Genomic DNA, 288358 nt, shown 5'->3' with positions numbered 1-288358 from the left:
CTAAATGGAAGAGTTTGAGTTCAGAATTTAATCTTCATCAATAAAGTCAGGTCAAAGATTATCACACTGAAGCTCCGGGTCTAGGCTAAAACACTGCCTAACCAGAGAGCAAGCAAAACAGGTCAAGTATACAGAATAATAAATTCATTCCACTAAGCCTTAACGTGAACATCAAAAAAGGATTCATCAATTCCATAAATTTTAAGGGTAAAGAGGATTGACCCATTTGACCTCTGCCTGCACACACCATTAAAACTGGATGAAAGCAAGCTTTTCAGAGACACTTAATCCTATTACAAAGATTCCAAAGGCTTGGCCGTCCCACCCCTTGTCCAGATAAGTATTATATGTTTTTAATTATCCTCACTGTTAGGAAATTATATGTTACCTCAAAGCTTAATTCTAGTCTGCTCCATGCTGTGCCTAGATCTAAGAGACAGGAGAAAAAGAAGCCAGTTCAGTCATACTACATCTCCAGCTATTATCTTGAGCAAGGAATTGGTTCCATTGCTGAATGGGCACTGGAAATTGAGGAGATGTTTGCTTGCAGAGAGGTAGAAGGTAGGAATTCCTAACAAAAAAGCCTAAGAACGTGTAGCAATAAAGTTGGGGGAAGAATAGGCAAAGCCAGATCTGGCCTCCACAGCTACACCATTTCAATCCAGTTTCATCTTCAAGGCACTGATATCTTTGCTCATAAGAAAGCACCAAAGCATGACAGTCAAACCTGCTCTCTAGTCTCTTCTCATAGAAATGGTTCTGTCTAGACTTTGCTATACATCTGTGATTAATTTGTTACAGAGTTCAAAGAACAGGAAATTTCCTACACCACTGATGAAACATGCTCAAAACAATTGACAAGCTATCTAACCTTAGCAATGTACAAAGTCCAGGACAATTCCTTTGCATGTCTACATGCTATTTCCCTTTTCCCGTACCCTGCAATCATATCAACTACTGGTTGCTAAAGGCTTAGGTGAAGGTATTTACTCACAACAATCCATAAAGCTCTTTACTAGCCCCTGTTTTTGCAGTATTACAGTTTGCTTTGTGGGGTTTCCAATACCTTACCTTAAAAGAGGTTTTCTTAAAGCCTATGCTTTTTAGATCTCTGTACAGGATAATCGGAACCTTCTGTAACTGTCTTCTATCTCCCTCATGACTTATTTCTGAAACAGGCTTTGCATTTTCTTTAAATTTTTTGTATTCTCTGAACTGATCTAGACTCACACTGCTGCAGTACAGCAGAGGGGGAATGAAAGAAAGAACCGTGCTAGTAACAGCCTTATCATTGCTTCTCTCCTGTTAATAACTGCATTTTAAAGACCATCAGAGACTCATCTTTAGACTACTTCAGGTAAGCCCTAACAATTCAATATAATAACTTTTAAACCAATAATCTCAAAATTTCATCATTACTTGATGAGAAATATTACGTTTATTTGATAAGATTCCCTTTCCATGAAATCAGGCTGGCTGTTAGCAATGATATCTTTAGCTTCTAGTTCTTTGCTGACCAAGTTCTGAATTAACCTTTCCATTATTCTGTAAGAATGATAGCAAAATAAACAACCTGTAACTTTTGAGGTCTCCTTTTTTACTGGGATTCCTAATAAACTGGAATCTTTCTTCCTGTCTTCCAAAGCTTTAGCAACAAATTTAATATGCCAGAGAAACTAGGATGAGGAAAATCTCCACAGTAAGTCACTTTCAAGGTCTAACAGAGAAAGCAATCTCACCTATTTCAGAAGAAAATAACACAAACACGTAGGAATCAGCCCTGCATTTTTTCTGTTAAGCTATTTTTCTCCGGCGCTTTTAACCTCCAGTGCTCATTGGCTGAAGCAGTCAAGTCCAGTTTAGTCTGTATATGCCATACCTGATGATATTGTTTCTCCCAGCATTGTCTTGCAGCGCTTACAAAATACTCTGGTATTTTCCTTTGATTTCTGTAGGATAAAGAAATGTAATTTAAATGTTGCTCAGTTATTCTGAAAAAGAAATGCATAACTTTAACATACTCTCCAGAGTATATAGTTAACTTTGCACTTTAGTTTGTTATCTTTATGTTTACATATTCAGAGATGCGCATTGACTATTACAGCCTTCTACACGCTTGCAAGTTTCATATTAATTTTAAAATCTGGCAATATTACTGATCACACAGCACAACCTTTAATAGATAACAGGAGAATCTCATAATACCAAGTGACAAAGTGATGAGGTAAATTCAACTTTGATAAGGGCAAAATAACGCACACAAGAAATAATTGCTAAATAAATCATGCTGTAATGTGTCTACCATCACTCAGGAAAAAGTTCTAGTCACTGTGGACAGGTTTATAGGAATCCCACTTCAGCAAAAAGCAGAAAAGGTCCCCAGAGCATGCAGAGTTACTAGGAAAGAACTAAAGAACACAACCTATGATATTCCAGAAAGGTGCGCTGGATTCAGTTCTCAAACAATCCCTCTCCTTCAAGTCAAAAAAGTACTGACAAAAATTAATGGTAAGAGGTACAGAACAGTTCCCACGTGTGAACTGAATACACATAATAGGAGAAAGCATGAAAGGCAGAAAACAGAGTCATCACTGAGATGTATAAAATCACAAATGTTGAGGAAAAGCTGAAGAGTGAAAAGTTATCTAATACTCATTAACTCATGTTGTGAAATTATAATCTGGTTTGAATCAAACAAAAAGAAGGGACAAGGCACAATATAGCTCAGTACTCACCACAGGAAAATATTTTTCATGCTACAAGTATACATATGCTCAAAAAAGTCTTCAAAAACTCAGGGAAACAGTGTTCATCAAGGGCTTATCAAATACGAAAATCATGGATAATAACATCTCATTAGACAATTCTCTACACCTGCAGAAACACCCCTCAATACATGCCGTACTGTTACACATCTATTACTGCCCATTGAAAAAGATTTCATTTCTGGATCAACCTGTGATCTGACCTAGTAACACTCCTATTAATTCCAGTGTTCATATTTAAATTCAGTATCAGCAGAAAGATACAAGCACAATTCCTACTTTAACACAAACTACAAACTCCAGAACTGGTTCTATGTTGGGTTATTAACCTGGCTGTAGTACGGTATGGCTCTGGTCTGGAAGTAACACATTCAGGCAAACACAATGATGTTCCTGACTTAATAAACCCTTCTGGAACTTGAAATCCCGGGAACGTAATAAGAAGACAAACTGGATTTTAACTTGGGGTCTTTGTATAAAGAACTTTACAGTTGTTAATTCAATATGTAGTGTATAAACATACCCATATGTAGTTAACAACTATTAATCTTATAGGCTTGATAAAGTCCAGACAACTCACTATCAACCTAAGAAATCATACAGCAATGTAAGTCTACAAAAATATCTAAATTTATCATAAATTAAACTAGTTTAGGGAAAAATCTGCATTTGTCTTTTTCTGTGACCTGTGCAAAAGAGGGCCACAGTGCCCATAGATTCACAGAATCACAGAATCGTCTAGGTTAGAAGAGACCTTCAAGATCACCGAGTCCAACCTCTGACCTAACACTGACAAGTCCCCCACTAAACCGTATCACTAAGCTCTACACCTAAACGTCTTTTAAAGACCTCCAGGGATGGTGACTCAACCACCTCCTGCCCATTCCAATGCCTAACAACACTTTCGGTAAAGAAGTTCTTCCTAATATCCAGCCTAAACCTCCCCGGCGCAACTTTAGCCCATTTCCCCTTGTCCTATCACCGGGCACATGGGAGAACAGACCAACCCCCACCTTGCTACAGCCTCCTTTAAGGTACCTGTGGAGAGCGATAAGGTCGCCCCTGAGCCTCCTCTTCTCCAGGCTGAAGAAGCCCAGCTCCCTCAGCCCCCTCACCAGCTTCGTTACCCTTCTCTGGACTCTCTCGAGCACCTCCATGTCCTTCTTGTAGCAAGGGGCCCAAAACTGAACACAGTACGAGTACAGGGGGACAATCACTTCCCTAGCCCCGCTGGCCACACTGCTTCTTATGCAAGCCAGGATGCTGTTGGCCTTCTTGGCCACCTGAGCACGCTGCTGGCTCAAAATTCAAGCTGTCTCCTTCGAGCCGGAATTGAACCAGCGACCTAAGGATTCCCACAGGCGGCATCTCTACAGTCCTCCGCTCTACCAGCTGAGCTATCGAAGGGACCTGCCTGCCACTTTGAGTGAATATATGTGCACTTCTTGGGGAGCACAGATTTTACTCATCACCACCATCATACTCTTCAATATTCAATTTTTAAAATGTGTGATGCCAGATAGCTCTGTTGGACTAACATCCAGAACACAAAGTGGTGCCCTGTGACCTATCACATTACAAAATAATAAAAAAAAATAATAATAATAAAGAGCTACATGAAATATATGCAATAGTCCTGGGGACACTTTTCATCTTACAAAGGTAAGTTTCAAGGTGTGTCCTTTACAGGTTGTCTTCAGAACCTGGATCAGGGACTTTCAGACTATACAGACTTCCAAGTCCAATTACCCTTGTCAACCAACATTGAATAATGCATCATTATTTAATCAATTCCAATTCAGAGGCCTTGGGGGACATGTGGTCTGTGATTAGACCGTTGATGCTCTGTGGAGAGGTGTAAGTACTTCCTGCCTTAGTAAGAGCAGAGAGGTATACAAAGGAGACAGATAACTTACACACACCAGTCTGGCTCATTAAGTTAAGCTTAGTCTAACAGTACACACTAAAATAGCAAAAGACAGCAAAAATCAAAATAAATCAGACGATGGTAGCTAACCAAACGTGGGTTATTAATGAGATGGTACAGAACAAAGGGCAAATATAATTTCTGAATGCATGAGCAACTGAATTTCTGATAAGGGTAATAATAGAATTTAACTACCCAGAATTAGTAATGTTATTATTTCTATAATGTATCTGAGTGTTAAAAAGTTGGAAAACAGTTTGGAAAATTCTTACAAAAATATTTTTCCAGAAAATAAATATATATTAGAGAGGAAAATGGATACGGAATTGCAATTCTTAGCATGCTTAATTTAATAAAAAGGCAGCAAAGAGTCATGATGATTAATCACTGAAACAGCTTATCAAGGAAAATGATAAAGTTTCCATCATTTGAAGTACTAATCAGTACTGGACATCTTTCTCAGAGTCATGCTATAGCCCAAACAGAAATGAAGGATTTGATGCTGGCAATGCCTAACAAGAGTTCTCTTAACTTGTACTATGCAAATACCAAAATGAACAGGAAGGACTGCTGTAGCTCCATAAAAAATAAGAAGTGGCTCACAGAATTTGAACTTGTGGTCAGAAAGTCCTGATTCTCTGGTCTCTCTCTCAAGCTAAATACATCGTGATGGCAAATTTCCCATCCCCGCAAAACAGGAATCAAAGTAAAAGCTCAAGGGAGAGCCCTACAGCCTCTGTGAACGCTTCAGAGAGCTACATCTTCCCTTGTTACAGAGATCAGAAAAAAAACATCTGGTTCATGTATATACACAGTTATCCCATTTCCTGCCCTCAGACATATGCAGTAAAATTACTTGCTTAATGGGAAGACCAAGGATAAAGAAACTTTTTTTTGTGAAAACCAGTATTTGAGGATGGTACAAATACTGCACAGTGTATATATACAGTACTTCTTTGAAAGCTACAAAGTCTTTTTCTGACTACGGTTACAGGTGCTAGCTGAGAACTGGGCAGTACTGCACCTATAAAACACCACTATCTCATATCATGCTTCAACAGAAAACGTGACAGTTTTAGCCAGACTAATTAAGTCAATACATCTATTTGACAACTTACAGCTGCTGGCAATCTGCAGATGGAGGTGCATCACCAGCCTAGTATTTTTTCTTTCTGTTCCTAAGGATCCCTACGGCATCAGGGAAAATATTTTCCCCAAGAGATACTATTAGGATGCTGCAGAACCACGTGACATTTAAAAACTACGTTACACTGGAAGACTAATAGATGTGAGAAATATGTTTGCAATGGAAGGATGCTGTCTTGGTCCCACAGGAGGCTGCAAGAGTTTGTTTAAGCATCTCTGGTATATTCCTGCTATTTTGGTCAGTCGCAAACACTTTCCAAAGAACTGCAATGCAATTAAAAAAGAACTTTCGTGCTGGGGTAGACTGCAACAATATTCTCTAAAATGAGAACATTTATGCCAATAGCAATCTATCTTGCCTGTTACTTTCTATTACTCTCATATTATGGAAGAATTTTCTGTTTCAGTATGAGTGTTTTTTTCCTTATTAGTCCAGCTTCTGCTTGATCTTACAGTTCTGCTCATTTGCTTGGCAATCGAATGATGCTAGAAATAAGCAAACACAGAAATTAGAATTCAGCACAAGTGTGAAAGATGTAGAAAGAAGGATCTGACACAAACAAGGAAAGAATTCTCAACTTCAAGACAAGTTTAAGAAAGCAAATGTGAAAATCCATCATATTAAACTAGCATTGTGTGTCTGACAGAAAATGGCCTCCTCCCACATTCCAAAGTTCTGCTATTATCCTGGTTTGACCCATATCTCGAAAACATTTTTGTCCCATATCCCAAAAACATTTTTGTCTCGTATCCTTTTCAGCATGTTTCTGCCTCAGAAACAACCCTTCCTTGGCCCTTCCCTTTAAATCAATTCTCTTCGATTTAAAAAGCATGTTGGGCAGGCCACTGCAGTTTCTTTGGGCTGCAATATGAATTCCATGCACCCTGCCTCTTCCCATCTTTGTTCCCATTGTTCTATGATCTCTTTTGACACTATTAAAATGTAAGATGATTAGTTTTGGAGACCTGTGGCAGAAGGCATTGTCCTCTTGGAAGTTCAAAATCTTCTACTCAGCTGCCTTCTTAAGAATACTTAGAAGAAATAACTTCAATTGCCAAATAACTCCAAGAGTTAATCCAGATTAACCTGCTTCTCCCGTGCTGGTATCCCTTTAGGATATCAGTTCGTACATTCCCCTCCCCAGACTCTGCTTTTCAAAGAACAATGGAACACGAAACCAAAGAGACCACAGCTGCAAGACTTGCAGACACAGACAGCAGGACAGAACTGTTCCCCAAACAGATGGCTCGCTTGGATGCATCACACCAGCAACAATTGAACTGCTAGAATCCTGGTGATTTAACCGGGGATAATACAAATCCCTGATGATGGTAAACAGCAGCAGTGAACTAGAATCCGGGCCTCTGGTGTTACTCTCAGCAGATTAAAAGTTTGATGCTGGGAATCTCCACACAGCAAGTCATCAGCTGTTAGACACAGACATTGTCAAGTCAGCAACGGTTCCCATAACTGCTGAAGGATTTCAACAACCAGGTTTAATACGTGGTGTGACGAAAACAAAGATGGTATCTTCAGGACCAATCTTTGTCAGCATAAATATAGACGAGCTGTACATTAGCAGAAAAGATTTTATGAAAACGCAAGCTTTGATGAACTAAGTTCATGGATGCTGTTCTGGTGGAAAAAGAAATTATTGCTTCAACTTTTATACAAGTGCTAGATTTCCAAGATGAGTAAAGCACTGCATTTTATTTCTTCATCCCACTATTGAAACTCCAGTGTCCCCTAAAATTTATTTTTTCCCAACACATTTTGATATTTCTAAGCCCCTAATCCTAGAGACTCAGGTGATGGATATAATCTCCTCCTTTAGAACACTTTAGAAAAGTCATCATCAACAGTTACAGCCTGGGGTGGCAGGTCTCTTTCACTAGACAGAGCAGTCAAACAACCTCCTTATTTTATTTTTAGGATATGAGAGCCGCATCTGAACCCCAAAACACATTCTGATTTTCCAAGTCTTTCTAAAGTTTAACAAAAATAAAAAATACATATTTTGAGCATAATTACGGTTATGCATCCAGTAATATCTTGACAGAAAAAAGCACTGTTTCTCCAGTTTCCTCCTTGTTATTTGTTTCACTACCCCTAGACAAATGCCTAACCTATTACAGTTATGATCATAATAAATGCTGATTTCCTACACTCGGGATATTTTGAGGGGGAAATGCTTGGTTTCAGAACTATATCATTAAATGTTTTCTAATTCAGTTTATAAGGAAAAGATTTTCATGTATATCTAGGTCAACATCAAGACATGGTGCATGCTTTAGAAAATAGCTTAGAATATTTTCTGGCTTCTATGCAGACAAGTGTCAACAACTCTTTATGACCTTCAAAACATCCCTATAATACGTGTAAGCCAGTAACAAATAAGCATTTTACTAGGAAAGTCCAAATACATTCCCTTAAGAATTATTAAAACAAACTACTTTACCAAGGTAGATTCATTCTGAGAAGCATGATGGCTGGTCTCCGAGAAGCATATGGGAGGTTCAGGCACATGCGATTCGTTTCCTGAATTCAACAGAAAAAAAGTGTCTCCAAGAAAACAGTCATCACGCTGAGGGTGCAAAGTGCTTTTGGCAAAGGGGTTAGGGTGACAACACCACTCTTCAACTAAAGCACTCCAGTTTTCACTTGGGAGAGGGAGAACTCTGAGAAATTTCCTACGAGGGAAGAAGAAAAGATATTTCAATATATTATATTATTCTATAAGACACTAATACCTGGGCTCCTTACAAGAAGGAAAGAAAAAAGCATGGCATTTTCTTCAAAAGGCAGTGAGTGACTCTCCTTTCAGTCAAAGGTACGTTCTTTGGATGAATTCTGAGAAAGCAATGGCTGAGTGTTCCCTGCCAAGTTTGTGATGAAGCATTTCCCAAGGGTGAATCTCCAAAGATTATATAGCAGAACTTCGCATAACACCCCCAGATGGTAGAAATCAAACAGATCTACTCAGTCATGAAAAATATAACAACTGAGATTTTGCGATTATTTTTATTATTACTAATTATAAAGTTTCCTTGTACCAAGTGTTCATATAAAAAAAGAATGCTTCCATAGCAAAGGAGCATGTGCTTTGAAGCCCCTTAAAGTCAGATACCAGACTTCGAAACAAAGCTAAATCCTGACAAAAATACCACAGTGCGTATTCATTAAAAAAAAGAAAAAAAAGAATAAAGTAATGCAATCTTAGTTTAGATTCAGATTCAACTTTCAAAAGTCACACACCAGAAAACAAAACAAAACTTCTCCTTGTCTGCTATACAGACCAAGGAGTCTGCCACAGGTGATACCATGCTTTGCTTTCTTTACCAGTGTTTTTCTCCACTTACTTTCTTTGGTTACCCGCATTGTCACAGAATTTTAAAAGCCATGATTTGGAACCACTGTTTTAAGCTGTAAAACACACTCTGAAAGCTAGAATATATGCATGTAAATACATATATAAATATAAATACATACATGTAAATATATATACTACTAATATATAATACATATAAATACACACATATATTTATATATACACTATATAAATACAATCTTGGTCATTATGAGTCAGTGGTCAGTACTTTCCTCCTTACAGTTCTCATAAACATTCTCTGGTCCCTCCACATGAGATTTTATTAAGAGTGCAGAAGCACTGATGGATACTGTCCACGTATTTACATTTGCTTTAGTTTACATTTTATAGAAATCTATTGCACTAGGATAAAAACCTCTTTACGAAAATAATGGACAATATTTTTTAACTGTGTGCACTCCTCCAACAATTTTCTAGATGCACTGTTAGCTGCAGTGCTGCGCTCCCTGCTGTTAGTTTCTTCGCTGTGATCTCTGCTGTTAGTTTCTTCGAACGTTTGCCTTTTGTTCCCATATTTTGTATATGTTTTGGGCAACAGCAGACATTACATGTAGTTTCTTGATTCCACTCTTAATTAGAAACTTGCAAACACCACTTCACTCACGTTGCTACTTTGTAATTAATCACAAAACCACAGACACCATCTCTTTCTTGCAGTTCACAGATGATTCTTTTCTAAAGATGCCAGTTCTTCCCATTGTAGCTTATTGCACCTTTTGTATTCTTGGGTGGGTGAAAACAAAACCTTTCATAAAAACTTCCTTCTTCATAGATCCTCGATTCATTTTCAACTGTGCTTGCCCCATCTGCAGATGAAAGTTGGAATAACTGGTCCTCTGACACAGCTAAAGCATTACTAGTAAGGTCAGCTCCTGGCACTAGTCACCACCTTCACTCTCTGTAGTCTTACATATTGTCTGAGATATCACGATTCTGCTCTGGTACAGCCTTTATTCTGCTCTAGGTCTAAAGACTGATTATTCTCCCCAGCTTTGTACAGTTAGTGCCAATACCTGGACTCACAATGAAAAAGGTCTTCATTCCCGTGTACTGTTCTTTATATTACCACAAGAAAAAAAAAAAGAGCTGGTATTATTCAGCAATACTTTTTCAAGTGTTACAGAAAAAAAAAAAAGATTACCTTAAGCTGCAAACCAATGCTGTCTAGTTTCTTTCCATTACCCTTTTTTTAACCTCAAAAGCTAGAATACACCCCTTTGAAATTTCATGAAGACCTTCAGTTCTTGCCAAACAAAAGCAGGTACTCCAACCATCAGAAGTTCCTAACCAGGTTCCTCCTACCTCTAAGTTACACAGAAAATACAGCATTTCCAGTTTATTTTAGTCTTTCACCATTCCTAGGTGGGAAGCCATATTCTGGGTCACCACCTGCGTCCCCACATTGGAAAAATGTAACTCTTGCATGAAATTAGCTTTCCAGGAAAAAACAACAAAAAAAAAGAAGCCTGAAGTTTACTAGGTACTGACTCTCTTCAGGCTGGCAAGTATAATGATGAAACCTGGTTAACATAGGGGATCATCTCCCCAAACTAACCCCTAATAACAGCTAGGTTTCTACTTCAAGATAGCCATATAGACAGAGGGAAACAAAGAGACACTTTCTTCTTCTGAAAGGATCTAATACAGTCAAGCTGAATCTCCCACTGGAGATTCAAAACAGAGGAGATTCTCCCTCTGGGTAGCTCTGTCTCCAAACAGAGGAAGCCAAGGTAACAAACTTTATTTAAAAAAACTAAAAGTTATGCACTAGTCTGAGACAGCTGCCATAAAGATGTCATTCTTTGGTGGGCTTCCATGCTAAGGTAAGGATTTGGCCAAAGAGATCCTTCTAAGACTAGATTAGAAGAAATACTCTCTAGCTTCGTTACTAACTGATATCCAAGCAGCCAGCAATACCATCCTGTCTATTAAAAAATTCAGAAGCTGAAAGTAAAATTGAAGCAAAATTAAGCACATAACCCTTTTGATCAATCAGAGATGAAGAGAAAGAAAAAAGATTCAACTGAATTTCTTTAAGAGCAGACATCTTCATTCATTAATTAGAATGTAATTAGATGAATTCCCCTGCAATCAGTTTTTCAATAGAATACTTATGAGTAAAGATTCTTAGAGTTGAAACAAATGAAAACAGTTACTTCTTAGTAGTTAATTTATGAGAAATATTTTTCACAGCATTCAACCGCTAAGAACTTTTATATGAAGAATAACTTTTTGCTCGGACAGATAATGACAGGACAAGGGGGAATAGTTTTAAACTAACATGGGGGAGATTTACATTAGAGGTTAGGAGGAAGTTCTTCACTCAGAGGTGCTGCGAGGCACTGGCACAGGTTGCCCAGAGAAGCTGTGGATGCCCCATCCCTGGAGGTGTTCAAGGCCAGGCTGGATGGGGCTTTGGGCAACCTGGGCTGGTGGGAGGTGTCCCTGCCCATGGCAGGGGGTTGGAATTAGATGGTCTGTAAGGTCCCTTCCAACCCGAGCCATTCTATGATTCTATGACAGAAAGCCTTAAAGAATTACTTTATCTATGAGCTACACAGCATAACTGCAGGGAGAGAAAGAAAAAAAAAATTTTTTGCAGCTCTTAAGTCATGGAAAAAAAAAAATCTGACCACTTCCTCTATTATGAGGATAATGTGGAAGAAGCAGAGACCATAATACTAACCTCTGATTCCCAGAAGGAAACAGATGAATCTACTAGATCTTAGAAAACGTAGAGAGAATCACATAAAACTGAGCTGAAAGAACTCACCTAGTCCATTTCCTTGCCTCAAGGAAGCATTGACATTTAAACTATTCCAAATGTATACCTTTAATCTAGTCTTTAAAATGATAGAAATTCCACAGGCTTCCTATGCAATCCCTAATGGTAAAAAAATAAGCTTTAGAGTATGTTTTTTCATTTAAACCTAATTTCCTTTTGCACTTCTGTAAGTTCCCCCTCACATGACATGCTGCCATTAGCATGGTCTTTGGACCATGCAGAGACCAACACGTGAACTTTGTTTCTGAAAGTACTGTCTTTCTTTTGGAAGCATGGGAGCGCTGGAATGGAAGGTGTTGGGCAAACTGACAGCTCCATTCTTCTAACCTTATCTCAGTCAATATTTTTTAGTGGTAACATTCAAGGGGTTCAGAGGTCCCCTGCAAGGAGAAACAGTTTACATGCAATGCATTAACATGCCTTGATTTTTCCATTCTCAAAAATTCCAGTTGTGTCACGTATTAGGATACAGAACCACAATACGTAAATTCCATGTATATGAATTTGGTGTGTTGATAGTCAGGAAATCGCCCACTCAGAGATGGAAATATACAAGGTACAAGATCTTTTGAAAGCAAATGTTACTGAGTATAAATCAGAAGTTTCTTTACCCTATAAATGTATCAAGGAGAGTTACTGCTAGACTTTCTGATGAGACATTTCATAAGAGAAAGCCAGGAAACCCTCATTCATTTGTGTTCACGCCAACCATAAATCCATATGTATGACAGGAAAGTAACAGAAGTTTACAGATTTACATTTGTATTACCATTTTGAGTATTAGGAGTGACACAGATCATAAAAGGCTGTCTCTAGCAATTTGTACATATCCAGCTGCAGCTTTCAAAATCGTTCATCACAAGAGCCAGAAAATGCAGAAGCTTTTTATTAAAATTCTCATTCGCTCTGCAGACTTTGTAAGGAACAGAGATAAGGCCAAGTCATACAGCTAAGAAACAGGTCCTGTACTCCCCAAATTCAGGGATCCCTGAACTTAACAGATAGGAGGGAGCTGCTGACAACAACCCCATTCTGACCAGCCACTTTATAACTACAGCACACTGACTGAAGAGAATCTATAAGAGAATGAACAAAACTGACAAAAAAAACTGAAAGGACAGAGGAAGAAGTCTAGTTTCAAATTTTCAGTTTTACTCCCTTCAACATTGCAGAGATGCCAGCTATTAAGACTATGAGTATTTTTAAATGAATGAAAACTAACAATGTGTGTTCAACATTTAAACTGCAATGTTTCCAGCGCAAAATGTTTCTTTATAACAAATGTTACTTCGTACAAATGTAACCTTTTTTTTTTTTTAATGCATAGGGAAGTCCAGCCACAAAAGAAAATGTCTCACTTGAGGCAGGGCAGACAACCACCAAGAAAAGAATTGAGATTTCCCACCTGTCAGGGCCGATGCTCTTAGTAAGCTATTTCTACCTTCCAGCCAGAATGAAACGAAGTAAATTAATAAATGGTGAAAAACTGTTTCAGGTAATTTTGATTTTAGTTATCTGTAGCAGTACTTCAGAAGTGTTCTCATCTATCAATTTCAAAATAACTATCTTTCATCTCTCTAAGTACACCAAATAACATGAATACCAATCGGCATAGCATCTATTGCTATAAATACAAGACACTGCAGTACTTACCGTTCTTTTACTATGACATCACCACAGGACTGGCAGTAAAAGATGCAATTCTTCTGGGGTTTCAGGCTTTCCCTCAAATTATAAACAAGTTCTACAAACAGGAGAGGATGCATTAATCTTCAAGGTTGTGTAAAATTTTCAGTCATACATAAAAATCCTTCCGAACACCTCAAACTTAAACAAGACGAGAATCTAAATAAGCAGGATGTTGACATTCTAAACACAACCTTATTCTTTTAACCTGTAGAAGTAATGAGATTCAGGAAGAACTTGCCACCTCTACCTCATGCCCCATATTGTTGAATAGGGGCAGCAATATGTGAATAATTATTTTAATGGTGCATACCCTCTCAACTGGAGGAGCTGAGATACAGGTATCATTGCTGAGATTGTATAAGTTAAAATTCAATCCTACTCTTTAGTAATTAGAGTTCTGCTAGCAAGCATCTCTGTAACATGATAGTACATCCCAATATATAACAAAAAAAATATGTAGGGGGTTAAGAAAAAAAAAAAAGGGCAGTAGTCTTAGATTTTCAGCCAGGTAAGATATAGAGCCACTGTTGTACTACCCAATGAACAGCGAGCGAGCAATACCCTCTGCAGGCCAGCAGACAGAAAACAGTTTCACAGAAGACATCTCAGACAGCTTTTCCAAATTAAAAAATATATATACATATAAAAGCCTCCAGAGAAAATCAAATAACATTAGGTGGAAGAAAAAAAAACAAAGTATAAGCCTAGCTCCACGTATAAGCAGGCTTTGCATTGCCCACTTTGTGAAATCAAAGACTAAATGTATGTTCTCAGCATCGGTGCTCAGTATTTAAGAAGCAGGTTGCAACCATAAGTGAAAGGTACTTAAAAACATCCCATAAATTCATAAGAGACAGCCAGTTCTGCATACTAATTTAAAATTTTAAAGGCTAACCAAGGTTAGTTTTTATAATTAAGTGGTCAGCAACAACTGTTGCACTATAACTTGGATGAATTGCATTACTGCATTTTTAGCTTAAACATGAAATAGAATATGGGGAAATTTTTGAAGTAGTGGAGGAAGGAGGGAAAAAATTTGAAGCAGTGGGGGGAAAAAAATGAAGTGATGTGGGAAAGGGGAGGGAACTGAACACAGCTCTCAAACTCCTGCAGAGTTATTCAGCAACAGTTTCCCTTTCATCAAGCCACTTGATGTGGTTTTTCTTTTTAAAACTAATAGTTGCTGTACGCTATTAAAAACTGCACCAAGAGCTGCCGTTTAAGTTGGAAACTGAACCCCAAAAGGAGCCTTATAGAAAAAGCAGGTGCACACACCTACGGCGTGCCTCAAACTCCGGCTAGCGCCTTGTCCCCCCCAGAGCCTGACAGACAGCAGCGCTCCAGACCTCCCCGAGCCCCAGCTCCGAATGGCTGCTGCCCCCCAGGCCCCCCAAACCCCAGCGTCCCCCAGAAGAAGCCTCCATCCCCATCCCCATCCCCGGCCGCAGCCTTACCCGCGCCGCCCGGCGCCGCCCGCAGCCGCAGCCGGAGGTGCAGGCCCTCGCCGGGAAGGCGCCGCAGGCCGCGGCAGGAGCCCGGGGCCAGGCTGACCCCTGGCGGCAGCTCCAGCGCCCCGCAGGCCCCGGCGCTCCGCAGCTCCAGCCGGGCCGGCGCCAGGCTGATGTCCGCCGGCAGGCTCCGCAGGCTGGCCTCGCTGCGGAGGGAAAGCACGGGAGTTACGGCGCGGGGGGGGGGGAGGGGGGATTTCCCGGCGGAGGGAGCGTAAAGAACCAGGAGAAATAAATAAAGCACGGTGCTCAGGAAGCGTTTATTTGCGCGGCGGCTCAGGCTCGCCCCAGTTGCACAAGATAGGGCCCGTCAGCTCTTTCCCCACCGCCCAGCCCAGCCACCCCAGCGCCGCCCCCGGCTCCTGCCCCGCCGGGGAGCCCCAGCCCCGATGCGGGGCCGGGAGGCAGCGCCCCGCACTACCGGACGAGCAGCAAGGCGCTCTGCGTCCTCCGCCGGACCTCCAGCAGGAACGGCCCCGCCATGCCGCGGCCGCCCATAAATCCTGCAGGAAGCGGCCGCTCGTCCGCCGGCTGCAGGCCCGCGGCCGCCCGACACAGCGCCGCCTGCAGCCGGGAGCCCGAGCCGCCTGCCCCCGGGTGGCTGCCGCGTCCCTCCCGGCGGGAATCACGGCATGGCCGAGGTGGGAAGGGACCTCTGAAGATCATCCAGTCCAACCCCCTGCCGAGCAGGATCACCTAGAGCACGTTGCGCAGGACGGCATCCAGGCGGGGTTTGGGTATCTCTAGAGAAGGAGACTCCACAGCCTCTCTGGGCAGCCTGTCCCAGTGCTCTGTCACCCTCACAGTACAGAAGTGCCCCCTCATGTTCAGCCAGAACCTGCTGTGCTTCAGTTTGTGCCTGCTGCCTCTCGTCCTGTCGCTGGGCACAACTTAAAAGAGACCGGCTCCATCTTGTCGACACCCTCCCCTCAGATATTTATACACATTGGTGAGGTCTCCCCTCAGTCTTCTCTTTTCCAGGCTAAACAGGCCCGGCTCTAACACACTAGTGTTTTAGTTATTGCTGAGCAGTGTTTGCACGGTCCCACGGCATTCTTCTCAATTCCTCACTCTGCCCCCCCCCCCCCCCAGTGAACAGTGGTTGGGGTGAGGAAGAGGTTTTAGGGGCACAGGAAGGACAGCCGACTGAAACTGAGCAGAGATACTCCATAACACACAATGCCAGGCTCAGCAATAAGAACTGGGAGCACGGTAAGTGGACTGGTTGGGCATCACTGGTCTTTTTATGGGAAGTAGGGAGTGATTGTCTTTGCATCACCTTTTCTTCTTTCCTTCACTTATCAAAACTGTTGTTATATTGACCCACAACTGTTCTTGCTTTTGCTCTTCTGATTCTTTCTCTGGGAGTGAGCCAGAAGCTGGAAGGGGTTCTTGGGTCACTGGCTGGGGTCAACCTCAGTCTGAGCAGAGGCTCTGTTGAGCCAGGGGCAGGCTCTCCAGCAGCCCTGTGGTGTGTCACTGCACCACCACCTGCCCTGTGAACCACCACCTCCCCCATCCCTTTCCCGCAAGATCTGCCCAAGTTCCTCCCTGTCCACGTTCACTAGTCCTTGGAGTTGGCAAAACCAAGCAGATTTCTTAGGAGAGCCTCAAGGAAGTAGACAGTGTAAGTTTAGATTTTGTGGGAAAAATAGGGCAGACAACCGTCAGCTAAACTGTCTCAGCCAAGCATTTTTAATAATACACAACTTTCATCAAGTATTCTAAGATGCACACTATACTCTCTCTGTGTTCTTACTATACTTTCTGGTTGTTCTGGGTGTGGTGTTTCTTGTTTGTTTGTTGTTTTTTTTTGTTTTTTTTTTTTGTTTTTTTTTTTTAGAAAGAAAATATTTTATTCCATATGGCAGCTTTCATTTCCAACTGCATCACAAACCAATGCACATATTGCTGGTTAAATTGTTCTGAGCAAGCAGGTCGCATGTCAGACACCACTAAAATTCACCTCATGACAAGAGAATCAGCTCCTAGTAAAAAGGACTCCTATTAAGAGACTTCAGATCTGACAGAGGCTTACACGAGACTGCAAAGCTATAAATAATCTCAAGTATTTCTTGCAGGGTGTGAGCTTCATATATTCAAAATTGTCTGCCCTAGGTTTCTCACTGTTTCTGCAGTGAAATAATTATATAGAAATGAACATTAATGTCCTACAGAGTGGGCGCACCTAGCCCAGTATTTTGACTCCAGTGTCGGCAAAAAGGATATACTATTTAGGAAGAGCTCCTTAATTTAGCTATTGTATTAAGGGTGCTGGAAGACACATCCCTGCCTATTTCCTTCTTGACGTCGATATGAATAATGCCGACTTTGTAAATCTTGATGAAATCTTTCCCCAGCCTTCTTTTCTGAGCCGTTCCAGCCTTTGTCATTGCCCCTGTGGGGCAGTGGCTCCCTCCCTCCTGTGCCGTCCCTAACTACCATACAGCTTCTCAATCTGCGAAGACAAGAACTGACACAGGAATCAATCTGAGCAGTGGCTATATAGACACCAAACACCTCCCTCTTTCTTGTTCTCCATATCCTTCCTGATGATATGCGATGTTCTGTTGGGCTTTGTTTGGATTGCTACTGCACATAAAACTGATGCGACAGTTTCACAGGACTTTTAAGATAGCTCCAGGTTGTAACTGGCACTGGTAAAAGTTCAGCAAAGGGTAAGCTCAGAGATCTCCTCAGTGCGGCGTGTGAAGGTATGTCATTACCTCCTGGAAGTCCTACCACCTCTGGCAAGACCACCACTTCCAAACAGCTCCACAAGCACCACTGAGCCATAGTTATGGATTAAGTCTCAGATGCATTTGTACGGCATTGTAATGAAAAGCACATCAATACACACTGTTTTAGTTGGAAGTGTGACACCTGTAGTGGTAGTCAATGTCTCACAAAAACCAGTGGGAACTGCCAGCTTTCTAAACGTGAAGTTGTGAAATACTGAATCCTTAATAGTGTAGGATTTAGGAATTTAGGAATCCTAAATAAACAGTTTAAATGAGAAAGGGAATCCTATCTCCTGTTTATTACCCCAAGCTTGGAGAACAAAATCTGCCTTGTTAGACTGCTGGCTGATAGGATTTGTAACCTGCTACCTGGTGATCTATGTCACAAGATTTTCCCCAGGCTTTATTTTAGAAATATTTACTTGTTTTCAGACAAAGCCTGAAAGATTGATTAAGCTGCTCACGTAATACAATTTGTGAGAAACAACCTGCAGCCAACAACACAGGCTCAGGCAAGAGTCTCAGTGAAGCAGCATTTTTATTTGTGATTGTAATGGTGGGTGTCCTGCAAGCGGGAGTGACCAGCAAAAGTATATCATAACCTGATATCCTTATGTATTACCTGATGCTTATATATATCATAACCTTATAAATTACCTGATGCTTAATTCCTCCCATGTCTTCATTGGCTGAGTACTATGGGTTCACAAACTACTCGACATTTATTACTATACCATAAATGTACAATTTTATTTGACCAACTGCTAATTTTTCCTTTTTTCCCTTCCCTCCCGACTAGAGGACCCGTGATTTTTTGTGTTTTTACTGATTTCGCACTGCTCATCCCGTTTTTCTTAGCTATCCTCCTTATTTCGGGGACAGCGGGACAAACCAGCACCGCTGGGCAGAGCCTGCGGACCGAGCCCCCGGCCGAGCGCCACCACCCGACCCGGGCGGCAGCCACGGCCGCCTGTGAGGCGCTCCGCCAGGGGAGCGACCGTTAAACCCACCCCGCAGGCGCGCGCCGGCCTCACGCGGGGCGGGGCGGGGCGGGGCGGGGCGCGGTGCACGCCGGGAGCTGTCAGGGCGGCGCGGGGCAGCCGGTGGCGGCGGGGCCCTTCCGGCGCGGGTTGCTCAGGTAACGCGACCCCCCCCCCCCCCCATGCGCCGCCGCCATTTTCTCTTCCCCCCCGGGGCAGCCGGGGCGCCCCTGGGGCCTGGCCGGGCTGGGCTGGGCCGGCAGCGAGCCCCGCCTGAGGGCTGGCGGCAGGTGCGGAGGAGCCCGGTGACAGCGCCGGGTGGGCGAGCCTGAGGCGGCCGGCTCGCCCCTCCGCCGGTGGGTTTCGCAGGGGGCGATGTCCCGTGAGGGGGAGGGCCCGCAGCCGTCCCGCTGTGACCTTGAGGTGTGAGGGCTGCGGGGCCCGGGTGGCCGCTGGAGGGGTACGGGGGGCGTCTGGGCATTTGGAGTAACCAGCAAGGCCTAAAGAGCTTGTCTCCTTAAACACCCTAAAACACGCTGGCTGCAAGCTGCGGGTTTGCTGAGCTTGTTCTGGGGCTGTCACCACTTGTGGCCCTTGCGTTTCCTTGCTGGATAATTAGCATGCCTGTGTCCTCTTTCCAGATGCAGTAGCAGAGCGTTACTGCCCTCGGGTTAGCTGGGTGATGCTGCCTGAATTCTGCAGGGCTGCGAGCTGGTGGGGGGGATCTCTTGAAGTAGCAATGTGCTAGATGTTTGCAGGCAGTCAGGGGCTTAGTATAAGGTTGAATATGGTATCTTCTAATTTTGTTGCCAAGCCTCAGTCTGTCTGTATCCATTCTAAATACTTACATTGGCCTAGCTGTCAGATGTGCTTTATTTTTTTTTTGTTTGAAACATTGGTAACTTTCCACCAAAGAATCTGAATGCAACACAGTAATGTCCTTTCACAGGTCTAATAATAATTTGACGTGTAGTCAATAGTAATAATAGTAGTGTGATTATCCAAAATGTACGGTCACCTATAACGTAACATGGATGAACATGACAAGGATGAACACTGGTTTGGAAAAAGGCAGGATGTCAACCACATAATCCCCGGGTTTGTTTTAATTGAAATTAGAATAGGCACTTTTGGAAACTAAGTAGCCTGGAAGGGAGAGGTGGGGAAGGAGGACTCCATTTCTGGCTTACTGAATGTCTCGTGTTCCTGGTTTGTTGGTGGCATCTGTGACAGTAGATACTTAAACAGCATCTGGCAAAAACAAGCTGTCCTGCATCTTCCAATAGGGCTGTGGCTGTACATTCCAGTGCATGGTTATGTTTACAGGGGAGGCCGTGTTTATTTTGCAGCGCTTTTCTTGTGTGAAAATACTGGAATGCTACACTGACCACTAGAAACGCTCATCACATGCACGGCAAGCTAAGCTGGTAAGAATGCAGTCTGTCTGGTGCAAGTGGGCATGGATTGTGTTCTGCCATCATTCTCCATCTGAATAAGGGGAAGACACTTCTGTGTGTTCATCGCTGGCTTTGTTGTCCTGACCAGTGTTACTGCTTGTCCACCTTTATTTTTAGTGTCTTCGTGCTTTAGCTGGGAATGATTGCTTGGGCAGGACTGACTAAAAATAATTATTATTTTTCTCTCTTGTTTTGTTTTGTTTTGTCTTACTTTGGAGCGGTGTTGATATGCAGTGCAGAAGATGACCAAAAAGGGTTATGAAGTGTTGTTTTAAAAAACAGGTGGGGAATAACATGTTTTGGAAATGGTTGAGGAAAAATAGAGACAGAAAAAAGAACTAAGAGATAATAAAAAGAGACAGCGTCTGTTAAATCATGGAATGGAAAAATAGAACTTTATACAGTAGAATTTATTTGTATGCACTTAAGTTGCCTTTAAGATGAATAATCACGTTTCCTGAACTTGTAGCTGATAATCAGTTAAGGGATAAATAAAAACAAATAGAAATATGTTTCATCTCATTCTCCCCAAGCTCTCAGAGAGAAACAGTGCAGGATCAAGCATTTTTTCCCCACTGTCTGAAACAAGAAGAGAAAAGATAGCACCAAAGCTACTAAGGAGGTGAATTTGCTAGTCAATGCAATGTTATTTTTGTAGATTTTATTCTAAATTATTTATATATGCAATGTTAATTCTTTTTCTGTGGTAAGTGCTTCATCATTACAGAGATTTCAGAATATCTACATAGTTGACAGTGCATAATTGGAGGCACTGATAGGTTTTTCCCTTAGTAACATTTTCTGTAAACAAAGGAAAGAGATCAGAAACTTGAATATAAACATTAAAAAATAATTAAAACCAAGGAATGTGTTTTGTCTAGTTTGGTTTTTGTTATTTTTAGAAATCAAAGAGAATGTAAACTTATTATTTAGGCCCTTTCTGGCATAAGAAAGGCCCTTTCTACTGATAAGGAGGGTGAGCAAGTTTCGGTCACACAGAGTTTTGTTTCCAGAAGAGTCAGAAGAGGATTCTGCTTTACAAATCCCTCTGTAATCCATCTGCAGAACATGTGAAATCAGACACATTGCAAAATATTACCACAATCTAGATAGCGTGCAGGCATAAATATGGCATATGACGCTAGTTCAGAATTTAAATGAGTATGAAACGATAAAAATCCGTTGAAACGAGTGAATGAGTAATATCTTAAGACCTCAGGTTATATGAAAAAGGAGGTTGGACAAAATGTTACCCAAATAAAGCATTGATAAGATTATGTATGGAGAACTTCTGACAAACATTTCTGTGAACGCTGAAAACAAGTCTCAGGGTTGTTTGGAGACAGGACGTTAAATTCATTGGAGGGTATGCATTAGAATAACAGGTGTGGTTGTCTAAAAGGTTTGTTTAAATCTTCAATTTTAACATTATTATTGTGAGCAAAGAATCAATGAATGAATTATCAGGCTTTTTTTTTAAGCAACGCTTATCTTTCTGAGGTGGAGAGTACGGGTACACAATGTAAGACAATGAAACTTATGTAGTCCTTTCTTGTTTTCCAGGCCGGAAAGTATCCGGAAGTTGGCAAACTCTTCTTTAAAGCAAAGCATAGTGCAAATCTAGGTTTAAACATAGTCATACTGGTTTGAGTTGTTTGTTATTGTTAAGGTTGCTATGGGTTTGGTTTTTTTTTAACTTCATTACTTTATTATTTGGTTTTATTAGTTTGTTGAAAGTAAAAAATATTCAAGATAGAAAAAGAATGCCTCAAGATAAGTCTCTGCTCAGTAAATACTTGGAAGAGATCAGAGGAGGAGAGCTGGCTAGTTAAAAAGTAATTCTTTCCAAAGAGGGCATAGTGACCATTTGAAAGAATGAAGCTGAAACGTAAAATAAATTGATTTTTGCTTTTAGAAACCTTTTCTTTTTCCCATGTTCAGACCCCTGGAGAGAAGGTAACTCTTTCAAACACTGCGCAGCAGGGAGAGCCCAAAGGTGCTGCAGGGAGAGGTGGTGAGGGAGCTGCAGCAGGTGTGCAGTTGCACACACACTGGAGCATGCACATCTTCCTGCCCATCTCTGCAACCTGCCGCATCGGTGTGGTTACCATGGGTTTAGCTAAGTCAGATAAATACCTGCCGTATTCTGGTTCAAGTAATGCAAGCAGCCTACTTTCTAATACGCAGCCTCATGATCTTTTTATGAAGGTGCGGAAATTGCCCGCTGTGCAGCGCTGTCGGTTGGTTTGTGGATAGCAGAGAGAGGCCCTGCTGCTGCAGCGGGTAGGCCCAGCCATGCCAGCCTGGCAGCGGCTTGTTCTGGTGCAGGGACCAGCGGGTGATGTGCTACAGGCGGTGTCACGCTTTGCTTCTCAGCGAGCGTTTCATGTTGTCGTTTGCTTTGGCATTGTCGCAGCGTCTGGTTGACTCCAGGAGGTTGCATCTCATTTAAATCTATCAATAAATCTGAAATGTTATGTTCTGTCTTCAGAATTGTTCTGAAGACAATTGTTCAGCCTGGGGTTTTACTCTGTTATAGAAGACTATCAGAATGCCTTTACCTATATTGCTTATACTTCTTTTACAGATGCTTTGCTGTTACAATTCAAATTGGTTATAGAGGAGGTAGCTCTGTGAGCTGAGATGAAATGAAACATAAGGAGGAAAACCCTATGCAAAAATGCTAAAACAGCACAGGTTAAATTCTGAGTGTTTTGTTCTTCTTTCCTTCAAATGTGGAGTTGAGTGAGAGGGAAATACTGTCTGGTTCTAGATTTCCTTAAATAATAAATAGAGAAGCCAGTTACTAAGAAGACTTGCTGTATGTTCCTTTATAATTTTTAAGCTTGTTACTTATTACTCTTTATGAGCTCATATCTGGTGTAACTCAGACTCTGGAATACCATAAAGAGCAATAACAGGGAGATTATTTTGCATATCTTAGGTATTTCCATCAGACTGTGCTCCCTGGTAAATTGAGAGTCTTCAGTCTAGTTGTCTGTCCTCTGTGACTTCCCATATAGCCAAAAAACGAAAAAGGTGTTCTTAGTGTATTCCTATACACAGTTTGTTTTTGGAGGTAGTAATAAGTGTGTTTTATAGATTCTGAAGCCAGGAGGGAGCACATCCATTTAGGTATCTAACCTCATCTTTGTAGTGCAGGCCATACACGTTTTCTCATCTAATTCTTGTTTGAATGAGAATCAGTCTCTCTCAGAAAAACATCTTGTGCTGGTTTAGAAGTTGCCAGTATGGATAATGCACAGATTGGTATGCTGACTGAGATGAATTATGACATGAAAAGGAATAGGAACACCTGACTTGGTGGCATTTTTCTGTTGAAAAATAGTTGTTCCCACTTGTGAATTTTGACTTGATAGAAAAGTGTATGGGCAAGTTATTAATCACAATATTAAATTTTACTGAGTGCTCTGCAGTCCTGCAGGAAAATGATGAGATCAGGGATACTTACAGTTAAATATACATCGTGTCTGTATGTTTCTTTATTTAGGTAATGTCTTTTTTACATCTTTCTTTACTGTACTGAATAGCTATAGGCCAAAATAACAAGCCCAAACTGTTCTTCAGAAGATATTAGCGATGCCTCTTGGACAGATTCTGAATGTAAAAGGATTCTGTAGAAAGTCATTTTAGAAACAATACATTAAGTGGTCGTAATTGGAAAATCTTTGTATTTGTTGGTAGAAGAGAATATGTATTTCCAACACATGATTTTTGTATTAAGACACTAGCCTGGAATTTACAGTATTTTGCTCTTCATGCTTTTAAATGTTTCTGAGGAGAAGCAAAGTATAATGAGTTACCACATAACAAGGCTTCTGTTTTCTGTGTGTTCAAATCTGTGTTTGTATTAAGTCTATTTAAATAAAAATGTGCTTCTGCAGTTGGCAGCTTGGTATGTGGGCACTGTACACAGCTTAAAAACAAACAACTCAGTACTGTGAAATCTGAAATTTTTCTCATCTGTTTTTTAATTATCTGGTATTTTTGTACTATATGTCCCGTAGTCATACTTGAATCACTAAATAATTTTAGCAATAAACCTTGACATGTTAAAGAGCTAAAACTCTGCAGAGTTCAAAGGGAGCAAGTTTGCAAGGTAAAGTCCTTAAGGTACCTGGGACAAATCTTGGGAATTCTTAAAGTGAAATAATATAAGCACATTTGTGCTCCACAGTAAGCAGCACCTTGGCCCGTATTTCAGGTTGGTGTGAGGCAGACAATTCTATCAGTTCTGTGAGGCTTGAAAAATATAACAATGGAACAGCAGCAAGTCAAACTTGTAGAGGAGCTTTGGGGTACAGCAGGTGCTGGAGAATTTATCACAAGATTATAAAACTTCCCAACTACTCATAAAGTTGAGGCAGGATCTAGATGAAAGCTACTTATCCTGAATGTGTTGATGAAAACTGCAGCTTCAATGTAGTTTCTTCAGCTTCAGCCGAAAGTGTTTAGACCATCTTAAACAGATTAATAGTTTGTGTCAATGCGAGACAGAAGGCTCTTAAGCATGTGAGTTTGGGAAGGAAGAGCATTTGCTGTGGAAAATACAGCTGTAGAAACAGCATCTTAACATGACTTGGGAAAGCCAATACTGCCTTAATAACAAAGGGAATTGTTCGCAGGGCTGCTCTATGAACACGTTGTACACAACCCAAGGAAAAGGAGATCCACAGGCCCAGGTAATTGCTTTCCTTGTTAAAGGCATACCATAAGATTCTGAGCATCCAGATGTGTCCAGAATTGCTTGGTCTGTCTTGTTGTTAGGCTTTTCAATCCCCTTGAGAAGTAAAAGGTACTAAGTGTCAAGACCTACTTCTGCAGTCACTTGTGATTTAAATATGGATTTATCAAGCTGAAAGTGCATAGCATTTCTTAGATAGCATAAATATTCTTCATTGATAATAAACCTTCTGCTCTGATACCCTCGTTCCCTTTTTGTCACCCATTTAAAAAGAGACGTGGTCATTGAACAGGTTGAGGGTTATCCGTGCCCTGACCGGCTCTCCAGGAGACTGGGTGAGCCTTCAATCTGGGCAGCTTGCCTCTTTCTCTTCAGGTATGCCAAAGGGGGAAAAAACAACAAAAGCAAAGAATGCTGCCTTTCATCCCTTCTTTTTAAAGGCAAAATAAATAATAATAATAAAAAAATATTCCATGGAAAGTTGACCCTTGTGCTAAATCGTGACTGTGAAATGGTAGGATAAATGATTTATCCTTTGGGCTGTTGATGGTGTGGCAGAAACTCCAATTTTTGTAAGAAGGTTTTAATCTACCAAATTTTATTATTTATCTGATTACCAAAGTAGCACACCCAGAAAGAATAAGACTGGGTGTGATATTTACAAGGAGATAATCGTTAATAAGCTTGAACTCCGTTTTGAGATAACGGTACTGTAAAATTAAATGTTGTTAAATCTGTAGTTTCACTATAAATGAAGAGAAAAGCAAAGTAATGGTAAGAATACATGATAGGAACAAGAAAAGATTAACAACTACATTTTGGAATATCTTCAGACTAAACAAAAAGGAAACGTGGTAGGACAACCATATTTTTATGTATTAGGGCTAATAAAGGTAGGCGTTCCTGTAGTGTTAATGATCTTAGAATAAAAATGGTGCCAGGTTTATCATAATAATACATATTTACTTATATTTTGTAGTATTAAATAAATATTATCTCCTCTGCATTCCTGTCTTACTATAGCCACCGATATGGTTTGGATAGTTTAAAATAGAGGCTCTTCATTGTGGAAAAAATATGCAAGAAATTCATTCTTTCACTATAACTTCAAACTTCATAAAACAATTTTTTTTTTTTTTAGAAAGAAAGATGAGACTATAACCATAGAGTATTAAGAAAATGTATTTTTTCTTCTCTCTAAAACTTCGTAATGGTTAAACTCACTGGCAACACGTGGATAAATGCAAATATCAATTAAAAGACTAGAGTAACTTCGTTAGTGTCAACTGGTTGGCAAAAAGCTGGTGTCTAAAGATATAGGTTATTCAGTTAGGGTTTTTTGTTTGTTTGTTTTAAAATAGGAAGAGAATATTCTGATAAGTTAGTAGGACTGTCCTTTTTAACCCTGTGTTCCTGCTGTTTTTGTCTAACCTTTGATAATCTTGAATCAGTCCAAACTCTTGGATCTCAGATTTTTCAGGTACTTCAGGAATACAGAGCCCAGTCTCCCACACAGCCGCAAGTGGCTGCATTTATGCTTTCACTGAATAAAAAAGGATGCTGATGTTTTCTTGACTCAAAAAGCATTATACGATGTGTCGAGTACTTTCTCCATTCTTTGCGCCTGGAAAAATGAGAATTGTGTTGCTTTTGTATGTTGCTCCTTTCTTCTTTTTTAGTGTTAATATTTTATCTTATGTTTGGAGATCAGACGCTGGAGGTTGTGCAACAGCCTCTTTGAGATACCCGCTGGTATTCTATAGCCTTTTCAAAGCAAAAGCCATCTCTCTCTGGCCTTAATCCAAAGAAAATATGGTTATTATAAAATGAAACCATATGGAATAAACTTTTAAGTGAAAAGCGCGGTCTAAGTCCTTTATGCTGGTGAGGTATCATGACAACTATTCGTTTGGCACTCAGAATATATTTTTAAGTAATACTTTCCATTTCTGTTCTGCCTTGGAGACAATCTGTCATTATTAGCCTGCCATCAGAATCAGAAGTGCAAAAGGTCGGTAACTATAGACCTTTTTATTCACTCTATGCTCTTTATTCACTGCTATACGAGGTCTTCTTCCTTTTGTCTGTAACTCTACACTTATTTTCTTGTTCTTTTTGCAATTTCCCTTGTCACGCTGAGACATGAGCAGTATGAGGAGTAAGACTGCGATAAGGATAAAGAAATAATGTGGAACTTTGGTTGTTCTGGAAGAGAAAAAATCAATGTGATGAGGGCAGAAGAGAGAGACCTGTCTGGTACCTTGCACATGCCTTGCGTGGAAGGCTGTGGGCTGAGATGCATCTCAAAACAGTACCAGTGTAGCTGGTATGGTCTGGGGTAGTTCTAAGAACAGGGAAGTGTGTTTATTACGTGAAACAATACAAAATGAGTTTCTAGTCTTTTCTGAGTTGTGCCAAACAGTAAACTTTTTCCTTAGCAGAGTTTAAAGGTAAGTGTTTTATTATCTCCACCAACAGTAGGACCACCAGAAATCAGAATGTCACTTTTTATTTCTGTTAGTGTTTCTGCTGTAATCTTTCATAGACGCCTTTCATTTCAGGCGTTCCCACTATTTTGTCATATTGCTGCTCACTGGGAGTAGGGGCCAATGAGGCATATTTTCCAGTCATGCTGGAAGGTCTCACTGAAGCTGCTGTTTTCAGCATGATTTCTATTTATCGTGCCTGGTAGGCAGCCTAGCGAGTGCAGTTTCTTTATTGTTATACCTGTTTCACGGTTTGTTGTTAGAGGTTTCTCTTCTTCTTTTTGTCTACCATGCTTCAGCCTGCGATTACACACCATTTTCTTCCCACTTTCCTTTAATAAAGACAGGAGAGCTGCATTTGTTGAGAGTGAAATCTTTTCGAAAGCTGAATATCAGAATTCCCAAAAGGCTCCAATTAAAAGGGACATAAAAGCCTCTTTTCATAGACATGCTACAATAGAATTTCCCATTATGGGTTGTAGGTACTTGGGGCTGAAGTAGCTTTGAAAGGGTGGTTGTGGGGGGTATATATATATATATATATATTGTTTGGGTGGAAAAAAAAATAAAAAGGGGGTTGAATTTCATGAAATAAATAATTTATGCCCTATATGTATGAGGTGTTGTTTCTCAAACTAGGACATTTTCATTACGTGGTGTGAACTACTGTGGGATGAGAATATAGAGAGCAAATTGTGAAAGCCTCTGATTACAGAGCACCACTGATGTCATACTTTTTGTATGTGTGGATGATAATGATTTAAACAAAACAAACACAAAATAGTTGTATTGCTGAGTTAAAATACCAGCTCTTATAAAAGTAAGTATTGAGGAATTAAAGTACTTCTCAATAATGTGTGACTATCATGTGTGACCTTCCTTCTTGTCTATCGGGAAGTGATTCTGAAAGATTGGCATCTCTCCTTTTCAGAAGGGCTGATTTGTGGAAAGGTATTTTTTCTGGTGACAGGGAAAAAATCCTCTGTTGCATTGTTTAGAACAAACAGCTTTTTGGGCAGGAGCAAGGCATTAATTTTCCAAGTGTTTGTTTGTTTGTTTGTTTGTTAAGAGGTCTTGATGATAAATATACTCTCTTGGATATGTGTCACATATTTTTGTGCAATACGTAAGCTTTTGTCTAGGATTTGCTGCAGATAGTCAGATTTTAGTTTGATATTTCTGTAATGCCTCTCATAAGGGAAATGTCTTGTTTTTTCAATGAAATAGTTTTAGTAATATGTCTCTGGAAGCAACGGTGTCTGTTTTTGTTTTTTTATTTTGAACAGGTAATGGTTGTACATGAATTACAAGCTAGTCTCTAGTGGGGACACCGTGGGAGGATGAACACGGAGGAGCTGGAGCTACTGACTGATTCCAAGTACAGAAACTATGTAGCAGCAGTTGACAAAGCGCTGAAGAACTTCGAATATTCCAGTGAATGGGCAGATTTAATATCTGCGCTGGGAAAGCTGAACAAGGTATGCCTGTCAGGTGCCTTTGGAAAAGATTCAGGAACAGACAAAGAGTGCTAGTGTAATAATGTAAAAGGGTAAGGTTCCGTCAGTCTAATATGCTTGGAAATAATTTAAGCTTGAACCGTATGTTGAGTACGTGCAGGGAGCAATAAAATCAAACAACTGCCTTTCTAAGGCTTACAGTAGAATGCTGTCTAATTTTAAGTAAGAGGGAAAGTTGTCCACATAGTAGAAATAAACACAACATCTTTTTATTGATGACATTTACTTTTAATCTCATTTAATTTTATTAAAATAGTATGAAAAATAGAAGCCAGCATAAATATAAATATTTTTATGTAAAGTATGAGTTATAGAATGGGGATCAAATAATTCATTGGCCAGAGAATGCTATTCTGATTCATGCTAACAGTTAATATGTCAAATGTGTAATATCACTGTGATCTTTAATAGCAGTTCACAAATGTTTACAGGTCATGTAAGATCTTGTTCTGATTACTCTGTTGAGTTTGGGATCTCCAGTCAGGGTCGTAAAGTTCCGTTCACACACACATTTTACCAGTGTGAAGCTCTGCAGAATTTCGAATAGAAGACATTTACATTTTGTCCTTTAAACCTTGTGGAAAATCAAGAAGGGACAGTACTGTTGGCATTGCCAGTGGGATAGTTTCTTTGTATGAATTTTTCTTAAAAATAACAGTTCTTACAACATGTATATAGTATACAGAGTGAGAGCTATAATATTGTGGAAGAAAAATATGAAGACAAATACAAATAAGCGTTCTAGTCTTGAAGTGTTTATACAGTTTCAGACAGTGGTAAACTTCAGTATGTTGCCTCACTCATGGAAGTTTTTTAAACTTTGGGTGGTGAATTGTTTGGGAGAACTTTACTAGTCCTCTTTGAGCTACTGGCAATGCATTTCAACAAGTGGAGACAGTAATTTTTGTCCTGAGCTACTGTAGTGTGATTGTGGCATAAAAGGACTGTAGTAAAACAAAGTGAGTAAGCTGTGAGTGAGGAGCCTGCGGCAAGTGAAGTTCTGCCTTGGCATTTCCAGCTGTAACAGGTGTACAAGTGGAAAGGCATTGCAAATAAAAAGTTCCAAAGTACATGTTAAAAGGTTTGTTAGTTGTGTTGTAAAACCAGGTGTGTGTCTTGACTGACCGTGTTTGGGAACTCATTTGTAAAATGTGTGTGTGATGTTTAACTTACTTGCTTTGTTCTGTTTCTCTTAATGTGTCGATTTGTTTATCAGGTGCTACAGAACAATGCAAAGTACCAGGTAGTTCCAAAAAAGCTGACTATAGGGAAGCGCTTAGCACAATGCCTTCATCCAGCTCTGCCAGGTGGGGTTCATCGGAAGGCACTTGAAACGTATGAGATCATCTTCAAAATCATCGGGCCCAAGCGCTTGGCCAAAGATCTTTTCCTATACAGGTGCAGTAGTTTAAACAACTGTATTCTGAATGCACGGTTGAGATGCTTTTGGTTTCCTGCAGCTTATATTAGTAATATTGCTTTGTTATATGGCAAGAATCACAGAATTTCTTTGCTCATGTTACTGATGCTTGTGTAGTACTATTCTTTTGAGTACTGTATACCAAAAGATATGCAGGTCACCTAATTTTTTTCTGAGGAACAAACTCTCTAGTGCTAGGAAATCTGGAATTCATTATTTCTTTATGGAAACAAAGTTTTGTGCATGGATGTACATAATTGAAGTAATTGAAATGAGAAAGTTTATTTCAATGTATTTACATTTTTCTGTGATTTGAGTGTAGCTTATCACAAGAAATTGTTTCTTCCAAGCAATCAGGGCAACAGAACAGAAAGATTAATTGTTGTTTTTTTTTTTTTTTTTGAATGATGGGCAGGTGCAAAACTTTTCTTGCTGTCAATCTCTAGAATTGAGTGTAATAAAACCAAAGGATTTGGTTTCAAAGGTTTCAAACCTTGAAAATAAAGTGTAGTGAAAATATGCTGATTCCTAAACCTCCAACAGGTTCTTGGGTGGGTGAGGGAGGGCAAGACGTTAAGCTGTTTATTATGCAAGGAATAGAAAGATGTGTGCATATGTGTATACATACCGTTTTTAATCTTTAGCTATCCCTGAAGATTAAAATTTCGTCCATTTGAGAAATCATAGATTTAAAATTGAATTCTGATTACATAGCAAAAATGAATATTAATGCTTGGAAATAAATTGTGTACCTTAACTTCAGTTATTCTGTCTTGCATTGGCAATACATTTATATATCGTTATTTTTGTGGAGGGAGAGATCTCAGTTGTCTGGTTTTATGTTTTTTTTAAAGATTTTGTGAACTCATAGCTCACAATTTTTTGCCTGCATGGTAGTTCAGTAGCTGCAGCATCTTGCTAACAGTAAGTTCTAGGATAGTGAAAAATGCTACCTTGTGTAATGTAACTAAGAGCCATTGTTGCCGTAGCTTGGGAGGAGATGAAGACATTCTGATTACGGCATTATCAGATTCCAGTATTCTTCATGTAAGCAGAATGTGTCTAAGCATCAAATCTTGAAGAATGAGTAGTAGCCTTACAAAGAAAGACTGTGGGTAGTGTGCTAGCTATTGAACAAAAAGACATTTTCTGCAGAAAAAGAAACCCATTGACAATGGCAAGACAGTGATTCTTGTAGATAAAGGCAAAAATAACTTTTAGAAACAATTCTGCAATTTGCAAAGATTTTCATTTCTCTGTAACATCTGTAAACTTTATATCCAGAATGATTTTTAATAATGGATCTGTAGGTATATATTTTAAGACCCTTGTCTCAAAGTTATTTTTTTCAGTTCATTTTTTTCCTCTGTGTGTCAGGAGTATTCTAACTTCAGTCCTCACTGATTCTGAAAACTACAGTTGTGTTCACACACCATTATTGGTGTTATTTGTCATAATTTGTTACATTTAGTAGCAACAGCAGAAATGATCTTAATATGTAGGATAATCTCCTTTATTTAGCTGATCACATTTCTAACATTCACGAACCTACATTTTCATGGTAAACTCAAAAATATACTCTTTTTCTAATCCTTTAAATATTTCTGTGTAAACAGTGGGCTTATTTTTAGGTTGAGAATCTGTTTCAGAATGAATTTTGAAGTAAATCTTATTGCTACTTAACAGTACAAAAGCCTTAAAAATGTATCTTCAGATTATTTGGTGAAGTAAAAGGTCATTGTTTTTATTTTATTGTAAAAAGTGTTTTTATAAACTACCTCAAAGGTTCCGATCTATTTTTGTTTGTTCTTAATAAATGGAAAGACAATGCATTTTAAAATAGTTTTTCCATTGTGATGTAGTTTGACAAAATTAGAAGCAAGTATGCATAAAAAAAATGCTAGTTTGATATTTGTGCCATTGGTGAAAGGCACGTTCATTTCAGGGCCTTTGGTGCTTTACCGTTACAGCTCATGATATTAATCTGTCAATCTGGGATGCAATTGTACAGCATGGTGGTCTGCGTCAGTGCTAAATTCTGGGATGAAAAGCCTGACATTTAGAACTGCATTGGGCATATCTGCAACGGTTTTATGATATAAATGAAACTGTCTCATGTGAGCAGCTTCCTAAAAGAGGTAAATTTCATTTTTCCACAGTTCCGGGCTATTTCCACTCCTTGCCAATGCCGCTATGTCTGTCAAGCCAACATTATTGAGTCTGTATGAGATTTATTACCTCCCTTTGGGGAAAACATTGAAACCAGGTCTGCAAGGACTGTTAACTGGGATTCTGCCTGGTTTAGAGGAGGGGTCAGAGTACTATGAAAGGTAAGGATACATATGTTAATAAAGCAATAGACTAATTATTTTTTCCTGCAACATTTCATTACATACTTATTTATGGATTTTTTTAAAGATAAATGATACTAATTTAATTCAGTCATATTAATTGCAACTGAACATTTATGGTGGAAGATTCCAAACAATAATTATGGTAAATTAACTGTTAGTTGTTCCTGATACTGAAAGGGAATTTACAGTAAGTAAACTTAGTGTTATAATTCAGTTATGGAGGTATATGGCATGTTAGGAACCACTTCAATCAGGAAGCACTTCTTTACTGTGCAGGTCGTGGAGAACTGGTACAGGTTGCCCAGAGAGGTGGTGGAGTCTTCCTCGTTGGAGACCTTCAAAAGCTACCTGCACGTGGTCCTGGGCAACGTGCTCTGGGTGGCCCTGCTTGAGCAGGGGGGCTGAGCCAGATGACCTCCAGAGGGCCCTTCCAGCCTCAGCCATTCCGGGATTCTGTGAACATTCTGCTTATTTCTTTTCATGGGTTGTCGCTTCCATCAGCTTCCATGAGCTTCCATCATTAAGATTTGTCTGTTACCGTATCTAAGTTATAATTAAGCCACCTATGTGAGAGACAGGCAGCAATGATCCACCAATCTGTATGGATTCTTAATATGTTTCTAGCAGAGTGGCCTAGGAGGTAACAGCTCTTCTTACACTGACTGGGGCTAAGGCTTGCTGGTTATCTTGATCATAGTAGCTGGGGCATTGGTGTGGATTCTTAACATATTAATGGTTGAAGTTACACTCCACAACTTTGAGGTTTTGGAATTGATCACATGTTTACATATTCTTGATATTTCCATAGAATATTGCTTGGAACTTCAGAAGCTAGAATTTTACAACTTGTATGTGAAGAGCAGTTTAACTGTACCTCTTCCATTTCTTTGTAGTCAGATACAGCATAGTTGGCATACCAACTACAGTGGACAAGGGCTACTTCTTTGCTGTGCAGTTTCCATCACCCTCCAAGGGCTGTTCAGCTTGCCTCTCAGGGCCTGTCGTACTGTGTGGAGGTGCTGCCTATGAGTGGGGGAGAAGTGAGGGCAGTGAAAGCGATTGCTCTTGCTCAAACAATTGTTATGCCTTGTTATTGCCAGAAGTGCCTGGTGCAAGGCATCAGTGGGCGAAAGCTGTTTCCTTCATTCTTTTCTTCAGTAGCTGTGCTTTCCTGCTTTCTCTGTCTCTCAGCCAATAGTTGGCTTCAAGTAGCAGATGAAAAAGTTATTTGGCCCATTGAACATAAAAAGTATGTGAGGTGAAGCTGTGGGCACACAGAAGTGCTCTGTAAGCCAGGCTTGCTAGCTGGATCACTGTGTTCAGGCTGCATTAAGAGGTTCAGGATTAGGGCTTCTCTTAGCCACTCAAAATCAAATGTTGATCTTCCCGTAAGGCTTGATTATTAATTTATTAGAATTAGGGGTGAAGGCAAGGACTGTGATGCATGACCTAATTCAGCTGACTTGGTTTTATTCTGCAGAACAAACACGCTGTTGGAGAAGGTTGCCTCAGCTGTGGACCAGTCAGCGTTCTATAGTGCTCTCTGGGGTAGTCTGCTCACAAGCCCTGCAGTTCGCCTGCCTGGAATCACTTATGTCCTCTCCCATCTCAACAGGAAGCTTTCAATGGAAGATCAACTCTATATAATTGGCAGTGACATTGAATTAATGGTAATGTTTTACTGACAGCGGTAACGTTGGTGTTAGACTTATTTATATAATAATCTGCTTCCAGAGGGGTTTAGATAACTTCCATATCCTTGAATGTAGCCTTTGGAAATAAAAAATGGACATTAATTTGTTACACCTCCAGTTAAACTGATTTTATTTTTTTTTTTTGAGTATGATGAAAGTGTCACAAAGCTGAGTTAGTGTTTCAGACCTGCTTAGGTTTGGTATAAAACTTTATCTCCATTCGTGACTTCATTTTTTTGAAAAATATTGTCTTACATTTAATATATTGTTATTTAAAGAAAGCAAAAGCTCAATATTTATACTTATATAGTTCAGGGAACCTGCTGATTGTGTTTCTTCAGTGGTAAAATAACTATGTCTTCCTGTTTTATTTAATTATTCAAAATTCTAAAATAACTTTGTTTCATACATTTCACCATACTTATAAGCAACTGTTCTTATTTTGAGTGTTCAGTTTTATCTACCTACTCAAAAAAGATAGAGCAAATAATTTATTTTTTGGTCCTGCTGTTACTTCAGGTGGAAGCAGTAAGCACGTCAGTGCAGGATACCAGTGTCTTAGTACAAAGGAGCACATTGGACCTTATCCTTTTTTGTTTTCCATTCCATATGAGCCAGGTAGGTTATTAATATAAGAGATACTAATGGGCAAACTCTTAAAGGTACTCTGCTTCTTAATCAGTAGCAGTATTTATGCAGTGTTTATTAGTGATTTTTTCCAAGTTTGAAGAGTCATCTATAAGAGATTCTCTTACAAGTTTGGCTCTTCGCATGTCATGATCCTCTACCCTTGTTCTTTCTAACTCCGTGTGTTAACTTCCACTTACGCATACCCAAACCCCAATATACAATATTAGGTCTAATCTCTGCAGAAGCTTTTAATTTGCTCTGATTTGATTTGAAAGCAAGTCATCTGTTTATGTGCAAATGTCCGATTCTTGGCATTCAAAAGCAGTGAAAGCTAATCCTTTTACCATAAGTGCTTCAGAACATGAAAGAATTAAAAAATAATTATGGGTTTTGGGTCAGCCCAGTGGAGCTGGAGTAATGGGAGATAAGACCTAGACACTGTAAGGTCTACTTTTTATTTCTTTATTTTTTTTAATGTATATACACAAAATTCTCACTTTGTTAGAAATTATGGAAAACCTGCACTTTCCTGTATAAAGAACTGTGTTTTTTCATGTGGAAGTGTTTTTTTTTTTCACACTTACCAGTTAGTGTAAGAATATTTTGTGTGTCCCATTTTAGGTGGTAGGATGATGAAATTATCAATACAGATTTTGTTTTGAATATTAAGACTTATACAAACCTTCAAAACAGTAACAGATGGAAGTTATTTAAAATTCTTTCCTCTGATTTTTTTTTTAACTGGCTTTTAGTTGAATTTGCTTTCAAGGCTTTTGTCTAATAAAGAAAATTAAAGTACCTTGTAAGAAAAACAAGTTGCTAATGAAGTCAAGTATTTTTGCTATTTATTAAGTGTATATATATTTTTATATACTACAGAGTGTTTGTCTAAATAATAATCTTTTTTTTTGGTTTCCTAAAAGCAAGATTGTGTTCTTGTACTACTCTGAATTCATATATGACTATGAAATTAATGAAGCTTTAATGTACACTAAGCTGCTACCATAGAAGGAGTGTTACTTTTCCTAGTTAAATTGTCTTGTTTCTATCTTCAGGCAACACGTCCAGACATGATCAGAATTTTGTCAGCAGCCCTTCATGTAGTACTGCGCAGGGATATGTCGCTCAATCGAAGGCTTTATGCATGGCTTCTGGGTAGGTTTGCGCTTTGTTTGATTTTTGACTGAAAGTGGAATAGAGATTGTACATTCATTGGCAGTGTCTTGCTATATTGTGGAGAAAGTTGCTTGGAAAAATGAAACGCATAATTTGTGTCACAAGGAAGAAAAGCAATCTGTCTCTCTGGGCATAAATGAAGAATGTCATGCTGAAACTCCTACCTGTTACATAAATTATTTGTATGTTTTGCTATAGCAGCGGGTATGGGCTGCATTCAGGCATGCATAGACACTGAAAGGCAAGTTTTGTCTCCCTAAAACCTTACAAAGGAAAACCAGAGAACAGGCGTTGTAGACCGTGACAGTTGGAGGATAACAGGACAGAAGGGATGAAAATAAAACGGAATGTTAAAATGTGTTGATATTATATTGGTCGAGGCTTGAGCATGCAAACCTTAACTTTAAGCTTCATTAAATATTTGCGTGGTTGAATTAACAAATCACCGATTATTTTTCATGTCTTCCACAGGCATAAAACATTATTTCAATCCCATTTGGGGGTAAATTGGATTACTGAGAAGACAGACGCTTTTACTACTACCAAATGATAGATTATCATATATTAATACAGGCTTACTCTTCTGTATGAAATCAGTCTGTAATCAGAAAAGGATGAGAGAGAAGAGCAGCTATTTAGAAGACTTTAGTAACTACCTAGGGAATATTTAGAAAATTAGAGAATTTTCTAAATAAATAAAAAAAATACTCTTATTCAGCCTATTTCTTTTGAGAAAATGAAGTCTGTGGTCACATGTAGCTGGTCTGTTACTCTTGAAAACCACTTTCAGCCCACTTTGAGAGAGAATTCAGGATCTTAGACGTGGGAGTTCCTAAGTGTGTCATAGAAACCAGAGACTGAATGGAGGGAAATGTTTTCTTTTCTGGAGGGAAGACACTTATGCTCTGCTCTTACCTTTTTTGTTTAGCTTCTTATCTCAACAGCAAATACAAATGTACTACTCAGGCTAACCAGAACCCTTCCCAGCAGCTGTAGTATCTTTCCTAGCAGACAGATAAAACATCAGAGCCAGGTAGCTTGTGGGTGAATGGGGAAAATAAGTAGCCAGGGGACATGAGGGAGAGAACTGAAGATACTAAGGATGAAGTAAGCAACACTATTTTTCATGAGGGAATTGGTTTTGTTGTTGTAGAAGCTGCAGGGATTTAAAGGATTAACATGAAAAAATCTGGGCTGCTTTAGTTTTGCTGTTTTTTTCTGCAAAACTACATAGATTCGTTGTTTTTAGTACTGCATATTAAATTCACACAACTTCTTGCCAGATGGATGTCATCCATTAGATGATTAGATATATCAACTTCAGCAAAAATCTTCTCATGCTTTAATCATTTTGCAAGACCCTGACTTGCAAATTATTCATTTTTTAAAGAAAGACAGTGAAATGCACTGTCACGCTGCATGCCTACATTTTCCAATTTAGCTGTTTGGGGGGATTAGGTATGTCTTCCGCTGTCATTGAAAAAGATATTTCATGCTTTTAGAATCACTTTTTTCTTGGTTTTGGAAGCTCCTACAGCCATTGCATGAGTGAGGTTCCCACTGAAAGATACTGGAACTTCAGAAAATAGTTTCATAATGACTATTCCTGGTCCTGTTCTGCGAATAGTTAGTGCCTCCATTAAATACATTTTCAGAGAGACTTATTGGCATTTTGGCTTTTTCTTTTTACACTATGCTGCTTTTATATTACCATGGTATCCTACTGCTAGCATGTAGTGTATGTGTAGGGGAGCCAGTTATGTTTGAAGACTCTCTGAAGTCTGATGTTCTGCATGGATTATTTGACTCTGGTGTTAGCTATTCCTTCCTATTGTTTTATAGCTGGGAGTGGTCTTAGTAACATTTTCTAGGCATAAAAATGACATTCCATCTCTTTGAATTCTGGTTATCTTAACCATTGATAACAGTGGTTGTTTTAGGTTGCTGCTGAGCAGATTTCTCAGACTTTCCTTTTTTTTTTCTTCTTTTGTCAAATCAATTGTGTGTCCTCGTTATATTATTATTGACGTATTCTTATGGGACATAGTCCTAGAGTGTCTTCTTAAAACTATAAAGTTTGTGCTGTGGTATTGAACACTTGTTTCTTTTCTGCAAGAAGTAATTTGATTAGTAGTGTTGAATAAAGTTAAACTTTGTAATTTGTGTGCAAACTGCTTGTATGGAAGTATCACTCAGTTTCCTTTATTAAACTCTCTCTAAAATCATCTTTCTCTTGCCAACACTACTTGGACATCATCTTGGTAAGTTACCAGTGCTAATGTGTTAATTTGTAACTTAAAGAAGTTGATAAAATATTCTATTAAGAGACAAATATTTATTTGCCTTCTCTTTTGTTCGCTTGAAGGTTTTGATAACAATGGTGCCCTTATAGGACCCAGAAGTACAAGGCACAGCAATCCCGAGGAGCATGCCACTTACTATTTCAATACCTTCTCTAAGGAGATGTTAGTCCAGGTAACTATACAATATTCTATTGTGTCATATATCCTCATAAATAGATACTGAGCAAAGTTGCTGTCTTTGTCTTGCGACTTGACATTTCAATGTGACCGTTTAATTTCTGTCTTACTGTGGTATTAAGTCCTACTCTTCTAAAACCTTCTCAATGAAAAATGTAGTAAAGATATGAGACAATAACAATATGATCAGGACATATGTTAGATTTCTGCTTGTCCTATTCTTCCATGAATGCAGCATACATGGAAAATGCTTGATTATAAGCCCAGCACGCTGAAGCCTTTTCTATCACATAATAGAATTGGAGAGTTTTTTTTCTACTAATGTAGATACAGAAAATTCCTCTGTTTTGGGAACTGGAAAATTGTGATCAGATGGTCTTTATTCAGAAAACCTGTGCAAGAAGGATCTTCTTCCCCTCTAAGGAAGGGGAATGTCTTTTCTACTGTCCACTGGCAGTCAGGAATAGTCAAGCAACTTGGCTGTCATACTGTTTGACCCTTAAAGCCTTGCTAAGTGTGCTGGGATCACCTTGTCTCAAGAACTGTGCTCCTTCTCTCACAGTAATTAAAGTGTACAGACGTCTTTCAAAATGTTGTGTCTGATCTTGAAATCAGGAAGATGTTTTCTCATTAAGGCCAGTTGATAAGGTCAGGATTTTTCTGATATTCAGATAAATTGCAGTACTATGTATGGGAATTAGAGTGGGGATTCCAAGATTAGTAGCTGACAAGAATATTTAGCTTCCTGCTACTTGAAGCTGGATATCCAGCAGAGAGCTAGCACTTCTCAGTTTTATCTGAAGTTAATGAGAACTGCTGATTTATTGATGAGGAAGAGAACTGAATCCTCATAAAGCAAGGAACTTGCTGGCCCTCTTTACCCTTTTCTTGCCTCTTCTGCTTCCCAGGGCAGATGATGAATACAAACCTTGAGGAGAGGTTTGGATGAGATGCAGTTTCACCCATACCATCTATACAAAATGTAGTCATCTTTTACCATCCTTTAGGCACTTGTTCTGGTTGTCCTTTTAAATCTGCCCATCTGTGTGTCTTAAGGTCATTAAAGTTTTTCTGTCTGAAAAGACTAATGGCAGTGTAAAGTTGAAACAGTCCATTTATTTTTTATTTATTTATTTATTCTTAAGCATACAACTACTGTTACACTAGAATGGAGAATGGCTGTTTTTGACAATGGGATGATCTATTTGTTTTTTGTCTTAAAATACTTTAAGGGCATTAAAAGCAATGGTTTGGTCTAGAAGACCAAATATATATATTTTATATTGTTCTGTTCTGCCTTCTTCTCTAGTAGTCTCTCAATGAATTGTACTTGTTGAGACAAATTATTGATAGTTCTGACCTTCTAAAGACATGTTAAAGTACCGAAGACTTTCCTTTCAGGATGCTGGCTGATACCACCTGAGTTGTAGCAGATATAAAAGTGGTCTGCCACGTAGGTGGGCATAGTATATGCTAGATGGACAGATTATTATTTATTCAGTCCTTAAATTCTGCATGCCTTACCTTCTCAAACAATTTCTTCATTACTTTTTGTCTTCTTTTTTATTCTCAAGATTGGTATCTATTTACAGTGTGTTACTGGGCATTCTCTATTTCCTTTTGTATTTTAGTATGTACCTATTAATATTTCTGTGGATCAGGATTTGATCTTACAGGCAAAGCTGAGAGAATAGTTAAGTTTGGAGAGAATGAGCTGCACTGAGATAATGCTTTCCACTACTGAGAATTTTCCCTTTATATGCAGCCTTTATTGTATCTTTCTTTCAAAAGCTGTTTTCTGGTGTTCTTTTTCTTTTTCCTGTTATGCTCTTGCTCTTTGTAGGCCATGGTTGGAATATTACAAGTTAATGGACATGGAGAAGAAAGCACATTAATGCAAGACTTAAAGCCTTTTCGAATTCTTATCAGTTTGCTGGATAAGCCTGAACTGGGTAATTGTCATATTACTACTTCTTTATTTTGTCTCACATGGTTTGCTTAACTGATTTTTTCTTTTGTTGGTCAGATTGAAAAAAGCTTTCTTCTTAATGGCAGTGCTAGTACTGTCAGGTTACTGGATTTCTGGATTTTTCCAAGCTAATAATTTTATGTAGTTGTTAGATTTACCTTCATCCAACTGCAATTTCTTCTACTTTCACCACATGAAATAGGAAATTAAAGTCATAGGCAGAAATTACTGCATGTTGAAAGAAATGCTAATAGGATCTTTCTCATTTCTTTAATTGAACAGTGAATTTACAGTTTCGAATCTCAGATGTTGCTTTTGGGAATAATCTCATTCTGCTAATATGCACATAGAGTTCAGATGTATTAGCAACAAAACAATTATTGTATTTCATTATTATCAATAAGAAAGCAAGTAATTTTTTTGCTGTTTTTTTATTTTTCCTTTCTGCTCTTTGGAGTGTTAAGATGCAGTTTTTCAGCAGTTCATAAGGGCATGGGACTGAGACAAAAGTGGATTAGGCAAAATATTGACAACAAGTAAGACTTCTTTTCTGTAGTAACAGTTTGGGAGGTGACTGATGATTAATGAAAGTTTGTATGTCTGTCCAGAGGTTTGGGGGCAGAATAGTAAAAGCATAAAAATACAGCAATTGTAAGAGTACAACTTGAAGTGGTCTTACTGGTAATTTGTGGTTTTTGGGGGGTCAGTAATGTTTTCAAAGGCAATGTGTGCACATGAATTTTTCTTGAAGTAAGCAAAGCTATGAGGATACTTTGAGCAAACTGACAGAAGAAGCCAGTAGGATTTCAACTTGACTCGGTGACCATACTGAAAGTAATTTGTGAGGCTAGGAGACAGCACCAGAAAACAAAGGGTATTTCCAGCAGGATCACTTTGGGAACTAATCTGAAAGTTGGTTTTGATTGTTTATTTTTTCGTCTAAAACTCAGGATTTAGCTCAAATTTGAAGGAGGCACTATTTCAAAAAATATTGTGTAGCTTGCATCTGGAATTAAAGAAAACCTAGCTCAATTTAAAAGGAAGATGCTCAAAATATTTTATCTTGTATTATTTGCATTTAAATATTTCAGGATATTTTCTGTATGATAACAGTATAAACTAGCTTCTGGGTAGGTATCCTAAAATGGTTGTTTAAAAGCTACCTTTGATTGAGAATCCATGTAGTTACATGTAATAATACCTCGAAGACAGTGTTTTGGCTTGAGCATGGTCCATGCTAATGTGCTTGCCTTGCTTTTCAGCTAGATGTGTTTGTATCAAGCCACCATTGTACACATATGGACAGTGTGCTTGTGCTTTAGTATTCTCCTAGTTACTGTAATTGCCTGTACGTTTCTGGAATGAAAAAAAAATCTGAAATTGAGGTAGCTTATGAAATTGAACAAAATGACTTATGGCTTCAGTGACCAAAGCTAGCTAATGATTAATTTCAGGTGTGGACTGTTGTGCTATTATAGCACAACATATATATATATGTGCTATATATATATATGTGCTATATATACAAGGCTGTCGTTGCTGATATTTCTCTTTAGGCCCTGCCATCCTGGAGGATGTATTGATTGAAGTGTTTCGAACATTATATACACAGTGCAAAGCAGAATTGGAGCTTCAGGCAGAGCCTTCTTTCAACAAAGATCACACACAGCTAAGCAGGTAGACAGTGTGTATAATGTATTTTCCATTTGAAAAGAAATGCATCTTTCTGTTGCTGAGAGCATGCTGTATCTAGGCCATGACTGTGAAGCCTGCGAGGCTGTGACCTTGTTTTCTTCCTGATACAGGTTCCATTGATATTAATTGCAACTTCTGTGTTCACTGCAAAGGTCTGCAGGGCTCTAGGTGTTGTGTGTTTTTTTTTTTTTTTTTAACATTTAGAATGCAATCGACATTTTTTATCCATGACAAAATTGCGTGTTTGATACAGCTAAGTTCAGTATTTTGATGGTATAGATTAGTTGTGGCATTCTTTACATCTGTGTTTTTCCCGCTTCTCTGCCCCTCACCACCCCCCGGGAAAAAAAAAATAAACGTGTAGGCTGATGAGCTTTCTTGTAGAAAAAAGTTGAAGATAGAGAGAAGTGTTAAAAGTATTTTAAGATTTGTGCTGAATACCTTAAAATACAGAGGAGAAAAGTTCAAAGCAGGGAGGGAACAAGTAAACAACTATAGGAATGATCCTGAGAAAACAGACAGGAAACCTGGGAGCCATACAGAGACACTGGTATGCACAGCCTGCCCTACACCTAGTCCTAGAGCAACAACCATAGGGATGGGGGGAAGGTGTTTTGTCAGTGGTGACTGGCAGCAGGTAAACTTGGTGTAGTTACGTAACTTAGAAGTGAAGTCTAAAAATTTAAAATGTGTGTTTTTTCTTTTAGCAAACTGAGAGAAAACAAGAAAACAGCAGAATTGATTAAAACTGCCAATCTTCTATTTAATTCCTTTGAGCCTTATTACATGTGGGATTATATTGCTCGTTGGTTTGAAGAATGTTGTAGGTAGGTTATAATGCTCTGTATTCTTCTGTGTGTTTGTGTTTTGTTTTTTCTTTGCCTTTAAAGAAGTTACCCAGGGCTCTGCAGAGGGATCTGGATAGGCTGGGTAGATGCACCGAGTCCCATTGTACGACATGCAACAAGGCCAAGTGCTGGGTCCTGCACTTAGGTTGTAACAACCCCATGCGGGGTCCAGGCCTGGGGAAGAGTGGCTGCAAAGCTGCCCAGCAGAAAAGGACCTGGGGGTGCTGGTCAGCGGCCGGCTGAACATGAGCCGGCAGCATGCCCAGGTGTAATTTCTGTTACGTGAGAATTTCTGAGTAGCAGCAGGGAATGTTAGCAAGAATATGTTACAATTTACACAGAAGGACCGTTGTGACTGAACTATCTATAAAGCAGGATACTAGTTTTAGGAAGAAAGTTGGCTGTTTTAATGAGAGATGGTCACCTGATAGAGGTGTGGGTTGAGTACTTGTTTTAAACGTATGTCACAGAGATAATGCTGTTTGTGTTGTTGTTGTTATTTAATCTTTTGATAATTACTTGCTGTTAATGTTTTAGACTTGTTTTCTGTGATGCTCCTATTTCAAAAAAATCACTTTTTCAGTCCTGGGGATATATATTCATGTGCTCTTCCAAAACCAAGAGAAAAACTTAGCATAATTAACTATTACTGAGAATGTGACACTGCCCTTACCACCACTCCCATGAATGAGCTGGAGAAACAAATTCCTTTGTTCATATCCTTTGTTTATAATATCTTCAGATTGCAATGTGTTTTCAGTGTGTTTGTGTTTATTCAGCAATAGTGCTCATCAAATTTTGAATTCTTGTTGATAATAAAAGAGTGATGGCAGTTGAAGCTGAAGCAGACATTTAGAAGAGCCTACCTTGTTTTTATCTTGCGCAGCTTTAAAGCTTCATGGGCCTTTTATTTAATTTTTGGTTATCTTAAATATTTAATGCGTTGGGTATAGATCTCTTCAAAATGACTGCTTCAAGTAGTCCAGGTAGCCCTGTTCCTTTAGTTCTATCATTGGTGCCTGTGCTCATACCAGAAAATGCTGCTGGAGTCACAAATGCAATTTTCTTTAGCCTGAATTTCGTTATTTTATGAACGAAGGCTGTTTTACAGGAAAAGGCTGGTTGCATGCTTTCAGAAGAAGCCACAGTGGGGCAAGTGCAGTACTTAACAGAAACAGAAGAGACTCCTTATTTGTTTATAAGAATTCTCCTTCAGGTGTACAGCTTCTTATTAACTTACAGGAATGTGGTCAATGTCATGGGGAAGAGATGTCATGAAACCCTATCTGAATTTTGCAGGAGGACATTACATGCCAGACTTCAAACTGGGCCTGGAGGTGGTAATGAGCAATCTGAGTTACCCCTGACAAATTTCTGCTTGTTAGTAGATTTTTTGTTGGATATAGTGTCTTTGGTAAGAACTGTTTTATTTGTTACTAATCCTGGCATATGGTTTATAGTCCTGTTTTTTTATGGTTTATAGACCTGGTTCATAGTCTACAGAAATATTATACCTACCTTATTAAATTTTCTTACCATAAAGGTTACTGTCATAAATTGGTGGGTAACTTTAAAACAAATTTTGATTTCAGTGTATGATTTTTTGATGAGCTGGTTGGATATTAGCAGACTTCTAATGATGCTTACACCTGAAACCTTTTTGTTTGTCCTTGATTTCTTTTCTCTAAAACTACACTTTATTAATTACAAGCAGTCTTTTGTAGTTTTATGTGCTAGTTTAGATGTGCAACTTTCTTTTAAAGCTCTTTTAAATGTTGTGATAAGATGTATCTTTCTGTTGGCATTGCTTAATGTAGCAAAGACTGTTGGAACTGTTTTTTTCTACCTGTCTTTCCTCAATTCTTTGCTTTCTCATTTCAAAGCCTACTAGAAGTATGAGAGTGCTGTGTCAGGTATGGCAATCAGCCCGTTTTCCATTTACTTATACTTACTAATGATTTGTTTTCTCATTTTTCATTCTTTAATTTGTATGTTAAGGATATTAAAATAATAGTATTAATTTTTAGCCTTATTACTGTATTTTGTAATGTGTACATAGTGAACAAGATGTAAATTTCTGAAAAGTTAAATATTTATATTTGTTAGTTACCCTACTGTAAAGTTAATTTTGTAAATTTTGGGAAGGATATAGTTCTTAGTCTCACATTAAGACATTCATATTCCATTTTCCGTATGTGTAGAACACAGTTAAGCAAATGATAGGTACCACTGTTATAGCAAATAACACAAATCCCACCCTAAAAGTTACAACTCATGAGCTGTTTTATTTCTTTTCTAGGAGACTTACATTGAAATACAGACAGAACACTTGCCTCAGCTGCTGCTCAGAATGATTTCTGCATTGACAAGCCACCTTCAGACTTTGCACTTGTCTGAGCTTACTGATTCTCTGAGACTCTGCTCAAAGATCCTTAGTAAGGTCCAACCTCCACTGCTGTCTGCAGGTGCAGATGGTACGCTGCAGCTTCCTAGTGGACACAGTAGCTCCATCAAAGAATGGGAAAATAAAAAGGTAACTGATTGTATTGTGCAGTGTCTTGGAAAAATGATACTTTTGTGTGTGTGTGTGACTTTCCTTTAATGAAAAGTGGGCTTTCTAAGTCAGTGTTGGATTGCTTACAGGTCTTCATTGGATTTTGCTTAACATACAGCAAAAGGTCTTGATTCTTAAGAGGTTTTTATCTATATTTAATAGTATACATATGTAAATCACTTCAGAATCAGAAAATTAGAAAACTAAAACTCCTGTTTGATATTTTAATGCACTTCAGAAGTCTGATCTCGTAGAATAACTGAACTCAGAAGAATTCTTCACCTTGATTATGTGTGAGGAATATGTTAATTCTTCGATCACCCAATTTGTATGCATCAGATGAATGTCTATCAATTGTTTCACTGTCAAGTTCTTGGAATTATTTATTTAAAAAATAGAAGTTACAAACCAGCCAGCAGCTATTTCTTTTAACAATTTGTCTAATGTGTTCCAGGCAACCATGGCAGTGGAAATTATTTTAAGTGACATGCCCTAAAATCCTTGATCTCTGATGGATCCAGCTGAAGAAACTAGAGGAACATCATAGAGTGGTTTAGGTTGGAAGTGACAGTTGGAGGTCACTGCTTTGGAATTGCAGGGACCATTTCAAAGTTAGATTCTACTTTAAAGCTAGGTCAGGTTGCTCAGGATCATACCCAGCTCAGTTTTGAGTATCTCCAAGGACCAAGTTCCCACAACTTCTCTATACAGCCTGTTCATTTGCACTGTTTGGCTACATTAATAGCGTGAGGGATTTCCAAATATTTGGTTAGAATTCCCATTGTTGCAGCTTGTGTTTGTTGCCTCTTGTTCTTTCACTGTGGATTTCTCAGCACACCTCCATCTTTTCAGCTAACTAACAGGAAGTCTTAGCAATAAAGACACAACCCTTAGCATTTTTTTTTTTTTTTGCTTTAAGACTGAGCAAATCCAACTCTCTCAGCTTTCCTTGTATGTCAAGTGCTCTTCTGACGGCCCTCCACTGAGCCACTTACTCTAGTACATCAGTGTCTATTTTGTACTAATTATCACAAACTTGAGCACAATATTCTAGATGCAGCCTTAAAACCGATGAACAGAGGGGAGTAATCTCTTCCCTTGACATACTGGCTATATGTCTGCTAATACAGTCCAGTATGTGGTTTGTATTATTCTCCAGAAGGGTCCTCTGCTGGCTCACGTTCAGCTTGTCCATTAGGACTTGCACATCCTTTATGCAGGATCCTGTCCTTATCCTTTCTATCCAGCTGACACCCAGCCTGCGGTGGCTTTCTTTTTTTATAAAAACTGTTTTAATTGAGTGTTTTTGCCCCTTGGACCTTCACAGGCCTTTTTATTTCAATTACAACTGACTGACGTGTGACCATAGCTTTTACTAAAAGAGAACAAAATTAATTCCTTTGTTTGTAGTCTCTTGTGCAGTGTAATTCAAAAGATAGTGTCACCTATTATCTCTTCGCATACTTTTTACTATGTATTAACACAGGAAACAGTGAAAACTATCCTAAATAAATTTTAGTTTTGATTCTTACTCTGCCTCTGGTAAAGCAAGATGTAATGTGCTATATACAGAACAATGTTTGTTTTTATTTATTTACAAAAAAAAATCTCAGATCTTTAGATTATGCTTGAATAAGAGCACGCATTTGAGATTAAGACATTAGACAGCAAGACAGAACTTCTGGGCTGGCTGGATCTCAGGCAACATCTGCTGTCACTGTTAAAACAGCTTGGTGAGAAGTCTGTAGGCATGTACTTCACATGCATATACTCCCCCTGATCCATGCACTGCTGTTTGAGCTGCATTCACCTCATACCAGCAAGCAGAGGCTGTGCCAATGGTTACCAGGAGACTATGGGAGGTTAGAGCAGCACAGAAAGCCGCTGTGAATTCCTTTTTTAGTAGGAATCATTCATCAGTTATGCGCATGTTCAGAACTTATAGGTATAGGCACTTTTTAGAATTTAATGATGTAATATCTAATGTAATTATTTACTTGTGCAGTGGGATTTTCAAAAGTGTCAACAGAGAAGCATATACTTTTCTATGCATACTGTTCTTTCCTGACATCTCCTTTTACCTCGTTTGCCTGCAGACATTTTTTACTCTGACTGCAGCAGTTTTCTGATTAACAGATGATTATATTTTCCCTTTGTAGAAGCACATGCTAAAATCTAGTGTTAAAATAATCTTACTGGCTAAATGACTATAAGTAACTTCGTTTAGTGTTCTGCTTCATGGTGGAAGTGAGGGTGTTCCAATGGTGTATGAATATCTTGGTTTATGATGCTGTATTAAATACCTTTTCATATGCATTTCAGAATTCTTTAAATATTATTGCTGGTAACATTTTATTCCTAAATAATGGATCATGTCTATTTTTAATTAAAGTATTCTGCTTGTTAAACAGTGTTTTGTAATTGTTTTTATTGTTTGGTCTGTCAAGCTTACTGAAAGAACTTGTAAAAGAAAAATGCAAATATTATTTTTGCATAAAATGTGTTTATATGAATAGATTTAAAACCATGTGATAAAATTGTTGCTTTCAAATGGAGAAGTAGATAAATGATTTCTTACTAGTAAATAACCCATTTAAAATGGTCATTAAACTTTTATCTCAATTAGGTGCCATCAGCTTCACTTGACAATCCTAATGACGTGTTTGAAGATGGTGAAAATCCTCCAAGCAGCCGATCGTCAGAAAGTGGATTCACCGAGTTTGTGCAATACCAGGCAGATACAACCGATGACATTGACAGGGCACTGAACGAAGGTCACGGCGCACCTGGCATTCCGATTATAGGTAGCACATCCTCAGAGACTGAGACGGCATCAACTGTGGGATCTGAGGAAACCATTGTACAGCCTCCTTCCGTAGTAACGCAGGGGACAGCAACTCGAAGCGGGAAAACGATACAAAAGACTGCAATGCAGTGCTGTTTGGAGTACGTCCAACAGTTTTTAACCAGATTTATCAACCTGTATATCATTCAGAATAATTCCTTGTCTCAGCCCTCAGGGACAGAGCTTCCAGTAGACCCCAGTAGAGAGCAAGGACAGACCACAAAATGGGATAGAGAATTGCATGGCGATGCTAAGGCAAAGAAAATAAACAAGAAAAAAACACCAAAAGAATACCTTCCTGCCTTTATTGCTGCTTGTCAGCTCTATCTTGAATGTTCAAGCTTTCCCGTTTACATTGCTGAGGGAAACCGTACTTCAGAATTACATCCTGGGAAGCCTGAAGTTGGTAAGCTGAACTCTTTGTTCTTCACTTTTAAAGTACTTGTTTTCAAAACGCTTTTAAAGTAATAGTATTAATATTGTGTTTGTGTTGCAGCTTGGCATTCCTCTTAGAAATATATTTTTTCCTCTTCATCAATTGGTTTGCTTTTTGAAAACTACGCTATTTCTTCAGAGGTTTCCTCAAGAACAATGCTGACATGAGGTTCAACATTTATATCTGTCACACCAATATTAGTTAATCATAGAGACTGAAGCCTGAGTAGAATTTAGACCTTTAGATGTTCCTCTTTACTATATGGAATGTTTTGTTAATAATACAGCTTTGTCATACTTGATGTCAGCTGTTGCTAGTACAAAACATGTTTTTAGCTTCATTTTAGTAGTTTTGGACTGACGTGCATTTTGATTACTTTGTGGAGTATATGGAAATATAAGATTCCGACCACTAAAAGTCATACCAGAAAAGAAATTCATTAATTTTACTTTGCTTCTGTTAAAGGTTAAGTAGTTGTTTCCTTAAGGGACAGTTTAATGAACAATTCTTCTAACCACAAGTGCATTATGTGCAATAAAAAAGAAAATGGAAGTGGTGGGTTTTGTTAATGTGTTCACAGGTAGGTGTCTCTCTGCAGATACAGGAACACGATTAAACAGTTGGCAGTTTGGGATTACTGTAGAAGTGTGACTTTTTGATGGATGATCCTTTTGGCAGTTTGTAAATTCTTCCATTTACGGTTCTAATTCTGGTTCTTCTTCTGGTCTGTAGCTTGACAATTGTGTTAAAGTGATATCGTGGTGAATAAGCTTGAAGTGTGCACAAAATCAGAATTACAAGAATTTTTGCTTCGGTCACGTTTTTTCTTTGATTATTCATATTGGCAGCTTTTTGTTCTTATCGATAACTTTTAAAAGCAGTTGGCACCTCTTGGAGGATGATAGATTTTGTGGTTTGGTGTTTCTCTGTTTTGTTTTTTTTGAAACAGATTTCGATTTAACATGATTTCTTCTGTTCCAGTAGTCTTTAAGATGAATTATATATGCCTCAGCCAGGAGCAGATTGTATCTATAACTTTGTGAGATCCAAAAATATCAAGTATCTGTCAGTTGAAGGCAATTTGGTTACAATTGTTTATTAACTAGAGGTATTGCAATGCTCAAGGGGTTCTGTCTTTTGTAAAAGATCTAACACAGGTTATCATCTATAACATGACCCTGAAATACATAATTTATGATTTTTTTCAAACACTGGCAGCCTACAAATGAGTGTTATGTAAGATAACTGAGAAAGTTTGAAAATATCAGCTGTCTGCTTATTACTTTTCTGTGGATTTAACGCTTTGGATCATCACTGCCTTCTGATCTCCAAAGCAAAAAGCTGGTAGAGCTTGAGTAATAATGTGTTCTCGTGAAGGTAGTGATACTAGGAATTGCATTCACTTTCCTAAATGTCTTATATTTGCTTTGCTTATTTGGCACCTGAATTTTCCCATTTGCAGTTTATTAAACAGTTTGAGGAATAAGCATGAATTGTAGGTGGTTCGAGTCAGCTGGAAGGGTTTTATTTCAGATGTGAACACGCGTTGTACCCAGTGGCAGTGCAGACAGGAACAGCAGTGGGAATGGGACTGCAGAGCTGCTCAGGGAGTCCCGCTTCCCGTAGCTGCTGCAATTGGGATGGAGAATGGGAGAAGGTAGTCACCATAATTTGCACACCAGCCTTTTCTTCATTTATTGGTATGTTTTTCTGCTGCAGAAGAATCTGTTTTATCAAAGGGTTCCTAGGTTTGGAACATGCTTTTGAGGGGTTGTATTGGTAATGATGACTCAATTGCCTTTAATCAATAGAGAGAGTCGTCAGTCCAATGTGAAGGAGCCAAATTAATCTGGAATTGATAGATTATAACAGTGCTTAAATTTTGCTATATGCTTATTTTCTCAAATGCAGGCTATTTTTAATTGAAGAAGTTTAAAAAGGGAACAGAGTCAGTCTCACAATAATGTTTGTATCTGTAAACAGTAGAATATTATATGAAATCTTTAGGTATATTTAGGCTCTAAATTGTATTTCAAAATTATTGTATATGTAAATTAGAAATCATATCCTCCTTCTCTTAATTCTAAATAGATGTTGTATTTATGCCTAATATAATAGGCATATGCACACATCTTTATCTGTGTTTGGTTGTAGAAACATTTGCCTACCTTACGAATGCAATCAGTAGAGTCCTTCTGTTTTAAGAAAAATTAGTTTGGCACCTCTAAGATAAAAGGGTGCATTACTCACTTGTAGAGTTGACTGTAAACTGTGAGTAAAGAATCTGACTTCAGAGAAAGACACTTAGATTATCAGGCTATTGTATGGTATTAAGTGACGGGACAGTTATAACAGGGAAAACAACAGCCTACAGTGAAAGCAGAGTATGATCTAGTAGGATCAATTTTCTGTCACCCAAAGCATCAATTTTTGCAGATGCTATTACTCAAGTTTTACACTTTTCCATCAGGTTCTCTGTTTTTTGCCAGTTTAGACTTAGTTTTTATATAATAATAATAAATTGTATTATATATAATGTATGTTAACTACATATAGTATTTTATATGTAAATATTTATTTAACACACACATATATATAATATTTATATAAAACATATAATATTTATATTATTATTTTATGATTGCTGGTTACAAATTTCCTGAAGGAGGAAAGTGAATGAAGGGTTATGCAATCTACTAAAAGTCCAGTCTTGTCTAAAGCATGAAATTGTGTGGATGCAATTCCATACAATGTATTTTTCTCTTCCTTGTTCAATTTTTCCTATTTATTTTTAGTTACTAAAGGTTTGACTGAAGTGATACAATATTGCATTCTTGATTAGCTAATTTTTAAGTCAAAGATGCATCAAGAGGTATTTCTGTCCTGTGTGTACTTTCCTAAACATGTACACTGAGCAGGTTGAAATATGAAAGATAAAGGACAAATGTACATATGGCTCTGAAATATAAGACGAAAAATTCATAGCATTTAAATTTTTGTTAAATGCAAATACCATCTCTGATTTCTATTTCAGACTGTGAACAAGTACAGCCTCCTCTGTGGCTTCAGACTTTAATGAATGCTTGCAAGCAAGCAAGTGATTTCAGTGTTCAAGGTGTTACTATTTCCCTTGTGATGGACTTGGTTGGATTGACTCAATCTGTTGCTCTTGTCACTGGAGAAAATCTCAACAGTGTGGAAACCGCTCAGCCTCTTAGTCCTAACCAGGGAAGAGTGGCCGTGGTTATCAGACCTCCTCTTACTCAAGGCAATCTGAGATACATGGCTGAAAAGACAGACTTCTTCAAGGTACAGTGCAGCATCTCGCTGATGTTCTCTGTAGACTTTTCTTGGCTGGTGACTGACAGTCTTAGCCACTTTACTGTTCTTGGTCTGGTAAACAAGACCTCCTTGCTGAGTGTTTTGGTAATACTTGTAATCCATGTTGGATTTTAAATGAAAATACACAGTGAATTTTCCCACTGTGACTGTTTTGCTGACTGCTTGGGTGAAAACACTTGTTTGAAACTGTATTTTGAAAATACAAATGAAAACTGATTGTATAGCATCATTAACTAGCAGGGACATGAAATTAAGATATACATAATGTAGGATTCTGATAAGCCACGCTCTGCACTTGAAACTATGTAAGAAATAATTTACAAAAGATAATATATATTAAATATATTACGTAGTTAGTTATATCCCAATGGAAGTTTATTTCTGGAGATGCCTGTGAGTTCCATCTCTTAGCAGGAATTTTTTTGTGTAGTTAGTCATTGGAGTGTTTCAAACAGATGCATAAGTTCATACAAACAAAAAAGAACAGTTTTATAGAATGCCTATATGACTGTCATATGCTGTCATCAGATGTAATGTCTCCCATCATTGCAAAGAGCTCAACATGGTTTAGAACAGAACAAGGCATGATACTCATTCACTTGTCTCTCTTGCAACTTCTGTTTTCATGTCCAAAGCATATAGCTTTAACTCTTTGGGACCAGTTGGGTGATGGAACTCCCCAGCATCATCAGAAGAGTGTGGAGCTCTTCTACCAGCTGCACAACCTCGTTCCATCTTCTAGCATTTGTGAAGATGTTATTAGTCAGCAGCTGACTCATAGAGACAAAGTAAGTTGTTCAAGTGGTCGTTGAAAGATGACTTAAGTATATGGTTATTCATAGAGAAATATATTTGGAAAAAGGACTTGGTGCCTCAGTGGGTGTTGTAAATAACTTCAGTATTTAAAAAAGTATGGCATTATATTGGTAAGATTGTTTCAAATGTGAAAACTATTTTTATCTTGTATGCAGAACAGCAGATTCATCCACCCTGACGCTGCCACCCTTTCCTGTATTCCCTCTCACAAGAAATCTTAACCTTATCTCTGTATTTGATCCCTGTTTTCATGATATCCTGGTGTTTCACAAACCTATAAAAAGTGTTTACAGTGGTAGTAACTGAATCTAGATTTTCTGTATTCCATGCCAGTTCTCCTGACCACTCTTCTCTCCCTGTACAGCTTCTTTAAATCTAAGCACTTTATTTTACTATGCCCTTACCAGCTGTAGTTCAGCCCTCTGGTGTGCTCTCTATTTCATCTGACTCTTGCGTCTTGTTCAAATGCCCTCTGTGCCTGCTTCCCTTCCTCCATAAAACTTGGAGAAGTTTTTATTGTTGCTATGCTTCTGCCACTTTTCTTGATAGTGAGGTTGGATTTTTTTTCTCTCAAGACAGTGATGTGTGGTTCTTTCTCTTTGGTGGGAAGTGCCCTCCTTAACTGCCTTTCTTCTTGTGACTGCCTTTCTTGTACAGTATGACATTTGCTTTCAGTTCCTTTCCCTTTTTGTGAGAAACATCCTTACGAGTCTGCTGCAATTGACATTGTTACTTTGCTGCTTCTGCCTTTTTATTTTGTCTTTCTGGCTATTCATATGTTACCTGATTCTGGTTCTTTTTCTAAGAATAAATGTAAATAACAGACAAAAGAGTAGCTTGTAAGTGCAGATTCCAAGAGCTGTGCTATGTATTTCTGAGCTCCATCTTCTGACACTTCTCTTGTTTAATTATTTCCAGCTAAAGCGTTCCCGTGAGATTCTTTCCCTCTGTTGGGAAGTAGAAGAATTGCAATAAATAGATAATTTTCAATGAAGACTCTTCTGTACTTTTTTATTCTTTGATCTCATGTGGCCTCTCTCTTCTGTAGTAATTTGTCATTAAAAGATTGGAATTCTGAGTGTTCATCTGTTTTTCAGTTCCAGAGGGCTGCCAATAAACTGCTGCAGCAGTAATTGCTAGTTTTCTTTGCATTGATGTCTGTGGAAAATACAGTGCTTGCCTAATCTAACTGATGTGGGAGCTGGGTTGCGTTTTCAGTGTGCTGCTAAGGCTGCTCTTTCCTTGAAGGTCTTCACTTTCCATCTCTGTCTCCTGTCAACAGCCATGGCCTTACAGTTTGAGTAGAACCTCTTGAGTGATCAGAGAGCTGCTTCTCTGCTTCTATGATAAGCGTTTGGTTTCTGCTTATTACTTTGTAACTTGTCCTGTCTCTTATTCTGATGCCACAGGTTATTATGTTTGCTCATGACCCAACTTGGTAGATTTCTCCTGTTCCTTCTTGCTGTTCAGAGGTCTATCGGCTCGCTGCTGGCTGTTTTTCAGAAACTGGCTTGGCTATTGTATTGACAACTTCTGTTTTGCTGTCAGTTTAGCTAGTGCAAATCAAGTACTATTTTTAAAAGGTTTTGAAGCTGGAAGGTACTCATATTGCTGACTGTTTCTTTAATGTCTATGACACGTCTATGTCTGTGGTCCCATGCTAGACAAATGGTGTTTTTCAGTGTTAAGCAACATGTAGACTTTATCTAGGAGATCTTGTCACTTATCAAAGGTTATGTTCTGCTGCCCACTATGTAAAGCACATGGTTAGCTTTTACTGTGGTTAATAGGTTTTCTGTTTGTCATGGTGGGTACTTTTTTTCCTAGAAACTAGTTTTAGATAGCAGCTCTCAGTTTGACATTTGAGTTGAGGTCTTTGTGCCGCTTTAAATGTTAAGCATATGAACTGTGTTCACAGCCCCAACAGAATGAATGGTAGGGAATTACTTGCTTACATGCTCTGACAATTCATGGCTGTGTCATTTAGAAGTGGTTGCCGTTTTGCCTTTCTACCAGAGAGTAACCAGATCAACAAAAGCAATTATGAGCCAGTTTGTCAATCACTGCAGTTCACAGGTTGGCATATTGATAAAGCTGCTAATGATTTACATTGTGCTGGTCTGTGAGCTGCTGTGACTGCTGATGTGGCATTCACTCATTTCTGTCAAATTTACTGTGAAGACAGTAACTTCTTGCATCTTACCAGAATGGATTGCAAGGACTTACACGGAGTTGTCTGCATGTGTTTAAGAACTGGAATTTTCATTCTTTATTCAGCAGACATGAGGGAGTTGTTTTTCGGACAACTGTATAGATTTTGCAGCAGTTTTTTTTTTTTTTGAAGTATGATTTTTTTTCTAAATACAGGTCATGCTTTCTTTTCTTTCTAAAATTACTTTTTTTTTCTTTCGTTCTTTAACTATACCTCTGATTTGATGTAACTTGTATCCGTTCTGTAACTTTCAGATTTTTCTTTTAGCTTTTACTTAAAATTTGTGTTACTGTGGCAGATATCAGTTGTGTTAGCTGTTGCAAAGCCTCTTAAGCTGCATGTTGTAGTTTAAGTCTGGAATTCTGCCAGATGAACACAGTAGCATTAATTGTTTGGTTTGGTCTCATTTTGATAAGAAGTAAATATACTTACCTATTCTTTATAAGCACATTTGAAAAACAAACAAGTGAAAATCTTCATCATCATCTTGTCTCTCTTTATCATTCAGTAGCTTAGTTTAAACCCTGACTGTATTTTAAAGTAATTTTGCTTGATACTTTACTCAGTGTAACCATTCTGATTTTCGTGCTTTGTTCAGTCCTCCTAGTACTTAGTAGCTTCCTTGTCTCTTGGATAAAGCTGTCTTTAACAGATGTACCCATGTATTATAGTGCAGCATTTACTGTTGTTTACAGTTTTGTTCAATAACTCTTTCCCTTGATCAGCCACAGTAAAGAGATGAAGGCATAAAAATTGTTAAATACCATTTTCACCATTAAATATTCTCCATGTTATATGCAGTCATAAGAAGTCGTCTGCTGCAGTAACCATGTCCTTTTTGTCTCAAAAAAACTACAAGTTCCAAAGCAAAAATTGGCGTTTTATTGATAAACAGTCTACATCATACCTAGCTAGAGAATTCTTATGTCTCTCTTTCTAGTCAACCTATTTTCATTCCCTTGTTTCCTTGGTTACTGTATTTAATCCTATGATTCCAGACACTACCAGCTGGTTAACTATCTATAAATATTTTTTTCTCTGTCTGCCACTTTTCTCTGCGTCTGTACCCTTGACTGTTCAAAAAGCCCTGCATGTTTCTTCCTGCTCTCTCCTCGTGATTTCTTCTAGTACCTTGGTATAGATAAACTCCATGAAAACAGAGCCATGCAACTCGTGAGAGTAAGATGAGTATTGTTCAAGTTACAACATGAAGTATGGCTTAGAAAGGTTTTAAATACTTGGAAACTAAGGCAGCCTAGATCTAGAGGGAGGGAGAGGGAAGAGTCTTTAATGTTGCTAAAATTATTCACAAAGATCTATTGTTGCCTATTACTGTTTTTACTATTTGAAAATAGGATATGAACATACAGTTAAAAATATTTTTAATAATTTCTTGACAGCTTCTAAGCTGCTGTATAGCTCTGTTTTCCAGTTCTTATCACAGGGTGATGTATCTTAACAGAACCAACTTATAATTTTGTTCACAGAAAGTAAGAATGGAAGCTCATGCAAAGTTCGCAGTGCTATGGCATCTCACCCGGGACCTTCATATTAACAAGTCTTCTTCCTTTGGCCGTACCTTTGACAGGTTGGTGATGGCAAGCATGATCTAGTGAAAGATATTGAGGCAAAACTATTTTAACTATGTCATAGTGGCAGCATATAGTGTCCAGAACTTAGAGAAATACCCTGTGACTGAGATCCAGGAAGGAGGCAAAGAAATTAAAGTTAGACGAAATAATTTTTGCTATGAGGATTATGTAAGCTGTGAATTTTTCTGATAGCTACAAACATTAGGACAGGAATGGTCATGTGATGCATTGACTAACGCTGGTTAAAATATTTGTGCATTGAACATACTATCCTATCTCTTACTTTGATTCAGTAAAAACAAGAGAGAGAAGTGAACGCAGAAGTATTTTGTTATATGAAGTGAAAAATAACCATAAAGATAGGAAAACTTAAGAACAATTGCAAGTTAGCACGATTAAAAAGTTATTTTGTTTAATTTTTTTTTTTTTTTAAATAAGATGTCACTTACACAAGAGCAGGGGATTTCCATTTTGCATTCTGGTATCAGACCACCTTTCTAGAAAAAGCTGAATGATCTGGACTCTGAACTAGTCTCATCTTCCTAAGCTAGCACAAATGCCGTGGGAAAATGCATGTTTAATTTTCCTAGTACATACTTAGCTGTAGGAAGCAGAGTAAAAAGGTTATTTTTTTGGCTCGGCACTGTCACTCATTGCAGAAGTGGTAATAAGTTTTGTATTTAGAGTTAAGAGCTTATGAACACTGGAGGATATAAAACAGTAAAATTCAGTCATATACATATTGTTTTTCCCCAAGTCTGGAAAGGAAGTCTGGAAAGAATTTATTGGTTGAAAGGATTTGAGTTGTCAAATACATTTATCCTCCCAGTTCTTGAAGAAAAGATCTTTGAATAAGTTATCTTCTTGTCTATGCAGCTGTGTGAATTGGCATTTTAAGGTTTATCATTTTGTGCTGCGTTAACACTTACAGGTAACCAAATCTTGCTATGCTGGTAGCTGTAACACTCTGTACTACTATTACAACAGCAGTTGTGTTACCTGACTTTATTACTAGCTTTTCCTGGCAATTTCTTCATCAGGCTGAACTAAAATATAAAACTTCAGGTTGCACACTGGAGTATATTCTGACATGTAGAAATTTGTCATGTATCAGATTGAAATGGGATTATACTGAGTTGTATAGAATATGTGAGGTTCATTCTTCTTTCTGTTCTAGATCTTTGTTCATCATGCTGGACAGCCTTAACAGCTTGGATGGTTCTACGTGGTCAGTGGGACAAGCCTGGTTAAATCAAGTACTTCAGAGACATGATATTGCAAGGGTTCTTGAACCTTTGCTCCTACTGCTTCTTCATCCAAAAACTCAGCGAGTTTCTGTTCAACGAGTACAGGCTGAATGTTACTGGACTAAGTCTCCCTATCACCCTGAAGAAGAAAATGAAAAGCACTTTATGCAGAAGTTCAGCTGTGCTGATGGTGTGTACACGAGGATACTCTAGGAAGTTCATTAATGAGTTTATTAATTTGCTATTTATATGCAATATTAAAAATACAGATTTTTTGAGTGTAACTAGCAAAATAAAGGGCTAGAATGTCTACTGCTTATATGCGCTTTTGTGCACGTTTTTTATTCAAGTCTAGGTGTCCCAAGTATCTTTGAAGTTTAACTGCCCTCAAATTAAGACAGTATACAAGTATCTCAATGCAGAGCATATTATTATGTCTTACAGACTTCAGTAGAACTTAAGCATATGATCTAAATCTCAACCAAGAAGTGAAATGCTTTTGTGAATTAGGACCACTGATGTGGGGCTGTCCGAAAACATACTGATTAAGTTTGAAGGTGTTTGCATGTATTCTATATTTTTAGTAACATACTTTTTTTTTTTGGTGAAAACACAAGCAGGTAAGACTGTGTAAGGCTTCACGAGGGAATTATGTTTTGCTAAGGTCTACTACTAAAGTAATTTTGCTTCGCTTATGTGAATGTGTGACTTGCTATTTACTGTTTTATTTTCCTGCTTTAAAGTGAAAAGGAATTATTTAACATACCCTTATTTTATTTGAAGCCTAGATAATAGTTTAAATTCTAAACATAAATTCTAAATTCTTTTCTGAAAAACAAGATACCATGTGTATAACTTTTTCATGTTTTTCTTTAAGCATTTTCCCATGTGCCTGTAAGCCAAGGACAACTTATTATACCTAAAGAAGGCAATGAAAAGCAGCTTGTTATGGATGAAATGGAGAACTTCAGCCTGACTGTCAACCCTCTGAGTGACAGGCTTTCCTTGTTAAGTACCAGCAGTGAGACCATTCCAATGGTTGTGTCTGATTTTGACCTTCCTGACAATCAGGTTGAAATACTGCAAAGTTCTGATTCTGGCTGTTCTCAGTCATCTACTGGAGACAACATCAGTTACGAGGTGGAAACAGAAAGCCTGAGTGCTCAAGATAGCTCTCAGACTCTGAGAGAAGACTCGCCTGATGAAATTGTGCAACAAGTCATTACTGACCTTATATGCAGAGTTGTAAGCAGTCTTGGAGAAGAGAATGACCCAGTTAAACATAGCCTGCACTCTGAGGATACTTCATGTAATTTCAGTCCTTTGGATAACCTCGAAGAGATGACTAAAAGTGAAGATCAAAATATTCAAAGTAGCCAAAGCAGTTTGCTTAGTAATGACAGTTCCCAGTTATTGTCAGCCTCAACTGAGACTGGACTTGAGAGCTTAAGAGACGAAATTTCAAGAAATAACTCCTCACCCTGTATCGCAGCAAGCCAGCAATCCCTCTCTGATCTAACTCTTGCTTCCACAGAGTCCAAGTCCAGAAAGCGGAGCCACAGTAGCATTCAGTTCAACTTCAAAGGAAAACTGCCGGAAAAAATGTCAGAAAAAGAAACAATTGTTAAAGAGGCTGGTAAGCAACCAGGTGCAAAACCTAAGGTGAAAATAGCCAAAAAGAAAGATGAAGAGAAGAAGAAAGCGCAAACAGAAAAGCTTAAACAAACAAATGTTTTCTTTAGTGATGGTCTTGATTTAGAAAACTGGTACAGTTGTGGAGAAGGAGAAATTTCAGAAATAGAGAGTGATGTGGGGTCCCCAGGAATGCGGAAATCTCCCAACTTTAATATCCATCCCTTGTATCAACATGTACTGCTTTATCTTCAGCTGTATGACTCTTCAAGGACATTGTATGCTTTTTCTGCAATTAAAGCAATTCTGAAGACAAATCCCTCAGCTTTTGTAAGTGCTATCTCCACTACCAGTGTCAACAATGCATACACTCCTCAGCTCTCACTGCTCCAGAATCTCCTAGCCAGGCATCGGATATCTGTTATGGGCAAAGATTTCTATAGTCACATCCCAGTTGATTCTAACCATAACTTTCGGAGTTCTATGTACATAGAAATTCTTATCTCCTTGTGTTTATACTACATGCGGAGCCACTATCCAACTCACGTTAAAGTAACCTCACAAGATCTGATAGGAAACCGTAATATGCAAATGATGAGTATAGAAATTCTGACACTTCTCTTTGCTGAATTGGCAAAAGTTATAGAAAGCTCTGCAAAGGGCTTTCCTAGTTTTATTTCGGACATGTTATCCAAGTGCAAGGTTCAGAAAGTGATCCTGCATTGTCTGCTGTCTTCTATCTTTAGCGCACAGAAATGGCACAGTGAAAAGATGGCTGGAAAAAACATAGTGGCTGTAGAAGAAGGTTTCTCTGAAGACAGCCTTATAAACTTTTCTGAAGATGAATTTGACAATGGCAGTACTCTACAGTCACAGCTTTTAAAAGTACTTCAGCGGCTGATTGTGTTGGAACACAGAGTAATGACTGTGCCTGAGGAAAACGAAACAGGCTTCGACTTCGTCATAACAGACTTGGAGCACATTGGTCCCCAGCAGCCGATGACTTCTCTTCAGTATTTACACTCCCAGCCAATAACCTGCCAAGGCATGTTTCTCTGCGCAGTGATAAGAGCTTTACATCAACACTGTGCCTGTAAAATGCATCCTCAGTGGATTGGCCTTATCACTTCCACTTTGCCTTACATGGGAAAGGTTCTTCAGAGGGTGGTTGTTTCTGTGACTCTTCAGCTCTGCAGGAACTTGGATAATTTAATTCAGCAATATAAATATGAAACAGGATTATCTGATAATAGGTATGTGTATCTAGAGGTGTATAATCTTTTTAAGGAAATTTGATTGTGTTGAATTACTTTGCCACTGGATGAGCTCATTTAAAAAAAATATAATAATCTTTTATTTCAGGCCTCTCTGGATGGCATCAGTCACTCCCCCAGATATGGTTCTTACTCTATTAGAAGGGATTACAACAATAATTCATTACTGCCTGCTAGATCCATCTACACAATATCATCAGGTAAATTTACTTGGGCATCTGAGAAGTTCCTATCTATGCAGTATATGTCAAATCAAGGACTGTAATTGTATTAACATGCTTGTATTAGGTACTTGCACAAAACTGAAGGTCTGAGTGGGGAAAATAGTAGTTATGTAGTAATCTTGGTTGTAAATGTGTTTTTCATTGATAGTGTATACATCTCAATTAAACAGAACAATAATTTTCTACTAATTATACTTTTAAGAGAGTATTCTTAGACTTTTCTGTTATTATTGTTATTCCCCTAAAACAACTAAATAGGAATTCCTTAACTTTCGGACCTCAAAAATGCAACTTTTTAGAGCTGGCTTCATTGTGGAACTTTGCAGACTGATGTGTATCTGGCACTTTTTGGCTGGGTTATGTTCATCATGCAATATGGCAAAATATTTTCTTTCTGCTTCTTCTGTATATTCACAATTTGTCTTTAGTCAAGCAATATTTTCAGATCTGATATTATGAGCATAGTCTCTTTTGAGAATTTGGCCCAGATTTTACACAAACTCTTTTGTCCTGCTGTCTCTGTCTTGGTTTTGCCTTTTTTTGTTCTTATTCCCCTTTGCCTTCCATTCATTCAAAAGTAACTGAGAAGTGTTTATTGTCTGTGCAAGTAAATAATTTTGTGTAAGGTATTAGCTAAACCTCAAATTCTGAAATAATTGTTTTGCAAAGGTGTAGGCAAATGATACAAAATTGTAAAAATTACTGAAAAGCTGCTTTGAAAAAGTCATGGTTTAAAGTACTTTGTCTCAATTTATACTATTTTATTAATGCTGTTTGTGCAGATATTTATTGCTCTTCCTCCCCTCTCCCCTTGAAATCCATTAGCTTTTGGTTAATGTAGATCAGAAGCACTTGATTGAAGCACGCAATGGGATCCTGTCTATCCTGCACATGATCATGTCTTCTGTGACTTTGCTGTGGAGCATCCTTCACCTTGCAGACTCTTCAGAGAAAACTACTGCTGCTGCTGCTGCATCCATTACCACTATTAATCTTGGGTCAACAAAGGTCAGAATATCAGGGATAATATTGTTTACATTGTACATGAATACCTTTGTCAAATTAAATCCAATTACATTCCCTTAAATGTAAATTGACTTGACTTTTAATACATTTGTCCTAATCTACACACCCACCTGAGAAACAAGACCCAAGAAAATGGGTATTGGATCTGCCTTTAAACTTAAATGTATCAGCTAACAACAAGTCTCCCATTTGTTTTCTACAAAGAAAATTAAATCCATCCTGAAAAATACTTGAACCATTTAAGCCACCCTGTTATGCCTCAAAAGATGTAAAATATTCACGTAAAATCTTAACAAAAGAGAACTGTCCTCTTAAAACACCTTGTGTTCAGACACTTTTGAACTAGTTCCTTTACTCATTCAGTGCCCGTACGGTGATATCTTTATGCAGGGGGAAACAGCCCAGCAATCAAAAAGATGAGAATCCAAGAGGGAGTCAAATATTGAGAATGCTTCCTACCCCTCCTATTGGAAGCACTTCAAAATTCTGATGTTGCACATTTTAAAATAGGAAATTCAGTTAAATCTGAAATGTTTTAAAATATTATTTCCTAATAGTTAATTTGAATATTATCAGGTATTGTTTGTGATGATGGTGTTTTACGGCATTTTCAACATTTGTCATTCAGGTTGAAGGAGTCACTGCTTATTTAAGACTCCATGTCCTTCCACAGACATTATCTGTGGTCATATTTGTCCTGCCAGTAGGGCTTCATACTCAGTGAAGAGAAAGGGGGTTTGTACTTGTGGATGGCATATGATATTATGCTTCTTCTGTGAAAATAAGATAAGTTTTTTCACTCTGGTTGAATATTAACTTTTTTGTAAGTCCTAGGTTTTCTTTAGTTTGCCTAAATTCATAATATTCAAAAGAGCATTCAACATGTGCTGTCCATGAAAATGTCCTTTTTAAAGTCCTTTCTAATGACAGCAACCGCACTCTTGGCAAGTGTATGAAGTGCATAGTCAAGATCTAGGATCCTATATAACAGTCTTCTGCAAGATTAGACAATTCCTACACAAATATATCATACCAACATAGAAATGGCTTTCATGAAACAGATAAAGTGCAGTTTTCTCTGAAGTCTTCCTGTCATAGAAACAGGATGAGGAACAGGATGAGAAGGTGGCTTATGAAATAAATGCCTAAAGAAATCTGGCATGCTTAAAAAAACATGATGTTAAGAGTTTCAACAATGAATATTTTAGTCTCACAGAGTAGCTTGTTCTTTCTTCTGTGATTTTTTTTTTTTTCCTGCTACTTATTTTTTCTCTCACTTCGTGTAAGGCCTATCCCTATTTGTAGCATACACATCTTCCTTTCTTCTTCATAATAAACACTTGATAATTGTTATATCTCCACTTACCCTCTTTTCTCCTGCCTATACATACCCAGTTTTGCCTGTTCTCATAGGTCATTTTCTGTATCACTAATCTTTCTTATTTTTTACAGTTTGAGTTCTCTCAGCTTGTGTACATATCTTGAAGTAAGGTGTCCAAAACTGGACATGGTACATGGTATCTTCTTTCAAGACGAATATTTCATGTCTGTCATGAAGTGCTGCTATTTATGAAAGCTTTTTTCCCCTTCCTTGCAAAGTTGACACACTGAGTTTGTGATCCACAATAATCCCACAATTTTATGTTTTATGCAGCACTGCTATCCTAAGTAGTTTCTCATCCTGAGTAGTTAGTTGTTTATTCCCTACCTTTACATGCAAAGCTCAAGCTGTTATTGCTGCTTGTCTTGTTCAGGACATTTACCCAGTTTGTCAGATCACCTTGAGTTCTGTACCTTTCTATCTGTTACTTCCTACTTCATTATCACTTGCAAATTTGTGAAGTATATTTTCTTAGCTGTTCTGAATGTTATGCTGGGATACTTAACTGAAAGTGTATGTGTTCCTCCATGTTTCAGAATTTGAGGCAGCAGATTCTTGAACTGTTGGGTCCAATTTCAATGAATCATGGTGTTCACTTTATGGCTGCTATTGCATTTGTATGGAATGAAAGAAGACAAAATAAAAATACTTCTAGAACAAAGGTATGTTTATACTGCCATGGTCACTTTAAATTGCAGTAATAGCTTTAAGTGATTTGGAAGCATTAAGGATAAGATTTGGGCATTCCAGTGAATAATACATATTGTGAAATGGAAAATATTTATGTTCTATTTTTAGTTAGCAACTGTACTGTTGGGGTGTTACCAATTTAAAACTGATTTTATTTAAAACCTGTTATTACTTCCTTGTACCTTTCTAGAATCTAGGACGGTGTGTGCCACCAAAGTTGCTCTGTAGCAGAGTAACAGAATAATGATGATTTGTGCAGAAGCTTAGGGACATGAATGCATGCTAAGTATCTTCATAAATAGTCAAGATTTTTGTTCATTTATGCTATTTACCACAGCTGGTTAAAAGCATGATTTTGTTGAATAATTTAGTTTGCTGTATTCATACTCAGATGTTAGTTTAATTACTATGCTTTTTACTCATCTAGTTTTGCAGAAATACTGTATTTGCTGCCTTTTTGCTTTTGAAGCCACAATTATAAATTTGACCTCTCTGCATATGAATTATATTTCAGGCCTTATTTATGTAATTATCTCGTACGTTGCAGCAGAATATGTATTCATTGCCTCAGCACCGTCCCCAACCTCTATAATGCATCTCTTTAAAATTATACTGTAAGTTTGGTGATGACTTTGTAGGAGCTCTCAACTTGCATCATGCCCTGGATAGAAACAACTTACATAAACTCTTGTGTAACGTCTCACATATAGCATGTTGTATTTGAAGATGAGGTAAACATTTCACAGAAAAATGTGTAGTGTTTTGTGAAGGGGTGTGTTTCCAAGTTGGAAACCATGTGGTCAAAGTTCAAACTGTAGATGAAAAGGCTAAACTGATGCTTCCAACCTAGAGTTTCAGATTTTGTACACTTACCTGCTTGATTGCTTAAGGTTCTTTGACTATTTTATTGAAATATCTTGAGCTAACCTGAAGACTACCACAAAAGTAGTTGAAGGCAACGTGTATTCTTGAAGGAAGCTCTAAGAGTTATTTTTACTCTGACTCAAAAATTTGTCAGGGTACTCTTCTCCGCTTGATGGAAATCTGCTCATTAAGAGCTTTCTTAAAAGCATCACTCACAATATAGGCAACTTTCTAAGATCCCTCTTATAGTCTGTAAAGACATGCGGCTCTAATTGATATTTCAGGTCTAGATCCTCTTGATCCTCTATAGTAGTAGATTTCTTTCCATTTACTTAAGAAAAAGCCTAAGAGGCCAATCATCTTCATTTTGGTATAGGTAATGTCTGTGATGGTAATGTGACACATTTATTCTTCTAGGTTATTCCTGCAGCAGGTGAAGAACAGCTTCTGCTGGTTGAGCTAGTTCGCTCAATCAGTGTTATGAGAACTGAGACTGTTATACAAACAGTGAAAGAAGTTTTGAAGCAGCCTCCAGCCATAGCAAAGGACAAGGTGTGAAAACTGTAGAAGTGCTATTGGTTTATTGAATGTCTTTTTACTAAAGCTTAAAACATCGATAATGTAGGTACTTGGTTGGCTTTGTGCATGAAGTAATTGTATACTGTGCTCAGAGTGAAAATTTTGAATATCTAGTAGATAGGTGAGCTTTTGGAGGAAAGTCATGTAAGTCGTTACCATTTTTGGAATGACTCCAGAATCTTGTTTACTGCTTCCGTACAAAAAGTGTTTTGTGGGGACGGGTTACTTACATAAGGGAAACCCTAGTATAAGATTGATTCTCCATTTGTATGGGAAAGGGAAGTAAGGAGAAGATGAAGAAACAAGAGAAGAATAATTTCATAAAGAGATGCCTTATTGGGTATTCATAATACCCTGTTAATGAATTAAGTTGCGTCTTGAGACATTGCAGTAACTGTTTTCGTTTTTGCTCTAGTAAGAGGAGAAAAAGTCTTTTTTTTTTTTTTTTTTACCTTCATTCTAACTGTTTTCTTTCTTTTTTCTCCAGAAACATCTTTCACTGGAAGTCTGCATGTTGCAGTTTTTCTATGCTTATACTCAAAGGTAAGTCGAGAAGTTAAACTTTATTTCTGTCATCAAGAAGCAGATGGGCCATCTCTAGGAAGAGAAATGGCTTGTGTAATATAAATCATGAAGAAAGATTGATTTTGAACTGTAGGTGTTATAAAGAAGAAAGGGATTTTTGTTATAAAGAAAAAAGGGAAAAGGAATTCCCTAATTCTGCATCACCCTTCTCCCCTGTCTGAAAATTCTGCAGGAAGTCTCCCTACTGTGTAAAGAAAGCTGATCTTAATTGTACTGTAACTCACTGGTACCATGCCAACCTTTAACTGAAAAGCACATCTTTTGAGTATACTGTTCTTCTGCCTTCTTTCTTTTCTTAATGGCTTGATGTAGCCACCTAATATTAAACAGGAAAAAAAAAAAAGAATCCGTATCAGTGTTGATTAACAATATCTGACAAGCGAACTGTGAGGTAAAAAAGTGGAGAATGTTGAGCGAGATGATACTGTTTTCATTGCTGTCATTGCTCTCTATTTCAGGATTCCAGTGACGAGCTTAGTAGATAGTTGGGCAGCACTGCTGCTTCTGTTAAAGGATTCCATCCAGGTTGGTCTTCCAGCTCCAGGACAATTCCTCATACTTGGGTAAGGGTTCTTGATATTTGCAATTTCTAAAGAAGCTCAATGTAAGTGTGTGAAATCATGCTGAAGTGTTAGTGTGTTGACTCAAAAATAAGTGAAAAAGATCTGGAGATGAATCCCTGTTACCTGTGCTCTGTTTCTATTAGTGCCTTCTCTGAGGAATGGTTATATAGAGAGAGATGAAATTTCGTATTAGAATATAAGACAAGATCTTTATTACCTTACTGATTATTGGAGCCATTCAGGCTCTTCAAATAGTAGATTTAAATTTCTCATTTTACTTACTGAGTAACTAATAATGCCTATTTTTTGGTATACATAGATTTGCAGCCCACTAGAAAGGATTCATTTCTAGCACAGAAGCTGTTTGTGGAATATTAGAAATAAAATGTTGGATATGGTTTTCTGTATAAACCGTCAAGCACCATTTTCTTCGATTTCTGGAATTTAACTTCACTAGAAAATAGTTCCTAAAGATACTTGAGCATATTCCAGTAAAATACGTGATAAACTTCATGGTATAATCAAAACTAACTTAAACTTGCAAAGGTGTTTTCTAGAATATTGATAAGTAGTAGTGACATTAAGGTTTAGTAAATAAATACTGGGCGTATAAATTTCTTCAGATTTGTCATGGCTTTCAAAATTACCGGTTAACTTACAAAATCCATATTTGCTTCAATTTTTTTCAGTGTTCTGAATGAGTTTATTATGAAAAATCCAAGCCTGGAGAATAAGAAAGACCAAAGAGATCTTCAGGTAAGATTTTTTTTGTAGGTTTTGTTGCTTTAAAAATATTGAACGATAAATCTCTCATTTGAGAGAATCATATGAGTGACAAGGCAGTACCCAAATTATGTTCCTTGTAAAAGTGTTTTTAAGCAATTAATAAGTGCTAAACAAATTTTAAATATTTATTGCTGGTATGTTGACTGTTTCATTTAGTGTAGTTTCTGAAGGAAATTAAACCTATGTGCTGTCCTTCTGCATTCAGCCCAAGGACTGATGCTCAATTTTGAGCCAAGTCTGATGGAAGGTGTCCTAAAGATATTACTTTGACTGTTGTATAGAAGAAGGATAATTAGTGCCCCCATTGAGGGAGAGACAGCAGCTGGACAACAGCCAGGTGCTGCCAGTTTTCCAGCAAAGCAGGAGGGAGGTTTAGAGGGAGGTCAAGAGGTAGGGGAAGAGAGAGAGAGGAAGGTGTTAGAAAGGTGGTCACAAGTAAGAGGGTAGTGGGACTGGAAGGCAGACTGAGAACGAGATAAATGTCAAACAGGTTGGTAATAAAACTGCCTATATTAGGCAGTAGGGCTACGAAGATGGTGAAAGGCCTGGAGGGGAAGACGTACGAGGAACGGCTGAGGTCACTGGGCCTGTTCAGCCTGGAGAAGAGGAGGCTGAGGGGAGACCTCATCACAGTCTACAACTTCCTCGTAAGGGGGTGTCGAGAGGCAGGAGACCTTTTCTCCATTAACACCAGTGACAGGACCCGCGGGAACGGGGTTAAGCTGAGGCAGGGGAAATTTAGGCTCGACATCAGGAGGGGGTTCTTCACAGAGAGGGTGGTTGCACACTGGAACAGGCTCCCCAGGGAAGTGGTCACTGCACCGAGCCTGTCTGAATTTAAGAAGAGATTGGACTGTGCACTTAGTCACATGGTCTGAACTTTTGGGTAGTCCTGTGCGGTATCAAGAGTTGGACTTGATGATCCTTAAGGGTCCCTTCCAACTCAGGATATTCTATGATTCTATGATTCTATATTGAATTTTCTGGTTGTGAAATAATGGAGTCTTCATTTGATACTTCATTTGATACTTATTTTCCTCAATTAAGTGCATGTATTTTTCTTATTTTACGTTTTTAGTCTGGAGTGCTTTCTGTAAGCAGGGCCTTGCCTGTTCTTTTAATTTTATGTCAGTATTTTTCATTCCTAAACTCTTCTTAATGTTACTGTGTTTTCTGAATTCTTTTCTCCTGAGAACAATGGTTTGAAAAATTCTAATGTGGGCCCACCCAGAAAAGAGTAGTTTTCTTGCTTACCATAATAGGGGTCCTGTTACTATTAAAATCTTAGAATTTATTTCAGTATGTATGTAGCAGCACTGTATTACAAGCTCTTATTCAAATTATGCTTTGGCTTGTTCCCAAATACTTGATTACTAATCAACGTTATTCCTATTTAACGAGCAGATGTGTGTAGTTAGATGTGCACGTGGTTCAATTCCAAGATGATGTAATAATATCTTGTTGGAAAGCATGCAGAGCCAATCTTGAGTTAAACAATTGTTCATAGAATATAATTTCCTTAGTTGTTTTCCAGATACTAATAGTGTCTGTGAAGTAAAGCTTAGATACCTTTTTAGATATCCTTGTTATCTATTTTGACATGTGTTTGTGAGAAGGTTGCTACCACAACCCCATGCATGTTCAGAACTGTTGTCAGCTTATGTGGTAGGAAGGACTTTTACAAAAACGCTTCAGTCTTTCAACATGTGATGAACACAGATTATTATTCTGTTGACTTCAAACCTTTTCTTAAATGTACTAGAATTATCTTATATATCAGTTTTGTACTCTGGAAAAGATCTGTAGTATCTTCTACTTAGTACTGTTTGTAATCCGTTGAAGATGATCTCATTTTCTGTGGAGTTCCTCATCATTGATAATATTGAACAGAAGTGATTTAAAGCAGTTCTATACCTCATTACTTAGAGATTTTCAACAAAAAACATGTCAGGACAACAAATGTAGCCCTTCTGCACAAAGTTCTTAAAAGCTTGTTGTTTTGTTGTGTTTATTTATTTATTTATTTTTATTATCAGGATGTAACACACAAGATAGTGGATGCCATTGGAGCAATTGCTGGTTCTTCCTTGGAACAGACTACTTGGCTAAGACGAAACTTAGAGGTCAAGCCTTCCCCCAAGATTATGGTTGATGGAACCAATGTAGAATCGGATATTGAAGGTGACTTCGTTTTCATCTTTTATTGGAAATAAAACTTTTAAACAAACATTAATTATCACACCAAAATGAACCAAGAGGGTAGCTTTATTATTTGAATAAATACACCTTATGTGGTGTATCTGGCAAAGTCTGTGCACATTCAAAACATATGCTATTAAAATATGCTTGCAAGGTGAATAATGGCTTACGAAAACTAACTTTGAACTTTTTACTATTATTATCTTCATTTAGATATGTTGTCTCCAGCAATGGAAACTTCAAGCATAACTCCATCTGTTTATAGTGTCCATGCATTGACCCTGCTTTCTGAGGTAAATATCTCCTCAAGTGTAATAAATACTGTATTATAATAACCTTTTATATTGTGAAGAGCCTGGGGAATGAGCTTTGATGGGAAACAGTGGTATGAATGCATACTGGTTCCTGTCATATAACAATAAAACTTTGTTGTTAAGCTAATTATAAATATTCAGTGAAATGGATGAGAAGCAAAGTGTGCCTTTTCAGATGTGTAGTATAGGGAGCTGTTGTGGTGACCCACTTCATGTGTATTAGTTGTATGTGTTATTTACTGCTGATAATCACAGTCAGTCCCTGGATTTTTTTTTTTCTTTTCTAGATTGTTTTGTATAATGATTTTTCAAAGAGTTAATGCTTCTGTGTTTTTACCTCATTTTGTTTTAAAAATGAGGAGATATTTTTACTTTGGCTTTTGTATATTACCTGAAATTTGATCACCTCTATCATAAACTTGAACATTCAGTGAAGGACATTATACCAAAAAAAAAAAATGCTGTATAGTAAATAACAAGCAGCTTGGGAATTCATGGTAACGTAACTTCCTCACCTTTTGTAGGTTTTGGCTCATCTCTTGGATATGGTTTTCTACAGTGATGAAAAGGAGAGGGTTATTCCTTTGCTTGTAAATATTATGCACTATGTTGTTCCCTACCTCCGTAATCACAGGTATCTTTACAATGTATTCAATTTATGTAGATCTCTACCACCAATTGAAATTTGGTATGTGTTTGATACTTCAGTTGAAATAAGCATGATAAAGATCAGATATGTATTAAAACTTTTGCTTTACATAAAGTTTTATTCTTTCCTGTTGACTTTTTTTTTCTTTAGTGCTCACAACGCATCCAGTTATCGAGCCTGTGTTCAGTTATTAAGCAGTCTCAGTGGGTATCAGTATACAAGGAGAGCATGGAAAAAGGAAGCGTTTGACCTCTTCATGGATTCCAGCTTCTTCCAGATGGATGCTTCTTGTGTTAACCAGTAAGAACTTATTTTATCTACTTATATCAGTGCTTGTTACAAATTTTACATAAACCATTGATCAAGACAATGTATGTGGTCCAAAATTTGCCAACAGATTTCTGTTGAGAGAAATTAGAGGGATGTAGTGTGTTCTAGATTATCACTTAAATTATGAGACTTGCTTACCTAAGGTATATTTCTTGTGCAGAAGTCTGTTTTTTCAATTTGATTATTTTTCAAGTATTTTCTGTGAGAGAAAGGGGTGAACGTTTTATAGTTTTCAATCAAAGTGCACCAGGTAAATGGTACCTATACAGCGGAGAGCTTGGATTGTAAATAGTAGCAAAAATGGACCTATATTAGTTAAAAGAGCAGAAAAAGCTTCCTGTAAATATTTCTTGCTTTTCTGAATTGTATACAATCTTTCTCTTTTAGTTGGAGAGCTATTATGGATAATTTGATGACACATGACAAAACCACATTCCGAGATTTGATGAGTAAGTATTCATTGATGTAGTAATGACTTCTCCATTCTCCCCTAGGGAAACATTTTTAAAAAAAAAAAAGGGGGGGGGGGGGGGAGGGTGGGAGAGATAAGTATCTTGAAGAAAACATTCGTTCAGTGTTGATTCCAGTTTGTTAAAATTATTCAATGTTTTTCTTTTTTCTTCAACTACTTGTTCCTAGTGATCCATAAATAAGATCTCTTGAAGTGAGAGAATTTGAGACCATCCTGGAGCACAGTGAATTTTTGCCTTTATGACACAGTTCATTAAGCAGAGCAGATTTTTTTTTTTTTTACATGTGATGCTAACTGCTTAAGGAAAAAAAATGATTCTGCACATTCAAAGCTTATGAGCATCTATACCTGAAAACTGTCTTTTTAAAAAAGCTGCCTGGTCTGCCTCCCAAAGACCCCAAGCTCAGCTACATTGTGTATACTTATGAGTTTTCTTTCAATGTATATTTTAAATCACTGTTGTTAAAAGCACAAATTGCAAAATATGTATCTTCTTAATGGCTGCTTTTAAGCTACATTAATGCACTGGAAGTAAGAGTTATTTGCTCCTTAAAGTGGAATGGAAGGGAAATTTGATGTTAGTCTCTGTGCTCTTCGTTTTGTCTTTCAGCACGAGTGGCTGTGGCTCAGAGCAGTTCGCTCAATCTGTTTGCTAATAGAGACGTAGAGCTGGAACAGCGCGCTATGCTCCTCAAGAGATTGGCTTTTGCAATTTTTAGTAGTGAGATAGACCAATACCAGAAATACCTTCCAGATATACAAGGTCAGTAAAAATTCAGTTCAGAGTTCTGGAATCTGATTTTTGACTGAGGAATATTTGTATCACAGGGTAACAGCAGGTAAATGTGTCCTCCAGAATACCTGTGTGCAGTACTGTTTCTGTGGTTGAATGCAAAACTTCTACAGATTTTGCTTGGAACTCTTTCAGTCTTAAATGATTACAAAGCACATGAACTTTGATTAGCAGTTCACTTACCTAGATTATTTCACTAATTTGTCATTTTATACCTTGGTTGATGTCCTTGGGTACCTGAAAGGTGCTTTTTGACATGACAGCTGCTTATATCTTGAATGTTCAACTAGGAATAAATACAAAGGCTGACCTTGAAGAGGTTTTGAATCATTGACTTCTCTAGTGCTTTTTTCTGCTTTTCTGTTTACATGTCCTAATTATCACTGAAGAAATATCTCTTCTACTGACCTTTTTAAATGAAGAGATTGGGAATGGGATCTGCTTGATTTTCTAAGATGATGCAAATAGTTACAGCAGCTTCTTAGATATGTTGTCTGCTACTGCTGCCAAGATGAATATCTTGGTCTCTTGCTTCGTATGGAAAGTCAGATGCATCATCTTTCTCATTTCATTTGTTTGAGGACTTACTCTTCAAAATTTCTTTCCCCAGTCAGTCAGTAGCTGTGTTTACTATGTTCAGGATACAAGATGCTTTTCACTGGTTTGAACTGCAAAGTGCATGTGTTGGTTTGATTGATAAATTTCTTTGTTTGCCTCAGTTTTGAATGCTTAATGGGGCTTATGGTTAAATGTCAGTGTATTATCCCTGTGTAATATTAATGTACTGTGATGACGCAGCCTTTTAATAATATATATTCTAGCTGTTTGAGCCGTTGTTGTTTTGTTTGGAATCTGTTAACTCCTCTTTTTAGAAGGAGTAAAACTGCAAAACTCCCAGATACAATATTGCATTAGTGTGGAAAACTTGATTGAAAACACAACTGTTATGAGGCTTCTAGCTTTTGTTCCTTGCCCAGTGAAAGTGGTTATTTGCTACAGCTTTATTCTGCCAATGTAAAAAAGATACCGAAACAATAACATGGCAGGTACTTAAAAAAAAAAAAAAAAAAAAAAAAAAAAAAAAAGAGGGAAGAAAATGGTAGTTGGAATTATTCTGAACTGAGAAAACCTTCTTGGCTTTTTGTTTCAGAAAGGCTGGTAGAAAGTCTCCGTTTGCCACAGGTGCCCACCCTTCATTCCCAAGTGTTCCTGTTTTTCAGAGTATTGCTCTTAAGAATGTCCCCGCAGCACCTTACTTCGCTTTGGCCTACAATGATCACTGAACTGGTGAGTTGCAGTTAGCGTACATGATTTGGAAAACTGGTGCAACTCTGAGACACAACCCAATTCCACAATGTTTAAGAAAATTTCTTCTCGATAGCATGCATGTAACTGAAAGCTGACTTATTTGCATAGTCCGCATGTCTATTTTTTTTCCAGCCAAATAGAACACATTAGCTTATACTACTGAATTTCAAATGTCTCCTGAGTTAAATTTGCCTTTACCTTCGTTGTTCCCTACTTACTCCTTCTTCAATTTCTGCCCGTGTATGTACTCAGTCCAACATTGCCAGTCCCTGTAGCTGCTTTCCTGGTCGTTCAGGAAGCTTCTTCTCCAACAATGAGGCTGAGAAGCCCCTTAAAGAAGGAGTCAGAATCCATGCTGTGTTGGCAGTTAGTGCTCATTCAGATCACATTGTGGCTGAAATATTGTAACTACCTTTATACAAGGCTCTGTTCTCAGCTTTTCTGTTTCTCATTTTACTCTGCCTAAGACAGGATAAACGCCTGTTTTCAGAGCTGCTAGCTATGGAGCCTCCAATGTTGACCATTTGACATGCTCTTCTGGGTTTTGGCTTTGGGAACAGGAATGGAGGAGTGCTTGGTGCATCCTGTGGTCCATTTAGCCTGTTAGTAAAGTACTTCCTAAGGGGCTGGCTAACACAAATTGCAAATCGGAATAACTGCTGTGATTTTTTGATATCTCTTGGTGCCTACTGTAGCCCTTAGTTAACCACAGATTTAAGCAATAGATGAGAAAAGCTGTATATAGTATTTTAAAAATCAAGTGTATTTTTTAGCCATACATGCATTGAATTTTAAGCCTGTGAATTAATTGTATAACTATTAGAAATCCCATTCTACCCTGTAAGATCTGCTGAGAGCTGGGAGCAGCATGGCTCTTCTATTCCTGTGCTGTCCCCTGGCGTTTATGCAAGCTACAGCAGTCAAGGAACTGCTTCCAGTGGGCAGCACTGTGTCGTCTCCAGGAAACCACACCTGAGCTTTACTGCTTCTTTGTGATTCTTTATTCTCGTTTCCTTCAGGCCTTGCTCTCTGCTAGGCTTCCTTTCTAAGAAGTGGAAGGAGTTAGCCTCTGAGAGCTTCCCTGGCCATAAGAGAGCCAGGTCCTTGTGCTACTTGGGCTGTACTTGAGGGATGAGTTTCAGAGTGCCATTGTCCACTCGTAGTTCAGTGGGCATCATCCAGGAATGGAAATAAAGCTCCAAACAATAGTTCCTACGATAGTTCCTCTAAGGCTTATTACTCACACTTCCCTACAGCATTTTCCTGGGTCGCAGTCTGTAAAAAATGGTATTAAAATACAGCATTTGATCTTCAGGTACAAGTATTCTTACTGATGGAACAGGAGCTCACTGCAGATGAAGACATTTCCAGGTAATTTACGAACTTCCTGCTTTTTTTTAGCTTAATACTGCTCTCCTGGCACATTGATGGACAGATGAGCCATTCTTCAGAGTAGTTTGTCTTAGAAACTATTGTCAAGCTCAAATGAAAAGGACAAGTGAAGAGTGTTCCAGTCTGACTGCAGTACCAGGAACACATTGTTCAGGGCAAAACAAACAAACAAAAAAACACAACTGTCAGCTTGCTCATAAACATCTAGGGTAAATTATGCGTTACAAGTATGTTAGTGTCTTCCTGGCTAAAATGGCCCTGCTTTTTCATTTATAATACACATGACATGACTTTATAATTTTTCTGTATTATGTATATATTTAGAATAAGATTGTGCCTTTTTATATTGAAAAGGTGGTTTCTTCTAGTGTTAGAAAGACACAAAGATTAAGGTAGAGCTCTTAATTTAGTTGTATTGTCTATTTCTGTCGCACCTACCCTCTGTGTAGTATGGTCTAGGTTCAGTCAATGTTAGCAGTAGACTCAGATTTCTCAAAAGAATAAGAGGAGTTACTTGCCCAAGTGTTGTTCTTCGCTTTTTTTTCCTAGCTTTGTATTCTTTTGAAGAATTTTCTCTAAAATAAAGTAATATCCACATAAAGAGCGAGTTAAAACTCCCTCTTGATCTGGATGACTGACAGGAATCAGATATAGTTTAATATATTTTAACGTTCATATATATAAATGTTTTATTTATACACACACATGTTAAACTCCAACCATAGCACAGACTTGCAACATTCTGTTTTGATTTATGGATGCCGGATTGTTTTGGTAAATAAAGAGTTGTGCATTTATAAAGGCAAGCACAGAAGGAGGATCTTCCCATGATGACTTACCTGTCTGTGGTTCTTTGTTTTAGGACTTCTGGCCCATCTGTTGCTGGTCTGGAGACAACATACACAGGAGGCAATGGTTTCTCAACCTCCTACAATAGCCAGAGATGGCTGAACCTGTACTTGTCTGCTTGCAAATTCCTGGATTTGGCCCTAGCTTTGCCATCTGAAAACCTTCCTCAATTTCAGATGTGAGTAAAATATGCTATCCTCTAAGTTTCTGGATGTTTAACCGTGCCTCTTGGTAAAATTCTAGTGTTTAAAATCTGCATTTTCCTATTTCTTTTCCCTTTCTGGCTTTCATCCAGAGTAGCCCACAGTCCAACCCCTGACAATGTCAGAGTAGCCCCCAGAGCAAATGACACTGCACAGCAGATGATTTCAAGCTGTTTTGATTTAGCCTCTGGCTGGAGATTCTCCACACCTGCGAGCTAATCACTAACAGCGACTTACTCAAATATTTTGTTTTTCAAGTATTCAGTTGCAGTAATGTCTGAGAACCCAAAGAACACCCACATGTCTCAGTGACTAAGTCATCAGACCAGATGACTGTATGATCTCTGTATGATTTCACTTAAATTATTCCTGTGTGAGCTGACTGGAATATGCAGCAACAAACCTGCTTGTAGAGGGGGCTCTCTAGGTTGGTTTTGAGCAGCAGCGTTCATGCATGCAAAGTGTTTGCTCAGTGCCCCTCCAATCCTATTCCAGTGGAAAAAAAAACTGGACATAAAACAATGCTGAAGACTGCAGAAGTGAGAGGCAGCACAGGACAAAACAAATTATTTCTTCTCTTCCTTTATGCTTCACGGTGGAGATATTTGGTCAGCTCTAATTGACCTGGCATTCTAAAGATCCTCGTGTGTGTGCTAGAAGGTGGAAGGACTTGTACACTGTCAGTTTGTGTCCTGCACTATTCATAAATCTAAAGCTAATCTTAAGGTTCCTTGATTTGTTTTATTTTCTGGAGATGTGGCTCATAATTCTTGCCAAGATCTCTACGCTATCCTAATCTCCACTATTAGTTAAACCAGTCTTAGTAAGGCCATTACCGTGTCTTTTTGGAAAGACAGCCGTCACGCTGAATCATGCTGTCTCTTACAGCGTTCTCACAGAGGCTTGGACAGGAGCCTTATGGATGGAAACTTCAATTTCCTTCATAGTTTATAGTGCAGGTAGCCAGTCTTGGCAGTGCAGTGAGCAGAAGGGGAGGGAACGGTTCGTTTTATCCTTTTGGCCTGTGAATAGATAAAATAAATGAATTCCTGTTATCAACACAGTATATAGAGAACATTCGGCGTATTATGCGAAATACCACGAATGTGCAAGTGTTTTAAGTAACTTACATATTTTATAATTCAGAATTACTTTTGGTTCCCTTGCACGTAACTAAGATGCAAGTATTATTACTTCTGGCTTTGCTGCCTTATCTTGATTTTGGCATCCTTAAATACTTCAAGAAACTTTAAAGGAAAAAGATAATGCTACTTTTCTCAGCCATGTTACCTTCAGCTTTTCAGAGTGTGACTTTGCTATTCCTGTCAAACACTGGGTTTTGTTTTTTTTCTCCTTTTTCTTTGATATTTAACTAGATTTCCTCATCCTCTCATGTTCTTAGATCTAGCAGAAAAGGCTGCATGTTCAGTAAGCATAATGTCTGCTTGTGTTATCTCATGACAGGTATCGCTGGGCTTTTATTCCAGAAGCATCAGATGATTCAGGCTTGGAGGTACGAAGACAGGGTACACATCAGAGGGAATTCAAACCTTACGTGGTGCGTCTGGCAAAGCTGCTGCGAAAAAAAGCAAAGGTACGCCACTTTTACCCAGCTCTGCTTTTCAGTGAGAGCTTAGTGCTGCAAGGTACTGTAAGTCTGTTTGTTTATTTCAATGGAGAAAGGAGTTTATCTAGCATGGGAGATTCCTGCTGGTGTCATCTCAGGCCAGCATCAGACAAAAAAAAAAACATAAGTAGGTATTAAAAATAAAAATGGTCAGTGACTTTGAAATATATTTTCTATTCACTCAAATAATACTTTTATTTGGAAACTCCAAGGTCTAATGTGAACATAGAAGTCATTTTCAGATAGCCGGTCATATATGTAGGAAGCAGTATAATTACCTTTTAAAATAGGAAAGCATTTTGGTTATAAAAACTGCACTTAAGTATCTAGAAAACTGTTCTATTTCCTAAAATGACAGAATAGTTTTGAAGCTGCACAGAGCCAGGGCTGGTTGGGTTTCTTTCCCAAGGCAGTCACCTTGAATGGAAGAAGGCTGAGAGCAATGGAGGTGGTTCTGGAGGGAATTTTGGCTGCTGGCTTCTAGCGTGGGAGCAGAATTAGAGCTGTCAGTGCACGAGCTGTGTCAGAACCCAAGTCTGGCTGGGGTAGAGGCCTGACCAGCTGTTGGAAGCTGCCAAACCCTGTCCAAGGGAGCTCTGTTCTACTGCCACAAAGACAATTGCTGTCAGACACTTCACTCCCCCTGCTGCCAGGACAGAGGCCCCCAGGCAGGCTCTTCGCTGGGAAAGGGCGCTGGGTGGGCCAGGGAACTAAGGAGAAAGCTCAAAGTCACAAGGGAGAAAGCTTTGAAGTTTCATTCTTGGGGATCCCTCCAAACAAAAGACGTCAGGGCTATAATACAGGTAACTTACTGTAGCCACTGTATTTACAGTCTGTTATGAAAGGTTTTCGTTGAGCAAAGAAGCTATTACCGATATACAAGTGGTTACCTAAAGCCTAGTGACAACTTAGCTGCAAGCAGACCTGAACTTTTCCAGCAGGGCTCAGGATGATGGGGGATAAAACAAATACCTGAAGCGCATCTGCATTCTTCACTTCATTGTCTCCGAATGGTGAAGATTAAAACTTTCTTCCTCTCGCTTGTGAAAATGAGTAATAGGCTGTAACTGACTGCTAATCAGGGGTAGCTGGTAACCCTGACGTTTGTACTGTACTGTACCTGCTAGAAAGTTGTCGAGCTCCAAATAATCTCTACGTGAGCTATATAAAATACACATGCTGTATGAAATACTCGTGCCGGTAAGTACTGTATGTTGGGATAGATGTTTGAAGTGAGGACTTCCATAGGGTGCTTCCAGAATACAGAAAGCTTCCTGGGACTTCCACAGCCCCCTAGTCGTGGTGGCAGTTGTACCTTGTGAACCCTAACTCGGGATACGGAGTGAGATGACCACGAGGTAATGAATACGGATTTCCAGGCCATTTCTTCTTGGTGCAGAGGAGGACACTGTTGTGTGTAGCTGTGTGTTTTTCTTAGAAAATACTGTTTCTGAGCAAAATGTTTCAGTTGGCTTTAATTTTTGCCTCGGGGCGCTCTGACTAATGCTCTGATTCATGCAGTGGGGTGTTTCTTAGGCTCTGTTGTCTGAAGGGAATGTGCTTATAAACCTCCTTCGGCACTGCTGGCCATAAACAGAAGAACAAACTGACAGTGCTGTCACTGTCTAGTAGTGTCTTGGCCCCATGAGCAGTTTCTGGCCAACGGACTCCTGGGGGCAGGTAACTTTTCCTGCTGAAACACGGCACCCAACCAAGCACCTGCACAGCCTTCATGGCAGCGTATGATTTCCATATATGAAATGCAGTCTGAAAGTTCTCCTCTTTCCTTCCACAGGACAAACAGGAGGACTTTAAGACGGTGGTTTTGGAGGGATTGGAGATGGCCAAGCATCAGGTGAGGGTGGCCTTTGATGCTTGAGTTGTGAAATAAGCTCACCATAACACCATCACCTCGAGGCCCTGGGTAGCATTTAACTTTCAGTAAGGACTGAAAGAGGGGTGTCTTTAGAGGACAAAGCGAGCAATTTTTGAAGTGAAGTAATCCTAAGGGCCCTCATCTTTATAGATGACTCATAAATTTACTTTTAAGTTGGTTTCCTACATGAATAGATAACAAAAAGTTAGTTTTTGTTCTAATAGGAATCATCTTCACAAATCCTTATCAAATTAGATAATTATTTCTGCCAAACAGAAAGCAGGCATGAAACAATCCCTAACCCAGTCTCCATCAAATCAACCGTTGTTGATTTACTTTTAGTGTCTGAGGAGTTAGTGGCATTTGCGAAGATGCTGCTGTGAGGAAATGGCTTGGACAGATTGTATTTCATTGCTCAGAGGCACCGTCGGTGTTTGCATGTGCACCCACGCGGTTGGCTGCTGGGTACGCTGCTGCTGGCCGCGTGCTGGAGCCACTCCGTGCTCCTCATGGGGTCGTACAGAGCACGGTGGAGACAGGTACCGAAAAGTCTCCCTTTCGTGAATCCAGTGGGAAACTTTTACAAGAGAAATTACAAAAACTAGCAATTTCTGTAGAAGTAGGAGGCATTGTCAACTCTGTGTTGGAACGTAGTCTTCCTTTTGTTCTAGTTTATTTTGCAGCCTTTCTTTTCTTGAAATACTGTAGAGAAGAAGCAGTATAGCTGCAATAATTGTTTCCTGTGACAGGGAGCCAAACAGCCAGATTGAAATACTGAATGTGTTCATATTTAATGTAATTGCTTTGTGAAACAGATGTTACGGGCTCCTGAATTGGAACAGGCACTTGCTTTTATTTGAAGGACAAAAACTGTATTTGTTAAATACCACTTACTGAAGAAATCTGTTTGCTCAAAGGCTGTGTCATCGCTAATCCTTACCTTATGCTCCACTCCCCTTCGTTCTCCCTTCGTTACTGAGTCTGCTCCGTGGGAGCAGGGCCCATACCCGCCATGGCAGCACAGCCCGTGGGGTTCTTGGATGCGGAGGCAGGGGGGAACAGCTCAGAGGCAGGTCAGGACATGGCCTTTGTGCTGCTCTTCTCCTGCCTTAGGGAGTCAAGAACTGTACTGTTGGAACCCTGCTTCATGGTGGTAGCTCCCCCATGCTGGTTTGTCAGTAATTGTCCAAACGAGGCATTTACAGTGTTGGTAGTGCCTTGCTGTCTGGATTCGAATTTTTGAGAGTCAAAAAAAAAAAAAAAAGAGTAAAGATTCCTATATGAGCAGCTGGATGTTAGTGCTCGGATATTTTAGCATGCAGACATTTAAGGCAACCCTAAACAGTTATACCAGGACACCGAGTGCTAGCGTTGGGTTTGTGACCACTGCCTTCACTGGCGGTGCTCCTGAGATTCTCTCCCTTGAAATTCTTCCCGTGAAGTGCAAGGTGTGTAATCAGGGTCTTGTGGGAACACCTGATGAGCAGCTGAACTGGGTGGCATTGTGAGAACTTCCTGAGGCGTTTGTGAGGTGTCTGCTCAGAACCTCCAGATGCGTTAGTTACGGTAGCTGAAACAGCACTGCCCTTGCTCTTCTGAAAAGTTGAAACTCAAGCTACAAAGTGAAAATGCTTCACTTCCATTCTAACACCCTCAGGGCCTTATTGTCCCTGCCACTGGCTGTAGGAGGCAGCCTGAGGGCTGTCTCAGAAACGCAGCCTGCTTTACAAAGCAATGAGCAGCTGGAGGGGCAGTGGGGGCAAGCGTTCGCCTGGTGCTGCCTCCCCTGGGCTCCAGCCGAGTGGTAACAGGGAGCAGATCTGCTCTGAAAGCTGCATGGCAGCCTCTGCGCTCTTTGTTGCTAGGATAAGTATTTCTAGATAAAGGCAAAATACTTTATCGGGCATTAACATCTTATTTGTGCCTGTATTTCTTGTCTGGTCCTGCATTATTTCCTATTTCTCTGTATTTACAGAAAAACCCAGAAGAGGACAGCTCAGGGAAAACACTAAGCTGGGAGCCAGGCCACTTGCTTTTAACCATCTACACTGTTCGCAGCATTGAGCAGCTTTTGCCTTTCTTTAACGTACTCAGCCAAGTTTTTAACAGCAAAGTCACAAGCAGATGCGTTGGACACTCAGGGAGCCCTGTCCTTTACCCCAACTGCTTCCCGAACAAGGACATAAAGATGGAGAACCTCAAGCAATTCTCCAGCAAAGCGAGGCAGAAGATAGAAGAAATGGTGGAGAAGGATTTTCTGGAAGGGGTCATGAAAACATGAACCACAGCGGTACTGTTCAGCCTACATGTATTGTACCTATTTAAAAGAAATACTGTATCTTTCCCAGGTGTATAGTATTCTTTTCTTACTTTGTATGTAATGAAATACTTAATGTTGTATTTAAGTTAAATATTTGTAAATAAGAGTTCTGGATGTGGCCTGAATCAAGTGTAATTATCGGTGGCTCATATTGATTACGGTGCCTACTATTTACAGTACACATTTTGTTGTCCTGAGTTCTGTCTTTAAAAAAAAAAATCCGAAAAAATACAAGGTGCACATTTTTTTCAATTTGTTTCCAGTTTATTTGTCTTGGGTTTTTTTTGATCTGTTGGAACTTGTGCTTATTTAACAATCTCTAAAAGGCCATGCTGAGAGTTAATGCAGTTAGTATCTTTGTCGGAGGTAGATAACAAAGATGTGGACGAGCACTGCCTGTGTATTCAAGTGTTCCATCCTGTTAGCTCAGCCCCTTCACAGCGAGGGGGAGTAGGAAGGGTCACAGAAATCAGACTTTAAAATGATCATAAACACTGCTACTGCAAGTGTTTTTTTAAGCCATATCTTAATTTCATAAAAAAAAGCGATTATTGCAATAACACGTACTGTTTGCAAACGCTCTCTCATTACAGTGTTGCCCCTGAAGTGAACTCAGGCTCCAGCCCAGCACGGCCTTGTGGTGCCTGCCTGCAGGTGACGGGGGTGTGGTGGCGGCAGCACAGGAGCTGTTTGTGCGGCAGCCATCACAGGGCCCTGAGGGTGGTGGAGCTGGACTTCAGGCACAGCGTGACAATCTGACCTGGGGAGGGGGCAGGGAATTCTCACAGGAACACTAAAATATGAACACAGCAGTTAGCCTGTGAGAGGCCTGGTAATCAGTGAAAGCTGGCCCCTTTTAATTAATCTGAGTACCAGCTGCTGAATGCTGCAGTTTCATTACATACCTGTTACTACCTCATGTTAGAATACTGACACGTGTCTGGCGTGCCTGGCAGAAGGACGAGCTGCTGGCTCTGTTGCAGCTTTCTGCCTTTCCTGCCTGACAGCAGCCAGGTGCCGTAAGGCTGAAGGGAGCCTCCCCTCCTGTGAGCCTCCTCTGGAGCTGCTGGGAGCCGGGCTGCTCCTGGCAGAGCAGATGGTTCGTCAGTCTTAGGCTGGAGCTGCAGCTCTGTTCTGGATGTGAACCAGCCCCTGGATGCCGAGCGGTGACACACACGGAGTACGGCTGGCACCCCAAACAGGTCAGTGTCCGGCGTCAGACACACTGAGAGGAGGGCAACACCCAGCAGCAAGAGCATCGCTGTAAGAGGTAAGGTGCCAGCGGTAAGAAATAACCAGAGTAATATTCTGCACGGTTCTGATTAATCCTTGCAACAATCAAGAAGAGTTCAGTACATCCACATTAGCAAATGGTATGGAAAATATTTAAGAAGTCCCGTTATGAACTTCAGGTGCCGTTGCATTGTTTGTTATAGCGGCTGGGGTGGTGCTCCTCTTCCACCGGCAAGGTGGTAAACGGCCAGGCTTACTTCATGGGCAAGGGCATCAGCATTCTCCTGTGGAACATTGTGAAGTTAGTTACAGCGGTGTCAGGAGTGGAAGTTTAGAATAAATTTGGAACGAATATGCAGTGCTACAGCCAGAGCATTGAACAGCCAGCTCATGCAAGTACTGTTTTCCCTGTTTTTGTCTCATGTTGAGGTGCCTTATGCGACTGTGGTCATGAAGATGGGGGTGTGAGCTATGACTGTTTGAAGAGCTTTGGGTGGCAACTTTTGTAACTTTTAAGTTCACATAGAGATTAATTCTTAAGAGCATCCAAAGTTTGCTTTGATTTATTTTTGCCTTTTAAGAAATCATGCAGTTAGTGGCTGCCTAGGTAACTTCTGTCTTAATCCTCAGTTCTCAGAAGGTTGACTTTCTTTTCACAAAATAATTTAGTGTCAGATCTGCCTTTGGAAACATGTAACTTGTAGAGTTAGACGTTAAGAACATTAAACATCGCTTTTATAAATAAAAGAAAATCTGAACAGATTTTCTTTTGATCACTAAGTCCTTTTCCAAATCTAGTACCTGTTGCATTTTATTTATGTTCCATCCCCCAGCGCTTACATACAAGTTGTTAAAGTTCTGACCTGTGTGTCTGCTTCGGCGTATATCCTAACAACATCTTCTGTTCCCGACGGACGGACAAATGCTCGTGAGAACTTGTACTTCTTCACCAACGCATCAATTTTCTCTTGTAGCCCTGGAGGTGTAACTGCCCGTCTTTCTGCGTCTGTTGTCTCGATAACTTGTCTGTCGGCAACCTGCAACAGGGACAGACTTACTGCCACAGCATGTGGACAGATCGCCCTGAGGGCAGAATGAAGCAGGCCACTGGTAAGAGAGGGCTTTAGGCTTTGGTGTGGCACTGTCAGAACGACAGCTCAGTTTGTCCCCTTGTCTGTGGCTAACTTAAGGACACAGTAAGAGAGCTCCGTGCCCTAAGCCTGACACAGAGCTGCCGCATGGAAGCCTGTTTTGCTCAAGCTCTTTGAATACTGGAGAAGGTAAGAGAAAGAAGAACTTAACCACTGGAGTTCTAAGTGGCACAGGAAGAAAAATCCAGCTGCTGAGCAGGCAGGGGCCTCAGAAAAACGGGACAGTTAAATTTTGACCTATAGCAGTACCTGCTGGAAAACTTTTTTTTTCGCTTGTGGCCCTGATGTCCTAACCACATGCTCTGGTTGGCTCCTTTGCATGAAAAGTGTAAGTTCCACTTTTTTTTCAGGTGAGGAATAGGAGCACTGTTAACAAAACCACTCATCACTAAAGAGAGCAGGCAAGACAGCACTATGAAACACCAGCACTACGTTGTGCAACTTGTCACGTTAACTCACACTGACTACTTCAAAATAAGTAATGAGGTACTTCCCTGCCTCTGTTCTGGTCAGGTTTTTCCATGTAACGTAGGTGACTACTATTTCATCATTTGCCTAAGACATTTTTATTGGAGCCTAAGTGAAACTCCCATCCCTTTTCTGGGCTGTTTCATGGACTGTTTGGCCTACCCCAATCCTTCCGTGGGCCATTTCAGCTTTCAGATGAAGTTCATCTCTCTATACACAGGCAATACCTGCTCAGTTCAGGGCCGCAAGGCACTGCTGTGACCCGAGACGGCGCGCTGTAACTAACCTGAACTTTGAGCAGCCGGTTGGGGAAGTCGGTGTAGAAGGCATCCCACTGGTGCAGAGTCAGACCTTTCAGAGCCAGGATGGCTTCGATCACCAGCATGTCTGAGATGGCATCGCCCACCGTCTGTGAGCAGGGGAGGGAAAGGGAAGAACTGGAGAATTCAACAGTGCAGAAATGAAGGCGTGACACGATCGGTAAGTTTCCACCTGAATAAACATGCAGGCAGCTGACTTGTCTCTCTTTGGATAGGATTTTTTTTCCCTCCTGTTTTTCCTACACACTTAATTTGTGGTTAAGGAGAACTGCAGCACACTTGTGCAGCTTTCTTAGTGAGAACCCGCACCTCACGCCTGCTCTGGGGTTAGGATGCTTAAAGCTGGCCCGTGAAGCGTGACTGGGCACTACTCCCGGAAAAACGCCGTCTGCTAGGACACATGGGGATTCCCATGGCTGCATGGACGCTGGAATGTCTCCACCCTCCCATACCAAAAACGTCAGTGAAAAACATCAGCTGAAAGATTACTTGCTATTGAATCGTGAACAAGTCACATACTATCACTAGGTTCTCCTGCCATCCTATTCCCAATTTTGATTCTGAACCCAGAAGCCTACACCAGACTAAAGCATTCTGCATCCATTCCTGAGAAAGTATTACGTCTTCTGAAGACTGCTACTGCCCCTTTCCTCTCGCTTTCCATCACAGCACGCTACTTCCTGCTCCAACCGTCCCTGAACAGCGTTAGCCCCATACCTGTCCCCATAGTGATTTATTTCTCTCAGCTTTTACCTGATTAATGAGGTCAATCAGGTTTTCAAGCACCTTCGCTGCTTCTTTTTTTGCATCATCTTTCTCTTCTTTTGCCAGTTGTCTTATTGTATTTTCAGCAGCTTTGCTAAAGAGTACCTAGAATTGAAAAAGAAAAAAAGAGCTTGTCAAGACCAGCCCACATCAAGGAGGAGAGCCCACAGAGCAAGGGGGAAAAAGAAGAAAGCCTTCTACCGCTTAGGCCCAAATAATTGTCATTAAGGTTTGCTTCCATGAATTCGCATCCCCCCCACAGAACAGCAAAGGTAGTGGCAATGCTATGATAAAGAAAGAAGGGAGAAAACAAGCCTGCTCTCAAACTGGGAGAGAAAAGTCTCATTTATAACCGCAAGCAGACAGTGAAAAGACCTTTCTCAGGCTAATTTGACACTTTTTGTATGTCTTGGCTGCAAACATGATGCATTGCATGCTTGTACTTACTGTCCCGTGTCCATTTGCCTCAAAATAAACACCGACATCAAACTCCTGAGCCTTGTGATGCAAGTGTTTCACTCCAGTTTTCACACAGTGAACAGGCACCTACAACCCAGACATACCGAGAACATAAACAGTGTCACAGACTCACTCTGGTCAGCAGATGGTAACTGCAGCTGAAGTGACTGGTAACAAACTGAAGTGTAGGAAGGGCCAGAAACTGGGCACCAGCCCAGGTGGGCTGTTACTAACTAACCAAGCTGCCTTTCACAGCTACTGACTTCCAAGAGCTTAAATTATCCGCTACTTCAGCAAACTGCATGAAAAGGAGGATTTCATTTCTTCAAATGGAAATAAAGGTTGATTCAAAAACAAAAACCACAACAACCAAGAAACTCCTGATTTTGTTTAACTTTTGCCAAACTTTTTTTTTTTTAAAAGTAGTAAAAGCTGACTAGCATTTTTCAGCTTTGTTCTTCCAAATCTCCTTTCCCACCACTAATTTAGTAACTGCTACAGGTTTTAAAATGAGTCACTTGTTTTAGCCTAGGTTGAGTTTTCCTAACGATCATGTTACAGTAACACTTACTAGAAAAGTAAGCAATGTCTGCAGAACACTACCAGGGATAAATTAGAGAATACCTGCAGTGTTTCCTCAAGGTACCGCGTTGAACTCCCATTGGCGTAGGCTGTTTGTACTACTGCCATCTTCAAAGTCTGTCCCACCTGAGCAAACCAAGAAGCAAAGCACTTTACTGTCCCCAGGCACGCAGTCAGAGGGGTAGGGCAAGTGGAAGGAGACTCAGAATACTTGTGCAGGCTGGGATCTATGTTCTACAGACCCTTAAAACTCCTGGGTATCAGAGGAATGCATTAGCTCACTCATCAAAGAGCATCCACACATATAAGGTAACAGGAATCTTATTCAAGTCTTTGCGTGTGACAGTTTTTGTGGCTGGCTTGAAGCAACTCTCTGCTCAGGGACCTTGGGCTTTCCAAACTGAGCACCTATCGTTAACACACCAAGCGCAGGAAAACTTCTGGGAAGTTTCTTTTTTTTTTTTCCTGTTCCCCGGGGAGGATGGATGCTGTGCTGCAGATAGCAGTTTTGGAATGATGACATACAAACCCCATGGCTGTCATAAGTTTTCATGCAAGTGGAATGCTTAAGTTTCATAGAAGCACTGAGTACTGAACCCAAAAAAGTAATGAAATATATCAGAACAAGAGAAGGGAATATCACTACATTCAGCACAGAAATGGGAAAAGTTCTCTCTCACTAAGAAAAGCTTCAAGGTTCAAATTTCAGTGCTCAGATTTTTATTTGGCGCCTGGAAACCACAGCCCTATAAAAGTAACATTTTTGCCATGCCAATGAGGTACAAAACATCTCTTTAAAGTGGGTTCATGTTAGGTAGATGTAGAAAAACTACACGGGTACAAACTAACACAGTTCTTTTCTCCATTTAAAGCATGAGCATTCAATTCATATGTTAAAGTTACCTTGGCAAGAAGTTCTTTAAGGAAGATACTAATTAAAGTTGCTATTTTATCTCCATCTATGAGGTGAAAATGGCCAGCTGTGTCCGTGTAGTAATACACAATTCTATCTGCATCGCCATCGAACGAGCAGCATCTCTCATTAGGCTTCATGTCTAGCCCTAGAGTGCACAGAGTTAGAAATGCAAGTTAGAGATGGAAAAAAAAAGGTTACAAAATGTTTAAATTAGCCCCAGCACAGATCTCATCCAGAAATTAGCTCTGTGCAGACACACACAAAATCGATGGTCATAAACTGATACTGCTTTTACCAAGAAACTTGCAACAGTGGCGCTGTACTAAATGGCAGTGGCAAAGTCCCTGTTCATGTCTACAAAAAGTAGCATCAAAAAGGCAGGCTCTCTAAATATTTGTTACGCTACACCTTCTCCCCAGCAGCATACGAAATCAGTCCCAGCAGCACCACTGTGCGTATCTTCACACCTCTAAATGGTGGCAGGAGGCACAGGACATGTGATGATATAAGCACAAAGCCCGTGCAATGCAACCACCACCGCCTGCCCACACAGCGGGTCCCCACAGAGCCTCCCGATGGGCTCCCACCGCCCAGGGCCCGAGGCAGGTTGCACTGCTCCGTACAGAGCAGGGCGAGCCGAGGGCTGCAGTGATGCCCAGGGCAGGAGCCTGACGTGGTGAGCAGCCACTGGCTGCCCTTGGTAGAAGCCAGGCGCTCGCCCAGCCCTCCCTCAGTGCACCCTGAGGCATGCGAGGGCTCCAAAGCCCCCTTGCCTGCAGTTCCCGACACCTGGCAAGTCTGCTGCATGCTCTTGGCGTAACATTGCCACATGTTTCCAAGGCATGTGGGGATTAACCACAAACCCTCACCTCAAAACCCTTTTTCTTCAAGATATAGTTTAGACTTCTTAATTGTATTCTGTTCCCACCTGACAAACCTGTACCGCCACCTCGCTCCCGTTGGCACCCGAGGCGCTGTCTCAGCAGAAGGCAAACACACGCCCGTCAGCGACGCCGTCGCCGCAGTAGAGTTGCGGCAAGAGACAGCCCGCAAACCCCAACAATCCCACTCCAAAGCCCAAAGCAACCACCAGCAACTCTCAGAGCTGAACAAAACCCATACGAGTGGATCTGGTGGCCTCAGAATACCTCACGCTTTGCTGGCTCACTATTCAATTTATTCAGCAGTGTGTGTGACGCACAGGGCGTGCCTGCCTCAAAACCTCTCTAGGCTTAGCGCCAATACAGAAGTGGCTAGGCAGCAGTCCCCGTATGACAGAGCAATGGCACACGCAAATGCAATGCTCTTTCATTAAGGTACATCTGGCTTTCTTTCTCCAAGATGCTGACCAAGACCCTTCCTCACGTTAAACTGTGAGTTCACGTCTCAGAAGCTCTGCAGCTGGCCATCCCCAGGCCGATTTCAGAGCCCATTAGGAGCGTAGCTCAGAGCTCCAAAGGATGCTCTGCACCCTGCAACCCCTTCTTGGGGGAACAGACTTGAGTATGCAAGCAGGCAAGAAAACCTGCCCGCGCTGCTGACACCTTCTGCCCTGCGAAGCACAGGAACCCCAAACGTGCTCCTGCAGGCAGCACGCAAGGGGGCAACGCCGCTGTACCACCATGTCCAGACGTGGCCAACAGCTGTGGTGAGGGTGCAGCTGTTGACTGCAGAGCCCTGTTTAGCCTCAGGTAATCTAATATTCAAAGCGACCTGTTCTCCCACTTTGGGGATTTTCCTTTCTGCTCTCTGCAGGCAGCTGGTTCAAGTCATCTTCCCCCTGGGTGAGGTCAATTCATCACTTTGCTGGCACCAAGGAGTTAATTACGCCAGCTCTTCCTCAGAAACCTGGGAAAGCCTCTGTGAGCCTAACCTCTATAATGTCAACATTTCCTGATAACAAATCCCCACAACGTCAACATTTCCTGATAACACATCGGGAGATAAAACTAAGCTAGTGTCCTCACTGATCCTTGGGCTCCACCAGCTTAACATTCAGGTCACGTATCAGCCCATCACAGATCTCCAAACAGTTCTGACCTAGGATCGTGCCCAAAACTGCCAGAGGATTCCTCCCCTCTTTCCATCACACGAGCAGAACCATTCATACAGTCACTAAGTAAGAAACAAGGGAGCTCAGCTCACCTGCAGCTGCTACACCCTGCACTTTCAGACCTGGAGAGGACATAAACGGATATAAAATTACTGACTACATACCTTTAGGTGGCTTCTGGTGAACTTTTACAAAATCCGCACCACACAAGTGATTGAGTTTCTCCTTGGTTCCGTCGTTATAGATGTGAATTAGCACCTCCTTTGGGAGGTAGGGCTGCATCTCCGACAGTTTCAGGGCTCCGATACCATTGGCACAGTCAATCTTCAGATGCCGCTGACCCTCTCCAGAGCCGGGAGACTTGGCACACAGGAAGAAAGGCAAAGTGAACTCATACCTGAGTGATACCATAGGCGCCCTCACCACACCTAGAAACACGCTGAATTCAAAATTTCAGGCCCAAACAGGCTAACAATCAGAAGATACCCGTTTTGTACACTTGCAAGAAGAAGACAAGAACCAGTAATCACCTTATTTATCAGTTCCATAAAAGCTTTGGACAGTTTTTGGTAATAACCTTCCAGTGTTGGTTTCCCGTACTGCCCCCGGGTGTTCTGACAGCAGACCATGTAATGTAGCTGTGGTGTGGTCACCAGACCATAATCTAACATAAAACAAAGGGCACAATATTCAAAAATAGAACACTGAATTAATTCCTCCTTAAAAGCAGTACGATATTTCCTATTCTACAGTAACGAAACACAACGCAGGAAACACACAAGAATTTTTTCAAGTTCTGCTAAGAAAAGATGAACTCCTTTGTATTAAAGCAGTACAGCTCTTCTGAAAGAACAGTGCTACAAGCAAAAGTGGAAATGGCATCTCAGCTACTGCCTCGGGTCTATGCAGCAGGGTCACATTTACACAGAAACCTGACATCAGACCAGAACTACAAAAGCTCAACATACCGTGGTACTGACTGCCTAGAACGGAGACACCGTCTATTACAGCCTGTGAAAGCTTCTTGCTGCTTGGTCTGGAAAACAACAAACCCAAGTGATAACCTTTACAGGAAACATTTATGTATGGTTTGGAAAGGAAACGCGTGTGGAAGATGACTATGAAAAGTAGGTTTCCTGCCAGTAGACTTAGGTTTGACATGAAGAAATCCATACCTTTCTCTACTGAAGGGGTCAACAACAGAAAAGTTTGACAGTCACTAGACCAAAGAACTGTGGAGATGAGTGAACTTCAAAACACACCTGGAGGTAACACGGCACCCACAAAACAGAACACTAAAGCATTCAATTCAGAAGCAGTGCTAGGAAGTTCTTGTAATTATCGGGGAAGCTAATACAGCAACAATGTTGGAATGCTTCTGTTGATTGCTATCACCACAAATCAGTGCAAAAGGCCCAACGTGGCTGCTGGGTGAGCAGCTCTCTGCAGCCCTCAGGAACAGGCTGCTGGCACCTCTGTAAAAGCAGCATACATCTATTTTGTAATTACCTGGTGTCTCTACCAAGAAACACTGAAGCATCTTTTTGCTGGTTCACTGCTGCTTTTTGGCAGATCTCAGTTAGTGTTTTCTGTAACTCTTGCTCCTCTGCATTTGCTAGTTGGGTGGCATATTCTTCCCAGGAAGGGTGCAGCATTTCACCGAGAGGATCAACCAGCTTCACACCGTTATCTTCCTTAGAAGGAAACGGAACAAAACATTAAGACTGAAAGTGGGAAACTTAAAAGCTCTTTGAAGACAACTGACACAAGACTTAATCACACCGTTTCTTTAAATATGGAATGTTTCTGGAAAGCCATAGCTTAGCTATTTATTCCAACCTCCAACAATCCCCCAAAGTAATATAAGCAGCATATTAAGTCACAGATTCCCCCTCCCCTATAATTTTGGCATCAAGTTCACTTGACATTAAAATGTCTTAAGGAATACTCCACAGCAACAGAAGTCTAAGTGTTTGGTTTATAACTGCTGCATTTTACTTTTTTTTTTTTTAAATACCAGATTTTGCCCGAATGTTCATCTTTTCAAGGGTACTCCTGGCCTTGCCCATATTACTAATTTCCTACATTACAGCATTTACTTTTCCACATGACAGCAAATGAACCCTCCCACATATATGGGGAAAAGTAATGCTAAACATACCACAGATCATATTTCAAGGAAGCAGGCTGACCACGTCCCTTAAGGAGGTGCAGGTACCTGCAGGATGTGGCCTATGGGTACTTTTTGTTCCCATTACTGTGAGGAGCTCTGATTCCACCAGTGACCCCATCTGATTTCTTTTAAAATAAAAGGTTGTTCTTACTTCAGGATTGTGAGATGCTGTAACCATGACACCGATGGTAGATCCTGTGGCTCTGGACCTGAGAGCTGCCAGCAAGCCCATGCGGAACATGACGTGATCGAGCTGCTCTGCCTTGCTGCGGAATCCAGCAGTGCCATACTGAAGAGTAAGTCCAGCAGGCTTAGGATGCAACGCTGAGTATTTTTTCAGTGCTTCAAAATCCATTTCTAGAGAAGGAAGTAGCAGAGATGCCCATGAGAGAAGCAAGTCATTAGTTTCACAGTTTGCACTTCATTTAATTTTGAAGACTACAGATATCTTAAACCGAGGTCAACACAATACCATCAACAGCCCCATAAACCCCTTGGTGGGACTGTGGGGAGGATCACTACGGGCGCAATCCATGAAGGAGCCTCTACTTTCCCAGTGCAACACTAGACAAACAGAGCACGGCCAGATTTCATCAGATCACAAGACAACGAAGCAATTTAGGCGAGGAGATTGAGATTTTCAGTTGTCTACTGGCAGGGCTCCCAGCAAAGCTCTTGGCAAAGGGCCAGCCGTTTCCCACTTCAGCACTAGCCACTCATTGCCCGTGGCCACGGCTCCACGCTCTAACCCTTGAGACCAGATGCAGCCTGCAGTCTCTCTTCTTACCCTCACAAATTGCAGGGAAGCTCCTGGCAGTGTCAGCGGGTATTTTCTTCGGACTGCAGCTCAGCCAGGCGCGTGAACACGGACAGAACACGACAGAACACGACAGAACACGACAGAACACGACAGCACTCGTGCCGCTCCCGGGACCCGTAGCGCTGAGGGGCTCTGGGCCGGGGGTGCCGCCCGAGCACCCCGACAGGAGCAACCCCCCGGGGCTCAGCCGCGTTGGTTACAAGGGGGCGGCGCCCGGGCCCGCCGCCCCTGGCCGCCACCGCCCTCCTCTTCCGGGCTCAGCGCGGCCACGTAGCAGCCGAGCCCCGCCCGCTCGGCAGCCGGCGCCGCACCAGGATCGCCATCGCTTCCCGGGGTAGTGGGGTCCCCCCCGCGGGACCGGCGGAGGCGCCCTAACAGTCGTCTTCCCCCCCCCCACCCCCGCGCCTCACGGGCTGAGCCCGGCTCGGTTGGGCAGGAGCCTGCCTGCTCCCTCTACCTGGGCAACGCGGCTACCGCTGACGGGACGCCCTGCAGCGGCTCCGAGCCCCCAGCCCGCGGGACAGGAGGGGAAGGAGGGATGGAGCCCCCCCCGCCTCGCCTCGCCTCAGCGAGGCGCTCCCTCAGGCAGCCCGCGCGCCCCGACCGTTGAGCTTCAAACGGCGCCGACCGTTGGTGCTACCCCCCCCCCCCCAACGGCCGCCGCTGCCCGGGAGCCCAGCGCGCGTGCGCGCCGCCGCCCCCCTCATGGCGGCCCGCGCTGGCGGTGGTTCCCGGGGAGAAGGCGGGGGGCGTAAAGGGTCTGGTGCTTCAGGAGCCGAGAAATAAAAGCGCCGTGGTTTTAGTGATTTACTCGAGTCTTGGCTTTATTCGGGCGGGGAAGGCTTAGTGAGGTAGCTGGCATCGGCACGGCGTTCACGAGAGCTTGGCTAGGGTCGTCCCTCAGGGGCTGCCAGGTTATGGAGCCGTGCCTTACAGAGGCAGCGCTCCCCTCGTGGGGACGCAGGCATTGCGCTTCGCATTACTTCGGCGAAACCACCGTATTTCCCTCAGAAGGGGCTGCCACGTGTGCTGACGTTCTGTTTTTGAAATACTGCCATGTAAATCAGCCCCAAGTGGCAGGATGTCATGGAGAGGAGTGGCACAAACGCTGACAGAACCGGCCCGTGAACCGAGAAGCAGAACAGTATAAGGAGTTCCAGGGGGCTGTCCTGCTGGATAAAAAGGTTACACGTGGCAGCTAAGCAGTGTAAATACTTGCCTAGAGTAGTACAGCCAGTAGTGTAGGGCTGATTATAAGATAAGTCAATGGCTGGACAAACTCAGCCTAGAAGTATATGCATTTTCCTTGGAATAAGGATAATTAAATATTAGAACAATTTATTGGGTAGCGAGGTGGCTTCATGATTCTTTTGGAAACTTACATATAAGATCAGATATCTCTTTAAAACGCACCCTTTCACCAGTCTTCAGAGAGGAGTTTTGTGTGTTGTGCATGGAGGGCTCGTATAGAAAGATTTTTTTTTTTCCCTAATGACAGATTGTCAAGGAACTTGACATGATAAACCTCTCTTTGCAGGACTAACCAGAGACTTGCTTACATCAGTGAAAGTTCTCTCCTGGTGTACAAGAGCCTCAAGTGCTGAGGACGTGTGAATTCTCCCCTGCTCTTTGGTTGCAGGCAGAGTTTTGTTTCCAAAGAACTGAAGTGCTCAATTTTAAAACACTGTAGGAATAAAGAGAAATGCAACAGCCCGTGTTTTGTGGGAGATCAGGCAAGATAATCTCAAGGTTTTCGTGGTCTAAAATGCTTTTTATCATCAATAATCCTGAGAATGCTTCATCTCTTACAGTGAATATTTGCTTATAATAATACCTCTCTATGCAGTGTGTACAATCATAAACACTTTGCAAAATATTTTTTTTTCTTTTAATAGATCCAGCAAGTAGGTTGAATTTATTGATCAGATGCCCATTTGGTAAGGGGCAAGATTCTTAAGAGCCACTCTCCCCTTTACTCTGGCATATTAATATGGTTTCCAATACAAAAGCACATCCTACTGAACGGAGTCTTACTGATACAGTCAAGATTTAGTGCATACAGCATCTTTTACTTCTTTTGCTGCGTTATGAATCATTTACTCTCACTTCATTCCACAAACCCATGAAATGCAAAGACTTTTGTGCCTGACTGCAGTATCGAATTTTGCTTTTAAACAAAGCGGAGAGGGGGAAGAAAGCCCACCTCACTCCATCACGTGTAAGCTTTGGGCGCTATCTTTACAATCTTTTAGTGCTGTTGGCATCATTTCAAATATCCTTTTGCTATCATCTCATTATGGTCTCATTACATTAATAGTAATTCTTAGTAGTAGTAGTTGTTCAACTCATTGTATTTCACATTTATACTGTTAGACCAAGCATGTTGGAAAGGACAACACCTAAGATGAGATGAATAAATTTTAGCGTTTCCTCTTTTTTTCCCTATATTATATGTATAATACAATGGATTATCATATTTAAATGTTATCAATATAATACGTAGATGAAGAATGTGACTGAAAAGTCCGAAGCAGCTGTGCCACAAAGAACCGCCAGCAAACGCCTTCTGCTTTGTCACCGTAACTTGAAAATTGGTACAGAGCAATAAAACCACACATACTGTTGAGCTGTTGAGGCTTGGCTGCTCAAATCTAAAAATCAAACAATTCTGACAGCAGCTTTTTAATGACTGTGTTTCAGTACGCTCTGACGATGACTACAAAATTAATACAAAAGATTTTTTTTTTCCAAATCAAGGAAATTTTAAATATATTTTTCATAAGGAAAAAAAATGTGTATGGTTTCCTATTATGCAACGAAGCAGAAAGTTTCTCTCTCTCTTCTTTTTGAATTCAGGACCTGCAGTCTGCAGCTGTGGCAGAGCTGAAGGTCTGGACAAATAAAATCCATTTTTGTAGAAATACCTCTAAAGCATGAGAGCAGACAAAAATAAATAAATCAAAATGTTCAACTACACTTTGTTTCCAGAACTGTCCAGAATGTACATTACATTTTCCATGGAGTGGTAATTCTATAACAGCTAATAATTCATTGTGGTTTTGTTTGCTTGTTTAAAACATTGATGTGTCAGCATGTCAGTGCAGATTCCACATGGTCATGACTTAAAAACAATAAAAGAATTTGCATTCAGTCCTGTTGGGAAGCTGTCAAATGATAAAAAAAAATTATTTTAAAGCAGCAAACCAAACTGATTTAGAAATAGGCCTTATCCATGAGATTTCAACCAGTGGGAAATTTGAAAGACAACACTGACATAGATCAGAAAGTCTGTGCAGGAGAATGGTCAAACAATTGAGTTAGAGCTGCCTAAAGCTTTATTGTGAGCACGAGCATTCTTCATTTTTTTCTAAAGGAAGAAACTGGTGATGGTACTATCCAGTTATGATTCCTCATAAGGAAAACCACAGACTCATGACTTTTATTTCTGGTTATGCTAATTATGAATCCAGATAATGCAGGTCATGAGAGCGTCCATGAATGCTTCTGTTGAGGTTTGCAAAGGGAATCACTTTGTAGAAAAATAAAGGCCAGGTATCATTTGATATCTGGTTGACAGATAAGAAGGGTTTAAAAAAAAAAAACCAAAAAAAACAGTAAGAAGATACCTTCATTTGAAATCAGTGGGCAGATAAACATATTCAATGTGCTGAATTATCAACAAACTTCTAAAAACTTACAGAGGAACTGAGCTAAATAGTACTTAGTGAGAGAAATGTAGAATTAATGTTTGCTTCCCCCATAATGATAGATGCTTTTCCTCATAATAATTATTCATTTAGTAGACGTCAGCTGGATGGTTTGGAAGTTTGTTACAAAGAATAATACTTTATCCCATATGTGTTTAAAAACATATTGGCCTGAAATACTCAAAGGTTTATATGGTGTGTATAAAACAGCAATTCATTAGGTTTAATACACAAGAAGCCTACTAGCCAGCTGACTGATATTTCTAAGAAAAATACTTTGTCAAGCATCAGCCTATTCATAATGTCCCAATATTCTCTCATTGTCAGAAAATGGAGTGCAAGTAACTCCACGAACTTTAAGCCAGACCACTGCAATGTATCAAAATGGCAGTTATCTTGCTGGGGAAGAATGAAATCAGTGATAATTTACAGGATTTCACTTTTGCTGTTAAGTAACATTGAAGTATCCTAATCATATCTGAACACAAGTTTCTGCTTGTTCATGTCTCATTAGAAAATTTTCATTACTCCACATACAACTGACCCGTAAGGTTTCTCTTTGGTGGAAAATGTTCTAAAATTACTGTTCTTTAAATTGCCTTTTTTTTTTTAATTTGCTTGACAATTTATACAAATTACATTGTGACTTGTAATGGATTAAACAGTCATTGTATGTATTTCCTAATTTTCCATTGTACCATTTTCTGCTTAAGTTCTCATTGACACATGTGACAAAACTCTGAACTTACGGTACAACCACTTATTTTGATAACAAAAGGATCTGTGAAAACCATAGTGTAGGATATTTCAAGTGCAATAACAATAAAAAAAACCAACACAAATACACTTCTCAGATTAATTTTAATTTTCTCGCATATAATTAATATGACTTCTTAATCTGAGTTTCTAACCAAATATTACAATTTAGAAAAAGTTTTCTCCATCTTAAAAAATTAGCTACTCTTAGGCTCACTAGGTAGAAATGTTCTGAATATTTTAATGCTTTTTCTCTCCTGCTAATTTGTTTATTCTTCATTAAATATTTACAGTTTCACTTTCATCGCTTCTTCAGGCCAGGTATATGAGTCAGCCACAAAGCTGTTATAATCAGTGCTGTAAATCTGAGACTGGATGAAGGCTTCTAGGTCCTTGGGCTGAGGATAGGTGGAGGCCGTGTTATTCCTGTAGGCTTCCTCTGCAATCTGGAACGATATATTAAAATCCTAATTAGTGCTGATAAACTATTTGAGTACATTTAACAGGACTTAAAAGTAGGAATTAGTTCAAAATCAAGACGACAATTTATCTTCTCTGGTGTTGACAGTCATCTAAAGTTACGCTGGATCCAGGATAGTATACAGTGAATAAGATTAGGAATATGGTGATGTCTGCATTTGTTTAACTTAGTCTGACTCATGCTGCTTTTCAACTCTTACAGGATTACATGCATTTTCTGTTCTAAATACAGTGTTTCGCCTCATCTACTAATATTTAGGCTTTATTTTTCAGGTGGAATAAAATATTCCACAACCCTCAAGCACAGAGATACTATTTCTGCTTTTCTTTGTGCAAGTTACCCTGGTTTACCATCTTCTTCAAAGCACAGTAAGACAGGTGTGATTTGTTCAAAGCCTCCATGCTCCCTGCATATGAGAGAAGTTTATTGTTTGCCATAGTGAGATAATAGATTTCTCAAAGGTAAACACACAATAAAAATTAGTCCCACACAGAGCACAGGTTTTATTCTAGAGATAGCTGGGGGAAATACATAAATTTGCTTGTTTTTTTTTTCCTCACATAGAAATCAGCAAGCCCAGGATCAATTATTGCATCCCAGATATAGCTGCAACAGAAATGAAGTTTAGAAGGGGTTAGAGGCCAGTCAACTCATCAAAGCTGCCTCCCACGTCTGAAGAACATCCATCTAGCTGAGAAAGATGTCTTTTATCTGGACATTCATCTGTGAAACAAAAGAAGGCTGACACGCTGGTTGACTGAGGGACGAACTGGGATAGGTACATTATTTGAAAACTTCGTCTCCCCAGGGCAGGCAAATTTCTTGGTGAACTGCAGGTTTAGGTCAGCTACTGAAAGTCTGCTCATATCGTCTGCCAGTAAAAAACAAACAAAAAAATAATCCTCCTTCCCTCTGGAAAACCTGAGCCATAAACAGAAAGCACCCCCTGTAGTTAGTTATTCTGACAGGCCAGAACGAGGGCTGGAACAAACGGAAATAGTGTCTGGATGAAGGGTGTGATTTACTCTGTCAACAGGCAACTGGTAATTAGGAAGGGCCAAAAGCCTTTGAGTGTGCAGCTCTCATGACGGTCAACTGGGGACCAGTGCCCACCTGGTGGACAGTAGGTTGCGCTCTGCAGACATCACTCCACTTTCACATCAATAAATAAACACTTGCCATAGTTCCATCTCTTTCCTTTGTGTATTCGGATTAAATCTGGGGTTACCTTTATGAATTTAAATTTAATTTAGAAGCTACTCTAGACTAAGATTGATGTAAATCTACTTCAGCTTGTGTAGAGATGTGTTAGCTGATCTAATTAAATGCTCAATTACATAGAGAGAGCGGGAACAAAAGAAGCCAGAAAAGATTGAAATGACTTACCCTCACAGCGATTTTCAGTGATACGTGCTGAATTGTGACTAAAGGAGGGTACAGGCGACCTTCCTGTAAATTCTCCTCTGAAACTTGCTCAGCTATTACCTAGAAATAAAGCAGATGTGTTTAACTTCAAATGAGATACTGCTGTAGCTTTATTAGATGGTGATCTAGTCTTACACAAAGAAATGATTCTGCTTTGGCAAATTATACAGGTACTGCTTAATCCACCTAGGTGGTATTTTTAACAATCAGCCTGATCATTAGGCACAATTTACCTGAGAGCTAGAAATGTAGGGAGTTATGCCCTTTTCTCACTCAGACAATAAGTCTATTTTGCTATGACTATACTGAACCCTGATTCCCTCATATTTTTGTAGATAGGGTGGAAGGAAAAGAAAGATTTATTAATGTAAAATTAATAGAAAAAAGTAGAAAAACAATAGAGCTGAAACCTTTCACTCTAAAATGCTTTGAATAAAATTACTAGTAGTTGACCACGCTTCTTGTGCATCCACCAGCTCATCCATCTAGCTTGTATGAGATCATAAGAAGAAATACAGTCAAACGCAAAACAAAGTAAAGTCAAAGATTATTCAGGGTCTAATGATAAAATCTGGCTTGTTGGGACAAAAAAACCCACTGCTTCTAGAGCAGGTCTGTCCACTTCACTTGAAGGCTTCTGTAGGTCTGTCATCTCATCCATAACAAATAACTAAAAAAAATTATTTTGATCTCTGCTTGATTTTTTACCAGACTGATTAGGGAAAACAAAGAATGATACAGATGTTCTGATTCACATCCTAGAAGACCATCTCCTCTATGGCCTGGATACTCTTACTTGGTCTTTCCACCAAGACTGGAAATGTTTTGCAGTTGTCTCCAGCCATGAACAGATCTAGAAAGCATGGCTTGCCCTTTGAACAGCTGGGAGCACATAACAGTAACAGGAAAAGGAGGTTCTTCATAGAGTGCCAGCTCTGACTTCTTAAATCTGTTATATTTTCTAAACAGTTTCCATTGCAGTTCAGTACTTTAGGCGTGCTCCTGGAGTGAATCCTTCCATGTAGTTTCACCCAGAAGGAAATCACTCCCCCTCCCTGCCCAAGCCCACACTGCGCTGTGGACCGAGGTGCTGTATGTAGGGGTAGCAGGGAAATTTGCTCCTGAAGGACCATTCTGATCCAAAATAAAAGCATAACGTGGAGGCACCTTAGTGTTCCCTTCAGAGGAAACAAGAAAGCGTTTAGGCACATCTTTGTGCAATTAGCTTAGCCACCAGAGGGTTAGAGCCACATCACTGAGAGGCCCAGGAGTGCAGGGTGTGATGTGACCTGTAGGGGTAGGCGGTGGACAGAAGGAAAATGCTGGCCAAATAATGTCTGGTGGAGGCACGTATGGTGTCTCCAGAGGTTCTGGAAACACCAGGGAAGTCCAGGGAACTGGTAACATGGCCCAGAGAGAAAGCATGAAGTGTATTTTTGAGGGAAGGTACTAGCAAGATACTTGAAACACAGCAACAACAACTGCATCCTACATTTTCTGTTGCATGTGAGAAACAGGACCTTTTTGCTAATTTGCTAATTTTCCTAATTTGCTTGCCGACAACTAGGCCTGCGTCAAGAGAGATGCGTGGCTACCATCAACTTGTCCTCCTGGAATAAGCAGGTAAAAAGTCTGAATTAAGTAGCTAACACTACGGTAGCTCCTGGTTCACAGAGGAACTGCTCTCTTCTGTAACCTACCCAATACCCTGCTGGGTGCAGTAAGGTTTTTGCATTCGGAGGGGAAATGGTAACAAGTGCAGCAAGAGATTAGATACTCCTGTTCAGTATAACTAGTGAAGGCAAACTACTTGTTTACGTTTTAATCTGATATTGAGAAATAGAGCAAACATACAGCTGATATTGAGAAATACAGCTAAAAAAAATCCACTAGGTGGAGCTACGACAACATAAGATCTATCTTTGCTTTCTGTAACAGAAACTAGGTTATCTAAAAATGGTGCACAGCCCTTTGACAAAACAAGGTGTGCATCTGAAGGTGTAAAGAGGAGCTTGGAAGAAGAGATTTTTGCTGGTAGCTTAATGGGTCTCTGCAGGAAAGATGAAATCTGAAGAGATCAACAGCAAGTTGCTGTTAGTGCAATGCAGTGCTGAGAAAAAGGGTCAGGAGTAGAGTACTTCTGTCTTGTGATGGGGTTGACAGAAAGCAAGCCGTAAAAGATTAGGGTGACGCGTGAAGTGGGAGAGGTAGCCAAGCTTAGCCTATACAGGTGGCCCACTAGTCCTTCTGATATACTTCTGTAAGCAAAAGCACAGAAGCAAACATTTGCAAAGGGAATGACACATTCTTCATGTGCTTTCTGGAAAAAAAGCTCTGAAGATTTCTGAGAACATCAGGTCAATGGAAGTGGGAAACAGGATGAATCGACATTTGGAGTTATTATGAAAAAGAGAAGCAAAAAAGTAATTATACCAATATACAAATCCTCAACGTAACATCACTTTGAATTGTTTGCATTTTTTCTTCACCTACTTCAAGCAAGAATAGGGTAAAATCCTGAATGGTGTAAAGAGTAACAAGGATGATCAAAAGGTTAGTTTTTGTACATGAAGGATTACTACAGACTTGTGAAAGAAGAGATGGGAAGACTGAAAGAAAAAACAAAAGGCAACTGAAGGTGATTATTTCTCATGCTAGTACACGAAATGCAACTCATCAGACAGAAGGAAATCATGAAAGGAGAGTTGTTGTTTTTCTGCAGAACTCATAATTAAATTGTGATACTAATTGCCAAAAGATGTTCTAATGCACAAACATGTTTGAAAAGCCATCAGGCTCATTTATGAGAGAAAGCCACGACGGGATAAAACTTCCAGCTCAGTAAGTCTGTTTAATACTGAGTGCTGAGAAGCGTTTTCAGCAGAAGGATCACTCCTTTCCCCTAATTATCCTCTTCTCCTCAGCTTCTGCTACTGATGACTTTCATAGAGAGATCCTGGGCTGTTTGGATCTTAGGTCTGACACAGTATGGTCATTTTCACCATTTAAAGTTTAACGAATTTAAGTTTCTAACAGAAATTAGCTAAGCCTTATTCCAGAATCTAAGTGAAAGACAGCCAAGGCTGGACAAATGGTATAAAGCAAGTAGGGGCATCTTGGCTTTTGGAGGATGTTTTCTATAGCGAAAGGATTAAATAGCAGTATTTCTGAAGTAATTTAACTGTAGGCCACACATGCCAAGGATATTTCATTAGTTCATCATTCCCTGTCCTTCTTGTTGTGTTTGGTAGGACTTAGAAGAACAGGTAACGTCCCCTGTCATCACAGAGAAATCACCTGCAATTAAGAGGTATTACAGCTTACGGTACCTTAGATTTGTCAATCAAAATCCAAGTTACATTCTGTGTTACTTGGCATGAAGAAAAGAACACTGCAAGTAGAATTTGTGGTAGTTATAACAAGCTATTCAGGACTTTTATCAGATCTACCTGGAGATGTGGCAGAGCAAGAAGGCAGCAGTTGCAGGCATGCAGCCTGGGCAGCTTGTTTTTTATAGTTTTTCAGGTAAGCTACCACTACAAACCGAGAACGTCCCTTTTTTAAAAAAGGCATCTTTTTGGTGCTTTAACTTCTGCAGCCTCTTGGACACTTCCGTTTCCAATGGAGAACACTAACAAATGTTCTAAAAAACGTGAAACTGTTTTGATTTTTCCCTACCATTGAAAAAGTCCAGAAAAAAAAAAAAAAAAGCCTTTGCTTTGTACTGTAATTTCAGCTAAGGGCCTCTAAGCAGCTCTCCTGGCCTTAATGGCTCTGCTACCTCTTCTGGCAAAGGCCTATGAAATCTGTCAGGTCAGTAACTGCCTCGAGCACCCTCAAGCTCCAGTCATATAGTGCCTCTCACACAATGAGGGAGAACAGATGTGAACAGTCTTAATTCTAGGCATATTGCAAATAGCCACCCATTGAACTTGATGCCAACGGAGATTTTCTATACAAGAAAAAAAATATATATGTCAAGCTTTACTAGGGATTTTACCAGAGGACAACACTCACTTCAAGAGAGAATTTAAAATTGTCCTCAAAATTTCTGATAACATTTTATTTCCCTGACAGTTACGTTTCAGAATGGATTTTAGGTGACTTAGCAGACTGCCACTTAAAAGACAGTTCGACCTACAGATGTGTCACCTTTCGTCCATCAGGTTTCTGTATATAGGGGCCATCTCACCCAAACCAAAATGAAGCAACTTCTAGAATCAAATAAGACAACTGTTTAACACAGCAGTTTAGACCAGCAAATGAAGATCACCATATCCAACTGAAATTACAGGGGAGGACTTAAAGGGAGGATATAATTATCCCAAGACTTACAAAATGGATCTTTGCCCTCCTAGGATGGTTAAAGCCAGTGGAGACAGTCTGGACCTTTTACTAATTTTAAAGATGGAAATTGTGAATGTCTTTCTCATAGAGGGCACACTGCTGGGAAACTTTTAAAAGATGCCATAGTATGGACCTTCAAAAAACTTCAGAAATCCAGCTATGGCAGCGTGCAAGTGCCCGCCTTTTAAGAAAGCTTCATATCACATCTGAAGCTCAGTCATAGGATCATGTTGCCTACGAATTGCCTCAGGGTGATAGTAAAGGACCACTTTCTTCCCTTTAATCCAAGAAGAGGAACACAAGGAACAGGAATCCTGGAATGCAATATCCCTTAGAGAAGCGGGAAGAGTTGCATCAGGCATTCCCACTTTTGCAGTCTGGTGTAACCTTTCCTCTCTCTTTTTTGATTGTTCCATAATAACCTCTAACTGCATTGCTTTGAGGCTTCTTCTGCGTGCTGCCTACACTACTGATGCATTCTCCAGCTACTCACACAGCTTCTTTAATCTTAAGTGAGATCTTACGTGACAAGCAGCTATAGAAAGATCGTCTTGTAGCTTTGGAAGATCTTTTTTTGAACAAAAAATGTGCAAGAGCATTTGATTTCAAATGCTGTAGGTAATTTATTTTGTTTGATGAAGGGATTCTAAACAATACAGGCTAGATTCTTCTCCCTTATGTGCTGAAGATACAATCCTGTGAATTTATGAATACTGTAAGACAGCGGATATCAGATTTTGAACAATCACTGGAACCAAATGTGCTTGCTCACTGTTTTTCTCTTGTCCACTGAGTGGAGATATAGGAAGACAAACCAATAAAAATTGGTCTTTAAATTAAAAAATGCCCAAGGAAAGAGAATAACCAATGTAGAAAAGGATATGAAAGAAAACTGGAAGAATAACGTCATGATTTTGTCAAAGTGAGGTGCAAAGAACCAGAAGGTAATGGAGTGCTTTCACCAGCTCTTGATAAAGGAGCTCCACAGAAAATGACGCCAACAGCTTTGCACAAAAACAGCAAGAAGCTTAAAGAATTAAAGTAACTTTTGCAAGCAAAGGTGACCAAAGTCACCCCAAAGCTACAAACATCAGAATAGAGTTCCTTTCAATCTAAAATTAAATTCATGTGCACATGCATGCAAACTGTACACTGAAGTCCTGCTCTCACTTCCTTTCCAACAGAAGGTGAAGTTTCTGTCAGATGACTCTTGGAACACATATAAACTCTTTAAAAAGAACCAATATACCTTGCAAATAAAGATCTTAAGCAAAAACAAACAAACAAGCAAAGGAACAAAAATCAATATTTTTCCGATTTTAAAGAGAATGTTTAGGTGTTTCTGTTTCATTGGTCATTATTACCAAGTTACTAAATGAAGAAATGTAAATGATTTTTAATACAGTACCTCAGCAGTTGTGAGGAACACGTCCTCACCAATATGTTTCAGTCCACATGCAATAACACCAAGGGCAACTCCTGGGAACACATAGGAATTGTTACCCTGTCCAGGATACAGAGTTTTTCCGTCTGGAAGAGTGACAGGATCAAAAGGACTTCCACTGGCAAAAATGCCGCGTCCCTGTATTGTAACAAGAAAACCAAAGAAATAATGTTATTTGAGAGTATGTTAAAATATTTTGCACATCCTTTTAAATACCTACCACCATGGAGGCTGGGTTACATCTATTTAATCTCTCTTCTAAGAGAGTGTTAGAGCTATGTGATTGAGTATGTTTCAAGAGCACCAGGATGCCTGATCCTAGCGATTACTGGCGATGCTCTGTGGCTACCTGATGTCACAGAGTACATGTTGCCTTATTCAGGTAAGACAGCTTATATCTACAGTTTAGAGAATGAGGAAGTGAAGGCCAGCATCAATTATTCCTTGTGTGTGTCCATGACAAAGGAAGGGTACATGGAACGAAAGTAGACACCCAGAACTGTAAAATGGGAAGGAACGATATTGTCACAGTAACACTGACTGACGCTACTGGATTTTTTTCCCAAAACAACAGCAGATCTCACATAAAAATAATACCTGTGCCACTAAGTGCTGCACCTCTGGATGGTGCTTGGGCACCAACTCAGGAGCTGGTGTGTGCTCACCCAATACTGATAAACCTATGCATCTTTCCTAGCAGGTTTCTGGGTACTGCCAAGTGTTCCAGGCAGTGCTGCTGTCCCAGACAGGTCCCAGGCACCAGGCACAAGCTGGCCCAGTGGGCAGTATGGAAAAGCCTGCCTGTCCAGGGGATTTAGAGAGCTTAGCTGTATGGATATATATTATATATTCCACTTGTTCTGAGGACAAGAGAAGAGAATCTGACTCATTTGGTGTTGTAGCTCACACAGGACCTCCGAACACGAGCATGGCATGCTCCCAGGCATCCCCTTCCCCTCCGCACGGAGCAGGAGGGAGCTGCACGGGGCCAGCTGTGCACAGGCACCAGACGGGGACAGAGGAGTATGGGGTGGCCCGGGAATGAGGACAAGGCTCAGGTTGCTAATTGCTTAACACCAGCTCACCGGAGCATTAGGCCAGGTATCGCTCAGCAGCACACGGTCAGGGTTGTGATGCTATCGGAGCACCGAGAGCTGGGCTGTCAGCGAGCCTCCAGTCTCACTTTGCACCTGGGTTGAGAAAGACCCTGACCAGGGCCGGGGCCAGCACAACCTGGTGCCGTTCAGGGGTGACAGGAGAGGAACCACACAAGTGGCTCATCTGCAGCATTGCATTCGGAGACTCCCAGGTCATTTCTGATACGCAAGGAGAGAGGAGTCATTTCTAAGGCAGGCACAGCAGCTTCAGAGCATCGAGGGAAGAAATAACAGCCCAGAGGCTCTGCACTGCCAGCCCAAAAGACCTAGGGAGGACCCTAGAATTTAAGCAGTAAATTTAGGTGGAGAAGAGAAGCCAGCCTTTATTTATGCTAGCACTGCTGAAGTGATAAATGTCACTGTTAAATACTTGAGGCACTTTGTATCAGAAATATCTACGCCTATTTTAGAGAACTGAAAACGTGCATTTTAAAATACATCACCGTTGCTATTCGGCTCTTCAGAAGAATATTCTGTTTAGTTTGGAGTCCTGCAGTATTTTCCTGACCTGCTTATTATATGCTTTGGTGACAGATCAAATGCTTCAGTGTATCCTTTGCTCTGCCTACCAGATGTTGTTACCCGTTATAGCCAACCCTTCATGCAGCCCACTGCACTATAATTGTGTATTTTTCAGTGGGGAATGGGCATACTAAATTTGTCTTTTAAACACTGAAACTGTCATTCAAACTGCCCTGTATTGGACAAGAAATCCTAACATAAGCCACTATAAAATATATATAGTCAACTACTCATACATGGCAAATTCTAGACTGAACTACAGGATGCGTTTCCTAGCACTTATGTAAGACGATAATAAATAAGCAAACACAGTTCTTTTCCACCTGCACCTCCGTAATAGAAATCCTTGTAAGAAGTCAATCATTACCCCAATTCTTAATAATTATTTTAAAGATTCTATTTCCTTTATTGACATATTTTCTTACCCTAAAGAGTATTTATAATATCTCAAATGAAAGGCATGCTGCTGTGTATGTGTTATATGAACAGTACAGTTCAAAGACAGGCAGAAGGCTTTAATGATGGACAGTTACTGATACTTCAGTTATAATAAATACAATGAGTCTTGCCTTACACCAATAAAATCTATTTTTTTAAGTGAAACTGTCTCAGTAAGATCTGAAAAAAATGTTACTTAGTTTAACTATTTTTTATCTACAGAGACGCTATTAATATTTGTTATTTCACCCTTTATCTTTCTCCCATTTAAAATTTAAGATTTAATTTTCATTACATGTACCAGACATATTAATCTTTGGTTACCTCTGTATATTTGTAGCACTGCTCAGCAGTGCACTCTGCTTTGCTGGTAGGATTACTGAGAGCAAAAATAATAGGACGTTTGTTGAAAGCAGCCATATCCTGAAGAATTTCTTTAGTAAAAGCACCACCAATTGCAGCAACTCCTAAACAAGAAAAACACACGCAACAAGCAGACAAATGTGATTAGTTCAAGGTAAGTTATGCACGTCACACTTAGAAGAACAGAGTTTCTTTTACTGCATACCTCCCTGTTTAAAATACAGTTCATCCTCTTTCCTAACATTCATGGTTAGAAAAAGTTTTCTATACAATATTTTGCAACAGTGAACCTTAAGTGTTATCCCAAACATATGACAGGACCTAGACACCCCTGTACTGTTGGGCAAATTTCTCACTTCACTTTTGTCCGGCCCTTTATGTATGATAGAAATGTATCACCTAATTGCAGATAAGTCCAAAACCGAGCAGATATGTGCATCTCTGGCTCCTAGTCTCACACAATAGACTGGATGGTTTCTCTCAAATGCAGTGTGTCGGCTTGCAACTTTTTGTGATGACAAGAAGAGAATAAAATGAAAGTCTCTGCTTCCTACAAGCTGGTCATGCTGTCATCTCCAGCCTCAGCTGATGAATCATTCCAGTTCCAAGTCTAAGGCTTCCCTGACAGCAACAATCTTTTTAAATGCAGCCCTTTCCATCCCACCAGAGATTAAAAATAATGCTTTTTCTATTCTCCAATACTGTCTGCACTTTTAAATGTTTTTCACAGGGACTAAATGGCAGTCTTTTGGTATGAAAGCACCTCATTTAAGTCAGATTCTGCTACAGGGTAGAAGTGTAGCCACTGTATCACATTTGGAACCTCAGATGTTTCACCAGCCAAAAGCGGGGGGATTGTTGTGTTTTTGAGATGTAAGTAACCTCCTTGTATTTCTATCTCATCTATATGAGTTGGGAATCCAAGGACTGGTTTAGGTTTACTGTGCCCATTACTTGGGCACAGTAATGCCTAAGGCAAATTTGGTTTTGAATTCTGTTCTTATTCCCCGATTAAAAAAAAAAAAGGCAACTTTGCAATTGGTTGCAAATCTGTGACTTCTCCCACTTCTCCCAGAGTTTAAACATTTCTTGCTCAGACATTTCTGTTCCATACTTCTTTGTTCTTTTTGCTATGAATAGGCAAGGATGCACAGATGCAAAAGCTCTGCTAGATCAGCTGGGTCACTGTATGTTTAATGAACAGTTAGGACAGCCATGATTTTGACTCACATAAGGACCTGTTACACACCTTAATTTCTGGTTAAGTCTGCAGTTGCCAAATGTTTAATGTCTTCCAGAACTGCTTCTGGACAGCCATTTGTAAGAATGACAACATTCAAATTGAAACAAAATGCCCAGAACAATTTATGTTTCTTTTTCTGTCCTTGTTATTAAAATAGCAATTTCTTTGTATTTGATCCAGCTAGGGTAAGGCTTTTCCCCAAGCAATTGCAGGCAATGAAATATCTGTGGATTTACTGAGACAGTTAAGTCAAATATTGGGAAAAGGAGTATCAACATATTTCCCCATGACTTCTGCTGCCTAGGGGAAGATACTGAATAACTAGTCACCCAAACTAAAAAAAAAGGATTAATTTTCATTGCTGTTTCTATAAGGAAGGATCCTTCTATAGGATCTATAAGGAAGATCCTTCCTTATACAGCCTTGAGGGAAAGTGCTGCATAGGTATAAATATAAAAATATTACATACAGTAAACATCCTTGTTTCATTACAGCAAATATTCCTTAAGTATGCACACTTGAGTGGATAAAAATTTTTCTATATAACTATTGCTGATTTTTCATTCAGTTCTTCAGTTCCACTATTTTTTTCAGACTCGTATACTCCTAAATAAATTCTCTGGACTACTTAGTCTCCATCTCGTAGTCTTACATATTTATGTAGCATCTTTCTTTTATATTTATGCGACAGAGAAAACATCAAGCCAAGTTTCATTTATCACCATTGTCAAAAGCTGATTTTACTAAACAAGGGCAACATGGTCAAGGCACAGTCAAAAAAGTAGCTTTTAACATGTAGCATAATTTTCACTGTGGCATTTCAGATTTTCTAGCATCTCATGAATGATTTTACTAGGCAGATGGATAAATTTTCAAGTCTTACATATATATAGAAATGATTCAAGTGTATTTGCTGTTCATTCCTGAAACTGTCACTGAGATACAATAAACAAAATGCAACGAGATGAACAATCCTTTACTGAAATCAAAATCCTGCAGCTTTTACAAAATAAAAGTCTTTGTAAAATCTGCATTTTCGTTTTCACAAAGGACAGATCACCAGGGACCCCAATATGAAGGAAAAGAAGATTCAGATGCAACTGGCTCATAATTACACAGATTTGCATGTGCCTAGCTCTGTTTTCTTAGTCTAAGTTTGAGGTCATTTGTATTACACTGTCCACATCAGATCAGAAGTAATTTAGGAAGGTGATAAGGTTCTCCATTAGATGTTTAAAACAACTTGGATTATCCCCCCTGTAAAATGGATGGTTTGGAGTAAAAACAGTGTTACATGCTTGGATAGTTACTATTTGTGTAAGCGCTTAATAGAAGTCCATTATGCACGTAGTGTTTTCTGAAATAACACAAAGGTAAACTCTGTTCAGAGGAACTTGATCGTGTCTTCACGTCCCCAGTTTTTTTCAAAGGAAGAATAAGGTCATTGCTTTAAAGTAAAAGAAATTACCTATTAACACAGATGGTTTTATATCTTTAACAATATCTTCTAGATTTTTCATTTCAGCATGTTCATGTGCAAATCGAGTTTTCTCAGCTGTTAATGAGGCACGCCCCTGAGTGAGAGAAAAAGGAAAGACATTTATTATAAGCTTACTGGAACCTAATATCCTGGGATAACCAGTTTCTAAAGTATCTGGTTTAACATGTCCTTTTCATTCCTGCTTTTGTGTCTACCTACAAAAACATATCAGAAAAAGTTACTTTGTATACAGCTAACAGGCTTAGGACAAATCTATTTATCTGAGAAGTAGGTTAAATGAATTAATTTTATTTTATATTCATAAAAGCTCTAGAACACAACTGTATTTACAATTAAACAAAAAAGTCACAAGTTTCTTGTTTGAAGAATTCTTAAAGCTGTCATACTTGTTAACATTTGGTCAAACTCTTAAAGTTATTGATGACGAAGCACAAATATATAACAAACAGCACAGAAGTGCTGGGACAGGGAAATTCATAACCTATCCTACCTTAGTTTCCGAGCTTTTTCAGGTTTGCTCTGCCCTAAAAGGACAGAGACTGTATGGGGTGGGGAAGTATCAGGGAGACCGTATTTTGCTCTGCATTTTTTATATTTAAGCCATTCATTCATTTTGACCGTAATTCTAACCACCTCTCCAGCGCACCGTTGTTGTATTAATAAAATTGACTTAGCTGTGAAACAACTTTTAACCTGACCTATACTGGCAATTTCCACAGATGCCCACCAGGGTTTCCAAATGGAGTATGACAGATACAGGAAAAAGGGCTACAGAACAGCACTGACATTGACTGGGCTGCAAACAGGCTTCGAGCTCAGTGTAAGTAACATGGAGCAGGGGGCAAGAAGGGGCCAGATCTTGTAAGAATTATGTTGTCTAACCATACGGACCTATGTCTATACACACATACTTAAAAATATCAGCAGAACAGTTTAAAACGTGTATGCTTCCACAACTCGTTTTATTATTATGCCTCAGAATATAGCACTGTGAGGGCACTTTTCAAACATAAATCTAAAAGGCAGTGCCAGACCCTCAAACACCTCACAATTTCAGCAAGTAGTAGAGGACGTAGAGACATAGGGAAGTACATGAGGAAAATCAGACGTTAAACGTAATTTTAACCAAATAGCTAAGAACAGACACATAGAATCATAGAATCATAGAATGGCTCAGGTTGGAAGGGACCTTAAAGACCATCCAGTTCCACCCCCCCTGCCATGGGCAGGGACACCTCCCACCAGACCAGGTTGCCCAAAGCCCCATCCAGCCTGGCCTTGAACACCTCTGGGGATGGGGCATCAACAAGTCATCCACATCCACAACATACATATCCTTGCATCCCTAGCTACATCTTATCCACCTGATAAGACAAAAATTTCCCTAATCCCAGGAAGTTCACTAAAACTATGCTGGAGTACTGGAACAGAATTCTTTCCATGATTCCACTGTAGTCTATCAATCTGACAACTTCGACTCAGCTTAGGACTCTGCATATTATTGGATTCAAGCCAGGATTCACTTTTTTTAATGACATTTTTTGCTTAATTTTAATGAGAACGAAAGATCTGTTATTGCACTTCAGAAAAAGATCCTGTGATGTGTCACCGTGCAAATCGCATCGCTGAAGCTCCTCTGCTGCTCCTCAACAGTAACCACACCAGTTGGTATACCAAATGGGAGGCAATTTTTCATTTTCAACTGCAAGACAAGTTTCCAGAGGGTACCACAGGAAGCTGGGTACGTCTGTTATGTGGTCAGGACCAGCTGAGCTGTTCTGCCTCACAGGATACCAGCTTTTCTTGACTCAGCCCTGATTACAAGGAATTTCCAGAGATTTATCCTCCTCTACAGATATTTTTTTTTCATGACCAAAATACATAGTTTTCAGATTAAGAGGGTTATGTCTGCATGTATTTATACAGGTCTTAAGTGTCCTCTTGGAAATATTACCACAGAAATCCTGCTATAGAGGCACCTGGTTTCCTTTGTGGGTAAAATATAAACTGCTCGGGCTCAAGAGAATGCCACAACATTAACAATCTTTGGCATAGCATTGCTTGAATCGCTCTGTCAATACAAATTTTGAAGTCTGCCATTTCCCACTACTCCAGCAGATGTCACCACAGTCTATGCACACACATTTTAGATGCCTCTCCCTTTAAAACAGGAATTCTCCTTAATATCTTTAGAGGAAAAAAATATGAACTTTTCTTTTCAGCCACCAAAGAACAAATGAATTTGTAACTTCCAGGCTAAAACCTTGTTGCTAGAAATAACTTAGAATGCTATAATGAAAGCTTTTTTTTTTTTTTTCCTCATTAGAATGGGCTGGTTGTTGGAAATTGAAGTGCTCCATAGAGTCTGACTTTGAGGAAGGTTTATCCTGGGGATCTGGGAATGGGTGCCTTGGAAAATTGTCCTGTCCTCTGTTAATTTTTCAACTGTTTTCTTAATTGCTTATCAGGAAGATACTGGGGAGGTCAATTTTCAATTTGGTCTTAGAATCCAGCCTCCAAGAGGCTGCCCAAGAAAAAAGAAATCCCCTCTAAGAGCTGCAACATGGGCCCAGCTTGCTCCTCAGCCTGTCTCAGGTGCTCCAGTTCTCCAGGATCTTCAGCTCTGGGCAAGGGAACAGGCAAACTATTGGGACATCTTTGTGAAGAAGCATTTTGGCATTCTTTTATTTTCAATTTTCACCAAAACGAAAATAACCAGAACCCTGCATGAAACAGTTACTTGTACAGTCTTAGATTTGGTTGGCTTTTGAAGGAGATACTTCAACATTTTAAAATTAAGATGATGGAAGAGCAGTTCACACACCTATAAATACAACACCAAAGACTCAAAAGCCCCATTTCCTACTGACCATGATGACCATCTCTCATTAAATTAACTGCAAGGAGTACTCAAAAAGTAAGCAGAACGTGGCCCACTGCAACCCTTCATGGGCTTTCATTGGCTACCAAGGCTATTGCTAACTAGGTGGGTCAGCTTACACTCAGATTCCCTCCTGCCCTATCTTAATTTCACACAGTTAATTTCTACCATTCTAATAAAAAATGAAAAATGAAAAAATTAAACTTCTTTTTTTATTTGGCTTTGGCCTGAATTAGCTTGATCCCATTACTCAGAATGAATCATGTCTCCAAGTAAATATTTTTCTAGCCTATTAACTAAGAATGAAATACTAAATTCTGTGGCTTAACAAAAATAACAACAGCTATGTACATAGAGATTTTTGCTTGGAAAATGCCTGTAAAAGAAATTCTAGGGTTAGGGTTACATATATATATATATATAAACACACACATATATATATGAATAGCTTCTAAGAACTGTATTTTAATTGTAAATTCAGTGATCCTAAGGGAAGCTACACAATGCTTCCCTAAAAACTATGAGATTTGGTTACAAAACTCTGCTAATTTAGAGGACAATCTTTTAGATATGAATTTGCCAATTTGAGGAATAAGAAGTTCAGCAAAAATACTAGGTGTGGCAAGACCACTGCTAGCATCCTTCGGTGCCCTGCCAACTAGGCAATCTGTGGCTTGTAAGAAGGAAGAAGCAATTTGGTTCTGCGTGTTTGGCCTCAAACTAGGAGGCTGCCAGTCCATTTATTAGAGGCCTCCAGGCATGCCCCCCGAACACCTATGGACAAAATGTGAATTCACCAAGCTTTTGTCAGACAGCAGAGAGGAAAGGATGGAGCCAATAGGCAGAAGTCTCGACTCTGGCTTCCTGCCACTTTCTGCACTCCCACTCCTGACTCAGGAGAGAAGCCCCGCGGACAGACCTGTCAGCATGGAGCAGCCCTGGCTCAAAGTCCTCCCAGAAGCCCCGAGCCCGTCTTCTGACATTTCCCTTTCCAGCTCTGCCTTAGCCAGCTTTTGAACTCTGGCTATCTGCTGCTGGGAAATGAGCTGGAGAGGATCATTGCACGACAGCATAAATCAGAAACTGCTCTGGTCTGCATGTGTCTCCATAATCCTAGCACATTAACACGGCATGCGGCTCACTGGTACTTCCCTTCTTCTTCCAATAGGGGAGGTAAAATTCAAAATACTCTAACACTAAGAAAGAATTTCAATGAGTTCTGGGGTTCTGTATGACGCTCTGAGACTCCTACATGAAAACATCTTTGGTCACATTTGTATTCATCTTCTGAGTCCACTACCTTACTCATTTAGCTTTATTAAAAATCATTCACTTAACAGAAAGGGCTCAGAAAATCAGTGATCTAAATCATAGAATCACAGAATATTCGAGTTGGAAGGTATCCAACAAGGACCATCGAGTCCAACTCCTGGGTCCCCAAAGGACCACCAAAAAATAAAAATAAAAATCTAAAGTTGCATCCCTTTCAGTACGCCAAGCCTCAACACGTTCTCACTGTTTTACTGCGGGACTCCACACTTGCCATGCGGAGGAGGAATTTTTCCAGGAGCATGTTATTGCACTGTTGTTCAAAGAGGTGTGAAGACTCACCTACTGCAGACAGCAGTAGTCTTAAATTGTCTTAATGTTTTCTATGGTGTATAACAAGAACCTTTCCTGCATCAGGCTGTATATCCTTCTTGCTTCAGCTTCCTAAATGAATTCTGCATCCCAAGAATTGAAATGAAAAATAAATACACAGAAAAGGAAGAAATTAAAGCCAACATTTCATTATATAAATCTCTCAACGCTATCTATTCCCATATTACTTCCTTAACTTTTATAGAAGAGGTAATTTGCTAGGTGCATCACAAGAAATTTGCTTGAATAAAACGCACCAAACTAAATACTAAAACACCAGGAAGACAACCAGAGCATCTTTAATGCATACACAGCCTGCCTGGGTAAACAACACAATACACCTTTACCAGACTGCTGAAGGTGAAGAGTTAAACATGCTCAAAAATATTAATAAAACCTAAGTGCAAAGACTCAATGAAAATATCAGAAATGACTTGGGGGGGTGGGGGGGGGGGGGGTGGAATATTGCCTCTATCACAGTATCATTTTGTACTAAGAAACCTACGGGATATTTTGGGTTTCAACAAAAGAGAACAAAGCAACTTGAAAACAGATAGGCTGCTATACTAGCCATGGTATCTCAGATGGAAAGTAATATGAGCTAAATTCTTTATTAGCAAATGAGTTACAATGCGGACTGTGTTAAGTCAGCAGATGAAGCACAGAGATAAAGAAACAATAGCAGCATTCTCTGATTCTGTGACATTATATACGAAAGATTTTGGCAATCCTAAAACATCTCTACTCCCTAATGAGTAAGAGATGGCCATTGCTATTATATATTAGTATTGTTATTATTAATAGTAAGACATAGTGAGTTGGACACCAGGATTTTGAATCCAAGGAGCAAAATGAGGTAAAAGAACTTGGCAGTTAAGAGCTTTATGAAAAACTGATTGTATTTTTGATTTGAACTGACAGAAGTTTTTAGATTTTTGTTCGTGTTTGTTTGTTTGTTTGCTGTTTTTATTTCAGTTGTTAGTTACAGTGGTTGATAAACAGCACAACACGCAAAGGAGATGCTGGGATCAGGCCTCAAGCAAGCACACATCACAGTTTCCACAGAAACTTACTCATGTCATCATACTATAGAACCAAATGGAGGGTGAGATAATAAACAAGATTGACCCATCAAAAAACCCTGAGAAAACTCATAGAAAACAGCTGTACAAACAAGAGCCCAGGCTGCACAGCAGACTATATATACGGGATACTGAAAAAATGAAGAGGCAAATCTTACAAATGCTACCAATTTGAAGCCTAATGCCATGGCCCATTTGAGCTGGTCTCCCAGGGGTTGCCCCATGTACCAGGGCTGAAGAGCAGAGCAGCGAGGCGAGAGGCACGGCTGGAAGCTCTCCAAGACTTGCTATTTCCATCAGCTTGGAGGCAGCTGAGAATAAGCCAGAGCACCCTGACGACTGCACTGTCCCACATTAGACGCAGCGCTGGCACTCGTCCCGTCTCTCAACCAGGGAGGCACAAATCTATTTATATAAACACTTGCCTCTATTTGACTGTGTCAACTGCAGCTTATTTAAACAAGAGAACAGAGATCAGTACACAGATAAATTAATAATTTCATCTGAGGTTCTCAAATACTGAAGACATGAGAGCCACAAAAGAACATGAGAACTGTAAGACCAAAAAGCAAAGTGGTTTATTAGTAAGCAGAGCATTTCCAACTGGAAAAGTTTCTGGGTTTGTTTTTAACTTGCATGTTTCCTGTGAGTTCCTTATTGCAGAGTTTAAAGCAGAAGAAAAATTAAAGCATCAAGGAAGAAGGGGGGAAAAAAGACTTATTTAAGAGTCGTGGGAGAAGCTGGTGTAACATCTCTCTGTTGGGAGGTAATCTCTACACGGCTTCAACTCTTTGTATAGGTTGCTGGTGCACTATATGGAGGGCTGTAGGCAGCAACTATGAGATGCCCTCCATAGCCAGACCTCAAAGTGAATATCAATTACAACAATGAGCAAAATGGAAAAAAAAACATGAACGTATGGATAAAAATCATGCGTCACATGCCACTGAAGCCCAAGGGCTTTCGGGTGACAGGCACTCCTGTATTAGCTCATTTAGGAACTAAAAATCTTGGAGGCAGAATTAATACAGTTTGCTACCAATTCTTAAAAAAAAAAAAAAGGAAACACAAACAGCCAAGCAATCAGACAAACAACACCAAACCAAAAAAACACACAACATTTTGACCAGATACTGCCATAATTGTTGGCAGTAAAACGTAAGATTTAGGTAAGAAATATAATTCTGGTGTCGACTTAAAAACACGTTGTTAAAAAATTTCAGTCCTGTCAAGCATACAAAGTACACTTCCCATATAAACAAGCACACAAGGGTAACGGGCAGGACAAAGGTTACAAAGACAATTATTTTAAGAAGATAAGATCTGAGAAGCAGAGCAAGTTAGGAGCCCACAGAACAGAAACAAAATGGAGCAAAACAATTATTCATTGCAATACCAGAGTGTGGGTGTAAGAAACCATAAACCACCCATATCAGGCCACCATCTCATCAGAACATCTAAAGAACATGGTGTCAATGAGGAAATAACTGCATGCTAATAAATTTAACAACCCACTTTTTTGTGGTTTCACTGTTAGAGAAAATAACGTGTGTATTAATTGAACACACCCCACCAATCATCCTTTTGCCTTGTCTTCAGTTGTTTTCATAGATTACTGTTCAAGTATGAGTGAACGTTGCCACAAATGTTCAAGGACAAAATTCATGCACTTCCCTTCTGCAAAAGTTATACTTCATATAGATCAAGAGAAATTCAAGATGAAATTGCACAGACTAATTCCCCAGACATGAGAATAACTGAAAAAGCAAACAGAGTACTTTGCTGGGATAGTACAGGAGTAAAACAAGGCAGAAACTGCTTTGGTGATACCCCAGATGTTGCATCTTTGCTGACATGCAAGGGAGTTTTTTTGGCTCAAAAAGTCACAGACAGTTAGCCATAAATGACTTGATCGAGGACGAAAGTAGAGAGTCAGAATTATTGACTGTTGATAAAAGAAAGGCAGAAATAATTTAAAAATTTGCCAAAGAGACAGATACAACAATAAGTGGTATATAAAAATTTACATTAAACCCGTTATCAAATGGTTTTAAAACAGAATGAAATCCAAACTTTTTTTTTTTAGTGATTACTTCTAAAATTGATTGGGAGCATATGAAAAATTCAGTAACAATCAGACAGTCAGAGTGGAAGTAAGATACCTGATTTCTGTGAGCTTTAAATGCTCATTCCTGTATTGTATGAGCTCCCTCGACTGCAATGGCTTGCCAGGGATATTCAAATGGGAAAAGGAAGGGGGAAGGGAGAGGTGTTTATGTTCCTCTGAAAACATTTTAGGGGATTATCTACAGATACCTGGGTATCTTCAATCTAATTAATTAGGACCACAGAAATTAGATTTTGGTCGCTATTGCTGTCCTCCCGTTACAAAGTTTGATGTTCTGGAGCATTCAACTATCCGACTGCAGCTGATGCTGAATAGTGCTTGCCATTCAGTTTGGGCTTCTTCCAGACTGATCAGAAGTCTTACAGGGGGTGAGATCACACGTCTGATGGACATTTAAAAAACAAGGCACTCAATTAGACAGAAGTATTGATGTGCTGAAGTAGAAAACACGGAGCACAAAACTGTCAAAAGCGACATTGCTCCATGTTAACATCCTCTTCAAAATGAAGGGTGGCATCATCCCTATATGATGAACTTCACTTTTGCACTAGGGATTGTGTCATTACAAAAAATGTAGGCTTTATTGCAAATTACAGGTGAACTTCACAGGAGAAGCAAATTATTTTTTGCAGCATAGGAACGCTTGCACCAGCTTGTCATCCATCCCTGGCAGAGGGAGGAATTCTGTTGAGTCCTTTTAAATGTTAAAAGTGCCTTATATTTGCATGATCCCTCTAGGCAGTTCAAGACCTCAAGAACTATCTTGCAGGAAGGTTTTGCAGCACATAACTAAAATCCTCAGACAGTGGTGAGCCTCTTTTTTTCTTTTTTTTTTTTGACTGGATCAACCCACCCAAATGAACATCTCAATATTGTTCCTCACTTTCTGCCTCTTCTCATCCACTTGACACAAATAAATTCACTGTGTTTGATGTTTGTGGGTGAAGATTTGGCCATTAACATAGCTGAGCCTGATGCTATGGCAGCTTTAAAAAAGACACAAAATGCATTCACAACACATCACACATTTATGCACAATGTGATTAACAGAATAAAAATAGGAGTAGCGTGTGGGGAAGAAAAGGAATGTGGGAGACAATACCCATGAGTGTGTTCACAGAGGTGAATATACATTCATCAGTCAGTCCCTATGACGAAAGTCAGAAATGAAGATGTCCCAACTACTTCTACATGATCTCCAAGTAAACAAGAGTGCAAAAGCAACTTTAAAAATATCTTTCATTTAAATATTAAATTTCTGTCTGAATGTGATATGTAGGACAGGGATTTCAAGAGGAGTGATATCTGTTTCAAAGAATAAATTCCTACTATTCAAGTGACAAAATTTCACTCATAATGTGATCTGCCAACCTTCCTCATCCACTTTTGGAGAACAATAGTTTCAAAAGGTGTATAAAGCGTAATGAACAAACAAAAAGTGCCCTCTTGAACATGAGCATTATAAGGTCTCCAGAATGAATCAGAGAACAAAACTATAGACAGTATAATAAACGTAACCTTCACCACCAACTCTTTAACCACAACATAGCAGAAAAGTTGGTCATCGAACTCAGTTTAATGAAGAAAGATGGTTCCCAGGGGAAAAGAAAAAAAAATAAAACACAGGAAAATGAAAACACAGCTGTACTTGAACAATTAAAAACCCACAAAGGAAAATTCAGCCTCAAAAGCCTACTAAGTGACTTCGTGGCAGCTTCTGGGGCTGGGGGAGGGAGAAAAGGTGGAAGCTGTTCATATTCAGGCCAACAAAAGTTTCAAGGTTATTTTTCTTTGGTTTCTACTAGTTACAATGCTATGCAAAGCAGATGAAAGGAGAAACAACGATTATAATCATACATTGCAAAATTAATGATCAAAAGACAGAATTGAATAAAAACAATGTAAAAATAATTTATTTGGACAAAGTAATTGCTGAGTCTTTGGACGCTCTGTTATTTCTCATACTGCTAAAGCAACAGCCCAGAATATTTGTAGGACTGAAAAGATTTCCCTGTTTGCAGTACACTTCTTTGAATCAGGCAGTTTTTGATAGGACAAATCTTAAGGGACTCTCACTGTACAGGTTTCCTTGATAAACCTTGATAGCAGTAAAAAATAACAGTCAGTTCAGTTTACGCAGAAGCTGTTAACAGGTGAGCTATTTTGTGGTTTGACACATCTTCTCTTGGCAGTACTGAAAAGGTTTCTGATAATAGAACCCTTCCCATTGTTCGGTTTTCTCAAAAATATTCCCAATTCTTTTATCTCATTTCTAAGCGTTTGGAAAGTTCCTCAAGTCTTGCAGCACCTAAAGCCAGAATAATTTCCGAAGTGTACCTAAATAAAGGCATCCCCTCTCAGGCCAGAAAAGGAATCAGGAAGAGCTTAATTATTTACTTGCTATAAGCATAACATCCTGGCAGCTAAAGCACAAGCTTTAAGAGGCTTAAGTTGTATTTCCTTTTTATTTGGGGGGACTTTTTTTGTGTATTTTTTTTGGGGGGGGGGACATCTAGCTACAGAGGAAAGCCAAGATGAGACTTGCAGAGCCCTCAGCCAAAGATGAGTTTCCTCCTGCCCAGCTCAGGCTTGGCACTGAAGTGTCCCCAACATCTAGCTCCAGCTGGCTCTGCCATCACGTACACCACAGCTGGAAGTGGCCACCCCTTCTCAAGCCCCTCCAGCTCTGCCAGACTTGGAGGCCGACACTTCCAGGTCTTCCAGGACAACCAGCAATGACTCGAAATGTGCACCGTCGGCTCCCACCGCTTGCATCAACATCTGGTCCCAAATTCCAGAGCAAGCCAAGTAGTGGTCAGCCCTAATCTGTCTCAGACAACTGTTATGTCTGGCTATCATGAACAGTTCACAAATATTCTCCAGGCAGGACATGAAATTCAGTGGACTGCTTTTTGGACAAAACCCAAGTAAAGGCCCACCAGAAAGAATAAGCAGAAAAAAGGAAGGTACAGACCGTGTAAGTAACTGACTGGTTTTGGCCTTGCTTGAGAGCACTGAAGCCAGAAGGTGGTGAGGAAAGTATACCGTCACCAAAGTACTGAAAATTTGGAAACTGTGAAGGGAGCGAGGTGCTGGGTACCAAGAGCAACAAGCAAGGCTTCTTGGCTGAGTAGCAAAAGAGTAGCAGCAGGAGGGAACAAGAGCGAGGGAAGAAGGGCTTCCTAACCACCCCAGCAGGACAGCCACACTACTGAGACCTGGTTTACTGCTTTAGGGCTGTGAAGCTCTTCTATTTCTGCTCGTGTCTGTCAATTTTTGTAACACCACCAGGAGGTGATTTTAGCCCAGTTGTATTATTTTTGTAATCATATTCCTGGACTCTACAGAGGAGGAAATTGAGCAACGCATCGTTCTTGTTAGGCAACCTCTAAGTTTCAGCAGCCACAGAAGATACATAGGCCTTCACTCGTCTGTGTTTGGTCTCAAAGCATGTTACGATTATTAGATGAACACCAAAAGCATAAAAAACACTAATTAAAAAAACAAACAAGCAAACAGAAAACCATCTGTATCTTACACAGTACCAAGTTCCAGCTTTCTTCTGTACCTGATCAGACTACTTTTATGGTATCCGGCAAGAGGTGTCCAAGATGACCTTTACAGGATTTTCCCATCTCAGTGCCTATGATCCCACTATTTTCTCTGTATCAGGATGAGTGAAAGGTGTTGTGATGCTGTTTAATAAACCAGCACAGATATTGACTGCAGAATGCACGCTCCTGATGCAGTCATGTGAATTACAAAATATCCTAAATATCAGAGAGCTAAAGAACACAGCACGAGTGTGCAGTACGAACAAAGATCACCATAAACAATGCTAACCAATATGTAAGGTGAAAAAGCAAAGCCAACGAGCCTTTCATATATTTCTTTTAAGTAGCTCCCAAACTATTAAATACATAACCACCTTTTAAAACATACCAGTTTCTTTATTCTGGCACATGGAATACATATGTTTCTTTATTTTGGCACACAGAAGGAATGAGGTAAGGGTGACTGATGAAGTCTCTCAGCAACTTCAAATTCTGAGCAGTGTTGATAGCACTGCAGACCACAACATCTGCAACATGAGCTATATCACTGTGCATAGAAGCTATTTGATGCAATACATCTCAGTTCTCACAGAAGGATGACATGTTTCCAACACCAGGAAAATATTCCCTTCAAAAATATTTTTGTTCCTTTTAAAAGAATCTTGAATGCTATCTTAATAGCATATATATAAGCATCCTCATACAAGACTGTGCTTACAAATAATAATTGTGTTAACATGGGAAATATTAAACCCACAAGTTGAACGTTTCTTTCCTTACATATCATTTTAATGAACTGCTGAAAAATTCTCTTTATTGTGTGATCATCCCTAACAGAAATGGTGCAGGAACTCCAGGCACAATCACACTCCCCTTGAAGTAACAGGGAAGTCTGTCATTCATTTAATACGCTTTAGAAAAGAAAAACTGCTTGCTATGTCAAGAGGGAGAAACTGCTGTAGTTGCTTTTACAAAGAATATTCTCTTGCCTTTATCTACACACTGCAAATAACTATCATTAAGTTTCCAAGAAAACTGTATTACCTTCACTATCAAGCCCTTCGAGTCAACCATCCATATCCTTTTGACAGCTGCATCTTTAGATACTCCTTCTTTTTCCATAGCCATGACAATGAGGTTTGCTATCCCCAGTGCAGCCTGAAGGAAAAAGAAAAGAAGCATATGAAACTAGAAATGAAAGAAATCCCTTGCTGACTTGTTTCCTCTAACCATTATTTTAAATAAATTATTTAATTTAACAATAAAATTGATTTTTTTTTTTTTGTGAAGTAAATACTAATATTTGGTAGTTAGAAACCATACTGAAAGGTATAGATAAATTTTGACAGCATTTGCAGTGTGGACAGCATAATAAACAAACTCTAATGTTAAAACTAACACTTATTCCATATAATACCAAAATAATTAATATTCTTTCTTTGAAGTTTTTTTTGTTCATTAGATTTTTATTTCACAATTTAAATCAAGGAAAACCACACTCTGCATGCCAGAAAGTAAAATACAGACCTAAAAGAATTTTTGCTCCTTATCTTTCTTTAAAATGTCCATCAAGAAGGTAAGTCTCCTTTTACCTACTGTTCACATGTTTTGTAACTCTAGACTTGGCTGTGCTCCCAGTAAAAGCAGGGGCAAGAAAAAAATCGCTTATCAATATTTTGCTGAAACGTATCATTCTTACTGGATTTTATATTTCATCCAACACACCAAAGACAGGTATAGATTGAGAAGCAGGCAACAAAATGAACCAACAGACCACTCAGTATTTTGGATTACTAACTCATAAATTTTAATGGGGTTGATTCTGATTCTTGTTCTTTATTATTCAGTTTCACGGAGAATCAAGTGAGTGAGATTTCCCTATTTCTACCTAACAGTTGAGAAATAGGTAGTTGTATTTAGGAAATACATAGTTTATTCAGAAATGAACTTCCAATGCTGGAATGATATCTACCGTTACCTCTTTACAGCAACAGGCACACTGACAATACTATTACTACAAATAAAGTAAATAAAATAAAAATAAAAGTTAAAAATAAAATAAAACATTAGACCATGGATTCATGTCTGTTGAGTATGGAACAAAAACAGGGGAAGGAACTTTAGAGACTGACAATCTTGATGTAAAAATGTGTTGAGATACACTAGACAAGGATGTAAATAATTCTGAAAATTACAGACCTGATCTCAGTAGCAGCAAATTTTGAATCTAATTAAAAATACCTGGACTACACAAAGCCGAGTTATTCTACTGCACCTATCAAGGAGTTTTGTAACTACGAATGATATTTTTCAAAAGCCTTGGGACTTGGGACCCTCTTGGGACTGCAGACTTACCTCATCTACAATGTGTCTGTCATCTGGTATATAAGTATAGCCTTCGCTTGCGTGTCAGTAGCTTAGAAATTTACATTGAAAAACTAGTATCAAAAAATAAATGTGCATTAAAATCTTCAGAAATAGATGATCTTGACATGCAGAATACTAAAAAGCTGTATTTAATGACAGGAAAAATCAAAGGGGAACTGCTTCTTACTAAATAACACTGACACTGGTGAATATTTTACTTAATTTCCCTTTGGCTGCCTTTGGCTGTTTATTCATCTTTCCAAAATTTTTTGTTTGTTTATATTGAGAGCAGTTCAGTAACTTACAGCTGAAGAGCTAAAACCTGAAGTAATTAAGAATGGATCTCCACAAAATTTCTTATAAAAAATATGAGGCCTCACTGGATGGTCAGAGAAGACTTTTTAAAGTTTATGTTCAAATTAAAAAACAACTTTTAGCAAGCTTTAGTGATCATTCCACTCATTTAATCTTCTTGTGAATTCAATACATATAACTTGAATAAATATTAAGAAAAATTTTCAGATTAGAATTTCTGCTGTATAAAAGCACATACCTCTCCAGCTCCCTGGAACAGCACTGTGTGATCCGATAACCTGTTCTTAGTGATACGCAGAGCTGCAAGAAGACCTGCAACAGCCACAGATGCAGTTCCTGAAAAAAAAAAAAAAAAGTTTATCTTTGATTAGTCTGGAAACAATTGCATTGATTAGGCATACATTTTAAATATTTTCACAGCGTCTTTCAGCTAAAAGATACAAATACGCAGGCTAATATGAAAATATTCAGTGGAACTGGAATTTTTTGTACTTTGTTTTTAGGAAAATAAAATGCAGGTGGGAATATCTTCAGAGTTAACACTAAAATATGGTTGGTTGATTCTACTGAACAGGTGTCAAGACTGGTGCAATCAAATTGTTTCAAAATATTCTTGGTACTATCTTTTTCTGGAGGAAAGGACAGGACGGCCCAGAAAGAAGCATTTTGAAGGACTCCAGATACTGGAAGTTAAGGATGGTCTCATTATCGGAACAGATATCTGCATTGATCCTACAGGAGGCAAAAATTCTTCGGAGTTCTTGAGAAATGGAAATCCTGTGATGCCTATAAACCTTCACTTCTCATGCAGAGGTTGTCAGAGTAGATGAGCAAATTGCGAACGTTTACAGAGAAGCCAAGGGAACCAAAAGAATAGGACCAGCTTATTTAAGACACTGACTCTCCTATTGCATCTGAAAACCATCAAAATTCCAGTCCGCTGTGAAAGGGGTTTAAATTCATCAGCCTCTAAAACATTAGAAGTACCTTTTAAATCTATATTTGAGTTACACCACAGGAAAAAAAGGTTAAAATTTAGTTTTATGATTTAGCCTGTAGAGGCCTTTCTTCTCTAAATCAAAACTACAGAGAATGAGAATTGTCTGTCTTTGAATAGAAAGATTTTGGTCCTCATCGTGAGAAACACCTAATAATAAAAAGCAGGGCGATAAAGGGACCTCAAGCAGGCATCTAACCCAAACTTGTTCACAATGACAGGATTAACAATACCTCCTTTATTTCTGACAGATCTTTGTCTACCTTGTTTCTGTCTCCTTCTGAGAATCTCTACGATGTCCTCAGTGAGCTATTTCAGTGCTTCAATATCCTTTTTGTTGAAAATATCAAATCCAAATTTTTTCTTCTTCTATCTTAGCCTCTTGTCTTACCTATCGTTGGAAAACCTGACACCGTTAGCTGAAGACTAACGGTGTCACAACCTGCTTTTCTTACGGGGAACAATCCCAATTCTTCCACTCTTTCAGAAAGTTATGCTTTCTGAAACGCTCATCACTCATGTCTCTCCTCTGGACTTTATCCATTTGGTTTGTATCCTTCTTGAATTGCAGCACCCAAATCTACACTCATTACTTCGGATGAATTGTTGGCACTGCTGGGTCTAGCTGCCAGTTTCTGTCATGCTGAAGACAGCTGTAGTCACCAGCGCCTGATATCTGGCTATTCAAGTCCACAGACCAGTTACACCTTCTGCCCTGCCAAGCCCACTGGGAGAAGGAAGGCCTTCTTTCCTGGATACCAACTCCAGGTACCCAGCTTATATGTTTCACACGTTGTCACTTTGTCATTGTCATTAAAGTCCAGGCACAAATGGACCAGAAGAACCCTTATTCCTGCAAGGAACTTGGATCCGTTAAATATTGAAAACACGCCCGAGAAAGCAGATCAGTTATTAGCAAATTCACACATAAAGACATCCTACGGACAGGGATAGGGTGGTGAGGTAGGTGATGCCAGCATAAAAGTTTTGCTCAATGTGTTTTTTTAAGAGGTGATTCTGAAGAACCAATAGCAGACAGCACTGATTTCATCAGGACTGAAAAAGCCGTATCAGCCACTAACAATTAAGGGTTCCAAGTGGAAAAATGGGTTTCAACACTCCTTGAAGACTTATAATGCCCACCTGATTCACAGAGAGCCAAACCACAGGAATATGATTGAGGGCCCTAAGAATTCCCCCTTGTTCAGTTCTGGGAATAAGAAGTGAAGTCTTCTTCAGGCAGCGGCTGTCATTGACTGACCCAAGGCTATAAAGAGATTCTGAGAAGCCTGAGGTAACTTGTGAGGAGATCTGCTGGATCCTGAAAGTCTGTTTTTGATCACCATGGCACTAACCGAAATAACCTACAAGCCACCTCATTGCTTTTGAGGGGACAGCTCACGTTGCTACAGATTTTTTCCTTCAGAAGTGTGAAATAGGTATGACTAACCTTCCAAAAGCACCTGGCCCAGAATCTGCACGTTGGACATTTGCCTTCAACACGCAGCTCCCCTGCACGATGTGCTTTTGCTATTCACAAGTCTTTCTCACAAGCAAAGCCAAGTTTAAAACTCAGCTGGCAGTAACCTCAATGCTAAACTCCAGAAGATGCTCAAAACAGGTCCTTATATTGTGGGCACACAAACTTCTAAGTGTCAAACATGGGTTGCTAAGGATCTGAAAGAACAGTAGTAGTAAGAAACCCAGTCTTGGGTAAATCTCTCCTTAAAAGACATCATTTGTGTGTTGAAAGCTGGCTTTGAATCAGTGGCTTATAGGATGGATTATCTAAGTTTCATAAATGGTTACTTAAAAGAAAAAAAAATTAGTAAAATTTAAGAAAATGTTTTAAAGATAGAAAGTTTGTTGTAGAGTCACTTTGCCCACCTGAACAGTTCAAAAAAGTGTCTGTAGAGCTTTAAAAAAGTTTGTTATGTGCTTTGTGATTATGACTTTTCCCTTCGATCATCAGGAATACAGGACACCTTGTTCTTAGCCCACTTAATGTTTAGACCATACAAATTTGTCATTTTTAGTCATTTTTATTACTTGCTCAGAGCTGAGATCATTTACTCTCTTCTCCTGCATTTCTTAAAAAAAATAAAATAAAAATACTAAATGGTTTCTCTGAGGCACGGCTTCAGGAACACCAACTGTCAGGCTGAGACACTTCCCCACCACAGTGTCCAAGAGTTAGCTTGGTTCTTTCCCAGACGAAATTAAGTCTTCCTCTGGAAAGTGCCAAATTGGCAAAGGCCAACAATGGCAAACCAGAGAAGTCCAACCGCCTTCTCAGTTTCCCTTGGTACTCTACCAAACAATCCTCATAACCTTCAATAAAACCCCATCCTCTCTTTGGATGCCAAGTGCTTGCTTCTATTTTGTTACACAGCTGTGTTTGCAGGAGTGAAGGAAGAAGCTGACATAACACGGCTTATCCCTAAAACCATTGATCTGGCCTCCTGAAAAAGAAGTCTGTTTCCAGCCCCTGAAGTCCCTTCTGTCAGGCAGGAGATGGCCACAAGTCATGGCCGCCTCACCAGAAGTGCTCTTGGAGAGCTGAGGAAGTGGCTCTTCAAGCCACTTTCTGGCAATGGAGGAAAAAATGAAACCCTGTAAATTTATAGTGAATGGGAATGCTGGGATCATGCTTATCTTCATGGCTGATGTCCTGCTAGGGTTGTTAGCTGGAAAAATGAACAGCGATTATGTATGAGCAGTCAGAGACTTTTACACATTTTACTACAATACCATTTTGTGTTTTAAGGAAAAAGAGAAGAGATACGAAAAAAATGAATTAAACACTTTGTTGAAAGTCAACCAAATTTTGTGTCAATTATTTGCAAGGTATGTGAGTTATTGTTACCCACATGTTCATTATCAGCACAATTCAGAATAAATTTTAGGAGAGCAATATATAAAGGTTTTTGTTGCTCATGAATCACCATTTGTACAGAAGAACTGCTCTAAAAATGGTATTTTAAAAGTACTCTACGTTGGTTTTATTCAGCCATTTGACTCTAGAAAGCATAATGACCCCGTTTATTAGAGCACTGAATTCTCTATCACCGCTTGCTGCTGGCAGTGGCTGTCATCACTCCTCATCAGCAGCTTCCCTTATTCATTCCTCATGAAAGAGGGGAAAGCTGGCTACGTGAAAGGCAGATCTGTTTAACCGGAACTGCTCTGACTAATGGCATGACCTTAAATTTCACCGTGAATACCGAGTCGAGTTTTTGAAAAGAATCAAAACGCAATTCACATCCAACTGCCAAAGCCCAACCAGTTCTGGTGAATGTTACGGCTCAGAAACAGAATCTCGCTGCTTTTCCTACTGTCATCGCTACATGAAGGAGAGAAACTTCTTTCCTTCCCTCTCCCACAGAGCATAGGTTAAACCCACAGTGCGCAGAATAAAATGGACACTGTTCAAAGGTATTGTTTTCACAACATTTCTAGAAGAAAAACCAGAGCAGGTTTATTAAAGGAGAGTATTTTTCTAAAGAGGTGTCAATTTAGATGCAAAATTTCAAAGTGCACTTTTTTTTTTTTTTTTTTAAAAAAGTCTTTGTGTTCTGTCCAAGATGCTCTAGCCTTGCTTGGTACTGTAAGCAGTATCATTGAGCACAAATATGTCACAGGAAATCCTAGAGACTGCAGCCTTTTAGGGTTGGCACAGTGTAAACGCTTTGGAGCAGTCTTCTTTCAGCAGATGTAACAATTAAAGAAAAAAGGAGGGAAAAAGCCCCAAAACACAAGGATGGAGAAGTTATTTTTTATTGCCTGCAGTTTAACTTGAATGAGAAATAAATGGCTTATGGCACTGAAGAATTTGTACGTTATTTAAAGCTTTTTGAAAATGTAATCAAATATGAGCATTTCCTTCATGTCATTTTCTCTACATTATCTTTAAAAGCCAGCAAACAGAAGGAGAGGAAGCTTTGTAGCACATCCTAAAATCTGAATTATTCATTCTTGACTAAAATATTAGGAAGTGGTAAAACTAAGACTCCTATTTCTCAATACACAACATAATGGAAATCATATGTCAACAGTGCCATTCTTCCAAATAACACACAGTGCCAGAAAAAGAAAATGCATTCCCCTCCTCTACTCCTTCTGGGAGAAAAGACGAGAGTAAATATCCTACCTAAAGGGTGTGATCTCATTTACTAGTGGGGTGAAGGCTGTGGGGAGGCCCTTTCCAGACTCATCCCCAACATGCAGCTTGTTCAGCTGAACTCCCATGCGATGGCTTTGACTCCTCTCCACTCGCTTTGCTTCCCTCCCCTGAGCACGGTGCAGCAGCAGTGCCCGTGTCCCTGCTCTCAGTGCAGAGGTAAGCAAGGGCTGAAGCAACCTAGCGTTGCTGCAAAGCAAAAGGCCCTTCATTTAAAAGCTGGAAGCTCTCTCCTTGCCATAAGCTGGCTTTTCAAAGCTTAACACACACAGGGCCTGATGCTCTGCCCCACACTGCAGCACAGAGTGCAAAGAAGGGAAGTTTCCAGGAAAGGAGAAATGGAGCCTTTTTAAAAGAGCAAATGTTTGGCATCTTCAAAAAGGGATACAGCATGAGATAAGGTCATCAGGGCCCTCTGCAGGTCACCGGGTCCAAGCATGGAGTCTCAGATGGGATAAGGTCATCAGGGCCCTCTGGAGGTCACCGGGTCCAAGCCCCTGCTCAGGCAGGGACACCCAGCGTAGGCTGCCCAGGACCATGATGAGAAAGGATTTTTCTTCACCCACAACGAGAAAAAAAATGAAACGGGAATCCTCGTATCTGCACATCCTTGTATGTGCACAAAGAAAAGCATACAAAACCTAAAGCAGGAAATTTACTTGAAAGCATGTTGATTTCAATGTGAATTTACCACCAAGTAATGGACAGTTGATGTCATGAATATACTGGAAGAAAAATACATTTCCCAGAACCCTATAGCACATGTCCTGATTGGATTTCTATTTTTAAAATTTAAAAAATCCCAAGTTCTTTTTCACCTGGAAGTATATTTTACCTCATATTAGGAATGAGTTTTTGTAATCTTTATGCTTAGTATCAGAATTTCAGACATGATATCAACATTTGAGCTATTAGATATCATATAACAAGCACTTCCCAAATTTTTGGTCAGAGAACGTATTTGACCCCCGTGCCCATCACAACAACAAACCCCAAGCCTTTTTTTAAATTTGATTTCAAGGACTGGGATTTCCAGATACTAAATGAATCATTTCCAATGTTAGCATTAAAAATAATGAAATGTTAAAAAGGAGAACTTTTGACAGAGAAATTCAGATTTGTGAGAATTGCACTGACTTAATGTTAAGCTGGTCATAACATAACTTTCAGATATAATTTTCCTAATTATTCAAATGTCAGCCTGCTAAAAACTTAGCGCGTATGTATGTGTTTAGATCAAAACACAGAAGCGAGAATTAAAAAAAATCTTAAATTGCATGTGTTCTACATTTTTATTTAAGGTCTGTTGTTTTTAATAAAATGTTGCTGCGATTAAACAGCACAGCTGTTAAAAACAAATGACATCTGAAGTCATGGTGGATGCTGAAGTTATTTGCATGGAGAAAGTACACTGTATTGAAATTATTTTTGTTGGCATAAAATACAGGTTCTGTGCCCACAATGGAGGGAAGCACTGCGCAATGAAATCGGGCTATAATGCCAAAATAAAAACTTACAGAATTATACCGCACACAGAAACGTTTTATATAGATTGACTTTTACTGCAAAAGTTTGTCGCTTTCCATTGAGGCAATTTTAAAATACAGGGGTGGGGAAAATCGAAACAATTAGCTGAAATAATTGGCCTGTATAGAGGCAGAAAGGCTAGAGAAACTTATGCCACCATTTCAAATTAGTCCACGTCTGCAGTGACTAAAAACAACTACCGTGTGATGGGCGTTGGGAGACGCATGTAAAATAAATGCACAGCTCCTAAGACGTGGAAACTTGCCTTAAGCCACTGACTGTGCTTGAGTAGCAAAAACGCTTTCAGCAGGCACACCAAAACTCAGATGGGAGTGGAAAGGGAGCGCTACAGCATCCCGTTCTGCCAGCAGCTAGGTTTTATAATAGCTACGAAGCATTGCTCCGCGTTGCAGAGGCACTCAGGAGTAAGGCGTGAAGCCACCCAGCCTGCCACAGCTGCAGAAACACAACTGCAGGCACCCAGGTTGCTTCCGAGCTCATACACCACCTGCCAGCTGCTCAGGCGCTAAGCAAATGGATTATGGATTTTAGACTCTGCAATTCTGAACTTGCACCTGTGACTTCTTCTTAAAGAAGTATTAAGAGATTTGTCCATCATCCATGCAGCAGGGAATGGAAAAGGTTAGTTTCTCCAAGGGGATTTTCAGCCTCCTAAACCACGGATCCCATCCTGCCTCCTTCCAGGGAGGCTCACCAAGCAGAGAACATCTTCCACCTTAAAAAAACAGCTTGGTTTTGTGACACAAGCCCTGATTCATTTTCTGACATTGGTCCATTCCAAGGCGGGACTTTGAGAGAGAGAATAAAAAAAAAAGTCTCATATCTTAAAGAAAATTCCACTCTGTCCTTATGGTCCTTCCTTCCTTCCTAAATATATTGGGAGGCGACTAAAGTTATCAACCTAATTTAAACGAGACATTTAAAATTTTTTGTAAAGCTTGACATTAAAGTATTTCTCCCATATATGAAATTGCTATCAAAAACATGCCAATGTTGAAGAATGCTCTCAAATAATTAGAGAGCCAGATAGATAAAGGGATTTGTTTTGAAGGTTTTCACTGACTCTCATTTCCGAAAACCATATCCTCCATGTTTCAGAGAAAAAAATATGAAGCAAGTTGACCTGTGGTCAGAATAAAAACAAGCAAGAATCCAAGAAAATAAGTATTTTTTTTGTAAAGCAACATCACTGTTATTGTGACCATAAAAATATTCCAAAAACATAAATATGAAGAAATTATCATAATGGAAAAAATCAACACCCATCCAAAAAACCAAAATGCTCTCTAGAATGAGAAAGCTGGAGTAATTTCATCATTCTTTCTAATACAGAGCTATTGAAGTCGGTCACAATCCTTTTTCCTTGAGTACAGAATTGGGATATAGAAAAAGTCACAAAGCTTTTTCCAGAGAAAAAGATGTGAGGGAGACAAAACTGTTTCCAGAAATTCTTGAATGTGCCTACAGGCTACCCTTAATGGCCAGTACTTAGTGATTTTATATGATCAGTGTTGGCAGACACTTTGGCAAGTGCTCTGCAATGGCATCAGTTAGGGGCATGGCCCTACAAATAGCTCCGAGCTAACGGAAAACAACTGCAATTGTCCAAGTTACTACTTGCTAATAGGTATTCAGCTTGCCATATTTTCTTCATTTTTTTTTTTATAGTGCCTGGAAAAAGTCAGGATCGTATATCAGCTTTTTAAAGATTTGAGATGCGTTAAGATATCACTAAGATATATAGGAATTCGTTGTCTGGCTATCTTGTGATTGTGAAAAAAGCTGCAAGTCTTTCTACGAAACATCAGAAAAACTAATTTATTTCTATCCTTAAAATAGCTTTGGCTCGTCACATATTTGGACTAAGAGAAACTCTGTTTAATGTGTTGTACAATCACTATCTTTATAAGAAGACGGCAAACAACAAACAAAATTCTCCTTGCTTGCTTCTGTTGTCCTTATGCTGCCTGTCAGGTTTACTGCTCTAGGAGTAGAAAGTATAATTTGGAAACAGAGAAGGCCAGTCTTTGAAGTAGCCTGGAAAAAAAATCACACCATTTAGAAAAGGAGAACCTCTAAGAAGGATTGCTGAAGAAGTTAGTACCATCTACCCTCAGTAATGTTGTCAAGGTGAGAGATCCTTAGGCTTTATAAACTTGGAACAGAAAGAAGGAGAAGGGAGAAAAGATAACTGGATCTATATTTGGTCATTATTCTACTGCCACGTTAGGGGAAAAGATGACTTCCTACAAAAAAGATGCTGAAAGTATTTATGGAGATACGAGGACAAATGTCAGAGCTGGAGCAGGCTAAATGCATCTGCTTTCACCTGCTGGAAGCTAAACAAGCATCAGGGCTGGAGATCACCAAGAAATCCCAAATATCATTCATGAAAATACAAGAAGACTCCCAACCACAAGTTAGATCACAGAAATTGAATAAATGTAAAGACTCCACGTGACTGCACTTCTAAGGAATGCATGAGTCCCTGAAATAGAATGACTCCGGAATGACTTCCTAAAAGCTTGAGCACCTAATGCTTGACCTGAAGTGTCACTGCAAACTGTTAGAAATGAAGAGGGTTAAATTCCCATTTTTGATCTCACCAGTACAGAGGACCTCCCTCTACTCATGAAATCATGAGGGGCCAAGAGGCAGTGAAAGGCACAGGGCCTACCCGTGGTGCCTCTCTCCAGTTCTGAACTCAAGTCTGCTGGCAGGGATGGAAGTAAGTGTGCTTAAGTTCCTAGAGAAAGTTATTTTCCAGAGCTCTTTTTCTAACAAGAAATTAGACACCAAAGGAGTAGCTTGTCTCTCTTCTTGGGAGCGAAGGTACATATGAGGCCTATCTAGGCTGAGCATGGAGGCAATCCCCCTCACTTACAGACCTAGGCAAAACCCCAAAAGTCACATCAGAGCCCAGTCAAACAGGCTTTGCCTTCTGCTCTTGACTTTCCTCATCCTAGGTCTTTGTTCTCATCCTAGATCTTTTCCTTTTGCCCTCTGCTACAAATGACTCAGATGGGAAAACAGTCATTTTCCCTCTAAAATTGAATGCAGCCCTGGGAGTGCAATGCAAATCAGAAAGGTCTTTAACTGAGTTGTCAGTTTAAGAACTGAAATAAAGTTTGACATTTACCAAGAAAGCTCTGTCACACAGAGAAACAGTGGACCAGTTGTCACTGGAGTGATAAAAAAACCTGAGGGATGTACAGTCCAGGCTCAAACTTTGACATTTTCCCAAAGATCTGAAGTTAACGATGTATACGAGAAAGCTATTCATACACTGAACTATTAAGAAAAAAAAAAGAGTGAACATCTAAATAAAGCTTGAGAGGGGAAGTAAATGAGGGGAAAGGTTAAGAGCAAAGACAGCTCATCATAAAGCCATGCTTGAGGAAACCCAAGGCAAAATGTGACCCCATAATGGACATCCTCAAGTAAAATCCTCAGGAAAATCTGTTTTTTTTTTTTTTTTTTTTTTTTTTTTTTTTTTTTTTTTTTTCTGACTTAAAAGCATCATAACAGAAGAGAAAGAGTTTATTACCTTGAATGTCATCATTGAAAGTGCAATACTTGTTACGGTACTTATGCAGGAGGCGGAATGCATTGGCATTAGCAAAATCCTCAAATTGAATGAGGCAGTTCATGCCATACCTAGAAAGACAAAAAAAAGTGCTTTAAGTTAAGAACAATACATAATTGTATATTATAAAGCTATTAACATTTGCAATCAGATTTTAAATACAAGTGTAATATGATAATGATATAATATGACATCTACTGATACACTTCTGTGATATTCTGTATCTTATGTAAATCATCTAGAAGGAATAATTGGAGTACCAATATACTTTACTCCTAAATTAAGATTAAAAGATTAGAGGAAAATGTTCTACAGACATCCCAGCAGATCTCTCTGCAGACATCTCAGCAGAAGCCTTCATTGAGTGATCAGCTAATGAGTAAAAAAAATAAAATAAAATAAATGGCCCCATAGGGAAGGTAATAAAGAAGTAAGAATAAATCCAAAGAACATGGATTTTATTTTAATGTTATTATGCAGGTCAGCAGCACATCACTCATAAGGCCATGCTTGACTATTCTTATTATAGAAGAAACATTTAGCAGAAACACTGTTAATCCAGACAAATGATAAACATGTGAGAGCATGTTAAGGAAGGAAAGCAATAGCTGTAAGTTTCAAATGAGTTACACTTGGTTAATATACACTAAAATTTTGTGTATACACAGAAATGAGGTTATCTAAATGCTGCATCTACTGTTTGACTGGGTTGTCAGAACTGATTGTCTGATATGAATACTAAATGTTTCTTAAATAGTACGCTCTGATCAAAGTTATCGTGCATTTCAATGTTTTCTCATGCTTTTAGCCAATGAAAGAATTCAAACTGGAATTTCCTAAAGCAATTTGAAACCTTCAGTATATGCTATGTGCATATAACTGTATTTTGAAAATATAGTATGCGATTGCATCAGATGAACTACTTAGTCATATTAGCTAAATTATACGAGACAGTTCAACTGCATGGATAAGTACCTTTTGGTGAACCTTGTGGTAACCGTCTCAAGGTTAATGCCAATTATTTCATTTCTTGGAAACAATTTACTTCTTTACAGGCACTACTGACCACAGAGTCAAAAAAGAGTTTTTAAAGAGATTACTTGACTCCCTGATCTCCGTGGTTTAATGTACCTTCTCTCAAACTAGGGTCCACAGCAACTGCAGACGAGCATTTGCAAGATTGTGACACCTTGCTGCCTTGCACCCACTGCATACAAAAGCTGCATCACCAGGGAGCCATCAGCAGGATTTTTCTAGTATACTTAGGTGCCTACGTTGACTTCATCAGGCATTAGGCACCTTGGATACACCTAAAATCATCTAAGAAGGGAATACAGCAGTTTTGTTGTTTTAATTCTGGATGTTAGATTCTTAATACCTCCTATACTCATATGCCAGTGTCTAATAAATAAAAGATTGCCCTGGTGTGCCAGTAAGGGTACTTCTTAAATGGAAGTCACATTAATTTAGTATTATTATTATGCATCCTTCAGTCCTTAGACTTGAGTAAATTCCAGCTCAGAATATCTTAGCAACAGGAAAAACAAACAAAAAACCAAACAACAACAACAAAAAAACACCCTAGAATACCGAATGTCATATGTGAAAAAAAAGTACAACTTGAATATTTTAAAATTTAGGGTCAGTACTAGAACTGCCCGTACAAGTTTGGCTCTGGAAATACCATAAAAACTGGATCCCACCCTGGAATAATATTACACAAAAGTTCTTAAAAAGTGTTTTAAACATTGGTAAACCTAATGGCAATTTGCACAGACTAAGGGACCATCCATTTGATTAAAACTTTTTAAAAGTATCGAAATAAGGTTTTGCTATGAAATTCTTACTAGGACAATTGCTGTGAGTTATGGTTTGTAATTTTGTTATGAAATTATTATTAGAGACTAACCAGGCAAGATCTCAAGCATTTCCTGCTTCACCCAGGAAAGCAATACATCCATATACCGAGCAGTTCACTATAAATACTCTACTCCAATGGTAATTGAGTTTTCTTTAAACTATACATATGTTTGGCAGCCATGTTAAGCAAAGCCATCAACATAGAAAAAGCAAAAAATAAAATAAAATCCTGTGACTAAATTAACTTCCATGGAAATCACATATTTACAGCCACATTACAATTAGCCAGAACAACTGAGATTCCACTGGCAGGAACTGCAATCCCCGCTGAAAATAAATACATCTTCAGGTTTTACGGAAAAAACTGGACTTCTTCAGCAGCATAATGACAGGCAATCATTTGAAAGGGAATCTGGCTAGTCAGTATTTGAGTACAGTAGATCACCACTGAGTTCATATAAGAAAAGAAACTGCAGCTACTTTTCAATAACTAATTTAAATTTCTAGCCCTATTCAGTATCTGACATGAATTTCTGTGATTCCATAAGGATCCAGGAGCTGACATTTGGATAATAATTTGAAACTAATGAGATTAACACTCTCAAGCCCTGGAACTTGGTTGGAAGTCTTTTTTCTGATGTCATTAAGCCAACGTCTGTTTCTTTATTTTACCATATATAACATTCCACTTTCTCATCTGCATTTGATTTTTCTCTATTTTCTAGACACATATCAAAACTCCCCGTGAATTATATTAAATTAGAGTCCCTGTAGAAAGCTCTCACTCTATACTCGGCACACTACCATGTAATATGGAACAGTAAATCCCCGGCGTTCCAGAAAATCCCCTTGCAACAATGAATTGGCCACGAAGGTGCCACACTTTGTTCTTGAAGAAGTGACCACACCAAAACTGCCACCAATTTCTAGATCGATTCTACTGTGACTTCCATTTTACTATCACAATCACTTACAGCAGAAACTTGAGCCAAAACCTAAAATGATGTTTGCAACCAACAGCTCAGTTTCATTTCCCTTTCCGTGTCCCTCTTCAGCTCCCATAGCATTCTGAAGGATGGATGGTGTTAGCTTGTGATTTCTCCACCATAAAGGGAAACTGTTTGAATCAACCCTCATGAAAACAGAACAATTCTCTTTTCATTTTTTTTTCACCTCATACCATATTTTCACCACAAATTTTCAGTTTGGAAATGCACCTCTTCATAGGCGGATAGGATAGACAAATGACTGCTGGATGAGAAGGGAACCGAACACTTCATGGCCTGCCCATGTTAAGTCGTCAAATCCTGTTGTGCCTTCTAAACCACAGACATTCCAGAAATTGTGGGCCACTACAGTGCCGTAATTCATATCATCTTTCAAACATTACAGAAAAAAAAAACAAAGCATGCAACTTCCTAAGACATGGCAATCTTAACATCTGTTCATTGATGCTACAGATAGGGCACAGATTGACCTCACTGAGTTTCCTCAGATGACGTACAGCAACTCAGGTATGTCCAGAAGGAAGTAACTGAGGTCTGCTACAAACAACAAACAAACAAAAAAACCCACACAATTAAATGGTTGTGGTTGACCTTACATGGGACGTGTTAAAGAGAAAAGGCCTGCAGTTGAGTGCTAGCAGCTCCAAACAGGACAAGAAATTTAGGAGGCAAAGACCTTCAAATAAGAAACTGTCATGATAGAAAAGACTCTAAGAGATACTTTTCTGTATTTTAGAAGTATTGGACTCTACATTGCCATAGTGTGAAATAAAGGGGTTAACCTGTGTACTGCTTGTTTAAGTAGATAAACTTGATCATCATGTTCCTTAGGAGGATTTCATCTTCATATTTGAAATATGAATACATGCAATTTAAAATGTAATCTAATATCCTTTTATTTTGAATGCATCCCCAAAAACAGCCATGGAAGCAAGGAAACATTGCACATAGTTATAATGCTGCAAGCATAAATTACTTTTAACATATCATACCATTATTTGCCTAAAACAAAGACAACATTTCTGCAACTACCACTACGACTGACCCAAGAATAGATAGCAGGTAATGGGGAAATGGAGAGGCAGGTAACTGCCGTGTAGGTTCATGTTAGAAGGTGATACAAATAAACCAGAAAGAACCTACCCAGTGGGCATCAACCGCCTTAACCAGAACACTTGAAGAAATGATGGGCCTAGGCCCTGACTACCAACACTCAGAAAATAAATATCAGGAAGACATTCTTCCTCAGTGCAACCACAGTAAATGTCTTCCAAAATTCTTAACTATTTTCTTGCTCTGCAAAAAAACACTTCTCTGATAGCAACAGCCTGGCTTCAGCAGTCTGGCTAGGACTGTGGGATTCCTGCCGCAAGTGGTTTGTAGCTGTGAATTCCTCTCTTCCGCCTGCTTGGGATCTGTCACTGTGGTAGATGATTAAACATACGTAAATCATCCCTAGAAGGCAATAATCCAGACCATCATTCTCCCTTGTAAATCCTGTTTTGTCACCCACATCTTTTTGTGTGTTCGGATCTTAGGCTCCTGCTCGAAGTCACACAGGCAGTCTGAATCACAATGCAGCTGGGCAGAAATTCAAAGCCATCTCTCCTTGTTCAGGACAGAAAATGCAGACAAGAGTGGTGGCAAACATACAACTTTAGATTTGTCATTGAGCACTGGAGGCAAACACTGGCCACAATGGGTGAAAAAGAACCAGCCCACTAGAATAACGTGTGGCTGATGGAAAACACTCTAATACTACTCCGTATTAACAACCTATTTTGGGGTAACAGCCTTACCTTAGTTTGTGCAATTTTATTTACACATTTTTATTGAACTGCCTGTGACAACAATGCTAACTTCTCAAACTAATTCTATGGATTATATTTTTATGTAACAGTCTGGAGAATAATGTCCCCAGCTCCTTAACTCCACTAAACACATCATGCTAGCGTTTTGGCAACCCTACGCTCTTAAGAGCCTCAAACAAGGAAAACCCTCAAGAATCCAATGGGAGCTATAAAAGTTTGGGCATCATTTTGAATTCAAACCATATGATCAGTAAAATCCATGCTTACTTCTATAGTGAAGAAATTTTTCTAGAAATATATTTGGATCATTTGTTCTTACTGCCAGCCATTGTTTTGGAAAGCTTCCTAAAGGAACAAGTGGTTGCTTTTCAGGCTTTTAATGCTTTCGGAATCCTATTTGAATATTTTCTCTGTTCATGTGGGTCTGGAACTGGAAAAGCCTTAAAATCCATCAGAAGTGGTTGCCGACACCCACTCCTAAGAAGGAGCAAAACCAAAATGATAGCAATGTTGGCATTCTCTCCCTTTTCTTGTGCGTCACTCAACCCCTCTGCCAGCCAGAACCATTTATAGTGCACCAGGACAATGTGGAAACCAGCTCATTCCTTCCTACTCCAAGTGCTTTAAGCTTGCTAGTTTCCATATATCCCATTGCTCAAAACAGATTTAAAGCATGACACTGCTACAGTCTCCTTCTTGTCCCAAGGCTTTCAGGAAGGGATGCCTTCCCACTTTCCTGCCCGACAGCTCTTCTGACATGGGTACCTTCTCTTCCTGGGCTTTTAACTTCATTTCAACCTGCATCCATCCTAGCATTTCTCCTAATTTAATTAATTTTTGTAGAGTCTACTACTTGCTCTTTAAATTGAAGACTTAGGAGTCCATCCTACTGAAACATTACATTGAAAACACTTAAAGATATCCTATTTTGTGTGTGTGTGCATTAAGTGTTATTAAAGGAATAATAATAGAGAGAATCTGAGGTAGGTTTCCTCTACTTCAATAGCTCATTGAATTAGCTATTAGATGTCTCAGGGCTGTAAAACCTAACGTTGTTACATTACAACATTGTTGTAAATATGTTTTATTTCTTCTTGTAGAAAAAATATTAATATTTCAAAGTTCAAAGTGAGGACACAAACACAGTGTGAGACACAAAGTGAGGGCAGCAAAGTCGTCTGATATTTATGGAGACTGAAATAAGCAAAACCCTGTGGAAAAAAGAACAACGCTAGTATAGCTGTTGGATCCTAAAGGTATAGATGACCTGTACTACATCAAGTTTGTCATCTTCAGCCACAAGGAACCCACTGTGGACTTGACAGCCAAGGCCCTTTTGCCTTCAGTGCTGCACAGGGGCAATCCTGGCAAGACCACCTGCACACGTATGTCCCGAGGCTTGTGAGTAAGCAGGTATGAGACTGAGCGAGTACAACCAACTTGTTTAGAGATTTTGCAACGTGAAAATACCTCCATCTCCTGCATAACCATGTACTAAGTGCTGTCGAAGTCATTTCATATGGGCAGACCACCAATCTGCCTCCTCTCTGCTGTGAAAGTTATTCAGGTCCCTTCAGCAGGAAGGTGCCTGGATGACACAGTAAAGAGACGGTCTGACGCTTGCTATACAAGTAATTTACACTTCTGAAAATGTTTACATTTCATGACATAAGCCGAACTCTTACACCCTGTTCTTGACATACATAAACATCAGCACTAACAGACTAGATCATTGGCATGAAAAAACATACCACAGAGAAACTTCCACAAATGCAGAGGTCTGCAGGCACGGCTAACGCTTGCGTTAAATCAGAGGGAAAACAAACAAACAAAAACTGTATTATAAATTTTGACAGTTTTTCTCCTTAAATATATAATAAAAAAATACCAACATTCCTTACGGACTTGAAGGAAACACAATGAATTACAGTGATGTTTTCTCAAGAATTTGCATTGGTTCACTTGTTACCTGATACTGAGCCCACCTAAGTTAAAAGTAAAACTCTTTGAGCCCGAAAATGTAATTCTGCCTCTCCTAGCTATTCTGCTTCTTTTTTCAGTGATACTGCTCTAGCTGCTTTAACTGTGACTTAGACCAACCAACAAGCTCAAATTACCTTCAGTTTTATATTTACTTAAAAGAGATGAGTGTAGATTTGAGACAGATGATCTGAGATTTTATTTTATTTTTTTCTTCAGTCTCTTCAGCTCTTCTTTAGAGACTTGGCACTGTCCCACCTTGGCGGAGAGAGGGAAGGGTACTGAACAGATGGATTGGTCAAGTTTCTGGGCAGACTAAATCAGAAAAACAGAGAACCAAGAGAAAAATCCATCTCATCTGGAAAGAGTGAGTAGCTTTATCCCTCCTGAATCCTCAGCTGTAGCTAAAGGTGCAAGTCACAACTTGCCGTCTCAAAATACAGAGTGGTCGTCAGTAAGCCCTTCAAGCTTTCTGAATATAATGAGTAGTCTTAATTAAATGGCTTTACACTAACCCAAAAAGGATCTGTTATCAAAAAAAAGAGCATATGAAATCCATTACACTGTACGATAAGGCACCCTGTCCAGCTCCAACCATTTGTATCTGATTTCAAATGAGTGTGTTTGCTGCTCACTTCATGACTGCTATCTTTAAACATTTCTTAAAAATTCAGTGATAACTACTGACTTGCTCAGATTATCAAGAAATTTTAATTTACCAAGAAAAGATTCAGAAAGTCTCAGTTCTAGGCTTTTCCCTGCACAAGTGCATGCCAACACACTTTGCAAATAAAAGATTTTTAATGTTCTAAATTTTGGCCAAAAATATCAAAAAGAAGTACAGCAGCTCTTGAACGGTGGTCAACAATAACATAGAAACGTCACAGGGAAGCCCTACATAGATCTCCCAGGATGAAAAATGTGGTATTATATATATATTACAATTAACAATTACTGTGATTAGGAGAACCATATATTCTGAGAAGCCCAGATTCCCAAATCTGGACATGAAATGTTTCTCTGGGCAACTTCTCAGAGTGCTGTATTAAAGTGAGAGCTGCACTTGGAAAAGGCAGAGGTTCCCATTCATTTGCACAAATTAAATTTGCATTCACCGTGTGTGTTTTAAGATGGAATTTTGCAACGTAGTGCATAAAAACTAGCTTTGCTTATAAAAGCTGTATCTTCTCTTGAGAATAAACCTTCAAGTGTTCACTACCCAGATCCTAATTTTCTCCACTTTCCAAAAAAGGGGAGAGAGTTTGCACTATAAACAACAGAAATAAAAAGGGATTCTTGGCTGATAATTTTACATCAGAATGTTTTTTTTTTTTAAACTGTATTTATTTGTCTGTGTCTAGTAGCATTTAAAAATACTTTTTCAATAAAGGCTAATTTATTAAGGTTCTTAAACACATAAGGATTCCAGCTTGGATCAACAGGATCATTCCTTTGCTTTAACTTAAGTACATGCTTTGATGTCTTACTGAATTAGACCTGAGTGATTTAGAGCAAGTGCAATGCCTTTTGGAAATCACATCATATCTTCTGCCAGATCCTAAAGATTGCTAAGTAGCTTTAGGAGGTTAAAACAAGATGTCTGCATTTACTTGCATATTTGATTATATTAGTATGAGTTTATAATTATTTTCTCTAACATAAAAGATGCAACTGGATAGCAAAATTAGTACAAAGCCTGGGGCAGTACATCTGTTCTTTTCAGCTGCTACCTAAGGTATAATGAGCAGATGGAAATCGCTTCCATCACTGGCAGCTTTCACCTTGAATGTTAAAAAGCAAAAAGTAATGGCCTTTCAGATATGTCTGAAAGGTTGGTGATAGGAATTCTTAATGTATTTCCAAAAGGTTAAATACACTCCACAATCTGTGTACTGTCTGATCGTTTATGAAACAAACCACACCCTCCCCAAATCCTTGATAGTGTTTTTAAAGCAAAGTGTCCTATTTACCCGCAGCACAAATTACACTTCATAAAAATTACACCCTCCCTCCAGGTATTTACAAACTTTGGTAGGATCCCCCCAAGCCTCCTCTTCTCCAGGCTGAGCAGTCCCAGCTCCCTCAGCCTCTCCCGACAGCAGAGACATTCCAGTTCCTTCATCATCTTTGCTGGGCTCTCTCCAGTCTGTTCATGTCTCTCTTGGACTGGGGAGCCCAGAACTGGACACAATACTCCAGGTGTGGTCTCAGAAAATGGACGATAAAATCTAACTGTAATGACTAGGGCATTAATTATTTGACAAAAATACAAAGACCAATTTCCTCTTCTATTAGGCAATACAAGTATTTGCAGTGTGACAAATAATGTATTGAAAACTACTGAAAGTAAAGATAGGATAGAATTCGATTTTTTTTTTTTCCAGTGTCCTAAGTACTTGCATTTACACTAACATCTTTAGAACTAAATTTAGGTGATCCATACTATAGTTATGAAGAAAATCCTTTACCATACACAATATCAGTAAGTCCATTATGCCTAGATTTCACTTGACATTTCTAATTAAAAGGGAGAAAGGGTTTCTTCTGCATACACAAAAGCCAGAATGATTACATTGCTTCAGCTTTCATCCTGTTTGAATTATGACCTCGCTGCCACACTTACTGAGCTGTTGAGCACTTTTAAATCTCAAAGATGCCTCAAGTGAGAGGTACCCAACGTGTCACAGGGTTGGACCTTAAGAACAGACTTCATTCTTCCACAGTTGTCCTCCAGTTGTTTTATAATGAACTCAGCATGCTACGCTGCCTTTCCACTGTAATCTCAATTTCGTATGATACCTCAAACAGGAAACCCCCGTACTTCATAATGGAGCTATTATTCTATGATGTAGAAAAGATTAAACTTTATTACCTTTACTCCAAGATCAACTTCAATGAAGAATTGCCAGAATCAGACAAAATCCTGGGACTTTGGGAAGGATATTTAAGAAGTGGTTTGGGACTGCGTACTCTCATGGTACTTGATGGTAAAGAAACGGGTTATTTAATTCTCTCCTCTGTCTACCCTGAGACGGGGAAAGTAGGTTGCAACAGAATGTTTTTGTAGGTTTTACAATTACTGATTTTAACTTCAGGTTTCTATAACTAAAAACATGAAAACTTGCAGTCCACCTTGAACACATCAGAGATTCTTTCCAAAATAGCTCATAACAAGATCAACTGATCATCATCTCCCAATGTGAAAAGTATTCCATGTCCCTAGCTAGATAACATGGTATATTCCTTAAGTCAATCCCTATTTTCCTCAAGCATATTTTTGAAAGGGAGGGAAGCGTAAAACAGAAATTTATTCCAAGCATCTAGGAAAAAGAGATGGGACTTCTGAGTGCTCCAGCAACTGATGAATTCTGTACTATGTCCCACCAGCCACTGGTAGCCAATATGTTATAGCAATGATAATTTAACCAAGAAACTGTTTTAGCATGCATCCATTTCAAAATCAGGGAAGTAGAAAAGCTCAAATTTAATTTGGAATCCTGTCAGTCAAAGCCAACACTGCAGACTCATAAAAAGAGACTCTGGCATATGAAATAATTTCACTAGGTGGGTAAATGCATGCGCTGAGATCTAAGTGGCAATTCAGTAGGAGAAGATGGGTAGGAGCTGAAAAGAAATCTCTCTTCTCTCGAGCATGCTGGGACAGAATTGCATCTTATGCTTGGGGTGTACACCACAGTCTTAGGCACTGTAGATTGAATGCCCTCACAATCCAGGGTACCATCCACAAGAAGAGAAAAACAGTAGTATCTTCATTCTTTAAATGCTAATAGTGGTTATATGGACTTCGGCACTTTGGACAGAAGTATGACAGCCTGCTCTCTTGTGACACAGCTTCCTTCCACAGTCAATCTATAGGACGCCTGCTTAATAAACTACCCTCTCAGGGGCTTACAAGGAAGAGCAATCTCAGCTTCAAGTCACCAAGCAGATGCTGAAGGGCCACATCTCAGGAAAATGGCAAAATCTCTGTCTGTGATTTATCAATTTCTCCAGTATGCAGGCCAGATGAAGTCTCAGAGACTACAGCCAGGAAGCATGGGATTCGAGGCTTCCTCACTTTTCTTCCTGAGAAAGTCAGTATGTTCCGTGTCCTTGAGGACACTGAAACTTAGACGTTTTCTTATTCTAGAGATGAAGAGAAGATGACCTATTGCAAGCAACTCTCTTCATTTCTACTGACTCAAAAGAGAAAAAGAAGCACAGCACTTCCACTAAGTTGGAATCAAGATCACATATGGGTTTTATGCCTAGCACTGCATTAGGAAAATAAGTTTGCCCCGAGAAATTCTGAACTTATTCTCTGTGACAGATTCTTTATAATCATGCTGTGATGATACAGTTTCTGCCATCACCCTGGTCTGAGTTTTTTTTACATATGAAGAAATAACCTTGACATCTCCAATTGCCTGAAGTCAATCTCACTGTCTTAAGGGATGGAGTTACTCTAGAAACCACCAGATCACTGTTCCACAGCTCTTCTGTTGTCTAAATGTCAGATATAGAAACAAAGGTCAAACTTCCAGTTGCTCTTTTGACTCCCTTGCAAGAACTCCATCTACATGGGCTCTAGGATGTTTTTCTTCAATATATCCTAAGCATTTGACTATTTTTTTTCCATTCCACTCTATTTACACCTGTAAGGTCACTCATATAACTAAACTATACATCTATGTCTACTCTCCATTATATACAATCTAAGTATCATGGGAAAAGGGGTACAAAGGCAACTAATGGAAAGGAGATGGGATGGAAGAATCAAAAAGCAAGCACCATTTATCCCTCTGGTGTGGTCTACAAGAATTCATGCTTAGACACAAAGTATTTTAACAACAGTAATGAGTTGGGAAAAAAATAAAGTGATTATTATGAAAGTTTACACATGAAAAAAATGGGTTTGTCATGAATTATGAAATAGGTTGCTGAGCCTGGGTAAAGACGGAAATATATTTATTCAATGTGGCCAAATGTAAATTTATAAAGCACGTTCCAAAAGTGAAGAACTTGACTGTGGAAAGTTATATTCCAAAGAAAGCTATAGGCAACAGCATATAGCATTGCTCTGCAAATGTCACAGCCAAAGTAACTACAGATAGAGGGAATATCAAATATGGATGGAGTAATTTTAAGGCTTTTGACACTGTTCCCCACAACATTCTCCTCAAGAAACTGGCTGCTCGGGGCTTGGACTGGCGTACGCTTCGCTGGGTTAGAAACTGGCTGGGTAGCCGGGCCCAGAGAGTTGTGGTGAATGGAGTCAAATCTGGTTGGAGGCCGGTCACTAGTGGTGTCCCCCAGGGCTCGGTACTGGGGCCGGTCCTCTTTAATATCTTTATCGATGATCTGGATGAGGGCGTCCAGTGCACCCTCAGTAAGTTTGCAGATGACACCAAGCTAAGTGCGTGTGTCGATCTGCTCGAGGGCAGGAAGGCTCTGCAGGAGGATCTGGATAGGCTGGAGGGATGGGCTGAGGTCAACTGTATGAAGTTCAACAAGGACAAGTGCTGGGTCCTGCACCTGGGGCGCAACAACCCCAAGCAGAGCTACAGGCTGGGAGATGAGTGGCTGGAAAGCTGCCTGGCCGAGAGGGACCTGGGAGTATTGGTTGATAGTCGGCTGAATATGAGCCAGCAGTGTGCCCAGGTGGCCAAGAAGGCCAACAGCATCCTGGCCTGTATAAGAAGCAGTGTGGCCAGCAGGGCTAGGGAAGTGATTGTGCCCCTGTACTCGGCTCTGGTGAGGCCGCACCTTGAGTACTGTGTTCAGTTTTGGGCCCTTCGCTACAGGAAGGACATGGACGTGCTCGAGCGAGTCCAGAGAAGGGCGACCAAGCTGGTGAGAGGTCTGGAGAACAAGTCTTACGAGGAGCGGCTGAGGGAGCTGGGCTTGTTCAGCCTGGAGAAGAGGAGGCTCAGGGGCGACCTCATCGCTCTCTACAGTTACCTTAAAGGAGGCTGTAGAGAGGTGGGGGTTGGTCTGTTCTCCTACGTGCCTGGTGACAGGACGAGGGGGAATGGGCGAAAGTTGCGACAGGGGAGTTTTAGGTTGGATGTTAGGAAGTACTTCTTTACCGAAAGGGTTATTAAGCATTGGAACGGGCTGCCCAGGGAGGTGGTGGAGTCACCATCCCTGGAGGTCTTTAAAAGACGTTTAGATGTAGAGCTTAGCGATATGGTTTAGTGGAGTACTTAGTGTTAGGTCGGAGGTTGGACTCGATCTTGAGGTCTCTTCCAACCTAGGAATCTGTGATAATCTTACCTTTGAATTTGGTATAGTACCACCAATGCTATAATACTTTGACCGTTTCTGATGTCTATAACTAAAGAATTTAACATCAAAACCAATTGACTGTAACCAAAAGCCCTATTTTACGCAAGAGGTCAGACTAGCTTACAGAAATGTTTTCTGCCTTTATAAACTTGCAGTACAAATGGTCAGCAGAATGCTTAAATAATATGCTACAAATCTCACATTCATTTCCAAAAAAAATTAATTATATGTACACACTCAGTGTGGAATGGTTGAAAGGACATACACAAGGTAGGTTTTGAATAGACATCTGAAAATTGAAAAAAGTGAAAAAAATGTGTTGCAGAAGTAAAGATGGGAAGGCACTCCTCACTGAAGATTAAAGAACATTCTCTCGAGAAGAAAGAAAATTACAATGTGGTGAGTGGCAGGGCTGTGTAATTAAAGCAGAGATTAGATAGAAGTAGACAAAGTTGTGCAGAACCATGAAAGAACAAAAACTATTTTGGTGTAGTAAAGCAATGCATGGCCAATGAGGAGACTTGAATAAAGAGGAAGTGTGAATAAAGTGCAGGAGAGGAAGACAAGTTTGGCAACAGCATTTGGATGGCCTGGAAGGAAACCAGGTGTGCACCAAGAAGGCCAGAAACTACTGTAATCCAAGGAGGAGATTATGCAAGACTGAACTGTGTTGAAATCTTTCCTAACAAAGGATAAGCATAGAGGAGAATCATGTCCAGGGAAAGACATTAGTCATCTCACACATTCTAGTGAGATGGAGAGCACCCTTACTTCCCTTACAGAGGCCGAATGGGTTTTGTTTGATTGGTAAGGCTAGTGCAATTTAATTTTCCAGGAAAATGCTAGCAAAGCAATTGATGAGTCAGCAGAAATTAAATAGCAATAGAATTAGGTAACCACCAGTGCACATCACACAGAAGCTACCCCAAACCAGAAAATATTACATAAACACACACGTATGTGTTCAACCCAAGTCTCTAGCTCCTGGGCATGGTGACCTGCCCTTCCTTGGGCAGTTACACAGAGCAGTAACAATGTAGGTAACAGCTTCCACACCATGCCTTAGCGTAAGGGGATCAGAGATTCTCAAGAAAAATAAATGTGCCACTTACTTCTGGGTCAGAAGCTTACCATTATGTATTAATAAAAAGCTTTTCCAATAAGCTCTTTAAGTGAAATAGCAATGCAAGTTAATAAATTTACATTTAAACTGCAGCAGTTGGCACCGTGAAGCTGAAGTGTCAGTATCTTGTTGAAGATGACAGAAATTAATAGAAGTTCAGAAGGGTTCCATGGGCTCTGTGTAGTTGCCTCTAAGAAAAATTCTCCTTGACTTGTAACAGCTGGCCTAAAACCTGAGCACTTCACCCTATATATGAAGTGTTTTGCAGCTCCACTGGCATACGTGGCATTCTGAGCAATCACACCACTGCTACAAAACTGGGTTGCAACTACTTGGCTGTTCTCTGATTTTACCTGTGATGGACAACCCTCCAGTTCTTCTGGACCAGGAAAGAGATTCACGAAAAAAATACTGTTAGACCAATAACCATGGAAAATTAAAGATTTCTGATAGGTCTATCAACTAAATAAAACCACCTACTGAAGAGATTCAGTATTACACATGCAAAAGTAAGGGAAAATAACAGAGAACACTTTTCTGAAGTGTTTAAGTAATTCATTGTTTTGAAAATATTAGCCAGAATTTAACCTAAACTACCATTTTATTACTACCAACTTATTTTTCTACAACTTTAATACAACTGTTTATATGCATCACAATATTCAAAATTTCACACAAAGTAAACCTTCAAAGACTAGCAAAAAACCTTTTCGTGTCTCTTTGATACTACAGAAGTTGCCACCACCATTAATATTTAAATGAAGTCTTCACGTATTAACTGAAAAATCATCCCTAATTGGGTTTATACTTGGGAAAAGTTAGAGGAATGTTTATAAACTTTGCCATAAAACTGGAATACTCAAGCTCAATAAAATGGTATATTTATAAGAGTAATGTTTTTTCCAGAAGTCATCATAAAGAAATAATGGCCTCTCTCGCTTTCATTGCAGAAACAGGAGCTTTCTGAAATCCCTAGAGAGAAAGTGAAAGTATGTACATTGCATTTTACATTGAAAAACTGGCAACACTTTCAGCTGACCTACACTGGACATATTATTGCAGCCTGTGCTAGTGGCTACGGTTGTGTTTTATCATCATGAATTTAGTTTTTTGAAAAATAGCCTTTGAAGCAAGCTCAAACTTTTCAGTCCAAACTGTCTCACTGGTAAACTTATATTCAAATATTTATTAACAACGACTGGAAAAAAAGTTAATTGAAGACTCAACTAAGGTCCCAGAAGTGTTCCTACTCCATTTTAATATATTAAACAGGTGGTTAGGTGTTTTAGATGGTTCCTCCTCATAGTCTCTTCAAATATTCAAGATCCTGGAGATTATACCAAGGATCTCAAAAGAGTAATGCAGGAAATTACAGCTCTTATAACTGGGAACCAGGTGAGAAAAGGAAGTGGTTGTGCACACTCCTCAGATCTGTTTATAACCCTCTGCTAAGCCTAATGCTATCCCTCCCACCGTATTTTTTAAGTCTTCATCGGGGAACCTCAGACATGTACCAAGTGGTCTCCCAGTTCCTGGCATAGAGTGAAGTAAGTACTGATATTTAACATGTTAATTTAGATTTTAGAGGCCTCACACCAATGAGATGCATTTTATTCTGATTTTTTTCCCCTGAGATATTCAGAAACCAATGATACATATATACCAGAATCCTTGGATATGACTGTAGCATATAGACTTTGAAGAATATACACGCACTTGCCTGTCACACGCCTAACATGCACGATTTTTTTCAAGGCTATCAACCCACTGCATGTTGGAATGACCCTGAGCTCAGAACACCCCACACAAGCACTGTGTGACCCAACAGCTTAACGAGAGCCTGTAAGCAAGTGAACCTGCACACCCTCTTCCACCTTCGATAACTCTCAAAATACGTATTTTTGCTGAAATGCAAGGAGGAAGTAGATGGAAGATGCTACAACCATTTTTCTTCCTGTCATTAAGAAGCAAATATATGTATGCATATTACCATTCTGGGAAGAAGTGTTTACATGGGAAGGAATTTCATGAAGAAATGTGAGTTATAACAAAATTAATAATGCCTTCAGCTTACAGAGTATCAGACATATATCTAAAAGCTCACTTTAAACATTCACTGAGGTGGCCCCAAAATCCATCCCTCACTCTCTGGTTGCAGTTCAATGGATGCATATGATCTGTAACATACTAAGTATCATCAGAATTATGCTATCAAATGCTGTTCCTTTCACACAGACCAGCATGTACTATCAAAGAAACTCATCTGGACTCCATGAATTAAAAATTACTTACTGATTTATTTTGTCCTTACACAAGACTGACATCTATATTTCTCCATGGCCACTAACTCTCCAAATTCCTTATCTTTCTGAGTTAAAGACTGATCTAAAAGTTGGCTTGATTAGCATTTTTATTACTTGGTAGGCTTTAGTAGCTAAAAACATAAAAAAGGGTCAGAGTGATTATATCATGAAATTTACACATACCGACAAGATCCTCTGTACATTAAAATCAAAAAAGTAAATAGCAAATGCCTCTTCTAATTGTCAATAAACAAACTATTTCAAAACCATGTATTGCATTCATTCATGCTCAAGCAATAGAGAAGATAATGAAGAGACTATTGCTTCCAAAAAGCTACAAAAGAAGAGTTTAAATAAAGAATAAGAACGGCACAAGGGAGAACACGCATTATGCTTTGAAACTGAATATTTGCTTACAATGACAACATTCATTTCAGTAGACGAAAAGGGAAGCTCATAAAGGAGCAAATGGGAATGCCAGACTGTCCATCTTCTTTGTTATTAGGGTATCATGCACTATTTGTTTCTGTGAGCTTTAACAATTGGCAAAAGATATGATTTATACAGTTTATTTAATGAAAAGGTCAAATTGCAAGAGGTAGTTTTCAACAGCTTTAGAAAAGCTGCCATCTGCCCCTAGCCTACTAGTGAGAGCACAATCCCTGCTCTCAGTAGTAGCTTACATTGCTATTGAATATCCTCCTTCAGAGTTGTGAAGGAAAATCCTCCAGAATTTAGGAAAATTTCCTCTTACCAGAAACACAGCCAATTTGTTTTTGTTTTAATTTGTCTCAGAGCTCTGTCAGGCAACAATAAACTTAATTTCACTGAAAATTAGGATCAGATGGTGAACTGAGATTAGCTCTGTAAACTTCTCACAGTTCGACACCACTAGCACAAGCAAGTCTCCCCTCATCCTACATCTCTCCCCTACATGATTTAGGGAAGCTAGATCATATGGACTAAGCCATTAGCTACTGTAATCAGTTTTTTTGATGAATTCATTCAGTTTCTCATCCAAATGCTCAAAAGACACTGACACTAGGATAGATTTTTGGTCAGGAAACATACCCATTACACTGCTGCTCTCTCCCAGCTTCCCCAAAGAAGGCCAGGAAAGATGTACAATAACTGTAGCTGTCTGCAAAGTCTCTTCCCTAGAGATGGCAATAATGAGCTCTTGGAAATGCTTAAAGTCTACTAAATAAGAAAAGCATCTAGCAATGATCTGGTAAAACAGTTTTAATGGCATGAGATTCCATTCAATATCTCCAGTACTATTATTTTTAACTAAAAAACTAGGACAACAGCCAATTTTATACTTCTGGAACTATTATTGTTTTATAAATGTACACATATATAATATACACACATGTATCTTTTAAAATGTCTACTTTTCCTGGCATTCAATGTAGACAGCTAGTGCTTCAAATCTTGACAAGATTCAGCTAAATAATCATCTCCACCCATTTCCAAAGGCTTAAAGTATAGATGCATCCAAAATACTTTCATTTTCTCTCCCTTTTTTCAAGCTTTTAAAAAAAAAAAAAAGAATTAAGATGTTGCAAATTCATAAATATTATATCAGTTCTGGGACAAGAATTCAGAAGATTGAGAAAAGACTGTCTCCAGGGTCCATGAGGTTCTGGGAAGAGAAGCTTAGGCGTGTGGGCAGTGCTGTGCAAATAGTTACCCCGTTCAAACACGGGGAAGAGAACCCAGCTTGTGCACTCAAAGCCAGTGGACAATGGCTAGCAGATAGGAGCTACTGCAGAACATAAAGACTAATGATCTCCACACACAGAAACCCTACAAATCAGAGCTCTGGAAGTCCATTTGTTGACATCCAGATGTTGTTTCTTATCCTTCAAGCATTAGCAGAGAAGCATTGTGAAAACTAACATGCACTACCTCAACGTGCCCAGAGATGGGCTCTTAAGTGCAGCACTTGGCAGCTAAACATTTTCAAAGTTTGGCTTGAGTTTCCAGCAAAATCCTAGAAGAATTCTTAAATCAGACACATGAATGTCATGACCTGAGCTCCAAGGAAACTCCTTTGCAAGAGGAAAAGGGACATTGTGGTGGCTTTCACTGTAGTACTAAAATCACCTCACTAGCTCTCAGCTTTTGTCTCTAGTCCAAGAAAATCCCTACCGCCCTTTTTGTAGTTTCAAAGTACTTCAAAGTATTTCTCAATAGATGAAAATGTTTTTTAGATGCTGGAGTCATTTTTCCTGAGATTCTTGCAGTGTTTGCTCAGATCTGAATATCAATACAGTAAGCAGTGCTGTAGGGGACAGCCTTACCTTTATGCTGAGAGGCAGACAACTTACTGTCCTAACGATACAGGCTATACCCTAACCAGCACTATCTGGATCATACCTGATGTCTGAAAAACCTGCATACAATAAAGTACAATTTTTCAAACTGTAACATTACAAACTACAGAATTCACATTTACGTGAACATTGAGAACAACACCATATCACACCATACAAATTGGAAAGTATGTACTTCTCTCAACAAAGAGAAAGATCACCTAGTGTATTCCTATCCGGGCCAAGGCAACAGCTAGGAAAGAGAAAGAAGCATGTTAGAGCTGGAATAAACCTCCACAAAATGTAATGTTCAGCTAGATCACTTTAAATACTACACTAGCTTTGGATGCCATTACTTGACTAGAGCAAACTTCACTGGGAGAGACGTAGCAAGCTGTGAAAAAGGTGGCTGCAACCCAGGTATAAAGACAAAATGTTTGATACATGGAACAACTGAGATCAACCCCTGGACAGGAACAGCTACACATACAAAAACACAAAAAAGGCACATGGAGCAAACTTGACTTTCTCAAAAATATTCACGTCTATTTACAGCATACCTTGCTGATAATGACCATATACTTTTGCCCAAAATTTCATTTTCAAGTAATATTATAAATCAACTATACAAATGCTCACCAGGTTTTCACTTTTTATTTTTGTTTAGTAATAGAGTATGCAACTACAGTTTTAAAGTAAGTATGACAGATTTGGAATTGCACCAGCAAAATTAATAGTAGTGTAGGAGCAGTCTTTGGGACAGGAGGATACGTGGCAAAAGTCCTAAGTCAGTGTTCACCACACAATCTTTTTTTGGATATTTTGCAGAGTTTAAATCATAAACAGATGTTTGAGGGAAGAAACTCTGTCTCCTCTTTCTTACATACAATGTATTAATCACTTTAAAATAAGACTATAAAGATAATATCTTGCTGAGTCCTTATTACTTAGCAAGGTTACCGAACTCTTCACTTACATCCCTTTTGGGACAAAGCTTAAGAAGAAAAATTTGAGATGATCAGCAATCTATAAAAACAGTTATAAAAACTATTTAGATATTTATACTCCAGGTGCTTACCAAAGGACTGATGCCCCACCAGGCTGGATGGTGGCAGAAGACAGAATCTCTGCCTTCATGGGCTAAGGGTCTACAAAAATGAAACTACCTGGTGCCCTTCCCAAGACCGGAATAAACAAATTAGTTTGAGTAAGAATGAACATAATTCACATACGTGTGACATTCCTTTCTTATTTTTAGTGTGAACAGTGATAGCAAGTAAGTAGTAAAGAAGTTAAAAAGCAGCAGTTATTGTTTATTATGTGTTTATGGTAATAAACAGATGATAAAAAACTGCTTATCTGTTTTTGGCACGGGAACAGGTTGCCCAGAGAGGTTGTAGATGCCTCACCCCTGAAGGTGTTCAAGGCCAGGTTAGAAGAGGCCCTGGGCAACCTGATCTAGTGGGAGCTGTCCCTGCCCATGGCAGGGGGGTTGGAACTAGATGATCTTTGAGGTCCCTTCCAACCCAAGCCGTTCTCTGATTCTAATGATTATCCCTTATGAAGAGATGTGTTTTTTTAGGCTTTATAGTAGAGGAGAGGTTTCAAAAAAACCTTGAATGGCAATAAGACAACTGTAGAATTTCTGCATATGAAAAATGCAAGTAGAAGAAGTGTAAATATCTTCAGCTGTAAAGGTGACACATCGTGTCATCAGCTGGAGGCACAGGTGTCTGCGCTACAACAAAGTTACTAGGTCAGGTAAATAGAGAGGGCCTAAGGTGTTAGGTACCTGAGAAATACAAGATGACAGGTTATGTTTACACAGAAATAGAAGGGGACATGGTCAGAGATGTCAGTCAAAATAGCTTTCTAGAAATAGCAGGACTAGTGGAAGGAATGAAGAAGTAGCTATGTTGTACCTCAGTCGACAAATCCTGGATACCTGCTGAGATACTAGATTGGAAAAAGAGAAATATCTCATGACTGAAAAGAAAGGCTGTCATTGCACACCCTCTTTGGTCTAGCGACAGAGCTGCAGCCTACAGCCTTAGGCTCTGAAATTGAATTTCCTAACTTCCTTAGTACCACTGGAAACCTGCCGGCTCTTAAGGCACTGACTTCTCCACCTGTGAAACAGGGATGACAACATTTTGGTCTCTGCTTGGTTTGTGAAAATGAAATTGCAAGAAGCTTGAAAGTTAGCGTTGGAGGGAAGCCTCTGTATACAAAGGAAAACTACAGGCAGCGAAAACAAAGCTTCGAAGATGTTTGTAGAGACAGGAGACAGTTGTACCCCTACAGCAGACACTGAAAGAACAAGAGACATCAAATGACAGAGCCACAATACAGAAAGGACGACACCACAGGTGCAAAAAAGTAAATTAATTATAACCAACAGAAATAAAAAGAAGATAACAGTTCAAGCAAAAGCCTTAAAACTCTTCTAAAGAAAGATCACTGGGGATTTTACTGATAGTTAATGGCACAAGGCAAACCCATGCTGCAATGTACACCACAGCTCTGGTCCCTGAACATATTCACCGTGATTTCATTGCTTGTGGGTCCTGGTAGGATGTGACCTCAATGTGTGCTCTCTCCTCCCTGAGCCTTAATTTCTGCTGGAAACCTAGTCCTGGGAAGGGTGGGACCTGTGCTGTGCTCCAACAGAGCCAGCCAAGGAGCCCCGGCTGTGGGACACGCCAGGAAGCACTTTGGTGCTATGGTTTCAGCCAGCAAGAGCATGACAGAGACAGCAGAAGCTCTGGAGATCGTGAAGTGAAGTAATTAAATAGCAAAACCAATGCTTCTGGAAAAACAGACTGAATCGTGAATCGACAATCCAGAAGCATATGGATGAGGGAACAGTTGTGACATAGAAGGATTAGAGACAATTTTAGGTAATAGCAAAAATGGGTAGGAGCACAGGCAGAAGCAGGACTGAACACATCTCTCCGAGAGAAGTGGACAACAAAGGAAGGAGCAGAGATGGAACTTACAAAAGTCCACAGGGGAGAAAAGGCAACAGGATGAGATACCACAAGTAGAAGGCAGCTACAGGAGGTAAGCAAAAACAGAAATATAATGGAGAAAAATGTGGAATGAGTGAGTCAATGAGTTAGTACAAGGAAACGAGTATTTCAGAACATTTAGGTCTCATTTCCACAATGACATAAAACTTGGGCACTGCTCAGACTGCTAGCACGTAACCCCATGCTAGAGAGCTGCTGTAGCTGGTCTGTGGCATAGACAGCACAATGGTTCCCGTTCTCATGGGCTGGTGAGGTGGGATGCTGCTGTGTTCAGCAACGAATGGCCAAGCCACATCAGAGCAGACAAGGTTATTGTCTTTAACAGCTTTTACCCCTCCAGGAAGGAAAAACTTCAGCAGACCACAAATAATTGCGCCATGACATTTAGAATTTAACTAAGGCCTATACCTTATTAAAGGGAAAAAATTTTGCAATTGGTCATTCTGACATCAGTTGCTGGATCAGACATGCACAAATCCACCAGATCTGGCAATTTAATTTTCTTTTTTTTTTTTTTGGAGGCCTTCATTGTTTTTAATCCCCAGCACTGCTGTGATAGAAGTTGCAGTCACTTATTGGGGACATAGTTCTGTCACTCACAGTGGTCCTTACAGTCAGGAAACTCAGCTATTGTTTAATAGCCGACAAAAATACAACCCACTGGTTGTCCTCTCACACAGCATGTAGCAGAGCAAAGCGTAGAAGAAGGAAACATGGGAGTCTGCCCAACAGGGGACCAGCTCCTTCACTGTTACATCCTTGTTTTGAGGATATAAGTCGTGCTGCATTAAGGCCTCGAAGTGACACTTCTCAGCAGAAAAGTACTGGACTGAATTAGCTACCTAATAGCTAGATGAGCAAAAAAAGAAACCAAACATGAAGTTCATTGTAAATGAAGGAACACAGGTTGCTGAAAATGCGATCATATTTAAACACAGCCTCCAACCACAGGCACAATCTGAATCCAAGAGCCAGCCACTGCAAATGAAGAGTGTCCCTAGCACGGATGGTGGTTAAGTTTATGTCTGCTGTGAACAGACTGACATTTCACAACGATAAAAGCAATCTATGCCAGCTCTATTCTGGTATCAGCACTGTTCAGAATTGCAAAGACAGTATATAGCTATTTACTCTTTGCCACGTATCTGACGAGTGAGTAGCATGCTAGAACTTGTTCTGCCTCCTAGGTCTCCCAATTTTTTAAAGAAAACGAAGTTCCTATTATTTTTGCAACAATGTACTACACAAAACACCTAAAAATCAAGAGAATGACAATTTTGGATGAAAATAATTACAAAAAAAAAAAGGGAATTGCTTTCCATTCTTCAGACATTCTTCTACAACAGAGGCATCTTCAAATTTTTGTAAAAACACTGATGATTCACCTTCTTTGGCCTATGTTAAAAACAATTATACATCCACACGACTTCTAAAATTGGACACAGGAGTACAGTTTGAGGTTTTCTACAATCAGCTCTTTTTTATTTGGGAATAATCAGAAGTCAGCCTTGGGTATTTCTCTTAGAATGATTAAACAGCTCCAAAGTCACTTCTGTAACTCAAGAGAAGAAATTAAATAGAAGTTCATACCAATAATAAAGCCCAAAGGCTTACCATCCTACCAAGATAAAGTGAAAGAAAAAACAAACCACACCTCAAGCCTATTTAATTATTGCTTGTTTTTAAGTTTAAGTCTATAGAACTGGGCCAGTGTTCTAAATTCCCACTATGTATCTGTCACCCTCCTTGGTGTACATCAGCTCAGTTAAATTATGTACCTGAAATCCCATTAAAGCACCTACATGCAAGCAACAGCTCCAATGATAAAAATGCTAAGGCATAGCACGTTTCTTAAAATCCCAACCCCCCAAGAACTGTATCACTACGTTTATCAGCCAAAAAGAGTCCCTTAGTTGGACTTTCTCTTCTTTACCAATCGTAGTAAGATTTCTAACTGAGAAAGAAGGCAAGATGACAAAAAATATGATGACATTCAAAAACTTTTATATAGTACAGGGTCACAGTAGTTACTGAAGCTGAAACCAGTGTAGTGGTTTCCTTTGGAGCCAAAACTTTGTTCTTTGTCAAGAATCTATTTTGTCCTGTGTTCTGTGAAGTGGTTATTTGACATTGCCTCTGCTTCTTAAGCTAAACCTGCTGCCAACAAGCCTCAACTGAGAAAACACTACAGTCCCAGAAACCTTTCCTCCTTCTTCAGTGCATATTAACTCCTCGTTCTCAACAATGTAATCCCCTTCCTCCAAACACAGGCTAGAAAAAAACCATTTTAACACCAAATTATGAAACAAAAGCATATTGCGCAAATTCTTGAGTCCTACGGAACAGCCATTTTCTTGTCTGCAACTCTCAAGTTTCCTCTATAACATGCTCTTACACCAATAGCTGCCATTACAAACTCCGCTATTCTGATATTTTCTAACACAATAAAAGCTCAGAGAACTAGAATGAGCATTACAGCACTACCTTTGGGAGACCACACTTTCCAGCAGTACTGAATATTTGCATAAGATGCCTTCAGTTCAGTGAGAGCGTACAGGGAATGACTTGAAGGAAAGCATGACAAGATTTTTTGTTATGAAGTGAGAGCAAAGTCAAAGTGTTTTTAAGCAAATCACTTTTTTATCTGTTGCAATGTTGCTATTGTTCACGTACAAAGTTTAATGCATCTGTCTCCATAATGTTCAACAGTTCTTTCACAAATAAAAAAAGTAAACAATACTGCAGCAGAATTTGATGTTCATCAAATCTATCTTTTAAAATTTCTTAAGTTATTGAAGTTTATGTTTAAAATTATGGAAAGAAGTATCAAACGCTATTTGCAATACTTACTAAACATGGAAATTGCATTCTGACCTAGCAAGCTTAGTCTCAATTGTTTAAATCAAAAGTGTAATTGCTCCCTGTATCCATATGTTTAGCTTCTATGAACAGTCCAGTCTAGATTTCTTAATTTATCATCACACTTGCTGTAAAGGCAAGCCTTTATTTAACACATATCCTACACTCCCAATGAATTAAAAATAACAACAAAATCACATCTCCCACCTCTTACCACATTCCACCTCAGTTTTTATTCCTGCACCAAAGCATACCTGTCTATAGCTCCTTTTGAAGCTGCTTTTTTTGAAGGCATCTAGGACAAAAGCAAGGTGGTGCAAGTTCTCGTGTCTCGAGACCTGCAACAGGAGCTGTCTGCTCACATGGTGGTAATTGCAAGTGCAATCAAACAGCACAGCTGCAGGTTAATTAATTCAGGTGAAAGAAAGCTTGTTGAAAATGCACAGCGGATGGTCTACACTATGATTTAATTTTATTTTGGATTTACTTTAATTTTATTTTGGATTTTTTGCAAACCAGTCACTCAGATGTCTTTAGGATAGGGGCTGACAGCATTTGAAGGTGGTGCTGTTACTGTGTGATACTACTTGGCAACTGAATCCGACATCAGGATCACATCCATTATTCCCCAAGTATATCATTTTTTAAATGGCCATCTTACGACAATCAGCCTATGCTGGCATTTTAGCTAAGAGCAACATGTGAGCAGCTGGTTCCCATTTTGAAATCTGATTTGGAAAATATACCAAACCAGCTGCACTCAGTTCTCTTATCCTGAAAACGCTGTTCTTTAAAAATATTTTCCATATATAATTTACAGCTTCTGTACTTCTCTGGCAAAGAAAAGAAAACAAACCCTAACACTGTGTAGTCTGGCTTACGTTGAAAAATCATTTTTGTTTAAACAAATTTAGAATCATTAACAAATTTAATAGAGCACTTCTTTGTAGCTGCTGTGACATTCTTAAATCAGCTGGTATAAATGTGAAGGATCAATGATTTAATTAGCTTTTTTTTTTCTTCAGTATAAATCCAGTGGAATGACTGCAGTCAGACAGCTGAAGATACGTAGTTTTCCAGAAGTCAAACATATGCTCAGATCATAATCAATTTTTCAGAAGAGAAGATTAATCAAAGCCTTTTTAATAAAAATTCAATACTGTAAAAAGATCTCTAAATGTCTGGACTGTTATTTCCAGCCACAAAAATGGACTCCATAGATCTTCAGATGACTCCATGGCAGACAAATGCAAAACCTCTAACAAGACAGGGTTTCTATTCTGACTCTATCAAAAAAAAAAAGCTTAAAAAAAAAACCAACAACAAAACAATTTTAATGTTGCATGACCAAAATACATGTAAACAACTGGACTTAAAAGTATTGCTAAATTTGAATAGTTTCATAGTTTGCTAAAATGTGTGAGAGATGAGATTACTGGGAGAACTGTAGGATTTCACAGACTTGTACCACAAATGTTTTCTGTCCTTAAGTACAGAACTATAAACCCAGATGACAAGTAGGAAAAAATATGCTGGTTAAACAGACTCAAAACTTGTACAGAACCTGAAGTTAATACAAGTTTGATTATATGTAGCAGTTAATCACTTATTAAAAGAGTATTTTTCCTGCATTTTTCTTACTATGTTTTCAGATTTGTAGACTCTCCTGATATTAACAACTGTCATTACAACCTTTCAATTTATCTAATAGGCACTAATAAGCAGGCTCCTATTCATATGTTTTTAAAAGGCAAAATAACTCCTGGGCGTGTTTTCTGGATCAGAGGTCTATCCTGAGCAGGAGCAGTGATGCCAAGTGTCTGACATTAAGGTCTTTAAAATAAAGGGAAACAAAAAGAAGTAATTGACTTAATTACAAAGCAATTATAATAAAATAAAATTTATACTATCATTTAACTAAATATTTACAAAAAGAGTATCTTCTGGAAAAAAGGCTTAGCTTCTTCTAGTAGTGTATTTAGATTTAACTCCATTTTTTATTAAAATCTGCATAGTTCATTTTCATCTAACCCTGCCAGCACTCTCCTTCCAGTAGCCATTTAGGCTTGATATAAAGCAGCAACTAGATGAATTAACTTTGATGTTAAAATCCACCAAATTCTGAAATAAAGTTAGCCAATTAAGTGATACTTCTCTTGCAGTTTCCAAAGTGTAATGTTTGAAACAGATAACTTTCTGGTTTTGTACTAAGCTAAATCCCATTTTAGGAGGAGAAGTATCAAAGTAACGCTGTGCCGGAGATAAAATTGTAAAGAATTTCCTTCTGCATGAGCCAATGCAGGGACAGCAGTAGAGATTCTCACCCCCAATTATTCAAACCTTAGAAAAATCTAAATGAGTAAGGGACTAGAAGAAAAAAAAATCTGAGTTATAGAAACCCTAGTATGTTTTTCAAAATGTTTTCCTTTTTTTCTCTCATGTACACCCCCAGTTATATAAAGATAACCTACCAGTTAACTATTATCTGCTTCTGCGGACACAATCAGCAACTTTGCAATTCCAGTAATCCAGTTATTCATACACATTCCTCTAAAATTACAAAGAGCTTTTGTAATTTGGTAATTAAATGCATGAGCTAAACATATTCCATCATTTATTCAGGCTTTGTTAGCACTGGCACCACCGTGGGCGTCAATGAAGTGTCAGTTAACTGCACTTACATATGGTAGTGGGTCTGAAGTGTCCGATTTCATTTCTTAGCCATTTCCAGGCTAATATTTTTTACAGTGGTGTATAAACACTAGTGATTGCTAATGCAGAAATAAGATGTGCATCTGGAATTTCCAAGAAGTGTCAAAAATACAGCAGACACCAAATACTGTCTCATTACCTCTAGGTTAAATAAAAAGACAATAAAACGGTAAAATAAATAAATTGCACTATCTTGCAGCTCAAAGCAGCAATCTTTATCTGCCTTCAATTTAGCAAGCTCTCAGTGTGCCTTGTTGGCAGGAAAGCAGCGTGGAGAGACTGTGGAATTAGAAGAGAGGTAGCTCTAAGCATTCAAAACAAGCCAAGTGCAAAATCTGCACGCAATCTCTAATTTTACCAAAACTATAACCAAATGTTTGTTAGGTATAGCTGTATAGGTGGAAGGCTACCCCAAAGGACAGTCAGGGTTCTCCTCTATTTGACAATAGTCCTCTCATGCAACGGTAGGAAGGTCACTCAGAGCCAGTGTTTGAAAGCCTTCAAGCACCTAGAGATAGGAATAGATGGTGGGGCTTGATACAGATGTTTAAAGACAGGAACACAGTGCAATCTGAGACACGTTCGGGTATCCACGGCACCTGCACAGAGTTGGCAGATGTTACTCAGAGCGTGTGGGACAACTAAAGTACCTGGACCAGCAGCTGGATGCCAGAAAGGGTACAACACTGGACACTTATGTTTAGGCAACTGGATTGTGCCCAAGAGGACATCTAATTCTGATTTTGTCATCTAATGCTCCAGTTCCCACCTATAAAAGGCAAAAAGTACTACTCTGCAACAGCTTTAAAGGCAGTGTGACTATAAGAAGGCCAGACCGCAAAGTGGTTAGGCAGATTTGATGGAGGACACACTGGAGACATTTATAAGATTGAAAAAGAAAAAAGTCTACAAGTAGGATGTTGTTAACATAGGAAAGACTTAATTTAAGGTACTCTACATTATTTTTAAAAGGATCATACTTATGGATACTGACAATGCATACAACTCAACAATTCATCTCTGACATGCTTTCTGATCCTAGTCCCAAATCCCTGGCAGACAGTTCTTATCATAGGATTCGCACAGCTGAAAGACTAATATGGCCATAAGCTCAGGATAAGGTTAAATACTTCCATTTTACAAGTGCCGTATCACTTGCAAGCTTGTCAGTTATGTTGCTATGGAAGGTCAAAGGGATTACTGCTGTAGGCTCTAGGATGGAAAGGGAAGTCACTGAAGTTTCCACTGCAATTTCTGCCAGTGATAAGACAAGTTAGTAGCATCCAAATGATGAATGTGGTTATGCCAGTGATATTTATTAATGGAGTATTATTTGCAGGCAATTGGGCAGCAACAATGTTTACAGACCTTGGTAGACATAAAAAGAGGGAATTCTTCAAATATATGCCACAATGGCATTGCTCCAGACAACAGCTGACACTTAGGTATTAAATCCCATCGAAGTCATAGGGAAGTTCTTAGATGTTGTGGATATGGTTAAGCCGTGTGCCCTCCTGAGAAATGGATTAATTGTGCTGAACTTAAAAGGCATGGTCCCATCAGGCCTGCAGCAACATCCCTTCTATATCCTCTATATGTTCTTAAATGTTTTGTATTCCACATTTCATCTGAAAAATGCTGTTTACTTTAAAAGGAGAACTGGTCAACACACTGACATTAACCTTGCACTTCGCAGAAACTGTGCTGCCTTAATCGTTTTTCTATCATGAAGCACAATGGAGAAAAATACCTGCAGCTTCAGGAGCAAGGGCAAGATTACAATTTCCAAGCTTTCTTCTTATCCCTGTGATACATAAATCTGCCTGTTACTGCCACAGAGTAACTCTGAAAGTTGTACTCAGGCAAACTACAGGTACTAGTACTATCTGATCTATGTCATTGACCCAAGGTGGTCAACAAGTCCTATGTTAACCATGGCCCTCTGTTGGTCCAGGCCCTCTCATGAAGGGCAGCACTGGGTTGGTCAGGGTAGAACACCCAGTTCAGTCCAAGATGAAACTCTGATCTCAGCGGCATCTTCTGCCCCCTGCCCTCCCACAGCAGGGCTTTATTTTACCAGGAAATCTCACGCTATCGAAGTCCTGCTGCTGTTAGCATCCTGCAGGCCCAGCTGGTGAGCTGCAGAGGCAACCCAAGGGCTCATTCACTGCAGTACCTCAGGAAATTTAGGTGGAAGCACGGGCAGTTGAGATGGAATACGCTGAATAAAGCATGGCAGAGTCACAGTCTAGCAGGGCTCAAGGGCCAGGGAGGGAGGAAGTGCTGAAGTACCTAATCCCATTAGCCAGACTGACAGTGAAAGGAGGTTCTCCTGAGAGTTGAAATCTAGATAGAAATAATTCTTAGCATTTAGTAGGAGAGAGACAGTGATGGGATAAGAGGGACAGATATCTCATTACACTCTGATGCGAATTTATGTCAAAAACTTGATATTTAACTTTACTAGAGTTTCCAAAGGGGGAAAAATGAAAAAGGAAACTGCTGCTTCTGACAGCCTGGAAAACTCCTATACTTCTGTAACAACAATATAAACTGTGTTAAAATATTACATTCACACAAATTATTCAAATAAATCAACATTCACCCCATACAGTTGCACCAGCTAACTTCTACTTGAGAATCCTGGCCACCATTTTCTACAGCTATAAAAGAGGAAGGAACGTAACTGAGATTACCCAGGCCTTTTCCACTTTAATAATCCCTTCTTAAAATAGTTCGGAGAAGAAAAGCCTGAGAACAGTGTGTTCTTCACTTGTTGGGTTTTGTTTGACTGCAGTGAGTCTGGGACATAGTTGAGCATTATTAGAACATGGATATATCCCATTCTGAGCTCAAAAATCAGTTTGGGTACAAGAGGCATATTAAATATACTAAAAATACTCCCCCGCTCTCTCTATCTTGTCCCACAAAATACAAAACAATATCCTTCCCCCCTTCTGTACTGTTTGACAATCTTACTACTTTTTTTTTTTTAAAAGGGATGAATGAGGTTTTATTTCTTCAAGACTCCTCTGCTGATCTTTGCTAAGAATTTCTCTGTGGTCTAGCATTATAAACAATAAATAATAACATTCTTTCTACAAATAAACTTGATGTGAGTAGAGTCTGTCTATCCTGCTATGATTTCACTTCACTGACAGATTCACTTTTCCTTATGCCACTTACTGGGTCTGAAAAGGTTGTAAAGCATGTATTTGTGTCATTTCCAGCAATCACGTACAATTTAGTTTGCAGTAAAGAATCACAAAATGCATATGTAGAAGTCTTTACAGCTGTCAAAAGTTACCAATGACAAAATCCCCAAGAGATTGTATGCCAGAGGCACAGTTGTCAGTGCAGCTCCATTTCTGCTCCTTGTGCTCTGCCTGTTCTGCAAACTGAGTAAAGCAAGAAGATTCTACGAAAAGCTTAGTAAAAGGTCATGCCTCAAAAGAAGGAATAGCACATACACAAGGAATAGCACTGGTTTAAGATTTAGATTTCCTATCTTTTCCAAGCTGGATTTCAGAACTGGAATAGGATTCATTAGCATAGTTCTACTTTAATTTCAGTTTATATAAAGGCCGAAAAAATAACTGTAAAAAAAAAAGTAATATTTGCAAGTGCAAATCTCCCTGAGATTCCATTGCCAAGGGCTTGAAGCTTAGGCATTAGGCAGTACTGTACAGACTTATCTGCTGTGAGCAAATAACCAGATTATTTGGCAGCAAAAAGCAGCATTGCAGGAGATCTAGAAAGACCTTATAATTGTGTTAGAGGAGATTGAGGTTAACTCTACACATTAAATGAAAAACCTAGTCTGACTTAGCCTTCATTTTGCCATGGGGTGACCCTTAAGGAAACAAAATGGCTACTGAGGCCTCTTCAGCTCCACAGTAAGGCAGCGCATCCTGCCTCTCCATCTTATCTGAAGCACTCCCAGCAGTGTTCACCGCTGCTGCTGTTTTGACTGTCACCTAAACCCTGACTATGGAATATTTATATTTATTTATTACTGCTCTGGCAAGCCGTCAACATTTTTCAAGAGCATGCGAGGGAAAGGAAATGATGAATCAGAACAGTTTATATCGCTGTGAAAGCTAACTGTGGTTTTAGATGACAAGGCATAGGCCCTTCCCTTGCCAAGGACGTTGATGGAAGAGGACTCAACTTCTGCACAAAACACTGGTGTTTGGGAAATGATGACTGTTTCTCTAGTGACAAGAGAGAGGGCCTTATTTTTAGCAGAGACACATTGTTATTGGCTATTTATAGAACAGAGCCAAACAAAAGTCTTAATCGAGCTCATCTCCATTATGTTAAGCAACAGGCCCAGAGATGCAACTGAAACTAAAGCTATTGAGAAGGATGGATAGAAAATATCTTGGAAGTAACATATACACATTTTCTTAGTTAGCTGAGGCAGTAATCAATCCAGCAACACCTGCAATCTGTTTTCAGGTACTAGTTAATGAAAGCACAAATGAGTTTTAAAGAAAAATGTGAAGGTAGATAAGCTAGTAAGTATCACAAATCAAATATTTTCACATTTCTAAGTCCAGAAAGAAGAAAAAGGACAAAATTTCGTGGTTGGTTTTGGTATTACAGAAGGCAGGACAAAACCTCGTGATGTAGATTGTGGTGTAAGAGAGAATGGGTTTAATGTGGGATTTTAGAAGAAGGAAGCAGAATTCAGATTTCCTGCTGCGAAAGGTCAGAGCGGGCTGGTTCTGTCCCTGTGTGTCAGCCAACTGTCACCCAGCGATCCAGTCTGGAAAACTGTACCACCAAAAGAACTAGCAGGAAAGAAAGAGAAGAGGGCTACAAGGCAGCTAACAGAAAGAATTAACCGTCTACATTCTTTTTGTGTTGGATTGCTTGTAAGGATATTCATACTGGGGGGGGAATTAATTAATCTGTTCCCCGTTACTTAATGGAATATACAGAAGTAGAGGCCTTCTACCCAGCCTTCTTTTCCCATCTCAGAGTCCCTTGGATTTGACATTAGAAGGAACAGTAAATGTGCACATGAATGTCCCATCTCAAAAAAAATAAAGTAGAGATGTTACTTCTCTTTTTCTCTGACACAGGTAAACCCAGTTGACTCCAAACAGTGTACCTCAGCAAGCACCACTGCTTGGGGAAGGGTTCAGGGCTCCTTAACAAACTTCCTAGCAGTGGCATCATCTCTTGAGAATTTAATGTTGCAAGCGATAATAACTACAAATCATAGTTAATCTCAAAAAATGAAGATTTTCCTCAGGCAAACCAGTGCAGCTGCTACAATTAGGAGGGCTATGAAGATGGTGAAGGGCCTCAAGGGGAAGATGTATGAGGAGTGGCTGAAGTCACTTGGTTTGTTCAGCCCAGAGCAGAGGAGGCTCTGGGGACATGGCATGGAGCTGGGACAGGGGAGGGTCAGGCTGGGTGTTAGGAAAAGGCTCTTCACCCAGAGGGTGATCGGGCACTGGGACAGGTTCCTCAGGGCAGTGGTCATGGCACCGAGCCTGCCAGAGTTCAAGAAGCACTTGGACAACGCTCTCAGACACAGGGTCTGATTTTTGGTGGTCCTGTGGGGAGCCAGAAGCTGGACTCAATGATCCTTGTGGGTCCCTTCCAACTCAGGATATTCTATGATTCTAGGATTCTATAACTAGAATAAAAATAAACCCTGATTATCAAACTATTTCAGTTTTCCTCTTCCACAACGCCCTCCACTATCCAAAGCAATAGTCCACAATGTTTTTGAGTTTCAGGACCTTTTTCAGTAGGCAGACAACCTAAAGGTCCTCCTGAATGGTGTTACCTTTATAAAAGCAAAGTCCACCTGAGAGACTAAGCTGGGCAAGCAAGCCTGACTCCTAGGACCAAGCAGTTTCAGGAAGAACACAAACATATCAGTGACTGGAAATGAAACAGTGGGTGCGTTCAAAGAGCAATTGTAACTGCAGTCAAGGCAGTGATAGGGTTCAGCCTAAGCATCTACCCTTCTCCTCTCTGGCTCTCCACAGTGATCTTCACAAGGACAGTAACGTTTACAGAATGGTGGAAGGAAAAGGTAGCCATGAACTTGAAACATTGGCTCAATGGGCCTGAGTCCCACTGAGGGACAAAATCTCTAAGCAGAAAGATCTTCACCAAGTCTGCCATAGGAGGGAGTTGTTGCAGCAGTATTTCTTTCTGTGTTCCCTCTGAACGTCACTTTCACTTGAACTAGATGGGAACATAGAGGCACAGTGCAAGTCTTGGTCTTGCACCACCACAATTCACAAGAGGACAGAGGCACCAATGTCCTTGTACTCACAATCTGTGTCTGAATATACTGTCAGAAGCACTGTGTGGTCCAACCACGTCCTTCATGATGCACAGCTCTAACTACCTTTTATGTTGATGTTTTGCCAGTATATTCTCTTGCCAGAAGTAAGGTCTGTTTAGAATTAATTGTTTACAAATTGAATTATATTCCAATGTAATCTACTAAATGAAAACATCTATTAAAATATTTGTGTATTTTTCTCTTGTTGATTTGTAACTCTTACAGTTGTTTTCAAAGTTAGATAAACCTTACTTACCATAAAAGACTGTTTTAAAGTAACACATGATGTGAAATTTAACACTGCTACCATCTGTGAATAATGTAATCAGGCAAATGAGGAATAATGACTACATCATGGTAATTTAGGACAGAACATACTGAATTACAATTGTCAGCAGCTTGGTTTATAGATCACAAGCTTAAGAAAAGCACAGCATATGAAAGGCACGGGGAAGGGTTTAATTAAAATATGACTACGCAATGGTACACAAATGTCCCGTGATATTACTTTTCAAGGATCCACTACTATTGCACCTTGAAGTGAAATTGAAAACTGTCACCATCATACGCATACAAGAAGATAATTTCAGTGATATTTCAGTATGCATCACAAATCCACAGGTTTTAGCTTATAATAGGAGTTCTATGCAACTCTTTGGGGTTGTGGTAGGTCAATAAGGAAACAACCTACCAGAGTTACACGATATTACTTTCTATTTCCTTAAAGTTTCTTGTCTGTTCACAGGCCAGAGGAACAAGTCAATATTGTCCCTCCCAATGGTGGACATTTCCTTCCCCAGTGCACAGTGGCTTCCATTGGGCATGATCTGTAGCAGAAAGCAAGCTGCTAGTATGCTATTCTTCCCTACTCTGGCCTTTTTCGGGGGAGTTCAAGATGGAGTTATCTTTACCAGATGTGTGAAAAGGAAGTCTCCTTCAGAAAAAGGGAAAAATTTTCCAGAGCCTTTAAATCCACTTTTTACATCAGACAAGGAAAGTCCCTGTTATTAAAAAGGTGCTTTTGTCCTCTCCCCTCATCTCTTGTTCCATCTCTAGCCTACATATTTTCCTCTCAAGTGTTTCCATAATCCCTTCACTGTTGTATATGAATACCTCTTAGCCATTGATATATTTCTCTTTGCATCATCTCAGGCAAGTAGGGAAGAAATAGAAACTGGAATAAAAAGATTGAGCTATTTCTTCTGGTTATACAGGAAGTCTTGGTGCATCGACCCCAGCTATCAAAGTATTGTTTAGCAAACCCTCCTCTTCTTCTTTTTTTTTTTTTTTTTTTTTGTAAACACAGATATTTAAGAATAACTTGTCATTTGGAAAATCTCACTTCTGTATAAAATGTTTTATCACCCATTTCTCCATAGGGTAGAACATAACAAACATTTCTGAATAGGTTTTACAGTTTGATTTACATTATTCAGCGATGAAAATATCTGTCTGTTTTTTCTCATGTTATAAAACATTCCTTCCATTTAGAATATTGTTATTCCCTTAAATTACCGCACCAACACAAAAGCAAGAAACACCTGGTAACATCCCCAGACATTCTAGCACCTGCCCACAGAAAGGGCAGCTGCTGGCACCAGTAATAAATAAGTAGACAGATACAGATATAGGTAAATAAATAAAAGCTGTTCGCTGGCTTTAAGCCAGAAGAAATCCAGATACTTTCCATATGTTTCTGCCTTCTCACATCTGGGATAAAACACATTGTACTAGTTTCATTCTGCCATGGTAATACACTGGATACTGTACCAAAATCTTTTAGCAATGGATGTTTTAAGCCCTGTTTGAATTTTAATGCTGACTCTTTCATAAATAATTTTGATTTACAAGAACAGTTTTTTGGAGGTGAATAGCAGTGAAGGCAAGAAGGGGAAAGTATTATAGTTCATGAAACTGTACCTTCATATGACATGCTTCTTTATAACGTACTTTATTATGTACCATAACATTTTCTCTATAAAGGTGGTGTTCCACCATGATACACCATAAGTGATGCTGCATCAGCTTATAAAAATGTAGATTTTCAAAATTTAACAACCAATCAAGGTGATACACGTCTAGGAAAATTCCCCTGGAAGCCAGTAAGAAGCCTGTATAAAGTGCACTGCTCTGTACAGCTGGCTACTTCCACACGTTCCCAGCAAAGCGGCTGAAACCTCACTCCCAGTTCTAATAGCATTTGGCTTCTTTGGAGAACTATGAGCGTAAGAAAGACCTAAAATAGGTATTTAATATAGTATTCCAACTTGCAGTCTTTTCTCTTTAATATATTTGTCATCACCTTTGAAGTTTGTCTTTAAATTTGTCTTATTAAAAAGACATGCCAACTTTGTGCTTTGTAATGTTCATGGTTATGTATGTCTTAGAGGTAAATACTCCATGGTACTGAAAACATAACAACAGAACTTCTCCCATTCTCTGAATTGATTAGGCAATATTAAATAGGAAAGCTTCTTCTGGAGTACCATGGCAATAACTGCCAATAAATATGGCTAACCTAAAATGTATCAGACCAAACATGAATCTAAGACTTGTAAAGAAAACACTCCTCCGTGAAACAGCCAGCAGAAGGCTAAGAAAAGTGAAAAGAGAAAAAAACAAAGAGAAACTTTCACAAGGAAAAGATGAGCAGCATTCAGGCAAAGTATACAATTACCTAGATCACTGCAATAAGCTGGCAAGAGAAAATAATATACAATAAAGCAAATCACAGCCTACATCTTTAACAGTCAGACCCATCATACCAGAACTAACTGCAAGCACTGAGTCTCCTAGTGACAAGCCAAGGAGAAATTTTAATTTAGGAGCATATGAAATTGAACAGATTTCATAGGAAATTTGAACAAATGGACTTGATTTTGTCTTAGCTGCATCACTTTTCCCTTCATCTTAGCAAAAGAGTATCATAACCAATTTGGATGTTGTACTACAGCCAAAACAACTTACAAGTACAACATACAAAGTTTGAATTATAAATACTCCACTTCAAACATGAAATAAAGGACACCACTGTAGACCACGACAGATTTAGTTGAGAACGAAGTGATCTTTCAGAAGGTCAAGATAACATAAATTGCTAAAAATTACTCAAAATTAGTCTTAAAGATGTTTAAGTAAAAAGAACAAGTCAACCAGACCTTCAGACATTATTGAGATAATATTCTGCTTGACACTGATGATTTCCTTCAGTGTATGATTTAAATGATTTTAAATGGACTACAGTTCATTTTAAAAACAAAGGGTGAGTTAGGGAATGCTTTAAGATAGAAATTCTCAAAACTCAGTCCACAGAGAAATTTGTAATGGTCCAAACCTTCTGTGAGGGAGGTGGAAATACACCACTTTTATCTGAAAGAGAATACTCAAAAGAGGAGCAGATGCATTACGGGGCAGAGCCAAACCAGCAAACCACAGATCAAGAGCAAGGGATTCTCAGCCAACTGAGGGTGATGGGGAAGAGTGTAGTAATATGTGGAGGAATCTGTGCTTCAAGCACGGGAATTAATACTACCTACTTGCCCAAGTTTCTTTTACACAGGAACTAGGGAAGGAAGAACAGAGGTTGTACATATCCAGGGAAGGTCCCAGCATGGAGTCAAAACATGGATGGGGCACAAGTTGAGACCAACGAGTTGGAAAGTATTTACAGGTCCCACACCTCAGTCCTGGCTTTACAGTTCACTGCAGACATAGATAGCATGTTTTGCTAAGGATCCTGGTACTTAGGCTATTTTAGGTATGCACACTGAATGCAGGGCTAGAACTCCAAATATTTTAATGAACAAGGAAAATGTGAACAAATGTGTTATTGACATGAAATGTAATATTTTATGCATCATGTTCTAATAATAAATTTAACTACTTTCTGTATAGGAGAAAAAGAGGCAAGAAAAAGAGATGATTTAGTATAGGTCTATACCATGGCATTTAAAACCAAAATACTAGAAACTTAGTCCTGTTTTGGTTTGAATCAGGGCACAAGCAGGGGTTGGTCATCTTTTTTTTGTGTTTGTTTTTTTTGTTGTTTGTTTTTTAATAGAGGAGAGTCAGTACAGAGCAAATGTAACCCTAAAACCTGGAGAAAAAGAAGATGAAGAATTTATCACAACTGCAAGAAGGCAGCAGAAACAGCCTTTGCCAGGTACGATACCTTCTTTCACACTGCTGACATCTCACACACAAAGTTGGGGAGACAAAGAAGAACATGTAGGCACTGCACTAGGCATAGAAAATTATTAGGCAAATACAGTCCAAATCTCATAAAATAGTTTGAAAAACTAGTTCACTTATCTCAAGATAAATGTTACCACTCATGCAATGAATTCATAAAAATACAATATTTAAGGCAAGTTAGAGAGAGCTGATCATCTTATAAACTACAATGCTCAAAATAAAAACATCAGGAACCTAGCAACTCTGTTCTCATCGTTCTTTCTTCCTTTCATAGCTAACGACATTTATTTCTCCCAAGATGAAGTTCACAGTGGAATTCTCCAATGAATAGCACAAATATATCACATACCTTGAAGTCACAGCTTCCATGAATTCATCAAGGAGATCATCATAGGCTTGACCTCTGATTCTCTTGTGTCTCAGCCCAATATACAAAGGATCTTTCAGCAGTGCCTGTTAAAAAAAATGTTTGAACTACTACATGAACAAGTTACACTAGTACATTCTACGTTAATAAGAAGGGGGACAACAATACAGTGTTTGAGGATTAACCCAAGCATATGAAGTACATATCCATTTATCCACCTCTATATAAAGACTGAAGAAATGCAACAAAGAGATTAAAGAAACAGCCTTTTGTATCAAGGAAAATGGATACTCTAGTATCAAAGGAAGGGTATTGTTTCCAAGTGAAAAAGTAAAAGTTTAATCTAGGAAGTCAGGTTTCAAAAGTATCTTTTAAAGCTTTAGTTAGTACTTTTTTTTTTCATTACATCCTGACAGCACTCTGACATTAAAAAAGATGTTTTCTTTACTTTTATTATCATATTTCACAAATGTCTCCCAAAGAACACTTAGTCCATCATTTCAACTGTGTTGACAAGCTGATATTCAGATAATGTGCTGCTTTCTAAAATTCAATATGCGAAAACATAAACAAGTCATTGATCTTATCCTTACAGCTTTCTAAAGTATCAGTTTAGGCTACAGCATTCTTCGTCTCAGTTATCCACGTCCATCATTTGGATACGGTTTCTGAATTTTTCTATGCTTAAAACTTGCAGTTTTTCTTCTTTGAGACCTATGATCCAAACTTTGCTCTACGACCACAAAAACACCAAGCCCATTTTACTCCATGCCTTCACTACTGGCTAGTTTTGTTTTGGTCTGATTTGTTTCCACATAATAACTTAGAAACTTACTAAATGCATAAAAGTGTTTTGCAATCCCTTTTGACAATTCACTCCATCTACAGCAGGCTCAACACTTTCAGTGGCTCTCCCAGGATCACACACACAAAGACACTCTCTGCTATTACATTTTACAGACCTCTGAAAATGAATAAGATAATTTCTCTGTTGTATCTAGTATACAATCCTTCCACATGAGGCCAAACAGCTTGCAGAATCAACCAGGAGCTTGACTAAGCACTTGTCATCTGAAAACAATTTCCAACCCCAACACCACTGCAGAAACCTGTACACCAACTTCAATTAGGAAGACATCGTAAAGAAAAATACAGACTGCCTCTCATTGCAGGAGAGAGCCTTCAATGAGCAACACAAAGTTGTATTGGGTTTACCTGGCAAGGTTTTGGTAGTACGGGGGATGCAGGGGTTGCCTCTGTGAGCAGAGCCCAGCAGCTGCCCCATGTCAGATCAGAGCCAGCTCCAACTGGCTCCAAAAGGGACCTGCTGCTGGCCAGAGCTGAGACAGGGAGCAATGCTGGGTGGGCCTCTGGGAGAGCAGACTTAAGAAAGGGAAAAAAAACTGCTGTGCAACAGCATCTGGGAGAGTGAGGAGTGAGAAGCAGCCCTGCAGCCCCCCAGGTCAGTGCAGCAGGAGGGCAGGAGGTGCTCCAGGCATGCAGCAGCAGTTCCCCTGCGGCCTGTGGAGAGGCCCCTGGTGGAGCAGGCTGTCCCCCTGCAGCCCATGGGTCCCACACGGAGCAGATCTCCACGCTGCAGCCCGTGGAGGAGCCCCCGGTGGAGCAGGTGGATGTGGCCTGGAGGAGGCTGCGGCCCATGGAGAGCCCCCGCAGGAGCAGGCCCCGGGCCGGAGCTGCAGCCCGTGGAGAGGAGCCCACGCAGGAGCAGGGGGTCTGGGGGGAGCTGCCGCCCGTGGGGGACCCGTGCTGGAGCAGTTTGCTCCTGGGGGATGGACCCCGTGGTACGGAGCCGTGTGGGAGCAGTTGTTGAAGAGCTGCTGCCTGTGGGCAGCCCCCGCAGGCTCAGTTCGGGCAGGACGGCATCCCGTGGGAGGGACCCCGCGTGGAGCAGGGGCAGAGAGGGACCGTGAGGGAGCGGTGAAGATGAAGCGTCAGGGACTGACCGCAGCCCCCAGTCCCTGTTCCTCTCTGCTGCACAGGGGGAGGAGGTGGAAGATGGTGGATGGGGGAAGGTGGTTTTGGTTTGCTTTTAGTTTTTCACTGTACTAGCTTGCTAGTGACAGCCAATAAATTGTATGTCTCCCTATGTTGAGTCTTTTGCCTGTGATGATAATCAGTGATTAATCTGCCTGTCCTTATCTCAACCCAAGAGGTCTTTTCATCATATTTTCTCCCCTTTTTCCTTCGAGGAGGGAGAGTGATAGAGTGGCTGTGGTGGAATTTAGCTGTCCGGCAGGGTAAAACCACCACAGGATATTTTAGAGAAGTGCCTAAATTCTTTTTACAGAACTGAAAAACCCTTGGGTCACGAGACTCATAAGTAACAAACTACTGTACTGGTCTACACATAGGGACATTTGTCTCTGCCTCACTTTTCTTTCCATTTCAATAAAACTTTGAAAAGACATCACTTACAATGTTTAAAAAATAATAATAAAAGAACAGGATTGAAATCTGATTTTTCTGAAATGTTGCTAAATACATCACTATTTCAAAACAATTTCTAATATATTATTTATAGATTTTCAGAAGATACACATCATTAGGTGAAGGTAATATCACTATATTGTAATTATTTTGATTTTCAAATCAAAATTTCCTTTCCTTCACCAGTTCTATGTAGCATTCATGTTTAAAGAGCATATTCTTTGGCTAAAATAATTTTACCTCTTTATTTACACTATTCTAGGTGTTCTAGCAGTAAAATCAAAACCATAACTATGGATCTATTCCAGATGCTGCAGGAAAATCTGGCAAGAGCTGTTTGCCGGGTACCTCCTAAAGTCATTTTCTCTGTTGCATGCTCTTCTATTTTGATACAATCATTTCTAATTTTGCAGTTAAGAACTATTTCTGGAATGATTTTTTCATTCCCACATTGAGTTTGCCTAGCTATTTCAAATAACCTCAGGAAAATCTGACACATCAGGGATAATTTTACTTCTCTGGGAGATAAATTCATAGGAAATGCAAATTAACTTTTTTTTTTTTAGCAATGTGAGACCTTAAGATGAGTTTGGAAACCCCATGGGAGCTGCATCATGCTTCCCACCAGACGGAGCAAGCAAGGCTGGAAAGCAGAACCGCCAAGCGGCAGAAGCCTCCCCGCTGTGCACCTCTGTCAAGAGCATCGCAGGGGAGCTGAGAGACAACAAGCAAAATCCCACTGCCACAGCTTTCCCAGCCAGTAGCTGTCTGCTGCTCTGTGTCCTTTGCAAGCACATCGCACGCTCCCTGGTCCAATCCAGATTAAGGCAAATTGTTTTTTCCTAACAGGCAAATTGATTTTTATTTATTTTTTTTTTTAACACACTGCTGCAAGACTTTTATCAAACAATCAGTCTGTGTTCTCATTTTGCAAAATAATACCCAAAGAGAAGGAAAGGAGGAATGACAGAAAGAAAGAAGGGAGGGAGGGAGGGAGGGAGGAAGGAGGGAAGGAGAGAGGGAGGGAGGGAGGGAGGGAAAAAAGAAACAAAACATATATCTTTGACCCCTTTATTTTAAAAATTCTCGAGATGTTTCAAAAACTTCACAGCCAGACTGAGTCATACTGATTGCATCAAGAAGGCAGATTATGCTGGGCAGTAATTCTGTAAAAGTTCAAGAGAAATATGTGTTCACATTTATGCTGTCTTTGAAAAGTGCTAAATAAGCCACAGATCTGTCTTGAAACATAGGCTCTTATCTCTCTTATACCATTTTTTTCATCTTAAATATATGTAGGCATTTAAATCTATAGCTAATACTAAAACTCAGAACTCCAAAACAGCTCTACTTATAAAGACCACTATATAAATGTATTCACCTATCTTTGGAGCAGAAATTTCATGTGGAATATTGAAAAAAAACACGCTTAACTCAGTGTTTCTGGGGTATGTTTAAACTTCCAGCCTGGGAAGTCTCACAAGCACAAACAATTAATTCAGCAACACATCGCTGATGAAAAGCTTGGCCAGCTATATACCAAGAGCCTGAAATTCCTTTACAGCTCAGTGCCTTCTACTTCACAAACGTTACAGTTTGACAAGAAATAGCCCAGAAGTTCCTTTATAGTCCTGTTTGGAACAACCTATGAAGAAACCCAGCGCGCAGACAAAAGAATTAAACATTTGACAAGTGAAAAGAACAGTGGTCATTTCTGAGCTCCGAGTGGCAAACCATTGTGGAGCTTCTCTATTTCCAAAAGGCGCTGAAGAATGAATAAGCTGCTTAAGCACATTATCCTGTTATTCAGGTCAACACCGTGCAAACTGGGTTCCCGGTTGTTTGGTGTTTTCTTTTTTTTTTAAGAGCGTTCACACATCTTGAGAGATTAACATTTACTATCGACTATTTCATGGCTTTCAAAACAGATCACTGGAGAGAAAGTTCTGTACCACAATCAAGTGTGTCAAGCTGACATGATGATTAGGTACTTTTCCTCAATGACTTGGGTTTCTTTTGTTCCCCAACTTGTTGTCAAAGCTTAAACTTTGTTTTGTTCTTTTGGAAACCTAATCTCCATCGAAACATAACTCTGCTTTTGCTGGTTAGTGGGTTTGTTATGCATATTAAGTGACACTGGAAAAACTGGCACAAGGTTATTTTTAGGCACGCTTATTCTAAGGCTAAGAAAAAAGTCCTAAAACATTAAGGTTTAGCAATGTACCACATTGAGGCTTTAATAGAAATGAGAGTTTACAAGAAGAAAGGGCTTAATTGAGGCTCTGGTACTGGAAAGATCATATAGATCTATTTAGAATTAGCTGTGTAATATAACAAAGAGTCCTTTGAAGCACCACCTGAGCATATTAAAACGGTAATGACCTTTGGGGCTTTAAGAAAAAGGCAGGTCGTTTATACCATCTTACTTGTGCACTCTTACAGTAAAGAGATCAGCAAACCATCAAAGTTCAAGCAAGACTTGAGCTGTGCACCTGGCTTTAATTTATCTACAAAAGCCAAAGCAGCGAGAAACAGAAAATTGCACACATACATTTCATCAGGAGAGAACAAACATGCGGAAATGTCATCTATTCTCAAACTTGGCACCAAGAAGTTCTTTGGAACAGATACATATTTTAGTGCGTAGCTTCATGGAAAATTGGAGGTGAAGAACCCAGAGCAGCAAGACACTGAGCCTTTCCACTCACAAAGATGTCAGCAAAGAGCGGCCAGACCTCTCAATGCCACCTAGAAAGTATTTGGTGTACGGTAATGCTTCAGAGCAGAAATTCCCCCCATGACATTAAAAATGCCCAACCCCACCATTTCTACAAATGGGAAATGATGTGCATAGAGCCACAGTTATAAAACTGAAGGGGAATGACAGTTTTAGGGAACATCAGAAGCTTTGGGACAAAGACATGCCACATCCCAGAAATGAAAAGCATTTCATTTGGTCCAGTGAGACACACAATAACCTAGAAAAATGGAGGAATGCTGCTGCCTTTTCAACTCTTAGTATTTTCTTACATTAAAACACTCCGGATTCTTCCTGTGAAGTTCTTTTTGTCTCAGTTTTCACAGATTGGGGAAGGGCTGATGAGCACAGTGGAATTTCTGTTCTCCAGAAAAGTTGGACGCTTCAGACATCTTTTTTGTTTCCACTAGACTGAAATTTCGCTCTGTGTGAAAAGTCTTCCAATAAACGAGTTCATCAGTAAAAAATAATGTCGAAGTTTTGGACTTACCACCCGCTTCTATCAAAATTAATTGTGTAGTAATCAATCTGCATTCGTTTAAATATGGGGTTTGCAAGCACTAACATGCTGAATCATGATTTTCTGCCCTGCAAGAACTGCTTACAGCTGCAAAGTGTTTTTTATGGCATTAGGAAGAACGTATAAGATTTCGTTTCCTATTAGACTAGGAAGCCTTTTCTCTTTAAACAAGCTTTTTTTGAAGTCTGAAATACAAGATGATGCCCTTAAAACGAACAGATTCTGTGTTTCCAAATGCTGACTGCATTTTGGATGCACAAAATCCTGCAACTAACACTGACATTAATTGGGTTTGAGGGTGTAGAGTGCTTTGTAAAAAGAAGCTTCATAATCAGGTAACTTTTTTTTTTCTTTGAACTACACTTCTCCCTTTACATATTTACTAGGAAGACACCATGGCCCTTCTTATCTAAACACAAGACCTTTATCAACACATTTGCAAACCACAAGGGAACTCTTGCAGAAGTAAAAACGGTCCTTATCCTCTGTTTCTTCCCAAAAGAAGGAGACGTCATCTTTGGGATGCGCTAACGTAAGTTTTAGCATCAGCTAACCCTTTATCTGGATATGCCCAACAGATAGGTACCACCTATAGTACAGTTGAACTATAATAAATAATAAATAAATATAAAACCCACCTTTAACCCTAAAAACAACAATAAAACCTGCCCATTGACAGACCTGCGACAGTCCAGAATTTAAAAGACGATACATTCATAATTTTCCTTTGACATCAATCTATAACACAGCTTTTAAGGGGAACAATTTTGGGGGAAAAACATTTACAACAAGAATATTATGCACATCTGAGTGTTTGAAATACAAATATTTATTAATGTTCTGATGAAGCAATATACTAATGTAACAGAAAAGAAGTTACAGTACTTCAAATTTTGTTTAAAATACTTTAAGGTTGTGTTAGAAGGTATGGAGAATATGTTCTCTTCCGTATGTGCATAATGATCCCATCATTTCACACAGCTAAACTAGACTTTTTCAGTTATATTTCCGTAAAGAGAGGCTTGACTCTGCCAGTCCAGCTTGGTCTCTCTTTTCATAAGCTTGTTTATCTAAAGCTTGACCTCTGCATCCTTTGCTTGCCTTCTGCTCTCGAAGGCTCTTAATTTCTTAACCTGAAGAGGAATTAGCAGTCAAAGCTTGGACTTGCACAAGAACTTGACCCCACTGCTCATATTGTAGATCTAGCTCCCACACACGCAGACAGCTTTGCCCGGCTGAAAAACTGTCAGTTCCAGTGAACTTCAATTAAAAAAAAAAAAAAACGCAACACTATAATGACTGGAAAAAATGCTTCACGAAGGAATCTTGTAACACGCTATGAAATTACCACAGCCTGTCCCCGAGCAAGAGGCTGCACAAGACCAGACCGTGCCAAGGACATTCTGTGGCCGGCTTCCGGCGCATGCATGTGGCACAGGATAAAGGGCCCAGTGTGCGAGGCCTGCGGCCGCTGGGCGCAATGGGTGCCGGGCGGCTCCATCCACGGCCTGCCTGCCTCCCTCCTCTCCTGGTCATGCAATGTGTAGCTCCCAAAAAGCTCTCCCGGGAAGCCAAACCCGTTCCCTTGCACAAGCATGAAAAGCTGATGCCTAATGAACCCCATCAGGCTAAAATTTAAAATGCTAAAAAAAATCACAACCTATGCGAGCAGCCTGTGAAGTACGAAGTCCAAAGAGAAACGTTGCTGCAGCCATGAGGTGAAATGCGCCTGATTTTTCATGAGGCTGTTGTGCTGTCAGCTCTTTGTCAGGCAAGACGTCGGTGGTTTTGTTCAGGAGCCAGCTGGGGGAATCAGGCGAGCTGTGAAAAGCTCAGAGGGTTGTTGGGGTGCCGGGGGCTGTGGCGTTGCTTTCTGGTTTGAGCCTGCGAGGCTGAGTCACTCTGAGCTTACTTCTAAAATACTGGAAAGGAGAAGATACGCTTCAGACAGAAAAAGCTCACCTCACTATTTTCAGGTGTAATTCAAGATATCTGATCACCTTGAATCTCACAGTGCTGGCTGCAGCCAGGTGCCAATCAGAGATGTATTTGCCTTAGGAAGTTCCTTCCTAGACTGACTGTACCATTCCCAAAAACATGGAATTCACAGGGACCCTTGAACTTCTTTCTGGATTGCCTCTAACATTACAAGCAACACACTGCAGCTACACAAACCGTATATGTTGCCATCCTTTATACTGAATACTGAAAACGAATTTTTTTAAAAGGCAATAATACATCAAGTGAATGATATATTTTTTCAGAACAATTAGGTTTTTGCTCTACTTGCTCACATTTCCAATATACTGTGTAAGAGGTTCACTAAAAAACAATGATACAGCTATTCCAGTAAATTTCCATCACTACTAAAAATTTCTTGAAGTAAACTTAATTGCAGAATCCAGTTTAAACCACTCTGTACACTACAGCAGCTTCCAGTTAGAGAAGAGCTGGCAGTATAGCTCAACACTGAAGAATACTCCAGATTACATCACTGTCATACAATAGATAAAGTTAAAAAAAAAAAAAAAAAAGAAAAAAAAAAGAAAGAAAGAAAAGAAGTTTTTCCTGGAAATTTAAATGCCACTAAAAGTTCTTCTGGTAAAACAGCTTACATTGCCTCTTTTCAAACACAGAATCTATCGTCTCAAAACAATCAGAAGCGAATATCATAGAACTGCCATCACCAAATCGGCAGTACAAGCTGTGCATTGTTCCTAAGGAGAAAAGCAGATGTTGTCTTCAGGGCTGGATTAGATGTTATTTATGAAAGTACTGTAACTGAAGGAAAAAAAAAACTCCTTCAAAGCTATCAAGTTAGTTTGTCAAATCTGCATATTAGAAAAATAAAAACTAAGAGAGCTCCCCAAGGAAATACAAATATGGTTGCTCCAACATCTTCTGTTAACTGAAAGTTAGCTTTGAAACTCTAAAACTCATGAAATCCTTTATAGGCCACTCTTCTGATCCTTACATCCCATTTACTTGATTAGCAGTAAAATTCTCTTTCCTGATATGTGCTTGTGTGCCTCCACCATCCAGGCGCATTGAGTCCATTTTTTAGATCTACATTTGACTTCTACGCTAAACAGCAATTACGCCAAAGTGCTCATTACTAAGACATAGCATTGTTAGGACGATGGGCAAGGAGAAAATTTCTAATTTTAGAATTTCCTTAATTTATACAACAGAAAATCTAGAATGATCTATTTGCTGTGTGACTTGTGCCAATCCAGAAATAAAGGCATGCTTTGTACAAAGGGTGCATGTGGGTAGAACACAGAGGCAGCTGTATTCCTGGGATGGACACTATGTGGAGACAAGAAACATATCTGCAGTAACACACTTCAATGATCATTTCATTTGCTCTTTACTGGAAAACTCTTGTAATATGCTGAATTTATATCTCCCAACAGATGCCCTAAAGTTTGGCAGGAGTAGGAAAAAACCTCCCTGAATTTTTTATTTTATCCTTATTTATTGTTTGAAGGACCCTAAATAAATTTAGGTAAATTTTAGCAGAGGTTTTCTAATTCTTCTCCCTCCTCCTCATCTGACCATATGTTGTCTTTTTCTCCATAGACAGAAATACGATGGCACATAAACAGTCAAATAAGTTGCAGGTATTACTTCAATACATATTTCTTGGTTGTGTTACTATTCTAAAAAAAAATCTTCCAGTTCCTCATCTTGACAATCACCTTTCTAAAGAGTATTATAAATGAAACACAAACAAAAAAACCCTCATCTTTCATGTAACAGGATAAAGTCAAGAGTGGCTGAAGGAAGCCCCAGGGTTAGGGTTAGGGTTAGGGTAAGGGCCCTTAAAAGGAAGGATTTCCCAACTACGTATTTTAAAACTCAATACTGGACAATTCCTAGAGGCCGTGGGAAGTTCAGCTTTCCAGTAATGGAGCTCAGACAACAGCCTGCTCCTCTCCCTGTGAATTTTTCTCTCTTCCTTAGATACAACATATTAGTCCCCATTTAATGTTGCTTTCTGTCTCTTCCTCTTAAGAGGTCACAAATGATTTTGGTAACAGAACAGCAACACCCCAATATCTAAGGTTAGATACTGCTGCACTGCTTCAGGCTAGCATGCTCCATATGATATGCTGACAGAACTGCATCTAGCAGAGTTGGTAATGAGATCAGAGAGGCCTAATTCATTGTGTATCTTAGGATACACAAAAAAATAAACAGCAAGATAAAGACACTGCATTATGTTTAACAGTCTCAGAGAACTCTCCTAATGTTAACATCTGTCTGCAGGGATAGGGATGATGCCAACCCCACAAATGCCTGTAATTTGAGTTGGAATTTGGAAGACGATCAGAAACACGGTTTTGGAGCAAGATTTCATCAGACACAATTTCAGGATGCATAACTTTTTTATACAGTAAAACTGAAAACAAATGGTTGTCTGCATGCCAGTGGCATTTCTTGAAAATCTTAATCTCTTGACTATTGAGAAAACAATAGTCCTGAAGAATCTGACGTTGTTTAGGACTTCAGTAGATTATGCTACGTATAATAAATATTTTAAAAGAGATAATAATCAGAAAGCAAAGAAATCTGATAAATCTCTTGCATTTAATACATGTAATTATCAGACCACCTAGCAAGATATCTCGTACAACCACTGACATCTATTTGCTATAAAAGCTTTTAGTGAATCCCAAAAAAAGCTCAGACTAACAATTAAGCTCTCTACACAACTGACTGTCAGCAGCCCCCATACAGCTAATGACCATCATTTCTTCTTCATGAACTTCATCAACTAAACAGCTAACATCTCTATCTGTATGTGCTGTCACACACCCCAAAGCATTTAACAATATCCTTCGTAATTTGAAATATACCCGATGGAGAATGGGAACAAGCTACAAAAATAGATTAGCACCACCAAACTTTAAAAGTTTATTGTTCTTAAAAGTGTGAAGGAAGATACAAACCCCCATACAAAAATGTTGAATGTTATGGACTTGTGGGTGCTACCGCAGGTGCTTATAATAAATTACAGAAGGTATTCAAACAACAATATTTAAGAAGGGCTAGAATAGTATCCAGAGTAACCTACATAGCACCCTGAAAAACAAGTCTAACCTCAGTGAAACTTTTTCTAGAAATTGGAGACATTTTATTTTTTTCAACTCACAGTTTGACAGCACACAAATTGTGCCTTGAGTCCACCACATAGTTAACTGAACAGAATTTTAACATATCCACAGATGTTCTGTTTATAAAATTGAAAGTCTTATTCCACATTATCAGTACATCTCGTTTCTGTAGCAACAGCTCTGATATTTTGCTTAATTTTTTTCTTTCACATGTAACTATTAATCTCCATCACTTGTTGTATTCTTCTCTTCTCAGTTCTACTAAACCTATGGTGGTCATTCACCAAAAAAAACATTGGGTCATATGGTCACCAAAATATCTTTGACCCTGGCATCCCTCTGTCCTGTGCTGACATTCAGCCATAATCTTCACTGGAGCTAAATGGGTTGGGTCTCTTCCTACATATAAACAAGTCACACCAACAATGTCCCTTTGACTGATGGGAAATTTATTAATCAAGTCTGGTGACATTCTTTCGATGCTGACTTTTCAGCTGTTGACTTTGTCTATCCTAACAACAGGAAAAAAAAGGCAGAAGCAGTTCTGTGCACAAAGTAGAACTCCTAGTGCAAGGCCCAACATTTGTAGGAGCAGCCTTACCGTTAGCTGGTGACGTTTTGTCCCAGACACTAGGCCTATTTCCATGAAAGCACAAATGATGCATCTTATCTCGCATTTTGTACTAATAGCTAAATTTATGGCTCATCCCCTCTCGTCTCCTCCACTGCCTGTCAAATTGCTGAAGAGGCAGATAGCTAGCATCTACCATTTCAAAAAGAATAGAAGCCAACAAAAACAAACAGTATCTGTTGCTGTCTTCTGAGTTTGAAGAGTTGGAAATGTTTGATGTATCTTGAAATAAAGTCTTCCATCAGTTTGGTCTATGGATATTCATGCATACTATCCAAAATAAGCATTTCCAGATATTCATTTCTGCCCTCTTTTATAGATCCCCTTTGCTGAAAAGTGGAGTGAAAAGAAATGAAATGGACTGACAGAATTGCTGTTAACATCAGAATACAGCTCATGCTTTTTTAATATGAGCTGAAACCAAGACTTAAATCCAGTGCCAGCATTTATGTTCTTTCTTGCTAATGCCCTTTCCTCCTCAGCTTCTTCTCGGGTCCTAAAAATCCCTGCAGATATGCTGTTTGGTAAATGTGACAATCTGAAACACCATCTGGCTTCATCACATTTTCCATGGTCTAATGAAGTAGAATATTTCACAAAAGAAATATTCATAAATAGCATATTTCATAAAAATAAATAAACAGTCTCAGAAAAAGAATACCACACTCTCCTAGCCAAAATGGCAAAGTTTAAAGGATGACAATGGAACAACAGTGAGAGACAATTGGTGAGGTCTTCTCACACACTAAGCAGTAGAATGGCATTTCTTAATGATACAAATTGTTTGTTTAATAAGAGGTTGACATACGTTCAAAAAAAAGTTTTAACCTTTTTAGAAGCCTTCTGAGCAATGCAGCAACAACATGTCCGAGTAGTGAGAGGAAAGTGAAGTGCAAATCAGGTATGAATTCACGTTATCTAAATTAAGAACCCGTATTGGATATTTCAACATATAAGGTTGTCTAAGCTCTTGTCTAAGCCACTCAACAAAAATAGATAATTTTAAGATACAGTTCATTAAACCAATTTGAGACAGCTACTCTACAAGAAGTCTCCACTTTTCTTCATAAAATTAGCCTCAGATAATTAGTTCAGGTTTGGATGACTTTCAAACTACTCATCTCTTGCCCAGCCATTTGGGGCTTATTGAGTTCAGCAGTGGGGGTCCAGGTTATTAAGATGAATCATTCAAATATGAGATTATAATTGCTCATTCTGTTGAATTGTAAGTATGGGAAAGATAAAAGAGAACAGGCAAAAATGTTGCTGGCTATGTGGGTATACTAGAAAAGTCTAGATTTGGGTCTAGTACCCATACAACGTAAGAAGTCTGAATGGTTACAAGGAGACTATGAATAGTGATCTCCAGTATTTTATGGCAGTGTAAGAAAACTTTATGCACAGGAAATACAGGATGATGGTGAAGTTAAGTCTGGTTTTGAAATATTTAATAATATATTGTACAATATGAAAATTTAACATAGAAGATTTAATTGAAAGTCTCATTTAATTTAATCATACCAGAACAATTGTATGTGTTTTAAAGATCATAGTAACCTTTTGTTGTACAATGACAACAGTAAACCCCAGGTGAAGAAAATTAAGACTACTCTTGTTTAATTTTGTTTGTTTGTTTTGTAGTTGTTGTCATTATTCTATTATAGTTTTAAAAGCATTTTTGCTACAAAATGTAGATCAAGATAGGTTTTATACCTACATTAGGACAGAAGGAGACAAGCATTATAACAGAAACAATTTTAACACAGAATTTCTTTTCACTGTTAAGAAAGAAGCCCATTACAAGTGAACACACGGGTAATCAAAATGCTGTTAGTACACATATTATGAAATTGAGTTAGAAAAATATTTAAACTGAATAAATGTTTAAGAAACAAGCTTGTTTATATTTGAGTTTTATTGATAAATCTGCCAATACTCATAGCTACTAAGCTGTGCCTAACAAAATTTGAGGAAAGCATCTAAATGAAAACAAGGGAGGTGATGTAACACGTTCCTCTGGGAATGCAGTGGTAAAGAATAGCACATTATATTCTCCTTTTGCAAATGAGTCAAAACAGTTAACAGCTCTAAATATGGTGAGGAAATGCTGTTCCCCTTTGTACACAATTAGTTCATAGCAGGAGTAGGCAATGTTTTCTTGTTCGGCTAATGCACACTTACTGAATCCCTTAGGAAGCACAAGCCATTTGTACACACTCTTCTACCAACGGAAGAATTAGAAGGTTTAATGCAAACATGGAAACACCTAAGCACATAGAAATAATAGTAATTAAAAGACCAAAAATAAAACAAACCAACAAAACACTAACAAAACAAAACAAACAAACAAAACAACAACACAACAACAATTTGAAAAATACTATGGACGAAATAGAAGACAAACTCACAGATTCTCCAAAACACCATTTTTTATAGACTGAAACACACTAGAAACTTCACTATTTCTTCATGAAATCCCATCTCAGGAATATTCTGTAGTCACTTCAAGAAAAGTCCACAGAGGGTTTAAATATTCCTGGTTAAAAAAGTATGCAGCTTTGAGGATATAGTTGTAAGTATAAATTAGGAAATTTAGTTATTGAAGCATTCAGTAAAAACCTAACGTGATTCTCAGATTTTTAATTGCAGAAGTGAATTCTGAGATGGCAATATTCACTGTTAAAAACAATGAAAATAGTTGTGTAGAACACATCCTTTCCAATTTCTTGCAAGGAAATCAATGTGCAAGAAGTCTCCTTAAATGACACCGAATTGTATTTTTAAGACTACGTAACAGATAACCTTGACTGATAATACTGATTTCCTCAGCATTCTCTCAAAGCTAAGAGGTCTACCTCAGCAGGACTTGAGCTCTAATTGGGTCACTGGAAAAAGCCTGGACTGAAGAATGAGCCATTTTCCATTCCTAAGGATAAAGACATCAACCTTTTGACAACTGCCTGATGCATCTCGTCAGTGAGCCTGCCTGCACACATCACATTGGATATGTTTGCAAGAAAAGAGTCTGTGAAAATTGATTATAGTTCTCAGAGTAAATCTGGAACATAGAAACATATGGAAAAAAAAAAAAAGAAATGGACAAAAGTCAGATGCAAACTACCATGCAGTCTGACATATTTAATGAGATTACAAGAGGAAATGTGGTTTCCAAATAAAACACAGTATTCCAAAATACAGAATATTCTATGCAACAGAGACCTCCGTGTTAAGTAACAATTTACCATTTCTGTTGATGACAGGGCCACTTGAAAATATGGAATTTTCTAACATCCCACACATATTAACTCTGTGTATGATTTAATGGACACATCTGCATGAGCACAAAACACTTCCACATAAATGAATGTAAAGTCTGACTATGCACCTATGGTTAGATTAAGATAGGAAAAACTAGTATATACTATGATTACTGGAATTTAAAAAATAGCAGAACTCTATATTACTTCAGAATATCATGTGAAAAACACAAAGTTATCAAGAAATAATACCTAACTTTGTGTGATGAAATATATTGAAACCAAATATTTCTAAGATTTTCAGCTGATGTCTAATTAGAGAGAAATTTGGAGACTCTTATTTGACTCTTTTATAATAACGGAAATGTCTGTATTAGAATAAAAATCACATACATCAAAATTCATGTTTATTTTTTTTCCACAAGATTCAGAAGAGCACATAAAGAATTACAGTTCCTTCCCTGTCTGTATTCTCTGAATAAAGTCAGGGAAAGTCAGTAGATACAAGAAAGCACAGAGCAAGAATTCTAAGCTACAGAAGATGACCTTGGATAAGTACTCACTTAACCAAACCCATTGCTACCATCAAGATAAGAATTTCAATATTAACTAATTCCAACTTCAGTAATAGTCAACAAAAATGTCCCCACACAGCCCTACTTATTCACAGAAAATGAGGCAACATTCTGAAATTCTGATGGATGTTTGCATAGTGGTTTGTTTCTTATTTAAATTAACAGAAAATCATGTATTTTGAAATATTAAACTTCCAAATAAATTCTGTGGAAAAATCGTAATCAGCCCTATATGCTGTTAAATATTCCCATGTTTCCGCTTGCTCACTTCTCTGATCTGTATGTAAAGCTCTGTGCCAGTGGACATATTCCAGGGAGTATCTCACTAGCTCAGGCACATGGGAGCCAAGAAGCTTCTTAGGAAACTGCATCAGGCTGAAATGCCTGATCTACAGAGAAAAAATACTGAGGCATGAGAAATCCAAATGAAGTTTTGGAATTGGCTTTGGAATTGAAACAATGCTCCCCCTCCACCAAATATGTAAAGTAAACCCCCAAACTAGTCTATCACAACTTATCGGTCTTTTAAGAACTTGATGTACATGTCAGTCCTTGGAGTAAAGGAGATTTATATTCAAGTTTGAAGTGGCTTGTAACAGAGGGAATGTATCTGACATCTTTAATGATAAAAATAGAGTTTATTGTATCTTTTGAAGGACTCATCTCACGTCTATAACAAACAGAAAGCTGCTATGAAAATATTAGTGAGAAAGAAATAGCAGTGATAAGATATGACTCACTAAGAACAACATGAAAATGTTAATAAACCTGAAGAAAACACAGGGAAGATGATGTGTATAAAAGCCCAAAGAAGGCCTGAGACGTTGGCATTTGCCACTGATATGCTTCTAACATGCAAACAGAGGAACAGAAAGATCTAGCTGAAACTGCTCTGTGATTTAACTAAAAATGCCACTCTGCTTGAATATTTAATAACAATACAGATGTATTTCTTCAATTTATCATGAATTACTTTTCTAGTCTGTGTGCTATATTACTACATGATTAACTACGTCCTTTGCTGACTATGCCATGTAAAAACTACAACCCAGAATCTAGAGCATTTTTGGCAGCAATTGAACTTTTAGGTTAAAAAATGAATACTTCATGATAAATAGTAAATATTTTTGTCACTATATCACATTTGTTTTAAAATAATTGTACCTCTAATTACCTGTATAAAAACTGCTACAAATTATCCTCTAGCTCTGATAAATTTAACAATTTAGGTCAATATTTCCTTCAGAGAGCAGACTCGTCTTGTCAGGCTATTGATTTGGATATACTGTTCACAAGATGACAGATATAAACCTTTAATTTTCCATTTACTTCAAGTTCCATTTAAAGTGAGCTTATTTAACATAATTTCTTGTCTGTTGCCTAAAGCTGTGATTTCATTTCTTCTTCCTCTTCTGTTTCATTATTTTCTATGTGCTTTCCTGACAATCCAACCTCACTTGGTCACAAGTCTCAAAATCTGAGAAATATAAAGCTATGAATTCACAGAACAGGCTAAGGGAAAATAATATTTTACAGAAATAGTGAGCTGCAGGTTAGTCAAAAGACTTTCAGTTCTACATGTGTCAATAACAGATCAGCAGCATATGGCAGAAATATATTCAAATGGTAAATCTAGATTTATTATTACTCTTATGAATTTGTGACACTTCTGAGTTAAAGTCAAAATAGCTTTCAAAATTTTCAGGTTGTGAATGTTCCTAAATGTATTACCAGAATTGTTCCATAAGAGAACACTAAAGAGTGAGATAGGGAAAGCTCTTCAAAAAGTAATGAAAAATATCATCTATCGGGTACTTGTGATAAACTCAAGAAAGTTGTTCAAAGGACCCTGCAATGAGGGGCAAATGGTGGCTGTTGTAAGTTGTATCCTCTTTAGGTCTGCAAATATATTATGGATGTTGGCACAGTTTTGGGTACTCCTGTTGTTTAAATAAAGCATGTTTAGGAGTGATGGGCAATGCCATATTTATTTAAGAAGTGAAATCTTCTGGAACACAATGGAGAAAAAAATATTCTATACTGAAGCAAACACACTCTGTATGTTACTGTTTTGTTCCATTTAAGCTTCATATCACTATCTATGCAAAAATCCTTATCCTACCTAAATTTCTCTTTCATTAAAATCATGGTTTGAAGGACAATTTCCGATCAACCAGCGGCATCCATATCCCTTTCTGCATTTTTGGGAAATGCCAGACATACTCAGATTCAGACTTTCCATTTTCTTCCCACTACAGACTATAGAATCTAGACTTGAAAAACCCTTAATCCTGTTTTTAACTCTCTTCAGCCTTTAGACAGACACATTAATTAAACTCTATCTTTTCCACTGTACCCAAGCCCCTTAATTTTAGAAGAACCATCAATAAAAACAGCTTGTACTTGTCCTCTCCTCTAACACAGACTATGTCCACTCCAAATAACTGAATAGATTTAAAAGGAGACTACAAATGTCTGCAATTTTTTTTTTTTTCTTCTGCACAATGGGCTGGACAGAACCGTAATTCAGAACTGACTTGACTTTTCAGTACTTCTGAGCAGTGAAAATTAAAAATGACTCATGATTGACTCTAGGGAAAGTAATACCCTACCACAATATTTTCTTGCCAAGTGGAAGGGGGAAAGGGGAGGAAAGAGGAATATTTATGTATTTTCTCATTTGTTGAAGTGCTGGCAGTGCACTATCAGGGAAGGATCTTGCAGCAAGATCTAAGGGGGAATATTCCACTTGTAAAATAGCACTAAATTTGTGAAAGAAGCATAGACAGCAAGAAAAACTCCTGAAAAGGCCTGGAGGTTACCTCAGCTATCGCCTACCAGAACAGCAGGGATAGGAGGAATGGTGAACTCTAAGAAAAACACAGAAGATTTACTCCAGCAATAGTTTTACAAATCTTAATGTCTGGAGTACAGCACGATTGGGCCACAGCATTACCTTTGAGCGCCTGGCCTGGCCTTGCTGCTGTGTGGCACAGGGAAATGAGCCTGCCTTCCTCAGCCAGCCAGGTTAAGTTGATCAGATTCAACACAGCTACACGAGAAGCAGCGTATCTAGAAACCTCCAGCTGCGTCACACTCGGTGTCATTTGCATGTCAGAAATCCTCAAAACTACTAGCAAACACACTGCAGAAAATAGCCTAGGAACGAGACCCCCATATACACACAGGCTACAAAAATAGCTCCTTTCTATACAGACAGGAGCAACCTCTATTCATGGAGCTCAGGAAGTGCCATTATTATTTTGCAGTAACACTATCACTGAAGTGCTGGCTCTACTTCTAACAGCCATAATTCAAGGGCAAGGCAAGAGGAATACGAGCTCTTTAAATTCAGAGACCGCAACCATTTTATAATACATTAACTACACAAAATACAGTGCAAAACCACAATGAATGCCAATTATGACTAACTTATTTAGAAAGTCTTACAGCTGTACACAATGTACATGATTTGTTTGATATGTTTATATCTTTAGTTTGATAAGATTAGAAATTGCAGTTTTCCGCTACAGTCAGCTTTCCTCTGTCCAAGTTTCTATTTTGGTTGGAATACAAATATTAGAAGCAGGTTTGTCTCTGTGTTTTATCAGCAGCTTCCTTTTTCACATTCTTAGAGAGATATTTTGGAGTAATAGGAAACCTGAAAGGCTGGTACCAGTACTTCTGATACTTGGAAGTAAATTGGGGAAATGCAGAAAGCTAACTGTATGTATGTATGTATGTTGAAGAACTGAGCTTGCGTTTGCACCTCTGCTTTTCTGGATTCAGTCTTCTACCATGGATGCCTGTCATTCCTCCAGAAGCATCTGAACTGCCAGCCCAGTAATGCTCATTGACCTATTTAGGACAACTGTGAGAGCTGCCACATTCCTGCATTTAAATATTTGCAGCAAGTTAAGGGAAAAATATTCCAAAGCAAGCATGCAGGAAATAGCTTGAGACAACAGCCCACAGTTTCTTACGCTCCCGAAGTGTGGCAGACAAATGAGCAATAGCTGCTCGAGCAGCTGCACGTTTCTCTCTCACGTGCACTGCTGGGTACTTACATCTATGTATTTGACAGTTGTATGAATAAAGGAACAACATCAGATAGGCATTTGCAAAAAGTGAACTGACAGTCATGATGCAGCTGCATGATGGCGTATAGGACCAGCCAGCTATTTAACTGTGTCTATCCAGTGCAAGAGAAGGTTTGCATGCCCAGCCTCCTTGAAGCCATCCTGGATGAAGCTTGAATCACAGAATCATCTGGGTTGGAAAAGACCTTCGCAATCACCAAGCCCAACCACCAACTTGATCTGCTGAGTCCACGGAACAATCCTGACAGCTGGCTCCAGGGCACGGAGGCTTGCTGCTAGAAACTCCCCACGTAACAAGTTCTTACAACACCACTTGACTTTTCTGCACTGTGGGAAAGTACCATTTAGAAGAATTGAATGCTTTCTACCTAAACAGAAATTTATGGTAAATGCTTTATGTTTAAATGCTAATACACAACTAAACCATCCAAAGCTCCCAAAGCTGGCCGTTTCCAGTACCAAATTTACACTGGCAGTCTGCCCCCTGAGTACGGGACTGCTCTGTTAGCCCAGAACTTGCCATAGCTTTTCTTCTAAAATACCAAATAAACAGAGTGCTGATTTCTCTGTTAAGCACACATTATTAGGTTAAGATTTTTACAGTCAGAAGGAACCCTTTCACCACTAATTTGACTTCTGTATAACACAAGCTGACAGTCTGCCTAGATTTCATTCCTGCTCTGGTTGGATAACACTACCAAACCATGGCTTATCTATTACCCTTGGAAACTAAAATACCACCTCCAAGCCATTGATAAAGATATTAAACATTGCAGAACAGAAAATAAACTCTGAAATACCACAAAACCAAAACTATTTTATTGTTCCTCGCAGAAATATGTTTTAAATAGTGTTTTATGTAGTAACACAGGTCTGGATTGTTTTTTCATTGGTCCTGTTTCTTAAATGGAACAGTATGAATTCAAATATGTTACTGAAGGTAAAAATGAGAGTCGACCAAAAACCCGTAAATTCATTTTAATGCTAGATTAAATCTGGTTATAATAACATGCTAATCAGGAATAGTTATTTTACTCTTATTGCTTGATTAGTCAATCTTTCTAATTTTACTAAAGCTCTATGTCAGGTTACATAACCAGGACCACAACCAGGACCATTTTATTTTAAATAAGAGCCCTAACTGTAATTCCATCTTCCTGAACTTCTCAATTTTTCCCAAGTACAATTAAACAAGACAATACTTCTTCCCCACTCAGCTCAGCTTGCTTTCCAGCAAGCAAGTTCCAGAGTGTTTGTACCACAGCTTTTTGTTTGGTTTTGTTTTTTTTAAAGAACTGCCATTATTTGGACATTCTGATTTAAGGACCCTGACAAATTGTTAAGGCTTTTTTAACATATTCATTCACTGTTAATACAATGGAAAATAAGACTTCTCACCGAGATAGATAAAACTGTCATTTAAAAAATATCTACCACATTTATATTGACAATGAACACTTCTACAAGTACCACCATTAAGGTAAAGTTTCAGGAACTACAGAAAAACTCATTCTTGCACTTCATAATTAGTATGGATAAAGTTCTTTTCTTTAGTGTCTTTTGCTTTTTAACTGTCTGTTAACTCAGTTTTTATTAGTTTCTTTGTGTTTGTTTTTTAACCAACAGGTTTGCCTCAATGCAGTTCATTTCATGAGTTTAATAACAGTTTCAAGTAGCAAACAATCATCATTCGTATTTTAATGTTGAAATGTTTTCCCTTGATTCAAATGGATTATTTCCATCATCCTGAAATCATCCCACTTCTAGAGGTGAGTACATGTTTCAGATAGGTCACCAATGAGTTGCAGTTGCTCATACCTTGATAACCATTCGTTTTCCTTTTGCAAGCTATTTCTTTAACCATTGCAAGGCAATTAACATATACCTCTCTAATGTTTGATGAATGCCCAGAATGCAGAAATCACATCACCTCAGCTCCCCCAGCAACGCTTTCATATCAGTACTAAGACTGCTGCATGAGTACGTTTTACCTGGATTGCAATCCCACCCGAGAAGTACCATCTTCACACCCTACAAATAAATGACTACTGCATAAGACACAACTTTCAGAGAGACTTTCACGGTCTGTTGTAAATAACTAATAGTACTACATATAATGTTTTAAAATGTTTTGGATAAAAATGTCCCAACAGCAATTGTTTGCTTCCAATTTGTCAATGACTTACAAAACTGGCATATTGTTTTTGGCAGTGGTCAACACCACTCCTTTTGGATGCTCAGTCCTACATTGATTGCACAGAGTGATTTACTACTTCAGTCAAGCAAGTCTTTCTACTAGGACAATTTTTACTAGTAAGCAAGTACTTTCGATTTCTCTTGTTTATTATTTGGGCAATTGTATACAAATTTGCTTCTCTTCTTAATCCCTACCTTTGCAAGTAGCATGATAATACCACAGCTAAAATACCTCTGCTAAAACTAACAGTAATAAAGCACTTAATAATTATCAGAAATTAAGTGAGCTGCTGCATAGAGCTCCTGTTTTGTGTCCTGTGCGCAACAAAACAATACAGGATGAGAATTTGTGAAGTTTTTCTTGCAATCTGCTTTAAAGTAAGATTTAATCTTTCTGGAGAATTTGCAGGTTGTGCAAAACAGGATTATAGTTGCCAAAAATACATATTTTGAAACTTATTTTAAAGCACTGAGGCCCCCACAGAAAGGGAGAAGGAACTAATCTAAATGGAAAACATCTGCACATTTCAAAAAACATGTTCAGCATAATTATTATTTATATATGCTCAAGTTATGAGAGTGATTTCTATTGTGTCTCATTATAGAAAATTCTGGCTTGGGCAAGAAAATATAGCATAAAGATACTGTTATTTTTCCAAAAGATTTAGATTTTAAAACAAAGAATTGACAGCAGCTTGAACTAATATAACCAGCTTAGCCAGCAAAACGTGATCACTTTTTGGCCACCTCGGTTCCCTGAAGCGGTGACACAAACACTGACAGTAGGGAGGGAACAGGAGCTGCTGGGGCAGAGGCAGGGTGTAAGAGGGCAGAGATTAGGGGTGCTGGTGCCCCAGTATCACTGACTGTGACTGAAGTAGCCAGGGAACTAGAGCCAAGAGCCAACTGAACAAGGAATAGGAGCAGGCCCATGTGGGCTCTTCAGTCATGAGGCATGCCAACAGAGCCCAGCTTGCTCATAGTCCTCCAGCAGAATTCAGGAGTCTCATTCCCAGTTAAGCCGTTAAGATAAATGCTTAAACATCTGAGCACCCAATCCCAACTGGAAAAACAAACAAACGAACAAAAAAAACAACCGTCTACTCTTTGAAGTGCAATCTAACACAACCCCAAAAGAGCAATAGCGCTGCCTCCAGAGCAGACCCTAACCCAAATGTGATTCAGAGCCTTCATTTCTCACATGCTGTTGACTTCTCCTCAGCCCTGCAAAAACTCAGATGAACATGAATGGTACTGAGTCATAAGCTAATATAGTAATTTCTTGTAACTACTACAGCAGTAAGGGAAACAAACAAACAAACAAACAAAAAAACCTCTTTACCCAGCCTCCCATTCATTCAAGTTAAGTTTAAGGTCTCTTGCAGCAGAATATTTAGAATCTACTTGGGGCTTTTACACCGCTGAGCAGTGGGTGCACATCTGAGCTTGATGTACACTTGGGCAGGAATGAAAAGCATGCCAGCAGAATCAGTTCTTTCCTGCGCTGCTAACCACAGTGCTGGCTGGGCACTAAAACATACTGAGCTGCTGCGATTAAGTAGACTGTACAACTGTGGTGCAATTGCCTAAAGTAACTAGGAAAATAAAACTAATATTCACATTTTAAAGAAAATGTACAGCACTGAAGAGGCTTTCAGGGTAGGGTGTAGCTGCATTACCTGAGCGTTCCCCAGGCTTCCAACCTTAGCTGCTATCGCGCTGGGGGATCCTGGTGTGCTGGCTCTAAGGAGCAGTACGGAGCGTAGAGTGGAGTGGAGACACCACGGCTAGGCTCTGTGACCAGGTAGGGACTCAATTGTTCTTGTGCACACTGAGACCGATAAGCCGCACTTTTTGCCACCCTGAGCCAACGACCTGTCATGTTTTGACAAATGCTGTACTCTAGCGTACTTTTGCTCATTATAATACCAAAACACACCTCCAGCCCAAAAGCTACCCACCTCGAAGGTGCGACCACCCCTCACTGAGCATGCGCTCTGAATCTCTTGGCGCCTGTACCTTTAAACGGAGACAGGAAAACTTTTCACCAACCATAACTAAGATATGCTTGACTAGAGTCACTCAAGCTCCACCTAAAAGATAGAAAATAATATAAATTGGCCTAAGAGAGAGGGGATGTCAGGGAAGATACTATCATTAGGGAAGATACCACCGTCAGGGGAGATACCATCACGAGGGAATACACCATCCTGAGGACCTCCTGACTCCTGGGATCAGTTGACGGGCTGAGCCTCTCTTCCCCCCCCGCACTGGGACGGCTTTGGGTGAGATTTGAACACTTGGCTATACTGTGTGTCTCCACGGAAACTTATAAATCTCTATAGAGTCTTTGTGCCTTTTAATGTGTTAATTTCCAGGCTGCGCACCTGTGCATTTCATGCATGCTAGCTTGCTTTTGCAGACAGTAACTATCACCAGCAATCCAAAGAAGCTGTGTACCTGTTGCTGTAATAAATTGCACTTAACTGCATTGTTCCTAGCCGTGATAGTTCTCATTGAACGCGACCAGAGTAAGGGCGGTTATACGTTACTGGTGAATCCGTGACCGTGGTAGTTCAGTGCTCTGAATCCGACCAGACCCGTACCGGTTAATGCCTTATTGGTGAATCTGTGATTGTGATAGTTCAGTACCCTGAATCCGACCGGACCCGTAACGGTTAATCGGCTACATCCCTTAACGCGACAACAACTAAATTGAAACAGTTCACAATATGGTCCTAAAATAACTATCCAAGTGAAAAAACAAAAGCAATAACAAAAACCATCCTCCTGATAAGGTGAGTATGCCAGAGCACCAACCTCAGCTCACACAATTTGTAATGCATCTTGTAATACTTCAGGTTGGCCACCCTTCCAGACGCCTTGACTGAACTCATTGTTTAGTCACAAGAAGAGTGACATAAAAGTGGAGCTTTTTTCGCTATTTGTAGGTATATATTATATGTTTGATGTATTTCAAGAAAATAATACCCCATGAAAAACGAAAATGATTGTGAAATTCAGGCATTAAAGCAAAATGCAGCATCATAAGTAGCTGATGTAGTTTACTGCCTAGAAACATTCAATAATAAATAACTGGCCCAACTGCTCAGACCAAGAATACAGCCAATGAGACTTGTATATGATTTGATATAGCGATGTGCTACAGTGTTCAGATGCATTTTACAAATAAATCTGTCCACTTTCAGGAGAAGGTTCTTGGGGGATAGAGAGAGAGGGTAGCAGACTGTTCCCCAGTTCAGTAATGCTTTCATGATGCATTGTCTGAACTATCCCCGTGGGGAAGGGGTGGAGGTGTGTGTATAAAGCTGAAGTTGCACACACCCAGCCCAACAATCTAGAAATCCCTGCTACATTCATTGGTATGGAGATGTCTTATTTAGCTTTAATATTCATAAATCTCTGATGCATTTATCATGCACAAAGTTTAATGCTTGCATCATTTATACTGTAACTTCTGCTAAAGCACAATGATATAGCTGATGATATCTGACATCATTCAGAGTCAATAATTCAAATGTTCTTTCAGCAGAAAAGAGAAACATCAGGGGCCAAGTAATTAACTAGTAATCCTGGGAGGCCTGGAAATAACAAAGCCAGTTTTCAGCAACTAGCTGTCTTTAAATCTCTCCACTTCGTACAAATGGGAAGCCAAGTAAAAGAGGGTAAAGTCCACTTACTTGAAGCACTAGGACTTCATTTGGGGAAAATTAATTGGATTATAGAGCTTTCTATAGCTGAAGTCAATGTACAGCTGAAGTACATGGATGTGCACTCCCAACATATACCAGACTATACTTTCAAACTGTTTCCCCAAAATGAATCCACATCTGAAATCACTGCAGAAGAATTCTGCAGCAGAAGTAGAGAAGGAATGCATCACAATTTTAACTCTATCGTCCCCCTCTTAAGATCTAATTTCCCATGCCACTTTCTAATATTTACAATGTACACGGTACGTTTTTACAGACAATATCTTCCTCACCTACTCGAGCCTTACAAAACAATCTACACAGTGCATTAGGATGAGACTTTTTCCATAAGACTTCTTAGGTTCCGCATTATCGAAAACTATCATAACAAGAAAAACCAACTTTTCACAATTCAACTTTTATACAGTTCCCTTAAAACCACTAGCATTACACCTCAGAGAAGGATTTACCTCATTATCTGTTCCCACATCCAACATCACTGGTAGGCACTCATGAGGTTTCACTCCTCCACATGCGGTATAAAGTGCCAGTTTACCAACTGGAATGCCCATGCCGTAGCAGCCGAGGTCTCCAAGACCAAGTATACGTTCTCCATCTGTCACCACAATAGCCTGGAGGAAGAAATAAAAGCACTGTAATAATCACTTCTTTCTCATACGGTACTGTACATGCTAAGTATTCTGTTATCATCTTACTATGCTCTTTTAATTTTCACTTTAAAATGGCAGCAGGTACAAATAAATCAATAGTACAACAAAGGCCATGAATTGCATTATTGTATTTCACTATGCTTTTGTTACACTTTTTTGGACTGTGGCTTCAATGTAAATGGGGCTGTCCTGTAAAACTTTTAGGAATACACAAGAGAGGTATGTAGTATTACATTACAAGGGAACTGGCATTGTTCCCTCTTACATTTTTCTGTCAACAGTATCAAAACAGAATAGTAAAGGAAAGGTAGTTATCCACAAAAAGATGAACCCTGGACTCCTGGGTTTTGTTGTAACTGTTTTCAGGAGAACCAGAGCCAGCAGCTTCTCCTGCTGGCCTTTCACAGGGCTGTCTACAGGGTTCTTAACCTTAGAAAATGTATTTTTTTTCCCTTGAGCAAATAACATACTCTGTGGTATTTATACATATGAGGCAGCATGTGTTTCCATTGATAGAAATACAGGAATTCAGTAAAACCCACAAAGTTGTCTGCACTAACAAGGAAGATTTTTCATAGTAAAGGACAGTAGCATCATACCCTGTATTCATAATGAGCACAAGTCTACAGTTAGAGACAACCTAACTGTAACTTTAAACAGCTTTATACAAGATAAAATTTTAAAAATACATAAAAATCCACTGCTGTAGCTGCAGCCAAATTGTCAAACTCTTACGTTAGCATTTCAATCGCAACGAAGCAGGTAGCACCACAAAAATGTTCTTGTAGCATGAGCAATGAAGTACAACTACTATAGTAAAGATCCTGTGGCCTAGCAGAAGCTGTTAAAAAATTTTACAATGCCTACTGCCAACAATGACATCTATCGTAAATACAATGCATGATTCTTCTTTTCTAATTTGGTGGAATTTTGGATGTTACAAAGTTAGTTATATACACACATATTTCAAAATTCCATATATTTTCCGGTTACAAATGGATTATTTTATTTTTTTTAGAAAGAATTGTGGATATCCCTGTGTACAACTTCTAAATCTTGATTAAATGAAATTGGCTAAATCACAAATCATAGTCTGGAAGAAATCAAAGAATGCAGTAAAGGATCTCTTTCTGAGCGTGACCTGCAAATTTCAAACTACTTTTATGAAGACAGTGGTGCCACCCCTCTGAAATCAGATCAGCCAGGGAGCTGGGAGGGAGAGCTCCATGTTCATAACCCTCTTGTCCAAAATTTTCAATACCGCCAGTGACTTCTTGATACCAAAAGAGGAAAGGGATTGTAATCTCATCAAAATAAAACATTCAGACAGGACTGCCCAGAATCACACTATGCAAACAAGAAGCTAAATGCATAGATCTGATAATCACAATCCTTATTTACAGCAATGATTATTTCTCAGCCCTGAATGTTATGAGTGCTTGTCTGGTTTACATGAGTCAGCAACCAGACATTCAGCTTCAAGCTCAGTATGGGAAGCATCTGACAATGTAGTAATTCCCTTGTCATATTCTGTGACAAGCAATTTTAGCTGAAAATTTAGTAGTTTTGCTGGATTAACCCAAACATGGGAACAGATTGCCCAGAGAGGCCGTGGAGTCTCCACCACTGGAGATCTTCAAAACCAAACTGGACATAGCCCTGAGAAATCATCTCCAGGTGTCCCTGCTTGAGCAGGGGTGTTGGATCGGATGATCTCAAAAGGTCCCTACCAACCTCAACCATTCTGTGATTCTGTGAAATGCAGAAAAAGAATTCAGATTTTTTTTTTAAATGCATAACTTTCAATGTAATTGGCCAATTAATCAATAATACAATAAAGGATGCCAATAGGTAAACAAGTAAGGATGGAAAAGCTTCAAACTATAGCTGTAACATCATTGTTTCTATTTATTTAAAAAAAAAAGCAAGCTGAGAAACAATTGAAATCTAACTGATAATACGCTATCTAATCTGAATATTTCACTAGAAAAAGATAATCAAAATATCTTAACCAAGCCAACCCAGGTGCAAAATGGTGTCAGCTTTATCAAACAAACTAAACTAAAATTACCTTGATGACATTTTCTGGCCAGGACTTCAGCATTGTAGCGATGTGTCCCCGGTCATGGATAGTAATAAAAAGTCCTCTGCAAAGAAATTAATACTTTTCATATAAACAAGCAATTAAATATTTCAATGTAAATAATTTAAATAATAAAATAACTCTATGCAAATACATTTCCAACATACATGGATTCAGTTCAGTAAGTGCTCAGTTTTGTAGGAACGAGTGAATTAAATATCTGCATTTAGTAGAAGTCAGAGAAAATGTAACTGAGACAAAATGTGACTGCTCAAAGATTCATAACCTGCAGGAATTATTTCTGCAAATTGCTAAGTTTGATTTTAGAGCTCCCCAAGTACTAGATATGTTCAGATGTATTCATGAATTACCCCAGACCACAAAACACATTCATCTTAAAACAGTGATCACTAATGCTTATTCAGTCCTAACATTTATAGGTAAGAATAGGTCCCAGTTGTAATCTATGAATGAAAACTGAAATGTCATATATTATTGTTACATAAAATACCTCAGGAGCATTCACTGATGTACTTCAACAACAGTCTGCCTATTTCATTAGATTCTCCTCATTGACATAAACAAAAGTGGGAAATAATCTAATGAAAATCTCTTTGTTTTGAAAGTACAAAGTACTCCCTATAGTGCTGAGCATACTGAATTTTTACTTTGAAGAGTGTTTCTAAATTGCCCTTTAGTTCCACTAATACCTAAGAGCTTAAAGCAAACGGGCAGAAAAAAAGATGTAATTCCAATTTCATTTTCTATTATAGAAAAAAATCAACATAGTATCTTATCCTACCCTTCAGCCCTTTAGTCTTCAACTACTTTACTTGACATGCAGATATACAGCCAAATCCACTTAGACTTAATTTAATTCCCTTTCTTATCTACATTTCTCATGTGAGATAGCAAAAAAAATTCCCCACTGAAGTCAATCTCTTCAAAAACCATGGAGAAAGCAACAATGAAGAAGTAAATGCCAAGGATGCCTTCTTTTAAATAAATTTTGCAATAATAAGCATAAGGAGTTGTCTTCTAACATTTTTCTACAGCATTTCATCTGCCTATTTCAAGATGAAAATTATAAAGTAAAAATTAGAGAAAAGTGCTAAAAAAAGAATTTAAATCTAAGTCTAGTATAATATCTCCATTCATCTTGGCATATTCGTAATATTGGGTACATGCCCACGTGGGTCTAAATAAAACTAGTAACTGAGGGAAACACTGGTCAGATAGGACTGTAAGTATTGCAAGTCAAGCAAAAAAATTTCCTGCAGTGTTTAAAAGTATAGTCAAGAAACCAAAAGTCAGAAGTTACAAAATATATTAATTAATAAATATACCTAATGTCATGTGTTTATATAGTTAATACATATTGGGTTATTTATACAGTATTGAACTACTATTGTGCAATATATATTTATATATTTTTATTTAATTTCATATTTAACTGTCTTCACCTCCTTGATATACAATTTATAAAATATACAATCAAACTCGTTTATTCTTTGGAACAAAAGACAGTGTAAGATACACTGCAATTAACCTTCTTAATCTTAATTATACAGAAACGACAACCGTACACAGCTAACTAAGCAGGACAAAAATTGTGGTGTTCTTCAAGAAAAATACATATGCACTGCATAAAGGAGTATGCACTGTATGAACAGCCATTTGTGGTTAAATACTTCATAGCATCATAGAATATCCCAAGTCAGAAGGGACCCACGAGGATCATAATTTTGTCTGCTTAGCTTTCATTTTATGCATTTTCCCCTAGAACTGGGAATTGTCTGTCCCTGGCACCCCTATTTCCTTCCCCCTGCCCCAGGCTCAGCCCGAACGCAGCAGGCTGGCCGATGTCAGTCACCATTTCTTAGCAGTAATGCCAGCCAGCAGATCAATTGCCCCAGCTCAGTGTAAGCTAGGGTCTGCAGGGGTGGAAGGGTTAATATTTAAAGCACTTTTAAGAAGCTATAGTGTTTACAGTACACAAGCATTTCTATTTGCAACTCAGGTACCTGAAACAGAGAGCGCTAACTGAAATGCTGTAAAGAAGCAATGCAAAATAAATGCCGATGCTTCCTCCCCGATGTGCTGTGTAATAAGACGTTTTACAAAATGCTGTGTAAACTGGTTATATGAAGCATCAAACAGAGTTTATCAAAATTGCTAGCCTCAGAGACAGCCAATCTGGAGACACAAGCATGCTAAAGAAATAGAAGAGCGCGGGAGGAAAGCTACCCGAAACATCACCCTTCTGCTTCTCCCCGCCCTCCGATTTACACGGACCTCATAGCCCAGTGCTAAATGAAGCGAGATTTTGGATGGATTTTCTAAAGCGCCCGAGTCCAGCCCAGTGTGGTTAAATGACCTCTTTCTTGCAAAGCAGGGAGAAAGGTCTCCACGGAGTAAATTCCACAGCGGAGGAAAATAAATGCAGGACGGCGGCTCCAGGAGGAACTTTGTCAGGACATTTGTAAGGATCTTTGAATAAGTATTCAGAGCCTGTTTCAGAAATCTGTCCAGGCAGGATCACATTCAAACAACAATGAAAAATACGGGGAAAGTGTAAACAGAGTCATGTCAAAAGCATTTTGCTCCCCTCCTTCCCCCTTTCCCTCCATTCTTCTCTACGTTAGTAACACGTTTCTGGACACATTGTCCTGACAGAGAAGATGCTGCTGATTTTAAGGGCACAGTTCCCTTATTCTGTAAGAATATGGAGAGAGATAGGAATCTCTTCTTCCTCTATCTGGATCTGTTGCCCTCATCCTTCATTTCTTCAGTTAAAGCACTTTTCTCCTTTAAGGTTTCCTCTGCAAGAAGCTATGCTGCCAGGTTGCAGCGCTGCCCACCACGAGAGCATTCAGCCGCTGAACTTGCTGGCAACGCCACCTGAAACCACTGAAAGGCAGTGCCACGTATTTTTTCTTTTCCATGAGGCCTTGCTATGGCCAGAAACAGCACCAGCTGCACACAGTTATTATAAGGGGGCTAGGGTGACGCGAACTGTTGAGGCAGCCAGCCAGCAGACACGATAGTTATTTTTTGGCTGTCACAGCACAGCCATGCGAGGAATCAGGAAAAGAGAGTGGTAGCAATTTTAAGCCACAAAACACTGTAGGCTGGAAGCTACACGGTTTAAATGGGATTAATTCATTGATAAGCTCTATGTATTTCAGTGCAGAAATAAGACAGTATTGTCCCTATGTGTATGACGTTAATAAACATAAGTTTTGTCCGTGGGTTTGACTCGGTACTTCAGGATGGGCTGCTTCTGCAGATGAACAAGTAATGTGGCACAACGTAGATCTACACACAACATGTCTCGGAAAAGGTGTTCAAACATGCTACATGTTCAACAAGTTGCACACAGGCACCAAGACCCACCTTTACTTCTTCTGGCCCCAGTTAGACTTCAGTTCAGCACTGGTTCCTGCCACTCTAGCCAAAGGGATCACCTCTACTGATGCCCATTTCGAATACCCAGAAAATACATGAAGCTACAGTCCAGGAAAAGTTATTCAAAGAAGTAACTGTGCCTCCTTTCTTGTCACAACAGTAAGCCCACAGCCCAAAAGAACGATGCCAGGACTTTGGGATCCACTCACAAAAGGGTGGATTTTGGGGAGGCTCACTGAGTTCACCATACTGTAGTATATTATGTGGAGGTCATTCTGCATCATCTAATTTGACTTTGTTTTATTTTACTAGAACTCTGATCTATTAGAACAAAGTAAACAGAATTAAATAGACTATTTTTTGTTATGCTTCAAGGAAATAATGTTCCACCAGCAATGTATTTGTCTATTTTCTATTAAAGCATAGTTCAGGAAAATGTGTCACAGTAATAAAACAATCCTTTCTTCCCTCTGCTTATAATAACAGGAGGTATTCTAACATGTCTCAGAAAATGCCGATTTTTTTAATGAAAAAAGTTCAAACTTTTCTCACAACCCTTCATGTTCAAAACTGTTATTTGAATTATGAACTGTATATAGAATTATTATAGAGGTGGCTTCACTTTCCCATGCTGCCTAAATCAACAAGCTTAATCATAATAATAATAATAAAAATAATAAAGTCTCAGGGAGCAGCTTCAGTTTCTTTCTGAGCCTGCACTTTCCCAAACTCCCGCACTTTGCAAGAATGAGGCAAGCTACTTCCCCAGTTCCTCTGTTAAAATTCCTTTACATAAACATTGTACTAGAAACTAAGACTACCTAAATCCCCATAAAAGAATAGTTTACACTTTTTTTCACCCTGAGATAATAATATTTCCCACTGTAACTGTTCAGTATGGTCTCCTGTCATCAGATAAAACGTTCTCAAACTTTTAATTACGTCTTAGCTTTCTAGGGTCCTTCTCGTAGCGATGCTCCTCCCAAGACCTCTGTGGCCTAGTAAATACTACTGATGGGCTGATTAAAGAAATGAAGCTGTTCACAGATTTTTATTTTTTTCAACCTTTCCCTCTGTATAGGAGTGAACTTCATTACTTTACAGTGCATGAGTATTTCTTCCAATAAATAAAGTAGTTGCCACTGAAATTTCAGCTGCTACTGAGCTTCATCCTGAATTCATCAATATAAAGAAACCCAGGCTTTAAATTGTCTAGACACTGCATATGCAAACCATATTTAAACATCAACGTTTGTAGGAAGCAAAACAAAGACTACATCCAAAACAACATAAAAAATGGGAATAGCAGCATTAAGAGAACAGCACATACTCTTAACACTCCTGAAAACTTGGACTTGTATAGTAGTTCATAAAACAGGTTAAGTAGTAACAGTATGTGAAAGACAATGGAGAATAAGATATTAACCTGGGAAAGACATAACAGCTTGTAAATAATACATGTGTTTTAATGTTTGGCATATGGATAAACAATCCTAAATTATTGTTTATAAATCGTTATTTTGTGAAGAAGCTGGCTTCAAGTATTCTGGAAGACAGAAGATAACATCTGCCAACTCCAATTAGCTGAACTTAGAAGAGTAACAGAAGCATCATTATAAACTGTACAGAGACTCAAAAGCCTTATTTGTGTAGGAGTGTAGGGAGATAACTAAAGAAAAATATATCACTGTAAGTGCTTATGTCAAGGGGTCTGACTGTTCACTCTAGCTACAGAAGCAGATCAGAATTTAGTCTCATTTCAAGACTCCCTTTGGACAACACTGCCTCATGGCACTATTTAATAGTGCTGCTGGCAGCCTGCATAGCACTCTTTCAAGGGCCCAGATCCATCAAAGCTATTTATCAATCCCTGTTAGTATGTGGACTGCTTTAAACAGTTACTTCAGTTAAAAATAACATCTACATAGCAGAGATTAAAGTTCAAGGCACTTAAAGAACATTACAGTCTGCAATACAAATAAAGCCTGAAAAGCATAAAAGCGTAAAAAAACACCCAAAAGACAGTAGCTCTAAGTCTGTCATTTGAAAATATGACCACAGGGGAACAAGGTTTCAGAAAAGTTTGGAGGAAGAGAAGGCACAAAACTGTAGAGACACAGATGCCGTGGGATTTTTCAGTATAGACATTAAAACAATATTTAAATATAAATAATTATGATGGTAATAATAATAAAGTCAAGTGGGTTAAGTAGCTACTTGGTGGAAAAAATGTCACAACCCAGCTGGACTGAAATTTGTGAATGCATTTTCAAATACAGTCAAGGCTGCCAAGAGAGCTGACTTCAGGTCTCAGCTCACCCCCTTTTCCAGCCCATGTGGGACTAGGGAAGAGGGGAACCACAGGCTGCTCTTCAATAACTTGCAACGCAGCAAGCCACAGCATCCATCCACAGCAAGCCACCCCTCATCCATCTGTGGGGAGGAGATTGATGACACAAGCATTGCCCCAACCACCCTTGTGCATCTGAAAAAGGCTCCAGAGCCTGCACATAGAGTATATTTTAAATATATATAACAACAGAGTGGGTGAAAGGAAAAAAAGGCAGCAAACTGCCTACAGCAATATAGCCTGAAGGCAAATGAGAAAATTAAAAGAAAAAAAAGTTGCAACATGGGATGCTGTTTTACCACTTTTCCACAAGTCTGAAGTCTTCCAGTCCTTTGAGAGCCTGACTCTTGCTACCAAAGTAGGTAATCTCTACATTACTACTTCAAGTGTACGATGACTTTTATAAAAGGTACCCATTTTGCTTGAAACATACTGTTTTCACTTTTTCAGAATGCCATTGGAGTAAACTCTAGCTCCATAACTGTGCAAAGTCAGGCCTTTGTACAATGAAAAGCAACACGATGAACTAATTCCTCAACTGCTCTCACTCAATGCAAAAGAACATTTGATTGTTAAAACAATTAGAATAAAATATTACAAGCCTTACACAGCAAAAATTTAAAAACAAGACTCTTATGTGGTACCTAGAGCAAGTACACCTTGTCTCTTTGCTATGTAATCCACAATTGTGTATTTAATTCTGGAAACCATAATGTGCACCTCAGGCTATTTCAGATGAAAATTAAGATTGTGTCACAGTAACAAAAAAAAAAAAAAAAAAAAAAAAAAACCTTCATAGATTTTGTTACTGCAGGTGTTTTAATAATTTTTTTTCAATTATATAAAATAAACTTTATTTGCTTATCTAGATAAAACTGTTTTTTTAATTAGTGTCTCACCTCTTTTACCTACAAAATCAACAGCACAGCACCTCATGGTCTAAGTATTCCATGAGATGGAATGTAATGATGTACAAATAGAATGAATGGAATGACTGTAATGATGCTTCCTTTTCACATAACAACAGAGTAGATACAATTATCTCTCCTTAATATTCATTTCTTAAAATACAAATTTGCTCATTTAGATTTATTCCAAAAATCTCATGTGTCAAGAAAACGAGTTTATATGTATTCTTGCTGAACCACAGAAGCATAATGGCAATTAAATGGGATGTGTCTGTTTGAAAACGAGAAGGCAGACTTTGAGAAATATCATGTTTTAAGAGCCAGAGCTGTTTTGCTCCAGAAGCTACTTAAGTTCTTCTGACAGTTGCTCAATAAATAACGTAATTACTTACACCCTAATAGATACAAATAGAACTATTTGAAGATTGTGAATGAGAATGGTTTACCAGAGCCAGACACATTCATTTTTAAGACAAAAAAATAACCCACTGTTCTGCTTCAATAGCTATCCTGTTTATTTTATGCTGATATTAACTGTGTAAAGAACCCTCAGCACAGCATCCGCCATGTATTTACCAGGAATTTTGTAAAGTTAATGATGTTTTCAAAAAAACTTTTAAATGTTATTTAAACTGTGAAGTACTCAAACAAGTGAGATCACTGTCCTTCTACGTACTTCAACAATTTCTACTGTCCCAGCTCATTGGAACATGGAAAATTTCCAGTCTTTAGACAATAGCATCCTTTAGGCCAGTTTTCATTGACCTTTAAATCACCATCATTTGCTCTCAATAACCATTAAAAAGGACAAAAGTGAAGACTTGTTAAAAAGGCTTCTATTATGACATATCCTACTCAACTTCCACTTTAATGAAGAAGTCACCTCTGAAAACAGACACTATCTCCCATTTGTAAAGCTGACCTCAGCAGCTAAAAAGGAACCAAGGCCACTGCTAAGTTCATGTCCCAGTGATACAACAGCTCTCCATGAAAGGAGCTGTAGTGCTAAGAGGCAAAAGTCAGAAAGGAAGGCAGGCTAATGTAGAAAGCACGTGGGTTAAACTTGTACGAGACTGTCAGTGAGCTGCCAGGCACAGAACAGAGCTGGTTCATCCATGCTTGAGCTGCCGGCATATTACGTTTGGTGACATCTCCAAGACCCACATCCATAGCGCACAGCGATGACAGAACTGCAGCATCACCGAGGTTGGAAGGGACTTCTGGAGATCTTCCAGTCCAAGCCCCCTTCCCAAGCACAGTCAGCTAGAGCAGCTGTTTTGCCTTAGCTTCCTCTAAGGCAAAAATTTGTTACAGGCCATGATTTTTCCCCAGTTTTAGCAACTCTCAGCAGTAAAAAGAAAACATCCATTCAAGCAGAGTTTGCTGCTCCTAAGACTTTTTGGGTTGTGCTCCACTGCAACATACACAGAAACCTATTCCTGCCTTCAGTGGAAATTGTATCAGAAGATAGCTATAGAAAATAGGCCTCCTGCATTTTAGTGCAAAAATCAGACACTAGGAAAGTAAAGATTTCAATTTACTACTTGCACATTTAAAATAAGCTCAAACTCATTAATTTTAGGACAAAGCCAAACAAGCCTTCACATCACTCTCACTCTGACTGAGAGAAGTAACACCAAAAAAGAAGAATATATTTGTAAGAAAAAACACTTTATTCAAAGGGCACTGCATGCAATCATAGTTATTTCTGAAACAAAGACATGGTAACGAAGTTATTGGAGCTATATTTAAAACCTGACAAAGCAGAAATTTTCTTCCTTATAAACTTTTAATGTTGAATAGAATTGAATATAGGTATAGCATGAATATTGTGTCTTAAAATCACTAAAATTGTAAGAGCTTAAAAATAACACGAATTGAAAAGCAAACATTTATTCAGCCTCAGTTATTTACAAGACTATTCTCCTATCATTCACAGAAATGACATTCAAATAATTTTCTGCTTAAATTTTATTTTTAATATTTGACTAATACCAGTTACAGACTTCTGATTCGAACTGGAAAAAAAAAAAAAGATGGACTTGCATTTATTGCCTGCTAGAGCATACAACTTCTTCCGTGGGATCTTGCAGTGAATCCATAATTTCTTACAGAATCATCAGAGGGAGGAGATTAAATCTTATTAATGCAAAATAATCCATGTGATTGGATTCTTATACATCCTCACTGTTTTCAACATTCCTCAAAGTTATTTGCTGCAGTGGTTAATATGGCTTACTGACACAGGCCTCAGCTCACCACTACACTAGGTAAGGACAAGCGCAGCCCAAAGGGACCCACAGGAAAGGTAACTCCCCAGAGAGAGCAGCAGCAGGAGGCACCAAAGCATACCTGACCTGGTGTTCAGCAACCATCTCATACTGAAATCAATTATTTTCAACAAATTAATTCACCAAGCCAACCAAGCTGCCTGAAGTGCAGCTCTATTCGCAGGATCAGATGCCAGGAACACAGTGGAAAGGTCGCAGCAAAGTCATTATATGTCCACCTCCTTTTCTACCCCTGTTGAGTTTGGGGCCTCCACCACATCCTCATGTAAGACCCTGGGCTCAGCCTTCCTGGACAGGACCACTGCTGAATGGCCTGGAAACCTATGAAGTACTGCAAAATGGGGTTTTCAGGAGAGAAGGGAGTTCTGGATGTTAGTTCACTCAGCTTACCGCTCCTGGAAAGTGCAGCATGCACACCAGCACATGTGCATCCATTTTGAGCGGTGTGAGGCCGTACGCATCCTCACACCTGCTCCCTGCTTACACTTTCATTTAGCTGTTCACCTACTTGTACGTTGTCCATATCTTGGCCTCAGGAAAATAAGGATATATCTACAAAAACTATATAAAGACATTCTTGCTTCCGAAATACAGTTGATATAAAGACAATGCTTTTGCAACTGTTGCTCCACATTTCACATACTGCATAAACAGAAACCAGAAATTCCTCAGTGGCAAGGCCTTTCAGTCAGCAGTCTAGATTTTTACCTCTGACTTTGAGAGACGGTAAAATATTTGGTTTCTGCAAAGGCTAAAGCATAGTTTGAAATCCCAGAACACTGCTCTATTCCACTTCTGCATGAAAACAGACTCTGTTCTGCACTCACGACCAAGGAGCCAGGCTTCGACAGCCACTGGGAAATACAAGAAGCCTTCACAGGGGATGAGGAATTTCAGGGCACCAAGTCAGTGCTTTACAGTAACACAGAGTTTCTCTCCTGACAAGTGATCCTATCACAGAACTGACTTCTCAGATTAGTCATTTGTTTTCCCACATGAAAACGAATGATTACTGTTTATAAATTGACACACACAATATATAAATTATTGTCTGGTGACAATGTGACTAGTTTTGTATGAAAGTTAAATTCCAATTTATTCTCGCCATAAGAAGTTAGTCATTAATCATTTTTGTTGGTATTTGGTTCATTTCCTTTCTGTTGGTATTTTATTGAGTGTTTGGGATCACTCAATAACCAGATAACATCATTTAAAAATTTTCTTACGAAACTTACAAACCGAAGTAGCTTTAACAATGTTTTATTTAGGCTACTGACTGCCTATACATACCAAAAATAACCTTCTAAAAATCACAACTGTGGCTGTCTACACTCCAAAACAAACAAGAGTGTTTGACTTTTATTGAAACACTCATCTTTAAAAAGGGTATAGCAACTGAGATCTCCTAGGTTAGACTCTTAGTTAAAATCTGAATAATTTTTAAACATAGATCTTAATCTAAAATATTTTAGAATTCAATAGAATGTTACAACAACAGGTCAGAATAAAGATCAGTTTAGTTTAACTCCAAAAAAGTGCTCTGGAAAGTAGGCCCTTGGCATACAAAGGGTTCAGTTGTACATCTATCAAACAGTTTTACATCCAGTTTTTATTGTTTTCTTTTAGTCTTTCAATTTTAGGTGATTTGCTGAAATCATTGCACTGATAGCATAGCTACAATAATTTCCGTCGTTTTATGTCCATATTTTCCACTATCAAAAATATAAACTTTAAAAACAGTAAAATGAAAACAACCTGACCAGAACTGGTTCTGGTCTTATTTCCTATTAAATTTACAACATGCATGAATGTATAAGTCAGACAAAAATTTTATGACTGTGTCCAACAACAGCTTTTAACATGGGAAAAAAATTATTGAAAGTCTACAGGCCAGGCCATACACTCAAACATCTTTCAAAGACAGACTTTTGTAAAACCCTGAATGCAATGTACCAACCATACATCACATAACCAAGGTTACAGCCATCCGCAAGAAGAATTTCATTTCAAGCCCAGCACAGTGTGTGCTGTCGTATTTCCACTTTCTGTGTTATGTGTCAAACTGAAAATAGGGATAGGTACATTGCCAGGAGCAAACAGAGATAGGGCAGAATTGATTTTTTGTTTTTATGTATTCTATTTACTTGGGAAAAACAAATTCCCACATGCCCATATCCTAGTTATCTGTGAATAAACCATTAATCAAATAAAGAGAAAGGAAACAGTGTTCTGTGTTGTCATTTTCAGAAGCAAACATCTCCATGTCACATTTAAGGAACTCGTTCCGGATGGCTGAGGAAAACAGTCAAAGACATATTCTTTCCTGGACTGGCAGCATGAACAACTTGCCACTTGACATACAGGGCAACAAATCCATTAATTCATATGTGCTTAAGTTAAACCTAAAAAACAACTCCAGGAGAAAAGAAAAAAATAATAATACCCTCTCACATAAGAATGCTGCCAGAAAACGGTGAACTTCTGGAGGTGGAAACATGTTGCTGTGGCTCTACAAGCTACATTACAGCTTCATCTTGGCAACAGTAAGCCAGTCCCTTGGATGGCACACATTGCCACCAGAAAGCCCAACATAATGGTTAACTGTCTTATTCTAGAGTACACCTACAAAACTCCTTTTTTCTTTTTTTTCCTTGAGACCAAACAGAAATTAAAGTCAAACATAGCTGTTTTGGGAATAGAGGCAAAAATAAGAACTGGATTTTGACCATCCTTATGTCAAAGGCATAGGTTCTAATTCAACATAAACCAAAGCTGCTTCTTTTTTTTTTTCTTTTTTTTTTTTAATGACTTCCCTATCAATGTCTACTTCTGGTTAGAAATACTTATTTCAGATCAGTTTCAGTCAGCACTTGCTTTTCTTACAAGAACTACTTGCTTTGTTTGGTTTATATGTATTTTTAGTTTTGTTTACTTGATCAGTGCTCCCAACAGTCTCATACACCTACAGCTGCTTCCTAAAATATATATATATATATATATATTAATTTTCCTGCAGGTAATTTAATATCTTAATACTCATTAGCAAAATAAGGTCATAATATGAAGCAGAACTCACTTGCAATGCCGTCACTTAACTCTGAGACCAGTGGTTGGGAGGACAGAAACCTCACCCAGCTTCCTCCACTCAACTGCAGATCGCAGTACATTAATGCCACTTCTGCTATACATTTTGTGAAGTTATTATTACCTGGACTTTTAATGTTTATTTTAAGCTTATGTATAATGCACACTGGGGGCACTTTTTTATTGAAGAGCACACATAAGAAAACAGTTGTATAAAGCTGTAGAACTTTGCCAAAAAGAATGGAAACGCCATGCAAGAAATTAAAGGATTTCTTTCTACCTCAAAACTTTCATCTCCTGCCTTTTCCAGAAGCTCCTTAACAGCACAGGCATATGGCTGTCTCAAAAACTGTGTGCAAAAATCTTAAGAACTGATAACCATCTGGCCATAAATACAGAGAAACACAAGATATTTTAAAACACACAGTAGTTCCATTATTGTGCTCTTGAAGGCTCACAATCTTCATGAATTCTCTTCACTTTAAAGAATCCATTTCAAGACCCGACTATTTAGAAAGCTTCTGGACAGAGACAGAAAACTATGATTTTAGAATATCCAAGCTATGGCAAAGTTTCGCTGGGGTTTTTACTTTCTCTTTTTGACTTCACCAAATACAGGATTTCTTTTTTAAAGCTACTGTATCTTGTATTAGAAATGCAACAATGGGACGATGCTGGACTGCTGAGTAATGAGAGCATTTTGAACAGAGAGGCTGCTGAGTAGGTAAGCAGGGGATTTGGGTGGTGCCGAAGGACGTGCAACAAATGTACAGAAAACGAGAGCTGGAGAAAATCCAGTGTAAGCATATCCTGAAGGAAAACATCCTCTGGACAAGGGATGGGATATATTCAGAATGAGCTAATAAAATCATTGTAATGTTTCTGAGTCACTGGTGTTGTCTCATCTGAAATACTACTGGCACCTCATTTTGCAATATTAGGAGACAGTAATGGGAATTACTGGGGAGCTGGAGAAAGCTCTCTGCATTGAGGCAGAGAGTGGGATTCCTCTACCTCTGCAAAGCTCTCAATATAAAATAACATATTAAATGCTTATCAACCACCTCTAATAATTCTTTGCTACATGCTTATGTTGACTACAAATACTTCACTACTGGTGATGATACATATTTGTAAGCACATGCAGCAAATACCATTTCTTTTTTATCCCACTGATAGCTAGAAGTATGCCCTTTCTCTTCTACAACGTAGTCCTAGAAAGGAAGAAAGAAGCACATACCTTTTTCTCAGTATTCCTCAAGCAATGAATTGCAAGTTTAGACAAAACGCAAATGGACAGGTGAGAAGGCACACCTCAGATCTCCAAACAGCCACAGAAAAATAGTACATTGTTGTCCTTCAAGTGTTTTTCCAAACATAAATGCACCCTGATAAGCAGTTCCTTGCAATGTGTTCAAGAGGGTTTCAGAGTACCCACTTTTATAAAAACAGAGGGTCTGCCATCCAAAATTCAAACAACTCCGTAACTCCCCAGCAACAGCAAGTTCAACAAAAATGTTAGTCATTAGCACAGGTGTCTACTATAGGAACACTCGGCAAAAAAGAGCAGACCCAGAATCATGCATCAGTCTTCCTTGTGAACTAAACAAATCAACAGCACTAGAACTGAATCTGTATTTCTGAATAGATTAAGACCCTTAAATGTCAAAGTCTATACTTAGGTTAACTTTTTTAATAACTAAAATGACAACTATAAAAACAAAAAATAAAAATAACTATGAAAACATTTATAACCATATGATCTAATGACCAATTATTACTCAACATCCAACTACTTTTGTACTTCCTCCCGAAGCAATCTATAAAAAGGGTCCCTAAGAAGGGACAGAAAGGAAGCTTGGGAGGTGACAATTCTGAAAAAATAATAATAAAAAAAAAATTACACAGTCCTAAAGAACAATGTCAAAAACCTACACGAGATGTCTGACTGAGGTGTTTGCTAATGTTTGATAGTCTGTCTTTGAAAAGGTGTTGAACGAAGGAAAGTTATGTCTCTCTTATTGAAGTAAGTGGCTCTTGAAAGGTTTGCTTTAGGGCCAAATGATGTTGACGGTTGGGGGGCTGTATAAATCTGGCAGGTTGACAGAGGCTGTTTCATGAGGAGAAAAATGTGGTAGATAAATATTTTTGAACAGAGTAGGACAGAGCCAATAAGTAGACCTCTCCCTTACAGTATTACCTGATTCTTTAGTGTTGCTCACAAGACTTTGGCCAAGTCGAGGTGTGAAAATTAAATAAAATTACTGCCCTTAAAGTACATTTTATTAAGGAACATACTACTCTGGGAAATCTGGAAGCTTGTAACCAGAAGGCTGGTGCAAAATCAAAATCTCTCTAAAAATTCAGGAAAAAAGGAAGACATCAAAGAGTAACATGGTTATATATTGGTGCAAGTCCTAATTATTAATAGGAAACTATAACTTGCCAAAAGAATATCACTATTTTAAAAAGGCACTGATATATCTATAGCTCATTTGTTGAAAACAATATAGCCTGCCTTTTCATATGGTATTGGCACTATAGAGAAAAGACTAGTCAGAGTAAAGACATTTAACTTGCAATCATGTACTTTCTGTCTACTCTCCTGCACGCAGACCTACAAAATCACTGTTTTAACAACCCAAATGAGAAGGGTCTAACAACCACTCCATTAATAACTGTCATACAAACTGGCCTCCCTATGTGGTGAAAAACATCAGTAAGAAAATTCTTTGTTTCATGGGAGCCTTCTAATAGGATGTATAGGGAGGAAGATAATTGTCATATGCCAAAATCCAGAGAAGTTTTAATTCACATTGGCTCAGAGTTCAGATGCCCTAGAAAACATAAATTTGAGTCCTCCAAATTTATGGAGGAGAGGGAACTTTCTACTCTAATTTCACACAAGAGATGGTGGAAAAGTAAAAAATAACAGTACAAATCAGATGAGAACAGGAATCTCCCGGAAATATCCAGGATGTTGCGAAAGAAGCAGACAGGGAAACAGATAGGCATGGCCAGGACGTTAGTTCTGGCACTCTTGCACAGAAACCACCAAGGATGTTGTAGAAGGGCCTTGAGGTTTTCTAAGAAGTCTGTGCAAAGAGGGGAAGGAAAATGACCGAACATTAATTGCTGCCAAACATTCTGAGAGTCATGTTTGGAGTATGGATGGGCTCATTTCCTCCCCCACACTGTACAGATATACTCCCTCCAGAAAAAACAGAGCAATACACCACCAAGAGGTACAAACTTAGGACTGAAAGCCAGAAATTCCATGCTCATGATGTGTTTCAGGACAAAGCTTTTACAACCTAGATTCCTAGATTACCTGCATAAGAAATCATCTATGCGGCTTGTGAGAGCAGGAAGAAGCTAACACAAGTAATGTTCCAACTCTAAAAGATTAAATGAAAGACTACCTCAATGTATGACTTCCAGAATGACTTAGTAAATCCTATCCTTCCGCTATTGCTGTAGGTAAAACCTATGTGCAAGCACAAAGTCCCAAAAAGTACAAGTACAAAAAAACAGCACCACATGGAGGACATTATATTTCATTATGTTAGATCAGGACTATATATTTGCAATTTATCATAAGCTAATTCATGTTTCTATTCTAAGGTGCAAGTTTAATAAAAAGAAAAAAAATTCACAATGTAACCAAATGGTGTAACCTACTCTCAACATATTACCAAAAGCCATGAATTTAACATAATTGAAGAGAGACCAGATGACTACATATATATAACCTAAAGAATATCCTAATGTTTTCAAAATCAAGGTATGACTTTTTTCATTCATCTACTTCTTAGACTCAGAATTGACTTAATATTTACAGAGCACTCTAAGATCAAAATGAGGCCAACTGACATCTGTGCAAGATTCTCACATCTTCCACTGCAGCATTACTGGCTGAAGCATTACTGGTTTCTAGAAGACTGTCTAGGAGAAGAGAGGAATTTAACATTCCCATGGTGTGCCAATTCTCTTTTTACAGCTTTTCAGAGTATGGCAAAATATCACACTAGGAGAATCTATTAGCCTTACTTTTAAGCTGAGAAAGCAACAGCACGCTAAGCTAAATTTTGGCTTGACGAAGGTAAGGAGCACACCATGCCAAAGAGTAGAACCACAGGGTATCATTAAGATGTCATAGTGCTTGAAATCAATGGATAGGCTGTTTAATATGATTTTATGCTATAAAATTATCAGTTAACTAAACGAGGATACTACTAAGACAACTATTCACAGTAATAATCAGATTAATGATGGCTCTAAAAAATAAAACTGCTTTGCCTGGAAAAAAACACCTAGATTCTCTAAAAAAAAATCTATAGGACAGTTACACTGGTGAAGATGTTAGGTTAAATGAATCCAGATCTTCTGGTCTCAAACAGGAAAATACCACAGATCTGTGCATGAAACAGGCATTCACAAAGAAGCAGCACCAGGAACTGAACTTTATTGGCTCTTGTGATCCACGAGGACTTGACAAGTCTCTGGCCTCCTGGAAGCTAAATCTGTTTTCTGAAGAGACTTGGATGTCAAAGGCATCCAATGGAATTAACAAAAAGAAAAATCCAGGCTCCACTGAAAACCTCATTAAAACCCACAATAAAAATTATTAAATGCGCTGCAGGAATCAACCTTGTGCTGGAAAACAGACCGCAGCTCCTGCCGCCAAGTTCTGCAATTTTGTAAGTTCTGTCACAGGAGACAAATATTTCTCTCTTCTCTAATTCCATTTCCTTATTAAAAAGCTACACTATCTTGCAGCTGACAGTCTCGGTATGCTTGGTAAACAGCGTGTCAACAATAAAAGAACTCACACTTGCAGCCCTTGCATTCAATACATTGCATCTGTAAATGCATGCAGTAAATGTAAATAGATGTGATCTCTTTGAGAAATATGAGGAACGGAACCCATTTCAAGTTCATATGTGCTGACACAGTCACACACTTCAATATGGCTGCAATCTGGTACAATATCAGCACTTATGAACTGAGTATTTGACATGATAAATTGCCCTCTGAAACATGGGCACTAACAACCACCAATACCATTTTAAATGTTCTTAAAAATTACTGAAATAGCTAAAACTTTACAATACTTATTAAAAGTCAATTCAAAATGCAATCTTGCTTGGACTTCAGGAGAATAAGAGAATTCTAGATTTGCTTTTTCTAGTCATTTGTGAGGAAGGAAAATAAGAAAAAAAGACAAAGTCAAATGAATTATTAGACAAGAAAACTTCTGTGAGAAGACTTTAATGACAAGTACCTAGAAGCTGGGGAAGATCCAATTCTATATGTAAGAAAAAAATAAAGAAAAAACATAAAAAAACCTAAGGCTGACATGCTTTGCCTCTTACATGACTTCATCTGAATCTTCAATATTGAGCATCAATTTCAATTTAGCTACTTTTAAAATGGTTCCCAGTCAGACTGACAGCAAATGACTGCATCAGTAAGTTATTTCAGAGGAGCTCTGACATGCCTGTGTGGCTACAATAGTTACGAGGGCTTGCTCTTTCCATATTCTCTCTGAAATGGGTTTTCCTTCTAGGAATGGAAATACATAAACAGTCACCTAACATTTTACCAACATCCAAAGTCTTCAGCATAGCTATACTTGTCAATTTTTCCTCCCCTCTCTAAAAGCTGAATTTACACAAGAACCTGAAACTCCTGGGTGTTCTCTATACAACGTAAAAAGTTGATTTTGGATTCTTAGAGAAAATTTCCATTGAACTTTCCCATGTTTATACTTTTGGGATGAATAAAGCAACTGAAAGAACCGTTATATTTTAGAAACCCATTTATAGGAATAGATTGTTTCTTTGTAAGTCAGCAAAAGTTTTCATATGTAGTTGCAAGCTTTCTGCAGTTAAAGAATATTTTACTTTTTTTTTTTTTTATATATATATATATATATATATGAAGTGATATGTAGAAACTCTTCACCAGAAAGCTATTTCATAGGGATTCTGAGATAATGTTCTTAATGGTAGCGTGATTGCTGCAATAAAGCCAGAAGTCCACTACATTCCCAGCATAAGCCTTTAAAACTTTTATCTGCACATTTTTTAAATCCCTGGATACGCCTACAGACAATCCAACAGTAGAGTGAGGGGAATCCTTACAGAAGTCTGAATTCCTTCTCTGATCTACCTCTAGAGGAGCCTCTTTGTTCCCTCATCCTCCTCAATTAGTTGTTACAGATCAGCTACCAGATCTGCTATCAGACCTGTATTATCTATTTCTAGAATGTAAGACTCTTATTCATTAAAACTGATGGATTTTAAGCTGAATATTCACGGTGAGTAATGCAATCTTGAGTTGAGTTTTAATGTTACAAACAAATGTCAATTACCCAGATGAGTTTTAAACCAGAGAGTAAAGTTATTTTGCAGCTGGTTCTCTTGAGAAATGTTGCTTAATCACATAGTCAGCTGATCGGCCAAGAATGTTCATTCTATAATTACAAAATACTGATTCAGGATGAAAAACATCTCTCGTTAGCCACAATGTCCTTCTATAACTCTAAGTACATCATGTGAGCCCTTACAGTCTTCTAAAAACATGAACGGGAGGTGCAGATGATGATCTCATTTAATGACCTCACTAGACACCTATCTTTTAACTTCACATTAACTATTCACTAAGCCCTTGTCTGAATATATAACTATGAACTAGAGAGTTTAAACTCGCTGTACAAGATACACAGATCTGACCGAATATTAAAAAAACCTTTCAGATGTAGACTGCATAATGAGACATTGCATTTCAACTTTCGTTGTTATAAATATAAGAATGTCTAGAATGGGTTAAACTGTGTATTTGTTACTCCTCTTCTCATTTTGCATGCTGAAATGGTTTTTTTTCTTCTTTGCAAGTTCAACTCACAGAGGGTGCTGTTTATGACGGATGCCAGTATATAATGCTTAATACTATACAAGTCACACTCTAGAATATAGTTTCAAACCAAATGAAGTTGACTGCTTTGCAGAGTTGGTTTTGGAATAATTTGTAAAAGGTTTTCCTTAGAGAAAAAAAAAATGTTTCTGTAGCAGAATGCAGTGGAAGATGATAAAGGATAGGCATTTCTTAAGTAGTGAAGAATCTGTCAAAGGGGACACTCTTTATAGACCTCTCTTCTGAGACCTCTGATGAACACTGGAATAAGCTAAGTGGTTGGGGAAAATGAGAGACCAAGCGTAAGACACCATGAACACAGCTATTGGAAATTTTCAGTACAGTAAACATCCGACTTGGCTGATGATCTTTCTTCTTAAAAAAGAAAAAAAAAAGTATGAGATTCTCATGAGGCAGAAGAAGACTGTAGATGTTTTTCAGCCATCTTTACTTAAGCGAGTCATTAAAGCACTTATTTGAAAACGGTGAGGCAATCCATCAGGACTAGAAATAAACCAGACGTTTATAAATATCTTACACGTCTCCAAAGCCAGTCAGTCGTGAATATAAAGCTGACATGTAGTTGGGGAAGCAACAGACAGCAGAATACAGCCAAGGCTGATTTCAGTAGCTCAAGAATAAAACTGAATACCAAAAGACACATCACTTAAAACATTACTTAATATTGTTTAAAACATCATTCACTCATTAGCAGCTGAACTGAAGTGAAAAAAGTGTCAAATACCAAATAATGGAATGTCCTATAAACCCATATATTTTTAAGGCTAAAAGATAAAGGAAGTATTATGTGAGTAGTGTAATATGTCTTGAATTTGCTTATTTTCACTAAGGAAATAAGCACTTTTTTTGAAGAAAAATACCAGACTTCATTCCAGTATTGGCAAATAAAGTCATACTTTTAAGAACATACGATCAGGATGCTCAAATAGCACTTGTACCTTTCTCTTTCATCAGATTGTCACTGTCACTGTTTAGAATGCCTAAATATAACATCAGAATAGAAGTTCACTACCCGTATGACAGCTTAATGTGCTTTTTTAAGCAGAATACAGCAAAATCCCTGGGTAATATAGAAACTTAGCACAACGTTATATGCACTGGTAGTTTTATACTGCAGTTATTTGCTGGGTTGAGAGAATTTAGCTTGCTGTTCCCAAGATTGCACAATACATGTAAAACGGCTATTATGCTGTGCTTTTGGAAGTGTTTTTGAAAGCTTTCTATATTCTATTTGAAACGAAACGGAAAAAAATTAGCTTGTTGTGACATACATTATCTATGTAAAAAAAATCCATAAGGTATTACAGTCCTGCTCAATTTTCATTACAGGGTAGGCTAGTGAGTGGCTTAGTTGCATAGTGGAGAACTCAGAAGTTCTTGTTTCCCAATATATTTGTGCAAACTGCATGTCTGTAGCGTAACTTGTTTCCAACTGTACAAATCCATAAGTGTATTAGTGATAGAGTGACATGATAGAGTAGTCAAGCATTGGAACGGGTTGCCCAGGGAAGTGGTTGAGTCACCGTCCCTGAGGGTGTTCAAGGAAAGGCTGGACGTGGTGTTTAGGGACATGGGTTAGTGGGTGACATTGGTGGTAGGGGGATGGTTGGACCAGATGATCTTTCAGCCTTAGTGATTCTATGATTCTACGGTCTAGGAGTTTAGTTTTAATACATAATGTATTAAAAGACTTAGGCCATCTCTCTAAGTCTTCTGCAGACAAAAATTCCACCAAAGGAAAAATAACAAAAAAAAAAAAAAAAAAAAAGAAGAAGAAAAGTTGAAATATTTCCTCTCCCCACCTCTACCCCTCATATCACTTTTTCCTGTGTCTTGAGTGTACTTAGTATCTGACCAGAGAATTGAGTTAAGGAGCTGATGGGCTGTTTTTATTACTGTAGCAATCTGCCTCACCAGTTCTGACTGCCACCCAGCAGAACTGTTGTCTAATTGTTTTGTGTTTCTTCTTTTTCGTTTTTTCTACACAGATGCTCCATGCATCTGGGAAGAAAGTGCAGAGTACAATGTTTGTCTCTGTGATCCAGCATACGCAGAGGTGCTTTTTGTGCAATATCCTATATGGCAATAGATATCAAAACAAGGAACAATGAGACCAGCTTAGGCAAAGACTTAATTTACAGACAAGTTTAGGACTCCCTGGAAGGACAATAAAATCACCATGGTGATAATAATGAGGGGAAAAAAGAAGATGATTTCTCTTGCTAGGGAAGGCACCTAAAAGCCACAGATTGTTAAACAGGTTTAAGCAAGCATTCTTGAGGTCTTTTTGAACTTCTTAATGTCTACAGAAGTAGGATTTTTTGTTTTCTGTAAATGGCCAGATGGTCCTGACTCATTCAGTCACAAGGCCAAAATGATTTTTACATTAACAACAAGAAAACCTTGAAGCCATAAGTCTTGTTCCTTAAATATCTCCTCCTGAAGACAATGTGAGCAGCTGTTTGTCCCCTATTGTCCCTATAGGGGGACCCTATTTGTCCCCCTATACTGCAAACCTCTTAATTTTGATCAATGCCTTGAATGTAAAAAAGCCTATTTCTGTTAACAGAGCTATACACATACAGCTCATCTCTCTCTCCCTTTGCCAGAAAATAGCACAGAATGTTTGAAAGCGTTGTTACATTTTGCATTTGGAGCAAAGATACAGCATCATTCACACAAGTCTCAGGAACTGTTTTAGATCGAAGCAAAAATATTGCCTTCACTATAGAGATTACCAGCTTCTACGAGCCCCAAAGTCTGAGTGCTTTCTCCCATATACACAAGATCCTCAAACAGCAGCCGCTATAAATCTCAACCTCTGTGGGCTGATGTTCAAGAGGCATGAAACAGAAGCAGACAGAAGTTACATCTGCCCCTCTCTCACTCTACTTCCCCGTCACTCTACAAATACAGATACTGTATACAGAATAAAAGCTCTCCCATAGCCTATGAAAGCACAACTTATTAAGCAGTGAGACAAGTGCCTTAATTATTATTGATTTTTCCTAAGATGTCTTTAGTTATACACATAATGCATCCTATTGTACCATACTATTTTTATACGTGTGCATAAAACATCTATAATACAAATATATATGTAGAAGTCAATGCTCTTAATAATGCTAGAACAAAATTCAGACTCAGGACCCATTATTTTATGGTGTTGTAACATGCAGCTAGGATTCCAAGAAAGTCAAGTTCAGTGAATGAGATTAAAAACGTACCCATGTTCTAACGTAATTAAAACAAGCATTTACCTTCTTAATGCAATACAAATTATTGTTTAATGTAGACTGAAAGTGTAGTTTGATTTATCTCATTTATTACAGTTTTGGCTTACATTCAGCTATGTTAGGACCCCCCTGCAGAAATCCGCCAAGAAGAAAGTAAGATATAATTACTTTTATTTGAAGTATAAACTTACATACCTTGGCCTCCGAAATGCTAAACCATACTGCTGGCAAGCCAGTCCCACAGTGGGAGTATAAACAATAGGCATGAACCTTTCTATGTCAGAAGTCAGCACTTTATAGAAAAGCTTTTCGTTTCGATCCTGAAGACTCATTAGTAGAATATATCTGTGGAGAATTAAATATAATTAGATAGGCATCAAGTGAATATATAAAGTAAATTTAGAAATGGTGTTTAGAAAATAAATTAAAGCTACGTTTGTTCTACAACAGCCTCTTTCTTAGCCTACTGTATTTAAATTCCTTCTTATCTTAACAGCACAACTGTTTCAGACATAAAGGATAATAAACCAGATGAGACAGAGAGAAGATGAATCCATCACAAAGTTGACGTACTGAACACACTCGGGAAGCTGATCCCGAGCTGATACGGGTATAAGATTATGCTGCAAGAGAATATTTGGTCTGCCAGAACCTAAACCACACATATCAATTGTTCCATCTGAACTGAAATAGGCATTAAAATAAAAATTAAACAAATTTACTCTCTTCCTCAAAAAATTCAAACTAGAAGTTTTAGCTTTTTCTACGTTTGCCTTAATAGAAATTTCTTCCAAACCCAGATGAATACTTCAAATAAATACCAGAATGCTGCAAGACAAAGCTTTCAAAAACAAAGCAGACGCATACGTCTTTTGATGCTGAAGTTTATGCTTGTAATGAAATTTGCACTGGTTTATGTACTAGCAGAAATCAATTCTGGATTGCATTTGTAGAAGTTTTATATTTATTTTAAAAAATTAAATGCAAAAAATCATCAGAAAAATGAGAGTGAAAAACGTTCATGCTTAGCTTGATCTGCTTTTTACTACCATCACCCTAACACTGAATAAATACTCAGCTGCTCCAAGAGCCCAGCCAGGAAGCCAAATTTACACGGAGTATGACAATGCAGATGACATGAGTCTACATATCCAGTGACTTCAAGTTACACCAGTTTACTCAGGTACAAGCCTGGTCACTTCATCAACACTTGACAGTTTGGAATGTGATGAGCCTAAACAGGTTAGGAAATCTGCAATTATTTTGTTAAAGCTTAGCTTTGTCCATCAGCTAGAGAAGCCTTTAACCAGTCTCGCATGAAAGGGCAGCGCAGCCCCTTTGGCAACCAGAGACTGCAAGGAAGTGGCAGGAGTGAGGCAAACCAGTGTCCCTCCCCTGGGTTACTCAGAGTGCCTTTAAGGGTGCCTCAGCCCCTACACAGATAAAGATTTTGAAACCAAAGAGTTGATCATATACTCTAAATATCATCCTTGTGAGACATCCTGAGCCACCTTCCCTTATACATGTAAGTTTTGAATGTTCTCCAAGGTTAAATTATACCCTGCACTTGCAGTTCTCAGCTGCAAATACACATACAGCATCTTCCCCTCAAATTATTACATTTCCATACAACCTTTAATTTTCCTAGCACTTTGTCATGATATGGCATGTCTTTCAATACCCTTGTTATCCTGGAGCGTTTTTCTTTATTAAAACCTTTCAACTGAGAATGATTATCCCAGCATTTCCCTTGAAACACAAGCTCCTTCACATATAATTGTAAATACATTTGAGGGCATTCATTTTGTTTCTAGAGGATCTCAAAAGTGGTGTTAGAGACTATCAAGCGTACTCAGGACTGCTCTATACCAAAGACTGCAAGCACTCAGGCAAACCAGGTGATTAGGTTTTGAAGCAGTTGCCAATATATTTTCTCTCCTTTTTCCTACTTTTATTTAAAATGAGAAGCAGCTATTTAAAACTTTAGAATACCTTTTCATTATCCTTTCTTATTACTCAGACCAATCCTGAATTGCAAATGCAACTGTAAATTGTACAGAAATCTTTGAGAGAAGAAACTAAAAGTTAAAAAAAACCAAAACCATAAAAACTTCTTCAAGGGCTTCAATTCAAAAAACTATTAGCTAAAACTCTCCATTCTGGCATTTTGGTTTTACTGTTCTGAAGCATTAAATTGGATTTTTGTTTTCATATTGGTATTTGTCATGGCATTTTTGTACTCAAGATACAGTAAAAGAATTGTGAAGATAACAATGGTATAGTAACTATCATCATATTTTAAAATATTACATATTTGGCCATATCCAAATCAGCATAAGATATATTACTATAAGGTGACAAATATTTCTAGAGAAGAGCAATTTTGATCAGAAGGCTAATTTTTAGTGGCAGTATAAAATACTTCTCCAAAGTCATTCAAGCCTTTCTTAGGACTATCAGCTTTCTGAAAAATTCCTTCTTGAGAAGAAAGATCCCTCGACCTCAATGTGGTGTTGGTTATAAGGCATTAGACAACAACTATGCATCCTGTAGCAGCATCCAAGTAATCTACAGAATTAAAACCATGAAGTAGTTTTCAGCATTGTGTTTTAAAAAAGATACATTTAAAATGCAGCATTTCATGGAATCTTTTACTAAAGCCCACATTTAATTGAAAGCAGTGAAAACAAGCAATAAAACACTGAGAACAATCATTTGTGCTATAAAAAGGGAGAAAAATATTATCTGTTCTCAGACTAGGAGTCTTGAATGAAGATTTCAAGGAAAATGTTCAGAAGAGGAAAACTAAGAACTGGCAACTAAGACAGTGGGGACTGCCAGGCATTCAAATTTCAGTATGTCACTTTGCCCCCTTGCCTTTCCTTCACCTAAGAACTTTTAATGTTACACTGCTGTTACAAGGGGGATTAATTACAGTAGCAACAGAAGGATATAAACCAAATATTATCCAAAAAGAAAACTGATATAACTACTGGAAAATCGCAAATAATTCCTTAGGGTAATTCTCCCTACATTTGCCCTCCTGGCCTGCATTTTACATGGCAAAATGGAATGGTAGAAACAAAAACAACCAGCATTTGTTTGCTCTTGTCTTGCAAGACATCAGAGGAAATGAAAGAAATTGGGAGGAAATGCTATTATTTCTAATAACAGCTTGTAAAACTTGTATAACTTGTATAAGGCACATCCATTACTTTTAATATTCAGTGTCTACAGAGAAACATTTAAAACAGCAAACTTAAAGAAAAAAGAAAGTAACAGAGCATTCTCGGGAAAAAATGATCTCATGGCACCTCTCAGATGTTCACCTGTCAGTAAAATATTTTACCAATGTAACTGGAGAAAGAAAAACTCCGATAGAAGAGACATCTGTCTGAGGGGCAAAGACTTCAGTGTCAATACAGAGCAAAAGTAAAGACAATTAGGAACATACAGGGGAAAAAAATCAAATTACTTGCAGAATTCATTGCAGCTTTTCCAAATTAAGTTAGAGGAACAGAATTATTTTCTGTTATTGGCGTCCTTTTTGCCAAGCATACCAGGCAATATATTTGCTGCTGTTTCACATTCATCTTGTGTATGGACTCGCGGTATTTCAGAGCACAGCAATTCCACACTGCAAGTCAGTAAAGAAGTTTCAGCCACGCCAAAACATGCAATGCTATGGTACTATAAGCTCTGCTTTATGAACTTGCACACATCCCCTTTCCAACCAATGCCAGGGCAAGCTACAATCCTGCCAGTGTACAGTGCTGTCTTACCCAGCACCAATCTCATCAGATGATAGATACCCTTCTAAGGTACGTGGTAGCCTCATCTATGCTGTTTCCAAATGCTCGTACTGAATCTTTTGTATTGAGACATAAAACAACACACTGATACACACCCACCACCAAATCCCAGTTCTAGGAGGAAAACAACAGCTTCTCTTTCTCCCTTTGCAGTCACTGCTGTTGCGGGAAGGAAGACTAGATGCTTGTTGGAAGGAATATTTCTTCCTAGAATTAGTACCTTCACCTTCACTAGAAGGCAGTAGGTGCATGCTCTTACACAAGATTGTCCTTGAGCACCTTCCTGCCTAAGGAGCGCTGAGATTTTCTTTCAATTTCCAGTTAAAATAGTCAATGTCCCCTGACAGTCTCCATCAGTGAGAGGATTCAAGCAGTAACAGGAGCAGGATCACATTCCTTTCCCCTTTTAAAATATTTCAACACGAGTGTGAGTACAGGAGACCAGAGTTCACATACAGCCTTGAAGGACGGTAGTTTTTTTAATTCAAAAAATGACTCTGAGCTCATACACATGTAGTGCACATGTTCGTAGAGCAGGGTGTCTACTGACACACTCCAATAAATTTTTTCAGACACTTGACTTATAAACACAGCTGCAAATCACATTTTGCATGCACAAGTTTTTCACACTCAATTCACACAAGCATTTTAGCTCTGAAAAGGAGCCCAAGATGTCACAGTTCATAATCTTTAAAGGAAGTGTCTCCTGCATGCAGATGTTACCAAGTCTGTCAATCAGTTGTCTTAAATGTACACCTACACATGTAGCACACAACTGATTTTACTTTGCTAAAAACTGGAGAAAACAACACAACAATATAAGTAATAAAACATTTATCAAAATACAGCATGACGTGAAGAGTCAACTTAGGCCTGCTGGGTGTTCACACACAATACAAATCTGATTTCTTAAAGAAACAATTTCATTTTGGGGTGACTTCTGGATTTAGAATTTTAAGTGATTAAATTTATACAAATTTACATCGATCCAAGATTGCTCTCAGATGCTTATTAGTTAAGTGCTATGGATCTGTGTTATAAAATGATAGAATCGCTGAGGCAACAAAGCACCTCTGGAGACTGCCAAGTCCACTCACGCTCCAAGCAGTGCCAGTGAGAGCAGGTTGCCCTGGGCTGCGTCCACTTGGGTTCTGATCGTCTCCAAGGATGGAGACTCCACAATCTCACTGTTCCTGCATTTGGCCACCCTCACAGTGAAAAAAAAAAAGGTGATTCTTCTTGTGTTTAAATGGAATTTCAAGTATTTATGCCCATTGCCTCCTGCCCTGTCACTGGATACCCCTGAGAAGAGCGTGGCTCCATCTGTGCTCCCTCCTATCAGGTATTTATACACATTTACCAGATCGTCCCCGAACCTTTTATCAACCTGAACTAAAAGACGCCCAGGTCCAGGCATGGTCATGCAATAATCTGTATAATTATGCAGTAATCATTCCCAGGCTGATTTTGACCCAGGCCCTGGGCACACTTTGTTGCCACAGGCCAAAGGACCCCAGCCAGCACCTTGTGTGAGCACACTGCTGGGGGCGAGGAGGGAAGAGGTGAGGTGGGACACGGGGGCTGTATGCAGAGGAGCTGTGCTGAGCCAAGTCCTGTGGCACCAAGCAGCCCCCAACCTGGTTAATCTACCAGTATAAATGTGGCCACACTGCTTCTTCAGGCTATAGTGGGAAGACACAAATACCTCGATCAAAAATCGTGGTTGAGAAAATGCCACTAACATGTGCTGTAGAATAAGACTTGATAATAAATACAGGTTTTTTTTTAATGTTAATTATTAAAGTCTTCATTAAAGTATTTTGACTAGTGATCACATTAATGAGAAAAAAAAAAGCCTGGCTTTTAATACTCTGACGTTATTTTTATGAACAGTAAGACTTATTTTCTCAGCTGAAGCATTTTGCTAAAATCCTATTAAAAACAATAAATTTGTACTTCAAAGTCACAGAGTACAATATACCTTTTATACCAAAAAAAGAAGTTTTATACTAAAAAATGGCTTCATATTAAAAAAAAGGCAAGCTACAAGAAAGAGAAACTGCAAAAGACTCAAAAGTGGGAAATAATGATATTGAATTATCGTTTAATTAATTCTATACAGGCATTAAGCTTATCAGGGTAAGATAAATTTGGAAAAAATCTTTGAAGCAAATGGCTTCTGTAAAGACTTAAAGACTTTTATTTCTAAATATACTTATATTTAATTAAATTTGTGTATTGTTGGTGTACATTGTATGTGGATTAAGTGTAGTTTTTAGAAAATATATCTTCCCTCTCCTACCCCCAAGTCAGACAGATTTTTCTTTCCTTTCTTTTAGCATTTTAAAGCAAGCTTTCTTCAAAGTATTCCTACAATTATGGGAGATGTCTATTTTTTTCTGATGATTCCCACTGTAATCAAAAGTTCAGTATATTGTGTTTTCCTGTGCTTCAAATGGCACCGCATTTAAACGTCCATTAATCTAGCATTTAAAAGTTGTTTTTTTTTCTTTTCCCACAGAAATTTTTCATTTTGGCAAAGAGCTATTTAAATACCCCAAATTTTGTTTTGGAAAACAAAGAATTAAGATTTGGATATACTGCTAGTCTTCTCTTGAATTCTACGTTGTTAGATTTGTGACTTTCAATCTGTGATGATTTGAGGAGCACAGGCACTTTTTTCCTGTGACCTGAACTAGGAGCAAAAGTTCCTTGCAGTTTAAGAAACACATGCAGAAATGGTACAAAAGGCTTTTCTCCCTCCTTTTAAGTTACACGTGAATAGAAAATACAGCACTTCTAGCAGAAACAAACAGCTGAAACAGTCATAAAGTCTTAAATGTATTGTCCTGGAATTAAGAGACTTCTTCATGGCAGAGTTATGGAGACGATGGGAACAGAAGGACAGAGGAAGTTATGTACTATAGTAACGTATGCGGTTAAAGGAGGTGTCTCCATGAGAGTTTATGCTATGCTACATGCAGGGACTCAGACTAAATCATTCCAGCCTGGGAAGTCGCTATTCTGTGACTGCTGATATTGCTCTCCCTGAGATGGCTGGAGACTAGCTAATATAGAAAAGATACCATAACCATGAACTCTTCACTTATAAAGAAGGTCGTGCTCCTAGCATCCTGCCTCTGAAAAACAAAGGCTATTGGAACTTTAAATGATAAGAAAGCCTTGGCACCAACAGACAGGTATCTTATATCCATTTGTTATATTCAGATAGGTAGACAAGCCACAGCAGAGAAAAGCAAGGCACAGGGGAAAAAAAAATAAGAGGAATACTGCTTTGTTCTATGACCTATGTAGCGCTTATAAAACTAGTACTCATAAAACCATATGAGTATTCATAAATATTACGTCACCCACAGCTTTTTACTTTAAAAATCTGTATTACATAATAATTTTATAATATTTCATGTATTTTATATATATTTTAATGCATATCTATCTATATACATGTAAATACATTACTGAGTTTTTAGTTTTACATGAGTTCATTTCCTTCTGTTGACCTTGGTTGACATTTGGTTATAGAAGTAATAAATTAATGTAAACAGCACTAGAATATTAAAATTTAAAATGAGGAGTTGATTTTTTGAAGAAAGCATTCTAGAAAAGCTAAGAACCCAGCTGTATGTTATGTATTTATCTTAATGATTCTCAATTGTCACCAACTACAGCTCTAAAAAAAAAAATTCAACTGAGCTACCATCAAAGAAATAAAAAAAAAGGAATCATGGTTTGATTTTACCTGTCTAGGTCGGATGTCAGTCTTTCAAAATTCTTAAGAATACTGAAAACCTGGACATCTTGACCAAGAAAGCAAGGTGGCAGTAGTCCATGAATATTCAATTGTTGCCTCTCTTCCAAGGTAAAAGCCATGCCCTGCAATAAAAAGATACATATAAATAGAGATAAAGATACTTATCTATATAATATACCTCTCAATTCCTCAGCAAAACGTAACACAGGTGAAGTCAGCATCAGAAAAAAATGAACTATTTAATACTAAACAGAATTTAAAATCATGAAATGATTTTTGGGAAAATTTTAATTCAGGACAAGAGAATAGTCCTGTACAGTGCAATATTTCCATCTCAGCACAGAATTAGTTAAGGTCTTCCAACACCACGACACTATTCCCTGCAAAGTAATCAAGCTACAGCTGAAGTAGAGAGGTTGCAGTCCATGGGCTTTGAAAGATGAATGAATGTTCTCAAACACTTGTTTGGTTGTCTTCTAAATACAGAGCATGGATAATGTTCATTTCAGTGTAAGCATTAAGCTCTTAATATCTGAAAATTTTTCAAGATCTGGGTTATGTCAGATGCTCATGTGATTTTTTATAACAGAATGTTGTAGTACAATAAAGTCATCGCTACCAGTTTATAGTCAGAGGCTGATCCAGCACCTAGTGAAGTCAGTCCACAGAAACACGGCCATAGTGAATTCAGTGTAAATTCTGATTCAATTCTGTTTTGTTTTTCAGATTTGCATTCAGTTACAGCTAGAAATATCTTGGTAAAGACTCGTTGGATTTTTTTGTAGCAACCAGAAAAGACATTTAGAAGTACTTAGTACACTAAGAGGACAGTCATAAAAACATTTTAACACTTATATCCAGATTGCAGATTGGTATACTGCCAAAGAGCTGCCAAAAATCTGCTTTTTAATGAGGTCTGTTTTTCTAAAACATCTTCAGAAATTACTCAAGCTATTGAAAGAAACAGAATGCCTTTGCAGAAGAAACATGATAATGAATGTAGTACACCAGTATCAAGCATCCTAACTGCTGAGGTTTTACTTTGCTATGGTAACTGCAGCCAGTCAGGACTGTTGGATGAAATCATGTTTTTGACAGTTTTAGGGGATAAAAACGAATGTGAGAGGACTTTCTTCCATATACGACCTATCAAATCTATGCATTTGTTTCACACTATAACTACTATGTGTGTCTGCACCAACATATTGCCCAATTCCCTTAATGTTGTGCCTGCACTGCTTGCATCCTTGAACCAGGACTGGCAGTTCTGCAGGTGTCTTTGAGGTTCCTTTTAGGTTAGCACCAAAAATGCCTATAATGTAGTCTCTGTAATATTCTTATCATGCAGCTTAAACATATTCAAAAGTTAACATACGAGAAGTTAGATAGCATTTATTACTCTACCAAGAGGATATACATGTACGTACATATAAAAGTAAACAAGCCTTTAGACAGTTGCCTGACAACACACGTTGTCTTCTACACAATACATACTTTGTTTCTTATGAAAAAAAATATTTGAGAAAACACCTTAGGTGTGTTCATGGGACAAAAGAGGGAAAAATGGCAATGTAATGTTTCTGCCTTCACTCTCCTGTGGAAAATAAACGATACTATGATACCTGCATATCTACCTCTATAAATATACTTCTAAAATTTATTTGTTCATTTCATTCTTAGAATTAACCAGGTCAACAAATGATGAAAAAAACAGGTAAGACAAGCACAAACACGAAAGGCATCTTTCAGTGTGCCTTTGCACCATGTTGTTTCAAGACAACAAATTCACAGCCCTTTACACAATGCCATTACTGCCTTTTGCACAACATCTTTTGATATAACGCGATATGTTGATACTGGATAGTTTGGTTAGACAGACAAGCTATAATTTTCAGAAGTACTTAGAGAACTTATTCTTACAGAACAAAAATATACTGTAAGATCTTTCTGTCTCTTACTACCCTACTCTTCTTACACTAATTTTCATTGACAAGCAGGAGTTGACTTGAGGATCCTTGTGGGTACCTTCCAACTCAGGATATTCTGTGATTCTATGATTAAGCAATTGTCATTGGTTCTTGAAAAAAAAAAAAAAAAAGAAGAAAAAACTACAACAATCTTACCATACTGTCTGCACTAAAATGCCATTAACCAAGTTGTTACTCCTAAGTGAAATGGCCTCAAAAAAAGAAAAAAGAAAAAATTAATGATGAAGACCAAACAATTCTGGATCTATTGAACATGCTCATTCCGCACACAGAAATGGAATGAAATCAAGTTTAATAAAGGCCAATGATAGTTTTGCTACAGTTTCCCATGCATGCAGGATTTCAAAGGCTTCAGAAGTGTACACAAGCCTTGTTTTTTCTTGACCCTACATATATTTTCCATGGTCCTGTATGTGTCTTCAGCTGCTATTGCATTTTTAAAGACCAACAAAGAAGTGAGTCAACACTCCTCAAGAGTTTCAAAGCTGATCCTTCTATCCTCAGTAGACCTCTTTAGCCCCCATAAAGACATAAAAGCTGTGCATGTGTGCTCATGCACACACACACACTTGAGCGTCAGTTCCGAATGGTTGGACTTTAGAGAGCTGTATTGTCTCAACAGATCAGTGTTGACAAAAAAGTGGCAAGCCAATTATTCTCTGCATCCCTCTTCTCCCCTATTTCTGAAAGAAAAATTCAGAAAGTTTGTGTTTGCCTTCACTTTTACGAATAAGATATGGACTTTAATTACTACTATAGGATTTGTGGTCCTGCTGGAAACTATATCTTATTTTAATACAGACACAAGAAAAGTTACTGCATCTTGCCAAGTGCACTTTTTAAAAACATATTTTGTCCCAGAATATCATATTTTCCACATGTTGCTACAGCTCCTACAGTAAGTGTTAATCTATTTTGGGCACTACTGCAAAAACACAACACCCATCTACACCCACTCTGCTATACATCGTTTTAAAACTCTTTACTTGCATACTCTTCTTTGGCACAGACATTATAAATTTTTCAAATTTATAAGATAGAGTATTAGTTCCTTTTTTCTCAGATACTATATATGCTCATAAGAAAATAATTTTGATAGAAACACACTGCATGATGATTTAATGAGAAAAACATTTCATGTAATAAATATACACTATTTCATCTGCTTATAACAGGAAGAGCTAGACTACATCAATTTTGTGGTTTATGTCTAGATTTCTTGCACTAGCTGTTCTTATTCACTTTTCTATCTCACAATTGTTGTTTTTTAATGATTAAAGTGTTGTTTCCCAGCCATCCAGCAGAGAGTGCTCTAAGTTCAGCTTGGTTTACACGTTTCATCGGCTTCCAGAGAGCTGATCTTGTACACACCTGGATAGGGCAGACTTCCATCTTCTAAAGCTCAACTATAATAAAAGATATGGACATTTTTATTTTGCACTCTGTATTAGAAATAATTTGCACAAGAAGAACAACGGTGTGACAATTTAAGAGCAATATAAGATCAAGAAACTCCATCTCTAAGCATTAACCTTTACAAAATTGTGCTGCTTGCATTAATTGCTTTATGCCTTCAAAAGATAACAGTGATCAGAAGTAGAGTTATTTTTAAATCTCCCAAGTAAGAGTTTTCAAGTCTTATAAAGGGTTTTGCTTCATACACATCTTTTTGTGTTCTAGTTTTGGTAACACCATAAGTTGTTCTTCAACCACCTCATTATCTGCCTGTCTCACTAACCATTGGGTGAAACTGGGCTTTTTTAAATAAATTTTTGCTCTTTAAACACAACTTCCTAATCCTTTTCTCAATTGTAGAGGAAGCTTTCTGAGTCTTTTTCACTTTTTCATTTTCAAGAAGTTCCACTCATTGCAAATACATTTAATTCTGAATTCATCTCTCCATTTGCAATGTTGTGAAGTTACATACTTGTAGCAGTGATTTATATTACTAGATATTGTTCAGTATTATTTATTTAATCTTTATGAGTTTATTAACTTATCTCTTAAACATAATGTCCTCTGCCCAGCCTCTCTCCTTCCCCTCTGAAACCCTCCATTACAAGGTTACTTTAGTGCAATTACACACCCGTCAATCCTCTTGTTCAATTGCACTCCTGGAAAGTCACAAAATAGGACAAACAGCAAAACACCATTTTATATTGGATAGTGTTTTGCACTGGCTTTCAAACGAACTCTCAAGACATTCTTGAGAAAACAGAGAGCACATTCAAAATAGTTCAAGAGCTGTATCGGTCCAAATTCAAATCCAGCAAAAAGACAAATCCTATCACTTAATACAAATTAGGTTGCAAAGATTACATAACTTCTTAAGAAAAAGACAGTGCACCAAAGTCATATGTGCGTGCTGTCCATCAGCTAATGAGATTCAGCTTCACTAAAGAGTAGTAGCCAGAACCATCTCCACACAACATTCATTGTGGGGATCCTACTTCAATTTCTTGTAAGACCTAGCCCTCTTTTGTTCTAATAGGCCAAAATATCCGTGTTTGGGAACCTGTACTCATTCAGAAAAAAGCTTTTCTTCTTTTGTAGGCCTCACAGCATGTTGCCACACAGCTCCTAGCATGAAAGCGCACAGGGAATGCTGTCTTAGAAGACGAAACCATGTTCACAGCCAAGATTTCCAGATTCGGTGACTCTCCTCAGCTTCTGGTAGGAGAAGACCAAGCCCAGTAAGACTTCGAGTCATCCCTGGGCCTCAGAAGACAACCTGCAACACCAGCATCCAAACTCAAGTGCCAGCATGTATATTTGAGCAGAATGGATCTGTGCAGGAGGGGAGGAAGAAATGAAGAAGAAGGCAAAAAGGTATAGGAAGAAAGTGTATCTGGAAGTGCCATCTGTTCTAGAAGAAAAAATCTAGATTGCTGATCTAAAATACTACCAGAGAAATATCACAGTGTCTAAAATATTTTGCTGACAACAGACAACGAGGTTCATCATTGTCTCAGAGCTCACCAAAAAGTAAAAAACCTCTCCATTAAAAGCTCATTCTGGATATCTAAATCATAAGAGTGAACTGATTTCAACAATATCTGGAAAGAACCACCCAAATCTGAGGGACGCGGATACGCACAACATCTGTGGCTGTGGCTGGAAGGAGGAGAGCTGGCTCCAAGCCACCTCCTGCAGCCTCCCGCTGAAGAGCTGGTAACTGAGCAGAGCACAAGCGCTCTGGCAGAGAAAGCACAGAGAAAGCCCACAGCTGCGTGAAACACAAGTCTGCGAAAAGATCTGAATCACTTCTTTGAACAAACAGGCTTACAGAACCCTGTAATTCCATATTCTCTTTAAAAAAATAAAAAAAAAAAAAATTAGTAGAACGCTTCTGAGAAGAGTTTTCGCGTCCAGATTTCCCAGGTATGCTCTGTTGGTTGCCAGTCCCACACCTTCCCATACTGCTCACACCATTTTATGCAACAAGGTTGTCTCCAGGAGAAGTTCAACAGAATGCGATGCAGTCCTTAGGAAAATGTGATCTTTGGTACGTATAACTGTTTGCAAGGAAACCTTTTTGCTCTTCAGGCTTTTGCCTTTCGTAACTTTGGCTCCTTGTACTACTCTAGTGCTGTTAGGGAGGAATCCAAGTCAAAGTAAATAAAGCAATTTTATTTTGCTTTATTTTAAGGAAGACTTCTCAGGCTGAGAAAGCAGCAAAATGCACATATAGTCCTGCTAGGTACGGACTATGTGAAAACTTCTGTGGGCACATAAAATATCATGAACCACCTTAAGATGAGAGCATTAAAAAAAAACATTCTGCAAAATTTTATATGTTCAAAGAAAGGATTATTAAAATATTCATTAAAATATGGCACACGTGAATTTTCAAGTGTTTAAAGCTACATTTAAGAGTATAATGACCTGCAAATCCCTTTGAGATATTTCATATTATTTGCATTAAAAAAATACCCTACGAGCAGATAAAAATGCAGTTTTACAAGCTTTCCCCCTCTACTTTGCACTTCAGAGAAAAAAAGATAAATACTCTAAATCCTTCATATCTAACACCTGTTTAAAGGCACAACGCTCCAAGAAACAGAATAATTACTCTGGGTATGCACTAAGTAATAAACTAATTCTGCTAAAAATAAATGTGGCTCATGGCAAGGCATTTGGGTCTGATCATCATATAGGGCTGAAGATGTTCCTGCTAGCTTCTTTCACCATTCTTGTCATGAGTGCCAGAAAACGTTACAAGCACAGGCAACTACTGCAGATACCCGAGTCAACTCCTCCAAACAGAGGTTGAGGCCAGACTGGTTGCAAAGTGTCCTTGTAGCTAAGGAAAGGGAAAAAATCTTTCTAATGCTGCAAATTCAAGCAAGCTTTCTGTCATCAGGGATCTTCTTTTAGACCTCCAGGAAAAAAAAATACCCTTGCTAAATATCTATTTACATTCACTTTGAGATCTACATTTCTTTTTAGGAATTGTTGTTAAAAATACATGCAAAAAAAGGGCTTCGATAGCTGTATCCAATTTTGATAAAGAAAATTCAGAATTATTAAAATTTTAGTGAATAAAAATAATCCTTCCAAACAGTTTTAAAGAAGGCAAGCTGCTAAGAGGAAAGGATACACTCACCAGCAGAAAGTTACCGCAGCTTGAAGATGTGCAGCATGGAGCTCAGACATGAATGCTGACCGTGAAAATACAAACTTTGGGTCACGGCCCTCAGACAACCCAGACAGAAAAAAGCTCAATGAATTTTCAGAAACAAAGATCTGTAGGCATTTGTAATGCAGGCAGTACCTAAGCTACTATTAGACTACAGGTAGGAAAGGCACTAACAAAACAGGACTGCTATCTTTCAAACAAGTGCATCTATCTTCTCCCAAAACTATGCACAGATCCCTACCATGACATTTAGTCAGGCACACACAGACCTACTTTCTGACAGCTGGCATTCATAATTTCTAAGTTGTTTTTCAAGGGTCTTAACAGACCCAATACAGCATATTGCACATATAATTTCTTAAGGATTTAAGGAAAGCTGGGGACCTGAAGTACATTCACATTCCAATTCTATGTCCCCAGGATTTTCAAAAGCAAACTTAAAAAATCATGTCACCAAGGGAAACTGAAACGAAAGTCACAAACAGCTTCCAGCAACTAAAGCACGTAAAAATACAGTAGCTAATAAACACACCCAGGGACTTATGACTCAAAACAAATACAGATGGCCAGAAGGAGATCAGACTCCTCTTGGCAAACTCGTCATGGGAATGTGTGGGCAGCTTGGCAGGGAGCTGATAATGGTGATTGCATACGAGCATGATTCAGCCCAACACATTAGAAATGACACATCATGGCATTCTTACTTCGGCAATCTTCCATTAATCTATTGTAAACAATTACCTGAAAGTAAGGAAGCAAAACTATTTTAAGAAAGTTTGTGTGTACTTGTTTTATTATACACATATATACGCAGTAACATCTTTTTGCATTGCATAATCTCTCCTCACCATAAGTTTGAGATGGCTGCGTTAACACAAACAGCAGACAGTAATGAGCTGAGCAGTAAAACAAGTCATCAAGTCAATACTGTATAAAATATACATACCCTGCTGTGGTGCAATATAGGATGGGACTGAGTTAGACACTAAATTTAGATGTTCATATGCAAGCGAGGTACCTATCCCCTCATTATGTGAATAGGACATATAGCATTGGTTAAAGAATGATCCAGCTCACCCTAGAATAGACACCTTGCAGTCAGTAATCCAAATTGCCCCCTAAGCTTCTCTGACTGTACTGGCTACAGTCTGAATTCAGATATGCACACATAAGCACCTACCATCGTCTAGGAGGCTCTGACATACTGGAGAAATCAACACAGGGTAACTCATTATGGCAATGATATCAGCTATATATCAGCTGCATAGGAGACTTGGCAGACTTGTACAGCAACAGGTAAAAGCCAGACACAACACCAGGAATAACACTCCTGGATATCTCAAGTGGAACTAGTTGCCTCCATGTGGGCCACTACACCAAGCCCCAAATATCTTTTTGACTCCTCAGTCCATGTGTTGCACTAAAATCGCCTTACTCTAAATCCTTCGTTTTATTATAGGAACTTTTAAACTCAAAGAAACACAAAATTTGCTAGGGCTGTATTTGTATGCTTTCAACCAGAGCTGGGTGCCCTAAAAGCAGATTTCATGAAATTTTAAAGCCAGAAGCTCATTTACAAAAGACAACAGACAAGGGAACATAGCCCTTCAGCTCCCCACCTCCCAAACCCATAGACCTGCACAACACCTACAGCACCTGCAACTGAGATAATTAAGATGCTAAGGGACAGTTGTGTTAGAGTAAGATCTGCGGAGATACCTACCCTATTGCTTTTGATGTCAGAATACCAATGCTGCAGTTTAGCACACTGCTACACAGTAATCACATTTCAGCACAAACAACTTTTTTTTTTTTTTTTTGTGTCCTTGGCTATTTCTGAGCCACTTTTGTTAGTTTAAAACTAACTTGAGTATATCTACCCTCAAAGATGGATCGATGCCTTGTTAGAAAAGCTCTGCATATGGGAACCATTCTGGAAAGAGAAAACAGCACCTTGTAACATCACCTGCAAACTTGTTGAGCGTGTTCTTACCACAGATGTCAATTTTCAACACAGTTTACCTACACTACAGATTATAAACACTGGTTGTAGGCAACTTCAGAGCTCTGATCCCCTCGGTATAAATTAATCTTCTTAATTACTACTTTTGTCAATACTGTCTATCTTCTACAGATGCATCACTGTATAGTTGTAAATTTAGATAATTTATAGCTACAGAATTAAAATTTAATACATGATAGTGTTTTCTAAATAAAGATGACACTAATTTTTACCAGACCTTATCTGAAATTTGCATTCTACTTAAAAATTAACTCCCTTGTACAGTAGATGCTGTAAGCCAGTACTGGTATAGTTGTAATCAAGGATGCCTGCAATGTTATCGGTGGAATAACTAATGAGGTATTTTATTTATGAAGGGAATTTAGATAATATCAGCTGACATGTGACATGTATTGCTAACCAGAATGACTTCAAATGAAATGCCAACTAAAGGTCTTTAAATGTACTAATTTTTACTAATAAAGGACAATCTCAAAGTGTGCAGTACCCGGTATGGAATATTTACAAGTGAAAAATCAGATATTATTTGAGAGGCAGTCAGATTTCCATGTAGGTAGATGAGGAATTTCAGTGACTGCCAAAAATTCCATCTGTTTAAAATATCCACTTATCCAAATACAGGTTAGTAAGCCCTGAAATCCTGAGGGGATTTGATAAAACTGATATGCTTAGCAGACTTTATTGTTGCCTTTCAGAGACTGAACAGATTACCAACTACTGTATTCTGTGCTTCTCACAGGACTACGTAACAAGTTCCTCTTCAGCAGCATAAGCAACAATTAATACAAATAAATATTTTAAATATTATAGTACAGAGTTGCCACAACAGTAAAATTGAAATCTAGACGAACAGTCTAAAACAATCTGATGCAAAAGGAAGCAAGCAGGAAGAAACAGAGGAGGTACAGACCTGATGTTGAGTTAGCTGGCAATTCAAAATTATATTTTGTAAGCATCTTCCTCATTATGGCAACTCAAAAAGAAGCAAGAAGTGAGGCAGACCATAGACCAGCCAGCCTGAAGAGCTAATGAGATTTGACCCAAAAACGGAGGGAACCAAACGTGCTGAACCTAACTGGTGTAGATTCTTAGATGACTAATGTGCAGCATACTGTTTCTACTCTAATCCTTCAGGCACCCTACACAGACCATGGAGAAAGACTGAGTTGACCTCTAGGAGGTACCTGTTTCTCTTTTTTGGACTAAAAGAAATATAAACAACTATTTCAGACTAAATACTTCCCAGTGTCATATGTAACCCAGGATTTCTATTACCACAGTCTATCATCTGTAAGTCTTTTTGGTCATACGCAGTCAAAGCGTATATTGCATGCTTATCAGTCATTTTTCCATTCTACAGATTGCAACTTATTTTTCATTTTATCATCTCAGTCTAAGAGCTGGAAATATATAAATTAATGAAAATAGCAAAGATTACCCAAGCTCTTTGTCCAGGGAGCTTGCTTCATCCAATCTTGGCATTTGTTCTCAAAATCCAGCAGTACATTGAAACCAAGCTTACCCACTGAGCCACCTGTTTCACAAGCACAACCTTAATCCAGCAGGTAGTTAATTTGTCTTTTTTTGCCAAAAAAAAAAATCAGTATTCTATTTGTAATATTTACTTTGAAGTAAAAAGCATTCCCTTCTTGCTGAGAAGTCTCTGAAAACTCATTTTATCATGAAGAAAGTGTGCCAGCCTTTAAGCCAAGTTAATATCTTTCTTTAATGTACCTTCATATTTTGCAAGAGCATGGTGGCATATGGCACATCAAAATATCCCATCAGCATCTGCTTTATGCTTCTTAGTCAAACCTGAATTTAGACTTGCACGTTGAAATATAAGAATTACTCAGATGTAGCTACTATAAACCATTGACAGAAAGATCTTTTTAATGAGATGATACTGTCTATATTTATTTTCCTTACTTGATTTCTCAGTGCTTCAATTCGTGCCAAAATAATGTAGTTTAATTAGCTAGCTTCAACAAAGCTATTGTAACTGCTACAAAGAAGCTGTACAGTTGAACTTCGTATTTTCTCCTGTGACTAGGACTAAGATGTAATTCATTTCTTCAGCATTAACTTAAAAGGGAAGATTTCTGGCTGGAGACAGTCATTGCCGGCACTCCAGACCTTCCTACTTCCCAGTGCCTGCGCAGAGAGGTGAGGCAAGTAGCACCCCTTCTGCTTCCAGTTCAATGGGACTGGGATGAACTGGGGAACACAGGTGATCTAGAATAAGGCTGAATCAGGCAGGACAACACAAATGTTAAAAAGCATGATCAGTACCGGATTAACAACTAATACACCCCTTTTGTGGGATATTGCCGAGTTAGACTCTTTATACCTGTTCCCTAATGAGCTAAGTTGAAAATAAGATAACGTCTTTTGAACTGTTACCTAGCCTCTTAAGGGAAGATTTGTTTTCTGTATAGCCCAGATAACTTATTTTACTACTGTCAGTATCGAGTTGGACCAAACTGGGTACAACACAGACTTTCCTGTAGGAACTTCCGTCACCTGAAAAATGTTCCCAAGACACACCCAGGCTATGCAACTTATTAGCAGAAATAGGTGGCACCGGGGCCATACATATGGACAGTTAACATCAAATACCATAAACTAATAACATTTATGTACAACTGATTTCTTGCGTAAGTTTCAGGGGAACATCAGTTACCATAAAAATGCAAGTAAAGTCTAAGTGAGCAGTGTAGCCTTGTAGACTAGGAGCAAGAGGGAATAGCTCTTAAGTAACCAAAGTATCCTCATCTTCAAAGGAACCAGCTATGGACATAAGCACTCCCCTTACCGACACCGTGTATTTTTCAGTACTGGAAAGCTGACAGGGCTACCTATCAAGGACATTTCAGTTTTTACTCAAAGTAGTAGAAAAGTGCATATGCAGGGTTGCAGATCTTGCCTTGAAACGATAATCACCAGTATTTTGTTTTCCTGTTCAGTGTTGCCAGACTTTGTTGCTCTGAAAAGCAACATTTTTTGCCCTCATTCTCAGGCCTCCCCAAGATGAAAAGGCTCTGTATTGTAACTGTGAAGACAAAAACAAAACTTCTAATTATATGCATACAGAAATGAAAGACACGCATATCATGATACACTGAATAATCTTGGAAAAAAACTGCAAGAGATTATATAGTATGCAACTGCAGTAGTAAATCACTCTGCTAACAGCTGACTTCTACCACACTGACATCCCAAGTCCAAGCAAGCAGCCAGGCCTTGCAACCTGCAGAACCAACCCAGTTATTTTTGGATCAGCACTAGAAGTCATTAGTTTCTCTCTTCTTAAATGTAGTATCACATAACCAATAACTTCTAACAGTAAATTGCACTGCTTTCTTCATTAGTAAGTAGAAATTTTAGACATCTTAATTGGCTTATACAGAATTAATAAAAAAATACGGTGAAATAATATATTGCTATGTCATTTTACTTTACTATCTGATAAACTATGCTAGACAGACTTATATTACCTAAATTATCATTTAATTTCCATGGCCTCGACTCCTATTTTCCAGGCTATGTCAGATGGTTATTCAAGAATGTAGAAAAGAAATCTAATCTATGCGGATATTAATTGTGAATGTTTTTATCAAGTTTAATGCAAAAAGAAACCTAAACTTTGCTATAAGCCTTTGCCAAATACTGAATCCTTGAGAGTTTCATTAAATTTTGAGGGTTATCGTACCACTCTTTTTCCTTTACTAAGTAGAATACAGTGTAAGTATAAAAGCACATGGCCACTGTAGTCAAGAATTCAAATATTAAGAAAAAAAATTCAGATAATGGACCCACCCCTAATACCTCTGAAAGAGTGTATCATAAAGGGCCTCACAGGATTTTTAGCATGCATATATCAAAGCATTCATTAATGAAACAGTCTTGTTTGGAAGCAAGACTTTCTTCTAATTACATACATATAGCCAATATAAATATAACCAAAACCTCCCTACTTTAATAATTTCTTGAAGCAGTTGGTAGCACATTTCCATACTTCATTGTCAGTAATACCAAAAATTAGTGAACAAATATACACAGTCAATAGTTTTCTTTTCCTCGCATATATTGTCTTTCAGTTTTGTTAAGTATGTAGCAGTGAAGCACCTGTGTCATGACAGGGTCTGTTTTCTCATCTTGAGTTCTTAAACGCTCAGTGTAGCCATCAGTAGCCACTGTCATTACTAGAACCACAGGCAAAGATTATCTCAGCATCAGGCAACAGCAGTTCAGGGATAGAAGAGTGCACATAACTTTGTCATAAAGTCAATATTTATATAAAATATGATAAGCTTATCTGAACTTTTCTACAGAGACCAAATACTGATTTTATTTGTTTCTATCACTTAACACAGGAGGAAAAAAAAGCAAGGACTAGATTGACTAGGAAGGCAAACTCTTAAAATGCAAAGTCAACAGGACAAATAGGATGCAGTGAGTCCAGAATCTTAGTGTGAGTTCTGATTTTGTTATCTAAAGCTATCATTTAACTCACTAGAGAGAGAAAGCAAAGTTATGCAACAGAATATGGAAAAATTTAGCTGATCAAAGGAAGATTTTACAGATGACAGAATAATTCAATTTAAAACAGATATACCCAGCGGATACATGCAGCCCTGCTTTTGCCAGAATACAACCTGCATATCAGCTGTATCTGCTTAGTGCAGGATAGATACACAGAAAAGATCAGATTGAAAAATGTCATGGAAAAACTTTGACAAAATGGGGTATATAACTTTTATTTACATTTGACTGGTCTCCAAAAAAGCTAGACTCATCAAAAGCAAATACAAGATTAAAGAAAAAGTGAACACTATGGAAATAAAATCTCAATGGTAGTTAAGGAAACCAGCCAATATAAAACCATCTGAATTTGCTATCAGACACTCAAGACTTCTACCTGATAGAAAATCTGTGAGGGTAAAAAAATGCCAAGAATCCCCTCCCAGTAGGCCTGATTCTTTCCAAGTTGCTACCATTTTCAAAGCAAACCACAGATTTACTCGCCCTTTTGTCTGTGTCACTCATAGAAATCCTTGTCCAAAAATCATGAAAACAAAACAGCAAAACAAAACACAAATGGTCTTAGGCAAAACTTTTCCTGCACTGACATTGAAAAACACATCCTGGCATTAAACATTAAACACGAGTGTACTTGATTGAACTTGAAGGAAATGTTGCCACACTGTTCCCACCTTTCACATTTTTTTGTGTCTAATTATCCAGCCCCATTAAAAGCTTTTTCTAGCTACGTAACTGCCACAGAGGGAACTATTGTGCCGTATCCATCACTCATACAAAATGAGAACAAATATCTTGTTTAAACCCGATTAATCTGAAGCTGGCATTCAGCACTGCCCTTGGTGCAAGACTGCTGTGAACTCAGCGAGCTGGCAGACCTGTAAACACCACATCTACACGGCATCGAGCAGCACCCTTGGTAACACAGAAGAGGAAATGGTTTTGAGCTAAACTAAGTAACTACAACATTCAGGGGCTAACAGCTAAAACGTTTCCAAAAAAGAAAAAAAAAATATATGCAACGAAGATGAAGACTGTGACAGATCTAAGGAAATTTTCTTAACAGGCTCTGGGGTCCTTAAGCTGAAAAGACGTTATTTGAGACATATTTTAGGCAACAGTATGAGATCTACTCAGATTATGAATGATGAAAGATCATCAGTTTTCATCAGTTTCATAACCAGTTATGTATGAAAAAGTCTGTCCAGTCCTTGAAATATTTCAACAGTCCACAGTAACTTGAGTCAGACCACTAACACCAAAATCAAGTCAATTGCAATCAAAATTAAAAAAAAAAAAATACCATGGAGAAACCAATCCAGAGCTGTTGTGTTCTAGTTGTTTATTAATCTCCATAACACAAATCAGCACACTAAACTCACTAAACTTACTTTATTATTTCCTAAGTCTCAAATGTCACATTCTCATTACTCATTTGCCTGAAGATGGAAACATACAAAGAGGCCCTCAAACAAAGAAGCCACATAAAAAAAACCAAGACTCTCCACCAAAGTCTCCCTAGAGGCACGAGAGGCTTTGCAGAGGCATCTTACATAGAGTGGAGCACTGGGCAATTAGCAGCTGCATGAAGTGCAGGGAAGGAAAATGCCGGGCGCTGCACGTGGGACGGAGCAATGCCAGACGCAGGCACAGACTGGGAGCCGCGTGGCTGCAGCAGTCCTGCAGAAAGGGGCCTGGGGGTGCTGGCCGGCAACAGGCTTGGTGTGAGCCAGCAGCGTGCCCTGGCAGCCAAGGGATAAACTGTATCATGGGGTGCATTAACCACAGTGCAGCCACCTGGTCAAAAGAGATGATTCTTCTGCTATATTTACTGTTGGTGCGGCCTAACCTTGAATATTGTGCGCAGTTCTGGGCTCCAAGATATAAAAAGGGTGTCAAGGTCCTTGAAAGTATCCAGTGGACGGCTCAAAACTAGTACAAGGGCTGGAGGGCACATGTTGAGGACACTTGGGTTGGCCAGTCTGCAGAAAAGGTGTCTGAGAGGCGACCTCGTGGCTCTCTGCAACCTCCTGAGCAGGGGAAGGAGAGGGAGGTGCCGGTCTCTGCTCCCTGGGGACTGAGGCAGGGTGTGAGGGAACGGCACAAAGCTGTGCCAGGGGAAGTTTGGACCAGACATTAGGAAACATTTTGTTACCATGAGGGTGGTCAAACACTGAAACAGGCTTCTCAGACAGATGGTTGATGCCCCAGGCCCGTCAGTGCTCAAGAGGCACTTGGACAACGCCCTCATTAATGCGCTGTAACTCTTGGTTAGCCCTGAAGCGGTCCGGCGGATGGACTTGATGGTCTGTGTAGGTCCTTCTGACTGAATTACTGTGTTCTGTTCTATTACATTCCAAGTCCTCGCTGAGATCCACGATGCAGTGGGTCTTGAGTGGAGTGGATCTTGACAGAGTGGTAGTTGAGCAAGCATCATTTCTAGCCTTAACCTTCCTGAAAACCCCAGGAAAAGCTTCCTTTACTGTGCATTACATTTCTGGACATTGTTATGCAACACTATATTTAGTTATTTGATTTTGGAGGTTATTTGATAGTATAGCTCTTTCTTCGCTGTTGTTATTAAATGAAGTTTGATGCTCACAGGCTACTGGGTGGCTAGAAGCCTAGCTGATGAAGAAAAGGGGAGCAGTGTATAAACATACATTGTACTTGTAGTTCATCTACTGTATGCTGTGTAATTGAAGCCACAAATAAGGACTTTGGTTTATTACTTGCACTATTTTTACTCTTATTCGAACACTTTTTCTAAGTGTCAAGCTTTTTCTCTAAAGGATGAGAGAATCCCCATAAAATGGCTCTAAAAATTAAACATCAAAATACATATACTTCCTTAACTCAAACGGCAGAACAAATTGAGCCAAAAGTGTTTTAACAAGCCCATCAGACTGCTATTTAGCATGTCAGGCAAGCTATCTTTGGGGGATTTTAAACAGCTTATAACAGAAATTTTAAATGGAACAGTGGACCAAATTCACAGCGGTTGTCTGTATCTTGACTACCTATACTGCAATAATATTGCAGATACTATTCAGACCTCTTCACATAAATGTATAGAAACATTCAAACATCCACAGTTATTCTTGATGACTTGGTTTCTGAAGCCTGATGGTAAACTAAAACCTTTGTTATTTCCCCATTGTCCCTGACTGTTTTGCCAAACCTACCACTACTTGCTGCGTGAAGTAGAGACAGAAATCTAAATCAGCATGGCTCTTTTCTAGGGGGGTTACTCTGGCTCTTTTGCTCCAAAAGTATTGGTCTCAAAGCAGTTTCTGGTACTGCACATCAGTGTCAACTTTAAGTCTTTCAGCATAGCAACGCAATCCTTAGAAAGAACAGATTTCTTTCATCAGTACTGGCACTCAAAATAAGACCATATGTCTAAGCTATAATATGCAAAATTTTCCAACGGCAGTTTATTTTTCTAGGAGGAAATGTGATTTACATAGATAGAACTTTAGGATCCATTTACAAGATTCATGAGAAAAACTGGTTTCCTTATAGGAAAAAAAAAAAAATACTCTTCTCACTGCTCGCAGGAAGCAAACCTGAATACTGCAAAGTCACTAGCCTTCTTGGGGACACTGCCCCAGCGTAGCTATGTCCATCTGCTTCTCACAGGAGCCAAAAGAAGTAGCTGACTTTTCTAGGAAGAAGTAAAAACGGGAAAGGCGCAATAAGGAGCTGCTGGAAGAGCACCGCAGAAAGCAGAGCAGAGGAAGAGTGCAGAAGGAAGAGAAATGATGTGATTAAAAGCAATGGAAGTGGAATAGTTCGGCAGAAGGCCCAAGCAGATGAAGAATGAAAAGCAAACTAAGGAAGTGAAACAGTGACAGGATTTATTTTCTATGGGTAACTGAGAGCACAAAGGTAGGAGTCATGCACAATATCGAGCAAGCGCATCCTGTGCACGGAAACACCAAAATCAAGGGAACAGGCATGAATGCAAATGTGAAGGCTGAAAAAAATGAGCTCAGAAGAATACAAGAATGAAAAACGGATGCTGTGAGTAATTGTGCCAAAAGAGCTTTGGGCTGCTATAACCTATTTCACGCACAACAGACACACATACAAGGCACCTATTTTTGCTGTTTGCTCCTATTAAAAAAAAAAAAAAAAGCTTAACTCACTCTGCAAAAGGTAACATCTCCTTTGCCAGGCAAGGAAGGGCAGCCTCCACAGTGGAAGAGATGGGGACTGGGCAGGGCTCTCCAACAGTGCTGAAAAACTGCAGCCTGGTGAATGAGCGGCTGGTGTTGATTACACCTTGCTACAGACATTCACTGATGCTGGAACTAACGGCCTTGGCCAAGTTATGATTCTGTGATTGTTATTAAACTAATCATGACCTCAACATATCTATCAGCTCCAAGCCCAAAGGCAGCACCTCTGATTTATCGGCTTGGGAAAAGCAACTACTTTCTGCAAAAGACACCTTAGAAATTATTCTCATGTGTTGCACTATCCCAGTGAAAGTTCACAAGGGTGAACCCCGAATCCCAGTCGGCCTTCAGAAGGAATTACAAATCACAAACTTAGGGGGAATATGACGGTGCCTTGAACAAAGCAGGTACTTGCAACACGTCATCCACTGGAAAAATTCTCCCAGCTTGGCAAGTTTTTAAAGCTGGAATCTTAAAATTACTGCGCTGAACCATAACTATTTAACAGTCCTTTGCAAAATGAATGCTTTTGTTTAAAGGCTTAAGCAAGTCTATTATTAGTAGTAGTTATAAAAATAAATAAATAAATAAACCTTCTAGATACTCTAACATTTCCCACATGTGGGAGAATGAGATGAGCAACATTTAAAGATTCCTAACCTTTCATATTTTAAAGTAGGGACGCAAGTTACTAAAGGTACATATGCAACTCCAATACACATGGCTAATTACCAAATTCTTGATTTCCATGCACAGAATCCACAACATTTACTGTGTTGTATACATAAACATATTCCCGATGAACTAGACAACTTCCGTACACTGTAGTGGGTTTACATGGCAAGGTTTTGGTAGTGGGGGGGCCATTGGGGTGGCTTCTGCAAGAAGAATCCAGAAGCTGCCCCTTGTTAGACCAGGGGCCCACCGCTGGACGGAGCTGAGCCAATAAATGATGTTATTTGCACCTCCGGGAGAGCAGATTTAATACAGGGAAAAAAAAACTGCTACACAGCAGCAGCTTGGAGAGAGGAGTGAAAAACAGCCTTGCAGACACCAAGGCCAATGAAGGAGGAATGGGAAGAGGTGCTCCAGGCACCAGAGCAGAAGTTCCCCTGCGGCCTGTGGAGAGGCCCCTGGTGGAGCAGGCTGTCCCCCTGCAGCCCATGGGTCCCACACGGAGCAGATCTCCACGCTGCAGCCCGTGGAGGAGCCCCCGGTGGAGCAGGTGGATGTGGCCTGGAGGAGGCTGCGGCCCATGGAGAGCCCCCGCAGGAGCAGGCCCCGGGCCGGAGCTGCAGCCCGTGGAGAGGAGCCCACGCAGGAGCAGGGGGTCTGGGGGGAGCTGCCGCCCGTGGGGGACCCGTGCTGGAGCAGTTTGCTCCTGGGGGATGGACCCCGTGGTACGGAGCCGTGTGGGAGCAGTTGTTGAAGAGCTGCTGCCTGTGGGCAGCCCCCGCAGGCTCAGTTCGGGCAGGACGGCATCCCGTGGGAGGGACCCCATGGGGAGCAGGGGCAGAGAGGGACCGTGAGGGAGCAGCTGGGACAAAGCGTCAGGGACTGACCGCAGCCCCCATTACCCTGCACCACTTGAGGACAGGAGGTGGAAGAGGGTGGATGAGGGAAGGTGTTTTGAGTTTGCTTCTAGTTTCTTGCTGTTCTAGTCTGCTAGTGATAGGCAATAAATTATCTTAATCTCCCTATGCCTAGTCTGTTTTCCCCATGATGATATGTGTTGAGTGATCTCCCTGTCCTTATCTCAACCCTTGAGCCCTTTTCATCATATTTTCTCCCCCTTTCCCTTTGAGAAGGGGGATTGAGAGAGCGGTTGTGGAGCTCAGCTGCCCACCCGAGTAAAACCACCACATAGACATACAAGATTTATCAAAGTAGAAAAATCTACTGCAAACACCAAAAGCAAATTGCAATATTTTAGAGTGCAAAGTAACTAGTTTCCACAGCTTTTGTTATTACCTATTGGTAACACCTGTAGGGTTATTACTTATGATGATACTATGGTATCTACTGTCTGTCATTTCTGCTGTGTCAGCTCTCAGTGACAGCTATACTCAAGATCTTTTATTCAAACGTGGGTCACCAGAACCTTCTCATTTCTCTTCCCATTTCCTTTCCCAGAGGATCTTGTGTTTATAACTGTGATATTTTAATGCCCTTTCACTCTTTGCTTTAATTACACTGTTAAGGAAATCTGTCCATTCAAAGTCAAAAACCAATCACCTTATCTCCTTCTAAGAGGAATTCTCTTTTAGAGGAAATTCACAATCTTTCTTTCAAAAATAAAGCTTTTGTTTGGTTGTTTCAGATTAACAACATCCCAAGGATTTCATCATACTTTCTAACCCATAGCAAAACATATACCTAAAGAATTAGGTATCTTGTCATACACTTCCCTTCCAGTAAATCCACAGCAGTTTTACGAAAGTTACCATTTGCATATGCGGTTAAAAAAATAACGCTTATTTCCTTCTGCTCTTTGTTTTCCACAAACTTCACAACAGTCTGTATTGATTTCAAAAATATGATTTAAGATTAGGATTTTTATGAACACAGAAATGGGTTTGTCAATTCCATAAATAATACTGCAGTCATCTTGGGTAAAACAGTATCCAAGTAACAGAAAACACGATTATTAAACTCCTCTCCTCTCTACCACCCCCACAATCCCAACCACATACTGGGCTCTGAAATGTCAGACCAGCCACTGGTAATATCTACTTCGGCTGGCAGTATTTTGTAGGTAATTACCACTGGAGATGGAGCAGGTCTAGACTGGTTTCTATTTTATTTATTTATTTATTGTAGTGTTCTTTTGTTGTTGTTGTTTTTTACTTGTGAAGACAGAAAACCACCACAAAAAATCCCATTTTTTTTTTCAAAATTGGATGCCAAAAAGCCCACGTTAATAAAAGACACTTTAAAGGACCAACAGTTCTTTTGCCTTTTATACACCCACTTTTACAGTCATATATATTTACTGAAAAATATTGAAATATTCTTTTCCCCTCTGACAAGAGCACTCAGAAAAACCTTTCATTTACAATTTTGTACTTGTAGTGAACTGTCATGTCACTAAATATTTTCCTGGCAGTTTAAGTCCACAGGAAAGTAATTATAAGCTTCATTTCTAAACTGTTTGATCTACAAAATCTTTTTGTCCTCAAGTTGATAAAAGGTGCATGAGAGACATAAAACCATGGATGACAAAACTTTAAACTAGTCTTTAGATAGCATTTGTAAAAACAGGCAGAAATACACTATTGGGTCAGATGATGAAAGGCAGGGCAACTAAGAGAAAAATGGGATTGCTGAGGTTCATTTCCCCTCATAGCATCTACCTCTGCATATATGCAGCACTTTGGCTGTATTGAAGTGAAAACAGAGAGGTTGCTTTTAATCACATAATCTATTGTACTGTGTTCTCATGCATAAAACCAGCAAGTGCATATCCAACAGTCTAAATGATTCTTAGCTTATTAAGTCAGTTTTCATAGCTTCCTAGACGTCAAATGTCACTGTTTTTAAATATAAGCCAATTTGAGCAAAGCATTTTTAAAAATTACAGGAAAAAAGGTTAACTAGATATTGTTTTAAGAGACAAAAAAAATATAATTTAGTTAGCATTAAAGACAAGCCTCTACTATATGCATGTAGTTCATGATAACCACAAATAAAATTGAATTATGCAGGTGGGAAAGGACTTCTGGAGGTCTCCTGGCCCAACCCCTATCTGAGCAGGGCCATCTCCATCCAGCTCTCCAAGGATGGATATTCCACTTCTCTACAGGCAGCCTACCACTCTGCTTGACCATCTTCATGGTAAATTTTTTTTCTTCGTATCTCTTTGGGATTTCCCCCATTCCAACTTGTCTGCCTTGCCTCTGACCATGCCACCATGAACCTACAGCTACACCATCCCATCACATTCTTGTAGACAGCAGTGAGGTCCTCTCTCATCTGAACAAACCCTTTTTCCTCAGACCCTCCTGACACACCTTGTGCTCCAGCCCCCAACCACCCTGGTGGCCCTCCGCTGGACTATCTCTAGCAAGCCCACATCTTGTGGTGAGGAGTCCCAAGCTGGACGCTGTACTCCAGTTGTAGTCTCACAGATGCTGTATGGAGGGGAAGAATCACTTCCCCTGACCTGCTGGCTAAACTCCAGCTAGCCAGCTCTCTTTGCAGTTGGCCTTCTTTGCTGCAAGAGCACACTGGTAACTCATGTTTAACTTAACCAGGTCTCTCTGCAGAGCTGCTTTGTCTCCACGTGTTTCGCAGCCTGTACGCTGCCTCAGTTATTCCATCCTAAACACAGGGCTGTTCACTTACCTTTGCTGAGCTTCATGAACTTCCTGGCAGCCCATTTTTCCACCCTCTCTACATTAGTTTGAATAGCAGCCTGCCCTCTAATGTATATAGTCCTCAAGCTTGCTGATGGTGCAGCTTATTAATCAAGATGCTATCATCTTGATTAATCATACAGCTTATTCATAAAGACGCTAAATTGTTCAACCCACCATGTTTTAACCAAAATATTTAATTAATTTAGCTTTGTTCTACTTTTTAGCTTTGTTCTACTTCCCAGTGGAACAGGAAACATGAATTTAAGTAGAGCATAAAAGTATTGGTCTGAACCAAATACCTCTCAACACTGTTCTCCTCTCACACAAGCAGAAGTCAAAACAAGCCAGAGATAAATTGCTCCCCTGCAATATGCAGGGTTGCAGGATCACCACCTAGTAAAATTTTATCAGTTAGAAACTATCCTCCTTTTTAATTTGGATTTTGAGTGCTCTTTCAGTTTCTCAAAATCTGCTAGTCATCCAAACTTTTTTTTTTTTTACTGCATATTTTTCTCTAGTCAGAAATGAGAAAAGGAATAAATTCCCTTTTCTCTCTGTAGGCTTTTCCCACTTTCTTGAGATTGGTTTTCGCTTCTTATCTCCCCTGGACTTGGTCCGCACTTCTTTTTTCACCTGTTCTCCCCTGTGGTCCTTAACAGAATCTGCTGGATTTGGATTTTTATTTTTTTTTCTAAATACAGGTTTTCAGAAAGTGAAAGGATCAGCCTGCAATAATTCTTCAAAAAGACACACAAACACAAAAGATGTAGAAACATTTCTCCAAAGACAGTTGGAAGCATTTATTTTCACATTTTCATCTTGGAAAACGAGCGAGAGGCTCTAACAAATGCTTCCTCTTCTAACCACATCATTTTCTGGAGAGAATCTAGCAGCTCATTTATTTCTCTGCTCAAGGGGTGAATACTCTTTGCAACAAAAGGAAATAATAACAAATATCTGCTAATGTGGTACTGGCAGCTTTTCTGTTTTTACTTGAACTGAACTTTTTCATTTTAAGACCATTTTTTATAGTAGCATCCAGTGGTGTTTTATGGGAACCTTTCAGACAAGATTATGAAAGGTAGAAAGACTAATCTAACCTCACTTTCTCTAATTAACAACCTCATGTTATTCATGGCTTAATATAAATGACTAATGGCTGAAAGATCATCTCCTTTTCTTTGGACTGTCCTAAATACAGTTAATATTGTTTCTAACTTAGATCATAGCAATATTTATAGTACCAATGAGAATTTTTTCTTTCAGCATTGCACAGATAATTAGAGACAGATAAATATTTTTCCTTATTATTTCTAGTGTGTTTACTCATCCTACACTATTTGGCAATTTAGAAATAGTCCAAACTCCAGCCTTTTCAAGAAAGACATTGCTGGAGGGTTCAGTTTTCACCTTGGAGGTTCCTTAATTAAAACAAAACAAACAAACAAACAAAAAAGCCAGTGGACATTGCAGCAACTTCTATGTGTACTGAATCTATGAGGATCATCAAAATGCAAATATTCTGTTGTTAAACAGATGGATTTTTCGCAGTTCAGCAATTCTCTCCAGAGTGTTTGTCAACTGATTAATACATTTTTAATGTACGCCAAGAAGACAAATTCCATAAGGGATCATTTTCACTGGCACACAAAAAAGTCATTCAGAATCAAAAAAATTTCCCTTTTTTTTTTAAACACTATAGATGGTAAAAGGTTACAGCAATGGTGGGGAGGGAGAGAACCTTCTCTCTCACGTTGTGTTTCAGCTTGAGCTCTTCACACACCAAGATCTGGAAGATGTCTATGTATGCTCTAAAAAGTGATCACTAGCACTTGACCCAACGAAGCAGAGCCTTGTCCAACACAGGACCAGTCTCAGCAAAGCAACAGAGAAAGTTGTGTCGGCCTGGCTCAAGTGGAGGAAGACACAAACCCTGGCCAGATAGTTATGTGAGCAACCACACCGATGTACGTGCCAGCAGAAAGATGCTTTTGGTAGATTAGTTCATGTTGTCTAAGACAGTAGCAAAGCTCTGCTGACCAACAAATTCCTCCTGCAGGCATGCATCCCAGCTCCATGCGAGGGCTCTGCAGGCACAGCTGCATCAGCAGAGGCTCTGCTGCAGCCCTACGCATAATCGCCAGCCAACCCTCCCTGAGAACGCCTGCAAGAGCAATTCTGCACATCATTGCCATAAAAAAAAAGGATGCCTGGTTAAATAATTTCAGTCAATCTGTCTTGTTTATATTGAACAGCGTGTGCAAGCAGTCCTTTAAAAACATGCACACACTGAAAACTGTTTCGGTCTGGTTGTTCATTTGTGACAAGTTTTGTACCCAATAAAATGGAAACTAATACATAACTCTGGTTAATATAGCACCAGGGCTGAAATTAAAAGTGGTGTGTTATTCCCCTTACTGAGCAAAAGCAGATAGCAAGGTCACACAGGTCGTTTCTGAAGCGAGGAAAGGGAAAAGAATAATCAGTTCGGATACTTTCCAAGTAGAACATATTTACAAAAACTGAACCGTTCCAGTTCCTTGAATGAGGTGATTCTTGCATGCACTTCATCAACTGTAGAATGTAGAAATTCAAGTGAAAACATAACTACTTTTTCAATAAGAAAGCTTTCTGGAATCCTCCCAGGCTCTGACATACTAGGAATGCTAAAGCATACTGTTCTTGTTCTGCCTTGCTTTCAAAATCTGCCTCAAAATCCCTATCAAGACCTGCTTTATATCCTACAAATTAACCTTTTTAATTCTGTCAAGCCATCAGAAAGATTTACATAACTGTCCAAAGACATTTTTCCAGGTGATACCCAAATAAAAGTTTTTTAACTGTATAAGGAGTTTCTTCCAAGGTACACACACATCAGTGAACTATAACAAAAATTGGGGGAAACGCCACTTATGTAAATAAATAAAAATACTATCACATGTTCTTTTCCAATAATTTCTAGGACAATTCACAGAAAAGCTATCCTACGGATGGTCTCATGGGGTAACAGAAGATGCTTTACCTAAAAAGCTGGTTCTTTTCTCTCCATTGCCACATCGTGCTGAAAGAAGCTTTAATTATTTATTTGTTTGTTTTACGGGTTTTGTGCCTAGAACACATATACAGAAACAGGCATAAATGGGAGGAGCTGAAAACATTTTTCAAAGATAGTGAGATTAGGGAATGTCAGTGATGTATCTGCCTGCCAGCGCGAGGAGCTGCAGCACAAATCGCATCCTTGCAGCAGGTCAGCAATGGGAAAGGCAGGGACAATCTGCCCCATATGAACATTAGTTCGGATTCCACTGCTTGCATCTTATTCCGCATTAAACAGTACTGAGAGAGACTTTATAAGGTGATGCTAGTAGCCTAACAGCATAAAGGCAGTTAGCTAAATTATTCCTTTGAATTTTGGATATGAGATAGTACTTTAGTAAGACTTTACACAAGAATATAGAAGTGGGCATCCAACAGTACGAACAGCCATGGGAATTTCAGCATTAGACCTCGTCACTGTACGTTACCTGCTCCATAAAAGCTCTTCTACTTTTTTTTTTCTTCCAGAGTTTGGAGTAAACACACAGAAATGCATTGACCCAAAGATTATCTATCCAAAGTGATTGGATAAGAGGCAAGGAAATGAAGCTGAAAATATGCTTGCTAAGGGTTTAATACATACTGTACACAGACACACACAAAAAAAAAGTCTCAGGAAGGAAACAGAACAGCCAACTCTGCTTTTCTTGAAGCTGAAAAGAAACAAAGGAGTGATTGCTGGCACCACCGAACTCTAAGCCAGCCCTGAAGTCTCAGGATTCAATGCAACTATGCATTGAACCACACTTGATTGTCAAAAAATTAGGTAAACTGAGTGCAGCAGAAGTATTTTCATCAGGCTGACTCAGAGCACAAAACATTTTCATGGCTGTGAAGAACCGGACCCTGCCTTTGTATCCACACACATACAGTAAGCACTGCTGCCAACCATCCAAGATTTTCCCTGAACTATTTCTATGCATAAGTGGAGAAGACACAGAAACGTATTGTCCATACAGTGATCTACATGTCAATTTTTTACTCTTTCACTATTAGATTCTATAAGTAACATATTTCTACACCAGAATCTCTTGCTTGGATTTAAAGCATAGCATATATCTGTATGCATTTAAAACATCCTATGAAACATTTTTACTGCAATCAAAACTGATGGGACATATAGAAGCGCTTCAGCACAGATAATTGAAGAGTCTGAATCCCTTGTTTCTTTAATGATATATATAAGTTGCATGCACTTCAGGATTTTTGTTTGTAATGGGATGCATGCTTTTGAATCAAGTTTCTTGATTGTCCCCACTTTTTGTATTTGGCTCATATTATGGAACAGTCTCAGAGTATTTGAACTGAATTCTTCTTGGATAAAAAGTAATTAGAAGATATGTTCCAGGAGTTCACCTAATACACCCCAGCTGTTAGCAGGCATTTAGACCAGAGGATCAAACTACAGTTAGCCAAAAATTAGGAAAACAAGCAAATAAAAATATCCAAATCTCTCCATCCCCATCAAAGAAAGAAACAAACATAGACAAGCGAGACCAAAAACCTCAAAAAAAATTAAAAAATAAAATTAAAAAAACAGCAAACACACACACAAAATATAATACAGCTTAAAAGAACTCCAAGCTCAACTCTTCTAAAAAACACTTGAAGTTGTATACTGTGGTCATCTGGTTGACAGATTAGCACTGTTTGCTATTGAAAATACAGGTCATAGAGGGCAAAGTGTTTATTACTTGCTTAAAATTTGAAGATCTATATATGTAAGCACACTAAAGATATAAGAGATTGGATTGGAAACTATTCCAACATGAGCATGGGGTACTGCAAGTGCTCTGCTTTTCTCTTCAAAAGAATATAGAAGAATGTCACATTCTTTTTTATGTTATACTTGTTATATTTCCACTGACACATTAACATCAGCAAGAATAATATGATTAAATTATTCTGAATTGTGCAGTCATAAAGAATTACACATGACTCAGAACAACTACAAATTGAAAAAACAGCCTATAATTCCAAGAGCAGAAACAGCAGCAGATTTTTTTTTCCCCCTAAAAAAAGTTCCTGGTCAGCGGAGATTCTGAATTACCAAGATGTTTTCTGCTATTTCTACTCTATTATATTGGGTTAGGTCAAGTGCATCCCCAATATACCTTCTTTATCATTAGCCAAACTTTAAGGCTTCAATATTCATTCCTATCTCTTGCAAACTCCATAGCTAGTTAGCTAGAGAATATGAGTTTCTTCTCCATTCACTGAGGTGTCTGAGACTGTAGAGCTCCAGACAGCTTGAGCAGGCCAAGAGCACAGCAGGGAAAGTGAGTCAATGCCATGGAGATTGCTTTAAACCTTCTTTGAAGTCGATGGCACATTCAGCAAAGTTTCAGTGCAGTGGGACATGCTTTCCTGAGGAATCCAGGAGTAAAAGCACATAGGCATCCATGTCATGCCAGCTAGACATCCAGACTTTATTTGATCTGGTTTCATTCCATTCATACAAGTTGAAGTATTTTGAAGTTGTCCCTGCTTTGAGCAGAAGGCTGTATCAGAAGAGTACCAAGGGTCCCTTCCAACCTAAATTATGCTGCAACTCTGTGCCTTAGTTTCCAGGCTACTATTAGGGCATTAAAGCTGCAGAGTATCTTTAAGAGAAGCTAAAAACAGATGGGAAAATAGGAGAACAAATGATTCCAGAAACCAGACACAGAAATCTAGCAAGCTGAACACAAACTAAGTTCCCTTTTCCAAGTGAGAGAAATCAGTTATGACAGCAAGACAGACCTACCCTTCTACCTGGCTGGAAATCCCACCTGCAGCAACCTACCTGCAGGCAGCTAACTAGTCATGTTTTAAGTAGCTTTTGTTAGCTTTCATACTGGTTTATTCAATAACAGATGTAGGACCTAGCTTTACCAATTCATTCACCTGGAACAGATGACAACTTCGATCAGTTGGTGTGAAGGCTTTTCAAACCTTCTACCTATATGTCTCCTCTACAGCACGCTTGCTTGTGGTTTCCAGTTTAGTTTCCATGAGCCAAAACCTCGGAGACCTGAACCACCTGACACACCACAAAGAAAGGGAAAACAACAGGGATATGGAAAAAAAAAAATCGGCATAGTAATTTGCTCAGTAGACCCAACTAGGAGGTTTCTAACTTGTTTTTAAACAAATTGCTTTTGGTTTACTTGCCAAAATATTTCCCAGTTTCTCAAAGAGCTGCTATAGTTGTAGTGTATTTTCTTTACAGAAGGATTGATAGCTCTCTGAAAATTCCAGATAGCCACAGAGAAATAAGAGATAAAATAGCTTTTTTTTTAAAACAGTATTCCAAAACCTGTACAATATTGCCAAAAGACATTCAATAAAAATGACATTCAATAAAACAAAAAATTCAACAGTTTGTGAGGTTGTGCACGTGCTATTTCTATGCAGATATTTCTTCTTCCTCCTGTTATTTGCGTATGGAGAATATAAATGGTTAGCTGAATAACAAACAGAAATTTTTGATTGCAGTAGATACCAATGATAGTAACCAAGTTATCAGGCTGATAAACATCCTTGTTCTTTGAGCATCTACAATGTAAGTCCCCAGATCACAGGCCCCTATTCTTTAACCTCCTTGGCTTCTACTCAAAGGGCAACATGACAGGACATGAACAATCCAGGAGATTCCTGGAGAGTGTCAGTGATGATACATAGATACTGGGTGAGCCAGGCAGGGGTGATGCAGAGCTGGATCAGCTCTTCACAAATAAGAAAGTTCTGACTGGGGATGTGATAATCAATGCCGGTCTTGGGAGAAGTGACCATGAACTCATACAGCTCAAGACCCTATGAGGAGCGAGGAAGATAAGTAGGACATTACAGACTGGACTTAAGCCAAGGGTATATCATCCCTGATCAACCTGATTGCCTTGCACAATCATAACAACAACAACAACATGACTGAGTTTATGGATGAGAGGAAACAGCAGACGTCATTTCCCTCATCTTAAGCCAGGTTTTCAAAACTGGCACCCAAAAAACCCTTTTATTCAAGTCCAAAAATCCTTGTATTATAATCTAGGTAAATGGACAACCAGGTGGATTAACATTTGCTGTTGCATGGTGAAGCTCTGAGGGAAGGAGGTAACGGTTATACTCCACCTGGAGGCCATTAACAAATGGAGCACTGCAGGAGTCTGCAATGAGACTTGTCTTGTTTAACATCTTTGTTAGTGACGTGGAGAAGGTAACGGTAGGCACCCTCATCAAGTCTGCAGATGACACCAAATAGTGGGAACCATAGATACAGTCAAGAGCAAGGCTGCCATACAAAGGATCTTAGCCTGGAGGAATGGGCTGACAGGAACATTATGAAATTCAACAAGGATAAATGTGAAGTGCTGCAACCTGGAAAAAAAAACAGTACAGGCACAAGCTGGTGACTGGCTGGCTGGTCAAGGAGCAGCTCTGTTGAAAAGGACCTGGTGGCCTTAGTAGACATCAAGCTGAAAACAAGCCACTAGTGTGCTCAGGCAGCAAGGAAGGCCAATGTGCTATATTAACAGGAGCATACCATACTAATAGGAGCACAGACGGAAGGAAGCGATCATCCTACTTTACCTGACACTCATGAGACTGCTGTGATGGTTTTACTCAGGTGGGCAGCTGAGCTCCACAACTGTTCCCTCAATCCCCCTCCTCAAAGGGAAAGGGGGAGAACATACAATGAGAAGGCCTCAAGGGTTGAGATAAGGACAAGGAGATCACTCAGCAATTACTGTCACAGGCAAAACAGACAGCATAGGGAGATTAGAGGAATCCATTACCTACTACTAACAAGCTAGAGAAGTGAGAAACAAAGGAAAAAAACTAAAAACACTTTCCCCCCAATCCACCCTCTTCTACATCCTCCTCTCAAGTACTGCAGGGTAATGGGGGCTGTGGTCAGTCCCTGACGCTTCGTCCCCGCCGCTCCCTCACGGTCCCTCTCTGCCCCTGCTCCACGCGGGGTCCCTCCCACGGGATGCCGTCCTGCCCGAACTGAGCCTGCGGGGGCTGCCCACAGGCAGCAGCTCTTCAACAACTGCTCCCACACGGCTCCGTGCCACGGGGTCCATCCCCCAGGAGCAAACTGCTCCAGCACGGGTCCCCCACGGGCGGCAGCTCCCCCCAGACCCCCTGCTCCTGCGTGGGCTCCTCTCCACGGGCTGCAGCTCCGGCCCGGGGCCTGCTCCTGCGGGGGCTCTCCATGGGCCGCAGCCTCCTCCAGGCCACATCCACCTGCTCCACCGGGGGCTCCTCCACGGGCTGCAGCGTGGAGATCTGCTCCGTGTGGGACCCGTGGGCTGCAGGGGGACAGCCTGCTCCACCAGGGGCCTCTCCACAGGCCGCAGGGGAACTGCTGCTGCCTGCCTGGAGCACCTCCTGCCCTCCTCCTGCACTGACCTGGGTGCCTGCAGGGCTGCTTCTCACTCCTCTCTCTCCCAGATGCTGTTGTGCAACAGGTTTTTTTCCCCCTTCTTAAATGTGCTCTCACAGAGGCACAAACATTTATTGGCTCAGCTCTGGCCAGCAGCAGGTCCCTTTGGAGCCAGCTTAAACTGGCCCTTATCTAACGAGGGGCAGCTTCTGGATTCTTCTCACAGAAGCCACCTCTGCGGCCCCCACTACCAAAACCTGGCCATGTAAACCCGATACAACTGCATCCATAGAATCCAGCTTTAGGTCCCCAATACAAAAAAAGGCATCAATAAACTGGAGTGTGTTCATTAAAGGACCACCAAGACGATCAGAGACTGCAGCACTTCCCGTGTAAAGGAACTGGGCTTGTTCAGCCTGCAGGAGGGGGACCTAACAGCAGCCTTCCAGTAACACTGAGGAGGCTCTGAAGAACACAGAGCCAGGCTCTCCACAGCAGTAGGCAGCAGAATGACAAGAGACAACAAGCATAAGATGAAACAAGAGAGGCTCAGACTGGATATAAGAAAAAACGTTCCCCACGAGCACAAACACAGGTTTCCCAGAGCACTTTCGCAGTCTCCATCCTTACAGGTTTTCAAGACAGGACACAACATGGCCCTGAGCAATCCATTCTGACTCCACAGCTGACTTGCCTAGATCAGACTACAGACCTCCTGAGATCCCTTCTGACTGGTCTTACCCTATGGTTTTAAAATAATATTCCACTCACCTTCCCAGTGATGCTATTACAAGCTCCATCTTCTAACTAGCCCTCAGACAGCCATTCAGATAGCCATCTTCATAGTTTTAGAAAAAAAAAAGCATAATTTCAAGAAGCATTATAGTATTTAGCACCACAGCCATTGCAAATAAATAACTAATGTGCTGGAATAGCAGGTACTTTCATTGCAAATGGTTTGTGTTATTATTGTTGCTGATATTACTCTTTGAGACAGGCAAGGGAAAAAAATGAATACACTCTGAAGTTGGTTTCACACATCTGTGTAAGCCAGCTGAATCTGGGCCAAAGCATTGGAAAAGCTTATTGACATAGGCCAATTGCAGTGCAATAAACATACACAAACAATTCTTCCACAAAATCAAACTAACATGCTTTGACAAAACTTACTAGACAGATAAAATGTCAGAATGCAGACTAAAATGGGTAGTTTGAGTCATGGCAAGAGCTTATAAAATACATGACTCTTTGTAAGTCCCTTAGCGTGGAAAACTAAAGGAGAGTGAGTAATTTTGTTTAGAAGGCATTCTTTTAAAACCCATGACATGCTCTTGTGATTACTTAGAGTACTTCTGTCCCATCTGCTGCATCTGACAAAACCTCTCAGTTGTTAACTTGCCTTTCCTTTAACCATTCACTTCCAGGCATAGAGTGGAAAAGCGGCATACATGCTATAGAAAGGCTGAGGCTCTCTTCACACCATGATTCAAAAGAAGTTTCTAGCCAGCACAGATTCTGCTCATGCAAACATGTATCTGGTGTTGCAAACCAAAATTCATTTGCCTATAACATGTATTGTCGACAGAAAAAAGGACGAGGCAGGTAGGGAAACTAGTGTTAGCCACACAACCTTCAACCCGTCAGATTTCTCACAGTGCTAGTACTTAGACTCCAACACCCACAGGACCAAAATAAGATTAACAAGATTTATCTTTCAGTTACAAGATTTGCTGTGGATAACAGATTCACAGAATGCAGATCAGCATCAGTGTAGCAGATCCAGCTTCAGTTTTCTACAGCCATATGGGTGACTACTGCATTATTGCCATTCTCCACATAGCAGCTTCACCTTTATGAAGTAATAAAGTGTAAGTAAAAATGCAAGTACAAAATAAATGCAGTTGTTTTTTTTGGTGGTGGTAGTGTTGGTTTTTTTTGTTTGTTTTGTGTCTTTTTGTTTGTTTTTCTTTTGGTTTGTTTTTTAATGTGTGTGTCACATTTCCTCTTAATATCTGAGGGGTCATTTCTATGTATTTAAGTAAAAAGATGCAAGTAAGTATCTCCAGTGCCAAAAAATGCTTATCATTGTATACGTTGAGAGTTGCACTGCTGGCAGTTTGGAGCACAGCCAGACAAGCACCTTTCTGTAGATACTTACATAATTAAGTATTTTTAGTACTAGGTTCACAGATATTAATTAATCAAGTGCACTCTCTGGTCACTGTTGAAATTGTGGAACAGAAAAAGGGGAATCTGTTTTAAAATAACAGGTTATTACAAAATATGGGAGGATTAAGACCCTGATAAAGTTATCTTTTAAAGAAAATCTTATTTTGCTGAATATTTACTCTCCAGAACCATAATTTCTGAAAATGTCATCACAAATAATATAAAAAGAAAGTGTAGCTCCTTCTGTTCAGACAACACACACACATTGCATTGTTTCCAGCATATTTTAAAAAAGGAAAGAAAGTAAAAAAAGATATATTTCATAATCACATGAATTTAAGTCCTAGAAGCTTCTTGAAGAAATGAATTTCCACCGAGTTAGAAACTACCAAGTAGTGGTTAGCTGTCTATATTGATCTGTGCCTCCTCGTGCATTCAGCTCATAAATATTAAATAGTTTCTCACCTCTTCCCCCAACTCGGCTGGAATGGATGCAACCCTTACCAGCACTGCCCAGGACGAGAAGGCTCAGAGAAGGCAGCCAAGGGTCAGCTACCACTTCATCTAATTGGAACTAATCTGTATGTGGCACAGCCTGGCCTGAAGCCAGGAGCAGGTTTAGCTACACAGACGGATGATTTTTTTCCTGCCTATTCAGATCTTCCTTTTCCCTCAGAGCATTCAGGACTGGCTATGATTTGCAGTCCTATTTAATAAATTTCCATGGATCTAGAAAACTGTATTTGCAGGAGACTGCACATCCACTAATACATCCTCTGTGTAACTGCAACACGGCAGTAGGTAGATGGACACAGACAAAATATATCAGAACTATACAGATTAGACATGGATCTATTTAGATATGACTTTTAAAAAAAATAGCAGCCTTCTGGCTGAAATGAGAAGACAATTTCTTCCATAAAAGAAAAAAAAAAGTTGTAAATAGAAGCTACAGTATAGTATTACACAAAACAACATGACAAAACATTATGTAAAAAGACTGATTATAAACAGTTTGGGCTTTCTCTGCTTTAAACCAGAAGTTACTTGAATTCTTACTACACTAGTTATTTTAGCATATTTTGGGATTCTTTGCATTTGTTAAAATATAAATAAAATCATCTGTGCAGCAGAGAACAAAAACAAAGATTATAAAAACGTACAACATGCTTAGTTATAAGACATTAACAAACGGGAGAATGAAGCATGGTGTTTTCATGTACTGTTTGAGGCTGGGATAAGAAAAAGATTTTTCCTACAATAGCATGAAAAGGTAAGAGAACAGTGGAACTCCCAGGAAGATGATGATTGCAATACAAGCTTTACCTCACAATACCAAGTACTTTATACTGCTATTCATTCTCAAAATTTCTCAAATGCTGCTTGCCTTTTCAGATGAGAAAACTGAATTACTGACCTAGTTTCCAGTTCAGTGCCCAACCTACTACAATATTTTGTCTCTCGTGCAGAAGTAGATCTCACTAATTAAAGGGGAAAAATGTACATGCCCATACTCATTAAAAAGCCCTGAAGTTTGTGAAGTATGACAAAGAAAGCTTCAATCATACGATCAAAGATTCGTGAAACACACCTCAAAGCAAACCACACTGTTAGTCACACACTCTGTTTGAACTGTTAGTGGAAGGAACATTATGACAAATAAACTGTACTTTCTCACATTCATCTATTCTTACATGTTTATCTGCTACATCTTTACTGCAGAATAATAGAGGACTCAGAGACAAACTACATGTGAGGAAGAAGTTTAGGAAATAGCCTTAGTTCAAAGGGTGTGTCTCTTTACCCTACAGATAATTTTTTTTGTAAGAATTACACCTTAGAAGGACGCACTCACTTTTCACTTTCTATTTCGAGTTTACCCATTTATTCCAAGAAGCCCGAGAGCTTGGTACTTCAAACAGTGTGTGTCTCCAGCCTGGCAGAAGAGCAGAGGCTCCAGTTTCATGCAGACTCCTGACCTGGAACACTTCTGTTCTGCTGGCAAGCCCAACGCCAGCGGCTACGAGGCAAAGCCGGACTGGCTGTTTCCCCAGGTGAGATGCAAAATGAGATGTTCTACTTTTCCTGAGCTTAGATAAAGTGTTGCTTTCAAGCATCTGCTGAGGGTGTGTGGTGAAAGCTACCTTCAAAGCAGAAAAAAAGCAGTACAGCAGGTAAGTTACCTTTTCTAATACCTGTTTATACAGAGGCAATGAATATATTTATTCTCATCTCCCATCAATGTATTTAGGTCTTCCACTGCAAAGTTTTAAATCTAAAAAAGAATTTGCATGCTGTAAGCAAAGGAAAAGATATTTCAGAATTATCAAGCTATTTTAAGGCGCATTCCTTATTTCTATAGTTGACCATTGAATGACCTAGTAAATAGATGACCATTACAAATCCGCTATCACATGAGCAAGAAGAGGCTTTATCCGGCTTCTGCTTAGAGAAGGCAACACAGCTGATAAACCTCATCCTCAGAGAATTTCATACGTAACCTTGTCTTAACAAAAAGCAACACAAAAAAAAAGATGAACCACGTTGCTTTCATGCTGTCCTAAGTCTATATGAATTGTATTCCTTAAAGAAAAGCAGCAGATGTCTTTATGTCTTTATGTCTAGAACTCTGTTAAAAATTGTACTACCTCAAGCTTTTTGTTATACACAAGTTATGTATAAAAATAATAAACCAAAGTTCACTGACTTCGTGAACAGATGTTTGTTACACACAAACTCTAGTAGATTTATGTGAAGAACCTGAACGCACTGTGCGGAGGTAAAGCCAAAGCCAAATCACAGCAGGACACCAGCTCTCCTTCACCAGGCCCAAAAGTTTTAGAGGAAGCTTGTAAAATGACACCTACACTTGGCAGCCAGACAAAAACAAGGACTCCAGTAAGAAGATGCTGCAAAGGGGGCACCACTGAGCTTTGAAGCGCTCCTTTGATAGCAGTGACCCGCAACACCCCTAGAACAGAGCTGTGTTGGAATTAGATCGATGTCCTGTTAGGGCTAAGGACAAAAACAAGGTAAGAATTTCCAAGAAAGACTGGGAATGAAGATTTCAAGCAGTCACCTAAAATGTAACATCTCGAGAAGAATGAAAAGCCAGGACAAAGGGAGGAATGAACAGTTGCAAGACCTCAGTTCCGAAGAACTGAACCCCTGAAGAACTGAAGAACTTGAACCCCTGGACTGGCAGAAGGCTGTTCGTTCCTCCGCTGTCACTTGCTCCTTTAAGACCATGGATATGTGAGAGACTTTTAACAATTCCTTATGCCTGTGTAACACCAAAGCTACATAATCCTAGTGTCTTTAAGGAATTACTCCAGCTACTGCTGAAACACACAATCATGAGTTTGAAATGTATTTTCATAATAACTTCAGTTTGTGTATAAATAGCAACAGATAAATTTATATTTCAATAGTCAGCATCATGAAATCCAACAAGGATTTTATTTCATGGATTTATCATGGACTTGCCAGCATTAGCATTCCATATTCTGTACTTGAATGAATCTTAAAATGTGTTTTTTTTTTCAGCTAATAAATTACTCTTTTACTTTATATAAAGAAACTCAGTTGCAATTTCAGTAAGTTTAATAACGGCAAAAAAGTCCTGCAAAGTCTTGGAACTTTTATTTAAGAACCATACACTAAGTCAGCAATCATCTTCATTTCTTTAGCATTCAAAAAAAAAAAAAGACATGAAAAATACATTAGGTATATCAATTCTTCACAGACATCATGAGAAAAAGCAGAAGAAATTTAACTTCTTTCAGAGATAAAGCAGATCTACTTGTTACTAGCCCCCATATACTGTGGTGTACTTTCCCCTCAGATTTTTCTGAGGAGAAAAATAGAGTTAGAAAAGACAAAGCATAAGTGAATGTTTGCAATCTGTGCTAAGGATTCCAAAATATAAATTAATATCTGACCTTTGTCACAGCATATTTTATAGGTGCTTACAAATGTTTTTATTTACTTCCACGCTTCAGAAATCTTGTGCTATGGAATTACTGTATCATTACTTACACATTTTAGATTTCTTTAAAACATCCCTACTCTCTCATTTCCATTCAAGGCTGAACGGGAACAAGAAAATAACAAGCTAACCACGTCTTTCAACAAGCTTATTCTAATCATTCTCATGTCTTCAAATGGAAGAAATATCACCTGGAGCAACTACTTTGGTGGCAAGTGGCAGAAAAAATTTACTAATGTGTCCAACTGAAGACAGTAATAACTTGCCTATAGTTGCTCACCAACTATATAACAGCTTTCTTATTAGGTTCCTTTGTGGTAAAATATTGCATTTCAACACCTCATATTTTTAGCCTAAGTTTATTAACTAGATAGTATTCTCTCCAGATCTTAAGGAGAGACAGAGCGGAGAAGTGTGTGTGTGTAAGGAACGAAGATGCAATACCTTCATAAAGGTACTAATATAAAGAGGCTTTCCCTGCATCAGGTGCACCTCTCCTGTCCAACCCCTCCAAAAAAAACTTTATATAGGACTTGAGGAATTCAAGGCAAATCAACTTTCAGTACCTTGAAGATTCAGGTCTATATTACTTTAGCACTACAGTATTCTCCCATTTTGACTTCTAGCTGTAACTACTGAGCTCATTTGTACTATTTAGATAAAGACGTTTTACTGCCTCTTTTGTAAATACACCTCCACATAAAAATCTGCTGTCTAAGGTCAGATACCTGCAGAAAGAAACCCAGTAAGTCAGATAGAGATTATTACTGAAAATATTACAATATACTTCGTCATCACAACTATGCACTTACCACCAGTATGGATTTAAGGCAAAGACTTTTTTAAAAGTCACTAGTGAAAGTCAAAATTATATTTTGCCTTTGTAGAAAGGGGAATGACGTACTTCATAACAATTATTGTTCTTCTCTTGAAGAAAGCAGTGATGCTATACTATCATATCTCCAAGCCAAAAGCAAACTTGAAAATGTATCACTCAAAGGGGACAAGAGGAAGAAAGCTAATCTGTGGTATCTCATCTGAACTAGGTGCGAAAATCATAGCATGTACTCCATTACAAAGATACGCGCTATCCATGAGTAAGACAGATGGATCTAAAATACAAACTCAAAACTGAAGACTGAGTGCATTTAAACAAAGTTAAGTTGAACCAAAGGTGTTTGTAATTTTTCAAATCACTTGTAGGGACTTTTATTTTATGAATACACAAGAAAAAGAGGCAGAGTAGTGACTACAGTTTTAATACTAACTTAATTACTAAAGAAGAAACAGCTTTTCTAAGCTAGAAACAGGTAATGGTTGCTACTTGAACAATAAAGTAAGCAAAACCTAAGCATAAACAAGCAATGATAAAATGCATTGCTGCTCTATGCCTCTTTCACATTTTAAGAGCAAACCAGTGATGAGTTAGCTTTCTGAACTTATATAACAGACAAGCATGTCCTGATATACTTCCAAAAGTCACAACTATTCAGATCATAAGACAATTATGATGGATTTTTCAGTGCTACATTATGTATTCCTTATGCATACAGAAAGTGTTTACTCTGTACTTCCTCTGCTTCCTCTACATTGTAAACAACCTCCAGGGGTATTGTGTTTCACACAGGAATAGGCACTAACAGTATCCAAGTAAACTACAGATACTGATTTCAACAGAAAGTACGCAGTGCTTGCAAGAAATGTCTCCAGGGTGCCCTGTGACCTCCTCCTTCTTCTAAGTCAGGATTTTTGCTTCCTGAATTATGCAACACATTACATTAGCAAAGCTTAAACTTTGATAAGACCAAAACTTGTTTTGTTATGCATGCAATTCAGGGTTTTTCTATTAACTTAAACTGTAAATTCATGAAGTTTTAATATGGTTGATACAACCACCATCTACTTCTGAATTAAAGGTATAATGCTACTTATAAAACTGGTATTAAGGCGAAGGAAGGGAAAGGCAAAGAAAGCAGCGACTGACATAAAAGTTCAATCTGTGAGGGCTAAATGGGGTGAATAACAAAAATGATTCAACAATAGTTTGACACTTTTTTGAAGTAACAGATGGTTTCTCCTACCTTGCTTGACTTCATACATGACTTTTTTTTTTTCTTTAAGTGGAAAGATTCACAGCGTGTTCCACACAGAGCTTGTGCTGTAGCAATTCCAGAAGCACAAGTCAACGGATATAGGGCACCCACAACAAACACCATGTCTTAAAGCATCGATTGGATAAGGTCCGTTTCTCATGTCTGTACACCCTGCTAGGAAGCAGTGCTGCTGACAATGCACTATACTCCTGGATCCCCTCCTACATTTATTCCAGTACATCAGTGCTCAAAATTACCCTAGGCACTGGGCTGCAACTGGTGGTACTAGCAGGCTGTCTGAACAGCCCCAGCACAGATCTGGAGCGAGAACAAATTCTGTTCACACAGGCAGGGGGCACGAAGGTGCTCTGCCCTGAGCAGAGGGGGTGTCCTATGGTGCCACGTGGCCTCAGAGCTGCTCCTGGGGGCATCTGGTTTATACCAGCAGAGATGAAGCCTGTATGCCCACTTCTACATAAGCTAACTCTGTGGGTGGTCGCAAGGCATCTTCCCAAAACTGTGTCTTTCTTAGTGATATGATAGCTTTGGATTTCATAAAACTTCCTGCTGAAGACAGACAAGTATTTATGCTCAGAAGCTGAAGGACTGAGCCTTCCAGTGATGGCCTTGGTAACTTGACTAGAAGAGTCTTTTTAAAAGAAGTTCATAAATCAGCATCTTTTACACAAAGATCAGGTATACATACACCAGTATAATCAAATAAACCACTGTTCATGGAAGTTAAGGGATCCAGCTTAATTTATGTCCATTTACAATCTAACTGATGCTTGAGACGTCTCAGTACAACTATGACACCACAGCAAACACAGAATGAAAAATACACACAACTCTTCATATTTGGTTCCACGTACTCAAGGCTTGTTGACAGGCATGTAGGCACATCTCTGGGTCAGAAGTTCACAGGAACTTGTCTCAACGGGGCAGATCTAACTCAGCGCTGAATGACGAGGACGGATGCATGAACACGACTGGATGCCCATTACTCACCAGCTGACATTTACCAGATGTCAGTTCCCTCCTGACACTACACCTGTGCAGAGGGAATGCAACTGGCCTGCTCTTTTTTTTTAAAAAGCATCCCACCCTGCCCAACGCTACAGTCTAGCAAAATAATAAAAGAAAACCCCACAGGTTTCAGCACATGGTAAATGTTTAACTGTATGGATGGACACACAATACAATTTATCTGTTCTTTGTTTCAGGTACAGGAGAGTGAAGAGACCATCCTGTGCACACAGGCACAGAAAACTAGGAATGCTCTTCTTTCCATTCTTTCCCCTTTTCCCCCTTTTTATGCTACTCTTCCAGCCACAGGGCTCTCTGGGACCAGTGTACATTTGGTTCAGACAGGGAAGCATAAAGAACACCTTACAAGAGCACTTCAGGTTTTCAGGGAGCACAAGCCACTTGATACTGTGGATGCAGTCTCAGAATCATATTTTCCAGCAAATGCCTCTTGAAATTTCTTTGAAAGAACTATTCCACCATGAAGTTCTCTAACGAGCTGGGAAATCCTACAAAACAGACCTAAATGAAGGGTATCAACACTCTGTTCTGCACCTTCATCAGTAACATACCTAGGACAAGGCAGATAGTTCCTGCCACTTAGACATCAGAACCTGGAGCAAAGAGACCTTCAGCATGAAATCAACTGCTACAGGCCTGGGCTGCAGCCACCACGAGCAAGTTATGCACCAAATGCACGGCTTACTTCTGAACTACTGAGCAGGCGAAGGAGGAAAGGGAAAGGTATAACACAGCAAAAATTGCACATGCATGAGTACTGAACCACCAAGTGCTTTTAAACTTGGGGTCACAGGTTAACAAAAAGCATCACCATCACACGCATTTCACTTCCTTCTCCCCTCAGAGAGGGAAGCAGGGCAGGAAGAGAGAAGTTTGTGCCTACCACAGCTGTAAATTCTGCCTTTCTCAGAGACAGTTCAGTATGAATGACTGACACCGCAGAAATTAATACATAAAGTGAAAAATGCAAAATAAGTACTTATATACCGAGACAAGCTTTCTCTAGAAAGCACAAATAATCTTTTCAAGGTATTTTACCTAGACAAAAATACAATTTCTCAGCAAGCTCTTATACTACTTATTATAAGCATTCAACAATTAAATCAAAACCTAGTGTAGAAAACCACATTTAACCTGTTTTAAATATATAAACCCTGTTTGGAAGGTGCTTTATGCCAGCATTGCTTCTACTCAAGAAGTCTAAAGAAAAAAGGTTGAATTTGTTTGCTTGTTTTCAATTACTAAAATTTACAAGAAAATTATACAACCAGAAAGGATGTTTAATGCCTGAAACAGCTTCACAGCAAAACAATTCCGTGTTTCAGTTCCTTGTGACTATTCATACCAGCTTTCAGTTGCTAGCAGCTTACTGCTATATAGCTTACTACCTAACAACTTCTCATTTATTTTATTTGCTTTTAATTCAAGTCACAGAACTTTGTTCCTACCATGCTGCCTCAGCATTCTTTTTCATAAATGCAAGCAAAGAACCAGAGGCCAACAGAAAGAAGAGAATATAATACTAACCACAGCAACTTACCTACTTGGTCAGGAGCAAAGCACTAGGAGGCAATGAGCACTGCAGGCTGTACACATAAAATAGAATATGATGGAAAAATAATCTGATTGAATTTTTTTCTGCCTTTCCCCAAAGACTTCTTCATTATTAACAGATCATTTTCTGTCTACTATAGGCACCTTACTTCCCCTTTTGAAATACTCTAGTGCAAACCAGCAAGGTCTACTACACAGGGCATCATGAAAAGCTTTGGCTATATCAAGTATCTATTGATTAAATTGACTATTTATCTAAACTGACTATCAGGACAAAGTATATGTACTTGAACAGATTTTATGAAGCTTTCTGGAGTTACCCCAAAGCTACCCTACCCCTCTTTTCCATTTTTACTTTTTTTAATGTAGCACGTCACACTTATACGTGTGCACCTTACAAAGATTTCTTTGTACCCTTACAACTCCTTACCTCTCCTTTGATAATATCTATCAACCTTTCCCCTCCCAAAAGTAGTCTACAGCAAAAAAGGGCCAGGCTCTGTCCTGCTCAGCTGTGTGGACTATCTCACCTTCTAGCACAGACTCTTTAAAGCAGAAGCCATGGTGGGAAAAGGCACTTCAAATGCTAGCAGGGCTTCTGCCTTAGTGTTTCTAGTCTCTAGGTTCATCCTGAAGAACTGCACCTCTGGCCCTGGTTGGCTGCTTGCTCTGGCAGGTAAGCCTGGTCTCCCTCAGGGCTGCTGCAGCTGCTCAAAGAGCCCTCCACTCAGCTCCATTCAGCTGCAGAAGGAAAGACAAGGTGAGAGATAAGGAGGCATCACACAGCCAGCTAACTCTTCTTATGCAGAGCTCACCCTTGCAAAGCCCAAAACAGAACGGAAGGCGCTTCTCCACAGCATCCTGCCTTCAACAGTGGCCTAAAGAACGTAAAGATGGGGTGTGCTTGTAGTTTTTCCTCCTCAGCACATCCTCCCAATACGTGGCTTAGGAAATTATGTCTCTTCTCTCCCTCAGAAGGGTAAGAAAGAAAAATTGCCCCAGGTCTCAACCATCCCTCACTCCCAGACCACCCTCCCTGTGTCCCAGCAGAGGGGCTGTCTCTCGCATGCCAAATTGTTCTGTTCAGACGGGGAGGATCTCCTTGTAACTCAGGTAAGGCAGACACCACAAGCTGTCCCTGCCCCAAAATTATAGTGTAGTACTGCAGGGTGTAATGGCAGCGATGGGAAGTTACCCGTATTTGAATGCATAAAAGGTTGCTTGTGCAGGACAAACTTGTCTTAAAATAAGAGAGTAAGAGAGGTAGAACAAAGCACAGAATTCATTTTTAAAGCCCTTCCACACATACTGTAAATAAAGGGGCTCATACAAAAACGGTCCTGCATCTCGACTCCTCTCTCGCACGTCACAAAATTCAGTAGTTTTTAGTTTTTCCTAACCACAGCAAGAGAAGGCAGTGAAAGACCTTCAATGAAAAATGAGGGCATGTTAATCATATATGATTCGAGATGCGGGATAATTTCATCTGCAGAGAAATCACGTTTCAAGAAGGAAGGATACGTTGATAATGTCCTAACCTCTTCACCCAACCCCATGGCACCTCCTGGTGAGCTACCACTGAGCTCCCACCCTTACTCAAAAGCCAAGCGTACAAGGCAGTCCCAGTTCTGCCAGCCTACAACTTACGGCCATGCCTGTGAAAAAGCAAATGGCTCCGGTATGAACTGAACTCCCACCTGAAGAACCTCCTATTTTACGTTGCCATCCCACAGAACGGTAACTCCTGTTTCACAGACCCTTGACAAAGATCAAAAATGCAATACCTGCGTAACACAAAGGCAGAATCGATACAAGTTCACTTGGAAAGGTTCCAGACAAAGATCGTATCGATCCAGCTTGCCGTGCTAGCATAACCACTATATCATTTACTCTTGTCAAAGACAAGAAAATAGCATGTGCTTATCCCTATCAAGATCAGAACTCTTCTGCTAGGTGATCAGGGAATATTACTGTTAAAAACTACAATGTTGTAAAGGGAAAAAACGATTATAGGAGAAAAAGAGGACCGTGCGACTGATCAGCAGTTAGAGAAAAAAAAAGTAATAATTCCTCGAACAGGGTCATGCCTACCAGCACGTAACATGAAATCATCCTAGCAGTATTAAGTAACCTCCAGAAAACCTATTTTGCAAGTTAATACAGACACTTCTAACACACCATTTTAGAGAGTGTTTTCTTCTTTTATCTCAAGATTTATCAGTTTTCTTCTCAGAGTATCAGTCAAGGCAACAAGTGAGCAGTGACCACTGTACGCGACCCAGCCAAAGTGCTCACAGGTTTCAGAAATGAAGATAGGAACACTACCAGTGCAAGGAAAAGAAATCTACTGCTCAGTATTTGATTCAGGCATAGCTTTATTTACAGGAGCTTCTTATACATTTATTCTCCTTCACCCAGCAGCCAGATAAACCTCACTGGAATGCTTCTGATTTTTCTTAGGGAGGTCTGGGTTTTCTAAGGCCTATTACGGTGTCACCAACAAATGTCAGTTATAAGACCTCTTTCATATGTTGCCCGCACCAATTACATGATGCACTGTGTTATGGTTTCTCAAAATCAAAATTGGTTTTAGCAAAGCAACACAGAGCAAAATATATCTGTATTTCACAAGCATTCTCCTCCCACTGTCTGACATGTGGAAGAAAAGCAGGAAGTAAATGCTTCTGTTCAACTCAGATAATGATTTCACTTAACTTTTTTCTTAAAAAAAGTTTATGATATTTTCAATAAATTAGTACATATAGTCTGTGTAATCCAATAGCAAAAACAAAGCATTCATATCTTAATAACCCCATCATAAACTGCTCATTCTCTCAGCCTGGAATTGATTATTCTGAGAAAACACCACTAGAAGCTCCTGTCATAAGTTGGACTAGATGATTTTGAAGGTCCCTTCCAACTGAGCTAATTCTTCTCTTCATTCTTTCACTTTTCCTGAGCGGTCCATTTTGGACACTGTCAGAAATGCAATACTGGGATAAATGGTCCTTCAGTCTGTTTCAGAATGGCTGTTGTATAGCAATTTCTGTAGCGAGTCAACAGACTTGCAGCCAACTCGAGCCAACAATTAACATCAATGCTTAGTAAAAATATGCTGAGGGCCCACTAAGATCTAAAGGCTTCACTTAGAGGAGGTGGTAAGGATAAAACACCACTGCCCTTGCAGGTGGGACTGAGATCTGGGACTCTCAGGTGTTAAGCAGCCCCATCAGATGGTCTGTTCTGAAATTCTCCACTGTTTTAGTACAATTTGAATAAATGGAAAAACAGAATAGGGACCAACAATTCACAAGCATGTTACGCTTAGCAATGGTGACAGTGGTCAGTCAGAGGACGGTGGTAAAAATTAAGCATCTGGGGAGGGAAGAGAGCCCTCCAGAGCTAAGATTTAATAGAATCACTTATTTTCTGCTTGCTGAACTGCTCTGCCAGAGTATGAGAGCAGTCTAGAAGCAAAGCACCCCCCCAATGGCACAGTTTCTCCAGTAGGCCAGCACTTAGACTTAGCAACTAATAAATGCTATTTGAAAAGCTTGATATTGAAATTCGTGTTTGCATACCTTCACATCAAGATTCTAAAAATAAGCAGCTTACGGGAAACTGACTTGTTTAAGTAATATTAAAAGGTAAGAAATTAAAGATGAAAAGAAAGTTTAGTATAAAGTGTCCTTATGATTTGTGGGCTTAAAAATAGCATTCATACATTGAGTAAAGTATAAATGAAAAGATTTACAGTAGGAGAGAGCCAATTGCTTTCACACTGCTGTAACTCATCAGCTTAAAGAGCATAGGACTTGCTGCCAGAAGTTCCTAATGCAATCTATTTCAATGAAAAGAAGTGAAACTGTGTTTGTTTTCCTTGTAATTCCTACTCACAATGTGTTTAGTTGCGCAAGAGGGGAAAAAAATTACTGAGAAGGCTATAGTGACAGTTTTAAACTCTGTGGACCTAAAACCTCAGATGATAAATTAAAACATGATTATTGTTTGTAGGCTTGGATGTGTGTCCTCATGTAATTAGACTCAGTGTGTTAAGATCCACTGTCCCACATGATTTTTGATGCATCACACCACTGCTGAGGTAGGGCAAACTGCTCAGTGATCTTGTAAAAGAAGCAACAGCTTCATGTGTAGGCAAAATACCTCAACAGCAGAAAAAAAAAGACATTAAACTTTTCCATCAATCTTTTCCTCAGTGAAGTTCATACATGTTTGTGAATTATATAGAGTGAAACATAAAAGATTTTAGAACTACACTGCCTAGGACTTCAACATACTTCAGTGGTAGGTGTGCTGCTTCTTGCCTGGAAATTTTGTCAAGGTAGAAGGACAGGGAGAAGGGAAAAGAAGAAATTCAGGTGTTTACCCTGACATTCCCACAGCTCTCAAATAATAAATTCCTTTTCTCAGACAGGTTGAATGGAAAATTTTTACAAGGAATTTATTATTTGAGGACACAAACCAAGCAAGCTTCCACATGTTGTATGCACATTTGAGCTTTACCTGCTTGCGAGGCCAATTGTCTTGGCTGAAGAAGTTTGCAGTGTAAGTTGCAAAAATTAAATTTTACTTATAGAAGAGAAGCAAGATTACAAGTATCAGACAAGATTCAGGTAGTAACCAAAACATGATTTGTCTTATTTTTCTACCGGTCACAGCTAGATACCACTACTTGGTACTTACAGCCTACTTTTGCCAAGTGTATGCAAATAGGACTATTAGAACTGGCGCAGTATCTAAAAGAAAGTGCTGATACCAAGCAATTGCAGCTCTTACAGCCGTGAGATAGCAGAAATTTCTGGCACTTCTTCAGTACCGCAAACAATTCTTGTACTTTAGAATCATTAAAGGAGATATTTTGTCGACTTAAAATTGAAATCTGTACAATCTGATGCTTGTTTAACAGCCTTGGCAACAGAAAGTGAACTGGGAGTACCAGCTCCCATGCTTGCAGGCACATCACAAACTATTAAAAAGGCAACCACGTTGGCAGTTCTCAGCTTTTTTTTTATTTTATTGCCCTTATGTAACTTGGGGGGTATAGTGCATCTATACTCACCACAAATCACCTGTCTCAATCAAAAAACTGCTTGCTCATTCTTGACCAGATAAAGACCTGACTTTTCTTACAGCAAGCCCAGGGATTTCAGCTGACTTTCCCTACGCCATTCAAAACCCCTCATTAGCTGGGTAGATGTGGCTGGTAATTAACAAATACTTTGCCTGGCTTCTCTGCTGTACAGTGCACTTGTGCCATAGCACAGCTGAGGGGGGAGGGAAGAATAAAGCCTTCGCCATGAAATCAAACAAGAGCCTTCATCTTCAGCATCTAGTCTCCAGCTATGCTGTTCAAGGGCAAGATGTGTGATATTTGAGGGATACAGGTAGCAATGAGCCTGCTTTGTCTCTGATTGCTCTTTACAGACCACATTTTAGAATAAGCCCTGTTTTACTTCTTAAAGCAATTTTTTTGGTTGGCTTTCCTTGGTTATTCTGAATCAGTATTTTCCATGAATGCTGCAATTGCTTAGAAGCAATCCCAAGTGAAACAGCCTCTCATTCGTTCCTTCTGGGATTTTAACTTTTTGGTTAGTTTTCATTTCACCTGACCTAAAGAGACCTTCTCAGGCCTGCACACACACAGACATAAGACACCCTCTGAGGAAAATTTGTATTCAGACACCCACACTAATAAAGGCACTATTCATCTAACTAATACATGGAGTTTTTATGGATGAGTCAACCTACCCGGTAAAACTAGACACCGTTTTTGTCAATTCATACAACTTGGCAATAAGCAAAATGGCTCTACGTGCATTTGAATGTAGTGGTACCAGTCAGGGCACAAACATAAGCCAACCGGTAAAAATAATGTGCAAGAACAAAGCCGGGACTAAGGACTTCACCGAGGTTTCATGTGCTACATGAGGTTTATCATCTACCTTTGACTTCACCCATGTTTCATTCGGGCAGCAAATCCAGGGCCCGTCGAGGCAATAAGGAATTTTACAATCTGAACTCGGCAGCTGAGTCAGAGCTGTGCAAATACTTACATACTCACCTGTTTTGTTTTTCTGTGTCACAGTTTTATCAAGCTGAGTGAGCTCTAAGTGAACTAGAGATGCGATAAGGGGGTTTCGCTGTGCTACTGCATCCCTTAGGAGGAGATCGCACTCACTGCTGCAGAGCAGGGGGGAGCTGGGGTTGGACTTGACAGCGTCAGGTGGAAAGAAACGGTGACAAAACGCCTCTTCTACCTGCCGGGGGTAACACACAGCACCCACACACACCCGGACGGGAAATAAGGGCTGGAAGAGATGGTTGGGGAGCAGGAGAAGCCAGGCAGGGCAGCGGGAATTAGCAGCCCACCTGCAGGGGAACTTCCCTCCGCAGCATCCCCGGGCTGGTGCCGCTCTGCTCGGGGAAAACAAAGCGGGGGGAGCCCGGGGAGAGACCGGGGCTACCGCAGGGCCCCCACAGCCTCCGAGGAAGAGGAGGAAGAGCCCGGCTCGGCTCGGCGACAGGTGGCGGAGGGAGGCCGGGGGGAGGCCACCGGGCGCCGCAGCGGGAAGCGCTGGGCAAGGCAGGGCAGGGCAGGGGTCTCGCAGCCCGGCGCCCCTGCCCCTACCTTGTTGAGGTGAGGGTCGCGGAGCACCTCGTAGCCCCTCTTCATGGTGAGCTGCAGGGGCCGGGCGGCGTCGCGGCTCTGGGCTGCCTTCCCTGCTCCTTGCATGGCGCGGGCTCGGCGGGGGCGCGCTGCCGACAGGTCGCGGCGGGAGCGGAGGCGAAGCGGTGTCGAAGCGGCGGCGGCTCCTCCTGCCGAGGTGACGGCCCGGCGGGGTGGGATGATCCTGCGGCAGGGAGGGAGGGAGGGAGAGAGGGAGGAGGGAAGGAGGGAGGGGGCAGAGCCGCGGCAAGGCGCCGCCGCCAGGCGGGGGGCACCGGGGCGCCGCCGCTGAGTCACCGCCGGCCCCGCGCACCCCCACCCGGGGCCGGCCCCGAGGGGCGAGGGGCGCCGGTGGCGGGGTCGGTGCCGCCCGGAGCCCACCCCCGGACCCCCGCCCGCTTCGCCCCGGGCCGGGCCGCGGCTCCCTGCGGTCCGTGGGCTGAGCCAGGGGCGGGCAGCGAAGGCCTCAGCCTCCGCGTTTGGCCCTCGCTCCCTGGCGGCCCCCTCCGGGTCGCCCTGGTCCCGTTAGCAACTCTTCGGTGAGCTGCTCGGGAAAAAAGGGGGGCAGCGCTTCTGTGTCATCGTGTTTTTTATTTTATTATTTATTTTATACAGGGCCTGGTGTTGAGCTGCCCCGGGAGCACAGCTGTGTAACGTGTCCGAGCATGAAGGGCCTGTGAGGCCACGCAGATGCGCTCAGGTGGGATCCTGAGCTGGAGACCAGTCCCCCGGCCTCGGCCAGACACAGAGCTGGGGCCTGCCCCTGGTACCAGGAGTGAAGTTTCGCTTTCATTATGTTATTAAACGAGTGTGAAATCTAAGCTTCCCCAAAGGGGATCAGCTGCACGCAGTCCTTAGCCCCAGTGTGATGTGATTAGCTCTTGGGGGTGGAGTTGTGCGCGGGTTTAAGCTGTGCTATTCGGGGTTATGTCTGGGAGGGATGGGGAGTATTACAGAGCACATACACAGCAGGTGTTCGGCCGATCTGTGCCACCGTCTGTAGCATTTCTGTGCAGCACATCCTAAAATTGTTTGCATACAACATGGGTGTGCTCTAATACTGTGACTTTGTTCTCCTAAATTCGTGTATGTAAACAGGAATTACTTTCATACAGATACTGTAGCCACGCGAAAGGAATTACACAGCTTTAGACCTAAGTCTGGGACTGAGGTTTTTGCTATTACTCATGTGTTGCAGATTAATTAAATGTCAAGCAGCAACAAACATAAAAATTTTGTAGCTATATTAAATTTATGTCCTTGCATCTAATCTGTAGGCCGTGTATCCATTCTACTACTTCCTATTCTATAAAAAAAAGGCTTCCTCAGAATCTGTCCTTTCCTGAATTTCCTGTTAATTAGCTCCAAAAGAATCATTTGGGGTTAATTAACAAAGGAAATTTGAAAGGCTTCCAACTTCTGTTTCTAGAAACTTGATTAGCAATTAAGCAGAAAATTCATTAAATAAACCTCTCCCGGCCTCTACCATCTCAGAAAGTATTATGAAAAGCAATATTAATAAAACATTTTGAACAAACTTCAAAACTGGAGTTTCTGTTACTAATGATCTACCCTTCCTGAGGTTTGTCCAGATGGCTGAATAAATATCCAAGTCCTGAATTTTACCTTAAATAGGTATATCAGGCATACCAAGCTCACATTTCAGGTCTTTCTTAGTCATGATAAAAATAAAAAGCAACATGGAAACTTCCTTCTTTCCTTTCTTTGTAGGTACACTGAAACTATTCTGATAGAATGCTAACCTAAGTGCCATACTTTTGTCCAAGAGAGAGCCATGTGTACTGATGTAATTTTTATCTTAGTGTTGCAACACTAGCTATAAAAAAAAAAAAAATCTGCCAAAAGTCACTGTAACTGCTATGTATACCTGTTCTGAGGTTTGACCCCCTGCTAGGGACTTGTCCTGACTCACCTTTTTCCTGCTATTAAAGGCATGTAATGAAGTAGCTAATTCAGGTGAAGTTACTGTGGCTGTACTTTCTTTTATGTAATCAGACTTTAGAAACAGTTTTCTACAGTATTTTCCATACAAATTTATTCCTCTGTGTTTTCCTTGAAATAGAATTTATTTCTGTTCATTATGTTCAAACACCAATAAAAACAAAATCATATCCATCTCATAGAACAGTTTGGGTTGGAAGGGATCTTAAAGATCATCCAGTTTGAACCCCCCTGCCATGGGCAGGGACACCTCCCACCAGACCAGGTTGCCCAAAGCCCCATCCAGCCTGGCCTTGAGCACCTCCAGGGATGGGGCATCCACAGCTTCTCTGGGCAACCTGTGCCAGTGCCTCACCACCCTCAGAGTAAAGAATTTCTTCCTTATATCTAATCTCAACCTACCCTCTTTTAGTTTAAAGCCATTACTCCTTGTCCTATCCCTACACTCCCTGACAGAGAGTCCCTCCCCAGCTTTCCTGTAGGCCCTCTTTGGATACTGGAAGACCTGTAAGGTACTGGAGACTGTAAGGTCTCCCTGGAGCCTTCTCTTCTCCAGGCTGAACAACCCCAACTCCCTCAGCCTGTCTTTGTAGGAGAGGTTCTCCAGCCCCCTGATCATCTTTGTGACCCTCCTCTGAACTCGTTCTAATAGATCCATGTCCTTCTTGTGCTGGGGGCCCCAGAGCTATACACAGTGCTCCAGGTAGAGTCTTATGAGAGCAGAGCAGAGAGGGAGAATCACCTACCTCGACCTGCTGGCCACCTGCTTTTTATGCAACCCAGGATACAGTTGGCTTTCTGGGCTGCAAGCACACCTTGCCAGCTCATGTCGAGATTCTCGTCAACCAAGACCCTCAGGTCCTTCTCCTCAAGGCTGCCCTCAATCCATTTCCTGCCCAACCTATATTTGTGCTTGGGATTGCCCCAGTCCAGATGCAGGACCTTGCACTAGGCCTTGTTGAACCTCATGAGGTTCACGTGGGCCTACTTCTCAAACCCATCCAGGGGTTTGAGAATCCCTTCCCTTCTGAGTGTTGACTGCACCACACAGCTTGGTGTCATTGGCAGACTTGCTGAGGGTGCACTCAATCCCACTGTCCATGTCACTGACAAAGATGTTAAACAGCACCAGTCCCAAGACAGACCCCTGAGGGACACCACTTGTTACTGACTTCCACCTGGACATTGAGCCGTTGAGTGTGGCCATCCAGTCAATTCTTTACCCACCAAGTGGTCCATCTATCACATCCATGTCTCTCCAATTTAGAGACAAAGATATCATGGGGGACAGTGTCACATGCTTTGCACAAGTCCAGGTAGATGTTGTCAGTTCCTCTTCTCTATCCACTAATGCTGTAACCCCATTGTAGAAGTCCACCGGATTTGTCAGGTGCAATCTGCCCTTAGCAAAGCCATGTTGGCTGTCACCAATCACCTCCTTATTTTCCACGTGCCTTAGCATAGTTTCCAGGAGGATCTGCTCCATGATCTTGCCAGGCACAAAGGTGAAACTGACTGGTCTCACCTGTCTTCTTTCCAGACCCAGTTCTCTGGGTCTTCCTTTTATCCCTTTTTGTAAATGGGGGTTATATTTCCCCTCTTCCAGTCAGCGGGAACTTCACGGGACTGCCATGACTTCTCAAATATGATGGACAGTGGCTTAGCAACTACATCCACCAGTTCCTTCAGGACCTGCAGATCTCTTCAGGTCCCATGGACTTGTGCACCTTCAGGTTCCTTAGCTGGTCTTGAATCTCTTACAATAAATGTGTCCCTGAGTTGTAAGAAAGCTCTGCTTTGGTAAGAAGACCTTTTCAGCTCAAAAGGAAAAGCAAAGAAACAGGAAAAAGTGATGTCTCCTGTCACCTGTAGATGTCTTCCACTTGAGGCCTGGAGCATTTTGGCATTAGACAGAATTAGTAGGTATTTATTTGCCCGAGTCTGCTGCTAATTATTTTCTTGCTAGAGTTTGTATTTGTATTAATTTTGTCATACAACATTGCAGGCTATCCTTGAAAAAGACATAGAAGTAGCACTTTAATGTGCAGCGTTTCAGAGTGTATGGAAAATGTGGTTCGAATTCTGTTCATGTAAGAATGAAGATCTGATTGCTAGTAAGCATTTGATCGTTATCTCTGTCTGTACAGAGTTTTAGAGTGATTCTTAAGTGACCCTATCCAGGACTCCATAATATTTGAACCAGAAAAACAGTTTAAAATAGGTGAAAGGAATAATGTTCAAGTTGCATCTGTAGTTAAAGGTGATTATTACAGAAGGATGCATTACACAATGAATCTATAGTTGCAATAATATAAATAAAGTAAGTGGCAGATTTTTATTATTTTTTTTATGGCTGCATATGAGATACAGGTATTTTTGCAAGAGTTAACCCCCATTTAAATAAATTAGTAAGGGTCTTACATTGTCAAGGTGTTTCTGACAGAAAATACAGTGGTTTTTCCCTCTCTTCTGACAGGTGCCTAATCCTATTTCCCAGATTGTTTTCATATGGCACAGCTTTAAAACTCCTACTCAAGATTTTTCACAAGTAGCTGTGCTTATGATTTCCTCCCACCCCCTATATGCTATTGTTTAATGAATTTTTCTGTCAGATCTGTCAGATCTTCCCGGATGTATTATGGATATATGAAAAACTCTACTTGAAATAGTCCTAGAAAAAACTACTAGAAGGAGCATTGAATGTCATCTCATTTGCCTTCATGTCGGAAACTATTGTTAGAGAACTCCAGTATATGAGTACAACCCTCTTTGGCAATCTAACAGTAAGGAGACTACAGGAAAGGAAAGATCTCCCTGCTGCTGAAGTGGTTAAGATGGCTGGCTCAGTTTAAATATTTAAGACTGGAACTTGGGAAATGTCCTTGTGTCAAGCTGTAACTGCTCAGGAGATTTGGACCCTGTCAGACCATTGTTTGAACCATGGCAGACTCTTGGATCTGTCTCCTGCAGTGCTGCTATGGCACTGGGGAGATGTTAGCTTCCAGGGCTACTGGTTTGGAAGAAGAAAAAGGGAAATCCTACGTCCTGATGAAAGCATCACATTAACTAATTTTTTTTTTTTTTAAGACTGTACTTGTATTTCATGTCTAACTTGCCCAAATCAAGATCTTTAGTCAGTCTATTACCAACCAACATAGAAATAAATACAAAAAGTTTCTTTCTCTTTGCAGGAAAGAGATATTTTGGAAGATTTTTCTCCCTGAATTCTATCATATATTCATACCCAGGCCAAAATTCTTTCAAGTTGTTCCTCCTGAGTCACATTTTCTGCCTCTTACCATCCTAATCATGCTCCTGAAAGTGCTGTTTAATGCTCAGTACAGGTCACATTACTCCAGCTGAGACATCACCAGTCCTGAATCAACTGCGCGGTTTACTTCACGTGTTTTACCAATGGCAATTCTATTTATACTTCTCAGTAAAATGTTTGCTTTTTTTGCAATCACGCAACACCATCAACTCATGTTCAGTTTGTGGGCCGATATAGCCCCATGTCCTTTCCTGCAGGGATGCAGTCTGAATGAGTTGGCAGTATCAAGTCCAATTTGGCAGAAACACAAGGCTAACTTTAAAAAAGAGGAATTGTTTAATGATTTAAGAATAGAACTGAAGCATTTGTAAAGTTTCTATTATGTAAACATTTCACAGCAGCATTAGCAAGACAAACTTGTACTCGGTAATTTGAAAAGGAAATTCATTTTTTGATCATTAGGAAGCATATTTTTAGTTAGTTAAGCTGAAGGAGAAGTAAAAATTAAACAGCATAAGCAATACAACATTATTGTTTAATTTTGAGAATTTTTTATAAACTGAAAGCATTTGTAATACAAAGTTGATTTTTTTTTTTAATTTTACTTTAAACTAGGTAACATACTCTTGAGGTTGAGAGGGGAATCTAATGGTAGTTTTGAAATGCCTGAGGTGCCAGCACTCTGAGGGCCCTAATAGGGCTTGGTGACCCTGCCCAGTTCCCCTGTGGTTCCCCCCACCCACCCCACAGCCCAGGACCCCACGTCAGCCCCTCAGAGCCATCAGTCCCTGTCCTGGTTCCCCAGTCTGGCAGAGCTATGCCTGTGTCTGGCCGTGGGCCCTGTTGGTCTGGACCCTGACCAGATGGACCCAACCAGCATGCTGACTTCATAGCGCGACCTCAGCCCAGCCTCGTCACTATGGTCTCATTCAGCAATCACGAGGTTGTATCTGACCCCGACTACCCTCACTGGGCCTGACCCTGGTTTGTGTTCCCAGCATGACCTCAGACCAGCATCAGATGGACCTGGACAGAGGACTGCCCCATGTTGCCCCTAGCCTGCCCTGCTTCTTCACTGGGGCTGGTAGAATGGGTTCCCACTGTTGAGACCCTGCCATGCCAGCTCACACAGGGAGCACCCCAGGTCCCAAGGAGGCCACCGGCCCCCACTGCACCCTGACACGAGGGGCAGTTGCAAAGAAGGAAGAGCCAGGCTCTTCTTAGAGATGATGTCAACGAGGAGGAGAAGCAAGGGGCACCTGGAGAACTTCCAATTGGGCTTAAGGACAACATTTTCCACCAGAAGGTTGGTGAGTGATGGAGCAGACCACCTAGAGAGGCCAAGGAATTTTATCCCTGGAGATTTTCAAAACTTGATGAGACAAGGCCCTGAGCAACCTCATCACACTTTGAAGTTAGACTGGTTTTCAACAGGAGGTTGGATCCAATGACCTTCAGATGTCCTTTCCAACCTGGACTTTTATGGGATTCTCTGGGTAGTACAATGCTGAGAACAACAAATTCTATGAATATAAAGCTGTATCTACAGGAACTGCATCATGGCCACTAAAAGCTTTTCCTCCTCATGAATTCAAGTGTCTGTGATTTTGCTCCTCTATTTCTGTCTATGTGTCTTTTTGGCCAGGAGGACTTTTACCCAGAAGAACTGTCTTTGTATCACTTTACTCCTTTCTTGCAGGAATTTTATCCAATGTACCTTTAATCTAACCAAATTGTTTAACTTCAACAGCTGGTGATACATACCTTAAGACTCTGTAATTTTGGAAGCTGATGCTGGAGTCATGTAAATACTAAAATTATTTCACTATAATACATAACTAAATTATATATAAGTATAATAAAACTGTAAAAATGGCTGTTGTACTTTTTATTAGTCGATATTGCATAGTCCAGGCATTGCAGAAAAAAAGCCATACCTGTCCAAAACGTGTTGGTTGTGTTGAAACACTGTGAGAGATTTTCTGACTTAGGTGCAGTACAAATAGCAACTTCCATCAGCTCTCAAGACCACTGTGAGGTAGGGAGAAAGACAAGTAGACGTGGTTTCATGCCTGTATAGCCATTCATTTGTGCTGCACAGTATGTTGTGGCAGAATGAGAATTGAATTCTGTGTTACTCTTCTGACTTGTAGGCCACATCCTTCTTATTATACTCATAATAAATCTAGCACAAGACAAATAAAATATATGTGCTTCAGGACAGCATATTCTCAGAAGGTATTCTGGCCCACTTTGCGATCCAAGGAGATTAAATAATACTCGAAGTAAACATCCAATTTTTTTTTTCAGTATTTATCCAAATAGTGCAGCATTTGCTATTCTAAAAATTTCCATTCTAAATTTAATTTTAATTTTTAATAGCATTTCTATTTTTTTTTTTAATTCAAGCTGTAGAGACTTAACTATTCACTGCTTTAGTTGTCATTTAATCACTCATGAACAAATATAATGTGAAAAGATCTAGATTTTCAAAGTTGATGTAAAATGCTTCTATTTTGATTATGCAGACATTCTGGGGTGGCTTAAATGACCTACGCAAAGTGGAAAATCATGTTCCTTCTTTTCAAACTATGCAGAAGAATTTGAAGCAAATCTTCCTTGAAATCTCCTTTTTAAATTAATTTCCTGAATTGGCTGGTGATGAGGAATGTCAATTATTTCTAGAATACCAAGTCCACTTATTTAAAAGATACGAGATCTTGTTAGTACTATCTTCATCACTAACACAAATGCCTTCATTTTACACTTTACATAGCTTTAGAAACTTAAGTGTGCACACATATTTCCATATCAGATATTTTAGAGATAATATGGAAGAATATTTCCGATTTCTAGAATTTAAAAAAAAATATAAAAAAAATTTGACTGTTTTGTTAAGTGTCCTGGAACAAATTTTTCTTGGCCTCACTTTAGCTGCACTAACAATGAATTTGGAGCTGAGGGTTATTCAATGCCAAAATGAAATTGCTATGACTTTATGGTATGATTTGTATCTTAATACTGGAAGTTCACTGTCCTGCTAGGAATAATAGGATTTAGAAAAAGGCCCCAGACAGCATTTTTACTTAAATTACTGTATCAGATGTATGTTCTAGCAATAAGAGTGGTAATTCTGAGTCTTCATCCACTGTTTATAAGAAAGTGGTGAATTATTTCAGCTCTGCCAATTACAGGCATAATTCCAAATAACTTTAACACCTTTAGGATAATTTTGGAATATTATTAGTGAGTGCATTTCTGTTGTTTGCTTCCATTTGCTCCCATTTTCACCATGGTTAGGTCTGGCACAGTAATTTTAATGGTTTAGCAACTGACAAAGCACGCTTAGATATTTTCTTCTTTTAACTACTTCATCTCCTATGCAAGGGCAGATGATTTGGTGAGCCTGTTAAAGGCTTTTTCTTTTCCATATATCCTAATTACCATGAGTATTTGGGAGATTGTCCCACAAAGTCCATTTTGTTTTCCGAATCATTAGCAATGTTAAAAACAAACCTTCTCACAAAAATGTTGGCATAGGCTCAAGCACAATTCCTAGTTCATCAGTAACCCTTCCCTGAGCAAGGAAAGCTGTGTGGGGTCCATTACATGCAGTTCACTTGCCAAAGCACTGGAGGTTTAGTGTGTGAGATTCCAACTGTGCTTAGGTTTTTCATATACAAATACTTTAGACAAGACCAATTAAAAGTTAAAATCTGCTAAATCAGCAGGGAAGAAGAAAGAGGCAAAAGTTTTTGAGGTAATGAACTGCTACCTTCCGGTGCAAAGAATGGCACTGTGCTTTAACAAGAATCCCTAGACCAGGTTCAAGGGAATCATGGACATCTCTGTCTATGATGCCTGGTTTGTTAATAGCTCTGAAAGGCCTAGACACGTTCAGAATGAGTATAAAGCACAAGGGAAAAATAATATTGTCTATAATTTTACCAAGCTTAGCATTTAGATGGGAACATTTGAGTAAAGGCTCATAAGTAGTCTTCTGAGATGATTCTTTTCAGGTCCCACTTAACCAAAGGATATAGAGAAGCATTTCTCTCAAACCACTTTTGATGTCATTCTCTGCCTCATGGTTACTCAGGTAGTGGCAGTCAATGGCTCATGAATTTTTTTACTGATAGACCTGTTCACCTTGTCTCCAAAGAGCCATTCCATCGAGCTCTGCAGACCCTCAGAGGTCTGGATGCTAGAACTTTTATGCAATGGCTAAATGGCTAAAATGGCTAAAATGGCTTTTTATGCAATGGCTATGCATACCCTAAATTCTTAATATGGAGCCAACAAGTTTCTAACAGGGATAAACTAATCTATATTCCTCCACATAAAACAGTAACTTGCTGTACCAAAAATCCAAAAGTATGCAATATTTCTAAGAAAATATTTT

General features: G+C 39.3%; 4 protein-coding genes and 2 long non-coding RNA genes across 13 annotated transcripts in view; 2 read left to right on the top strand and 4 right to left on the bottom strand.

Annotated features, from left to right (window-relative positions):
• UBE3D (ubiquitin protein ligase E3D) overlaps positions 1-16202 on the bottom strand; it is an 82273-nt gene extending 66071 nt beyond the window's left edge. The window contains exons 1-5 of one of the 3 annotated variants that reach the window (XR_013948694.1): positions 15631-16191; positions 15156-15355; positions 13666-13756; positions 8298-8529; positions 1880-1949 (exon numbers count right to left, since the gene is read on the bottom strand). Coding sequence is in view for 2 of the 3 variants with exons in the window: in XM_080585665.1 (XP_080441791.1) it covers positions 1880-1949; positions 8298-8529; positions 13666-13756; positions 15156-15355; positions 15631-15875 (838 nt within the window). In the remaining variant the exon portion in view is untranslated. Of the gene's footprint in view, positions 1-1879; positions 1950-8297; positions 8530-13665; positions 13757-15155; positions 15356-15630 lie in introns of all 3 variants that reach the window. The other 2 variants (XM_080585665.1, XM_080585666.1) reach the window with 2 other exon arrangements.
• Positions 16203-18974: 2772 nt separating this feature from the next.
• On the top strand, positions 18975-82593 carry DOP1A (DOP1 leucine zipper like protein A). 6 transcript variants are annotated; one of them, XM_080585629.1, is made up of 39 exons: positions 19016-19088; positions 25034-25090; positions 28865-29056; positions 30312-30493; positions 32675-32845; positions 34350-34539; positions 35083-35181; positions 36249-36348; positions 38735-38844; positions 40693-40801; positions 42375-42495; positions 43221-43340; positions 44661-44775; positions 45661-45894; positions 48542-49166; positions 52231-52505; positions 53174-53326; positions 57054-57154; positions 58336-58595; positions 59283-61290; positions 61400-61511; positions 62361-62543; positions 64479-64604; positions 65914-66048; positions 66563-66618; positions 67119-67223; positions 67913-67979; positions 70046-70190; positions 70422-70501; positions 71047-71156; positions 71322-71471; positions 71889-71950; positions 72584-72736; positions 73917-74053; positions 75390-75445; positions 76329-76493; positions 77983-78112; positions 79941-80000; positions 81997-82593. In XM_080585629.1, exons 3-39 carry the CDS (start codon positions 28919-28921, stop codon positions 82300-82302), a joined length of 7449 nt encoding a protein of 2482 aa, XP_080441755.1. In that variant the 5' UTR covers positions 19016-19088; positions 25034-25090; positions 28865-28918; the 3' UTR covers positions 82303-82593. The 6 variants fall into 6 exon arrangements, with proteins under 6 accessions (XP_080441754.1, XP_080441759.1, XP_080441755.1 ...); XM_080585630.1 differs by lacking the exon at positions 25034-25090 and adding an exon at positions 20280-20357 and having other exon boundaries at positions 19039-19088; XM_080585631.1 differs by lacking the exon at positions 19016-19088 and adding an exon at positions 19116-19286.
• Positions 82584-94427, bottom strand: PGM3 (phosphoglucomutase 3). Its single transcript, XM_080585664.1, has 13 exons — positions 93249-94427; positions 92613-92818; positions 91798-91982; positions 91257-91324; positions 90819-90952; positions 90453-90648; positions 88223-88380; positions 87362-87445; positions 86726-86824; positions 86267-86383; positions 85480-85602; positions 84438-84611; positions 82584-83858 (listed from the first exon to the last, which is right to left on the bottom strand). Exons 2-13 carry the CDS (start codon positions 92814-92816, stop codon positions 83772-83774), a joined length of 1629 nt encoding a protein of 542 aa, XP_080441790.1. The 5' UTR covers positions 92817-92818; positions 93249-94427; the 3' UTR covers positions 82584-83771.
• Positions 94428-97830: 3403 nt separating this feature from the next.
• Positions 97831-278818, bottom strand: ME1 (malic enzyme 1). The gene is made up of 14 exons (XM_080585663.1): positions 278685-278818; positions 230975-231108; positions 223598-223747; positions 201175-201250; positions 198903-199064; positions 173097-173200; positions 134906-135015; positions 124872-124969; positions 122996-123109; positions 110633-110738; positions 107883-108025; positions 105406-105579; positions 99612-99710; positions 97831-98190 (listed from the first exon to the last, which is right to left on the bottom strand). Exons 1-14 carry the CDS (start codon positions 278787-278789, stop codon positions 98032-98034), a joined length of 1734 nt encoding a protein of 577 aa, XP_080441789.1. The 5' UTR covers positions 278790-278818; the 3' UTR covers positions 97831-98031.
• Positions 129089-134877, bottom strand: LOC308192283. The gene is made up of 2 exons (XR_013948696.1): positions 130199-134877; positions 129089-129332 (listed from the first exon to the last, which is right to left on the bottom strand). It is a non-coding gene; the product is annotated as an uncharacterized lncRNA (long non-coding RNA).
• Positions 278819-279124: 306 nt separating the features above from the next.
• On the top strand, positions 279125-280860 carry LOC308192282. The gene is made up of 2 exons (XR_013948695.1): positions 279125-279262; positions 279339-280860. It is a non-coding gene; the product is annotated as an uncharacterized lncRNA (long non-coding RNA).
• Positions 280861-288358: the final 7498 nt, after the last annotated feature.

Source organism: Anser brachyrhynchus, assembly GCF_964034855.1.
Source record: "Anser brachyrhynchus genome assembly, chromosome: 3".
In the NCBI taxonomy this organism is placed as follows: domain Eukaryota; kingdom Metazoa; phylum Chordata; class Aves; order Anseriformes; family Anatidae; genus Anser; species Anser brachyrhynchus.
The sequence above is the reverse complement of the archived record's forward strand: the minus strand, read 5'-3'. Positions and strand labels throughout refer to the sequence as shown.

Excerpts from the sequence above, each read along its gene's own strand:
- DOP1A (XM_080585628.1), top strand. The coding sequence starts at position 28,919 with ATGAACACGGAGGAGCTGGAGCTACTGACTGATTCCAAGTACAGAAAC. Across the intron at positions 32,846-34,349 it reads GGGTCAGAGTACTATGAAAG|AACAAACACGCTGTTGGAGA; the intron begins GTAAGGATACAT and ends TTTATTCTGCAG. Across the intron at positions 42,496-43,220 it reads GATCACACACAGCTAAGCAG|CAAACTGAGAGAAAACAAGA; the intron begins GTAGACAGTGTG and ends TTTTTCTTTTAG.
- PGM3 (XM_080585664.1), bottom strand. The coding sequence starts at position 92,816 with ATGGATTTTGAAGCACTGAAAAAATACTCAGCGTTGCATCCTAAGCCT. Across the intron at positions 86,384-86,725 it reads AGGCAAATGGACACGGGACA|GTACTCTTTAGCAAAGCTGC; the intron begins GTAAGTACAAGC and ends TTTCAATTCTAG. Across the intron at positions 85,603-86,266 it reads TGATTGACCTCATTAATCAG|ACGGTGGGCGATGCCATCTC; the intron begins GTAAAAGCTGAG and ends CCCTGCTCACAG.
- ME1 (XM_080585663.1), bottom strand. The coding sequence starts at position 278,789 with ATGCAAGGAGCAGGGAAGGCAGCCCAGAGCCGCGACGCCGCCCGGCCC. Across the intron at positions 231,109-278,684 it reads GCGACCCTCACCTCAACAAG|GGCATGGCTTTTACCTTGGA; the intron begins GTAGGGGCAGGG and ends TTTTTATTGCAG. Across the intron at positions 135,016-173,096 it reads ATGGAAGCTGTGACTTCAAG|GTATGGCATGAACTGCCTCA; the intron begins GTATGTGATATA and ends TTGTCTTTCTAG.